This window comes from Amia ocellicauda, chromosome 19, assembly GCF_036373705.1.
Source record: "Amia ocellicauda isolate fAmiCal2 chromosome 19, fAmiCal2.hap1, whole genome shotgun sequence".
Lineage (NCBI taxonomy): Eukaryota > Metazoa > Chordata > Actinopteri > Amiiformes > Amiidae > Amia > Amia ocellicauda.
This window is the reverse complement of record NC_089868.1, coordinates 21173859-21453519: the sequence shown is the minus strand read 5'-3', so window position 1 is coordinate 21453519 and position 279661 is coordinate 21173859. Positions and strand designations below refer to the sequence as shown.

The 279661-nt window shown below is 38.8% G+C and overlaps 14 protein-coding genes and 1 long non-coding RNA gene across 25 annotated transcripts; 8 read left to right on the top strand and 7 right to left on the bottom strand.

The window, feature by feature from the left end:
• Nucleotides 1–1021: 1021 nt before the first annotated feature.
• LOC136714764 (ankyrin repeat and IBR domain-containing protein 1) lies at nt 1022–3873 on the bottom strand. The gene is made up of 9 exons (XM_066692372.1): nt 3790–3873; nt 3376–3542; nt 3132–3220; nt 2685–2815; nt 2271–2396; nt 1977–2063; nt 1796–1875; nt 1463–1605; nt 1022–1264 (listed from the first exon to the last, which is right to left on the bottom strand). Exons 1-8 carry the CDS (start codon nt 3835–3837, stop codon nt 1587–1589), a joined length of 747 nt encoding a protein of 248 aa, XP_066548469.1. The 5' UTR covers nt 3838–3873; the 3' UTR covers nt 1022–1264; nt 1463–1586.
• Nucleotides 3874–22960: 19087 nt separating this feature from the next.
• On the top strand, nt 22961–33577 carry LOC136714825 (ankyrin repeat and IBR domain-containing protein 1-like). Its single transcript, XM_066692449.1, has 19 exons — nt 22961–23643; nt 24309–24566; nt 25283–25550; nt 25881–26045; nt 26847–26964; nt 28115–28410; nt 28852–28940; nt 29476–29620; nt 29868–30034; nt 30192–30280; nt 30597–30727; nt 31016–31141; nt 31349–31435; nt 31544–31610; nt 31745–31890; nt 32081–32223; nt 32364–32415; nt 32646–32705; nt 33195–33577. Exons 2-19 carry the CDS (start codon nt 24379–24381, stop codon nt 33288–33290), a joined length of 2433 nt encoding a protein of 810 aa, XP_066548546.1. The 5' UTR covers nt 22961–23643; nt 24309–24378; the 3' UTR covers nt 33291–33577.
• A 7512-nt stretch (nt 33578–41089) lies between these two features.
• On the bottom strand, nt 41090–41832 carry LOC136714602 (uncharacterized). Its single transcript, XR_010805035.1, has 2 exons — nt 41699–41832; nt 41090–41280 (listed from the first exon to the last, which is right to left on the bottom strand). It is a non-coding gene; the product is annotated as an uncharacterized LOC136714602 (long non-coding RNA).
• Nucleotides 41833–41959: 127 nt separating this feature from the next.
• Nucleotides 41960–48025, top strand: LOC136714601 (chloride channel CLIC-like protein 1). The gene is made up of 10 exons (XM_066692176.1): nt 41960–42097; nt 42299–42409; nt 42690–42800; nt 43279–43500; nt 43762–43902; nt 44779–44878; nt 45026–45123; nt 46035–46181; nt 46574–47092; nt 47739–48025. Exons 1-10 carry the CDS (start codon nt 41960–41962, stop codon nt 47841–47843), a joined length of 1692 nt encoding a protein of 563 aa, XP_066548273.1. The 3' UTR covers nt 47844–48025.
• Nucleotides 48026–48686: 661 nt separating this feature from the next.
• Nucleotides 48687–52741, top strand: LOC136714388 (chloride channel CLIC-like protein 1). The gene is made up of 8 exons (XM_066691873.1): nt 48687–49149; nt 49552–49802; nt 50020–50112; nt 50594–50695; nt 51108–51173; nt 51476–51577; nt 51716–52015; nt 52253–52741. The coding sequence occupies exons 2-8, from the start codon at nt 49665–49667 to the stop codon at nt 52340–52342; spliced, it is 891 nt and encodes a 296-aa protein (XP_066547970.1). The 5' UTR covers nt 48687–49149; nt 49552–49664; the 3' UTR covers nt 52343–52741.
• Nucleotides 52680–69351, bottom strand: gpsm2 (G protein signaling modulator 2). Of its 7 annotated transcripts, none has more exons than XM_066691868.1 (17): nt 69208–69351; nt 68633–68663; nt 67733–67762; nt 62576–62875; nt 58235–58456; nt 57828–57963; nt 57418–57557; nt 56934–57057; nt 56285–56400; nt 55732–55887; nt 55234–55342; nt 54884–55013; nt 54646–54722; nt 54269–54472; nt 53932–54094; nt 53612–53832; nt 52680–53410 (listed from the first exon to the last, which is right to left on the bottom strand). In XM_066691868.1, the coding sequence occupies exons 4-17, from the start codon at nt 62638–62640 to the stop codon at nt 53243–53245; spliced, it is 2031 nt and encodes a 676-aa protein (XP_066547965.1). In that variant the 5' UTR covers nt 62641–62875; nt 67733–67762; nt 68633–68663; nt 69208–69351; the 3' UTR covers nt 52680–53242. The 7 variants fall into 7 exon arrangements, with proteins under 7 accessions (XP_066547965.1, XP_066547967.1, XP_066547968.1 ...); XM_066691870.1 differs by having other exon boundaries at nt 54284–54472; XM_066691871.1 differs by lacking the exon at nt 62576–62875.
• Nucleotides 69352–69914: 563 nt separating this feature from the next.
• On the top strand, nt 69915–80996 carry aknad1 (AKNA domain containing 1). Its single transcript, XM_066692706.1, has 21 exons — nt 69915–70089; nt 70836–71164; nt 71379–71434; nt 71726–73017; nt 73222–73296; nt 73408–73549; nt 74039–74169; nt 74256–74315; nt 74491–74624; nt 74957–75122; nt 75705–75859; nt 76264–76351; nt 76947–77044; nt 77724–77947; nt 78412–78559; nt 78696–78869; nt 78917–79074; nt 79334–79495; nt 79634–79754; nt 80053–80203; nt 80324–80996. Exons 1-21 carry the CDS (start codon nt 70066–70068, stop codon nt 80507–80509), a joined length of 4074 nt encoding a protein of 1357 aa, XP_066548803.1. The 5' UTR covers nt 69915–70065; the 3' UTR covers nt 80510–80996.
• Nucleotides 80997–82290: 1294 nt separating this feature from the next.
• On the bottom strand, nt 82291–90760 carry stxbp3 (syntaxin binding protein 3). The gene is made up of 19 exons (XM_066691939.1): nt 90657–90760; nt 89127–89176; nt 88749–88830; nt 88418–88494; nt 88151–88223; nt 87952–88052; nt 87594–87739; nt 87177–87267; nt 86935–87059; nt 86365–86472; nt 85907–85964; nt 85713–85778; nt 85174–85254; nt 84817–84952; nt 84454–84560; nt 84210–84305; nt 83408–83493; nt 83093–83241; nt 82291–82989 (listed from the first exon to the last, which is right to left on the bottom strand). Exons 1-19 carry the CDS (start codon nt 90700–90702, stop codon nt 82889–82891), a joined length of 1779 nt encoding a protein of 592 aa, XP_066548036.1. The 5' UTR covers nt 90703–90760; the 3' UTR covers nt 82291–82888.
• Nucleotides 90761–91372: 612 nt separating this feature from the next.
• fndc7a (fibronectin type III domain containing 7a) lies at nt 91373–100781 on the top strand. The gene is made up of 14 exons (XM_066692447.1): nt 91373–91619; nt 92136–92154; nt 92496–92753; nt 93041–93295; nt 94214–94471; nt 94688–94963; nt 95152–95406; nt 95953–96210; nt 96306–96560; nt 96745–96999; nt 97104–97364; nt 97780–97809; nt 98051–98092; nt 99262–100781. The coding sequence occupies exons 1-13, from the start codon at nt 91548–91550 to the stop codon at nt 98080–98082; spliced, it is 2484 nt and encodes an 827-aa protein (XP_066548544.1). The 5' UTR covers nt 91373–91547; the 3' UTR covers nt 98083–98092; nt 99262–100781.
• A 38170-nt stretch (nt 100782–138951) lies between these two features.
• prpf38b (pre-mRNA processing factor 38B) lies at nt 138952–144596 on the bottom strand. Its single transcript, XM_066692403.1, has 6 exons — nt 143981–144596; nt 142724–142792; nt 142390–142541; nt 142078–142138; nt 140489–140712; nt 138952–140220 (listed from the first exon to the last, which is right to left on the bottom strand). Exons 1-6 carry the CDS (start codon nt 144209–144211, stop codon nt 139377–139379), a joined length of 1581 nt encoding a protein of 526 aa, XP_066548500.1. The 5' UTR covers nt 144212–144596; the 3' UTR covers nt 138952–139376.
• henmt1 (HEN methyltransferase 1) lies at nt 144570–147799 on the top strand. 3 transcript variants are annotated; one of them, XM_066692405.1, is made up of 7 exons: nt 144570–144949; nt 145081–145193; nt 145388–145500; nt 145621–145755; nt 146221–146403; nt 146626–146803; nt 147178–147799. In XM_066692405.1, exons 2-7 carry the CDS (start codon nt 145107–145109, stop codon nt 147682–147684), a joined length of 1203 nt encoding a protein of 400 aa, XP_066548502.1. In that variant the 5' UTR covers nt 144570–144949; nt 145081–145106; the 3' UTR covers nt 147685–147799. The 3 variants fall into 3 exon arrangements, with proteins under 3 accessions (XP_066548502.1, XP_066548503.1, XP_066548501.1); XM_066692404.1 differs by having other exon boundaries at nt 144571–144937; XM_066692406.1 differs by lacking the exon at nt 146221–146403 and having other exon boundaries at nt 144570–144937.
• Nucleotides 147800–148585: 786 nt separating this feature from the next.
• On the bottom strand, nt 148586–175359 carry LOC136714791 (EEIG family member 2). 2 transcript variants are annotated; one of them, XM_066692407.1, is made up of 11 exons: nt 174892–175356; nt 161845–161965; nt 161417–161446; nt 160735–160851; nt 160248–160294; nt 156299–156402; nt 155619–155714; nt 154028–154220; nt 153629–153765; nt 153066–153135; nt 148586–152477 (listed from the first exon to the last, which is right to left on the bottom strand). In XM_066692407.1, exons 1-11 carry the CDS (start codon nt 175035–175037, stop codon nt 152435–152437), a joined length of 1104 nt encoding a protein of 367 aa, XP_066548504.1. In that variant the 5' UTR covers nt 175038–175356; the 3' UTR covers nt 148586–152434. The 2 variants fall into 2 exon arrangements, with proteins under 2 accessions (XP_066548504.1, XP_066548505.1); XM_066692408.1 differs by lacking the exon at nt 155619–155714 and having other exon boundaries at nt 174892–175359.
• Nucleotides 175360–178861: 3502 nt separating this feature from the next.
• On the top strand, nt 178862–192653 carry slc25a24 (solute carrier family 25 member 24). Its single transcript, XM_066692627.1, has 10 exons — nt 178862–179408; nt 185310–185436; nt 185856–185943; nt 187448–187559; nt 189347–189505; nt 189648–189800; nt 190503–190610; nt 190849–191016; nt 191164–191314; nt 191503–192653. The coding sequence occupies exons 1-10, from the start codon at nt 179226–179228 to the stop codon at nt 191682–191684; spliced, it is 1431 nt and encodes a 476-aa protein (XP_066548724.1). The 5' UTR covers nt 178862–179225; the 3' UTR covers nt 191685–192653.
• An 830-nt stretch (nt 192654–193483) lies between these two features.
• selenoj (selenoprotein J) lies at nt 193484–200847 on the bottom strand. 2 transcript variants are annotated; one of them, XM_066692629.1, is made up of 10 exons: nt 200777–200847; nt 200207–200283; nt 199597–199773; nt 199220–199318; nt 198758–198850; nt 197726–197882; nt 197274–197389; nt 194816–194893; nt 194312–194451; nt 193484–194176 (listed from the first exon to the last, which is right to left on the bottom strand). In XM_066692629.1, the coding sequence occupies exons 2-10, from the start codon at nt 200271–200273 to the stop codon at nt 194075–194077; spliced, it is 1029 nt and encodes a 342-aa protein (XP_066548726.1). In that variant the 5' UTR covers nt 200274–200283; nt 200777–200847; the 3' UTR covers nt 193484–194074. The 2 variants fall into 2 exon arrangements, with proteins under 2 accessions (XP_066548726.1, XP_066548725.1); XM_066692628.1 differs by lacking the exon at nt 200777–200847 and adding an exon at nt 200615–200770.
• A 5526-nt stretch (nt 200848–206373) lies between these two features.
• vav3a (vav 3 guanine nucleotide exchange factor a) lies at nt 206374–274637 on the top strand. Its single transcript, XM_066691896.1, has 27 exons — nt 206374–206782; nt 219850–219966; nt 239208–239266; nt 239404–239469; nt 241173–241281; nt 241608–241700; nt 242104–242172; nt 243506–243609; nt 244246–244345; nt 244720–244815; nt 247017–247085; nt 248394–248480; nt 249275–249360; nt 249483–249615; nt 250382–250491; nt 251348–251449; nt 252127–252224; nt 253886–253908; nt 254486–254531; nt 257098–257243; nt 258584–258649; nt 259791–259825; nt 260758–260874; nt 261896–261983; nt 264031–264160; nt 269697–269848; nt 270927–274637. The coding sequence occupies exons 1-27, from the start codon at nt 206576–206578 to the stop codon at nt 270969–270971; spliced, it is 2553 nt and encodes an 850-aa protein (XP_066547993.1). The 5' UTR covers nt 206374–206575; the 3' UTR covers nt 270972–274637.
• The last annotated feature ends 5024 nt before the right edge of the window (nt 274638–279661 follow it).

Sequence of the window (279661 nt, the reverse complement as noted above, 5' to 3'; positions counted from 1 at the left end):
CTCCTAGCTCACAAACCCACGAAGTGTGCCCTGGACCCTCTCCCCACTCGCTCCTCCACACCTCTCCTCACAAATGTACCCCATCCTCGGCCCCCTCCTGTTCTCTCTCCACACTCTTCCTGGGCCCCCTCATCACATCCCATGGATTTTCTTACCATTTCTACGCAGATGATGCCCAGATCTCCCAGACCGCACCGAGCTACCTTCAGACCCTGAGCTCTCCGTACATCCCCTCCACATCTCTCCGGTCTCCCTGCACCAGAAGCCTAACTTTACCTCCTCTCCACTCCCCTTCCTCCAGAGCCGCTGCTTTTCATCCCTGGCCCCTAAGTTGTTAGACGACCTTCCCACTGAAATCAGGACAGCAGAGTCGCTGACCCCCTTCTGGCGATCACTCGAGACACAGCTTTTCAGACTGTACTTACAATTTTGACATGCTGTTACATTGCGAGTACTCGTGTTGTTTATTTGATTTCCCTCATGCACCCTTCCTCTTGGCTCTTAACTCTGTCTTCACATCTTGCCAGCTCACAATCTAGGATGTAGGACTTGTATTTTGTACACAGGGGCGTAGGGCGGATCCTATTTAAACCGTGCTGTTTCCACCCTGGTCCTACAGTCCGTCTTCTTGCTTTTTGTTCCAGCTGAGTTCGCTCTCAATGGCTTCTGTAAAGCCTTAAAGCACGAGATCATTAGGCCAATCGGAGCTTTTTAATAATTTTCCAAGCAATTGGGGAGAATATAAAATGATTTAAGACTTTTCAACAGCTAAACCAAAAGTCAATTTACAGAAATTATGAGTGTTACATGTGTGTGTCGCTTGCCATAATTTTTTAGCAGCACCTGACCAGTAAAAGAATGACCTGGACAGCATAATGAGGCGGTGTGTGTTTGTTTCTCCATGATCAGGTGCCGATAGCACTTTCAAATGATAATGAAATCACCTCAGGAAGAATCAAACCTAGATAGAAATATTCAACCCCTAAACTTCATCAAAAATAACTAACAAAATATCATCAAGAACGATTGTACAAAAACAAGACTTTTATTAATGAAACAAAACCAAGCAAGAGATAAATAAACAATAACAACAAATAAACAAAACAAAATACACAGGCTGGCCAGTGGACTTCACTGTCAATGAACAAAACTAACAAACAAAACAACAAACTTCAAACTTCAACCCTCAACAAAAAGAGGCAGAGGGGCAGAGCAGGGTGGTCAGCCAGACGTCAGGGTCGTCCTTCTCCGGCGAGCTCAGCACCTGCAGGGCCACGAACACAGGGGTGTTAACGCCCGGGTCACGCTGCGCACTGCTGCTGCCGTCAGCTCACAGCGACATGATTGTGTGTCTCCCACCCCTCTGTGTGCACCTTGGTACACGAGAGAGATGGGAGGGGGGTAAATACAGGGTAAGACACAGAGAGACGGACAGACAGAGCAATGCTGAGGGGAGACGTACAATGAGTCGATGTCCAGGGCCGTGGAGACCAGGAACTCCTGCCGCTTCTGCTGCACCAGACGGGTGGCGCGCACAATCGTCTGCCGTGGCGTGTGATTGGTCAGCAGGTTGACCAGGTCCTCAGTCACCGTCTCCAGGTCAGTCTGGGGACACAGGCACGAGAGGTCGGGGGAGAGGTCAGGGAGGGGTCAGTGTGTCCCACCTGAGAAGGTTCTGACTCTAAGACTGACACCACACGCCTTTCGTAAAGGTCACTATTTAAAACAAAGACCGACTGATTGTTTCCCATGAATCCAAAAACAAACCGAAGCCCCGGGGACACCGCCACCTTACCTGCATTCGTTTGAAGATTTCCTCCTTCCTGCTCTTGACAGCCACAAAGGCCCCGTAGGCGTAGGTGTCCGCTGCTCCAGCTGTGTGGGGGGGGGGGGGAGACCAGAGTCACTGCTGTCCTGTTGCATTGTATGTGTGTGTGTATGTGTGTGGGGGACACCAGGGGCCACGTCACTCTCACCTGGTAGCGGTCCTCGTGGCTCTTGTACTTTTCGAGGTACTGCTGAAAGCGCTCGTGCTCCTGGAGGACCTTGCGCTTCTTCTCAATCTGATGGGGGGGGGGGTGACAACAACACAAAACAGAAGATAAAGCAGGTGTCTGTCAGGTCAGGTGGGTCACACTGATGCAGATAATGCCTTCAAGTTATATAACTATAATGACCACAACAACACAATACAAATTACAAAGATAACAACAATAACAGTAATAATGGTAACAACTATAAAACAACAACAGTAAGAGTGAGGACCAGACCTCCTTCACAATCTTCTGCTCCGCCAGCTGGATGGCATCGAAACGTGTGCAGGTGTATGACCCCCCCGTGTTGAAGCCGTGCATCGTCCAGTCCTCCAGGCAGACCCAGCAGAAGTTGTAACTGCACTGAAAACCCAAAACAGACACACACAACCCTGCAGCGTCAATATTCACATGTTCACTGGTGCCTACATTATTAGAGAGACCGACAGACAGAAACACAGACAGAGAGAGACAAACAGACAGAGGCTCCTCCCAGGCTGCTCACATTGTCCTTCCTGTTTTCAAGGCAATGATTTTGCTTCCGGTGGAAATTATATTTTTAATTTCAGGAAAGAGCCAAATGAGCTGCAACTCAATTCACAAAACAATGATCTGAAATGTTCAGGTGGGGGGCGGTGTGCTGGACATTACCTTGGTGCACTGCATGTGGTTACATCCTGCGTTCCTCTGGATTGGCGTCTGACACTTGGGGCAGGGCTTGGAGTTGGCAAGAACCCACAGGCTGCTGGCTGCGTTCTCGCGGAACTCGCTCAGTCCACCGTCTGGCCAGAGGATAGGAGAGAGAGAAGACATGGAGTCAGCGGCGCGGCAAGGCCAGGGGCACGCTCTGACAGGCAGGAGGGGGACTGCCAAGGAGCCGGGGAATAAACTGAGCAGAGTGGGAATACGACGGTGTATTCATTAAAACAATATATGTACAAATTAGCTAAAAAGGACTGAAAACAATCAGGGGCTTCAGATCTGGGCTGGGCGGCTCCGGTCCTTGAGGGGTTAACAGCCTCCTGTAGGTTTAATAGGCCACCTGTAAGCAAACAGCAGGACACACACTGAGGACAGCAAAGCTCAGGGGTCACTCACGTTCTTGCTGATGAATCTCTGACACTTTGTGCTGCCACACTTCCCACGTCTGGCAGTCGCAGGGTTCGTGGCCCTTGCCGAGACATTGCCTGCAGACAAAAACAGGTGTTCATTCATGCCTCGGGCCCCCTTTCACACTCGGACACCTCAGCTCAATCAGAACCGTGGCCGCTAAGCAGGAGAGGGGATCCTCTAAAAAAAACAATGGTTATTCTGTCTCTCTCTCTCTCTCTCTCTCTCTCACCAGCAGAACAGGTGTCTCTCTCCACAGTCCACAGCCGGTGCCTTGAGCTGGGGAAAGAGCAGTGGATTGGTGCCGGTCCCTGTGGGGCCCTGTCTGGCCAGTGTGACAGCTCTCTCACACCCTGGGCTGGGGCACCACTTGATAGCAGGGTTGGTCTCAACAAACGCCTGAAATACAGAGGAAACAACACTGAACTGTAAACAGGGAGACAGAGGGCTTCTGGGGGGAGAGAAAAACAAACAATAAAATAAATCTAAAATGAGTTTCAGTTCACTTGGATGAGCTAAAATGATCTGTTACAGAGCAGATACTGAGATACGACGCCATTGCAGCTGTGACTGCCGTCGAAATGTGCTTGTCACACACACGCCAACACACACCCTCACACAAACACACACACGTTTGTGTTTTTACCTTGATGTCAAACAGGAGGTAGCGCTTATACATCTCCTTAGAGACCATGCACGACGCACAGAGTCAGATAATGCCTACACAACAATAAATATAAAGATAACAACAATAACAGTTGTGAAATGTGATAAAGTCGTTATTCTTACCGGGTCAGATCAATTACAGATGTGAATACAAACACTAGTCTTTTCTCCGCAGAGGGGCAGGGTTGGCGGGAAGCCCCAGTGACACACAATGCGAGTCACGCTGCTATATTGCCAAGTGCCCCCCCTGGACGATTTGTTCCCGCTTTGTATAATCTCTAAAAGTAAGATAAATACCCATGAAAAGAGTCACCTCATATCATTATGTTACACGAAAAAGCGCCCCTTCCCCGAAATGGCTGCACTTTAACTGAACTTGAGAGAGAAAACACGTCTGCGGCTGCGCATTGTCGGTTCATGTCTCGTAGCCAATCGGTGAGCTCGCTGGAGCGGCTGGACAGTGAGAGCGGCGTGTGATTGGTCAGCGGTCAACACGGAAATATCGCGCTCAGCACTGTGCGCGGCGCCACTGCGCATGACAATCACTGTGGAGTCGGAGCTTCCTATGTAAAAAATAATATAATAACGAGTGTGAAACCAAATAAACATGTATTTGTTAATTGTCTGAATCTGACGAAGGGTTTTATTGTCATTAGAAAAAAATATTTAGCCAATAGTTTGAGAAAATGTATCGATACATTTATTTCTGTAAAAGGCTAGTATCGGCAGATAATATCGGTTCTCCGATAGTCTAGATAGGCTACATTTATTAAGTATACATTTATTTGTTTGAACCTGCTTGGTACGCACATAGTGTATGTAAAAGTTGATAAATTCCCCATCTTGCCACACGCTGTATTATTTGCTCACAGCAACAAAAGTCATAAAGAATCGTTTTCCCTTTTGCAGTTTTCTGTTCGTTTGTTCTTGTTTTTTTAGATCATTGGAGAAGACAAATGTGGACAAGCCTGTCTCTGAGACCCTGGTGACCAGCAGGGACCAGGCCAGCTACATCACTCTCTCCTCTGCAGAGACGAGCAATAAACCAATGGAAAACAATAGTGTAGACACTTGTGTCCCCCACACAAACAGTTCACTGCCTCAGCGGTCCAGGGGCCCTTCCAAATAAATGCACATTTTTCTCTAGATAACCTTCCAGAGCACAGCTAGCAGAGAAGAGAGAAAGACTGAGGAACTAGAAGCTAACACAGGCTTTGGCAGGTTAATAGAAAGAGAACAAGAACAAAAACACACACACACACACACATATATATATATATATATATAGTTTAAAGTTAGAGATATTTTTTAAGCAACCGGGGAATGAGGTGATCCATCCTGGTCGCTGTGAAACAGTTTCTGGTGTGTTATACATTTTTTGTTTTACGAAATAATGTTGAAACGAAATAAGTATGTAATATGTGTTTACTGTTGTAAAAAAACCTACCAGAATTCATTCAATTCATTCTTGCAGCCAGAAATGGTGAGGAAATTGTTATTTGATTCATTGTTTGTTTGAGTTTGCATGTCTTTTGAACAAAGGTAAAAATCCTCCATTTTGTGGTAATGCAGATATTGACAAGCTGAGAATTTACGGATTGTACATTATTTAAACAAAAATAACAAAGCTAAGTTGTAACGCGGTGACTCAGGTGTGAGGGACCTGGGTGCAGACATAAGGGAGTCCGGGGACAGGCGAGGGTCAATACCGGCAAAAGCAACGTCCAGGAGAATGCGAAGGCGAGGACGATAAGGCAAGCAAGGGTCAACGATGAGGTGGACAGGCTGGTAGGGGGAATCCAGGAATCGTAGGTCAAGGAACAGCACAGGGCCCGCAAAATCGCTAGCCCGACGTCCCGGGGCTGTAGTGTTTTCCAGTCGGGCTACCAAGATGCATCACCGGCAGACCGTGTCGGCTCGCTGGCCGCATATTGGGGCCCAGGAACACGCGGTGCAATCTGTCCTGAAGCTCCAAGCTGGGGCTCTTGTTTTAAGAGAAATACATGAATGAAAAACGAAGCATCACTTTGCGTGTCAGAATGTGTGAATCCATGTGCGACACACTAGCATATATTGTGCGCCTGGTTTTATTCTGCTTCTCGCGTCCGTGGTTGTTTTCCTCGTTGCTCCCTTTCCCTCGTCTGTGACCCGACATCTCGACAGCACTTCGCTTCCACCGTGCAGGATGTAGGAAGTCACTTACTGTACTTATGTAAAATTGGAATTTAATACATCTGGTGTCTCACATATCTGTACAATATCACCCCTGTTTCTGTTTACTGTGCATGATTAATAAAGACATTTTAACTTTATTTGAAGGTTCGAAAAGGGTCTTTTGAAGAATTGGAAAATCAGAAGTGTTTCTCACACTTGCATTACAACAGTCACTTAATTGCAAAAATGGTTTGAAACCATAAAAATGAAGACTTAAAATCAGACACCCAGATAAGAACTACATAGAATTTAGACAGAATATCACTGAGAGATGTTACTGAATCACGTTACTCAGACAGGGTAGAAATGCCTGACCGCTGGATTTGTACAGGTTTTCTGGTGATAAATTCTCAGTCATTAGGGGGTCTGTTTTGTGTTGTTGCCGCTCCTGCAAACCCCCCCGCGGTGCTGAGAGCAGGACGTGCTGCTTGCGAAGCCCCTCCACTGCAGTGTGATCCTGTCAGGCATCAGTGGAGTGACTGTGTGAACTGTTTCGGTGAAGCAAGTTCTTAATAAAACGGTTTGGTCTTTCTAACTCACCCTGTTATTATGGTTATTTATTTATTTATGTATGTATTTTTTTTTAATCTTTTTTATCTATTTCTAGCCAATCTATTTTTCTGTGCCTGATTGCTTTGTTAGTTATCTCACTACAGACCTGCTGGATTCACACATGATCCGGTGTGACTCTAGTGTGACTGTGTCTCCCTGCGCTTGTCTCTCGCTGTGGTCTCTAAGGTTGCTGCTCCCTCTGGCCTCTGTCTGTATTCTGTTTATGTGCTGCTGGGTAGGTATCACTCCTTGAGATGCTGAGACTGGACTTTAATATGTCTAAAGTTACTTTAGAATTAAAAAAAAAAAAAAATCTAAACATCATGGGGTGCATTCTTTATTTCTGTAAGAAAGTTACTACTATAAGGCTTCTGTTTGACCGTGGAGAGTTATCTAACTAGCAAAGAGAGCTGTGCTCAGTTAAATGTTGGTTATATACTGTATTTCTTAAGTTAAATAAGTGTGGTTTAGTTTCATTTACTTACTGTCGTTATTAAAATTGTGTTTTCGTTCTTTATGTCTGTTAGAATGTTACTAGTTGGTTGTACTGAAGGCTGTTCAAATGTCTTACTGTCAATACAACCAAGACCATTCAGGTCTTCAGACTGCACCCCCAAGCTATTGTAATGTGTACATTATATAAATATATATACACACATAGGTTTTTGCTTAAATCATATTGTGTATTTACTTAATCTTATTGCATGAATGGATTACATTAGATATTTATTTAAATAATTTGATTTTTTGTTACTAATAGTATTACAAATGCTGCTTTTATTGAGTTTTATTGAAATTTCACAGTTTCTACATATATATTGTATGGTTCTTCTAAGGATTTCTTTAGTTAACTTAGTAACGTTACATTTCGTTTACATCACCTGGTGTTGTAAATACACACACACACACACACATACAAACACATTTAAAACATTATATTTGTGTTTATTCAAGCTTTACATTTACCTTTTCTTTAAATAATATGTTTGATATATTCTACAATACAGGAAAATATAGGTCTTGGGTGGACTGGTATTTACTGATATTATGTTGATTACTGAAAGTGCCAGTTACATTTTCTGTATTACATTTCTTTTACTTTTGTGCATATTCAGGATTTTCTAAAGTTTAGAAATTTAAATTTAGCCTGACTTATCATTCTTTAGCTCTGTACATAAAAGTTGCAATCTAGTACAAATCTGTGCAAAGTGGAGGAAGGGCTGAATCTTATTAGGATCTGAAAACGAAAAAGAAACCTGGGGCAGTGATCTCCAGCTTGCACTCAGTATATATGTAAACACACACACACACACACACACACACACACACACACACACACACACACACACAGACACCCCTCTGTAAAGATGTTACTAGTTAGTTGTACTGAAGGCTGTTCAAACTTCATATTGTCAAGCTATTCTAATGTATAAATTATATAAATATACATACACACATAGGTTTGTGCTTAGATCGTATTGAGTGTATTTACTTCATCTTAATGTATGAATGGATTATATTACATATTTATTTAAAATAATTTGATGTTTTGTTACTAATATTACAAATGCTGATTTTATTGAGTTGTATTGAAATTTCCCAGTTTCTACATATATAGTCTATGCTTCTTATATAACATATATATTCTATAATTCTGTATTTAAGGATTTCTTAACTTAAATTAGTAATACGTTTGCTATATTCTGAAATGCAAGAAAATATTGGTCTTGGGTATGTGTAGTATTTACTGAGATTATGCTGATTACTGAAAGTTTCAATTTACATTTTCTGTATTACATTTCTTTGAATTTGGCACCTATTCAGGATTTTCTAAAGTTCAGTCCTTCTTTTGCCTCTCAAACTACCCACAGCCCCACTGCTTCTACAGAACGCTATCTCTCGCCACATTCCCTTATCCGAGGGTTAGGGGGCCCAGTCACATCGCCTCAAATGTCAACAGACACCCCTGTCTTCAGAGCCGCTTCTCAAAGTGTAAACAGACGCCCCTGTTTTCAGTGCCCTGTCAACTCCGCCCCCAAATATACTCATTCTTCACCGATCCGAGGTTACTAAAGACGTAGACATCACCCCCACTAGCTCAAAAAGCTCCAGACCTTGTCCATTTGAAAGAGGTAACCCCTTTGGCCCTGTTGAAGAGACAGCCTTGCGGCTCTTGCTTAGGTAAAAATAACTATTTTACTAAAGACTCTGGAGGGCATAAATATAACTATTTTGGGGCTTCACTAGCATAGGTAAAAATATCTATGTTACTAAATATTTGGGAGGGCTTTAATAGAACTCTTTTGGAGCTTCACTCGTGTAGGGAAAAATAGCTATTTTACTAATTAATCGGGCGGTCTTAAATAGAGCTCTTTTGGAGCTTCACTAGCATAGGGAAAATGAGCTATTTTACTACAGAATCAGTCTGGCTTAAATACAAATCTTTTAGAGGGTTTGAAAAACAGTTGAAGAACAACCACCCCCTGTACATTCCTTCGGGGCCCTGTCAGCACCACCCACAAATATTACAATTCCAGGGCCCTGTCAACAAATATGCTAATTATTCAGTGATGCGGGACACGCCCCCTAGGAAGGGTCCCTCGAGTTCAACTGAAGTTCAGGGTCAAAAAGTTAAATCCCCCTTAACCCCCCCTTAATGAGTGCCCTATATTACTACTATACACTCACCTAAAGGATTATTAGGAACACCTGTTCAATTTCTCATTAATGCAATTATCTAACCAACCAATCACATGGCAGTTGCTTCAATGCATTTAGGGGTGTGGTCCTGGTCAAGACAATCTCCTGAACTCCAAACTGAATGTCTGAATGGGAAAGAAAGGTGATTTAAGCAATTTTGAGCATGGCATGGTTGTTGGTGCCGGGGGGGCCGGTCTGAGTATTTCACAATCTGCTCAGTTACTGGGATTTTCACGCACAACCATTTCTAGGGTTTACAAAGAATGGTGTGAAAAGGGAAAAACATCCAGTATGCGGCAGTCCTGTGGGTGAAAATGCCTTGTTGATGCTAGAGGTCAGAGGAGAATGGGCCGACTGATTCAAGCTGATAGAAGAGAAACTTTGACTGAAATGATCACTCGTTACAACCGAGGTATGCAGCAAAGCATTTGTGAAGCCACAACACGTACAACCTTGAGGCGGATGGGCTACAACAGCAGAAGACCCCACCGGGTACCACTCATCTCCACTACAAATAGGAAAAAGAGGCTACAATTTGCACAAGCTCACCAAAATTGGACAGTTGAAGACTGGAAAAATTTTGCCTGGTCTGATGAGTCTCGATTTCTGTTGAGACATTCAGATGGTAGAGTCAGAATTTGGCGTAAACAGAATGAGAACATGGATCCATCATGCCTTGTTACCACTGTGCAGGCTGGTGGTGGTGGTGTAATGGTGTGGGGGATGTTTTCTTGGCACACTTTAGGCCCCTTAGTGCCAATTGGGCATCGTTTAAATGCCACGGCCTACCTGAGCATTGTTTCTGACCATGTCCATCCCTTTATGACCACCATGTACCCATCCTCTGATGTCACAAAGGTCGAATCATTTCAAATTGGTTTCTTGAACATGACAGTGAGTTCACTGTACTAAACTGGCCCCCACAGTCACCAGATCTCAACCCAATAGAGCATCTTTGGGATGTGGTGGAACGGGAGCTTCGTGCCCTGGATGTGCATCCCACAAATCTCCATCAACTGCAAGATGCTTTCCTATCAATATGGGCCAACATTTCTAAAGAATGCTTTCAGCACCTTGTTGAATCAATGCCACGTAGAATTAAGGCAGTTCTGATGGCGAAAGGGGGTCAAAAACAGTATTAGTATGGTGTTCCTAATAATCCTTTAGGTGAGTGTAGTCAAAAGACCTCGACCCCCAACAACAAATATTCACCTGGTGTCCTGCACATTATGTTTACATGCAGGTACATATGTAAAGTTTCCTCACAGTATGTATTACTGGAATATTAGATCATGTAAAGATGTTCTAATGTACTTTTAAGAAGTTGCTAAAATAGGGAAGACTCCTGCAAAAGATGAGCCATTATGAATTTAGTTCTCATACAAACATGAAACTGCTTCAAACAAACCAAAAAATATTAGGTTAGATTGAGAACAAGAGGCAGATAGGGATATTGCTTCTCAGTTGAGGACATTGAGCATGCAACTGATCATTGTATGCAGTATTAATGTTAAAAGACAAGGACCGTTGAAACAGTTGAGTAACGTTTTCTTAATATGTGATGTCACCACTACTATAAAGGGAATGGTTCTTTTCCAAAGTGCAATTTCCACAGCTTTGAAGAAAGGGTTGAAAATCAGTAAATGTGTGTCTGGAATTCCTCAAGACCCGCTGCAGAGAAATCTCATACAACTGGTACAAAGACCTCAATAAATACATGTCACCCCGCCTAAAACAATTTGTTTTATTAGAAAATCTAATTTGCCATGATTTTATATGTCCCGGGCGAGTGTGACCCTAGACCTCCAAAACAGGCGCTGCCACCCCTGATTCTCAGGGGGGACCTCACAGAGCCGCTGGCATGGGTGCTGGAGCACTTACAGGACACACATTATTTTACTGTTCCTTGACATAGATGGAGATAAGAGACCTATAAAACCAACTGTAAAAGGAAATGTCATTCTCCGCCGAGAGGTGCCCAAACTCGCAATGGTCTTGTCACAGCTCAGTCTCAGCTCAGGCCCCTCTGGGCAGCAGTCACTCCCAGCACTGTCTCCCCGGGATCTTCATGCAGCATGTTTCTCCCCACAGGTGCGGCGCTGGACCCCAATCAGAACAAGGCTGCCAGCACCGGTCTTCTTAGCTCCTTCTACCCCTTCGGACTGAGCTCAGGTGTGGGGCTGGACTCAGGGCATGGTTTCCACACCTGCAGGTATACTGTGAGGGGGGAGGGGGTTGTAAAATCAACAGTGCAATAAATCAATTAACTCCAATAACCCCCACCACCACAAATCCATTATATTATACCCACAACATAATGATCCATGATCCACCAGAAGAGCTGCAGAAAACAAATAGTCGTAATACATACCTAACTAAACATTTAGCCCTTTGTCACTCCTGGGGACATAAACCTGCCCCTATGTCCTCACTGTGCATCTTGGCCAGTGAAATGCTGGTGATCTGTGTGATGTGTGGGATGCTGGTGGGACCAGTGAAAGGACAGCAGGGTGACAGATGGCTGGATAAACTTAATTATGTTGTTATAGCAAAGAGATTTTAATTCAAATTAATAAAATGCAAGTTTGGATGTGTACCTAATATACTGCTTATAAAACAACATCAACATGTTCTTTTGTCCTGAGCAGTAAGTGCAACATGTGCAAAACATTTATTGATGGTTCTTTTAATAAAACATTTATATATTATTAGAAAAACAATGCTGGAAACAGGTTGAAGATGACAGAGTCTGCAAGACCGCATTTCTCTGTTACAGCGGGAGGTACAGATTGTTGCCGACTAATCAGAACAGTTTTTTATTTTATTTTGTATTATTTTAAATATCCTATTCCAAAAGCATTTGTTTTAAAATGTAATCAGTATTTTATGTAGTAGTCTGTGCATAGGTCCATATGATTTTCCACAAACTTTGTACATTTGGAAAAATGTGTAATAATGGTCATGAAGTCTGGCTTGCATTGTCATGTGGAGTAGAAGGGTTAATTGTGGGTCAGACAGTTTCTGTTTGAATAAGCCTTAGTGTCAAACCACACAATTTGTAAGCTAGCTTGTAAAGAATTAGATATGAAAATATAAGATGCTAAAACCACATCCTTGTTCTATCTTGTTACCTTGCCTTTAAATTAGGTACTAAAACTATACGATGCATATAATGAAATGTTCTAACTGCACACAGTGTTAGTGTTCTCTATAAAAACTGCCTGTCCTTGCCTACGTGCAGGGGAATTCACTTTCTCTCCTGTGATCACAGTATTAAAGCATATATTGACTGCTTCGAACCACCCTCACCAGGATAAGTGATTTTGAAAATGGATGGATCGATGGACGGCTTCGAACCCAAACCTGATGTGAAGCTTGAATATTTATTTTGAAAATGTAATGTCCACACAGATGCATTTTAACATTACCTCGAAGAAGGTCAAATTATCTAAGGGTGTTTACACATATAGTGCTTTTTTAAAGAACCAAATTCAGTCCTCTTTAAGTGGACCAAAACGTAGACCAAGAGAAAAATAACCCAGTTCCCTTTGCATTCGTACTGTCCCTAGCCTTCAAAGAGGATCCACATCTCTTTCTGGTCCACTTCAGCTTTGATGGGGTTACCATTCACACTATTGTTCTTTGGGAACCCAGACCACCTGCATTGCAGAGCGTCCTCACCAGATCAGACCAGGAAAGAGGAGGGCTGCTTCCAAAACCACAGTGTATTGTAATATTGCACTTATACAATGTTTTGTCATTACTATTATTTTATTATTTATTTCTTAGCAGACGCCCTTATCCAGGGCGATTTACAAAATATAAGCGCAATACGAAGTCAATACTTCTTGCTTTGCATTACTAGTACTCATATTGTTTAGTTTGATTTCCCCTATGTCCCCTTTCCCCTATCCCTTAACTATGACTTCACATCTTGTCTGCACTTATTAGCTTTTACAATCTAGGATGTTGGACTTACTGTATGGTTTACTGTATATTTCCTATACACTTGTGTAAATTGGAATTTGTAAATTGCATTATGCTTTGAACTGTACTGTATTATTGCACTTTGTATTGCTTTTATATTTAGTAAGTAGCCTTGGATAACTGTATTACCAAGTATTAATTTATGGGGAAACGATTTGTGATAGAGACATGCGTTTTTTTCTGCTGCGTGGCTGAGATCTGGCTGAAAAGACCCATGTGTGGTTTGTTTACATTGCGTCTTTCCTGGCTGCTGCAATGCCCAGTTGCAAGACATGGGGAGCGTATTGACCAATGGAAAGGATGTTACTATGTAACTGTCATCAGCCTAGAGATCTTATATATTTTTTTAACCAATCACGGGTCGTGACTCTACGAATATCTAGCCAATCCAAAGACCCTCAGAAAGCCCTGGAACTCTCAGCTGATAAGGCAGGTGTTAGATGACAAGCAGGGTTGCCAGATTGGGGTGAATCCCTTATGGGGGACATAAAAACCTTGGGGACAAAATCTCTTCCCATCTCCAGGTTGGGGCACCCCCCTACACTGACTCGACCTCTGTTGATGGGAATTCTAACCGTTCAGCATATCGAGATCTGCGTCGATCACCCCCCTCGACATCAACATCTGCTGACCTCTCGACCAACTCGTCAAGCTTTAGACCAACTCCATCGACTGCGAGGATCCCGTCGACCACCTCTGTCGACCTCTTGACATCGAAGTTGATGCTTCGATCTCCCATGTTTCGAACGAGGAGGACATCAGGACAGACCTCTTACTGTCCAAGATGAAGCCAAAGGGGGCTTTCCACCGGTGCTCAAAGTAAATTGCCCTCTGATGATGGACGTTGACTCAGTGTTGAGCACACAACAGCGAGCCCTGACAGGCCAGTGTGACTGTGCACATTGTATAGCCTCCCCGTCATCCTCCAGGGCCTCAACGAGCCACCGTAGTAGAAGCTCTACACGCTCTTCTGCAGGCTCCACCTCACAGAGCCCCCCTTGAGTGTCTCCACAACAACAAGCCAGGTGGTTGTCGTCCTCACCCAGGTCCAGGGCCTCCCCAGCAAGGATGTAGTTTGCTTCCCTCTCTCCACCTCCTCGCAGGTAATCCCCAGACAGGAGACCATGCTCCCCCAGGAGGAGATCCTCAAGGAGCAGACGCTCATGGTCTTGCTCGTCTCGACACTCCACCCCGCAACGGTCATCATCACGCTGGTCCCCCCCCTAACATCAACCACCAAGGGGACCTGCGCTCCCCCAGACTACATCGTGTGGTATGCAGACTTCTCCTGTGGGCGCAGGACAATCTCCGGTCAATAAGAACGATACACCTGCCCCCCGTGTACAACACAGCGGCGGACATTCTCTCCCGGTGAGGTCTGGACATATCGGAGTGGAGATTGAATTCTCTGGTGGAACAGATCTGGGAAAAGCTGGGATAAGTTTGGGTCAACCTCTTTGCCACACAGGCAACGACCCACTGCCCTCTGTGGTTCTCACTGGAGACATGCGGCGGTCCCCTGGGAGTGGATGCCTTTGCTCACCCATGGCCGCAGGAACTGCTATACGCCTTCCCCCCACTGCCATTTGTTCCACTGACACTGGAAAGGATTTTCAAGGAAGGAGCCCAAGTCCTCCTGATCACCCTCCAGCGGCCAAGACAGTTGTGGACTGTCTGTTTCTCCCTATTATTTTTATATATGTTGTTATCTTTCCTATATTCTTAAGACGGATTTCCAATATCTGTACTGGTCCACCTAAAAAAATAATTGCTGTTTGAAGACTGTAGGAGTTAAAACGTTTTGAACTGTTGTCTAAAATATTAAAAAATATTGACTAACATGCCCTAATCGATTAATTTTCTTTATTTGAACAGCCTGATGATCAGAATCCAGTCCATTTTGATGCTGAGGTTGTCCTATCAGGGGTAGCAGTCAATGAAATCAATACATTTCTTGAAGACGATAATCACTTGATATCTTGGGTTTTGGATGAAGCTCTTGGCCAGATCTTTGTCAGTCTCAAGACCCATGATGAAAAGGCTTGGAAGTGGCGTTTTGAAGACACTTTTTGGGTTGAACTTGAAACTGTGCTAAAGGTGAGGAAGTGTTCTTTCAAAGTATAGACACCAAGCCAGATGAAAAATGCCTTTATCCAGGGTGACTTACATTTGTACCCATTTCTACAGTTGGGTATTTTACTGGAGCAATCTAAGTGAGGTTCACTTGAGGTAGTGTTGCCAGGTCCTCTCTGCAATTTTCCCCCAAACTGGTCCTTAAATTCCCCAAAATCAAATATTTACCCTCAATATTTGACACAAATTAAGGCCCGGGGAGGGGGTGTTGGTGAATTGAGGAACTGAGGTCTTGTTAAAATAAATATCCCCCAACATGCGAAAAATGCAAAAGACATACAATATCTTCTGGGGCGAATTCTAAATACAAAATATTGTAAACAAAAAAAAAGTTGAAATAAAATTTATGTTGAGATCAAAAATAAAACAATCAAAATCAAAATGTATAGAATTGTAAACAAAAAAAATATATATCAAAAGCAAAAATAAAAAAATTGAAAGCAAATAATGTTAAATCGAGAGCAAAACTTGCCTGCAGTCCCTGTCTGTGGTGCGATGCTGTGAGCCTCGCTTTAACCCCAGTTTCTTTGCTTTCAATTTATTTATTTTCATTACGAGTTTTGGCGCTGTTTTGTCGTGAGGGTGGGACTTACAGGGAGCCGTGGATCATGGCTCTCCATTGGTCCAGCAGGTTTGAGTGATGGTTCTTCCTAACCCAATCAGTGAGCAGGTGGCCTTGGTCTGGATGGTATCGACTGTTTGGGTTTCAACAGCAGCGCAGATTCAGTGACTCATTAAACACCCTGTGTGTGCAGAGACCTGCAGTCAAGAGCTGGACAATCCCCACACTGGATCCCACCGCCATCTTCAAAATATCTTCCCCCATACAGCACTGAAGCAGGCTAATAACACAGAGCCAGACTGATGGAGCTCACATCATTTAGCATATGTTTAGGTAAGAAACACACACACACATACATATATATATATATACATATGCAGTCACCTACAAATTATTGGCGCCATTGATAAGGATGAGAATTAAGGCTGTATAAAATAAACACATGTAATATGTAGAAAGCAATTGCCACAAATTTTAAAAACATGCTTTGTTTATAATTAAATTCCGAAGCCATGTAGTTGCCCCCACTCAGTCTGGGTCAGTCAGCGGTGACTGTCAGACCAGCCCACCCTGCTCACTGATTGGGATAGGAAGACCTGTCACTCAAACGTGCTGGACCAATGGAGACCCATGATCCACACATCCCTGTAAATCCTGCTTTCACGCCAAAACGGCGCCAAAACTCATAATAAAAAAAGCAAAGAAACCGGCGGCGATGGTGAGGCTCGCAGCAGGGAAATATCATACCACTATATATTTTTTGTAATTATACGAATTCACATGCATTTAACACTACTACTAATATATTTTTTACAGTTTTAGTGATAAAATATACAGGTGGCCACACACTTTTCAGGAGTGGCCATGGGCACCCTTGGGCCACCCCTGTACCCCTTGATCATAATAGCCTCATTTGTTGAGAATGGAAAAACAAAAGTTAAATATGAAAAGCTATTAAGATGTTGAAACATCTCTTGAGATTCCCTTGTTTTATTCAGCGTAGTTATATATTTGCCAAATTCATGCGAACAAGAACCGTTCATATAGTTTGTTGTGTTTTTACATATCATAGACTGCCTATGCCGAGCATCAGTCCATGATTGTGAAAATGGAGAAATTCGATAACAAATGCACTGGACTGGAGAATTTTCAGTGGACAGACAGCCTTAAAGGTGAGAGGGTCAAATCCCAGTGCTTATGAACCAGCAGTGTGTGGGAGGCACAGATGTTTTGTGATGTTAATTCTTGTCATATTGGCTTCCAATTTTGGCTTGTATTTAACATTTTGATTTCTTTCCTGATAATGATGTTAGATTATTCACAAAGCTCATTACTTAGTGTCCATGATGTGTGAATTCATTCTAACAAAGAATTCTAATTGCCTGTGAATCTATATGCAAAATATGTATGTTAATTTGTCTTTAAAACTCCAGAGTGGTTCAGAAGCACATGGACCTTTCAGGATGACCCCTGCAAAATATATTACGAGCGCCTCATAGTCAGTCCTATCTTACTGGTGCCTCCAACAAAGGTGATGTTTATTTCTACTAAATATAAACTAGTATTGTGTACTATTTACTATAAGTGCAACTGTCCTTCATCTTCTATAACTCATTATCTTGGTTGCTTTTTGAAATGTATATTCTGACCGCTATCAGAAAGCGACTGCCTCATTTTCATAATGGCTGTATGTACTATGAGGAAGGAGCTACCACAGGCTGCTTGTCTGAATCTGTACCACTGGTTGTGTGTCGTAATTCCTGTGTTTGATACCAAATTTTAGGCCCGTTGAATTAATGAACTAACAAACCTGTGAACTGGTTGACCGCACATCCTATTTCCATAAGTACATTAATTGCTTGTCTCTCTTTAGGCCATTTCTGCCACCATCACAACCTTTTTTACTGAGCCTCTGAAACACATTGGCCAAGGCATCAGTGAGTTCTACATAGCTCTTCTCAAGGACATTCCTGTTCAACATCAGCTTCCTGTCTTGCTGTTCACTATGTTCTGTATCCTGGTATGTATGGGTCAATTGCAACGAACTGAAAGCAGCGCACTAACTGGAGATGATCCTGTGCTTAGTATGCAACTCCGTACTAAATTTGTATGCAAGTTTAATACCCACTGCAACGAACTTGGCGGCTGAAGTTAATGCCCAGTTACGGACTGAAAAAGGTCTCCATTGCAACGAACCCCAAAATCACTGCTGCTGCCCTCTAGAGGAGACTAAGTACAGGACTAACTTAGTCCTACCCTAGATCCGGAATAACTATAGATAATATCGTACTAAGGGCAACAAAATGTGCCAAATCACAAGGTACTTTTGTAACTGAACTACTCTTGATTGTATAACCACTTATCATTTTGTTTTACATATCAAGAAGTTACTTTTTTTTGTTTTTGACATTGAGAACATGTAATTTATTAATAATACTCTGGTGTACACTGGTGAAATTGACACCACAGCTAACAAAAATCATAATTAAAATAAGAACTAGTGTAAAAATCATTGGTTGAAAGGTTTTATTAAATACTATGAAATAACTGAGAATATATTGAAAGCTCTACAGGAAGTATTACCCAACTGCAATTGCAATCCAATATGATATGAATAATATGGAGTTATAATACAATTACGCTGTATGTAGCCTATAGCCGACTTTGTATATTAGTATATGCCAATATAGTATATCAGTACACCGTGCCCGGGCAGGACTGTGCTTCTTTGCTGAGAGCTCCAGCTCAGGGCTGCAGATCTGGACAGTGGGGTGGTGTTGGAGGTGCCGTTTCCGAACCTCCACCTGTGCGTCACACCCAATATTTTCTTTAAAATAATTCAGACCAAAGTATTAAATGTTTAGTCTGGGTAATGTTTTTGGGTCTTGTTTGGGGTAATACAGTGCAAATATATATATAACATCACAAAAAATAAATATATATTTTTCTACAGAAATTGTATTATCAATTATGCTACTAAAATTTATGTATTATATCATGTTATATGGCATTCGCCTCTCAAAATTTAAAATTGGTCAGGGATTGGTATGATTTACTAAAATACAGGAGGTTCTGCTGGTCCAAAACACGATCAGGAAGCTGATGCAGAGATTCCATGTTCAGTAGTTTGGCAACATTTGATTAATAGAATTCATAATTAGGGGCATTCAGTTAATGCTTACGTAAGTATATTTCTCAAGAATCTTCTATATAAATCCCTGTTGTTTGTTAGTGTGTAACCCTTAAAATATGGTTTCACAATATTTTGCTTAACAGAGTGTTGTTCACCCCTCAGATGTTTGTGTATGGCATTCTCCAAGTACGTATGCAGCAGCTGGCTAAGCTCGGCAGCGGGAGACAGGACCCCCAGGGGGGGGTTGATGCTGACAGGGCAGAGGTGGACAGAAAGCGGGTGAGCGGCACTGAACTCCACCCGTGTCACCAGAACCAGGAGAGACAACGGGAGAACCAGCCCGCTCCCCAAGTCCAGAGTCTGGGTCCTGGCGGCAGCTCCGGGGATGAGACCGACGCAACTCCGCCTCAGGGTGTGTCGGAGGCGCAGGTGCGGCGCTGTGAAGACATGGCGGCTGCGAAGACAGAACCTGTAAAAGAGGAGCGGACAGACAATGCACAGGACTCACAAGCACAGGAAGTAAGTGAGGAGTCCTCAAAGACAGACAAGTATAAGTTTAAAACCATCTACAGGAAGTGAAATAAACCTCCTCATTCATGATGCTAATATGTGTATATCTACAGTTTCTGTGCAAAAGTTGTAGGCAGGTGTGAAAAAATGCTTTAAAAAAGACATGTTATTGGATTATATTTATCAATTAACAAGTCAGTGAACAATATCAAATCAATATTTAGTGTGACCTCCCTTTACCTTCAAAACAGGATCAATTCTTCTAGGTACACTTGCACACAGTATTTGAAGGAACTGGGCAGGTAGGTTGGCCCAAACATCTTGGAGAACTAACCAAAGTTCTTCTGTGGATTTAGGCAGCCTCAGTTGCTTCTCTCTTCATTTAATCCCAGACAGACTCGATGATGTTGCGATCAGGGCTCTGTGGGGACCATGCTATCACTTCCAGGACTCCTTGTTCTTCTTTATGCTGAAGATCGTTCTTAATGACTGTCGCTGTATGTTTGGGGTCATTGTCATGCTGCAGAATAAATTTGGGGCCAATCAGATGCCTCCCTGATGGTACTGCATGATGGATAAGCATCTGCCTGTACTTCTCAGCATTCAGGAGGCCATTCATTCTGACCAAATCCCCAACTCCATTTGCAGAAATGCAGCCCCAAGTTTCCTGGGCCGACCACTGCGTCTACGGTTCTCAACGTTTCCCATTTCTTTGTGCTTCTTCAAAAGAGCTTGGACAGCACATCTGGAAACCCCCGTCTGCCTTGAAATGTCTGCCTGGGTGAGACCTTGCTGATGCAGTAGAACTACCTTGTGTCTTGCCATGGTGTTTGACTTTTGACAGTAAACTGATGGGGACGGTCAGTTACCCCTGCTGGAGCCCGAGTCCAAGATCTTTTAAAGATTTTACGGATGATTGTTTTTAAAAAGATTTTAAAAACGAATCTTAATTGTTTTTAAAGATTTAGTTGCTTTTAAATCACATTGTTTAGGGTTTTTGGTATAGTTTTGTTATATTCTGTTGTCAAATACATTGACCGTTTTGGAATTAATTTTAAATGCATTGGACCTTTTTTGTTTGTTTTTTATTTTTACTTTTTTAATTGTTTCTTTATTTTGTTCAATGCATTTTCAGTTATTTTCAATGTATTTGACCTTTTTGTTGGTGAGCAGTTTTTGCTTATATCACGTTTGTTTTGTTGTTTTGGGCACGTTTATTTTTAAGTTAATTGTTTTGTTCCTTGTTAAATCACAGATTTTAAAAATTTTAAGTGATTTTAAGGATTGACATTTTAATGATTTTAATCATAAGTATTAAAAAAATTGAATTGTTTTTATTAACGTAAATGTAAAATACTAAACCAAATAAACAGTAAACTGTCTTCAGCAGCCTCACCTTGTTAGCTGAGTCTGGCTGTTCCTCACCCAGTTTTATTCCTCCTACACAGCTGTTTCTGTTTCAGTTAATGATTGTGTTTCAACCTACATATTGAATTGATGATCATTAACACCTGTTTGGTATAATTGTTTAATCAGCCACCTGACTATATGCATACAAAATCCCTGACTTTGTGCAAGTGAACCTAGAATAATTGATGCTGTTTTGAAGGCAAAGGGTGGTCACACCAAATATGGATTTGATGTAGATTTTTCTTCTGTTCACTCACTTTGCATTTAGTTAATTGATAAATATAATCTATTAACATATCTATTTTTGAAAGCATTCTTACTTCACAGCATTTTTTCACACCTTCCTAAAACTTTTGCACACTACTGTATATAATTATTTTTTTCTTAATTGCATGAACTTGTAGTCAGGGATTTTTATCTGCCTTGAGCCATATCATCTTAATGTCAAAACCTATATGTTGACATGTTAATTGTTAATTGTTGTTCAAAAGTGTCCCACAATCCACCACCAATCTCTTGTGATCCAAGTTTATTTGATTTCCATCACAGCTGAAGTTTGTATTTGTTTTTATAGATTTCCTTTCAGCATTTGTAGGGCCCCTCGTTTCATCGAGAGCTTTTTCTGGAAGGGTACTTGGTACTGAAGATGAAGTGGAAACAGGCGTGTCCATATGGGTGGCATGGGGTGTCAGCTGCCACCCTTGAAATGAGCTTTGCCACACCAGCTAAGTTTCAAGAAAAATAAAAACCTTGCAAATGTACTAATTGTTATTGATTTAAATATTAGTAGAAGTATATTTGTTTATTTTTTGTGTGTTACATCTTAATGAGACACAGAACCCAGGCAAAACTTCCCGACTAGCAATCCAATTTGAAATGGCGATTCACTCACACACTTTCTCAGTCAACATCTACAAACATTTCCCATAATGTATCTATTTTAGATACTACTGTGATTTGTTAAAAACTATTTTATTTACTTCTCAGTAAAAATTCGCTTCAATCACAATTATGCTTATTTGAATCAATTATCATACTTGTCGCTGTGTGATCAGCATTTTTTTCCATCATACGAATTCGAAAGAAATTGTCCGTCTAGAAATGGTTAATTGCACTTTAATTGTACTGTATTCACAACACAACATTTCTTAAGCGAGACAGTTAACCTGCAGGATATTCATGAGACCATTTGAACGGCTGTATTCACTCATTTAAGAAAATAAAGCTATGGTTATGATGCAAAACCAACATCATTAACATGCCATAACAGCGGCAATAAGGATGCTATAGCTCTCTGTCTCTGCTTGCCTTATTCATTGCTAATGTAAGTCTACTTATCTTTAAGATCAGTGCAAAATGCTGTAACAATCACAGAACCTTTTCCACTGTTGGTGGTTGTAGTTTTATGGTAGATAATATTTCAGTTCATGTATGATACCTTTATTTGACTTGACACCCTGAATAGATGTGAGAGTAACACAAGAGGAAGGTGTTAGGCCTATATTAAGTTTCTTTATTAAACAATACACGGGCATATGTTTGGTTTCAGGATCCTTGAATAACTTGGTTATTAATGGACACCAAACAAGCACGATGGGGCGAATGGCCTCCTCTCCTGAAGTCGAAAAACTAATCTCAAAATCTCCATGAAATCAATTAAATCAGGCAGATTTGGACTCAGACATATCTTTGCTTCACAATCACACATCAGCATGCATTACTATACGGGCTGCGGTGCTGTCAGTGTCACATGTGTCCGGTGCAGCTCTGTATTGTAACGGTGATGATGCACAGCTTTCTGTCTGTGCGCCGCTAGAAATGCGCGTCTTCACTGCGCAACTGCGCGCCATCACGCCCACACGACGCAGCACGGCTCTATAGCACATCCGCTATCAACACGTCACATCCTGTCGGCGGATAACCAGGAAGAGCTGCTGTAACACCCGTCACAACACATTCACATACAGAAATATATAATACATTAATTAACCTATAGCTATAGGCAATGCAACATGTGCAGATACAAAACGACAAATGAAACGAGTAGTGCAAACTTAGTGTGCAGTTTTATTTCGCTCATTAAAATGACACACTGGGCAGCATGTTAATCAATATCATGATACACGGAGACGTCATACATGTGCTGTTTTTGTAAACGCGCTTCTCCAAAAATAAAGGAAATTAGATTAAACAACAGCTGATCGTGTTTTATTCAAGTATATTTTCTCCAGCGTTAACAGTGTTCACATAAGATTTAATAAAGTAACTTAGGGACCGGGTTTCTCTTTTCTCTGGGCCGGGGTCTTTTAATATAACATATTATAGGTTCTATAGCTTGTTTGTGTGCTTAATATGAACGTTATAAGCATGGGATTCATTGAGAAAAAGACAATGTTTATGGCCGCATGTAGCTCGATTAGGTCCAAAGCGGCCGGCGACCTCTACGGGACTATTGCAGTTCTCATCAATACGTCACCGGAGGTCATGGCGACTCGCCATTGTGATGTCACAGTCTTTCCCCAGAATGTCCAGCATTCAGTCGCTGATCTGATCACTTGGAGAGAATAGACGTCGCTTGACAGTGTTTCACTTTTGAGTGCAGATCTAACTTCCTAACCAGCCAAACTAATCAGGTATTGTATTTGTTTTTACACCTTCTGTTCATACATTCAGCACATTCAGAGTGCAGAGACAGATAGACAGACAAACAGACGGGATATGTGATTTTTTCGGGGGGGGCAGGATGAGAGTAAGATTGGTTTTGTGATGTGCACAAAATATATGAAATTGACGGTTCAATTAAATCATTTCCAGCTCGGTTGGAACAAAAACCAGCAGGGTAGGGGGTCCTACCAATAAAATCAGTAACAGTAAAATCCTTATTGATCACGTGGGCTTTGGGGAATTATCAATGTATAATAATAATAATAATTATTATTATTATTATTATGATGATGATGATAATGATGATGATGACGATGATGATTATTATTATTATTATTGACCTAAAAAATCCTACAATTACTGCCATTAGCATACAGGACACACTGTGCCTGACATAGGGGTTTAACCAGGAGGTCATCCGAGAGCTGGTAACCATTGAAGAGAGGATATGTTACCTTGTGCCATCTTTCAGGTCACTTCCACAGGCCCTGAGCTCCTTTCGTGTTCATCTAAAATTCAAAATGAGCTTTATTGGCGTGGCCTGCTTACACCAGCATTTCCAAAGCGTTCACAGATGCAGCAAAGCTGAATATGAATCGAGAATAAACCCTCTCTCCCTCCCTCTCTCTTCCAGGCACAGAAGCATATTGCAAGTGCTCAGCTCGACCAACTGATCAGGATCACAGCATCGCTGGTCCACAAAGATGGGCCACACATGTTCAAAGTTTCGCAAAGCCCTCATCAAGGGAGATGAGACCCTGGCCAACCAGATCTACCAGAAAAACTCAAAGTTAAAAAAGTTCCTGGACCCCAACGCCTCCTGCGGGAAGAGATATGGATGCAACACCGCCCTGCACTACGCCTCCCGGCACGCCATGACACACCTGCTGAGGTCAGCCACACCCCACCCTCCCCGTCTGCCTCTGAGAGTCTCTTTGTCTCCCTCTTGTGTTTCCCCTGTGTCTCTGTGTGTCTCTGTCTCTGTGTGTTTCTGTGTGTGTATGTGTGTGTGTGTGTCACTGTATGTTTCTCTCTCTGTCTCTGTGTGTCTGTGTGTGTGTGTGTCTGTGTGTGTGTGGCACTGTATGTTTCTCTCTGTCTGTGTGTGTGTGTGTGTGTGTGTGTGTGTGTGTGTGTGTGTGTGTGTGTGTCTGTGTGTGTGTGGCACTGTATGTTTCTCTCTGTCTGTGTGTGTGTGTGTGTGTGTCTGCGTGTCCTTGTGTTTGTGGCGCTGGGGAGCTCTCACCTGGCCGGCCGGCCAGTTCCTTGGTCTTGGTGCCCTGACTTTGACTGCGACGGCACTAGAAATAACTATACATACATACATACCTAAAGACATAGGCATAAATAAATGGGAGCTGAATAATTGGATTAAATGGGATACTGTGTTTTTTGTGTGATTTTTTTTGGCGGGGAGGCTTCACTCATTGCGAGGCCGTTTCTTAGAGTCCAGCTCCCCCTGGCCATTGTCCCTTCCCCCTCCACGCTTTTGTTATAACGAGTGACGGATCCACCCTGGGTCCGGCTCTACCTGTGCTAATTTCCTGCATTTTCAGTGTCCGGATACAAAAAAAGGTTTTTCTTTGTCTTTTTCTCCCGTACAAACAGGTCGTTCCTCTACAGCAAAGGTGGGAACCCCAACATGCGCAACGCGCACAACCAGACCGCCCTGCACCTGCTGTGCTCGGGGCCCCGGACCATGCCGCTTGAGCAGGACGATCAGCGCCGGGCCAACTGCCTGCAGATGATCCTGAAGTGGACGGGCGACAGGCTGGATGGTGGGGAGTACGAGCGGGCCGATGTCAACGCCACCGACGACAAGGGGAACACGGCCCTGCACTACGCCGCCGCTGCAGGCTTGAGCACCTGTGTGCAGGTGAGGCCTGTGGACACAAACAGCCCGGCCCACAGCAGCTGGCCAGTGCTGACTGGGACACTGGGTTTGGGCTGGGAAAGTGAATAGTATACCCTTTTCCTAGGCCAGTTTCTTTCTCGAATTACGTATAAAAATGCATCGTCCCAGACCGGCCTGAATCAATGTGTTGCTCAACAATGCTGTACGCTTGTCTGGGCTCTGTCCGCTCTTACAGTCTCGTTGTGGCCCCGCACATATTGGCACAGAGATTCACAGATGCTCTTTGAACTCCATGAGAACAGGTGACGTTATTATTCTCATCGTAACGACCCCCATGTTGGTCTCCTGCAGTACCTGTTGAAGTGCAACGCCGACCTGTTCTCAGAGAACGAGGACAAGGCGACCCCGTGCGACTGCGCCGAGACGCAGCACCACGTGGAACTGGCCCTCAGCCTGGAGGCGCAGATGGTCTTCTCCGGGGACCCCGACGATCTCGAGACCCTGGACAAGAGAGAGGTTCATTTATACAGCTGGGTTTTTACTGGAGCATTCTGGGTACAGTGCCTTGCTCAAGGGTACAACAGCAGTGTCTCCCACCTGGGACAGACCCCTCAACCCTCTACACTGGAGTCCAGAGCCCTGACAGAGCTGGAGAAGAGGCACTGAGGGGTGTAGACTGGTCAGCCATGACACCGCTGTGGAAAGCGAGGGGAAGGAAAAAAGGAAAACAAAGTACCCTGCTATGATGTAACCAAGAGAAAACGGACAAATGACTGTTACGGATTTATGGGTGGGACAGGGTTGTCGTGTGACTGCTCAGACGCCCTGCTGTGGCCTGTGTACACAAGCAGGGATTTTATTTTGTTCTGTGGAGAAACATAGCACATCGATGCACTGTGTATAAGAGAGCTCTCTGCTGCGGGAGACTTTCCCGTTTGGTTTTAAAACATGGCAGTGTATTCTGAGGGCTGCTCAGTGTATAACCTCTAATTATAGCTGTAAGGAGGGAGAGGGTGTAAAAACTGATCCCAAAGTCAGCTGATGTGTTTTTTTTCTACATCTTTCAACATCTGATGTTGAGATTAGCAATTGCTAAATTAATTGATTTATTTACTGCATTTGTATTGTTTTTGATTTGTTTTCTTGTACATAATCTTCTTACTCTTCCACTTCAAAGCAAAAGTTACGTTTGTCACATAACAGTGTGTTGTCTGAACAGCCTTGTGGATTCTTAGGTTTTCTTATTGCTGTGTGTGTCTGTGTCTCTATATTTGTCTCTGTTTCTTTGTGTCTGTGTATGTGTGTGTGTCTATGCAGCCATATGAGGGCCTGACAATGCAGGACCTGCGCAGACTGAAGAACAATCTGATTGAGGAGACGGCAGACATGCTGCAGACGCCCCGCTTCACCGCAGAGGCCCTGCTCCGCACTCACGGTACCGGTGCCCTCGCAGCACTCCGCACTGACTGGCACTGACCAGAGCCAGAGAGTCGGTCAGGGGCACAGAGAGAAACAGACACAGAGAGAGGGAGTGAGAGGAAGACAGAGAGAGAGAAACACACACACACACACACACACACACACACAGAGGAACTGCTTATAAGTCGTGAAATTGAGCAGTGCCCCCTGTCCCCTCTCACTGCCATTGTGTTCAGCAGGCACTACTGATGCCTGGATAGCAGCCCCTCCATTGACAAACCTTGGAAACACAGTTGCTACAGATCTCTGGCATTCGTTCACGGGAGTTTATATTTTGATGATGGTTTTTTTTGTTAGCACATAGGGAGTGACAGCTGTCTCAAAGTATATAGTCACACAAAACACGATACCTTGGGGGGAAAGTCCATTTCACTCCTAATGGAGGCCCATTCAGGAAGTGGAAGAAACATCACAGTAGCCAATCTATATTGTGCCTTCATATATACAGATGATTGATTAAAAACAAATGTACACCCTGTGAAACTCGCACCACTGGCATTTCCGTGTCCTGAAGCATCGCTGGTGACTGAAGAGGTTTCTAGTCCTGATCATTAGATGCACGGGATGCCAGTCATACACTAGATAAGAGGGAGAGGAATGTTTGGAAGTGCAGCACTGTGATTGTCTGGTTTCTTATGTGTAATTTGTCAATTAAAAACAGACAAAGAAGCCAGAAACACTCCGATTGACTAGTTCAGTGGTTCTCAAGCCTGTCCTGGAATACCACCTACTCTGCTGGTTTTTGTTCCTAGCGAACTCTCAATTACTGCATCGAACCCTCAATTTAACCCTTTTGCTTCATCTGACTTTTTAAATTGTGTATCTCATAAAAAGTTGGAGATTTCAAGTTCAGGATCTACAGTTTCATACTTTACATGAAATCTACAACTGTTTATCATTTATGATCTCAGATTAGGCAAATTATTAGTTCAATTAGGGGTCACCCAATTTAAAATGAAGTAATTAAGAGCACAGCTGGAACAAGAAACAGCAGGGCAGGATTGAGAAGCCCTATGTGTGGATCCGTTTCTATGAGTTTGTCTGTTAGGGTGAGGATGATTAACAGTTTTCACTTGTGCTGCTCTCCTCCTTCCCATGGGTGTCAGACTGGGACAGGGAGAAGCTGCTGATGGCATGGATGTCCAATGCAGAGGACTGCTGCCAGCGCTCAGGGGTGCAGATGCCCACTCCCCCACGCAGAGTGAACAATTCCCGGGATGCCTTGTCCTCCCCCCGCACCCCGGACGAGGATGAGGATGAGGAGGATGACGAGGACGAGGACCTGGAGGAGGACATGAAGGGGGACTGGGAGAAGGAGGATAGTGAGGAAGAAGAGGACAGTGAGGAGGACGGAGACGAGTACGAGGACGCAAGGGAATATGCGGATGAGGACAGGCCTCTGGTAACGACCCCCCCATATCACTCCTGTGTCTGCCTCACTCTTAGTGTGCGTGTGCGTGTGCGTGTGCGTATTAGGGTTCCTAATCAAGAAATCTTCTGATGCAGAGCGATTATGCTAATGCATTCAGGCACTACATTTACATAGACATAGTCTTTGAAGACTTATTCGAAAAGGTTGCGCTGGCTTTCCCTGACAGTGTCTGCTTTCTCTTGTCTCCGCTCTGTCCAGAAACTGTACATTGGTGATAAGTGAATGAATCCAACATCTTTCTATGTTGTTATTATTATTACACAATATTATAATTATTAGCAATTGGACTCCGGCAAGAAGCAGCCCATAGGGAAGAACACACACAGACTAATTAACATTAGTTAATGAATGAATCAATGACTGAATTAATGTAATAGGCTTGTGATTTCTTGTTTCCATGTCTTCCTCCAGTGCGGCATTTGCATGAGCGCTATCCCTGCGTCTGAGGACCCCGTGGACATGTCTTGTGGACACGAGTTCTGCAGAGAATGCTGGGAAGAGTAAGTTGTTTTTCCTTTGTCACCCTTGAAATAACTTGTCCACTTTGCTTCAAATGTAATTTCTGTGTCATTTAAGGTGGCAGAGCAGTGTTAAGCTCACAGGTCGCCCCCCCATCATCATGTTCAGGTTGAAGCCAGTTCCCTGGTTTGCTTATAGCCCTATTTGTACTGTAAGGACCCGTGTGCTTGGTAAGTGAATTGCATTCCTGTGAAGAGAAGCCCCCTTGGCGCTGGGATACTTTACTGTATTTGGTTCTGCGGCAGCCTTTGGCCAAGCCACTGATGTGACTGGCAGGAGAGGCCAGCGCGCTGCTGTGGCCCCTGACTCTGTGTGATGTGTCCTGTGCTGCCGTGGCCCCTGACTCTGTGTGATGTGTCCTGTGCTGCCGTGGCCCCTGACTCTGTGTGATGTGTCCTGTGCTGCCGTGGCCCCTGACTCTGTGTGATGTGTCCTGTGTTGCCGTGGCCCCTGACTCTGTGTGATGTGTTCTGTGCTGCTGTGGCCCCTGACTCTGTGCGTCGTGTCCTCCCTCAGGTTTCTCAACATACAGATCCAGAACGGAAAAGCTCCCAACATCTTCTGCCCGGGCCATGACTGTTCCCGGCTGGTTCCTGTAGAGGTCATAGAGAGCATGGTCTCTAAGGAGATGTATAAGCGCTACCTCCTGTTTGACATCAAGGTAAAAACACAAACGTGTGTGTGTTTGTGTGAGGGTGTGTGTTGGCGTGTGTGTGACAAGCACATTTCGACGGCAGTCACAGCTGCAATGGCGTCGTATCTCAGTATCTGCTCTGTAACAGATCATTTTAGCTCATCCAAGTGAACTGAAACTCATTTTAGATTTATTTTATTGTTTGTTTTTCTCTCCCCCCAGAAGCCCTCTGTCTCCCTGTTTACAGTTCAGTGTTGTTTCCTCTGTATTTCAGGCGTTTGTTGAGACCAACCCTGCTATCAAGTGGTGCCCCAGCCCAGGGTGTGAGAGAGCTGTCACACTGGCCAGACAGGGCCCCACAGGGACCGGCACCAATCCACTGCTCTTTCCCCAGCTCAAGGCACCGGCTGTGGACTGTGGAGAGAGACACCTGTTCTGCTGGTGAGAGAGAGAGAGAGAGAGAGAGAGAGACAGAATAACCATTGTTTTTTTTAGAGGATCCCCTCTCCTGCTTAGCGGCCACGGTTCTGATTGAGCTGAGGTGTCCGAGTGTGAAAGGGGGCCCGAGGCATGAATGAACACCTGTTTTTGTCTGCAGGCAATGTCTCGGCAAGGGCCACGAACCCTGCGACTGCCAGACGTGGGAAGTGTGGCAGCACAAAGTGTCAGAGATTCATCAGCAAGAACGTGAGTGACCCCTGTGCTTTGCTGTCCTCAGTGTGTGTCCTGCTGTTTGCTTACAGGTGGCCTATTAAACCTACAGGAGGCTGTTAACCCCTCAAGGACCGGAGCCGCCCAGCCCAGATCTGAAGCCCCTGATTGTTTTCAGTCCTTTTTAGCTAATTTGTACATATATTGTTTTAATGAATACACCGTCGTATTCCCACTCTGCTCAGTTTATTCCCCGGCTCCTTGGCAGTCCCCCTCCTGCCTGTCAGCGCGTGCCCCTGGCCTTGCCGCGCCGCTGACTCCATGTCTTCTCTCTCTCCTATCCTCTGGCCAGACGGTGGACTGAGCGAGTTCCGCGAGAACGCAGCCAGCAGCCTGTGGGTTCTTGCCAACTCCAAGCCCTGCCCCAAGTGTCAGACGCCAATCCAGAGGAACGCAGGATGTAACCACATGCAGTGCACCAAGGTAATGTCCAGCACACCGCCCCCCACCTGAACATTTCAGATCATTGTTTTGTGAATTGAGTTGCAGCTCATTTGGCTCTTTCCTGAAATTAAAAATATAATTTCCACCGGAAGCAAAATCATTGCCTTGAAAACAGGAAGGACAATGTGAGCAGCCTGGGAGGAGCCTCTGTCTGTTTGTCTCTCTCTGTCTGTGTTTCTGTCTGTCGGTCTCTCTAATAATGTAGGCACCAGTGAACATGTGAATATTGACGCTGCAGGGTTGTGTGTGTCTGTTTTGTTTTTTCAGTGCAGTTACAACTTCTGCTGGGTCTGCCTGGAGGACTGGACGATGCACGGCTTCAACACGGGGGGGTCATACACCTGCACACGTTTCGATGCCATCCAGCTGGCGGAGCAGAAGATTGTGAAGGAGGTCTGGTCCTCACTCTTACTGTTGTTGTTTTATAGTTGTTACCGTTATTACTGTTATTGTTGTTATCTTTGTAATTTGTATTGTGTTGTTGTGGTCATTATAGTTATATATTTTGTAGGCATTATCTGCATCAGTGTGACCCACCTGACCTGACAGACACCTGCTTTATCTTCTGTTTTGTGTTGTTGTCACCCCCCCCCCCATCAGATTGAGAAGAAGCGCAAGGTCCTCCAGGAGCACGAGCGCTTTCAGCAGTACCTCGAAAAGTACAAGAGCCACGAGGACCGCTACCAGGTGAGAGTGACGTGGCTCCAGGGTGGCCCCTGGTGTCCCCCACACACATACACACACACATACAATGCAACAGGACAGCAGTGACTCTGGTCTCTCCCCCCCACACAGCTGGAGAAGCAGCTTCTCACAACTGGCAAAGAGAAGATGCAGCAGCTGAGCGAGATGCTGAGCGGACGTGAGTGAGACTCGTGCACCCCCACTGGCCTGTGCCTAGTGAGAGAGCTTGTGAATTCACAGCGATGCGGACACGCTTGATCTGTACACTCAGCCTCGCCCCCCCGGCCTGTGTTCTTTGTTCTGCCTCTACAGGAGAGGGTGGCGCCCCCGACACCACCTTCTACGAAGACGCCGTGCTCGAGCTCCTGAAGACCCGGAGCATCCTGGCCTGCTCTTACGCCTACGGGGCCTTTGTGGCTGTAAAGAGCAGGAAGGAGGAAATCTTCAAACGAATGCAGGTAAGGTGGCGGTCTCCCCGGGGCTTCGGTTTGTTTTTGGATACATGGGAAACAATCAGTCGGTCTTTGTTTTAAATAGTGGCCTTTATGAAAGGCGTGTGGTGTCAGTCTTAGAGTCAGAACCTTCTCAGGTGGGACACACTGACCCCTCCCTGACCTCTCCCCCGACCTCTCGTGCCTGTGTCCCCAGAATGAGCTGGAGATGGCGACGGAGGATCTGGTCAACCTGCTGACCAATCACACGCCACGGCAGAAGATTGTGCGCGCCGCCCGTCTGGTGCAGAAGAAGCGGCGGGAGTTCCTGGTCTCCACGGCCCTGGACAACGACTCATTGTACGTCTTCCCTGTCCCTGCGTCCCTCAGCATTGCTCTGTCTGTCCCCCTCTGTCCGCCTCTCACAATCCTGAAATATTTAACCTGTCAAATGTTCAGAGAAGAAAGAAACCATGCCTGCTGTACTGTTTGTCTTGCAGTTTCAATGATGGCAAGTGGGACTGGGAGCTCTTGGGGTCGTCGTCTTCTGAGGTAACTATCTGCCGTGTACTTTCCCTCTGTGTTGTGTTGTAGTGAGACTGTGCTCTCCTGTAGACTGTACCGTTGAGTTCGTGTGCAGAGACGTCCACACGTGACTAAGACATTAACAGACTGAGTGTCTGTGCAGGAAGTAACTTGTTCTCTGTAAGCGATTGTTTGTAGATGCCTAACCGTGTTTGCAGAGAAAGGTAACTAAAGTGTCATTTTGCTCTAATCTAAAGCTCATGAAGCGTCTGCCAGCTCTTGCGGGGAATGACCGAAGACCAGGAGGCCAGACACAGGTATTGCAAAAGAGACTTTTTATTTTAATTTGGATGCTTAATTGTTCTTTCTAAAACAAATACACAGTTTGGAATGATTTTTGTTTACTGTTTTATGTGAAAATCTTCTCTTCCACTTCATTAGGTTGTGTGATACTGGGCCTTGTAGTTACAGCACTATAATGCCAGAGAAGAGTTGCCGTCCCTTTCGATATCATTGCCCAGATATGATTGCGCATCACCATTGCCAATAGCTGACAGTGAGGATCAATATTGAATCTGACGGAGAGTTGAGATGAATTGAGATTATTTGTCTTTATTGGTCTTTTCTGATGCTCCAAGCTCCCTGGTGGCCTGCAGTCAGGTTGCATCCCTTTTGTTGATGTGAAATGTAAACCCAGGTGCACACAGAGGGGTGGGAGACGCACAATCATGTCGCTGTGAGCTGACGGCAGCAGCAGTGCGCAGTGTGACCCGCGCGTTAACACCCCTGTGTTCTTGGCCCTGCAGGTGCTGAGCTCGCCAGAGAACGACGACCCCGACGTCTGGCTGACCACCCTGCTCTACCAACAGCAATTGAGCTGGCGGGGGTGGGGGACAGGCTGATGCACCTGGTCAGCATGGGCAGCCCCTCCGGCCTCCAGCAGTTCGAGAGCCTGGGCCGGGGTGAGTGGGCAGGGTAGGGGTTGGCATTACAAGAAATTACAGCATGACAGGAGGCTGAGTCGGTGTCAGTGAGGGGTGTCAGTGGGTCAGCGCAGGGATACCTGTGTCGCCCCAGCCTCCTCGTGCTCTCCCTCTTCCTGTTCATTTAGAGATATCTGCACATCATTTCAAGACGTCTTCAAATGGCTTCCTGTGGGTCCATAACAATTCATCGTCCCCATCCTCATATGTTCTCCACTTGAGCATTTCACTTATTGTAGAGCCCTAGAACACACGTGTATATGTATTATTATTATTATTATTATTATTATTTATTTCTTAGCAGACGCCATTATCCAGGGCGACTTACAAAATATAGTAGGCTATATAAATATGTAAGTTGAAGAAATAGCTGGCGCTACAGTAGTTTTAATAAATCTTAAATGCAGGGTGCCTTATCCCAGGGATTTTATATAGAACAATTATCCGGTCAAGGAAGGATGGACAGCAGCTCCCGTCTAAAAACAGTCCACATTCACCGATGTCTCAAAAATTATTTATTAGAGAAAAAGTGAACATCATGATGCTTACGCGTTTCGACTTATCTTCCTCAGAGCGTCGTGAAAAAGGGCTGGGCTAATCTCTTAAATACATCTGATATAAATGAATCATTAGCACCCTCCTTCTATATTCAATTAACAATCATGCTTCAACACAGTGTGAATATTCCATTATTAAGACAACATTTCCATATAGTTAATTATCAATCCATTATTCAATTAAAATCAATTAAAGTAATACAATTTGTTACTTTCAATCAATTATTAGACAATCAGCAATGCATTCAAACATTATTAAACATACATTTTGAAATTGAAGGACAAAATTAAGATCCTCATTCAGTCCCATTGGTTCTATTGTCTGTAATGCCAATATCCAACATGCCTCTCTTTTCAGCAACAAATTCACCAAGTTGCCTCCTCTCTCAGGTATACTAATCTTCTCCAAAGCCACAAAACGGAGCGAGTGTGGTGAAGATCCATGCCCAGCCTTCATATAATGTTTGGCTACCCCAACATTATAGCCAAACATTATATGAATCTTTACTGTTTTGTGGCTTTGGAGAAGATTAGTATACCTGAGAGAGGAGGTAATTTGGTGAATTTGTTGCTGAAAAGAGAGGCATGTTGGATATTGGCGTTACAGACATTAGAACCAATGGGACTGAATGAGGATCTTAATTTTGTCCTTCAATTTTAAAATGTATGTTTAATAATGTTTGAATGCATTGCCGATTGTCTAATAATTGATTGAAAGTAACAAATTGTATTACTTTAATTGATTTTAATTGAATAATGGATTGATAATCAACTACGAAACGCGTAAGCATCATGATGTTCACTTTTTCTCTAAAAATAATTTTTGAGACATCGGTGAATGTGGACTGTTTTTAGACGGGAGCTGCTGTCCATCCTTCCTTGACCGGATAATTGTTCTATATAAAATCCCTGGGATAAGGCACCCCGCATTTAAGATTTATTAAAACTACTGTAGCGCCAGCTATTTTTTCAACTTACATATTTATATAGCCTACTATATTTTGTAAGTCGCCCTGGATAATGGCGTCTGCTAAGAAATCAATAATAATAATAATAGTAATACATATACACGTGTGTTCTACGGCTCTACAATAAGTGAAATGCTCAAGTGGAGAACATATCAGGATGGGGACGATGAATTGTTATGGACCCACAGGAAGCCATTTGAAGACGTCTTGAAATGATGTGCAGATATCTCTAAATGAACAGGAAGAGGGAGAGCACGAGGAGGCTGGGGCGACACAGGTATCCCTGCGCTGACCCACTGACACCCCTCACTGACACCGACTCAGCCTCCTGTCATGCTGATCTTTAAATGATTTGCAGATTTCTCTAAATGATTTCAAGATATCTCTAAATCTAAATTCTGACATGACAGGCAGTGTTGCTTGCGTAAGGCCTGATGTGTGACTTTGCTGGTGGGTGTCACGTGATGCAGTCTCGTATGGCAAGCCAAATGATCATCTTAGAGATATTGTAATTCATTTAAAGATATCTGCAAATGATTTAGAGATATCTCTGAATGTACTTACACAAGTAACACTGCCTGTCATGTCAGAATTTCCTTCCAAAAAAATAAAAATAAAAATAAAATAAAAAATAAATGTTTCTGCCTGATGTTTTTTTCCTAAACGTGGATGAAAGACACTTCTGTACCCCTCACAGTACCAGGACTCGCCAACTAGCAAATCGTTCTTGATGATATTTTGTTAGTTATTTTTGATGAAGTTTAGGGGTTGAATATTTCTATCTAGGTTTGATTCTTCCGGAGGTGATTTCATTATCATTTGAAAGTGCTATCAGCACCTGATCATGGAGAAACAAACACACACCGCCTCATTATGCTGTCCAGGTCATTCTTATACTGGTCAGGTGCTGCTAAAAAATTATGGCAAGCGACACACACATGTAACACTCATAATTTCTGTAAATTGTCTTTTGGTTTAGCTGTTGAAAAGTCTTAAATCATTTTATATTCTCCCCAATTGCTTGGAAAATTATTAAAAAGCTCCGATTGGCCTAATGATCTCGTGCTTTAAGGCTTTACAGAAGCCATTGAGAGCGAACTCAGCTGGAACAAAAAGCAAGAAGACGGACTGTAGGACCAGGGTGGAAACAGCACGGTTTAAATAGGATCCGCCCTACGCCCCTGTGTACAAAATACAAGTCCTACATCCTAGATTGTGAGCTGGCAAGATGTGAAGACAGAGTTAAGAGCCAAGAGGAAGGGTGCATGAGGGAAATCAAATAAACAACACGAGTACTCGCAATGTAACAGCATGTCAAAATTGTAAGTACAGTCTGAAAAGCTGTGTCTCGAGTAATCGCCGGAAGGGGGTCAGCGACTCTGCTGTCCTGATTTCAGTGGGAAGGTCGTCTAACAACTTAGGGGCCAGGGATGAAAAGCAGCGGCTCTGGAGGAAGGGGAGTGGAGAGGAGGTAAAGTTAGGCTTCTGGTGCAGGGAGACCGGAGAGATGTGGAGGGGATGTACGGAGAGCTCAGGGTCTGAAGGTAGCTCGGTGCAGTCTGGGAGATCTGGGCATCATCTGCGTAGAAATGGTAAGAAAATCCATGGGATGTGATGAGGGGGCCCAGGAAGAGTGTGGAGAGAGAACAGGAGGGGGCCGAGGATGGGGTACATTTGTGAGGAGAGGTGTGGAGGAGCGAGTGGGGAGAGGGTCCAGGGCACACTTCGTGGGTTTGTGAGCTAGGAGGAGAGAGGAAAGATTGAAGAAAAGGAAGCTTGATTAGCATGAGCTTTAGTCGGGATGGGAGAGGACTGGTGCTGTTGAAGAGGGGGCACCCGGCCGAGCTCAGCGACAATCTCCCATCTTCGAGCTGGGGTGAGTGGGCCGATTCCAGCCGTTCCAATGTTTATTATTGTGAATGCTATGTGGACACACCCCGCAGGCATATAGACTTTCAAGCATTTAGTGTCTGAGTAGATTCAAGTCTTTACCACTTTCTCACTGTCCACTGTTCAAAATTAATGTTACAAAAGGAGGCAAAGAGGACTGAGGGATGCCGGGCGGGGGGTCTGGGGGTCCCCCAGGAGAGTGAAAACTGAGAGCTCAAATGCGCCATTCAGAGTCATTTCGAAGGCGAGAAACTCAGCTCAAAATCTCTATGAAATCAGGCAGATTTGGACTCAAACATATCTTTTCTTCACAATCACACGTCACCAGTGAAAAATCACACATCAACATGCATTATTATAGATAATTATATGGGCCGCCAAATGTAAAACAGCACACACTTTTTTTCCAAGTGTCTTTTTTCACACATTTAACTTAAACCAGCAGGCAAAATACATTAGAAACAATGTTGTTTCAGCGTCATATTTCAACGTTGAATATACTTCAACATCAATTGAATCAGCAAATTATATTTATTAAGGGGGATTTTGCGCAGTCTCTTTTGTGGGTTGATGTAAGAGACTCAGCTCCCTATAGGCAGAGGGGGAGCAGGTTAATATATATATAGGTGATATTTGCTGTAATGCATATTAAAAGCACTTCTATAATTACACACAGTCCAGCATACGCATTGAAACCAAACATCTCTAACTGCTCAGACATTCACTGGAGTTCTTCACTTTTCAGAACAAATGAGTAGGGCATGGGCTGGATGGAGAAAGTGAGACATGGACTATACATTGCTATACATATATACACACATATATATATAGAGAGAATATATATGTATGTGTATATATGAGCAAAGGTTTATACAGTTGTGTGACGGGAGTGAAAGGAGTGCCTATTGTAATTCATACTCCCACCCACTGGCAGCACTGTGCAAGAAGTACCAATCCCTGGGAGGAGGTCAAGAGATCTGTTATGAGACCAATGAGACACATACACTCACCTAAAGGATTATTAGGAACACCTGTTCAATTTCTCATTAATGCAATTATCTAACCAACCAATCACATGGCAGTTGCTTCAATGCATTTAGGGGTGTGGTCCTGGTCAAGACAATCTCCTGAACTCCAAACTGAATGTCTGAATGGGAAAGAAAGGTGATTTAAGCAATTTTGAGCGTGGCATGGTTGTTGGTGCCGGGGGGGCCGGTCTGAGTATTTCACAATCTGCTCAGTTACTGGGATTTTCACGCACAACCATTTCTAGGGTTTACAAAGAATGGTGTGAAAAGGGAAAAACATCCAGTATGCGGCAGTCCTGTGGGCGAAAATGCCTTGTTGATGCTAGAGGTCAGAGGAGAATGGGCCGACTGATTCAAGCTGATAGAAGAGCAACTTTGACTGAAATAACCACTCGTTACAACCGAGGTATGCAGCAAAGCATTTGTGAAGCCACAACATGTACAACCTTGAGGCGGATGGGCTACAACAGCAGAAGACCCCACCGGGTACCACTCATCTCCACTACAAATAGGAAAAAGAGGCTACAATTTGCACAAGCTCACCAAAATTGGACAGTTGAAGACTGGAAAAATGTTGCCTGGTCTGATGAGTCTCGATTTCTGTTGAGACATTCAGATGGTAGAGTCAGAATTTGGCGTAAACAGAATGAGAACATGGATCCATCATGCCTTGTTACCACTGTGCAGGCTGGTGGTGGTGGTGTAATGGTGTGGGGGATGTTTTCTTGGCACACTTTAGGCCCCTTAGTGCCAATTGGGCATCGTTTAAATGCCACGGCCTACCTGAGCATTGTTTCTGACCATGTCCATCCCTTTATGACCACCATGTACCCATCCTCTGATGGCTACTTCCAGCAGGATAATGCACCATGTCACAAAGGTCGAATCATTTCAAATTGATTTCTTGAACATGACAATGAGTTCACTGTACTAAACTGGCCCCCACAGTCACCAGATCTCAACCCAATAGAGCATCTTTGGGATGTGGTGGAACGGGAGCTTCATGCCCTGGATGTGCATCCCACAAATCTCCATCAACTGCAAGATGCTATCCTATCAATATGGGCCAACATTTCTAAAGAATGCTTTCAGCACCTTGTTGAATCAATGCCACGTAGAATTAAGGCAGTTCTGAAGGCGAAAGGGGGTCAAACACAGTATTAGTATGGTGTTCCTAATAATCCTTTAGGTGAGTGTATATATATTATTTTGTTTGGGCACCCTGTCCTAGTGTTCGAGTTTGTTGTTTGGCTTTGTTGACATTGAACTGGAATCATAATATACTCCAACTGGATACCCATTGCTGGCATTGGTTGTTCACCGTCCTTATTATTATTGGCTCTTGTGACATCTGTGTCACTCACCCCATTTTTGCATGCTGTCAGGATAAGAACAGTTAATTCCCTGCAAAACAGACACAGCCCATTTAACGCCATGGGGGAGTGGGGCGTGACTGGAGTGTGACTGGAACACACCTACGCTCTCCACCATTGAGTCGCACTAGGAATCAGATCTGTACATTTAGCATGATAGTAAATATTTTACGCACTGTTACACAAGCTTATTTTTTTCCCACATTTTGTAAAGAGATACAGGTAACATGCTTGTATTGTATCATTCATTCTTGCAATTATTAACACATTTGCTTCTCTAAGCAAATGTAATTCAGTACAATTATAAAGGATTATACGTCAATTACTAAAAAGGTCATATATTTTACGAGTGATTTACCATGACATCAAACCTGTTTTGCCCTTTGCAGATGGGTAGTTTGTGTAGAAATGTATACATAATAAAATATTCTGTCCGTGGTAATTTTGATGAGGATGTAACCTGTAGAAACAGCTAAGCATTATTTTAACAATATACTTCAATATACTTGTGTACTTCAACAGAGAAGCATTAATTGACAGAATACAGAATTTGTGTAGTGCCCTGAGACACGTCTGCATATGTGGTGCGCCATTATAAATTTAAATTGATTGATGATTGATTGATGTTATCATGTTTATCCTCAAATTTATCACACTCTTAGAACGAATTGTGTTAAATTGAACACATTCTGTGCTTGTTTTAGGACAACACAATTTCGTGTTGCATTGCATGCCCTAATCATATCAGTGTTGTTTGTGTGTGTGTGTGTGTGTGTGTGTGTGTGTGTGTGTGTGTCTTTTAATTGTGGGACTGCGTAAAACACAGAAAAACACCAGGACAGTGGAAACAATTACAAAGACGTTTAAAACTGAAAAATACTTTTTCTTGGGATTGCTGCAACTTGTGTTTTATTTGAAAATATTGCAATACATGATATATTAACTTTAATAATAATAATGTATACACATGTTCTGCATTTTTTTAAGTGAACAGAATTTGTAAAGGTAATAGTAAGTTACACTAGTGCTACAACAGTTTCATGCTGGGGAACTATTTCTGGAACTGGGAATATGGGAATAAGCACCAAACTGATGTCCTTATTGTTTCCATTTGGTCTATGAATGAGAGATATTAGCTTTCTATGGTTGCTTTTTTAATGTTTTAAACAAAGTCCCCAAAATCATTGTAAGTCCTATTGATAGCAGAAAGGGTCCCCTTTAAACTTACAGCAGTTTAAACACATGGAGTGGTATGGTCCAGTACAACATGGTATGTGTAAATGTTATGCTGAGAAATTATCCAGTTGACAATTAAACTCTGAACCGCAGGGCTGCTGTTTCTTCTCACAGATTATAACTGGATGTGAAACTTAAAGTGAAAGAGTATTTCTAAAGAGCCCTGGTGAAGTACTTCCCTGCTGAGGAATCGGACAGTGATGGGGAAGAGTCTATACCCAGGGTCACATCATAAAAGAACCATAGCCCATTTCCATTTAGCAGAATATCAGTGGATTCCCTCACCTTTTTGTTTATATGAAGCCGCTCAATAACATGCATCATAACTGGGAATTAGCTCAATATTTGTAAGTATTTGGCATCCCATGAGTTCAATTCAATGCATTTGCTTCATAGTACAATTAGTATTTTAATTAAAAAGCAATCCTCCTTTTTAAAATACTGATTAGGAGGTATTATTCCCATATACAGACACAAACAGTTGTGTCAGCACCATACCAGTTCAACTAGTGACTCAAGCATCCCACACATCATCCCAGCCCAAAATGGACCTTGGCCTGGGACTGCATTAGCAAGGTCCCTACAGCCCAGTTCTGCTTACTGCATACTGCATACTGAGGCCTTTAAGGTCTGTACCAAATACAAACTTGCATTCACACACCAAGCAAGAATTATCGTCATTTAATTTTGAAAGCAAAATTACTTTTACAATCAGGCAGAAAGAGGGGGGTGAGTCATTGACGGCTTCGTTCTTGTAGCGCAGATGTCCGCAGTTCTGCGCAGATTTGCAGAATCGCACCGATCCTATTGGTGCAGCAGCGCAGATCTGCGGAACCGAACCGCTGTCCACGCCGCGTCTGCACGGACAGAATAGCAGGCGCAATCAAGACACAAGAAACGTGACGTGAACGATTCCACACGTCTGACCAAAGAGCAACAGGATACCTTGTGGTCATTGTAGTTTTCACAAGACTCGAGTACGTTATGCAGGATGGAAAATGGAAGGTGAATTCACTACAATTCCCATGAGCCATTGCCAGACCGGCGGTTGTCAATAAGAAAATGAAAGGTCCAGCACAATATTCATAATTGTGCAAAAGAAAGGTAGGTGTGCAGTGTTTTCTGTCTTTGCAGATAAACGTAACATATATTGCCTTCATTAGCTTATTCTCTTGCAGACTATGACATACGAAAACCTGTATATTAAAAAAAATGTTTTGAAGCATGTCGGTTAAAATGAAACTGCTCTAGCTTTAGTTTAAGTCCAACACATACCATGCACAGAAGTTCAAGAGATCTCATGCAATAGCAACCAAAATAAAAAGTTGTTCCGCTTTGAAGACCGCTGTGGTTTTGGACATGATCACCGTCTTGTCCAGTAGTTTGTAAAGATCTTTTTTGCAAGACGTTTAATGTCGGTGCTTTTGTATCGCACGATGGTGTTTTTGATTTTAAGAACTGACTGATGACCATATTGAAGCAGTTGCACAATGACACGGGCATCCTCGATTTCAGCTGATTGTTGGCAGCGGCAGCATGGGGCTCACCCATGCCATAGTGACGTGCTGTGTGCTGGTGCTGCTCAAAGCGCAGGCGCCGGATGACGAGTGGCTGGACCCCACGGACATGATCCAGTACGACCACACGACCCAAACCCAGAGACGACCTGTAGAGGTGAATGCATTGCTGTAGTCTGCTTTGGCCAGTGGATGTTCCCGTTTCCTGTGTCCTTGTATGTTGTTCTCAATGCACCAGTGCGTGTGCATTTACTTGTGGTTTCTAAGAATTACATATTTCATTTGGACCATGTATTGTGAGGGCAATACACTTTAGTTTTATACATTTTGTCTTTATGTATCTTGCCTTTTTTTTAAGGTTGAAAATGTTCCAACCAAGAGAAAACAGTACACTTCACATCCAGATCAGACGGCCTCCTGCCCAGACATTACTGAGTGCAACAGCAAACGCATCAGTTTACAGAGACAGGTTGGTGATTTCACACTCCCAGCATTGCACTGTATACACTACACCTGCCCACGGAGAAGTGGATTGAAGTGAACTGTACCACGCAATTTTATTGCAACTGATACAGCTTGTGCAAATATATGGCCATTGCCTTCTGCTAATCTTTAAATAGGATCCATGTGTTCAGAGCTACAATGAAGCTGCAATTGAATGTACAGAGTTTAATGAGTTTAATCAGACGAACAAAGACTAAACTACTCCATAACTTTTCTTAACAAGAAACTGTGTTTTGTTCTTTCAGGTTGAAGAACTTAAAATACAAATTGCATCTGTCTCGAAACAAACTGGCTGCAACCCTGTTTTTAAAAGGTACCTCAAAAGGCTCCTAAAGGACATTAAGAAGCTGGGACTTGTAAGTTGTGATAATCCTTAAGTACAATAAATAAATGGGGATTTAATTTAACATATAAGTGTCAGTAAAATGTTTTTACTCCCACAATTATTTTTAATTGAATCAACTGCTACAACCTTTGTCGAGACACAGAAGTATGATGGCATACAAGCCCAAAGACAACTGAAACTTGCAGAACTATTTTTCAAAAGCAGCACTTAATTGAAAAATACACATGGAAACTAACACGGACAATTTTACATTAATGTTTAATTTTCCACAGGATACTCAAATTATCTTTGAATGAAAGCTATGATTTGAAATTGGCAAGATTGTCCTTTTCATTCTATTATGTTTATTTGTGTTGCTACCTTTCCTATAGTCTTCAGATGGATTTACTGGTCCACCTAAAGTTTGAAGAGTATGTAACAAATCAGCATTTCAAACTGTGGTCTAAGAATAATGTGCCCTAATCCATTAATTGTCTTTATTTGAACAGCCTGACGATCAGAATCCAGTCCACTATGATGCTGAGGTTGTCCTATCAGGGGTAGCAGTGTCTGAAATCAACAAATTTCTTGAAGGCGATGATCGCTTGAGACCTGGGGCTTTGAGTGAAGCTCTTGGCCAGATCTTGGTCAATTTCAAGCCCCATGATTATGAAGCTTGGAAGTGGCGTTTTGAAGACACTTTTGGGGTTGAAATTGAAACTGTGCTTTGGGTGAGGAAGTGTTCTTTCAAAGTGTATTGAAGACACACTTTCCCCACTCAGTTCTGGTGTTTAAAAATGTTGTGCACTATTCCAGTCCCTTTCACAGCTCATCATTACTGTGATAAGGTTGTATTGATGTGTACTGAGAGATGCAAAACACTCTTGAGTATGAGATCTCCTGGTTACACGTGGAGTCTTAAAGTTTTTATTCATTCAGGTATGTGCCATGAAAATCCTATCTAACAGATGCTCCTCTGTACTCCTTTTCAGATCTGCTGTTGTGCATTAATCCTTGTAGTGATCATCTGCACTGAAATGTGGAGCATAGTTTCCTGGTTTACGCAGTTGAGACGCTTCCTTGCTGTCTGTTTCTTCATCAGCTTTTTCTGGAACTGGATTCTCCTGTACAAGGTACGAGTATTTAAAAGTTTTGGTGGGGAACGGCTTTTTAAAATGCATTATTTTTGTATTTTAACACTTTGTTTAGAGAAATAGATTTGAGATCTTGAGGAGTTCCTTGCAAGAAGCAGAAATACCATCCAATATGACAAAATCGAGTATTCCTTAGTTGTGCTTTACCACATGCATATTCCTTCCTACATGCTTTTCCTGAATCTATATGAATCCAGTATTGAGTGCCTGCACTATACTGTAAAGGTATAATATAGACCCTTTACTGTGATTCATAACAAATGAACAGTTCTGAAAATATTAATTGTATTATGATTGTATTATAATTTTGTATTAATGCAAAAATAAAACACAGAATGTCAGGGGTATGCACAGTAAAACATTTAATTGCAAATTATAATTGTATAAATACATATAAAGATTACAGAGATTATAAAATTCATGAAGCCACTCAGGTGAAATGTTCAAATGTCTGCAACAGCTCCCAAGTGCTCTCGTCGAAATTACGTCAGCTTCTGAAATCACTCTCTCATTTTGTTCACTCGCTGCTGAAATATAGTGCACTCACTTCCATTCACTCTATAGGAAATAGTGCATGAGTGAACAAGAGGGTGATTTCAGACACAGCTATTGTTTCCTGCAAATTCACAATACGTATGACTTGCTCGTGTACTAGCTTGATCTGTATAAATAATTAAGAAGTTCCATGAACTGCATTGAGTTTCAGCTGTATCATTTTTAGAACTGATACACAAAAGTTAAATATTAAAAGTTAGTAAGATGTTTAAATATATTTTGAGATACTTAAGATGAAATTCATACTTTGCATGAGAACAAGAACCGTTTTCACAGCATGTTGCGTTTTCAATATCATAGACTGCCTATGCTGATCATCAGTCCAAGATAGTGAAAATGGAGCAGTTCAATGAGAAATGCACCGGACTGCAGAGGATTCAGTGGACGGACAGCATTAAAGGTGAGAGGGTCAAATCCCAGTGCTTATGAACCGGCACTGTGTGGGAGCCACAGATGTTTTATAATGTTGATTCTTGTCATGTTAGAATTGTCATTTAAAGAATTCTAATTGCAAAATATGTATGTTAATTTGTCTTTAAAACTCCAGAGTGGTACAGAAGCACGTGGACCCTACAGGATGACCCCTGCAAAATATATTATGAACTTCTCATAGTAAATCCTATGTTAATGGTGCCTCCAACAAAGGTGACATTTATTTCTACAGAATATCAACTAGTATTGTGTACTATTTACCAAAGTGCAACTGTCCTTCATCTTCTGTAATTCACTGTATTGGTTGCTATTTGAAATGTATATTCTGACCGCTATCAGAAAGCGACTGCCTGAGTTTATAATGGCTGTATGTTCTGAATGTCTGAATCTACCACTGGTTGTGTGTTGTTTGATACCAAATTTTAGGCCTGTTGAATTAATGATCTAACAAACCTGTGAACTGGTTGACCGCCATCCTATTTCTAAACACTACCGAAATCAAAAGTTTTAGAGCACCTACATTTTTCCAGTTTTTATTGAAATGTATGCAGTTTAATGTCTCAGTGTACTCTGAAATTAAAGCATAGAACAAATAAACAATTGGAGATACAAATAAATCATGGAATCGTTTTGTTTAACACACCGGTAGAGACCTCAAAATGACAATATGGAAAACTGCTTACAGTGTACTGATACACAACAATTTTACATACTTGGATCTGAACATCTGTGTTTGATGGAACATCAAATAATATACTGGATTAATCATTAGTAAGTTCTGATTGGGTGTGTTTGAGAATGAAACGCGCTGGTAGCCAAGAGAATAAGCTTTTAAACGTTGTGTGCATTGTAGGAATACAGTGTAACTTCTATGCACAGGAGCTGTGTGTAACACTGACAAATAATGCTTAAGAGGGTGTAGTAACACAGTATATTACTCTGAAATGTACATTATTTTTCATTTTTTTGTAATCTAAACTTTATTTTTTACCTACTTTACTACTTACCTTTTCAGGTTATTCACTGTACTTGAACTGCTTAAATTTGAATAAAAACTGGAAAAATGGGGGTGTTCTACATCTTTTGACCGGTAGAGTATTTACATTCACTTCTTGTGTCTCTAGGCCATTTCTGTCACCATCACCACCTTTATTACTGAGCCTCTGAAACATTTTGGCCAAGGCATCAGTGAGTTCCTCAAAGCGCTTCTCAAGGATCTTCCCGTGACTCTGCAGATTCCTGTCCTTCTGACCATTGTCTTCTGTATCCTGGTATGTATATTACTACTCTTAATCAAGGGTCCAAATTGAGATGTCTGCTACCTGTAGTATGGTTTATAAAAGTAAAGCATAGCAACATTAGAAGTATGTTTAACAAATGTAGTCTCTTGTCTTCTTGCATATCATCATGAACAACTGTTTTGTAAAGAATGTCAGGGATTTATCTGATTGTGGTCTGAAACACAATCGGGAAGCTGATGTCGGGTTTGTGTGTTCAGCAGTTCGGCAACATTTGATTATTAGAATTAATAATAAGGGCATTTAACTGATGCTTACTTAAGTATATTTCACAAGAATCATCCCATACAGTGTACAGTATGTGTAATTGTTTTTATATAGGGCTTCACAATATTTTGCTGAACAGAGTGTTGTTCACCCCTCAGGTGTTCATGTATGGCAGTGCCCAAGCAGCCATGCAGCACTTGGTGTTTAGGAGACGCCACGACCAGCCGCCGCCCCCCCTGGCTCAGCCGCGCGTCCCCGAGCTGGGCAACACCAACCAGGACCCTCGGGGGTGGGGCGATGCTGACAGGGCAGAGGTGGGCAGAAGGCAGGTGAGCTACAGTGACAGCGATGTCCGCCGGCGCCACCGGACCCCGGAGAGACAACGGGAGAACCAGCGCGCTGCCCGAGTCCAGAATCTGGGTCCTGGCGGCAGCTCCGGGGATGAGACCGACGCAGCTCCGCCTCAGGGTGTGTCGGAGGCGCAGGTGCGGTGCTGTGAAGACACGGCAGCCGCGAAGACAGAACCCGTAAAAGCAGAGCAGACAGACAGTAGTGGCGGTGACTCACAAGCACAGGAGCAGGAAAGCAGCTCAATAAGAGTAAAACAGGACACAAGAAAAAACAAAGACCCACAGAAGAGTGAGGAGTGCTCGCCGACACGCCAAACACAGACGAGTGTAAGTTTAAAACTGCTTACAGGAAGTGAAATTGAACTAATTCCTGATGCTAATATGTTTATATCTATTTCAGTGGTAACATCACAACGATATTTTGACTTTTACTAAAACTATGTAATAGCTAAGTCTGATATAATAAGTATCTGAAACTGATGAATCTGTTACATTTAATGTTGTTGACCTTTAAGCTTCTTCCCTCTTTTTTTATTTTACCACTGCGTCTCAGTTGCTTAAGGAAGGGGAAGGATGGTTTTAGATTCTGCTCAAATAGGTACATCTCTCTATTTGTGTCAAAGTAGCACCAGGACTTCATACCATACCATACAATCACACACTTGCATACTTACTACATACATGCATGTGAAGGAAGTAAAGGTCTTCCCTGTATCCTTTCTGCTTTGTAAAAGAATAATGTGATTCAGTTTTATTTACGGTTTTCCTAAACACTCTTCTGACTCTCTTTATGGTGGCTTGGCCAGGAGTCTTACTGGTGGCCATTATTGGGACATTATTTTCTGCATGTATTATCTTGTGCTCGAGCAAAGATAAACTACATTTCTCTGTCGTGGAAGTTAAATCCTGAAGTGTTGCTGTGGTGCAAGTCGGTGCTTTTTCATGATATCCATCTTCTGGTTTTGGTTTCCAGGTGCCCAAGAGTCCAGCAGAAGTTGGCCAAGCATTCAGCAGTGAAGACACCATAGAAAATATAGGAAGCCCTACACCAGAAACAGCACCCGGACTTTTGAATTAGTTTAATAAAATGTATATTTTGTTTTAATTTTGTGTTTTATATGCATTTTCCAATATACAATAGTTAAAAGTACTGTTTTGAGGTGCATTTTTCCCTTGTTAAATGGAAAGGGGGGGTTCATTTGTAGGAATGTATTTTTAGTATGAATCTATGTCAGTGTTAATAAATGTATTACACAGGTATTGCCATGATTGTGGTGATTGCCTCAGTGTGTGCTTTGAATGCATGTTGTCCAGGTGAAGGTGACTGGGCTGAACTGGGGCGTCCCTTCTCTTCTCGTGGCAAAGAGTTTTCTTTCCATTCTATACAGAAGTTGCTAAAGAAAAGACCCCTGAAACAGAGGAGCCGTCATTAATTTAGTTCTTATTCTATTCAAAACATTTCAAACAGAAGTGAAAAGATGAGATTAGATTGAGAACAAGTGGCAGATGCATGCAAATAATAATTTTGTGCAGTCCTGATGATAAGAGTTGAGGACTGTCTACACCGTTGTATTAATAAGTGGTTGCACCACTCCATCTCGAAAGGGAATGGTTCTCCAATGTGCAAAGTACACAGCTTTGAAAAAAGGGCTGAAAATCAGTAAATGTGTCTGCACTTCCTCAAGCCGCGCTGCAGAGAAACGTCACATACAGCTGGTTGCAAAGACCTCAATAAATACATGTCACCCCATCTAAAATAACACAGTAGTCATTCAATACTAGTAGCAGGTCTGTGAACTCAACCCACAGATTGGTGCCAAAGGAAGCAGCAGCTGCCACATGTCTAATCGCCGTGAAATGCCATTTGAGATCAGCAGTAGCTGTGGCTGTCCAGAGTGCACTGCGATCCGACATGAAACCGAAAGTGAAATAAAGTTAAACAGCCGGGATCCCAGACAGATGTGTCTGTGGGTGGATCATAACGTTTCTAGTTACTTTTGGCAGGAAATTGTGGCATTACGTTTGAAAACCAAAACTGAAAATATTCTCAGCGTCAGTGTACAGTAATTTCAATACTTTTTTGACTGTACCAAGAAGGGCTGAATACACAACGCAGTCAAACGAGGTTGATTAGTGGGATTTTCCCCTTGGCACTTACCGGCGTGTCAATATCCCGGCTGGTGTGACTGCAGACCCCCGCAGAGGCTGGCACCGCTGCTTCACATGAGGAGGGGACCTCAGACCCTGACACTGGACACCAGCAGGACACACAGGTGTGGGACACAGTGTCTTCACTCTTCTTTGACACGGAGAGCCTCTACATACACCTTCAGGACACAGTCTACACCAGTACCCCCCAAGACAGGGGCGCATCAAGGGACTGGGTAAGACCCGGAGCGCCTGACAGTGTAAAGATTTAAGACGTCCACAACATCTTTTTATTAAAAATATTGTAGTGTAAATAATATGAAATACTTTAATACTAATAATAACAGCAATAACAATAATAATCCTAATAATAATAATAATAATAAATACACGTTTTACAATGTGTTAAACTGAACAGAATTTGTAAAAGTAATAGTGGCATTAAGGTACAATAGTGCTGCAATAGTTTCATGCTGGGGAACTATTTATTGAACCCTAACCCTAAAAGAAAATGTCTTTCTCCAGCGAGCAAAGCGCAAACTCGCAATGGTCTTGTCACTGGGCAGCTCAGGTGGGCACAGCTGGCACAGCTGGCACCGTCTCCCCGGGCTATTCATGCAGCGCGTTTCTCTCCACAGGTGAACAAGGCTGCCAGCACCGGCCCTCATAGCCCCTAAACCCTGCACTCTGCAAACTATACAGCCAGAATAAATAGCTAGCCTACATTACAACTACACAACCCTGCCATGCTATGCTGCTGCTGGGTGTGATGTGCGCGGTGCTGGCGGCTCCAGTGCATGGAGAGCAGGCTGACGGGTGGCTGGATCACACAGACATGCTCAACTATGACGATGCTTCCAAAACAATGAAGAAATCAGCGAAGGAGCAGGTCAGTTCAACGTATTAAATGTGGGGTTCTTCATTTGTAAACTTATTGATGTTGTTAGCAAATTGACTTTAACTACAAAATAAAATGCAAATGCAAGTTTGGATGTGTACCTAATATACTGCTTATAAAATAGCATCAGGATGTTCTTTAATCCTGAGCAGTAAGTGCAAGGCATGCAAAAGATTGATTGGTTTTTAAAATATTTGTGTATTATAAGAATAACCAGGCTGGAAATGTTCCCCCTCATGGATATGCAGAGGATGAAGATGACAGAGGCTGCAGGACCAGGCTTGCTCTGTTACAGTGGGAGGTACAATTACAATTTAATTTAGTGTTTTTACATATATTTTAAATATCCTATTCCAACAGCAGTATGGAAGTATAGTTTGTTATACAAAGTAATCACTGGTTTATGTAGTCTGATTGTGCATAGGTCCAAATGAGTTTCCACTAACTTTGTAAAAAGTTGGTAATAATGGTCATGAATCTAGTTTGCCTTGTCATCGACCTTATTATAATAATTTTTTTAAGGGATTTTGTACTTGGTCAAACATATATTAAGATGCATGACTGTCCACACAGATGCATTTTAACTACCTTGAAGTTCAAATGAAGATCTAAAAGACAGTAGTTTACTTGACTCATTTGATGGGTTAACCCTTCTTGTATACATTTTATTTTATTTACTTTATTATATATTTTAATCATTTTTTAGTTTGAATTGTAATTTACATGTGCATTGCTTTATATCATTTAATTTCTGGTTAAAGCTCATGTCTTTGTTATTTTAGATTAAAAATCTAAAAGAACAAGCTGAAGAATTAAAGAAACCAAATGCCGATTTCAGAAGAGAGCTAAACAACCTCTTAAGTGACATTCACCAGCTTCCTAATGTAAGTTGTGATTTATTCATATTTGAACCACATATTTAAAAGAAAAACACAATTAGTACTTAAATTATGAGCAGTACTCATGAGGAATGTAGCCTATATACTTTGATAACATTTATTTACCACTTTTTTTACAATGGTAAGCATGCAAGACCATTTTTAAATAAATCCTTCCCTTCACAAATATAATATTCAGTTATTTAGGAGATGCCATTACTGGAGATGAAGTGAGCAAAACAGAAAAGCAACAGGGACACAATGACCGCTTTGAAATAAAATACAATAATAGTTTTGTCTGAGGACTTGGGCAATGGAAGACATTTCAGCCTGCACGATTCAGCATTGTGCACTCTGTTATACCTGTACAAACTTCTCAAGATGTTTTACCAAGTGATTTGTACTGTCTCTGTTGTAGGGCCACGAAGAGGATTCACACAGCGCCGCATTTCCGATTGTCGTGTACTGCCATGAAATGATTTCAGTAAGTTTGAATTATTAGTCAACTCATTTTGCTCCTCAGTCTCAAAAGGCTGTGATCTATAAATATAATGTGATTGAAGTGTGTTCAGAATATCTTATGCCTTCCAACAGATGTATTTATTTTTCTTACACGTGTATAGGGGACAGTTGTAAAAGTAAATGCTATTCTCTGCGTTGAGTGACTGTGCTTCCTGGTCGGGGCCATTCAGGAACAGGTGAAATCGGACATCAGGTGAAGAACATTAAGGTCACTATTAAAGCATTTTCAGATTGTTTATTGTTGTTCATGTTTTGGGTTTGTAGGCAATTTCCACAATCATCGGCCGATGGAAATGGTTTTACGAAGACACTTTTTATATTCTTGAACCATATAAGGGCCTTTTAGCCATTGTGATTTCTGCATTGGTGAGTAAATTACAAAAATTCAAAATGTAAGCTCACTTCCTTTTTAATAATATAGAATGATGACCTGGGTCAGGCCATACTCACGTTTTCATCCACCCAGATTGTAAGATTTATGCACTTTCTTGTCCTCTTCCTCAGTTTGTTTTTTGGAGCGCTCCTATTCTCTTGAGAAAACTTAAAGGGAATCGGAAAGCAGCTCATCAAAACGCTCCTCGTGTGGATGCCGTCCCACAAGACCTTCTGGATGCTGACGGGCGTCAAAACAACCAAGATGGAGATCTCTTTCAGGCTGTGGATCACAGTATGGATCTTAGCAATCATATGGCAGTTGAAAACGTGCGTCCTGAAATACCAGATGAGAGGAACGATGAGGAAGCCGCTACTGAGGAACACAGAAACGAAGAGGGGGATGTCCCACAGACAGATGAAATCACAGAGGTGAGGGTTTGTAAGAAAGCACAAATATACATCACTATTATGCAAGGTCTACACTAGAGAAGATATCCCAGCACACATGCACCCTGCTTGAGGTTATTAGCGTCAGATTTTATACTTTCCTTTTGTAATTGGACACAAGGAACAGTGGCTTCGGACAAGGGGGGGGGGAACTCAAAATGAATAACAGGAAAGGGATGTTACAACTTGTGCTGATGCAGGTTTGTATTTCTTTTGCAGGGCTGTGCAAAGTCAATGGAAAGTGGAACTTATGAAGACATTAAAAAAAAGCCCATACAAGAGACCAAGCCTGCCACAAGTTATTGTTGATTTTGCATTTAGTTTCATTAACAGATTGAATTTAAAAATGAACACACACAAGACAAATGTTCTTCATTACAGTACCCCGGGGTGTAAAACTAATCTAAAAATAGTAACCGGAACTGGACAACAAAAATGACCATTCTTCAAGGATCAGGACAGATAAAGGTGATGTCTGGGGATGAAGACCACTTCCAGACAGGTGATGACAAAAAACCTGCACAGTCAGAAACTATGAATTTGCATTTCCACAGAATGTCTGTCATAAGCAGGTTTTCTGATCTAGTCACACGCAGACACGGATCGAAGAGAAAAGGGTTGAAATGAAAACACCAAGATCAAAGAGTTTGTTAAGAAAAGAAAGGGTTTATTCCTCCATTTCATATGCAATAAAGAGGTATAAAAGAGTACCAGGGAATTATATGCCTTTTTTTTGTGGGGTTTATTCTTCAAGAAAACATTTCCTGCCACAGCTGCCTTTTTTGCCCTCCTAGTTTCTCTTTTTAAGTGTACCTTTCTGATGATCTACGAGTCTACAAGGTCTGGTGCACAATCAGTCAAATCAAACGCCTTCATGCAACGTGAAATTAAACGGCAGTTAGGAAGAGCTTGCTACAGTTTTAAAAACAATTAAAAGTCCAAAGCAGGAGGCTTTCTGAACAAACATTTAAAGAAACTATAATTCTGTACAGTAATAAAATGTGTTTCTTTCAAAAGTCCATCAGGTATTTTACAAAAATGTACATCCTGAAATATTGTTTTAATATATTTTTTGCGGTATTAATGTTATGGTCCGTGCTCTTGTGATCAGAGACAGTGAGTAGATTCCCATAAGGGGCAATTCCTGACTTTACGATCAGCAGCAGTGCATTTTATTCAGTACGGCCACTGCCAGAGGTGCATGTGGCATTAGTTGGAATTGGGTCGCTTCATGTGTGATGGCAAGGTAACCCGCTGTTCATCCATACGTTTAGCCTGAGAGCGCAGGATGAGGCTGAAGAAGTCCTCATCTGGGACAGTGGGGCCCTTGGTCGCTGGCGGAGGCGCAGCACATCGCTGATCATCCAGTCTTGACCCCTGCAGAGAGAGACAACGTCAGGTCGTGCTTGGAAGAGTTTCTTTATATATGTGTGTGTGTGTGAGTAAAATCCAAAGATAACTACAAATAAACAATGTGATTTAAAATATCTTTGAGACTCGCACTTTATTGTGAATGTGGCTTCCAAAGCAACAATCACAGAGAACTGGAATCCATTTCGGGTCACAAAAAACACTCACTTGGCATTTGACCAACATATCAAAGAAATCTTCATCTGGTTCCTTGTTGTCGGCATTAGCCATGAGATGACTGAGGACAGACTGGCTGTTCTGCTGGTTGATGCGGAGGCCCGGGAAGTTCCCAGTACCGGCTCGCTGGTCGTCTAAACGCCGGCTCTGGGAGCTCGCCAGCAGGTCCAGGAACTGATCGGTGTGCGGCGAGACGACGGAAGCGGAATGTGCTGAGGAGAAACAGAGACGGAGAGTTACCAATATACCTGCAACTCTTTGTTTGTCCATAAACACAACCACTCACTCTGCAGTGAAGCAGGGAAACTCACATTTCTGGATTGCCCTGGATGGGGTTGGGGAGATGCTTGATGGAGCGGACAGTTTGCTCTTGCCATCCTCTATGGAGCACCTTTGGTCGTCCATGCGATTGCTCTGGAACCGACTGAGCAGGTCAAAGAAGCCCTCGTCACCGAGCATGTCCACACTGGCTCTCTACAACATTCACCAGAGGGCAGTGTTAAAGACATGTCTGTACCGACATTATCCACAGAGATCTAGAAAATGTACATCATTTGTTATACTATGTGGACTGAGTGCTCTTTTCACACAGTCTGGTCTGATTAAAGGGTCACGAGATGAACGTTTATACTCATATAACACACACACCGATGTATTGCTCACCCTCTGAGGAAGCTGGACTTGCTCGCTGCTGTCCAGAGTGTTGCTGGTGTCCTGCAGGACTTTGGTAGAGGCACTGCTGTTTTTGTGTTTCTTGCCTCTCAGGCGGTTTACAAAGAAGAGCTTCGAGGAGGATTTTGCCAGGATCGGTTTCTGCTGTTTTATAAGAATTTCGCTTTTCCAGTTTTGCCCCTATAAAAGAAAACACAAAATCGAACATTAGTGACCGGTATAATGCGTTTGATCACTTGGACAGACAAAAACAGTTACTTGTCTTAGATGTATGAAACGATCTTAAAGAGGCCGTTTCAAGCGGTTGGCCTCCATGTCCCAGAGAGTGAACGATGTCTCACACATGCACTCACGTTGACCTTGTCCGGCGTGAGTTTCATCAGCTCCATGTTCTCCATGCTGTGGCGCCTGCTCGCTCTCGGTCGTGCTCCTGAAAACACAAAAACCTGTAAGTATTGCTAAAAGAAAAATAATCCCTTAGCCCTTGTTTCATCCTTCATTAAAAGTGAACAGATGTCAACACTAATATTGCAGAACCACTACAGGCAGTAAAAGGTTAAGGATGTGTGGCGCGCACAGCTGGCGGATTACCATGCAAACTGTAATCGATGTCTTGGCTGTCAGACAGAACTGAATTGTTGGCGCTGTAGCTCAAACCCAGGACCATCTGAAGATCTGAGACATTCATCCTAGCTGTGAGCTCGCCACTGCGGTCTCCAGTCTGTGACACAGAAACAAGAGTGAACGTTCACATTTCAGTATATCTATTTTATATATACATTATATACACACACAAAATTGGTCACAGTTTATTTCATCAGAATAACTGGATATCATTTATGAATACAGATCATTTATATAGATGGAAAAATTCAAGTAATACAAGTTTTATATGGCATTGGCCACAAGAGGGTGCCAACAGACCACACAGTGAGACGAACCTCTTTTGAGATTTCCAGATGCTTTTCTGCAAAGTGCATTGCTTGATCATGATTCCCCAGCGCCGTGTAGGCATTCCCTAAACTCCAGCAGGCCCGGCCCTCTCCAATCCTACAGAGCGAACACGCAGACATGAACCATCAGAAATAATACACGTGGGGCAATGATTACTACATAGAAAAACTATCAGTTTTTTTCCATTTCTAGTAGAATAAATCAATAAATCTTATTAAGTTGTAAAGACATTTATCAGAGTACTGATGCTTGTATGAAACAAGAATTTGGACGCACAGAAATGCTACAATGGATGTTATTTTTAAGATTTGAGAAAAAGTATGTAAGAACTGCAAAAAAAGGGCCCAAAAAAATTACATTTGTCAGCCAGCTACCTGAAATGATGTAAACATTGTCTTACAAGTATGTCCATACCACTCTCCTGACGCCCCAACGCACAAAGATCATGACAGATCCCTGCACACGAGCCCCTAGTGTATAGTCACCTGTCGTTCAGGTCCTGGGCGATGATGAGGTGTTTGAGGTGGTAGTCGATGGCCCTCTCGTAGTCCTGCAGCAGGGTGTACGTGTTTCCCAGGCTGTAGCACGCCTGCGCCTCCACAGCCCGGTCTTTGAGCTGCCGAGCGAGCTGGAGGGTTCTCCTGTGGCACAGCGGAGAGGCACAATTACTCACAGAGCGAAACACGGAGACAAGGCCACATGGAAACTCTGAGCAAGACGCCGCACTTCCTCGTGCTTTATCCTTCAAGTGAGCTGGCAGACTGCTCTTACTCTACGTCACTCTGAAGCTGGATAGTCTATGCAAGTCTCTCTGGAAAAAGTATACATTAACTACTGAACATAAATAATGTTGAACTTGGAGCATTTATACACATGTAGACATGTTAATTTGAAATTGTTTATTGCATGGTGAGGACGACGGGGTAAAGTTTTAGAAATATACTGATTTTATTTTCTCTCTCTAACTACAATGTCTTTTAGCTCAATACCTCAGTCACTGCTTCGATCAGCCGAAGCTCAGAGCTGTACTGCACTTACTTGTAGTGTTCAGCTGCTAATTCAAATTCCCCAAGGAAGATATATGCATTGCCCAGGTTGCAGTAAGCCCGTCTTTCAGCTGCTTTGTCTCCAAATTCCTTGGCAATTAGAAGACGCTTAAAACAAGACAGATGGACTTTTACTTCAAAGCCTTTTATGTTAATGGCATATAAATCATGTCCATACAATTACATTTAAATGATTTAAGTTCTTTTTGCATGTATTAACCAAAAATAAAATTCTACTATTGACATGCCTGGAAATAAAATGCATGTACTAAACAGAAATGGGGAAATTACAAATAAAGTAAAATCACTGTGATAATACACTTCAAGAGCATATACTATGCTTCCTTTAAGACTGGACACCAGCAAAAACATACAATTGCAGCAACCTATCAGACCACAAGAGCCCTTTCCTCCCCTTTTTAAAATTTAGATTGAAGGTGCATTAAGCTGCACTTATTTATATAAAAATCATTCTCATAATAAATGTAATGACCACAGTTATATTACTGCTGTTGCTCTGCAATAATGTCAGTCTGGAACAGTATTTCTATAATCATTATCTACTTCATCTTGGCATTACAATTTCACCATACTACTTATACAGTAACTACTTCTATAATAATACTACATGCTTTGTGTACCTGCTCATGGGATATCACAGCATCCCTGAAGTTTCCCAGCAGGTAGTGTGTGTTACCCAGGTTTCCATAAGTGCGGCCCTGTGCAGCCCGGTCTCCCAGCTCCTTCACAATCGATAAATTTGCCCTTGAAAAACAAAAAGATTTGATCTTTGTGAGAGAGAACATTGTAGGGGGCTGCTTCAATAGTTAACGATTGATCAAATTGCCTCTCTTTTGGTTTCTTGGCTGAATGGCATTGGATCTCTCCATAGACTCAATTGTGGTGAAACATTTAATGACTGTATTGTACCGTTTCACATTAATTAACTAATTTAGAGAGAGACATTGCTGAATTGTTACTCATTATGACTAAGTGTGCACAGAACACATACATTTGCTATATAAAGCTGTTAAAACCGATCAGTTGCTCAATGTCAATTAGGTTTTTTTGGTTGTTGTTTATGAATGTGGGCAGTCTGTCCCCACTAAGCCTGCGAACACTCACTCGTAGTAATCAGCTGCTTGGCGCAGAGCAGTCATGGCCTCTTCCGGAAACTCGCCAGGATCTGCCCCAGTCCAGCAGATGCTTTTGCCCTTGGCATGGTGAACATTGCCGTAATTATAAAGTGCTCTGGCCTCCCCAACCTGCCGTACAAATTTCAAAAACTTGTGTTAGACAGTACCAGTGTAACAGTATCAGCATGCAGTGCCAAAGGGCAGGATGTCTTGTTCTCTGCTGCACAGCATTTTACCATCAGTGCATCTGTTCCTATGCCTGTTACTCAGCTGGATGGTGCATAAAATAAATCATATCCTCCTGCAATATTCACAATTCGCATCTAAATGTTAAGTAATAAACCTTCAGACCACTGATGGATGACATTTTCTTTCTAAAATAAAAATGAAAGCGGCCACCTTATCACTGAGGTTCCTGGAAATGTCCAGGTGTCTCTGGCAACAAACGACTGCTTCATCAAAGCGCCCTAAAACTTTTAAGGTGTTGCCAAGGTTTCCACTGGCTTTAGCTTCTCCCAGTTGATCCCCAATTGTCCTGAAAATAAACCATAAAAGATGTTTATTTCACCATAGGAAAATAAAAGTGTCTCTCTCAAGGTCACTACAGGCAATTATTACAAAAAGGTGTCTTTCATTAATAAACTCTGAATCATGCACTTTAAATAAAAATGATCAAATCAACAATAAAATCAAAGCGAAAAGATTTAATGCGTGTTTTTCAAAATTAATCCTGTTAGATGTGATTCAGTCTAGCCTGAGGAATCAATTTTGAGACGGGTGTGCTCAGCTGCTGCCCTGTGCCGTACCGTGTGAGAGTCAAGTCATGATGATGGTATTCCAGGGCTTTGGCGTAGTCATGCAAGTGGAAATACGCATTCCCTAGCTGGCTGTAAATTGCACTGAGTATCTGTAGGTCTTCTGTCCCAACTTGGATCGCAGCCTCAAAGAATGAGACGCCGGCTCTGTAATCGCCCACTTTACACAGCCTCTCCCCCTCCAGAGCCAGCTCAAGGCAGGAGGCCTCCATTCTACAAGAAAAGAAAAAGAAACCAATAAAAATTAGGGCCGTCAGGCAAGCAAGTCTGCGAGACAGATACTATAGCATTCAAGCGAAATAAATTATTACGACTAGTGCTTGAGTTGACCACAGAAACACCATAAAAATCTTAACCTTTTTAATGAGGTTTTTATTGTGTGAATATTGCTTAACATATCCAAACAAGGCAAACTTCTGGATACTTCAGTTTACCTACAACATTCAAATATCTTCTTGGAAGTCATATACTGCAGTTTTATTTTTTAGTTTAAGAATCATGCATTCCTTTTTCTTTCTATGCATTATTCCCATCAGATACATCTCAGATTGAGTGATCTGTGATGGCTGTCATGGTTATAATTTGTGCTTCAAACTTATTTACAGGATTTCAATATAAGTTAATACAGTCTGTATCGCTCTTCTGTATAACACAAAGAAGTCACTACTCTTTACCATAAACATCCTCTTTATAACCCCTTCCTCAAAAATGTATCTGAAATTTAAATGTAGTATCCTTTTTAAAGTTTATACCCCTTTTGAGTTTTCCATCTCTCTGCACTGCAATAAACTAGACTACCTGGAGTTTAATTGTATAAATAAAAAGTATAATTGTGTGATATCTAATCAAAAGGAATGAAACATTGCTCAGATTTATTTGCATCGCCTTTTGCAGATGAAAGCACGCTAACGTAATGACAGCATATGATGTTTCACAGCTCCATTGGGTCCCATGGCATCAGTTTTATGAATAGTCCCTCGCTGTGTTCAAAGGATACACGATTCAAGTACAAACGCAGCATACAGAAGGCCTGAATGAAACAGAATTGCACGCTTCATTCATTTAAAGCCTCGATCTTCTAATATTCATGTGCCATACAGCTGTATATTTGAAATTCATCTCTCACTAAAGTTAACTAGTAATACTCACTTCCTTATGAAACGTCAACAGGCTTTAAATCAAGACATAAATTTGATATTTGGTGTAAATGATTAAATCAGTATTTAGCATTTTTGTCTTCAATGACTTGAACTTTCAATATCTGTAAACACACGAAAGGAACCTGAATATTGATGTGAATTTCAAGTCTTTGCAGTACTGTACTATGAAAATTCAATACTGTTAGTCTACACTCTGTAAACAGCTACACAAAACCTTGCTACAAAACAAAAACAAACCTGGTTCTTTGTTGATTCACACATTTAAAGCACATTGACACAATGGACATCTTTAGCTTTTGAGTAAGTTTCCGGCTTTGAATCCAAGGAAGACGGTGCAGAAATTTCCAGTGTAAATGGCAAGACTTCCAGGGGGGAATATTCCTCAAACACAGGCTTGTATCGTATATGCACATAACGCATGCAGATTGTACAATTCCCCATCCACCAAATACCTATAGCGCTCCTCTCAAAACATTTTTCCATTTTCCCATTACAGTTAGCTGCTTTAACCAATAAAGCAGATGCGAAGACCAGGGTAACTTTAGGTTTCACAGACATAAATGTTTAGCATAATCTTGGCTAATCTGATCTCAGTATTTTTTTCCCCCTGTCCCTTAGGCACCTGATGTTGCCTGTCACTTCTGATTAAGACGAGAGCCACTATAGTGATTATAGTCACACTAAGGAGCTCTAGAGAATATTAATTTGCTTTGTTAGAACTGCCTTTGAACCTATTAAAATACTTTGCACAGGGGTACAATTGCTTTACATCACATTTCAATAACTTAATATTTTGAATGTGTACAAAAAACATCTTAACTTTCCTTGAAGAAATGAAATAGACTAAAATATAAGGTATACAGTATGTCTTTAATGAAATGCCTGACTTAATTCACAGCTACTGCAGCAAGAAAATTGCCACTGTCAAAAAAGTAAACCATGTTTTGACTGGAATTTAATAGTTTGTTTTACATCATGTGATGCTATTCAACTGAGTCTGGGTGTGAGCTTCTATAAATCACAGAATAAAGTTAGATACATTTATACCGGTCTTCATTAGCACCGGTTTGTCAGTCATGCAAAGCTAGGGAGTGGGCGGCTTTTGACCTCATAGACCTTTGACCACCAAAACAGAGACAAAACTAAATCTTACAGATTATGATCCAAATATGAAACCACACTCTCAAAACAAAGTGGCCAACTGCCAAATACAACCCATAAGCATCACAAAAATATATGATCTGTTCATTGTTTATTTTTTATATATAGGTCTACTGGTATTCAAACATTTTATCAAACCTACACAACCAAAACAATTATATATAATAAATGAGACTTTTAAATACCACTCCTCGGGTGATTAAACTAAAGCCAGGGAAATCCACTTGTTGTATTAACAAGGACACCATCAGTACACCATCAGTACACCAAGACAACTCCTTAAAGATGATCCCAACTAAATTATCAGATTAAACTACTGTTTTTCAGAAAATACACATTTAAATCTTTAAAAGGCAATGCTTTTAATTTGGTTTACTTCAATCTCCTTCAATTAATACAGCCTACTCAGAACACTGTGCATTACAGAAGTTCAAACCTGCATTTCAGGTATAAAGTCCCAAAATATAGCAGAAGACTAGGCTAAGATACTTTTCATGAATGCTGGCTTTAGTCACTACAATCACATCTTTCTGATCAATTCCCTCTATTATGCAGCTGCTTTCAATACCAGCATTCATATTTTAAGAGGTTTTAGGCCATGAAAAATAGATGTAGGAAAACTCTATTTTAACCTGTAAATCTCACTCAGACATGACAATGATAAAGTGGAGGCACTATAGTCCACAAAACACTTCCTTATGTGATAAAATATATAGGAATCCTAATCATTAAGAAGGATTTTGTTGAGTAAAACTAAATAATGTTTATTAAATATAATGCTAAAATGTTAAAGATGTAAAATAACTGATCGTTCTGTCAATTTACTGGAAAAAGGCACATTGTCATTTATTTGTAAAAAGACCAGTAATGCTACTTAAAGCATTAAAAGCAAAGTTTAATTATTGCTAAATGAATGACTACATATAAAATTACTACAATCTATTTTAATCTTCAAACTGAAGACTGTTTTGCTTAAAACTGTTTTTTTTTTTGTTTGTTTTGTTTTTAATAATACAGAGAAGTGACACTTAATTTCCAGAACCAAAAAAAGGTGGGAAACAAAACACTACAAATACGGGAGGTTTCTTATCATCAATGTTTCACGGCACCATTAAATATTGACAAAGCCGTAACTTGGTACAGATACCCATGTCTGATTCCCATTCTACTTCATTGGCTTGGACCATGGATAGCATTACCTCCTTAGGTTTCTACTGAAGCAGGTGCAAACTGTGAGCCATACTACTGCACAGGAACAAAACAAGGCACCTGAAGTCATTAGAGAACCATTGAGAATTACACCCCCCCATTTTAGTTAAAGTTAATAAGAACTTCATTGTCTTTGCTGCTTTCAAATGCTTTTACTACTTGTTACTACTGTAAAACCCACATCGGCTAATTTCAAAGGATTCCCATTACTCTGTCAGAGATAATGAAATATAGTTGCAGGCAATTACGGAGACTACAGAATTCAACAGCGTATTGATCCAAAGGGTGACATTTATTTGCTATACCTTGAGAACAAATTCATCAATTATAGGCGAATATGAAGATAAAGCACATTTAAAATTACAGAAAATAATGCACTTGATCTTGCCTTACCTTCCTCCTAGCCGTTTTATAATGAGGTGTTAATTAAGATTCTTAAACCACCTGTAATGTAATGCAGCCAGAAAAGATTGTGCATTACACTGTGCATGTAGAGATAAGGTTTGGATGCCTTTAACGTGATTTACCACCTACATCACAATATTAAATCAAAAAGTGAGAAGCAAAAAACATCCAAGATTTTCCTTAAGCTACAAATACTTTCTGCACATTTAAATATATATGGGCTTAAAGTTTGAGTTTAATAAAAATATAGGTGAGCATTTTAAACAGAAGTAAAATATCACTCTAAAAGTTAAAAAAAGTGGAGCAGAACCATTTCTTTAATAACTGTTATAAAACTGAGAAGCATAGAGACAAAACATTCAAAGAACAAAAGAAAAGCATAAGTATACATTCGTACCTGTAGCGAACATGAAGGGAAGGGTCCTCATCTCGCATGCTAACCAAAATACCAATTGCATCCATTGAAGGGCATTATAATCTCAAAAACATCCAGTAAAAGAAATAAAAAAGTGCAGTCAAGTGAGTTAATTCTGTGAACACAGCCACGAGCAGCTGGCAACAGTCTCTCTCACAGTTCGTTTAGGTGCAGTTGCTGCTTTTAAGATCTAGACAATCAAGGTAGCCGGACATAGCCAGTGCAAAATAAGATGTCCCGAGTCCTGTCACAAGAGGGTATCTCAGTCCGTTCAGCTGCTCTCTGCAAAGGGAACACAAGATGCTGTGTTTGAAGCCTCATTTTCAACATGAAGCACCATAGCAACACCCAGCGAATGTGCAAAAGCAAAGCAGGCTCTGTGGGCAGATCACAGTGTCAATCACTGAGGCTGAGGTGAGCACTCGTACCTCATAGTAGTAACCATGGAAATTTGAGTTTGCTAGCATGCACACCACTTGGCACAGGGGTCTAACATACCAATTCTCTTGTCACCGGCTGTCAACGGCTAACAGACACCATGAGAAAAAAGATTAGCAATGATTCAGATCATAATTCTTATATGCCAAGACAAAGCCACATGGAGACACTGGATGACAGGCAAAGACAAGATGCACAACACTCAAATGAAAGTAAAGATAAAAAACAGAATGCATGAACAATGGGAAGCAAAAGCTGAAGTCCTACTTGTTGCATACTAAAATCAAATATTAGTTAAAAATGAGCTTGGGCTAAATAGCTAAATAGTTCTCTGAATAAAGTCCCCCCCTCCCCCCACTGACAATGGTTTCTAAATTCCTATTTTAAAGCTTATTGTGTAAACGTTGTAAAGGGAACAGACTACAAAGTTTCAGAAACTCCAGGATCATTATCAGTGAGGGGAAAAAAGTATTTGATCCCCTGCTGATTTTGTATGTTTGCCCACTGACAAAGAAATGATCAGTCTATAATTTTAATGGTAGGTGTATTTTAACAGTGAGAGACAGAATAACAAAAAAAACAAAAAAAAACTGAAAAATGCATTTCAAAAAAATTATAAATTGATTTGCATGTTAATGAGGGAAATAAGTATTTGACCCCTTCGACTTAGTACTTGGTGGCAAAACCCTTGTTGGCAATCACAGAGGTCAGACGTTTCATGTAGTTGGCCACCAGGCTTGCACACATCTCAGGAGGGATTTTGTCCCACTGCTCTTTGCAGATCCTCTCCAAGTCATTAAGGTTTCGAGGCTGAATGAAGGCTGGAATGGGCTACAATACCATCGCCAAGCAGCTTGGTGAGAAGGTGACAACAGTTGGTGCGATTATTCGCAAATGGAAGAAATACAAAATAACTGTCAGTCTCCCTCGGTCTGGGGCTCCATGCAAGATCTCACCTCGTGGAGTTTCAATGATCATGAGAACGGTAAGGAATCAGCCCAGAACTACACAGGAGGATCTTGTTCATGATCTCAAGGCAGCTGGGACCATAGTCACCAAGAAAACAATTGGTAACACTACACCGTGAAGGACTGAAATCCTGCAGCGCCCGCAAGGTCCCCCTGCTCAAGAAAGCACAAGTACAGGCCCGTCTGAAGTTTGCCAATGAACATCTGAATGATTCAGAGGAGAACTGGGTGAAAGTGTTGTGGTCAGATGAGACCAAAATCAAGCTCTTTGGCATCAACTCAACTCGCCGTGTTTGGAGGAGGAGGAATGACCCCAAGAACACCATCCCCACCATCAAACATGGAGGTGGAAACATTATGTTTTGGGGGTGTTTTTCTGCTAAGGGGACAGGACAACTGCACCGCATCAAAGGGACGATGGACGGGGCCATGTACCATCAAATCTTGGGTGAGAACCTCCTTCCCTCAGCCAGGGCATTGAAAATGGGTCGTGGATGGGTATTCCAGCATGACAATGACCCAAAACACACAGCCAAGGCAACAAAGGAGTGGCTCAAGAAGAAGCACATTAAGGTCCTGGAGTGGCCTAGCCAGTCTCCAGACCTTAACCCCATAGAAAATCTGTGGAGGGAGCTGAAGGTTCGAGTTGCCAAACGTCAGCCTCGAAACCTTAATGACTTGGAGAGGATCTGCAAAGAGGAGTGGGACAAAATCCCTCCTGAGATGTGTGCAAACCTGGTGGCCAACTACAAGAAACGTCTGACCTCTGTGATTGCCAACAAGGGTTTTGCCACCAAGTACTAAGTCGAAGGGGTCAAATACTTATTTCACTCATTAACATGCAAATCAATGTATAACTTTTTTGAAATGCGTTTTTCTGGATTTTTTCGTTGTTATTCTGTCTCTCACTGTTAAAATACCTCAGAGTACTCATTTATACTGAAATCTAGGGCATGTGATGGTTTTTTATTCAGTGGAAAGTCATGTATCCTATATTTTGATCAGTCAGGCATCAAACACTGACATTTAGTGACAACTGAAACAAACCATAAAGGCCCAGCTGTATAAATGGGTAATTGTATGAAAAAAAAATAAAAGTGATATAGACCTATTGTTAATAAAATTACATCACCCTGGATAAGGCCATCTAAGAAACAGCAGTAAACTAGATCTAAGATTTTTTTTTAAGGAAATTCACATTTAAGGAGAACATTTACAGAACATACGCACATCTTTTAAAATTGAGAGAGGTAGTGCAAAGTAACTACATTAAAAGACATACACAATATTGTGAAAACAAGAATGACAATTTGAGAAATTCTCTCTTATTTATCTTGATTTTTTTATATAAAAATGAGCTTATTTAAAATGTTCTGATTAAAATATATTAAGCAGGTTCTGTAAACTGTTGTGAAAAGGCTGTTTCTGTACATTGCTCAAAAATGGAAAAGAAAAGGCTACACTGTAGGAAACCAAGTTTTTAGTCCCACCCCCCTTTAAAAAAAAATTGGCTGCTCCCTCCATATGTCACTGCTTTTACACACATAGACACTAAAAATTAATAAAAGGATAGTTCTTCACTTCTTTACTTTACTTATTATTTTCATGAATATCTGGTAACAGTTTAAGCTCAGGTTCCAGAACTTTCCAAAAACATTGCTGAAGTCAAAATAAAATGGTTTCAAGGTACACAAACAGGCTACCAATTTAATAACAGCTGCTGTAATGATATTACAAAAGCTTATTCAAGATTTTGTATCCCCCTTGGTCATCACTTTCCTAAGCTACAAGTAATCAGCTTTAACTATAACCCAGGACAGAGTGCACATTTGAAAAGGTTGCACATTCAAAACAATGGAGCTGACAATCTAATTAATGGATCTATTTCATACAAGTAAAAACAGCTCTGATAAAAATAGTAACAGACCCTAAGCACATATTTCATAGCTTCTAAAAAGCATGTTTTAGGTCTGACTTATTCATATAAATCTAAAATAGATAATTTTCATTTTTATAGAAGAAAATCCCACATGGGAAGCAGAACCAGGAATGACTGAGGGCATACATTTGGCTCTTCTCTCCCATAATCAAGGAAGAAGCTTAACATTTAAAACAGTTTGAGCAACTACTAGGCTACTCTATGGATGTACCATTTATAAGCAAAGCATGTTTTTCAAATAACCCTCCAAGCTGAATTTAAAATAAAACTGTATCCTTTGCAGTAGGTCGCCACTTAATAAAGCCATTAGGGTCCAAGTATGGGAGACTAATTACAATAACACCACACATCGTTTGCAGTCCTGAAATTTAAACTAATTTTTCCTTCAAATTTCTATCAGCTAATATCCCTTCCCATTACAAACAAGAGATGACAGAAAGACATGGAAGAAAGCAATCTAGAGCAATGGTTCTCAAATAAACCTGTGGTAGCTTCAAAGTGCTGTTAGTTTGAATTGTCTTTAGTACTTTAGTTTATTGTTGAGGTATAACAAGGGCAGTGATCTAGAGACTGGTGGGGGGTTTCTGGCGTTACATTAACTTTATTCTGCTAATGTTGTCATCTACATTTGAGAAACACTGATCTAGAAGAATGTTAGAAAGATTGCAAGCAGAGATTTGGGAGCAGCAGACATGCATTTCTGTCGATTTCAACCACATTTTAGCTGTCGAACACTTGATAAAACATACCGCAAGATATTTGAGTAGTGTAATTTGAGTAATATTAAATGGACAGATTCTAGCTTCAACAAAATGGTACTCCAGCAAATATATTCATAAAGGCCACCAGAGATATGTTAACTCCTACCAGAGAATGTTTGAATTAGTCATATTAAAAAGCATACTGTAAAACTTTATTATGAAACATGTACATAAAGGAAAAGCTAAATATTTTCACAACTGTACATAGCTGGAAGTATGAATGGCTTTATGTGGTCAATATGACATGACATGGGTTTACAATAACATCATATAGGAGGACAGAAGTTATAATTTGTACCATAGCTGAATTACTGTAGTACAAATCTGGCATAGGCTGTCCATTTCTTCAAACAAGATTTTACTGAATGGTTTACAGTGTGTCAGAAGTGTTTGACATCAGTATGTTTTGGTATGTTTGTGTATGAACTTATTCAAGGTTGTGTTTTTTTTCTTTTTCTATACATCTACCCTGTATAATTATCCATGACAGAAGACAAATGTATTTTGCATTTTGGAGTTTAATTGAAGCCATCTGTACTAAGGAAGAATAATGTGCAATGTTCTGTATTGGTTGACAGGTACGGACAAGACTAGCCAAACAGGAACTTCATTGTGAACTACATGTGTAATTTATAAGGCACATAATTATGAGCACTGACAAGCAGATCTGCAGTTACCTTTCCAGCATTATGTGCCAAGAGGGTGTGTGTTATTCAAAATGCAACACTGCATCATTGACAACCTCGACTGTCTTCCAATTCTTTCATCACATAAATAAATAATAATCTCTGAATTATTTTTAATGCGGTAAATACAATATAATAAACATCACCGTGCCTTTGTTTTGTGAGAAAGTACAGAAATATAGGGAAAAATCAACAGCTATGCAGTCCCATCTCCCATTGGCAAAGTGTAGGCTGTTCATTTCCAACAACCAGCTCGTGCTGCTACAAGCCAGCAGGAAACCACATAAATAATCTACTCCATGCCTATCCTAGCAAGACAAAGGGCACACTTAAGAAGCTTTACCAACCTGGAACAAGACAGTGACTTTCCACAGGTACTGTTAAAGGAAAAGAGTTGAAAGTTAATTAATTTGTTCAGTAAAGAAAAGAAAAAGTACTCAGGAAATGAGTGTGCAGACATTAGTGATAGATACTTGACTTTAGTAATCTACAGTCTAGATATTTATTTGCATACATTATAATAGGGTTTCTCAAATATGCAATTAAGAAAAACATAACCTCCTGCAGCTTTGTGAGGAGTCTCTTTGAAGCAGACAAACCACACGCTCCCACTGTGGTGGACCACATCACGAACCAACATTTTCATGTAGAAAGTGCTCAAATATCTTTAACCCAGACATCAGAGATAGATGAATGCATAAAAGTAGTTACCCCCTTTAGTTGCACTCCAATGGAATCAAAAACACGTTTTATTTTGGCCTGTACATCACATTTAATCTGGACAGCACAGGCACAAACATACCGTTCAAATGTCCAGCTGTCTTTGTGTTACACCATGCAGCCTCTGCTATGTGGCCAAACAATGCCTGCCCTTTATCATGAAATGAAGATAAAGCCTTCAAATGCAAACCAGGCTGTTTGCTGCAGATTGACAGGTCCAGAATCTCTTTCATCCCTCAGACACCATGATACAACTATATGAGCCTTAAATAAATATAGAATTAACTCCTACAATTGTGTTATACATAACCTTTACTTCTGGAAAACACTTGACTGTGGAGAAGAAGCTCATCAACTCCATGAAACCATAACACATACTTTCAAGAAGATGTATATGAATGGCATGAATATTTACTTTATGAAAAGTCTTCACACGGGTGATGTTACCATAATAAGAATAACAAAAACACCAGCACATTGTTATTGACACTGCTTGTCAAGCCACATATTTGAATTGCATAGCCTACCTGTTAGATGCTTTCCCTTTGGTTTATTTTACTGTAAAATAAGCAAATAAGATGTGTTCAACTCTAACGAAGAACAATACATTATCAAAAAGACAGTCTACCTTAAAACAAACAAACAAACAAACATCAGATACTTATATCATGGTACAGTTTACAAAGTTAATTTGAATTAAATATACAGTTCATATATATATGTATACATACATACAAGATATAAAACGTACAATCACCTTTATGATTATCTGAGTTAACCAAAACTGAATATAAATGTAATGTTTCGTTCATACCGGTATGAACAAACAGCTGTAACTTTAACTAACTTTAATTACACTTCACAAAAGGACTGGTGTAACAAAATATACTCGCACTGCACAAACATACAATATGTATATTTAACATACAATTACATATGATACACTATGAACTCATTTCGAAGAACAAGCGATTCAACTTTAGTTTTACAAAACGTGCAAAACACACTGGTGCTATGTGTGCATTTTTCCTGCGCCTGTGACGTAAACATTGTTTAAATCTAACGAGATAACACCACATTTCTTCGTTAAAATCATACTTACTTATATTTCTTGTTTATGTCTATATTTTGTTTAGATAACTCCCTTTTGCCCAAGTTTCCTTTTACCCTTTGTCCCTATTAATATTATAATTAGGTTCCCTGTATGACGGTTAAGTTTGGTCCGCCACACGTTCCGCCATTATCGTTTCTGATTGGACGACAGGACGCGGCGGCGCGTTTGTATTGGCCCGTCCAGCGGCCAGTTAGATTTAGAGAATTTAAGCGAGCTGGTTAACCACGCCCACAACAACAGGCGCTGGCCAATAGGATTTAAATATTCAGCCCTCGGCGTGTCTTCATGAATGGCGACGCCCAAGGTAAATACACTGTAGCGCTTTCATTGGTCATTCATACCGACACGGTGCTATTGTTGTAAAACTTCACAAAAGTACCTTAAAAACGGTTACAATTGAGGGTAAAAAGCGACACATTTACTAAAGGTTATCATTTAGAGGATGTTTGTCTTTTCTCTTTTTAATTGCACAATATACCCTTTTGGAGGTATTGTAATCTAATGCATAATTAAATTAACATTTTCTTATTTTTGGTTAAAACTATAATAAGCTAAAAATCGTTGTCTTAATGCCAATGTGCTTCATATAAGTTTAATTCCTAAAGGTGTCACTTACAGTTAGCTCCGCCTGTCCTGCTCGCATGCTGTCAATCCAGACGGTTGCCTTCAAAGTTTGAATTATTGAATGCACTACTAGGCACCTACACATTAAAGCTTAAACACTTTTGACTATGACGAGTTGTAGCACAAAGGAATACCCCTTCTTTGGCAGCATGCTTATGGGTTGCCCTCTTAGCTTTTTGCTTTTTGAAATGCCAGGTTTGGGACTGGGAAGTGGCACTGCTGATGAGTAGTCTCTTTACACATGAAGTAAGTACGGCATGATAAAAGCGTGCTGGGTTATGTTAGTGTTTGACAGTTTCATGTTGTCTTTTTCAGCTGGCAGCTGACGGTACTCTAACAATAACTGTACAACCAGGGTTAATAAAAAGAGGCTGCACTATCCACTAAAAGATGAAGGGATCCATACCGAGAACAGAAGATGAAAAATAATTTAAAACGTTTACAACTGGATCTGATAGCTGATGTGTAACTGTTTTATAATCATTAATCCCAATTGCAGCCTGGATATCACCTGTCTCTGGATCTCAGACATTTTCTAATATGAGATCACTATCTTAATTATTATTATTATTATTATTATTATTATTATTATTATTAATAATAATAATAATAATAATAATAAAAACACATCCACAACCAGTCATGTTTCTTTAGACCTGTGTTGAGTCCATATCCCTGCAGGACAATGGTATTTTGTATTTTTATTTAAACAAGATAATACCTAGCATATTCGTGATTAGTGATTCTCAGTGGTTGTGTTTATATAAGAATATCTAATAATAAGAATACATATATTTGTAATTGTAAAGACATAGCTTTCATTATCTAAATCCAATAGTATACCTGATGCAACTTTGAATGAACTGCAATGGAAAATGTCCTTGTTTATTGTTGTTTCACTACAACACAATGTTCAGAGTGAAGCAGAAAATGTTTAAATAATTTAACCTTTCTGAACTTCTCCATCATTTGTTTTGTGTTTTTGTTGCTAGGTAATGGAGCGGACTGGCTCCACAGGAGATCCTCATAGAAATGATGAAGTCAAGGAAGGGGGGGCCTACAAGGAAACCTTTGAGGAAGATGTATCAGGAGGAGATGCTGAGGACACAGATGAAGATAGTGACTCCCAAGAACAGCCTGGTTCTGTATTGTGGGAAAAATCATTTGAGCAAAGTATATTTCTGGACATTGAGGATGATGACAGTTTCCATTTAAGTGACCTGCAGGATTCTTTTTGTTTTCGCCTGTCACAGGATTCATCAAGGGAATCTAGTCTTAATTTAAATGGTGAGGATAATTGTATTTATATGTATTTGAATATGTATGATAATTATCAATAGGAGGACCTGTACCAAATGAATACGATAGTTGTACAACAAGATTGCAAACAGCTGCATCGATGGATCTTGTATCTCATACTTGGCATATCTGTTGTTTTTTTATTTAATTTTTGTGTGTAAATACTGTATATGAACAGCAATCAATATTATGACATTGTTACCTATAGCTATATGAAAAGAAAATATGTTTTCAAGGGAATTTAATAACATCATAATTAGTTATGAAAAAATAAACCTTCTGCATGATGAGGGTCATGTGAACAACAATGTGGCAAATTTATTTGTGGCTCATGTACCATCATAAACTTTAAAGATGATGAGAAATTATTTACCAGTATCTCAAGAAAAAGTTGAACTTAGTATTCCAATATTTTCAAATATGGAATCAAATAGTATCTAAATGTAATCCATAATACCTTATGTTATTTTTGTGTTATAAACAGTCATATTATTGTTGTATATAATATAATGTATATAGACTTTTCAGAGGACTTATTTACTCTTGCTGTTCAATCGACTGATAATGATGATTGTATTTGTAGACAATATAGAACAGCTCGGAGCTTACGAAGCCATCCAAGATGAAGAAACATTTTCAAAGAATAGTGTTGATAGTGGAAAAGAAAAGATTGAGGAAGTTCCTACTAAAAGCAGTGTGACAAGGGTATCTGAACAAAGATATAACACAATGGAGGATCTGCCAGTGCAAAGATGCAATATACCTGGAGACACCAGTGATGAAGACCAAGAAGACCTTCCGTATGATGGAGACCTTCACGATAATGATAAATATACGGTTGGCGAGCGTAACTCTGATATCAATGAACAAACTGTAATACCTTCAGTATCTGGTGAAAAACTCTCAGTTCAGCCTGCTGCAAGGAATACGTTTGAAACAACCAATATCCCCAACAGTACACCTTCTCTTCCTGTTTTAGAGCGTGGAACTGAAGAAAATGAGATAGAAAATCATTCCTCGGAGGATATTGTTGGCAGCTACCTCACATCTGTAAATCTCAAAGATGGCAGAACTCATCTACAGCTCAGGAATGATACAAAGGTTGGAGACACTCTTGAAATCGGTGATCAGGAAACACCCCGGTCAAGGATCACAGAGGTACTCCTTCGACACTTCTCTGAAGAAGATTTCAATAGCTTAAGCAAAGACATAGAAGCCGAGACAATGCCTGAGACTTCTTTTACTGAAAGCGTTGATGAAACAGTATTGAACAAATCTGACCTGCAGAAATCTAACCACATGTCACAACAATCTAATGAAGGGTGCAGTGAAAATGGCTTAGAAGAGAATGTAACAACTGAACCTAATAAAGAAACTGAGCATGCCATCTGGAATGAGACAGAAGAGTCTAGTACAACCGAGTTACAGAAATCCACTGACACCCTGGGGGCAGAAAGCAGTCTCGCCGCATCTAATGACGAACATGAATCCGAACGATGGAGCAGACCAGAGAGTCCAGGCTTGCAAGATTACGAAGATACCCAACGGTCTGTTTTAGGAAGAGCTTGGTCATGTAATGAGCTGAAATATGGACAAGGCCAGGTTCATTATCCTCTCCCTGATTTTTCCAAGGTGGCTCCTAAAATTAGAATCCCTAAAGGAAACTCTGCTGGGCGGACTGGGCAGACCTGTGGAATTGTGAGGATTAAGTCCTCCCCAGGACTGCTGAGCAAATCTCCAGCTCCCACTTCAGTGGAAACCATAAGGAAAGTCCTTGACACCATTCAGACACCAGATACCACATTTGTTTTAACTGACCAACAAAGAAGACCAGATGATCCCAGACAGAGTCCAGAACTTGTTCAACATTTGCAGGTAAGTCAAATATATGCTATATTTTGATCAACAATTAATTTGAAATAGATTATTTTCAAGTAAAATCACTTATGCTAAACCTTAATGTCTGCACAGATATGATTTATACACACACATGTTTAAATGTCTTTTTATAGGATATAGGCTTAACTCTTCTATTTGACAGTGGTTGCTCACTCTAATATATGTGTTGTTCTGTTTTAGGATGAATACGATAAATTATTAACAAAATATGCTGAAGCTGAAAATTTAATTGACCAGATGAGACTGGGAGCTACAGTAAGTTTGTGATAGAATATTTAATTTTTGTAAACAATATTTGTGGTTGATATTTAATAATGGTATCACTGTGTGTCTTGACTGACCCCATACGAATTTGTTTCCGTATAGACATCCACAGATTCATCAAAACCAAACGACTTTTTGGAATTAGTGACTCCAGACCCTGGTGACTTCACTGCTTATACAGCTGGTCCTCCCAGTGTAGCTCACTTAACTTCTACTCCAAGACTCAGTAGACCAACTCTTACAGGTATAACACACATTTGTTTTTGTTAAATACTGTCATTACCAGTACTATGATTGGTGTGATAAATACATATGTACTCTCTATAATATGGCAGCCATACAAACAACTAAATACAACAGTACAACTAAATAAATATGAGTATTTTAACAGGGCAGCAGAAGTGGTGTCTTAAATCATTTCTAGTTACACAAATGGATAATACTTTCATAAACAGGTAAAATATAGACCATATCATATTATAATTGATCCACTTTACAGACTTAGAAGTGAACAATAATAAGACAGTTCTGAAGTTTATGTAAGATTCAGTCCTATGCTAAATGCTGTTTTTATGATATATTAAAACAATGAAACTGCACCATTAAAATCTACCAGGCTAATCCTATAATAAACTTAGGTTATTTGGCTTCTTTATGAAAAAAAAAAGTATTTTCTGCATGAATTTACATTTTGCCAATCAAAGTTTGTGGATTATTGATATTGATTTTTTAGGAAATGGTAAAGTCGGGAAAGGTGCAGAACTACTCGACAGCAACACTGAGGAAACTGGTCTCCAGGGACCAAGTGAGGGGGACAAATTAACTGCTGAACTTAAAGAAATGATAATTCAGTTTACAAGAAAGGTACGAAGGAAAGTTTCACTTTTACACAGTTGCATATCAATGTTTTGATATGGAGTATTAGTAACACATAGATTTATTCCCTCTAGGTGGAAGAATTTAGAAACTGTCTGAACTCAATGTCTTTAGGGATCAAAGAACAGCAAGAGGTAATTTAGTGGCACTTTTGTTCACTTTAACACATTAACATTTTTGATCAATTCAATAAGTAATATCTGTAGTATCACTAGAGCTCAGTAGAGTCTTAGTATTATTTCTATGCACTGTTTTGAAGTGTTTTTTAAATGTTAATTTAAAAAAAAGGAAAACTTTGCTTGTATTCAGATTTTTAAGAGTTTAGTTGATGCCCAAGATAAATTAGAAAGGAGTTACATGGCCAAGAAAGAAGAACACCGTGCGCTCGAGCTACGGAAGTATATGGGAATGTCTAAAAACATTGGGGAATTTGATCCTGAAAGGTAAGATAGTTATGTTTAAGATACAAAGCTTAAAGTATAACAGTAACAGTCTTTGTAATATTACATATACTAAAAACGTATAAATAAAATGTACTAATAATCTATACTATAGCATACATATGTTTGTAATTTGCAATTGGCACATGGTTTTAATTCTGCCTAAGAGTTTCCAGAGAGACAATACCAATCAAAAGTACTTCTGTGATGGATGAAGCTGTATTGCATGTTTAAATACAAAATGCCAGGTTACAAAAATGTCCATATTCATAGATTCATTATAGTGAGTGTTAAATTGTTGTTTTCTGATGCTTGTGTGTATGGATTTCAAAAAGGCAGGTGGAGGGAGAAATATTTAGAATAGGAATGGGCCTGGAAGACATTAAAGAGCAGATTGATGAAAATGTGTGCTCTCAGCTTTCGCCACAAATATCATTCACCTCACCGGCTCCATTGCCATTTGCTGACTCCATCTTCTCATCTAATACATCACTGCATGAGGTAGTTCTTATGAATATATATATATATATATATATATATATATATATATATATATATTTTTTTTTTTTTTTCACATTCTGGTTTTAACCTTTCACTTTAGAAAATGAGTATTCTCCCTTTATCAGGTCTGTTTCTCTGTGAAGCAGTGACATGTAAACCGCTTTTAACAGCTTTCAGGAAATGTTTCACAAGTATATTTGCACTTAGACTAAGATAGCAACATTGGATTGTAATCAAAACATAGCATATATTATACTAACTAATTTGCACATGAATATATTTCAATCCTAAGTATACAGTAGGATATGGCAAGGGGTTAGTTCATTGCATCTGCATGTGTTCATGTTATAGCTATTTAAAGGTTATGATTTGCCCATTATCTGTCTACAGTAAGATGCCACACTCATCTTTCATGAATAAACTTGTGTTTGGGGCAGGGTTAGAGGCTGGTATAAACACAAAAGGACAAATATAAATAATGGCATGCATTAATGTGACTTAACATGATTACCATAATAAAACAAAAGTTCCAGACAATGAAAGCGTACCATACAATAATATTACATGCTGTGCATTTTACAGGAAACAGTGCCTTGTGTTTCTCCAACTGTGCAAGAAATGGCAGCAAGGGATTTGGGCTTGGATGACAGTGAGGAGAGTGATTTAATACAAGGCACTGATCTCAATCCAAGAGCAACTCACCCACACAGTAAAAGACTGGACAACTCCAGTCATGGGTACAGTAATTACTGTTTTTGTCAAATTACAATTAAAATTAAAAGTATATATTGTTCTAGGGGTGGAGTGGATGGGGGAATATTTGTAGTAATATAGAAATTATTGTGTAAACTGATTATGTAAACTGATTTATTAATAAAAAGAACAACTAGTATTAAAATGGTACCTTTAAACATAATATAAATGTCTATGCAATATTGATATTAAAAAGGGAAAGGTATCTAGTCTACTTGTATTATATAGTCTGTACAATTAGATATCTATAATTTAACTTGGGAAACTGTATCTTGACACCTGTAATGCATCTCTTCTCTGTTGGGGGTATCTTGTTTCAGACTGGAACATGACCAGTATTGTTTTCAGCCTGTGCTTCTAGCTTGTGCTGTTTTTGGGGTTCCTGCAGATATTGCGGTGAAGGTTCTGCTGTGGTGTCAGAAAGTGTGGCTTTGACCTCACATGAGGATGATAACTATAGTCTGTCTGAGGGAAAAGTGAAAGATGGAATATTGGCAGAATCCCCAAGACTTATCTCTGAGGGCAGGTTGTCAACACATGAGCTGTAAGTGCATTTTTTTTACAGAAATATGCAAAACTTTCTACTGTGTACTTTGTATCTGGAGTTTCTTCATATGTTTAACATATCATAAGTCAGATTGAAAGGATACTAGATCCGTTTTGTGTTTGCACTTTGAACTGGAGCCAATTTTCAACAAGTCTAGTTTGGGTCCATGGGAGATAGATACATTATTCATAATGCATAATTTAATTGCTTTCATTTTTCTTCTTTAGCCAGCAAGCTATATGCAAGTCTGACAACTCAGTTTGCTGTGAACCCGTGGGAGATGTTTCATATTTCTCGCCAAGCTCGACAATAATGATACCGGGAATCTCAAATCAAGTTCAGGATTCATTAGAGGTACTGTAAAATATATGAGATTTTTAAGGTTATGAAAGAGAGAGATGGGGCATCTCAGCATGCAATAGGAATATATTCTGTGTGTTAATTCTGTTTTGTTGTTGTAATACAGTGTTGTATAAGGTGCTTATGAATATCAAATTCTGATGTGTTTTCTATAACATGGTCAGCAGAGAATAGTGACTCCTGAGACAGACAGCGGGGTTGGCAGTTTAGAACCTAGTCGGGCAGCGACATCTTTGCGTCAGTCACAGACAGCTGAATACAGGTATGTTGCCCAATAGACTCTCAAAGAGCGTTGCATGATGTTGACTTTTTTTTTCTGCATACAGCAAGTTAGGAATTTTTAAATGCAGCATTACAATATATAACAATACCAAATATTTCCACCCTAGTGGGAAGACTTCATTTGGAGAACTGTCTTGCCTGAAGTTGTACAACACATTCAGTAGTGTAGTTATAAAATCAGAGCCATTAAAATGAAGCATCAAACGCCTTAAAAACATCAAACAAATGCCTCATCTTCCCAAGTCTATTAAATTATGCTACTTGTGTAGTGAATTATCTATGGATAACATTCATATATATAATCTTATTAATATCCAAGCCATGTGTTTAGTTCACCAGATTTATTTGGGAATTTATGCTGAAGGATGTTTGCAAAAAATTACTAAATTAAAAGCTAAATTGCCTTCACATTTACCTGGTGTGTTAACATACAGATTCTATTGATATTATGCAACATTTTATTACTTTCTCCAGCTCATTTAAATACGGTTTAATGTTTTAGTCCCATTCAATATTGAAAATGATACAGACAAGTACATTTCCTTAAGTTCTTTAATAGGTAATAATATAACCATAATATAAAAGTGTTGAAGCTGATTGTGTCAGAATCACTCACTTTTTGCAGTCGACTAACTTCTGTTCCCAACTGCCGCTTGCAGGCGTCGATTATCTTCGGACCAACAATCAGCCCCCATAACCATGAGTAGATTGTGCAGTTCAGACAGTGAGGCTTCATGCTCAGACGTACAGACAGCTATCAGCCAGGACGCTCTCTCTAAAGGACAGAGAAACGCACGACGACAAGCAAATCTGTCTGGAGGTAGCACGGCAAGCTGCTGGACTCACAGCGTAGTGAGTGAAAATAACTCCACTGGACAGCACGGTGAGTGTGTTAGTGAGTTTAGAAATACGCACAAGACAATCAGGGACTCTTACACCCAGATAAGAGCTGAATGCCATAATAAACCACTCCTGTCTTTCATAGTTATATAAAAATAGGTCAGTACTGTTTCCTCAATTTAACTTGCTAATTAATGCTTTATTCAACTTTCTATTATTACTATTGGGATACAAAACAAGTTGTAAATGTGTTATGGACAGAAGGTGGCAGTAGGCACTTACTTTTCTGAGCTTCCTTGCTACACCACAGCCATGTAGTATGTAAAAGTTCACTCACTACCAGCTATCAAGCATTAACGAAAGCAGTCCAAGGGTCAGTTTTAATTCAAATGTCAATTAACCCTAACCCTACACCTTGTCTTAACTTAATGTACACAAACCCTCACTGCTATTCATGCATTTTATTGTAAACTCAACTCTGACCATGACCTAACTTTTATTTTTCAGAAAATGACTTGCATAATTCCAGTCTTATTAATCAAAGTTCAGATGACCATCTCTTATTACCCCGTCCACGGGATTTAACCTCTCCGGGCACCACACTGAGAAATACATCTACAGCTGAAAAGCATTCTCATCTGTGTGCCTATACCAAGTAAGTGACTTGTTTCAGATTTATTTTAAAGCTGTTATGTACTGGTCATTTTTAATACAGAAACTTAAGAGTCATAACTTAATTCCACATAGTAATTGAAAAACTTTGTTCTGGGTTCTCTCTGGGTGTTCAACAGTGACGCAATTGTGGCTCTACAGCTGGAAGTGTCGAGATTAAAGAAAGAGCTGGAGGAAAGCTTGTTGCGACTGCCTCAGATAACTGAGAGAATGGACGTTAATAACACCAAAAACAAACCGGACAAGAGATATAAATCCAGATCTCAGCCTCGCAGTAAAGTTGCTCCTCGCAGGTCTGGTATATTCATACGTTTAGGTCTATTTCTTACCACTGCATCAGGCAGGTTTTATATTGTTGTATTTGTTATTCATTGTGTTGTTCGTTTGATTCCAGAGGATGGAAACACGTGGGAAGCAGAAATAGGAGACTCCTTCCCAGGAATAAAGATTCAAACCACTTCAAGACAGAGGACTGGATTTCATCTGATCTAGAAGCAAGTAAGACAGTGTAGAGATTCACTATCAGAAAGAATGTTTCAATAACATAAAAAATAGTTTTCTTCACAGTTTAGGTATAAATTAAAACATGCATGACAGTACTCTGCTGCGATGGCCTAAACCTAAAGAAAATGATATACAGGACAATGGTGCAAAAGTGAATATTTTGATGTTTCATACAGATGTCTTCGTTTAGTAGTGTGTTTTTTCATATTACCTATCCATTTGAGAAAGGCTTGCTTCTGGTCTTGCTCCACAGGGACAGATAGTGAGGACTTTCTACAGTCTTTCCCTGGATCCGAGTCACACCCTGTCCCCCACAGAGCTGACAGCATGAAGTACAGCCAGCACAGCTCCTCTGAGGACCGGGAAGCATCATATGTGGTCAATCGATTATCTAAAGGATCAGAACCTCAATCAAGTATTGTCACTTCGCATTCTTGATTTTTAGTATTTTGGCTAAACAATAATACGATCAAATAGCAGATTTTAATAATCCTGGCAGCGAAGTGCTATACATTTTTATTTATCGGCTATATTTGTGAATGTTTTACTGCAGAAACTGCAGAGGACATGGACTGTGTGAACGGGACAGAGAAGAGTTTTCCACATTGTAAAAGGAACCTAAATAAGACATTTTCACAGTTCAATAATGGATCCTCCTGCAGTTTGCCTGTTAGGTAATGTATAGCTACACAAGACCTGCCTTAGAAATGCATATTTCCATGTGTACAGCAGTCCTCCTTTCTTTTTTCTCTAAGAAACACGATTTTTGTTTATACAAATATTTGGTGAAGAGAAAGTAATTTAAGAGTATGCTTAATTGGAAGTGTGTGATTCTCAAATTATATATGAGTTTAATTCATGATAAAGTAATTGATCTGTTGTAAAACATGTTTTATTTCTTTAGATTGCTCTAAAGAAAGCGCAGTGTTTTTATTATTTGGACTTACGGCATTGTTTCATGTTTTTGAACAGCTTTGAAGCCATGAGGCCCCTTTCTGCAGAACATCACAGGAGGCAATCAACTCAGTCTGACTCGGCTCTCCTGCCCGGTCAAATCTGCCAACGGAGACCTGAAGCCAGGGCACATATTAACACTAAAACTGGAAGCAGCAGGAAGTATAAGGTTAGCAAGAAGTAAAAATAAGTACTAAGCAAATTATCTTCAAAAAGTTGCCATAAGCCCAATCCTCATGTTATAGTTTTTCCTTTCAGAAAAGGTTTAACAGTTTTTTGGCTTGTGCAGGGTGAAAATATAAACACAACTCTAGACAGAGCTATTGAAGCTGCACAAGATATGAAGAGAACGACGGACAGAATGGCCAAAACTCTCTCAGCTGACTTGGCCAAAGCAGAACTGTACAGAAAAATGTATGGTTTGTATCCAATGAGCAGCAGGATGAATACAGACTCCAAATGCATGAAATATTGAAATGTTCTACTTTCAACTTGAAAAAGAGAATCAAACTATTCCTTCCCTGCATTTCAAATCTGGAAGCCATTAGAGATTCATTCGGGTTTCTCCAGAAGTAGTGTGATTTCTGCTTGAATTGTATTAAAGCAGTTTGAAGTCATGTTTTTCATATTTAAATATTTAATTATAATATATGTATTTATACATTAGTCAAGCCTTTATTGTATTATATGTACAGTATATTAATAATATAACTTTAGCTTTATCTCCTTATTACAAACCAATGAGGAGTTTTGTTACGGAATGGTTATCTTGGTAAATGCCAATGAATAACTTCTGTCTTAAGTCTGCTTATAAACAGCTGACCACTAGGCGGAGCACCAGCACTGCTTCGTGTTATTCATATAGTGTTGTAACTTTGAACATTTTTTAGTTGCAAGTTTAACGTCTTCCCCCATTTTCCTGTATTTATTTGGATCTGTTGCTTGAATTGAATTTAAATGCCTCATTAAATGTTCTGTCAGTAATTGACATTTCTGCTCAATTTGGTTTGGGTTTTTTACAATCCTCAGATACGTATACAGTCCTTATACTGCCAAATCATGGGCATGTAATAGAGCTGGAAGGAAATTGTGTTGGCATTTTAAGGTGGGTAAGGAGAGACCACTACACATTTGTAAAGAACTGGTTATATAGAGACAAATTGATGTATGTCAATATACAGATCTAGATTTACACACACACATTTGTACAGAGAATTGCTCATCCTAGACAAGTTAACAGAAAGTATGAATTGTTATTTGGTATAACGCCCTTCGCAACGTTGCCTCAGAGCCCTTCAGATTGAAACAATACAAGATTGAGATGAATGCAAAATGTAAAAGTAAACCATTTGGCTCAGAGAGACTAACAAAAACTCCTACAGGATGACAGACCGCTATAGGATAAATAAATCTCTAGGGGTCTACAACTTAAGGCCCAGGTCAAACGGTTGCCTCCGCTCCAGACAAAGTAGCAAACGGGCAACACGAAGATCAGAGAGGTCTTGTATAGTGCTGTGGGGGTGTCTCATCTAACATATCATCGGACAGATTTATGAACACAAGACTAATATTGCATTCGTTAGGGATCATCAGTTCCTCCGAGAATGCATCCAACCCATCGGGGGTGGGTGGTTTGACTATCTGATACCTGTGCTCCATTAACTTTGGATGTCCCACACAAAGCCATTTGTTATTGAGTTACTATTCAGTCGTTTTCCATTTCCTCCTGTAGTCACAGTTCTATTGCATTCTCTTGTGTACTTGTTTTGATACCAGGCATTGGGTTACGACGATGTACTGGTATCTGATTAAAGCTGTTCCAGTTAATGAATATTAGGTGTGATTCGGATAAATAGTCAAAATAGGAACAGTGAGCTGCCGTGTCAGAGGCTTTGGATTATTTACCGATTGTATTCCCAGTGAGGGAACAGAAATGTAAAATGCGTTTTCATTTTCCCATGGTGTGTGAGGCAAGTGAAGAAAGGGAAGTTTTACATTACAGAAAATTCTAATATTGGATCTGAATGCAGCTTTGTGTTTTTCACTTCAGTTGAATGATACAAAAGGTTTCAATTAACTTAATTTTGTTACACCTATAAACATTTAAGGAAAGAATGAACTGCTAATAAGAATTCCTGCACGTCATTTGCATGACGCAAAGTAACAAAATCAAAGTACGTACATGTCGAGAAACCTTCACGATTTCTATTCTAGGCTACTATAAGGTGTGAACCAGAAAATGAAAAATCACAAAGATAATTGACTAACCGTTTTTATTTGAGATACAAATCTTTAAATACATGCAATTGTTATAGTTTTATTTTCTCCACTTACAGTTGAGTGCTATGGTACACCATTCATATGTGATACACCAGTTTTAAATTAGTACGTTATTTTAAGTTATAAAGTCGCTTTGTTTATTTATTTATTTATTTTTATAAATATGGCTATAGGATGAATTAATGATGGTCTGCATCTTGCATGTACAGTGTTAAATTTCTTCCCCAAAGTTGTATACCTTATTTATTTTCATGCCATAATACATTTTTAAAGCTGGTGACACTTTTAGTATGTAATAAGTAGCTGCAGGTGTATTAGATGATATAAGGATGGTATTAGACGTACAGCCCATGCTTAAAGGTGTACATTAAGTATACGCAAAGCCTCAAAACGTTTTCAAAATTATTCCTCATTTCATTCCAACATGGAATATCTTGAGGGTCCTAAAATTATAATCGATGTGCTGCAATGACTTGGCAGGGTTAAAATATGAAAACCCATTTAAAAGCATAAAAAAAACAAAATCCCTTCAGGTCCAACTCTTTTCAGTTTCACCCATTTACACTGCGCCCAATTAGGCCTTTTCCTCAATGATTTCGAAGGTCGCCACGGGAGGCTTGCTGAGGGCCTGGATATCATCTAGTAGGCTTTTCGGAGTCAGAATGTGAGTGGATCCTGTTGAACAAAAGAAAAGGATGATACGCATATATTTTTCCGAGTACGATATTTACTAAAACAATCTCATATTTTGCATCTAAATCAGAAAAAGATTACCTACCAATGATGACTTGACAGGATTTAACGGCTTGGGTCACTTCATAGGCACAGCGCATCTCAGAGTGGCTTATTCCCCCGATGACGAAGATGATCAGCCGGGACCCAGTCCTCCGATCATCTTGATTAGCGTGTCTTGGATTCTGACGAGCACTGTGGACAGGGACAGTGTGTGAGATCACTGCAATGCCATAAACAAGAGCCGGGTCTCAACGCAGTACACAAATGCACGCTACCAAAGAGTGTAAACACAAGTTTGTCTGGTTAGTAATACACCACTAAGTGCAACTAAAGCACTCAGAATGTACTAGATTCATACCTTACGGCTCCAGATCCATTCCAAGATGAAGGACATTCGGACTTGAGTATCCATTCTTTGGAGTCTAACTTGTTTTCCATTGCATCCTAACAACATACAACATTAAAATACCGATGTTAGCTTATGCTACAACAAGATCTGTTCATTTAACATACATTGTAACAGTGCAGCAATATGCAAGAGTCACGCACTGCTTTTGACACTTTTAGGCAGACTTCACTTTTAAAAAACATGACTTTTTACTAATAGAAGACTTCCAATTCAACACAATCCACTTAGAAAACATACAGGGAAGAACTGAAATCCCAGCCTACCACACAGTGACAATGCTATTCTTGTTTTTATACAATACCAACAAATATGAAAATAAAATGAACTAGTTAGAGCAGGTCAGCCTAGATAGCATGATCCATTCCTAAAACAGCAGCTCGGGTTTCTTAAATTAGATATTTTTTGTGTCTCACAAAGTTTCATTTTACTGGTGTGGAGATTTACAAGAATGAATACCACAGGGACTTCGATTACAGATCCTTTAAAAATGAAAACTTAATTCAACAAAACTGGGTGATGAAATTACTGCCAGTAATTACTTACATCACTTCTATAACCCCCCCCAAACAAAACAAAAAAAAACATTTTGGGTGTCAAAGAGAAAGAGGAAGTTGCCAAAAACCACACTACATAACTGAATAAAAAATAAAAAATGAGTGAAATTAGCACTGAACTTAAGTGGAGATGCAATTGCATTCAGTGTACAGATGTATAAAGCAGTGAAGAGGAAGTTAAAATAGTCTCTCTCTACCTCCATTACATCCTTAATCAAAGGTGTCCATCGAGACAGATTGTACGTTTCTTCATTGGAACGATCTCTCCTTGTAGACTTGCGTTGTAAGGAAGACTGTAAATATACAGAAATGAAATGAGAAAAGGTAAGAAAGGGAGAGATTCAGCAAGATTTGTATTGAACATTCACTGTTGTATTAGAATATCCAATTAAAAAAAATAATAAAATGTCAGTTTAATTTAGAAGTGACAACATTACTTACTTGCGAGATGATGGGGACTCCAAGGTCTTTCCAATTTAGAATAACCTCACTTTCGTTTTCAATTTTGACATGTTGAATCAGTTTAGTAAGGTTTTCCTCAGTTGTGCCTGTCGTAAAAAATGCAATCGAAAACGGGGAAAAAAAAACAAACACTAAATGTCATTCCATTCTTTACCTATAATTGCCTTGAAATTAATCAAAGCACACATAGTATTCAACAATCTTTCTTCTGTACACGTCTTACTCTTCAATGTTCACAAAGTGTGTGGTAGACATTTATAAGTACACTACAAACAGCCCGTTCAACAATATTTTACAATGAACTTTGTTAATCATTGCCATTTACAATAACCATAAATGTACCATTGAGGCTGAAGATATAGAGCAGCACGGCCCGGATCTTGTCAGACGTGGAATGCGGATGGAGCAGAACCGGAAGGAGGGTCCTCATCGGGTCCTTCACTTTCTGTCCCTCGGCATCAGCCCCATTTGCAAGGTCCTGAGGACGAAATACGGTTGAATAAGTACATAACCAATGTCATAAAATGTTTATATCCCCCACATGTTGACTACAATTAGTTGTCGATAAAAACAATTCTTGGCAAAACTAAAGAGGCCCCTCCTTTACTGTTAAATATTAGCCTATGTGTTAACTATTTCAATAATCTGCTGTTTTACACTCATGAGATCTGAAATGTTTGGGTTTGAATCAGTAAGTACCTGTTCTGCCTTGCACAGCTTCTCCACGCTCTTATTAAAGTGGTTCATGCAGTCTTCAGTCAAATTCAGATGGATGGTTTTCTGCAGCACAAGAAGTACAATGGCATTGAATATGGGCATTTCAGGGATAATACCATGACAATATTGTTTATGAACCATTGAGCTCCGGGTTCAAACACCAGAACAAAACATCAATAAAAACATCTGAATGTCTGCAATACGGTCAAAATATGAATCAAATGTAATACCTTTAATTTATGGGATTAGTTTTACCAGGTCCATTAAGACACCCCTGCTGTGATTTTCTTTATTAGCAAGATACGTGCAGCCAGCTACACTGTTTGAAGCAACAGATATTTAAAAACTACTATAATAGACAAAATTCAATGAGCAAAGTAGGTCACAATAAGAGAGCAAGGTAGATTAATTCGATCTCAAACAAAATCTCTTTGTTAAGGACACAATGCATTTCCTTTAGTGCAGAACAACGCTGTAAAGCTAGAACCCAGGGAGAAACACAATCGAAGGGAGTTGTGTACCTGAGAGAGTTGCTTACGGAAAGCGGGCATCTTCTTCATGAGTTGAGACAAACCACTCATTGTAATCTGGAGGAAAGGGGGCAAACATTAGGGATACTTTTTTAACACTGCACGGTGCATGTATCTAGAACAAAAAGCAATATTTATTAAATCGAGCAAACTGAGCTACTCGATTTCAAGTTGTGAAAACCGACCTTGTCGTCACGTTGTTTCTTGTTTGCTTTAATTTCCTTCACCAGCTTGGGGATTTGTCTGTGATGAAATCAAAACCGCTTTTGTAAGATAAACAACTGTGCATCTGTGAACTCAAAATTGTATGACATAACCAGCATTTCATATTCATACCATTTTAGAAACCACAATGTCACAATAGATGGGAAAGGCTTATATGAAGCTGGTTGAGCTAGAGGACTCAGCTGAAGAGGATGCATTTCTGTATCCCCACATAAATCAGGTGATAATGTAGTAAATCATGCGGCTTCTGGATTAATGTGGCATGACATTTAAGACTCATACCTCACATGCATGGAACAGACTTTCTAAAAACACACAAAAGCCAGCATTAATTCATAAAATACAGTATTATCAGTATTATTCTTAGCCAGATTTCTTTTTACTACTTTTTAAATGCCACTACATTAAACATACTTACTCGGAAACCTCTGCAACGTGCATGTGACGAAGCCTGACCCACAGATCGTCATCCTCATTCAACAGTGCCTCCCTATCCTTGGCACTGCTTCCATCTTTTAACTGGTACCTGAACACATAAAATGTCATTGCAAAACTCCTCATTGGAATCCATTGGCAATGTACTCTTCTGTTCCGGAATACGTTTTGTAGGAATTCTATTCTAATAATTAAAACTTTTCCATAAACTAACAGCAGTCCTCTCATATAGGGCAGAAGGACTGACACAAACCCTTACTGATAAGGAACATAAGGACAAGTGAATTATAGGCCACTGATGTATGTATAGTGAACCAAGACTCCCACAAGAAAGCCTTCAATTGGGTTGGACAAATTGTGTACTACTTTGAACTTCACAGTCATAGTCAGACAGTGGCATTGCCAAATATGTTATATATTATATAGCCTTGTATCTGGGTTATGCTGAAGTGAACAGCACAGATATTGCCATGAGAAAAAAGGGGAATACGTTTGAGAATTGTGCATTTACACAATCACTTGTCATCGAAGGCACACATGAGGAGAGTCTTACTTGTATGTATCATTTTCAATAGGAATGAGGTCATAAGCCATGGCTTGGTATGTCAGCTCATGCAGGATTGGAGATACTGGGTCAAATCCCCGGTCCACGATCAAAAGCTGAGCATGTGTTTTTCCCTGCAAAACAAATGAGTACAAATATTTTTAATTAACAGTAATAATTATGAATTGACTACATTATAAAATCAAGTTACTTCCATTGCAGACCTTTTCTGGCGTTCAATACGGTCTTACCTTTCTCTTGAGGTTTTCATCCATCTCATAATGTTTGGTAAGTTTGTATTCTACCAGGTTAGCAAGCTCCTTTGCATTATCTAAAGGTTCCCTTCCGAAAGAAAACACATACTTTAATTCAGAAAAAGGTATGATAGTTCATATTAATACATAGTGAAACCCAAAATAGCCTGGAATAATCGTTCTTTCAAGGCTTCATCACTAAAGTTATCTACAATTAGAAATGTACGGGTATATTGTTAATAAGCATGACTTTGAATCTGTTCTTAGTAAAGATGTTCCATGAATTAATGACTCTATAGAAAGAACAGTTAAAGTGGCTGCATTGCAGACTAAAGACATACAAACAATCGTGTAGCAAGAGTCATTAGAATTACAGAGTGTACTCAACAAAATAAATTAAAACATAATTTATACCGTTTATATCTGATTCCAGGGTTTTCATCCAAAGTTGCGCACAATGTTACAATTTGATCTGCTATTGCCTCCAATGTTTGCTTTTTGTCAGTGCTGTGGCTGCTGTAAATACTCTTGAAAGCTGCAGGATTGTCAAGAGTGAACACCTACAAACAGTTAGAAAGTGTTGAATAGTCTGTCGCAGATACACTGACAACTGATGTCATATATACGGATATTCCTGAGTGTTTTAATGACTGTATAACGAGATCTAGTTAATGCACACAAAATAAAAGACTTACATTTCAGAATAACAGCCATTTCATTTAACATAAAAAAGAAAGTATAAAACCATTGGTGAAAATTACACTATACTTACTTGGGATTCCTGAGGCAAAAAAGAAATGTTTATTTCCTTACAAACTCGTATTGACTTTCCACAACCGGTCTTCAGGCTGTTAAACAACGCATCAGGGCAATCTATAACGGAGGAGTTGATAAACTCAATAAATACATTAAAATGTACAGAAACAAAGAAAAATAATTTGTTTATGGATAAAAAGGAAGATAATACTCACAATCTGTAAAATATACATAGGCAGCTTTGTACTTTGGTTTAGTCTTGAAGTCCTTGATAAGCACTTCAACAGACTGCAAAAGGAAAAGGTGACAATCAAACTACACATCTGTTCATCAATCCAGATAGAAAGTGACATCACAATGTTCAAGGTAAACACAAGCCTTCTTCATCCAACACAACATATAAAACAACTGTGTTACACTGCACTGAACTGAAATGTTCCTTAACATTCATTTTGGATTTAAGATTGAAAAACCACACAAACCTTTTCTACTGGCGTGATAAAGTAGATGGCCTTCATTTCTGGAACAGGTTCTCTGTCTTTAAACAGGTCTTCCACAACTGTCAATAAAACCATTTTTTTAATGATAGAAAATGTACTACACATAACCATACATTTAACATTAAGAGCAGTCTACATTTAGCTGAACTGTGACACTTCCATTACCAGGAACACTACATTTGAATTGTATCTCCTGAATGGATGATTTCACTTTTTCAAAATTGAATTTAAAAACAATCTGTTAAAAAGATAATTTGTCATCAAATGCAAATAAGAACAGTGTGTGGATTTCAATAGCAATATTGTTACATACTTGTAATCTCTTCACACGTAAGATCTGCCATTTTGCAGCAAGACGACAAGAGCTTGGTGGTGAAGTGATCGAGTATAAGCAGCTGAAAATGGAGTAAACACAACTTAGAAATAATATGCATGCCTATACATATACATTAACACATTACTATAACAATGTTAATTTCTGGAATAATCAAAATGCAAAAAATATATTTTAACTTTATAGTTATAGAGATGAATTAAATGGAGTAATCATAAAAACAGCATTGACTATGGGTAGTTTAGGGAATATTGGAAAATGCAACAAACACCCATAATGCAATAATCAAAATACAAACACCTTCTTATAGGAAACTCAAATTGCTACGGTGAATTTCCAGCCATGACTGAGACTTACTTTCCATCCTTTAGCCTTTCTGCAGTCTGCAATGATAGAGTCCTTTATTTCTGTAGATGAGACAAGATTAATTAATTGTAGTATTAAATGCAAAAAAAATGGCACATGATAATTAGTGTTTAATTAACTGACTCTTGAATGCATGTCCATAACTACTCAATTGTTTTGCAGATATTGGCCTTATAGCCATGGCCCTAAAAACATGAAATATCTCTGTGGCCTTTTCTCCTGCTTTGATTGCAATTATAAATGATTTCCGAACATCCAAAATGTTTCTACTTCCAAATGTTACTTGCAACAAGACTCAACAACATGCACTGATCTTGAGTTACTTCACATAATGTCCAACAACTGATATTCTCTAGAGTGAGTAACCTTCTGTAATACCGGCTCTGTGTACATACATACACATGCCCAGTAATGCTTGCCCTGAAACTCACTGGCAAATATGCACCTCATTTATCATGAAGAAACACATATGCAAGTTATTATGTAAATATATAAGATGACCCTTAGGATCTTTCAGATATTGCTATTTGAACACTCAAATGGGCGTATTCACTACATACAAATCGGGATGTGCACAATATTTAAGGGAAATTGACTCATCTAGTACATAAGAAAGAAAGTGTCCAATCCAGAGGAGGCCATTCGCCCCATCGTGCCTGTTTGGTGTCCATTAATAACTAAGTGATTCAAGGATCCTATCCAGTCTATTTAAAATGTTGCCAAATTTTCAGCTTCAATCACATCGCTGAAAGTCCATTTCATACTCTTAAAAAGTAGGCAATAGCCAGGTATTTAACGTTCATATATATATTATTGATCTAAATGAAATAAGCAAACGGACACTGTACAAGTTATATAATGACATGTACATTGTTGCAATTTAAACACGGTTGGATGGGAAGTGATGATGGTCTGGGATGGGTTATTAGAAATAACTTTAACAAAAAGCCTTTCTATATTTGAGCTAGACGCGTTTAATTTGCGATTAATGTGTCAGCTGTGCATCTACAAAACTTTAAATACTTTCTTTGCAAAATTCCCCCTTGTTGCTTCCTATTGCCGGCCGACTCAGTGCATGAATTATACATATAAATGCAACAGTATCTGATGACAAAATAAGGTACTGGAACAAGCCGTGTTGGTGGGTAATACAATGCTTGTTTCTTCAGTGTGCTCCAGCCCCGTTCAGAGCTGGGCTGGTCGTTTACACAACTCTAAACCGAAACTGAATAGGGGTCGCGTTGCTGTACCGCAGGTGTCCGCAGTTCTGCGCTGCTCCACCAATGGGAGCAGCGGATTCTGCAGACCTGCGCAGAACTGCGCTACAGGAACGGGACCAGTCTCCTACATTCACACTTCCGTACTCGAAAACATTCGTGACTTTGTTAATCGTCAACAGCCTTTTAAGTTCAGGATAAAAACACAAAACTGCAGCGGCAGCACTCGCAGTCCATGTACACACGCGTGGGTCTTTCTTTCTTTATTGTATTAATTTAGGCCGTGCATGTCAGAAGAACTTACTTTGCCAGACTATGTGCTTCAGGCCGTGCTCCGCTCCGGCTGCCATCTTGACTCCGCGCAGTGACGCTCACGGCGGTGACGTCACGCCTCTAGTCAATGTCAACAAGTGCTCAGGCTGTCCAGAATTAGAGAACGGCTTTTATCAGTCAAAATCAAAATCAAACGCGCTTTACTGGCATGGGGTTCTGGTGTTGCCAAAGTATACACCACATAGTCCAGCTACAAAAATGCTGCAAACAACGAGAAAAAGCGAGAAAGAAAGAAAACATTTATAAAGAAAACATCCATAGTTTTTTTGAAATCTATTGTATTTTTAATTAGTAGCATAGGGTTCTACTAATGTATGTACTAATAGTATTTTTTTTTAGAACTGAATGGAAATAGCAAATCAAATTAGCACACACAAATTCTCTCTCTCTCTCTCTCTCTCTCTCTCTATATATATATATATATATATATATATATATATATATTCTATGCATTTAAAAGATAATCCATACTTAAATACATACAGACATATATGCACAGCCTTCCTATATATTATCCATATTAAAAAAAAATGTTGCACATAAAATATTTAATTGGTTTGTAATGATTTAATTGTTATTTTTAAAGATGCAACACTGACACACACACATAGAGAAGACTGCGTGTGGATTTACCTGCCCAGGTACTTTTCCTTTAAGCCTCTGATTGGTCCATCCGTTATCAGTGGGCGGGGCTGCACTTGGGTATTTCAGCTAACTGAACAAAAGAACTGTAGTGTGTTATAAACAGAAAAAAAGAAAAACTAAAAGCTGTGATTGTCAAATTGAAAACTTAGATTTAAACCAGAAACAGCAGCGTTACCCCAAGGCAGCTCTGAGGTTTTTGGGGGGTCATAAAAAGAAGATGACGAAAATGGGAACTAACAGCTTATCACCTTTTAAACTAATTGTTTTCTTAAGCATGTGCATGTCTCAGGTAAGAATCATTAAACATTTATACAAACATGCTATTATAACATTTTTACAAAAGTGTTAATAATATCGATTCGCATATGACCGTTTACGCTTGTGAATGTCAGATAGATTGATCATTTTGCCTGCATTGGGTCTTTTGTTAACGCATCATGCCCTCCAAAGAAAGAGGGAAGAATTTATGAATGGAAACACAGGCTCTTTCAGTGCCTGTCAGCGACTTCATGCCTAGCCTTGTGCATCAATAGACAAATTCAGTGAGGAAAAAAAAAATGAAACGTTATCTACACAGACTTCTAAAAAGTCTGTGGTATATGAGATTTAATTATTTATCTGTGGAATGTGTGTTATTCCTTGCATTCCATAATATAATAGTAAGATCATTATTTAATTAATACATAAGTACATTCTTCATACATTTTAAATTGTTGGTTGATGTTGAAGATTATGATGAGTATAACAGTGGTATTATATAAAAGCTGCATATACACTAAGTTATTTCTCCCTTTTTAATTTACAGATTTCTGAAGCTCAGAGAGGTAAAACAAGAGTATAATAAGTTGGGGATAATTATTGAAATGAATTCTGTGTTGATTACACTGTTGAATGCATGTTTGTTGAACATGAATATAGGCAAACTGCAATCACAGATGATTAAGTCATATTTAATTGTGTCTGTTATCATTGCTGAACCTCTTTGTTCATATTTAAATGCATTCACATTGTTTGCAGTGGTGGTTTTGGATTCTTCACCTTTAATATGTATGCCTTTATACATTCAAGTTAATCCAGTGTTTCATTATATATTCATGTGTTTTAATTTATTTATTTACTTATTTACCATTGTCCAGCCTTATTTGTTAAAACTTGTTTTTTTCAGGGATGTCTGTGTCTGTGTTTACGGTAACATCCAAAAGTATTGTGGTGCGCTGGACTCAGGTTCCTGGTGTCCACTCATACAAGGTCACGGCTACTCCTAAGAACGCCCAAGTAACGCCAGTCTTCTCCCAGTTCAACGGAGCTATAACGATTGGGTCTGTTATTTACCTAATCCCGGATACAATCTACAATATGAAGGTAGAGGCTATAGATAGTAATGGCCTTGTCCTGGCACAAGCTGAAGTACTCGAAACCACAGGTGAGTTACATAAAAGACAACTAAATGAATTGTCCAATGCAACATAGATGTTTGTAATGTATCATTATTGTTAAGCATATTCATTAACATTGTATGACATTTAAGAGTGATAAAGCATCAAATCTTTATATGGTCATCAAAGGTCTGATTTAATGAAGTTGTGCAAAATGCAAATGGATATGACACATTTGTTTACATTAAGCTTTCTATTCTTTTGACATTTATACATCCATCCCTAAACCAATAAAAACACATCCAATTAAACTGCTGTGTGTGGATTTGTGTAGCCCCTGATGTACCCAGCATTGACCAGGCGTACTCAAAACTGAGCAACAGCATCACCGTGGAGTGGAATCCGGTTCCCGGGGCCAGTGCTTACACTCTGAGAGCCGAGGACGGGATATCAGTCATTGAAACGTCAGTCACAGGCTCCCCAGGAACAGTGAGCAACCTAAAGCCTGCAACCCAGTACATCATCAGTGTCATGTCTGTCAACGCAGGAGGGAGAAGCCAGCCGTCTGTGCCCAAGAAAGCAAAGACAGGTATCATTGTCTGTGAACCCACCAGCCAACATTCACTCTTTGACTTTTTACACACAGCCTAAAGAAAGCTACATTTCGTTATAACATATATGGCCAGTCATGTAAGACGGGTGTTTGATTTTAAGATAATTATTTTAGGATAGATCTTATGTGTTTGGAGTAATGGATGGAATATGCAACATCATATAAACATTAAACTCTGTGATAATAAGATGGATCTTCTGAGAAAAACAAACATTCATATTTCAGACTTCATTCATATGAAAGAGTTTACATACACCAATGTAGCTTTTTGGTTCTTAGTTGGTAACCCACTCTAGAGTATACCTGACACCCAAATTACTCTAATGTATTGTTTTACATTTCTAATATAACATGTTGATGCCTTAGACATCATTTGTATTGCCTGTAACTGTATCCCCCTTAGGCTTTATGTATTACACAATATGAAAATAATTAAACCCTGAGAACTAGGTTGTATCTGTCCCCGAACTTGACTAAAAGTAACCTAAGCACTAAAGAGTAATTGATTCCTTCTCATTGCTCTGCATCTTCTCTATTTTGGTTTGATAGATGTTTATTTAATTGTTTCACACGAACAATAAAGTGACTAAACCTAGGTTTAAAAAGGAGAGAAGGCAGACAATAATTTCTGATAGAAATGAAGATTAAACTTGGGTCAATGATTAAGTGTGGCTGTTTCCACTGCAGGGAAATATCTGGCTCAGAAAAAGTTATCTTTATGATGGATTAAATACTTTTACTGAGTCATTCTTCATCAGGCAATTTTCCCATGAATAAGATAAGTTTAAATGTTACAATTTATGACAAAACCAAGGTATTATTGCTTTACTGAAAAATAAATGAAAAGAAAGAACAAGTGGGAAATGATCAATCTTTGTATTTTCTTGTCTACAGTCCTTTCGGCACCGATACTTCATTCCAGCTCCCCCAGCAATTCCAGCATCGTTGTGACCTGGGAGCCAGTCTACATGGCTGTAGGTTACACATTCTCCATCATACAGACAAAAACAGGTCAACGGGTCAATGTGAACACCAGCCAGACCAACATCACTTTCACAAATCTCGAACCCGGGACAATCTATTCTATCAAAGGCAATGCCTGGGATTCCAGTAACACGCTGGGGGACGACTACACAATCAGCCAGATCACACGTAAGGACCAATCCTTCCTCAGAATTGCCACGAGACAGAGATTTCTTTAACAGACATGCCTTTCCGTACTTTTAGTTATTTATTTTAACAAAATTACCCAGATCATAGGTATTATTGGCATATTAGCTCTTATAAGATTGGGCGGAAGAAGGTTAAGTTTAGATATCGTGTCCCATGTGGTCTGTTTTTCTATATGAAAGCTCTTTGTTATCACAGGACCAGAAATCCCACAGAATGTACAAGTCTCCCTGAACGGCCGCTCCGTGGGGGCCATGGTCACCTGGACGTCTGTGGAAGGAGCGGATAACTTCACTGCTGCCAACTGGAATGGGCAGAACTGCTCCTACTCCTTCCCCTCCCCCCCCTCCTCCACAGTCAACATCTCCTGTGACATCACCCCACTGCTGTGCGGCCAGCAATATTCGATCACGGTGGTCGCCAGAAACAGAGCAGGCCCAAGCCAGCCCTCTGCTCCCGAGAAGTTTTTGACTTGTAGGTATTTCGCAGATTCATGGTAACACCATTAAACTGTGTTGTCTTCCTTTTCTTCTGTAATCCTGAGTTATCTAAAAGCATCCTACAATCTACCCTAGTTTAGAATGACACATTTGGTGATATATGTATTTTGTGATGGATTGCATTCATGAAACTGATTTTATGCATGGCTTATTTGTTCCTAGTTCCTTGTGCTCCAGAAAACATTACCATAGAGGAGCCTAACCCTGGGAATCTCACAGTGTCCTGGATTCGGGTAACCTATGCAGAATACTACGTGGCATTTGTGAAGAGTGACGATGGGATTGAAGAACAGTGCAACACCACGCAGACCAGGTGTGAATTCCACTGTCTGTGTGGCTTCACATACTTCGTCAGCGTCTTTGCTTATAACAGCGCCGGACAGAGTCCCATTGGAAACGTTTTGAACTACACTACTGGTAAAGAGCGCTCACGAATGCATGGAATGGATATATTGCTTGACTGGATAATTTAGGTGTATGTGTGCGTGTCATATGATGTAGTATGCCTCTACAGCAACATTTCTAGGCTGTTCCATCAGGTTTGATGGGTTTGATCCTCAGAGCACACTGCTAGCCGCCATTAATATTTATATCTATTTTAATATTCAATATATTTTATTTATAGTCTACTAGAGTTCTATAGAAGTATAGTAGCATTCTATTGGAATAATATGTATTTTTTGATTAATTATGTACTTTGGACTTGGCCTAGTTTAGCTTTTCTTAATTGGCCTTTCTGTAGATAGCCGAGAGCAAAATATTCTTCCTTCAGGGGAGAGATGTTTTGAGTGTGTCTGTTCGGCCTCCCAGGAATACAAAACATCCCTCACACATAAATACAGAAAATCAAATGTAATTTTGGCTTCACTGAAAACAACAGAATGAACGATGCCCACCTGTGCATGGGCAGCATAATGGTCGTGTCAGGAAGCCTTTCAAAACTGTGATGTCTTCCATTCTCAGCGCCGTGTTGTCCAGGGGATGTGATGCCAGCGTTTGTGTCTGGCGACACCCTGGAGATCACGTGGTCACCCGTCCGTGGTGCCGAGGTGTACCAGACGAAAGCTGCAGACGGGACCAGTCAGATCCACTGCAACGACACGGCCACCGTCTGTGCCCTGTCGGCCCTGCAGTGCAACACCAGATTCAGTCTGGTTGTCACATCTTGCAATGAGGTCCGGGGCTGCAATACCTCGTGTAAAACACATTACGCAGAGACAGGTAAGGCTGCTCACACCCAGATTTGGATAAGTAAACGTTAAATCATGTAATGACACCCTGTGCCATGAATGGTCCTCTTTTTCTTGCTCCCACAGCTCCCTGTTCCCCTGAGATACTGAGCATTGCTCAGGCCAGTGCGTCCAGTTTTAACATTTCATGGAGTACAAACAATAAAGAGGCAAATTACACCGTGAGAGCACTTGGCATGGCAGAGTCCCACACCTGTAGAACATCTGGAAGATCCTGTCAGATCACGGGACTGCCCTGTGGTTCCACCTATGATGTCAGCGCCATTGCCATCACATCTGTGGGACAGAGCCTGCCGAGCTACACCCGACCACTGGAGACAGGTTTGACCAGAAAAAAGAACCTGAATGGAATTGTAACTAGGATGTAACTGAATAAATTGAATCAACTTTATCTACATTTGACTTTTATGTAAAAAAGTTTTTAGGATTGTATGAAGAGAAAAAAAATCCTGTTATTATTTTATTATTCTGGCAAACAGCGTGCTAAAAATGTCTGTCTTCTCAGGTCCCTGCTGCCCTAACAATCTGACGGTAACGCAGGCCACACAGGCTATGACCAATGTCACCTGGTCCACGGCAAAGGGAGCTCAGTCTTATATCACAATGCTGAAGTCGCCTCGAGGAGAGGCCAAGTGTCACACGCTGCAGACGCACTGCCTGCTGGGATGTATTACCTGTGGTACTAACTATACAGTGTCCCTGCAGGCCATCAGTGGCACCGGTCACATGTCAGAATGCACTTTCCACGGATTCTCCTCCAGTACGTAAAAACAGCTTTCGTATTCTAAAAATCCTTCACACAAAAATAAAATGACAGTCATCCCCACTTCCTAGTACCCAATCATCTCTGCTCCTTTACGCCAGGTGCCTGCTGCCCCTCGAATGTCAGGCTCTACAGAATGTCCAACAACACGATTAGAGTATACTGGCGCTCCTCGGGCAATCTCCACAACTACACTGCTGACCTCTACGGGACGAGTGCCAACTACACCTGCACCCCCCCCCAGGGCCTCAGCTCCTGTGACATCTCTGAGATCTCGTGTGGGGATGTCTACTCTGTGGTGGTGGCCCCAGTTTCAATGGATGGATCAAAAGTCAAATTCTGTCCAAGGAAAATGTATTCTGGTAAATAGTCGTTTTTCTGTTGAGCTAACTGCTTCTCTCTGATCTTTTTGTGCAGTTTATTCTATGTTCATATAATATCCTGTCCCTAAAAAGAGAAGATTTGCTCATACGTTTTATTGTCTGGTTATCAACATGGCATAGATTCTGTTTTAAAACAGCACTATCTGCACAGCGTTTTGCATTTGCTTTTGTACATTGGCTTTTCCTTGGTCATTTTCACTCAGAATATGAATAAAACATAATTATGGGACAGACAAAAATAAGGAAAATGTAATCGGCTCGGCAGCATCTCTTGACAAAAGCACCAGTGTTATAGTATCTATATTATTAGTATTTGGTGTCGTATTTTGTTTGTGTACAATATAACTTGAAAACATATACCATGCTTTTAATTACTCTTTTCAATATATTACAGTTTCCTGTTCAGGGAACAATGTTGGAATGGGTAAGTCTTACTCCTCACACCTATGAACTTTTAAAGATATATATATATTATGTAAAAACATAAACATAAATTTTATTTTAGTATCTTACTCCATCTTTACTCTTTCATTTTATATACTTGCTAAAACAATTGCACTTATTAAATGATGAATGTAAGATTAATGGCATGGCAGTTGCAATGTTAAGAGTTCTACAGTTATGCATGCAGGTGTGATATCTCTTAATTACTTTGTATTTTTCAGTTATTTATCGAGGAAAGCGAAGTGTTGATTAACACAAGGAACGTAAGTTCATTTTATTTTCCACATGAAGGAATATTTATAGTTCAGAAACTTGCATAATTTTCCTATTGTATAAGCACATGTAAACTGCTTCATCATCCAGTGAAAAACCTTTACATTTAAAATAGGGAGCTGCACTAAAAGCTCCTCAATGTTTAGTGGGATATATTGTTTCTATCACAACAATGAAGTGATGCATCTTTTTTTAAGCGGTTTTATTTTTAATCTTTTGTCAAAGGCTAGCAGTTACCTGTGAATTGTCTGAGCCAAGGACCAACACATTTCTTTCCCGGAGTCCTTTAGAGTTAGAGTTAAGGCAAAAGGCAGGACATATCACATTTTGCTAACAGCCATCTTCTTATATATTATTTTTCCTTTTTTGAAAACCACATTCTACTTTTTATAGTAAACTTATAGTAAGTAAATTGCCTCTGATTTTCCCCAGACAACAGATTAAATATTTATCCAGAAAGCAAGTGAGAAAGATTTGTCAAAAAGCTGATTCACTTATATTAGATCCATAATCATCAGTGATTCACTTCTGCTAACTTGTTGTGTTTGTGTGTTTTGATGAGTCATATGATCAGGTGACTTTTAGTTTTTATTCCACTTGTGGTGAAATAACTGTGCTTGGCTTGAAAGAACCTGGGTTCTGGTTTATTTCTGTGCCAGACCTTGGCTGAGCCAGTGTCCTGTAAGCATCAGCAAACACGGGCAAACAGTTCTGTGACTCTTCCAGTGATTTAGTTTCATGAGGAGGATAAGCCAATCTGGTAACATGGTCATATCAGAGATCGCCTCAGTCCTCTTCTCTCACACTTCAATTGCATGGAGAATAAAAAGTGTGGAGAACAATCTGTGACGAGCATCTTTGATTACTTAATGTGTTAATATTTGATTTGCATAAAAAGGTTTCCAAACATATTTAATGCATTCAATGTGAAAATGTACTTTACTTCTATGGTGTGTTTAAATAATATTATTATACATACATACAACAAATTAATGTTTTGGATTACAGCTTTATCATTATGTATTTATTTATTTATTTATGTGCATTTGAATGATAAAAACGTGTATATTTATAAATATATGTACAGAAAATCACAGCACAAGATGGTTGCTACTCAAGATATACATTTGCTAATATAAAATCTTCTATTCATTTATAGACCCTCAAGAGACATCTGGCCAACAGCTCCGAAACAGTCTCCTGAAATATCTCCTAAATGTCCTAAATGTCTCCTAAAAGTCTTCAACTACACAGATGTATAATTTGATTTTGTTTATTATTGGTGTTCTGACATATAATGATAATAATAATAATAAAACAAGTGGGTATTTGTATTGAAAACCACATTTAAAGAACATGTTTAGGACTTTTGCTTTTAATACATGACTCCTAAAGTTTAACATTTAGATTTTGTGTTCAGTGGAAGTGCATGAGCCATTCACATGTTATCCCTTGGGGATTCATAAATTTATTTATGAATAATTGGTGCGCATAATTGTAAAGTGTTAATGTAATTCCATAATTAACTCAGTGTCTATCCTAAATATTTGTAATTGGTATTATTTTTGCAATCACAGAGGTTTGGAGTGGGTTCATGGCCAAGATAAATGTTTGGAACAAAAAAACAAATTAAAATTACATTGATGTTCACAAAGAAATATTATATTTTTTAAGGAATCACTGTCAGCTGTCCATTTGTATAATTAACAAGAAAATATGTTCTAGCATCTATCAGTGTTACTGTCAAATACTTACATTATGAAGGTGTGTGGAGTCTGTAAGTTTTATTAATAACCTCTTCAAACCTAATTGTAAATGGAACCTCTTTAAAACATATGGCTATTCAGAGTACCTCCCATTTCAGAGTAACTGATCTTCTGTGATTATAGTAATAAAGTAACCCTTCGCAAGTTAATAACATATCGAAATGTTGAGTAATTAACTAAATATTTGCTGTCTATATAAAGAAAATGGAATATTCATTATTTTCAGATTAATATTATGTGTTGTTTTCCACAATTGATAAGAAACCACCAAAAAAACTTCTGCTGAACTTTTGGAACATGAACACAATAAAGACACTTAAATCAACAGTGATTAAATAACCTGAAGTACAAAGCAATTCCACCTGATATCTTTATAACAACTGCTTAGTCTTTACTCAAAGTATTTCATATTAGTGTATGTTAATATCATCAATAATAAACACATAAAGATCCTTACATTGGTTAATCGCTGTATTATTAAATGCCTGTTCTACTTGTACAAAAATAAAGGATTTAACCACTTCAGATTTTAAAACAAAAAATAAAAAAGAGATAGACTTGACCCATGTAGCGCACCTCCAATGTAAATGTGAGCAGTTTTGAAATAATATTGTTTGGCCCAAGATATCTGTCAATGAAAAATTCAATGTTTTGCTTCCAATCATATTTAAAAATGACAACAATAATAATGGTAAAACAAAAATAAGTAAAATGGCTTGGTATGGAAGAAAAAAACCTGATGAATGGAAAAGATATGGGAGTTACAGCTTTGAGGTCAACTGAATGTTTTCCCAGCTTGACTGGTAGAGTTACAAGAACAAGGTCTTCAAAACTCAGCTCACATTAGCTTTGGATGATGTTTCAGCAATCATGACTTGGAATTTGTAAGGAAATGTGGCCAAACCCCAAAACAAATTCCTAATAAAATACACTCTTTTGCATTAAAAATGTGTGTGGATTTTTTTATTTTTTTATTGCCTGACCAGAAGGCTTTACACTGTGTTCCTAATTCTGACCCACACTAACTTCTTAGAAATATGATAATTAATTAAAAGGTAGCATATTCTCCTGTTAGCTTGTAATCACTCTTCAGTGGTAATGAACACATTACATAAGGATGTGCAAATGGATAGTTCCTGAATAATATTTGGTTAACTGTGCAGTGAGTGCTCAGAGAACCTTTTAAAGGCTATAAGGGCATCTGCTAATAAATAAGATATAATAACAATCTGCAATGCAAAATATCAATTTATAAAGCGACTCAGTGTCTCATGTATAAGTTTATAGGTTGTGTGAAGAAGTGTCTCTCAGTGCTGTATAACATATTTTATACAATTAGAGACAGACTTTACATGACCTATTAAGTTATTATCAATCACACATATAAGGGGTAGACACACAAATATCTACACAGTGGGAAAAACATTTATTTTCATTAACAATCAACCCCCTTAATCTCCATCTAAAAATGTTTCAGGCCAGGATCTGCTGTAACTGGCCTACAGCAGCTGATTTGAGTTGTGTTTTCATGCTAGTTAAATATAATGAAACTATTATAAAGAAATGTACATCCTGTGAAACTTGCACCACTAGCAGTTAAGCGTTGTTGATAACTGAATCATTTTTAAATACTGATCATTCTGTGCAGGGGATGACATTTATACACAAGATAAGAGGTATAGTAATTTTTGTAAATTCTGGTTTGTGATTAACTGGTTTCTCATATGTGAAATATAAACATTAAACTAAACTATTACTGATAATACAATATTGTTAATAATATTACAAATATATTCCCTTGTATCTAAGGCTTTCAAAAGTAGTTATTATAGAATTCTGATTAGCATGGTTATATATATTCCTTAATTATAAAAGAGAGTGATTTCAGTATTTTATATAATTGTATAAATGTTTCCAAAACATAAAATATCTTGAAGGGTTTGGATGCTTCTTTAGGTTTTGGTCATTTGCAGCACTGATGACTAGCCAGTGTTTTTCAATCTTGCCACGACGGTGTGCCTTTAGGCTTAAACACGTGCATCATGGAGGTTTCAGACACAAGAGAAGAGTTACATCTAAGAAAAGTAAACCAATATATAAGCAGTTCTCATTTATAAATAATAAAAATGTGTCTAACAGAATCAAATGAGTTGTTGTACCCAACAGGAGCTCCAAATTACTTAATTAATGTAATCATGTAGGCTTATCTAAAACTTTCATATTTTATTTTTATAGCCGATCCCTTACCATTTGTTGATGACTCAAAACATTGATCCCACAGAAGATTTCAGAGTCTGAAGAGAAGTGTTCAATGAATCCATGAATTGTTTAATTAGACCAATTAAGAATCCAATAGCTAGGCTGGGACTAAACCCAGCAGACACTGCAGCCCTCCGGACTGGAGTCTGACAGCCCTTCTTTAAAGGGTTGGGAAGCACTAGACTTCACTACTTTAACCTAATGGTCTGGCTATAATTATGTTTGTTGTAACTCTTTCTTGAAACAAACTGCTGTAAAAATACAATTCTCTACAGCTATATCTGGATGAAGGATCTGGCATAAAACAATAATTTAGAGAACAAGGGGGGACAGAAAAAGGTTATGTATTGATGGATATATTAGTTAAAGTATTGTGATACACAAGATTAAATTCCTCATGAATGAATATATGAATACCATACGATAAACACATGAATATGTCATGCACTTAATCTGAGTTCTTATGCTAATCACATGTATAACAGGGTTAGGGTTAGGTTTTGGGGTTAGGGTTCATGTACTCAACATCAGAACTCAGATGTTCATTGATGTTTCAATCATATATATTCATATATTAATTAATGAGGAATTAAAGCACCTTATTATAAAGTAGGGGTGGCTAACCCTGGTCCTTGAGAGCAGCAATCCTGCTGGTTTTCCAGGTCTTTCTAAATCACCAATCATTGGATTGAACACAGGGACATTTTACCTAATTAAGACCCACAATTAGTTCAATTAAGTAGTTAACAATCTGGATAGATAAAAAACTTGTAGGCCCTGCGACTCTCCAGGACCAGGGTTAGCCACCCCTGTCATTAAGTGTTACCCAAACGTAAAAATGCAATTTCACAGTTACGTAATTCACAATTGCAATTGGCACTGAGTCGCTTAAACTCATTAAAACTCATATTCATGTAATGTCTTCAATTTCTTTAAATATTTCCTTGTGTATCTATTACATGATGTGTTTTGCATACATCATACAGTTGTTTTTACTCGAAATGACATCCCACAAAATAAAACAATGAACATGTTTGAAATACAAAAGAATATTATTTTCCTCACACCATTATAGGAAAAGCATGACGGATCCTGTAATTTGATTTATTTGTGTATTAAAATAGCACGGAAAATAGCCAGAGCAATTGGGCAGTTTGTAATTTTAGTACGGATGTCCACCTTTTCGGGGAATCGCCCACATTCAAATTGACAACCTGTCACCTTAAACCACCAGATACTGACAAATTACATAAAAGAACTAAACACAAGTGTAAGTATTTGTTCTGAACAACAATAGCATAAAACGCCCTTTACATGGGCTGAATTAGATCTTGGGATGATTTGGCTCTTTGACACCTGTAGTGCACCTGCCCTCATTTCTTCAGCACTGATTGGTTCCCACAGACCAGGAGTATCTGAGTAATAGCTTCTTAAAAGAATCCAGATCATCTTTTGTGTTTGGTTCCCTTGTATACAAGTTATTGAAAACCCATAGTCATTGTCAAAGATGGGATTGTTGGGTGCATTAGGTTTTCCTTTAGTTTTTGTGTCTGTGATTCAGGTAAATATAATTTAATATTTATCAAAAGAAAACAAGCAAAAACTTGTTTATAATATAATATAATTAATATATTCATAATTAGACATTATTGGAGGACTATTATGTTTGACTTATGCTTTTTTTCCTTTTTCAGATTTCATACTGTCAGCTTTGTGGTAAGTTCTCATTTTAACATTCCTCTTTTTAAAATGTTTCTATTATTCTAATCGAATGCTCCAAGGTTTTAATTTGCGATTAATGGAATTCTGTTCACAATCATGTGGCAAATAAGGACTGGATTTTATTTTAAATGTTAATGACAAACTGCAAGCATGTTTAATTTAAATGTAGGCCAGTACATGCATATATTATTATCATAACCTAAAGCAATACATAGTGTATTAAATTGTGTATACATACAACCATATATACATTTATATTCACAACATTACATAAAGATACAACGCTTACTAAAACCTATTTTGCAATGTTTCCATTAAACATGTATTTGTTTATTAAATTTGATACCAAAAAAAAAGGCAAATAACATTAGTTAATTCTGTTCTAACTTACTTCAGATGAGAAAGACCCAAACGGACCAAAAATGTGGTTGAAAACTATATGAAAGCAAAATATATCAATGCATATAATAATCTTGATATATATTGAGCATTTTAGAAGGACACCATGGTTTAAAATACTATTTCTGTCTATATCCATCAATATGTAACTTATTAATGACTTACAGGTTGACCTTCAGAACCAAATAAATATATACACAGCTTATATATCTGGGAATGTATCGCTATTATTTCCTGAAATAAGTTTTTATTTAAATATACTAGATTATTACCAAACCTATTACTGAAATAGTCCTTACAGCATTACCGATATGTTAGTGTAGAGAGCTGTGTCAATGCTTAGTATTTTAATTTTGCTTACAACAATTAAAACATTGAATTGCATATTACTACGAATTACTGTGCACTTTTAATTACCGCAAATTTACTTGGATTTACTTATTCTGTCGGGATTGCTTCAACCATAACTGACTTGACTTTCTCATCAGCTATTAATTAAAATTACTTGTTGGAGTGCATTGTTGTTGATTTTTTGGACTTATTATAAATTGACTTATTATATCAAACAATATCAAGTATTGGTTTCGTTTACTGAACATAAGTGATTGGTTTACTTACATTTTACATTACTAAGAATTACTTGCAGAATGGACATGTTTTTTCTATTAGTTCAGAGTATTTTTTAATTGTATTCTTGAATTATTATTATTATTATTATTATTATTATTGGTTTGATGCTTCGTTTCTCTTGCAGATTTAAACATCACGAAGACATCATCTCCCTCAAGTGGCCAGATAAATGTGGACTGGAACCCATGCAGTGATGTTACCAGCTTTTTTTTGGATTTGAGGATAGTAAACGTGTCTAGTATTGCACCGGTTGTCGTGATGTTACCGCCTTCAACCACAACCAAGGCGGTCCAAGGTCTCAGACCGGGAACTTTATATAACGTGACACTGAAAGCGTTCAAGTTTTACTACGTCAAAAACGCGACCTGGACGTTGGCAGAAACAGGTAACGCACAATTAAGTACACGAAATAATTCAAAACAAATGCAATGACTGTATATGTCTGGAGAAAATATAAAAAGTCTTGCTTTACAACATGAAAGAAATAAAATAAAACTGCTTTTCTGCTCATTCCCAGTTGAAGCTTTTACAACTTTGATTATATTCTCTTACTTAATTGAACCCTTAATTGAAGTAGCCTACTATTTTGCTTACATTAGACTTTTTAAATTGTGCAACTGATACAAAAGTTGGATCCTTAATATGATAAGTTCCTTATACAATTTTATACTTCACTTAAAACCACGACTGTTGAAAAGAATGTATTTATTCCTCTGAATCAAGGGCTCAATTAAGTAATTGAGAGCTCAGTTGGAACACAGTGCAGCAGGGTAGGGGCTCCTCCAGGACAGGGTTGAGAACCACTGGCTTCTTCAGCGTTTCCTTGTCATAGACATGCTCCCTCATTTCTCAGGATGATGCAACATAAACCAACAAAATGAGAAATGTTAGTATTGTGCACATCCTGTAATTTCAAACTGACATTTTTGTAGTAAGCGCAGAAACCTACATGTACGGCTCTTTGGGATGTATATGTCTTTGCAGAGAAATAACCTGTCTTTCTTTATTGGTTTTATGTTTTTAAGTCCCTGCCACATCTCAAATCGTCGCAGCGGAGTCCACATCAAGTACCAACATCATGGTGCAATGGTCCAATGCAACCGGAGCCAATAGATATTACTTGATTGTTCAATCTAGTGTTGCAGGAACAAAATCAAACCTGACATTTACTACCCTATCCGGGGAGGTGAACGACTTGCAGCCATCCACAATTTACAACTTAACTATTTTTGCTGCGAATGGAGCTGGGTTGGGTGCTGCCAGCAGGGTGCGGGCCATCACCACATGTAAGTGAACGTTTTTGAACGCCTGGCCTGTGAAGGTTGCAACATCATGTGCAGGGCCGATTGCACCAACGTGGATTCAAATATATTAGTTCAGTGCTAATCTAGAATTTGTTAACCCCAAATTATTTTGAATGGAAGTTGCATGTACCACAAAAAAGTAAACCAGGATTAATACATCTTGGATTAAGATTCTAATCCCACTTCTGTGATTAACAGACAATTTTGCAACTTGTGATTTAAACAATATAATAGAGATTAATGTTGTTATTTGTATTGTATTATAACAGTTTTTACTAAAGTAAGGTCGATATTGCTTATGGATTATATAAATTATTTTCTGATATAAATTTCATACTTATGTACATCCTCACAAGAAAGCTCTGCTCTATGGGTGAGAGTAAATAAAATAAGAAACCACAACACTGGTACAATCCAATTAAATAGACATGGATAACTCAAACTAAATAGATCCACAAATGTGTCCACCTTTGAGAAGCACTTGTTACTGGATAAACTGTAATATATATATATATATATATATATATATATATATATATATATATATATATATATATATATGCTGCCCTGATGTACAAGTTTAAACCACCTACAAGCCAGGTTTAAAATCAATCCATATTCTACATTTAAACCTGGGTTAATCCATGTTGGTGCACTGTCTCTGTGTCTTTAATAAACAACATATCAGATGTTGTTTAACCAATTGTGTTGGTTGTTTATTCATTATTAATATTATTATTATTATTATTATTATTATTATTATTATTATTATTATTATTATTTTTATTCCATTTTTTTATTTCTTGGCAGACGCCCTTATCCAGAGTGACTTACAACATTCAGTTATCTTCAATGCTTAATAATATATTAGTGATTTCTAGAATGGTCTATTTATGTCTTTTTAAAAACACATATTTTAGGAAATGATTTGTGAATGCTTAAGATCTTCAGAAGCATTTTCTCACAAATAAATATGATATATTGAATTTATACTATAAATGTCAATGTACTGAACAGGAACATATTTATTTATGCTCTCATTTAGCAAAAAAACATTATTTTCTTTCCAAATAACATGTTCAATTGAAGCCTTGAGTTCATCCTAAATGTGGATTTTGTTTTGTTTCGTTCTTTGCCCGCAGTGGTCCAGCCTCCTCTTAATATTATCGTTGAAAAGACTGGAACAAGTTCTGCACGTATTTCCTGGTCCAAATTGGAAAAAGTGCTTTTGTATGGAGTCTTCATATATAAAAATGGGGACCTGAGCTCCCAACCCATTGTTACCAACACGTCCACTACTTTCTTTAATGTGAACAACCTTCTGCCCTGCACAAATTACAAATTTGGAATAGCATCGGCAAACAACTTTCTAGTGTTTGGAGAACAAGCTTACGTTGATTATACAACTAGCCGTAAGTCAATCATACTCTACAAAATGTGTAATCATTCCAAAAGAAACTTAATAATGAAACGATAGTCCAAATGCAAAACAGATTTGTGTTTCAGTACTCATATGATACTATAGTATAGGATAGGCCCAGCATGAAGATAGAAAGTTTTGCTGAAATTGAAATAAATAATGTTAGTATCATAAGATCAATCAAAACTCCATTCTTAAAAACAGATCTCAGCTTTACTATAGCTTAAAAAGAGTCGTTAAATGATGTTGAAGGGTTGTTTAATTATTATTTCCAATATTCTTAAATTATATATAATTAAATATTTGTGTACTTTTACTTCACATTCTTTAAGGCTTAATAGTTGTTTGCTAAGAACCATATCAGTGTTTACTGTTTATGAATGCCATTTGAAACGAAGAAATCTTAAAACTAATCATAAAATAACTTGTATATGTGAAATGCATGACCATATCCGTGTAACTGTTATTGTTTGCAGATATAAACCCAGTGACAGGTATCACGACAGACTACAGCTGTTCTATGGGCTTGGTGACCGTGAAATGGATTGACAGTTTTGGAGCGTCGTCGTACAAAGTCGTGCTGACTGATCGCAACGGCAGGTCCCTCTCCTGCACCGCGGGGTCCACCAGTTGTCAGATCACCAAGCTGTTGTGTGGGCAGAGATACACAGTGCAGGTCATTGCTATTTCAGGCAGCTGTGAGAGCTCTGCTAATGCAACGTCTGCCTTAGACACAGGTACTTTCTCGCCACCTAGACTGAATTCACTGTAACTACAGCTGCATCTGAACACAGTCTTCACACCATAGCTGTTTGAGAACTCTGGATGCAGCATCAATATAATTCTCTTGTAAATGTGCAGATATAACCACGATCAGATTGGCACCCTCAGCCGAGTGTTATAAAAGCTTCATAAGCAGTTGATATTTCCTTGTGCTTTTTGCAGTTCCGTGTGTACCGTCCAACCCAACTGTTTTCCGGGAATGCTTCAGCAACGTGATCATCTTCTCCTGGGATGCAACTGTTAACACTGAACACTATGTAGCCACATCCCTGAACTCCAATGGACAGGTCAAGAAGTGTCAGACCCAAGACACTTCCTGCTTCTTCAGCGACTTTAACTGTGGCCAGTCGCTACAGTTCACTGTCTACTCGTCGAGCGGAGTGTGCGACAGTGGGCTCAGCAGCCCGATCCGAGTTCGAACAGGTACACAGTCACGACAGGAGAGAAGGAAGCAGGGGACTGCTGGGGCAAGGTTTCCTTATTCATAACAGCAAACCTTGTGTGTCACTGTAATAATGCCGACTTCTCTTTAAAAGGAGAAAGGTATTCCACATTTCCATCCCATAGCCAAAACAAACCAGTCAGTGATAATAAAATGTACATAAAGCTTTGATTAAAGAGCCTTGTAGTCTGGCCTTGTGACACAAATGTAGTTGATGTTATATAAAGGACAGAGGGAGAAGTCTCTTCAGGTTGATGAACCAGCGGGTGCCTGTGTATTAGTTTCAGGTCTGAGGTGGCCTCTTTAATGTGAGTGTGTATCTTTCAGCACCTTGTGAGCCTATGAATGTGAGGACCATAGCCGAGTGCCAGTCCGACGTGCTGATCACAACCTGGGATGCCGCTGCCGGGGCCCTGTCTTATGTAGTCGAGGCCAGGGGCAACACAGGAGAGCGCTACAACTGCAGCTCCTACACAAACAGCTGCGCCATGCCGGGGGTGCGCTGTGGCGAGAGCCTGAGCGTCTGGATCGTAGCGCAAGATGACAACTGCAGCAGTGACCAAGCTCTCGGAGAAGTGGCAGAAACAGGTAAATACACTTCTGCAGGCCAGATGACGTTTTTTGTTCTTATATATTTTGAATTATAATATACTATATATTATAATTTACACACTAACGTATTATCCATTAACACACAACTAGCACACTGTAACAAAATATGATCATAATCGCCTAATCATCATCATCATCATAATAATAATAATAATAATAATAATAATAATAATAATAAGGGAGGAATAATGTGTTTACTCATTGTTTATCATCAAAAAGTGCAATCACCCAAACACAGCACATAAAAAGACACATTTAAGAAGTGCAGCTAAGAGCTGAAACCAATTTTATTGCTTTCATGGTTTGATCACATGGTTAGGTGGCCATATGATGTTTTCATTTGGAATTTCTATAAAAATCTTCTCCAAAACCACTTATTGTAACCATATGGAATTATGTGCATATTGTTGCCACATGACCTACTCCCTTCTCTGAAACCGTTTGTCTGACTGAAGTGAAACAAGGTATAAATCAAATCAAAACAAGGTTAGAAATCAAGGCTTCCCCTGGCCAATGAAATTGAAGCATTGTGTCAATTACATAAGTCACTCTATAATGCCATGAAATTATACATGGCATTATAGAGTGACTTATGTAATTGACACAATGCTTCAATACACTCATGAAACATCACATATCCACTGATATCTACTGAAACAACACAAACTAAAACTACTTTTTTAAACCACACGGCTTGGTCACATGATTACAATTCTATATGTATATGTATGGACATTTTTTAAGAATCTTCTCCTAATCCACTTGGTAATATGGATGTGAAATTCAGTTCATACTACAGTCTTAGGACTTACTTTTACATTTGTTCAACGCAAGTCATTTGCTCGAATATTGCGTCTTTCGAAGAACAGAACAGCACCACCTTCTCTGATTTTCTTTTATCTGATTGAAATTAAACTTGACATGCTTGAACTACTTCATGTTATGACTAAGTTTTCACAAAATGCACTTTTTAAAAGACGTACATAATACAGTAAATCCAAAACACAATTTACAGCAATGTGCAGTAACCTATAGATTATACCAACTAAAAATAAGTACAAAATACAGTGCAGAGTTACATCCATTGTGTGTGCAGTGGTAGATCACATATAATTATCAATATTACATGTAGCATTTATAATTATAATGTATGAATAGTTAACGGGAGATAAACATTGTCTTTATTGTCATATAACAGCGAACAAATAAAGAGGACAAATATGAATGCGTTATGAGCCATTATTTGATTGGGATACAATTTGGCAACGGCACCGTGCTGATTTTGCAGTTACCAGATGTTAAATAATAACACTATTTTCCACTCTTGATGGGATCCATTGATCTGTTTCTCTTGCAGTGCCCTGCACACCTATGAATGTGACTGCAAACCCTGACTGCAGTCCCGACTCCGTATCTCTGAAATGGTCCCTCAGTTTCGGAGCGCTGTTCTACATAGCCATTGCAGAAGATACCGACGGGGACACGAGCTTCTGCAGATCTGCTATCACAGAGTGCCAGATCGAGAACCTAAAGTGTGGCCAGACCTACTCGATCTACGTCTTGGCAACCAATCTTGAGTGCAACAGCTCAGAGAGTTCACGTATAACTTTTAAAACAGGTAAATTCATTGACAGGAATGTATTTGTATCAGGGGAATTGTCTTTTAATCTGAATACATCACATTGGTTTACAGAACATCAGCAGAATACTTCTACTATTGATATTATACATTCACTTTCATGTTATTTACCTTTGATGTTCTTGTTCTGAGCTGTTTTATTTTTGTCTTCCAGCTGCATGCTCTCCTGAACATGTTGAAGCTTATGTTGACTGTTCTGCTAATCTTGCCTTGATAATGTGGCAGAAAAACCAGGCCTCCGTTCTATATAGTGCTGAAATAGAAGACAAAAATGGGAATAGCATGACCTGCAGCACGACCAGCAACCATTGTCAGATATCAGACTTGCCATGTGGGGAGACTTACAACGTCACTGTCACCAGTAACGATGGGAGATGTCTAAGTGCGCCATCAGAAGCCTTTCAGCTGGACTCTGGTATGTCTTTGTTTTGATATTGCTTGGCCTTTTTGGCTACATGGTGCCTAGATTCACATCAGTTACGTACAAGTGTAAAGTTTAATCTTTCGTGCCTTTTCTCTCAGTTCCTTGTGCTCCGGAGGATGCCGTGGCATCTGTGGACTGTACGACAGGACTCCTGACGGTGGACTGGCAAGTGGGCATTGGAGCAAAGAGCTACGAGACCATAGTGGCAGAAGGGAATGGGAAAAAGAGATACTGCAACTCTACTGAGGCCTTCTGTAACATGGACGATCTGGAGTGTGGGCAGTCATACACGGTCTTGGTATTGTCAGTGAACGACATGTGCCGCAGTTTGCCGAGTAAAGACATGATTATTCAGGAAGGTATGGAAAATAATCAATCGTGTTGATTCCCTGTTGACTTGTTCATCCAAACCATGGCAGAATTAATGTATTTCATTGTAAACATCACTTTTTACTTCTCCATATCAATTTCAGTTTTGTGTCTAGATTTAAGCAGTGATGTGACGGGGGGCCGGGGTGATTTCACATCCCTCCACAGTTTATTGCAGCTATACCCCTCAACCACATCTTGAAAAATGACGTTCTTGTGTTCTGCTTGCTCCCAGTTCCGTGTGTCCCTCAAAATGTATTAGTGGACATGCCCTGCGGTGAGAACTCAGCCATGGTGAGCTGGCAGCAAAGCACAGGCGCCAGATATTACACAGCCACAGCGTTGGGGGATACTGGCCACACAGCAGAATGCATCTCTAATGACACTACCTGCAGCATCCCGGACCTGCTCTGCAGCCAGAGATATACTGTGGCAGTGACCGCCTCTAACAATTGCACCAGCCTGGAAAGTTCAATAGTCAACCTTGAGACAGGTACATGGCTTTCACGATGGTATTAATCCGTGCCTCTGCTGCAGTGTTTATAGATATAGATGATTTTAATGACAGGACAATTTCATTTTTGTAAAAGCATTTAGGAATGTACATTATGACCTAATCTTGGAGGCTTTTAACAGCCATTAAATCACTCCTCTGAAGTCTCTCTTTGAATATGTATTTTGTAAAAATCCAGAAAATCTGCATTGTTTCATTAATATGCAATGAAAATCAGTGAGGATACTACCTTTATTCTTTGTTCTGTCTTTTAAGCCCCATGTCCGCCACAGAATATAACCGCCATTCTGAAGTGTGCTGACAATACTATGGCGGTGTCTTGGCATGCTTCTTCTGGAGCGGTGTCCTACAATGTCACTGCACTGGAGCCAACCGGACAAATCAAATCCTGCAGCACCAACGGCACCAGCTGCACTATCCCTCAGCTGCACTGCGGGGAGACGTATGAAATCACAGTCACACCCATAGGGATGAAATGTGCTGGATTCCACAACAGTGTCACGATTGCTTCAGGTATACCTTAACATTCTTCGAACAAAACAATATATAAAATATATACACCCTTCATAAGATTTTTAACAAACAACATAACCATATAGAATTTATATGGATAGTATAACTTGAGATCTGCAAAAATCAACATATTTGCAGCGTATTTGCTGCTTTTAATTATTTGGGATGACATCAGAAATTGGAAGTAATAATATGATACAAATGTTCAGTCCTTTTTCTTTGTTTTTTTGTTTTTCTTTGTTTTTGCAGGCCCTTGTCCTCCACGAAATGTTTATGCCCATGTGAGCTGTGACAATAACAAAGGATTTGTGACTTGGGACCCAGAACCTGGAGCAGAAATGTATATTGCAACTGCTACAGCTGATGATGGACACACACACACATGCCAGAATAAAGAAATACATTGTAATTTCACAGACCTCCACTGTGGGGAAATCTACACTGTTACTGTGGTGTCAGTGAAGGACAACTGTAGCAGTGCACCAAGCCTGGGCTATGAAATAAAAACAGGTAATCAGAGTTACACTTTTACTATGAAGAATGCCTAAATCAGGATTCACCAGTTTCCTTCCATTGGGTTTAATGGGTTATTGGTTCTAACCAGGGCGTCGATGCGGTTCGGACTCACGGACTCACTACCAAGAACAAATAGTTAGGTGGGGAACGCAACAGATACGTCAATATGGAGTGTGTTTTCACGCTATGACCGGTTCATCAGGTTGTATGGTTGTGTGTTTTTGCGGTGTGGTCACTGGACCCACAAATCATTTGAATCAGTGAACCCAGTATGAGACTCTCAGTTCATGGTCGCGTTGACCATATACTGCAACAAAGTTAAATCAACTAAAATAAATGAGAAAAAAAGCATGACATTACATTGTGTGTATATATAGATATACCAAAAGCCTGGGTGTGCAGATCTGCAATTGATTGATTGCTCAAAACAACTTATTTTATGTTTTAAAGTTTGACATTACTGCCTTAAAATCAAATAACATAACTCGAAACAAACTACTATCAGTGTACACTCTAATGCAGTCTAACACATTTGCATATGTATAGAGATATTATATTTTGCATGATTTATTGGTAGGCCTATATAACTTCTGACATATGTGTGACAATAGTTACAGTGAGGGAAAAAAGTATTTGATCCCCTGCTGATTTTGTACGTTTGCCCACTGACAAAGAAATGATCAGTCTATAATTTTAATGGTAGGTGTATTTTAACAGTGAGAGACAGAATAACAGCAAAAAAATCCAGAAAAATGCATTTCAAAAAAGTTATAAATTGATTTGCATGTTAATGAGGGAAATAAGTATTTGACCCCTTCGACTTAGTACTTGGTGGCAAAACCCTTGTTGGCAATCACAGAGGTCAGACGTTTCTTGTAGTTGGCCACCAGGTTTGCACACATCTCAGGAGGGATTTTGTCCCACTCCTCTTTGCAGATCCTCTCCAAGTCATTAAGGTTTCGAGGCTGACGTTTGGCAACTCGAACCTTCAGCTCCCTCCACAGATTTTCTATGGGATTAAGGTCTGGAGACTGGCTAGGCCACTCCAGGACCTTAATGTGCTTCTTCTTGAGCCACTCCTTTGTTGCCTTGGCTGTGTTTTGGGTCATTGTCATGCTGGAATACCCATCCACGACCCATTTTCAATGCCCTGGCTGAGGGAAGGAGGTTCTCACCCAAGATTTGACGGTACATGGCCCCATCCATCGTCCCTTTGATGCGGTGCAGTTGTCCTGTCCCCTTAGCAGAAAAACACCCCCAAAGCATAATGTTTCCATCTCCATGTTTGACGGTGGGGATGGTGTTCTTGGGGTCATTCCTCCTCCTCCAAACACGGCGAGTTGAGTTGATGCCAAAGAGCTCAATTGTGGTCTCACCTGACCACAACACTTTCACCCAGTTCTCCTCTGAATCATTCAGATGTTCATTGGCAAACTTCAGACGGGCCTGTACATGTGCTTTCTTGAGCAGGGGGACCTTGCGGGCGCTGCAGGATTTCAGTCCTTCACAGCGTAGTGTGTAACCAATTGTTTTCTTGGTGACTATGGTCCCAGCTGCCTTGAGATCATGAACAAGATCCTCCCGTGTAGTTCTGGGCTGATTCCTCACCGTTCTCATGATCATTGAAACTCCACGAGGTGAGATCTTGCATGGAGCCCCAGACCGAGGGAGACTGACAGTTATTTTGTGTTTCTTCCATTTGCGAATAATCGCACCAACTGTTGTCACCTTCTCACCAAGCTGCTTGGCGATGGTCTTGTAGCCCATTCCAGCCTTGTGTAGGTCTACAATCTTGTCCCTGACATCCTTGGACAGCTCTTTGGTCTCGGCCATGGTGGAGAGTTTGGAATCTGATTGATTGATTGCTTCTGTGGAGAGGTGTCTTTTAAACAGGTAATGAGCTGAGCTTAGGAGCAGTCCCTTTAAGAGAGTGTTCCTAATCTCAGCTCGTTACCTGTATAAAAGACACCTGGGAGCCAGAAATCTTGCTGATTGATAGGGGATCAAATACTTATTTCCCTCATTAACATGCAAATCAATTTATAACTTTTTTGAAATGCGTTTTTCTGGATTTTGTTGTTGTTATTCTGTCTCTCACTGTTAAAATACACCTACCATTAAAATTATAGACTGATCATTTCTTTGTCAGTGGGCAAACATACAAAATCAGCAGGGGATCAAATACTTTTTTCCCTCACTGTACCATTATATACATCACCAGCTTGTTGGTTCATCAATAACACTCAGAATTGCTGCAACTACATTATTTTAAACCTCCGCCATTTTAAACGACCCGGAAAGTTTTTGTGTTAAGGTCACAAGTTCATGGTCAAAGGTGGCATAATGTGGTTGTGTTAGCGTAAAAACGTTAAAACACGCCCCCATTTCTGATTGGTTACACCAGTTAGCTATCGGACTGCATTGACAACGCAAGGACGTGACATGTCAGATGCCGGCATTCGTTTTCCTGCTCCATTCCCATAGACGCATTGCAGCCAATTTGCTAGCATTTAGAATAGATCCAGAGGAGGAAAATTGCTGTTGTCAATATGCCGGCTTAGACCCTTTCACACAGACCTTGCCGGCAACAAAAAGCCATGAAATAGGCTGTATCAGTTTCTGTGTGATTGGGTCTTGGAAACACCCATCACATGACCTGTTAACCTATTATAAATCACATACGTAAGGGTTAGACACACAAATACCTTTACGATCTTAGTTTTTCTCATTATATTTAACAATCAACCACCTTTCTCTCTATCGAAGAATGATTCAGTCTAGGACCTGCTGCAACTGAACCACAGCTGCCGATCTGTTTTTTGTTTCCATGCTAGTTAAACATAGCAAAACTGTTAGAAACAAGACTATATCCTGTGAAAACTTGCACCACTAGCAGTTAAGTGTCCTGAACCATCGCTGATAACTGAAGAATTTTTAAACCCCGAGAATTTTCTGCATAAAAGGTCATAAAAGGTGTCTTATTGTATACGATTTTGCAGAAAAGTTGTAGCCAGAACTGTCCTCTCACACAAACTGCACGATATACTCTTATTAAATAAGAGATACACTTCACATGAAGTTTTAACTTACATTATATAACCATATATAATTAATATGTATAGTGTAACCTACATAATTCTACATGTTGTTTGCAATAGATCAACATGAAGAATTGAAGCATATTTGCTGCTTTTAATTAATTGGGACAAAATCAGATATTGGAAAAAATAATTGTAATAATATTATTATAATGTTCAATCCTTTTTCTGTTGTTTTTTTAGGCCCTTGTCCTCCACAAAATGTTGAAGCCAGTGTGAGCTGTGATAACATTGGATTTGTGACTTGGCACCCAGAACCTGGAGCAATAATGTATATTGCAACTGCTACAGCTGAGGATGGACACACACACATGCTGTTCATAAATGAAACACATTGTACTTTCACAGACCTCCACTGTGGGGAAACATACACAATTACTGTGGTGTCAGTGGAGGACAACTGTAGCAGTGCACCAAGCCTGGGCTATGAAATAAAAACAGGTAATCAGAGTTACACTTTTACTATGAAGAATGCCTAAATCAGGATTCATAGGATGTGCTGGAAATTGATATTTCTAGTTTGGGTTCAGCACTTCTAAAGGCTAAACTAAATAATGAAGAAGTACCATCACCTCTGGCTTTATTGTTTATTACACAAGTCCTTTAAGAAACTAAGTAAACTTCACAGTTAAAAAATGCTTTTTGAGGATAAAAAACATGAAAATTACTATATAACCATATAGACGTGGCATGGATAGTATAACCTACCTAATTCTACATACTGTTTGAGATCTGCAATAGATCAACATGGATAATTGAAGCATATTTGCTGTTTTTAATTATTTTTTGATGAAATCAGATTTTGGAAGAACAAATCATATTAATAAGATTATACAAATGTTCAATCCTTTTTTATTCTTTTTTTCAGGCCCTTGTCCTCCAGAAAATGTTGAAGCCAGTGTGATCTGTGACAATAACATTGGATTTGTGACTTGGGACCCAGAACCTGCAGCAGAAACATTCATTGCAACTGCTACAGCTGATGATGGACACACACACACATGCCAGAGCAATGAAACACATTGTACTTTCACAGACCTCCACTGTGGGGAAACGTACAATATTACTGTGGTGTCAGTGGAGGGCAACTGTAGCAGTGCACCAAGCCCGGGCTATGAAATAAAAACAGGTAATCAGAGTTACACTTTTAATATTTCTGGACGCTTTAGCATTTCAGATTTAAGAGATGTACCATCACCTTTGGCCTTATTTTATATTACACTAAATCCCACCAAATACACTAAGTAAACTTCACAGTTAAAATTAGTGTTTTTGGTGGAACAATGTATACAATTATCATAAATCACACATGAGAAACAAGCCAATCACAGAGGAGTGTTTCCAATACCTCTTATATAATTGAATAGGTCATGTGAAAGGTGCCTCTTATTATATGAGGGATGTTATAAACTGAGCATCTCGAATACAATAAGAAACAACCATCACACGACTAATTAACTAATTATAAATAACACATGTAAGGATTAGACACACATACATTTACAGTGGGGGGTTTTCCATAAAATTTAACAATCAACCCCCTGAGAATGATTCAGTCTAGGAGCCGCTGCAACTGACTTACAGTAGCCGATCTGTGTTGTGGTTTCATACTAGTTAAATGTAACAAAAGAATGTACATTCTGTGAAACTGGCACCACTAGCAGTTAAGATAAGAGACGGAATTAATTTGTCGGACGATCCTAAAGGGTCCAATGACCTGGGCACAGAGCTTTTTAGACGGCAGATGAAGACGGATGTCCCTGGTGGATTGGTACTGGGTAGCTTGTCGTCAGTAACTTTTTGGCGACAGATGGCTCTGTGGAGGTGTACATGAGCCGCCTCCCAGACTTCCTCACTCTGCGGTACCACTCATCTACATCCGGGATGTCAGATCACTCTTCCGTCCAAGAAACAGGGGAGGTTTATACGCACGCAAGCATTGGAATGATATGAGGCCGGTGGATGAGTGTATGAGGGCGTTTTGTGCATATTCCACCCATGGCAAATACCGACTCCAGTAGGAATAGGAACATAAGAGCCTGGTGAACTCATGGTTTAAACGTTCGGTTTGAACATTGGATTGAGAGTGATATCCTGACGTAAGGCTGTTGAGGGATTTCAGAAAGGCAGACCAAACACGTGAGGTAAATTTGGGACCTCTGTATGACACTATATCCTCCAGTAGCCGTATATAAGGAAAACATGTGTAAAGAAAAACTCTGCCATGTCCAGAGCGGTGGGAATTCCCTTTAAGGGGACCAGTCTACACACTTTGGAGAAGTGATCTACAGCAACAAAAATCGTGGTACCCAATTGGACTTGCGGAGATCAGTGAGAAAGTCAATGGCAATGTGGGACCAGGGTCAGTGTGGAATTGGTAGCTGTCCAGGAGACCAGCAGGAGGCTGAGGAAAGGTCTTGCACTGGGCACAGGGTCTGGACCCAGGGTGGGCCACCAGAACTGTCTTAGGATCAAGGAGATGGTATGTTGAATCCTGGGTTGTCCAGCAGCTGACGAGGAATGGAGTTATCATATCAACTGGGGTCGAACCGAGGACAGAACAAAGGTGAGTTGTGCTGGACAGTCGGTTGGAGTTGGATCGGTGGTCTGGGACTGCTGGATCTGGTTCATGGTGTCCCATCTGATGGGGGCTAGGATACAGGAAGGAGGCAGAATAGGCTCCGGGGGAAGTGAGATGGGGCAGCTGTCGAACTGACGGGACAGGGCATTTGTATTGGTATTTTTGGACCCTGGACGGTTATGGAGAACTGTAAACAGATGAAGAATAGAGCCCATTGAGCCTGACGTGGATTTAACCTCTTCGCAACGCAGATGTACTCCAGATTTCGGTGATCCTTGAGAACGAGAAAGGGATGCTTTGAACCCTCCAGCCAATGTCACCATTCGTCGAATGCCGACTTGATGGCAAGGAGCTCACGATTTCCGATGTCACAGTTGTGCTTAGCATATGAATGCTTTTTAGTAAAGAAGGCGCATGGATGGAGCTTGGAAGGTTGACCGTGTATTTCAGAGAGGACGGCGCCCACTCCGGTTTCTGATGTATCGACTTCTACGATGAATGGAAGTGAAGGATCGGGGTGTATTTAGATAGGAGCGGTGGTGAATAAAGATTTGAGGCAGAGGAAAGCATCCGTAGCTGCAGTAGACCAGGCAAGAGTGCGGGCAGATCCTTTGAGAAATGAGGTGAGTTGAACTGAAATTGCGGATGAAACGCCTATAAATGTTAGTGAAATCAAGAAAGCATTGCAATTCCTTTACACTTCTTGGCTGAGGCCAATCAGTGACAGCTCTTACCTTGTCATAATCCACATGTACTCCATCTGCATCGACGATGTACCCGAGGAAGTCAGTGTGTTGTCTGTGAAATTCGCATTTATCTGCCTTCACATAAAACCCATTCTGTAACAAACACTGAAGAACCTGCCTGACATGGGAAATGTGATAATAGAAAGTAAAAGAGTAGATTAGAATATAATATCATTGATGTAGACCTTGACAAACTGGTGTAAAAAGTCCCTCAGCGCTCCATTAACAAAAGCTTGGAAGACTGAAGGGGCGTTTACTAATCCGAATGGCATGACAAGGTATTCATAGTGGTCATCGCTTGTAATAAAAGCCATTTTCCATTCGTCCTCTTTTCTGGTCCGGATCAGATTATATGAGCTGTGCAAATTGAGCTTTGTGAAAAAGCCAGCTCTTCGGAGTTGTTCCAGCGCAGCTGGTACCAAATGTAATGGGTAGCGATACTTAACAGTAATTTAATTGAGGCCCCAGTAGTCAATACATGGTCTTAGTCCCCCATCCTTCTTTGACATAAAAAAGAGGCTAGCAGCAGCTGGAGAAGTGGAGGGTTGAATGATTCCAAGATTCAGGGTTTCATTGACATAATTCTCCATGGCCTGTGATTCTGGAACGGACAGGGGATAGTTATGTCCTCTTGGGGGAGAGGTTCTTGGCAGCAAGTCAATTGCACAGTCCCAGGGATGATGAGGAGCTTAGTCGTGATGCCTGTGACTTACTGAAGATTGCTGCCAGGTTCGTTATTCGGAAGGGAACTCTGGGGTTTTGGAAAGGAGAGGGTTTTCAATATGAGTTGCTTTACAGGGGAAGGAAAGGCAGCATGAGTAGCTCTGTCCTTCCAGGAGATAGTTGGGTTGTGGTGAATGAGGCAGGGGAGCCCCAGAATGATATCAGCACTGGGTGAGTTGATGACAAAGAGGGAAAGGTCTTCCTTGTGGAGAGCACTGATCTGCAAGTGGATGGGGACAGTACTCTGATATATGTGACCTGAGCCTATGGGCTGATTGTTTACTGCCTTGATTTGAAGAAGAGGAATGCAAGAGACAAGAGGAATTCTGAATTGTTCTACTATTGCTCGATTGACAAAGTTCCCTGCTGACCCTGAGTCCAATAATACAGACACAAAGACAAAGATTTTCCATGTGACCGTGGCGCTGATCAGACTTTGGGATTAGGTTAGCAGTGGACACTGTCTTGAATTTACATTGTCTTGAATGTCTTGGGGAGAGCCAGGGCGGACAGAACAGACATCACGGAAGTGACCCGCTTGGCCACAGTATAGGCAGAGGTGTTGTTGTAGCCTCCTCTGTCCTTCCTCAGGAGTCAATCATGAGCGCCTAAGCTGTGCAGATCTGGGTATTTGTATGGGTCTGGCAGGCTGATGTGGGAAGTCTGAGGTAGGATGCTTCCTTCACATCTTCAGGAGGTGATTTAGACAGATGGCTAGTTGAATCAGCCCCTCCAAACCGAGGGCATCATGGCAAGCCAATTCAGACTGCAGGTCAGAGTGAAGCCCACCGACTTTTAGCTGCTGGCACATGGAATTTGTGCACATAGTCAGCTGCTGATGATGAACCCTGTGTAAGGGTGAGAAGCTGCTCTCCAGCATCCTTTCCCTCTGCCAGGTAATCAAACACTTCTTTGAAGTGGGCGAGGAAGGATCCCAGGGAACGGGTGATTTCGCCCTGCTGGTTCCAGACAGCCGAAGCCCATTGGAGTGCCCTCCAAGTCAGCAAGGTGAGTATAAAGGCAATCCTCGCCGCATTGTCAGGGAAGGCAGAAGGCTGATGTGAAAAATACAAAGAACACTGCAACAAAAAAAATACTAATTTCTCTGGGGAGCCGTCTTATTTGTCAGGGATAGCAAGATGGACTGTTCTATTCTCAGCCACGCTTGGGGTGCGCTTGGGGGAAGCCTCTGCCATATCTGGTAGAGCGTGTCCGACATCTCCTTCAGCCTGGAGTCATGCAGCCCAAGGATGGAAGCCTGGGTGGAAACTGTGGTGGAAAACTCTGCTGGGTTCTTGTAGAAGGACGAAGTCTTCTGTAATAACTGGGGGTACCTGAGGTACTGGACCAGGTGCAGAGAGCAGGAGAAGTATTAGGTCAGGTGAGAGGTCAGTAGCCAGTAAACAGGAATAGGGGCAAGGAAATCTCATAGTCAAATGTACCTGCTAATGGTCAGGCGATCAAACAAACAGGATGATTGGGAGAAGACAAGGGTCAAGTGTGAGGTGAATATATAACTATAATAATGTTCAATTCTTTTTTTTTTTCAGGTCCTTGTCCGCCAGAAAATGTTGAAGCCAGTGTGATCTGTGACGATAACATTGGATTTGTGACTTGGGACCCAGAACCTGCAGCAGAAACATTCATTGCAACTGCTACAGCTGATGATGGACACACACACACATGCCAGAGCAATGAAACACATTGTACTTTCACAGACCTCCACTGTGGGGAAACGTACAATATTACTGTGGTGTCAGTGGAGGGCAACTGTAGCAGTGCACCAAGCCCGGGCTATGAAATAAAAACAGGTAATCAGAGTTACACTTTAACTATGAGGAACGTCTAAACCAGGATTCATAGGATGTGCTGGAAATTGATATTTCTGGGTGCTTCAGTACTTCAGATTGCGAAGCTAAATAATGGAGAAGTACCATCACCTCTGGTTTTATTATATATTACACAAGTCCTTTAAGAAACTAAGTAAACTTCACATTTAAAAAAGTGCTTTTGAAAGGAAAACACATCAAAATAAATATGTAACCATATAGAAGTGGTGTGGATAGTATTACTTACCTAATTCTACATGTTGTTTGAGATCTGCAATAGATCAACATGAACAATTAAAGCAAATTTGCCGCTTTTAAGTATTTGTGACAAAATTAGATATTGTATAGAATAATATTACACACATTTTCAATCATTTTTTAATTGTTGTTTTTTTCAGGCCCTTGTGCTCCACGAAGTGTTGGAGCCAGTGTGAGCTGTGATAACATTGGAGTTGTGACTTGGCACCAAGAACCTGGAGCAGAAACATTCATTGCAACTGCTACAGCTGAGGATGGACACACACACATGCTGTTCATAAATGAAACACATTGTACTTTCACAGACCTCCACTGTGGGGAAACGTACAATATTACTGTAGTGTCAGTGGAGGGCAACTGTAGCAGTGCACCAAGCCTGGGCTATGAAATAAAAACAGGTAATCAGAGTTACACTTTAACTATGAAGAACGCCTAAATCAGGATTCATAGGATGTGCAGGAAATTGATATTTCTGGATGTTTCAACACTTCTGAAGGCTAAACTAAATAATGGAGAAGTACTATCACCTCTGGCTTTATTGTTTATTACACTAAGGCCTATAAGAAACTAAGGTAACTTCACAGTTAAAAAAATGCTTTTTGAGGGAATAAAACAGGAAAGTAACTATATAACCATATAGAAGTGGTATGGATAGTATAACTTACCTAATTCTATATGTTGTTTGAGATCTGCAATAGATCAACATGAAGAATTGAAGCGTATTTGCTGCTTTTAATTATTTGGGACAAAATAAGATATTGGAAGAAATAATATTATAAAAAGATTAAATCCCTTTTTTATTGTTTTTTTCTAGGCCCTTGTCCTCCACAAAATGTTAAAGCTAGAGTGGTCTTTGCCAATAACACTGGAATTGTGTCCTGGGAACAAAAACCAGGAGCAGAAAGGTTTATTGGAACTGCTACAGCTAAGGATGGGCACACACACAAATGCTACAACAATGAAACACATTGTAATTTCACAGACCTCCACTGTGGGGAAACATACACAATTACTGTGGTGTCAGTGGAGGACAACTGTAGCAGTGCACCAAGCCTGGGCTATGAAATAAAAACAGGTAATCAGAGTTACACTTTTACTATGAAGAACGCCTAAATCAGGATTCATAGGATGTGCAGGAAATTGATAGTTCTGGATGATTCAGCACTTCAGATGACGAAGCTAAATATTGGAGAAGTACCATCACCTCTGGCTTTATTCTTTATTACACAAGTCCTTTAAGAAACTAAGTAAACTTCACAGTGCTTTTGGAGGAATACAATTATGATAAGTCACACCTGAGAAACAAGCCAATCACAGAGCAGTGTTTCCCAGCAGTTCTATACCTGTTATATAAGTTAATAGGGTGTGTAAATGGTGTCTCATATTGTATAAGGGACATTATCTTTTGCAGTTTGGGTGAGGTTCTGACTAACAAACTACATGAAATGTCATCTCTTATACAGTAAGAAACACCCATAACAAGACCTATTAACTTATTATAAATCACACCATTAAATGTAGCCATCAAAACCTCTCTGCATCTTAGAATGTGTCAGTCTAGGTCCCTCTATAACTGACCTACAGTAGTCGATCTGTGCTTGTCTCTTATTCTAGTTAAACAACACAACACAACAGTAACACAACAGTAAGAAACAAAAGTATATCCTGTAAAACTTGCACCACTAGCATTTAATTGTCCTGAAACATCGCTGGTAACTGAAGACTTTTTAAATCCTGGTAATCTTCTGCATGGGATGACATTTATACACAAGATAAGAGGTATAGGATTTTTTGGAAATGCTGCTCTGTGACTGGCTAGCCTCTCAAATGTGTTATAAAATATTGTGTTTAAATGTCATTCTGTGCATAGAATTGTAAATATTTAAAAGAATCTTACATTACCAATGATTTTCCAGGACACTTGAATGCTTGTGGTGCCAGTTTATACAGCCAAAACTGTCCTCACACCCAGACTGCATATGACATCCATACGAGACACCTTTCACACAATGTTTAACTTAATTACTTGGGATTAAATAAGATATTGGAAGAAGAATAAATAATATTAATAATATTATACAAATGTTTAATCCTTTTTAATTGTTTTTTTTAGGCCCTTGTTTTCCACAAAATGTTCTCGTCATTTTGGACTGTGAGAGTAACATTGGATTTGTGACTTGGGACTCAGAATCAGCAGACATGTTTAATGTAACTGCTACAGCTGGGGATGGACACATACACACATGCAACAACACAGAAGCATATTGTGCTCTCACAGACCTCCACTGTGGGGAAACGTACATTGTTACTGTGGTGTCAGTGAAGGGCAGCATTATTAGTCCACCAAGCCCGGGCTATGCAGTAGATACAGGTAATCACAGTTACACTTTTATTATGAAGAACGCCTAAATCAGGATTTGTAGGATGTGCAGGATATTGATATTTCTAGATGCTTCAGCACTTATTTAAATTATGGAAGAAGTACCATCACCTCTATAAAGTACCATACGAAACTAAGTCAAATTCACAGTGAAAATAAGTATCTTTATTAAAAATCACACAACAGCAACAACCAACGAGTAGTGTTTGAAAGAACTCTATACCTCTTATATGAGGTCATTAATAGGTCATTTGAAAGGAAATAGCTTATTTTCAATGAAGATGCATATTTCTAGCAAGCACACAAATCGAAAATTGTACGTCTTCACCCGTTTCAATTACAGAGCTCCACTAAAATAGATCTCTTTGATTGACAATCAGCAGAAACCACGTAAAGTTTGCCTGCTGTGGATGTGTCCCATAGTGATCTATGGTTGGGAAGCAAAGATTTTTTTGAGTCAAAATCTGCCTGATTGAATGGATTTCATGGAGATTTTAAGCTAAGTTAAATCACTTTGAGTGCAAGGCGTGTACAATGCTTCACCCTCATTTTGCTGCCTGACTTTGAGCATGGATGGAGATTTGCCCTCATCCAGCAGCTCTTGCAGGGAATACAGTATGACCCCAATGGGACAGGAGTCATGGCACTCGTCTAAACTCCACGTCTGGAAAGACTGCCAGTCTGGATTGTGGTTTTGACAGCATCTGACAGTGCTAAAGCAGTGAGGCCAGACCCATAGTTGGAGCAGGCCTGGGTTCGGGTGCCACAGGGCCTGTGACAAAAAATCTGGTCAGTGTGCTGGATCACCAGTGGGTGGATGCACCATTCTTTATATAGTATAGTATATATAGTAATATTATGTTAAACTTAGTGCGCTAGCAATTCAACTCTAGTTTTTACTGTATTCATATAAAACATGAAGACAAAGAAAAAAATGGTGCTCACGAATCTGAAGAGGATCACCAGGGATGAACAGCAGGAGAGGCTGGTCCACTGCATGTGAGGGGTTTTATACAAGCAGACGAGGGCTGCTTAAGTGACACGTACAGTGGCCAATAGGCAGCATTGTTATACAAGATGCATTCATCGAGGTCCCATGGTAATGACATAGGCCCCTCCCCTCCTTAAGGTAGTATTCTTGACTTGAAAGATAACCATGCATTTTCTTGTGGTTTACAGTACCATGTCCGCCACAAAATGTACAGCAAATTCTGGATTGTGACACCAACGCTGTAACTATTTCCTGGATTCCCAGTGATGGAAGACAATCATATACAGCCACAATGGAAGAGAGAAATGGAAAAGCTACAGTTTGTCACACACAAAGCACAAATTGTGAATTCTTTGACCTGCTTTGCGGACAGCTGTACCTTGTGACCGTTGTAGCAGAGGGGGCTACATGTAACAGCTCTCAAAGCACAGGAGTCAGCATCAATGCAGGTATGTCCCACCAACAGAAATACAATTCAACCTGCAAAGTGTAGAACATTAGTAGTGGCAAGGAAAAACAAAAACTGTATCAGAAAACCAAAACTCTTTCCTGAACTGGATTCTCTTTCCCTGCTTATTACGCAAAGAGCTTTTAATGAATGGTGAAATACTCGTGTTGCATCCCTTGCATTGTAATGTCTTAATTATTTATATTTTGTTACTGCATGTTTGCTTTACCCAAAATGTTGTAGTTACAGTTCATTCAATGTTCCTTCAGTGCCTTGCATTCCCCAAAACCTCAACGCCAATCTGAGTTGTGGAACTAACAGTGCAACTGTGAGCTGGACCGTCAGTAAGGGGGCTCTGGGATATCTTGTGGAGGGGTCTGCACAGAATGGAGACTCCGCATTCTGCACTTCATCTGACAACAGCTGCACTCTCCAGGATCTGGACTGTGGTCAGACCTACACCATCGCGGTCAAAGCCCGGGACTTGACTTGTAACAGTGACAAAAGCAAGTCAGTTGACATCACAACAGGTAAAAGTCTGACAGACAAAAGAGGAGAATTTGGTCGAAAAAGTCAATTCGAATGACATATGCCCTGTTGTAGCGCTGGTTCTTTGCTCCATTAGTACGGGTGGAAAGGTGTTTGATAACTGCTTTTAAATTCCTGTTTCAGTGCCATGCGTTCCACAGAACATAACCACTGAACTGGACTGTGACACGAACAATATTGGAGTCTCTTGGAGGGAAAGCAGGGGAGCAGAGTACTACATAGCGACTGCTGAGGACGGTGACGGGCGCTCAACAACTTGTAGTGCTATAGACACACAGTGCAACTTAATAGGCCTCAACTGTGGCAAGATCTACTATATAACGTTGTCCGCATCTGATGAACAGTGTACCAGCCCAAACAGCACTGTTGCTGAAGCCAAAACAGGTAGAGAAATATAATAATTAAAACAATATAGAATGGGAAATATTCCATCTTTAAAATAGTGTTTAGTTTTGTGAGTGTTGCTTGCATAGTTAAAGAGATTTCCCTATGATATAAAATGTTCTTTATTTTAAAAATAATGTAGCCAGTAAATTCACATTTCTACTTAATTGTTTACTAGGTTTTGCATTAAAATGATCTTTGTAGTAATGAAATTATCATTGGAGACCTCTTGCATGTTTTAATTCTCCCATCAAACATGGCTGCCAATTTCAAACATAGACGTACCATGTGTTTTTTGTTGGTTTGTTATGGAACTTAAGGGATTAATAACTAACATGATGTTTTATTTCCCTGTATTTCATAGTGCCATGTGAGCCAAGTAACATTATGGCTTATGTAGACTGCTTCAATAGGACTACCACTGTATCCTGGTATTACAGTGCTGGGGCTGAGACTTACACTGCCACGGCCCTGTCAACGACTGGGTACAACGGCTCCTGTCACACAAACGACACCAACTGCGTCATCCCTGACCTGCAGTGTGGAGAGAAGTACTCTATATCTGTGCTTGCTGAGGATGAGGCCTGTAACCGCTCGGCACAGATGAACAACTACTTAAAAACTGGTGAGCAAAATTCCCTAGTATGAGATATTGCACTGTTGTGAGTGTTTACTCGCTTTGTTACAGTACTAAACAATTTCTCCGGCTGATGATTTATTTTTGTATATTTGATACAGAACCCTGCATCCCGCTGAAGGTCACTGTGACGTACAGATTGTCCATAGCCCTCCTGACCTGGGACTTCAGTCGTGGGGCGGTCACCTACACTGGACAGGCTGTGAACAGTGAGGGCCACCAGCCGACCTGCAACACCAATGACACCAGCTGTGCCCTCACTGGGCTGATGTGCGGCCGGCTCTACAACATCTCTGTCACCGCACACAATGAAGTGTGCAACAACACCGTTGTGTCTGACACAATAGCTCTGATGACTGGTTAGTTTCGTTTTGTTTCTTTTAAAGATATTTTTTTTAAAAGGTTGTAGTAGTTATAGCTAAAAGTTAAAACGCAATGGTAAAGAGGTCGTTAATAAAATCACACAAAGTATCAAAACCAAAGAGAGAAACATTGGACTTGGTTTATGACACTGTGCCAATGGTATATTCACAGACGATACTTAAAGGATATCTATAGACTTTCACCTACTGATACTTTTGGTATTCGGTAAACAGCACAACAATAACTCAGTGTCCATTCCCGCTCTCTGCTCCTTCCTTCTTTACCTTTCACGTTGTCCACCGTGTGTTTCAGAGCCCTGTCCTCCACAGTCTGTGTTGGCCAGCTTAGATTGTGAGACGGGTATAGCCTCTGTGTCCTGGGAGGAGAGCATTGGGGTGGACGGCTACATTGCAACGTTAGATGGCAGGAAAGGGAACACCAGCACCTGTCAGTCCACGGAAACGTCCTGCAGTGTCGGCAACCTGCAGTGTGGGACTGTTTACTATGTGAGAGTCATGGCACTTGGTAATCCCAGGAACAGTTCAGATAGCATCAGCACCACCTTGACCTCAGGTACGTTTGTTAATGTTGCCTTATTTACAAAGTGCCTACAATGCCTTATTCTGACCATGAGACAAGAAGACTGTGTGCCCAAATCAGGCCCAAATCATTCTGATGAAGTGCGTCTTTATTGATTCCCACCACAGAGCCGTGTGTCCCAGACTTTGTTGAAGCACAAATGGATTGTGAAAGCAACGTTGCCTGGGTCTCGTGGGTGTTGAGCAATGGCGCCAAATCTTACATCATGACGGCTGAAGGAATGGGAGGGCATGTGGCCTCGTGTAACACTACGTTTAATACTTGCAACATTACCAGCTTGAACTGCGGAGAAACGTATAACCTCAGCATGACTGTCATCAACGAGGAGTGCCAAAACAAGTATCCAACAGGACTTACATATAAAACAAGTGAGTGGCACAGGAAAGAGCAATTATCTGACGCTGACATCTATATGTACTATATTATTTTTAAATGATGAGCAGATTGTGGCAGTAAGAGTTTATGTATGTTAAGGTCTTATTGTGCTGTACACTGAAATGAAGAGGTTATGGAGAAAGATAAACCATCTTGGATGTGAACTAGTTAGCCAGTGTTTACCCTGTTACTTTTTTAATGCTCGCAGGACCATGTGCTCCTCTGCACGTCAATGTGGAGTTAGCATGCAACAACAACTCGGCTTTAGTGTCCTGGGAGGAGAGAGAAGGAGTTTCCCTCTACACTGCCACGGCTACGTCACACACGGGACAGACTCACCGCTGCAACTCGACCAGGGCGTCCTGCCGTATCGTTGACCTGGAGTGTGGAGAGACCTACTCCTTCACTGTCCTGGCACAGAATGACAGGTGTCAAAGTGAACTGAGTGGCACCATGGAAATTGACACAGGTAGTTGTTACCTTAAACTTAAAACATGGTTAATTAGAAATAAGCAACAGGCAACCCACCAGAGTCCCCTTTCTGATAGTCATAATTTATGCTTCCATTATGTTTATCATGAACAGTCACTCGGCACATTACCAGCATCTAAATATTTCCATATTTCCAACGGCCCATTCATTCCTATTGAATACAGAATTCCTCTTCCAGATCACTGAATATATATATTTTGTTTTTTATTCACAGCACCATGTAGACCAAGGAATGTAACTGCTCACGGGTCTTGTGTCAGCGATGCTGTACTTGTGGTCTGGGAAAAGACCAATGGGGCATTTTCCTATATTGTCACAGCAGTTGGAAACTTAGGTCTCGTAATCACCTTTAACACAACCGAGACCCATGTTGATATTGCACTAGACTGTGGACAGACTTACAGAATCACAGTAGCTGGTGAAAACGACAGGTGTACCGGTCTCCCCAGCTCCTTTGTTGAATTGAAAGCAGGTAAGAAACAGAGGACAGATCTGAAACACAGATCATTCTAGTTTTGAAAGTCCTGTATTGTGCATTTTGCCTCTTAACATAAAGTACTGAGGATACAAACAAATATGAGTGGTTGTATGGTTTCTCAAAGCTATGTAAATGACTTTGCGTACATCAATACTTTTATAGGAAATGTATTCTTGGCAATGTCAAAATGTGAATCCACTAAATCTATTATTAGTATGGCTAGGGTTTTTTGTGAGAAGATCATTATGTAACTCTAGGGTGTACCTACCTCCCCTAGAAGCTGAAAAAGTAATTTAGGTAAAAGGAAAACATTTAGTGATAGAACTCAGAGTGAAACAGTAGGAATGAGTTAGAAGATGTGGCATGTTTTTTTTTAATAACATTTAAGCATATCTCTCAGAATATGATCTGATTGTAAAGGCTTCTAATATGAATGCAAGCTGTACACTTTGTCTTCTTTCTTTTCAGCTGTATGCACTCCCACACATGTGGAAAGTTACACAAACTGTGAGGCCAGTTTGGGCTCTGTGAGCTGGGCAGAAAGTGATGGAGCGCTACTCTACACCGCAGTTGCCCAGGCCCAGGACGGTCACACCCACGTCTGCAACACCAATGATACGGCCTGCATCTGGAATGACCTTCACTGTGGGGAGGTGTACACTGTCTCTGTCACGGCAACTGACTACACATGTAACAGTTCTGCAAGCAAGACAGCTACAATATACACAGGTTTAAAAGCAACCTCTTTTACCGGTCATGCATGGTGTGCAATTATACGCATTTCTTGTTTTCAAAAAATCTCTTTCAATCACTTCCCGTTTTCTTTGCAGCACCCTGCGTTCCACAAAACATACTGCCAACGACACACTGTGGAATGAACGTATCATCGGTCACCTGGGATGAAAGCGAAGGTGCAGAAATATATGTGGCAATAGCAGACAACCAAGAGGGGCACAGAATAGAGCTCAGCACCAAAGACACGTACACGAACCTCTCCGAGCTGCACTGTGGCCAGGTGTACCTCATCACTATCCAAGCCATCAGCACGGAATGCAGAAGTGCAGAAAGCCCAAAAGTAAATTTAACCACAGGTATGTCTATTATTAACCCACAAATGCTGATCTTTATCTAATTGAGATCTTTAAACAGAAGGTAAATCCAGGGAAGTGAAATAAATATAAACTCCTCATTGTTATCAGTAATTATCAGTAGTTCCCTGCATTCTTCCTTTGCTCCTCAGATCCTTGCATTCCAACTGCAATCGAGACCCACTTGGACTGTCTTACAAACACTGCTGTGGTTTCCTGGGCCGAGACCTTGGGGGCTCAGTTTTACACCGCTGTAGCTGAGTCGAGAGATGGCCACGTGCAGTTCTGCATGTCTTCTGGACTCCCCTGTAGAATTAATAATCTGCAGTGTGGGCAGCTGTACTCTACCTATGTGATTGCGTCCAGTGATGTGTGCAACTCCATGGAGAGTGTTCACGCTGCTCTTCAAACAGGTAATGGGCATCTGCATTGTACGTGGTCAGTCGAAGTCGTTCATAGAAGAGATAAAGGAAATAACTTCACGTTTGTCTCCTGCAGCACCCTGTACTCCACAGAACGTGTCGGCTAAGATGAACTGTGCGACCCACAGGGCCCTGGTCTCGTGGGAGCCCAGTGCCGGGTCGGTGTGGTACACCGTGTCGGCCAGCAACCCCCGTGGCCGCGCTTCGTCTTGTGAGAGCCGAAGTACATCTTGTGAGCTCCCCGACCTGGCCTGCGGGGTGCTTTACAGTGTGCAGGTGATGGCTTCAGACTACAACTGTTCAAGTCTCCCCAGTCAAACTATTAACGTCCAAACAGGTACGTCTGAATAGCAAATCTAATAAACGATACAATATCAATGATACAATAGTAGGTCATCCCTTGCTTTTTATTGTATGCTGGGCCTGGGCTGCTAAGCAGGACAGTCATACTTTGCTTTTATGAGCTCTTGCTACTTTCTTTATCAGACTTACTTAGTGCTTTAGACTTTCAAAAGCAGATGCATCATCTTTACATACTGGAACAAATATATCAAGTCACGATTAACCTGATTGTTCTTATTTCTTTGCGACAGTCCCCTGTACCCCTCTGATCATAGAAGCCCATCAGGACTGTTACACCAACACGGCTTTTAAATGGTCCTACTCTGTGACCTGGGAGCCCAGTGATGGGGCCACATCGTACACCGGCATTGCTCAGAGCAACGGGGGGTTCTCCTCCCAATGCAAAACCAACCTCACAACATGCCACTTCACCGACTTACTCTGCGGCTTGTCCTACAGTATAACCGTTACTGCCAAAGATAACACGTGTACAAGTTTTGAAAGCAATATCATGCAACTGAATACAGGTACTGAAATGAAACCCAACTAATGATCTACTTATTCTGGTATGAATTATTCTCATGATACAAACTCCATTTGGAGGCAGTTTAACTCTTTTTGTTGCCGATGATTGATTGCATGTATAAAAAGCACCTGGGTTTGTTTTTTAATTCAGAAATATGATAAATAAACAGTGAAAATTCATTTAACCACCCTCTCCCCTCTACAAACTAAAAGTTAAACAAACACCCTCAACGTTAAGCTTAAATATATATTGTTTTTCAGTTCCCTGCGCGCCTCAGAATCTCACGACACAGTTAGAGTGCATCAACAACTCGGCCCTGGTGTTGTGGGAGCACGGAGAGGGCGTGGCTTCCTATGATGTTGTGGCTGTGGCCCCGGGTGGGCACAGGAAACACTGTAACACAAACTACAGCAGCTGTGAGCTGACAGGTTTAAACTGTGGGGAGATGTACAACCTGACAGTGACCTCGCTGGATGGACTGTGCAACAACGTGCTCGACGCCTCGTTTCTCCATTCAGGTGACAATTCTCTCCATTTCTCTCTATTATTCAAAAGGGAACAGATCTGAACATTTGAAGGCCCCTACAAGTCTAGACTCAATTCAGTTAACTGAGCAAAGTCATTATTTTAACAAAAGTCTAAGTTTACCGACTGTTATTCTCTACATTACTCAACTGTAAAACCATTTCCACCTTCATCTGCATCCCTAACTGAAATTGACGCCGATTTTTCTTTAACTGTATTTTTTTTTCTAAGACATCAAAATCTAATACAGAGATAACTATTAATCAGCCTGATACCTAAATAATAGACTATTTATTCTGAACTATAATACCTCATTTTGCATTTACCTCTGAGTGACACTATACACTGTTGAACGCCATCAGTAGATTACCGACACCATTTTAAGCCTGAACCCTAACCCTTTGAAGCTAGGCCCCTGCAAAGCTACACCTGATTCAATTATCAGAATAGAAACTGACTGACCCTACAGACCCTATATCCAATGCAGACACATACACATCAAGTTTGACGCTAGAGCTCGAAGAGATTCTGCAACAATAACACTCACACCTCCTTCATTCATACGCCTTTCCTTTCCAGCCCCGTGCCCTCCCCAGAATGTGGACGTTAACATGCTGTGTGATTCGGGGACATTGGAAGTCGGCTGGGAATCCACCCTGGGGGCTGATTTCTACATAGCGCAGGCTGTGGCCAAGAATGGCACGCAGTTTTCCTGCCGCACAGCCGGTTCCAGCTGCAATATAAGAAACCTAACGTGCGGACTTGTTTTGAGCGTTCAAGTCACAACCTTCTGGCATGCCTGTGGTAGTGCTCCCAGTGAAGCTGTTCTGATTTCAACAGGTATCCTCTCCCTATTTTTTCCCCCAGTTTGGAGCCAAAGCATTCAAGGTTTATCTAGACGATGCTTATGTAAATTGTGGATATTATTTTATTTCAGCTACTGGAAATCTTGTGTTGGGAATCTTCAGTTTTAGTGTATGTTGATGTACAAATAATGAATGCTCTCTCATGTCTAGAAATAAGTTCATATCAGCCTGAGTTGTGACATTATGGCCTGTGTAAAAATATTACACTTTGTTTTCCAGCACCCTGTATTCCCCAACACTTGTTTGGTATTCTGGACTGTGTGACCAACTCAGCTTGGGTATCCTGGGACCACAGCACCGGGGCTCAGTCTTACACTGTGACGGCACAGGGCAAGGGAGGTCTCAGCTCCAACTGCAGTACCTCTAACACTACCTGCAATGTGCCGGATTTGAGCTGCGGGGTCCTCTACACGTTCTTTGTCACGGCCTTGGACCAGAACTGCAACAGTTCAAAGAGCAAACCTTTCGAAATCACAACAGGTACCTTTGCGAAAGTCAGATTTGGTAAAGATGATGGTTATGCAATACGTAAGATAACTGCATGGCATTAGCCCTTCAGACAATCTCAGGTTTGCTATAGGTGTCCAAAGGATACTGGAATGGATTGGTCAGCAGTGTCATCCCAGCCAGCAACTAGGGAATCTTTGTTTGTTTCCTTTTTGTTGCCAGACTATAGTCGTCTAATACAAACCTAAATATTTATCTGTTTTTAACGTTTCTTATTTTTGGAGTTTTAAAATAACCGAACCATTAACCTTAAATCTAACCAATATCCTGTCATTCATGCCCACTAGCACCCTGTGCCCTCACCACCATCACGGCTTTAAAACACTGCGACCGCAACACACTGCAAGTCCTGTGGGACTGGACGGATGCCTCTCAGATGTACATTGCAACGGCAGAAGGGAGTGACAGAAGCATGCTTTCTTGCAACAGCACCAGAGGAACCTGTGAACTGACCAACATACAGTGCGGCCTGCAGTACATCATTATTGTTGCGGCCTCTTCCGACAAGTGTAGCAGTCTGAGGAGCCCTCCATATAAAATCAATTCAGGTATGCCATACGCCAACATTTTTGAAAAAGCCAGACATTAGGAGGTGGAAACATATTAGACCTGAGTAGGGTTGTGAATTTCTGTATCAATAACACCTAGCAAATTATTTTGAATACATCAGGTGAAGTGGTGATCAATATGAAGTGAGTGTGTACGGTCTGTGATTCTCTTTGATTGACTTTAGATCTGATACATTTTTAACTACATTCTGTTTTTTCTTATGTAGCCCCCTGTGCACCTCAAAATGTTAGTACTCACGCACAGTGCGAGTCCCGTGAAGTCATCGTGTCCTGGAATCCCTCATTCGGAGCCGAGTCGTATGTCATGAATGCCACTGGAAACGATGGCGATACACAATCCTGTAACACAACACAGACTTCCTGTACTCTCAGACAGATGCAGTGTGGCCGGTCCTACTCAGTCTCAGTGACGGCTGCAGATACTGAGTGCGTCAGCCCACCAAGCCCCGCCATGATGTTTAATACAGGTACGTACTAAAATCTTGTTAACTTCAAACGTTTTTTTTGGCATTCGTTTACTGTTATACAGGATGTACATGAACACATATATATATATATATATATATAAATATACATCTCAACTTGCATTACAGTGCCCTGCAAGCCAACTAACTTATCTGTAGAGACCCAGTGCGCTAATCGATCTGCCGTACTGTCTTGGGACAAAAGCAACGATTCTGTGGAATACTTTGCTTCCGCCTCTGCAAGCGGTAAAGATCCCCTGTCCTGTGAGACCCAGGAGACTCGCTGCACTATAAGAGGACTGGATTGTGGCAGCATGTACAACTTTACAGTGCAAGCTTCTGATGGCATCTGTAACAGCTCAAACAGTGAGCTGGTACACAAAGGAGCAGGTAAGGTTTCTACCTACACCTGTATGTAAGGGAAATCATAACTGGTTAGCTTACAAAGATTGCAGGTCTTAGGACGATAAGACTAGCAGGATTACAAGAACTTTCTCTTACAGAGAATGGAAATAAAAAAAAAAATTAGGACTTGAAAATTGAAAGTTTAGTATTGGAAAGCGTATTTTAAGTGGCAGGGGGAGAACAAGAAGCAAACGAAGACTGGTCGTCCCTGTTGCGTTGTGGTGGTTGTTAAGGTTGTTTTTGCTTACTCTCAGCTCCCTGCCCACCGGAGATGGTGAAGACCAGCTTGATGCCCATGTACAGCATGGTCCAGGAGGTGAAGGTGACGTGGTCTGAGGTGAACTGTAGCGAGGTGCAGTATGAAGTTCTAATGAACGGGCAGGTTGAGAATGACGAACTGGGATACTTCCAGATGACTTCCTACTGGACATACGTCACGTTCTTCTTCATCCCTGTACCCTGCAGCTCCACTTTCAACCTGACCCTGAGGTCAAGCAACAAAGCAGGGGTCAGCAGTCCCACTAAAGTGGTCCAGGGACTTACAGGTACCTTGGATATCACTCTCTGCATTATGAAATGAACCACATTCTCATCACAGCACTTTGAGTACTATTATTAAGTTCACAAGGGGATTTGTTAATTGTATGTTTTTTACATCATGTATACTGTGCAAAGTATGTACATACAAACAATTTTTTTCATAAATACGGGTTATTTATTGAATCTATACGACTGCATAATTATTAGATTTAGTTCCATATTTATACTTAAATGTTTTGAGAGCAGTATAAAGTAACAATCCCATATAGCATTTTAAATACAGTGTTACATATTTGTTGTGTTTTTCTTAATAGTTCTCTTGATGCTCTTTTTCAGCTCCCTGTGCCCCAGTGGGAGCGCTATACAATGGGAACAATGTTTCAGCAGTCATTTCATGGAATGCAACAGTTCATGCTACAGAATATGTAGTGTATAGTGTTTTCAATGCAAGCAGAACAGAGAAATGCAGAACACCACAACTTTCATGTACAGTAGAAAACACAGAGAGAAGAACCCTTCGAATCACTGCTCTGAACTCTGCTGGAGAGAGTGAACTTGCCACAGTCATTTAAGGTTTGCAAGTAAGTTTGTTTTTTAAAATATCGTATTACAGGGGGAAGCTTTTGTTCCCACATGTTCTCTCTTGGGCAGGGAACATAACCACAAGTAAATAACATTGCTTTTTATCTTAGTAAACCAGCTAAATATAATTATAGATATTTGCATATAGGGAAAGCTAAGACATCCAGTAAGTAGCATATTTTGTTTTATTAATGTGATTATCTACTTGCTTTCCTGCAGTTTTGAACCAGAGTATCAATCTAACAATCTACACGCATTTCATTTTCACAAGATTCTTCATTACATCACACTCGAGGAGAGCTGCATCAGACTGAAACATACTACACATACTTTGTTTGCCTTGTGCAGTGAAACATGTTTCAGGAAAGCATACTAAACACATTTCAAACTTTCACCTGTGCATAACTTAAAGTTGAGTAAAAATGCAACAGAACACAGGGGTACATAATTATCAGACTTGATATGTACTGAAAATAGTTTGGAAGTTTATAGACCTTTATGATTGCAGGTTAACATTAGATTTTAAAATGCACTTACCCAGTATATACCAATGTATAACATGCTTTACCCTCTTAAACTCTCTCTTTTCTATTACAGGTTAACCTTTAATGCCTTGACTGCATGTATACATGTCGCTTTGGACTCTTTGAATTCAGATTGGACTGCAGTAGACGATGCAACATACTATGTACTGATCAAGGAAGGGAGGGAGAAAAACTACTTTCAGGCCACTTATGATGCATGTGTATGGCACATCCTTGAAGGTTTCCAACCTTTTACAGCATGTAGTGAATTAGTTTCAGCTCAAAAACAGTCAACAATATTCTAAACAGTCTTCATAACAGACATTAAAACCTAAAGATTTACAAAAAGCATTTTACTAACAATATAAAAAAGCAGTGCAATGAAACAAGGAATTGTAATACTTTTGTTAAAATGAATTCTCTATTCTGGTATTTTCAAATATTTGTTTTTTAAATTTCAAAACTGAATAATGTTTTACTCACCTTTGGCAAAACTAATCTGGTTGACTGAATTAGTTTTAAGACTGTATTCATTTCAGCATCAATTCCATATCAACAATGACACCGAAGTGCATGATAATCTAATCAGCCATGCCACAAATACAGAATTATTTGTAAAACAAAATAAGATAGTATAGCTTGGGCTGGCATAACAGTAATGTATAGTTAATATATGACGTGTTTAGTTTAGGCTGAGCATTACCATCACATTTATTTTAAGGTTATTAAACTATAAAAAGGTACAATTTTACTTCTGTTGTTGAATACCCCTTTACAATATATTTTTTTGTAATGAGATAAAAATAGAGACTGGATTAAATTACAAAAATATCAATTTATAGTTTTAATTATTGCAATACTTTATACAGGATATATTTTAAACAATTTCTTCCATTCAAAACTGGAAAATTCTGTATCTACTTGACACTTCACTCTTTAACCATGCAGGTTTAATCACAACTATGTAAACCTAGTCTTTTAATAATTTTAATGCAATAAAAATTGTAATTTATTCAAATATTACTTTAACAGCACTTTGTGTACTACATAATTGTCTAACTGAACTATAGTAGTTTTTATACTGTCTAAGTATGCTACCTATGTCTAATAAAGTAATGTCAACAAAAAAAATGGTGGGGATATTTGTTTAACAAAAAGTACACAAACATACATGTGGATGTCATAACTAATCAATTAACTTCACTGTAATGAGTTCCTTTGCATTCACACACTATCAGACACTGGTCACATATTTAATAAAAGTATTTTATTAGAAAAAAAATTGCAACAAAGCAATTAACCAAACACAGCACAATTCCCGGCAATTCAATGCCGTATACAAATTCACCGTTGTGGTTGCTCCATAGGAATTAAAACATTCTCAGAAGTTATTTACAGAATAATTTTGGAAATTCTCCGGGGGGGGAATAAAAAAAAAAAAAAAAAAAAATCACAACCTTTGCATCACTCATATACTGGACTACAATGGTCAGAGAACATGATACAAAGGCACTTCCCTACCATAACAAAATCAACATAAGCAACCTAAGAGCAGGGAGGGGGATCTTAGATGCACTCTTGTACTATTTTAGCACAAGTAATACATAAACGAGCAAAATTTAAAAAATTAAAATTAAAAACTTAAAAAAAAAAAAAAAAAAAAAATTAAATTAACTTGACTCGGCTCTGCTGCCTTGCAGCTTCTCCCCCCGCTCGGGGCTTTGGCTTCTCCTGCGTTCGTGTCTGTTAGAATGGTCCTTCCCGTCGCCGTGGTCTCTCCGGTGCGGACGCTCTTTGCTCCGGCTGCGTTTGTGTGGCCTCTCTTTGCTGTGACTGCGCTCCTTCTTCTTTGATTTCTCGTCGCTGTCTGCCCTGCCTTTGCTGCCGCTGCGGTTCTGTTTGCTCGCCCTGTCCGTCCGGTGTTTGCTAGACTTCTCCTTGCTCTTACTCCGGCTGCGCTTGCCACTGCGGTTCTTGCTGCGGCTCCTGCTCCTGTGCTTCCGGTCCTTACTCCTGCTCCGGCTATGCTTTCTAAGTTTGCGCTCCTCCCGATGCCGTTTATCCTCCCGGTCCTCCTTGTGCTTCCTTTCCTCCACATCTCCCTTGCTCCTTTTGTCTTTCGACTTTTCAGCATCTCTAGATTTCTCCTTCTCCCTCTCTCTCTCGCTTGCCCGGTCTTTATCGTGGTCGCCATCCTTCTTCCTACTCCTCTCGTTCTCCTTCTCCTTCTCCCTCTCTTTCCGGTCGTTCTTTCGGTCCCGGCTCCAGCTGCGACTCTGCAGTTTCTCCTTGCTCTTGCTCCGCTTGCGCTCTGGCGCTCGCTCTGGGCTGCGGGAGCGGCGCCGTTCCCTGTCCCCCCGATCGCGGTCCTTGCCCTCTCGCTCTTTTTTCTGACGCTCCCGCTCTCTCTCCAGTTCTCGATCGAAGCTGGTGGATCCGTGGCCGTCGCGGTGGTGACTTCGGCTTCTCGATCTTTTCGGAGATCGGCGTGGACTGGGAGTTCTTCTTGGAGTCCTGCAGAAGAATACGAAACATACACACTTAATGTATAAACGCTAGAGGACCTGCCATAACTCAGTTTTCTAAAAAGGAGCAAAAATCTAAACAATTATGACGGGCCAAAGTAAAAATTGTTCTGTAAAATTGTAATTACAGAATAGAAGCTTCTGTTTTTGATCGTTCAAAATATAAACCTTGAAAAACATAGAATTCCAACAGAAAGGCACAAATATGATGAGAACCAGTCAACAGACAAAAAGTCCTGTAATAACAGACAACGAACCTTGAACGCCTGCGTTCTGCGTGACGCTCCGGCTCCTCAGTTTCCTCTTTGCCATCTTTTTTCAAAATTCTTGGTCTGCTTTTCAGCTGCTGGTCTATCATCTTCTGAACTGGGACTGGGATTCTTGGAAACAGTGTTGAAAACCATTCAAGTTTTGTGAGGAAAGAGCGCAGCATTTCCCCCACTGTCATAACACATCCTCCGCCAGCTTTTACGTCGAGCTCCTGAAAAATAGAATGCCACCATTTCGTCAATGACACGTTCAGACAACGGGGAGAAAACAACTTCTTGTTCTGAAGCAAAACACAGAACGTGCCGAGACAATCCATAAATAAGAGCACGCTCAAATCAGCAGTCTAAATTGAGCTTTGATGCCAAAGACCAAGCACTGCATATTAAACCTCTCGTGTGCCGTAAAATTTATGATCCTTTTAAAAATCTGTTAAATGCTCTGCCTTTCTAAAATGAAGTCATCAAGTTCTAAAAATTTGTGATGACCAAAAATAAAAAATACCAATGTTCACCTCTGTTTTCATCAAGCTTAATATCAATAAAGAAAATCATACTACTGTAGTAGAATGTTAAAATCTACATGTGACAATGATTGTTACAGAAATCACATCTAATGTAGGAAGGTTTCCCCCACCAAGACTGTGTTTACACCATAGGCTTCTATATTCATGAAATTTAGTTTGTAAGAATGGACACAATAGCAAACCAACTGCCGTGAAGCAGTGAGGTACGGCTTGGAAAAAACACTTTACCCAATGACCAGTGTTTAAAAAGGGTCATTACCGCAATATCTGCTCCTTCCTATGACATCTCACAGTTCAGGACATGTTAGTCAGCTATTGTCAGGACCAAACCTACAGTGCAAGCACACAGGAAGAGGAATATTTAAACCAGCTACAGAGAACACAAAGCTAAATGTAAAACAGCCGCTTGCACTCACACACACAAACCAACAGTGCTGAGATACAATTTCCAATTCACCTGCTGCACAAGGGAGATCTAAAGAAGAAAACATGGAAGTTAGCCAACTGGCAGGAAATATAGATTACTATTTTTAAAGTATAAAAATTATAGTTCTACAAAAAAACAAAAGTTACCCAAAGATGGCCAGCCAATTAATCAATGTCCCCGCTGTTAAGGATTCAACCATAACGGAGGGAGAATGGTCTTCAACTACTTCAGACTTCTGATCAACTTACTTTAATGGAGATTGCTACAAGAAAGAGCTGAGAGCAGTGTTCAGAACTTTTTAATTTTAATTGCAAAGGACGTGGAACAAATAGCATGCCTTACTTATGAGCTTAACTACATTTATATTCTCATAATGCATAACTTTATTTATACTTATCCTGACAAAACAGTGACCGAAAGACCGTTATAGTGCAAAAAAAAAAAAAAAAAAAAAAAAAATTAAGCCAAATGAAGGCAAAGGTGAAAATCAGCTATACTCATCACAATGAAGTACGACTTAAGCAACACTAACAACTGAAACGGATTAGCATTCGAAAAATCGAAGTTATGAAAAATACTGATACCAAAAACTGTTAAGGAAAAAAATATTACCCTTATCGACATACCTCCTCATCATCAAGGAATGCATCAAACCAATCCATTAGGTCTGGAGGAGGTTGGGTGTACCTTTGAGAAAGATAAAGATTTAAACAATTAAATGTACAATGTCTTGTTGGATCTACACAACAGATAGCTCTTACTGACTTTTTAAATCTGGGGAAACCTTAACATTAACAAACCACTTAAAAAAAAAAAAAAAAAAAGATCAAGGTATTGTTTCTAAATACATCAAAGTCCTACTCGTAGAAACCGTTTGTACATCTGCAGGATACGGTTTAATATTTACAACAGAGCTCAACAGAACAGGCATACCATACCTTATATACATGAAGCCCAGGGCTCTGATGTATGGAGAATCGGTGTGTGTGATGAGACCCATGACTTGTTTGCGTGTCAATTTCAATGTAAACAGCTTATACAGCAGGCAAAAAGCCGTGGAAACGATGCCTCCAGTTCCAACACCCCTGACCTGAAAAAATTATTCAGTTTATTCAAAAACACAGCATGCATTGGAGTAAACATTTAGAGATGACAAAGTGTAGCAAATACATTTTAAATACTAGTAATCTGTACAATGTATAGCATGGGGACTTACTGACCTATTCTGCAAAAAATATCAGAGAAGTTCAAGAGGCACGTACTTCTACTTACCCCTCCGCACATGCCAGTCTGGCCTGCAGTCTTTCTGCTGCCTTTCTCCCACGGCTCCACATGTGTCACCTATCACAAAGAAGGAAACCCATTACAATCCTATTTCAAGCACAACAAAAATACTGACACACCCCGTCCTGTTTTACCACATTTTAATGCTTTGCCACAGCTTAACATAGATGAGTTTGTGAATCTGTGCAATTGTGTTATAAAGTCTGACTCATTTAAATAAAATAAACAAGGTTGAAGTATTTTAACAGAATTTACATCAAGACAATGAATGCATAGGGGTGATTAGCTTCAAGGGCCAAAATAAATTGCTACAATATGTATATTCCTACAATGTGCTACAAATTGTACATTACTGTAGATTTTTATTTATTACAATCTACAATAGTGTATTGTCAGGATTCAAGGCACAACGAACTAAGATCCTGTCATGTGGGGGGAAATAAAGAAATCCAGGATTGAATTGGACACACTGGGTTGCAACCTGCCAACTCTTTGCTGATCACCAGTGACGGGCATGGAAGCTACTACCCGCCACATCTGTATCAGAAGAGCAGTTGGCACTTGAATCACCCCTTGTGGGGGAAAACAAAATTGCCTCCAGAAAATATGATTTTTAGAGCATTTCTAAATGAATACTTCGTTATTAGCACTATTATGAAATAGTCTCAAACGATTCAGTGTAAGGGGAGTTATCGCATCCCTTGCATGTGGACGATCTCATTAGCTGCGGTTTAGACGCTGCGTTACAGCGGTTATATAAACCCAGTTATATGCAAAGCAACGGCCTCGCATGCGTCCCAGTCTGTGCTGAAGTTAGTAAAGATGCATGCATCACCACCCCGCCTAAGTACCCCAACACCTCCCCCAATTACATACGACAACTTCAAATATTGGGGGGAAATGAAATAACACGCATCCATGAGAATCCTAGTGTTAAGAAGCAAAACACGAATATAGGCCACTGCGTAGAAGAAACAGTCCGTTACAGACAGCACCGCATTTACAATCTGATCTGGCAACATCTGGAGCTGCCACACACAACGCCGCCGAGAGGAAACTTGCGCCGCTGCTGCCGGGGCACCATGCGCTCCACAACAACAGCCTCACGCTTCGTCTCCGGCAGCCTTTAACCACAGTTAAGCCAATGCATAGCCAGGCCGCTGTGCAAATCACACCCGGGGGCGAGTTCCCGTACGACCCCAGCCCAGAGACCCTCGGGGGGGCATTACAAATGAAAACACTCGCCTTGAAGTAGATCTCGTCCACGACCTCGTGGTAGGTCTTGAGCTCGTACAGCTGCACTTTGAAATAGGGCGACGACAGCACGTTGGTCAGGATCATGGGGTTCAGGTTCATGGTCTTCTCGTTGCCCCACAGAGGCAGGACGTTGCCCTGTTTGCCCGACGAAGCCGGCTTGGTCACGGCCTGCTGAGGCGGCTGCGGGGCCCCCGCCACCAGCGCCGTGTTGTTGGCCATATTGTGGGTCTCGATACACCGACGTTTTTTAATTCAAGACAGCGAGCGAGGTCTCTCAATAAGACGCCATTAAAGCCACTATTATAAGTCCCCAACCGCTACAGGTACCATCCGCGGAATACAACACGATTTCTGACAGTTATGGTTATTACGATCGCTATTAAGGGACTCCAAACTGCCGTCTTCTTTAAACACGACCAGAGCCTTTCTCAAGCAACGGCGAACCGGGCAAACAAGATGGCCGCGACTACCGGGAAAGAAGCGGAAACTGCGGTGACGTCGTTGGGCCGCGTCCAATCAGAGTCGAGAACACGGATTTAAAAGCAGGGCTGGCCTTTAAACAGCGACAGCGCTTCTGCGATGGCGTGTGAAGACATTATATTAAATAATAACGCGTGTATGTTAAGGAGGGGGGTGTCTCTAATACAATCCAGCTACATTGGGTTAAAAAAACAGAGAGGACTTTGAATATGAAGAGAAACAAGTAGGAGGGGAATCGCCACTTGCACTCCCACAATGCATCGCTTCGGCTAAGACGGAAGTGCCCATGTTGAAACTGCAAACAAGATGGCCGCTGTAGGATAGAATAACACCGCGACTCCCGAAAGAAGCGGAAAAGCTCCGACGTAGTTAAGCCACATCCAATTAGATCCGAGGACACGGGTTTAAAATCGTGACTGGAGGATTGCTGTGGCAAGATGGTGTGAGGATCTACAGTGTGGGAAGGTTTGTCAGATGGTGCGAGGTCATTTGGTTAATGCATAACAAAGTTTTCCATTGCAGTTGTAACTGTAAAAACCAACCCCCCCCCCCACACACACACACACATACACATACACACTTTTAAATAAACGTCTTTCTCTCCATAGTGTACCTGAATTGAAAAGCATCAATCATGGAGTCGGGGAAGTTCTGTCCTCCACTGTACCTGCAACGCTATCAGTTTGTCATAGATTTCGTTAACAAATACAATCCTAAAAAGGTAAGCTATTTAGGTTTATAGTAACCCCTACTGCATGTATTATTCAGTTCACTTATTTCTAGTTCTCTGGATACGTGCATTCATATATAAATCCACTACATGCATTTGCAATACTCTTCTTGACATATGTATACATTTGAAACTAAATTGGTGAAGTTGGTGATGTCATCATTATTGTTGGACGTGTCTTGTAGCTGGCAGACCTGGGATGTGCCGACTGTAGTCTTTTACGGAAGCTCAAGTTTCACCGATGCATAGAGCTGCTGGCTGGCGTGGATATTGATAGTGTTGCGCTCAGAGAGAAGATGTAAGCAGGATTGGAGCAAGTGTGGTCTTTAATCTCGGCCCTTCATCTTGATTAAGCAGATGATGTGCCTGTTGCACTTGATGTGGCATATATTCATTGGCTTTATTTCACTTGTCACAGGTATACTTTAGCACCGTTATCCTGTGACTACCTGCAGCCCAGTGACCGACCCTTAACCATCAAGCTTTATGAAGGATCTGTATTAGAAAAGGAATCCCACATAAAAGGGTTTGATTTGGTGACCTGTATTGAGCTGTAAGAGTTTGCTCTGTGTATTTCTTTTTTCAAACGTATTTGTTATATAAATACAATAAACACTTTACATAGTGTAGTTAATATTTTTAGTGGCATTTGTGGGTTTCAAAAACACTTATTTTATACTCTATTACAAATTTTAAGGTTAGAATTTAATATTTACCTTTATTGTGGTAAGATTTAATGCAAGGAATAGTTTCAACTCTTATTTAATATCCTTATTTTTCCTTTTCATCAGTTGCACCTATGCTGTTGAGTTTAGTGACAGATCTGTACACCTTTCTGATCTTATATACCTTAGTTATTCACTATAATGTGTAGATTAATCTCTTTTAGTGATGGTGTAGCTTTATAGCACATTAATCGCATAAAAAAGAATAATAAGTGAGCATGTTTAAATTAAAATTATATTAGTATATTCAATTATTCGAACCACCTGAATATTATATTCTGGTTGCCACATAGGATTGAGCACCTGCAGCTCCCAGAGATTGGGAAGTTTTCGGAGGTGCTGTTTGGCTACATGTCCCCAGCCGCGGTGATTGTCAGCACTCCTAATGCAGAGTTCAATGCCTTACTGCCAGGACTCACTGGGTTTAGACACCAGGATCATAAATTTGAATGGACACAGGCAGAGTTTCAAAAGTGGTAAGAGTTACCAGTGAATACAGAAATTGACAATAATTTAAATAAATGGAGAGGAATCCATGATAAAAGTTAATCCAGTTTTTTACACATTTGTTTTGCATAGATTGTATATTAAAGTCTACCAGATTTGTTCTTTCAAAAATATGAATAGTCCATCCCATGCTGTATACCAGCATCTCTCAGGTATTCATTTGAGTTTTTGAATTGCTTGTCCGTGTTCAGGGCTTTAGATGTCTGCCGTTCTCATGGCTATGCGGTGGAGTTCACTGGAGTTGGAGAGGCGCCGTTCAGCACTGAGAACAGAGGCTTCTGTACACAGATCGCAGTGTTTCATAAGACATTCGGAAGTGACAAACAGCTGGGGACAGACCCTGAGGAGGAGTTGCATGCATACAAACTAGTAAGGAAATATTTACTTTCTGTAGATTGAAGAGTGCTTTCCAGAATTGTGTATCCTCCCTGAATATCAAGTAGGTAGTGAAGTGCAGTCAATATTTCCCAAGTATTAATTTGCAGGTCTTTAAAATATGCTCATGCAGATTAATTAAACCATGCTAAATTCCAACCTAGATGAACTGGACAGATGAACACAGATGGATTAAATGCATAGATGAACACATGAAGACTGGTTATAATTAGGTAACAGTTTAAAACAATTAACTTTTGCAAGAAATCAAGAAAGGAAAATATGTTTGGGGGTTTTGTCATGGGGGAAGAAGTGTGTGTGTGTGTGACTTCTTAGGGATAAGTTTTAGTAGTTATATTTTTTTCCAGGTGTATGATGTGGAGTACCCTAGTCTCTGTGACCACAAAATCTTTCGGAATATCCTGGTTAACGAAGTGATTTACTGCGCTGGAACAATTAAGACCAGGTTACTGGAGTCCTCCGAGGACAAGGAAACCCTTCCTCATGTGTGCCTTGCTTCAATAAACACCAGTGGCAGTAAGGAACCACTTCTTATGGATATGGGGACAGACAATGAGCCCTATCTGGAGGGAAATGCCATCTACATTCCTCTGGCTAAGCTCTTGTCTTTCCCGAAGGTGCACAGACTGTGCAAGTCTCTTCTGCGTCTGAAAGAAGTTCTGTTGGAGACTTCCCAAGTTACACTGAGCAGCGATGCTGAATCTTTGCAGTTGCTGGCTGATAGTGTGGATGGCTGCGATTTGGAGGACTGGGAGGGCTGTGGGGATGCAGAGAACAATGAAACATCTGGATCCTCGGCAGCTTATGAGGAAGACTGGGATGAGGAACTTTTAAGACAATCTTTTCAATCTTAAGTAATACAAATGCTGTTTAGTCTCCTGTTTGTGTGTGTAAATTTACATTACAGAGGTTAATGATAAATTCCTTGGACTGTTGAAAGACTATTAAAGCTTTTTTCTTTGTAAATAATTTAAATTCCTTATATTAAGCATATATATGTTCAAACAGAATATTAATATCTGTTATCAGTCAATTGCTTTGTGAGACAGTTATTGAACAAAACCTTACAAAGTATTTGTTTACAATACCTTCTCTTTATGTATACAATGGGATATTAAAAATTCAGCTGATGAAAAGCATGACTAAATGTAAATCCTGGCTGTTGTTTTTGTGAGTCTTACAGCTGTGCCACTGCATAATTTAGACTGCAAATTGTTTTTCCATATATTTATTAGTGGTCGATATAGCTGGGGAAAAAGCTTCAATTCTGTTTGTGTCATTTTTTCCAAAAAGAAAAGTGCTTATGAACTATTTTGAAAGCCAGTGCTTGGGAATATATTTCCCTAATGTGTCAGGGCTGTTTGATATGTGAATCTGTGCTGATGTTTTGCATTTCAATATCTGAGAAGGAAGCAGCAACATACTTCCTTCCAAGATGTGGACCCATCTTAACACTTTCACAGAAGTATAGGGGATAAAATACAGAACACTACGGTGCTTCCAGGACAAACCAGGAGTCGAGGCATGAAAATAAACCAGTCTTTTTGTGGTGGAGGTTAAAGCATGAAGAACAGTCCCAGTGTTAATGAGAAGGGGATCCATATTTTTATAGAAACATGTATTGCTTTTAATCGTTTAAACTCAAAGAATCTGCTTTAGATTTTATTTTTTGAGCATTATTGTTCTTTGGTTATTGTACAAAACCATTTTTGTATAAAGTCAAGCTTTTTGGCAAAAATAAAGAAGAAAAAGGAATTCAAGTTAATCTGTACATTTTTTTATTTATTTTTTAATATTCAGTACACGGTACATGTGTAAATGTGCTGGGAACAAAGGCAAAATCTCATTGAAACACAGAAAGACACCTCTGACTTTCAGGTTATTAAACACTGGACAAACATACCCGACTTCACTTTACAGTAATAAACCGTAACAGCCCTATAAAATTAAAGCTCCAAGAAAAATAAAAAATAAAAAAACACAGTCATGTTGAATTATTACAATAAATTCAGTACCTAGAATTAGATCATGAAATAAATATGAATAGTCTTACAAATATGAAGGTCATTCCCCAGTTACAAAAAGCATTTTAGGTGTCACTTCACATTTTCTTGTAAGTTTCTAATAAACAATTAGGCTGTACGATAGTAAAATATTTTGGTGTGTTATGAATGTTATATGCAGTAAGAGTACAGAAGACTGGATTTAAAGCTATATTCGTAGGAGTATCGTGGCTGTGCCCCCACCACCTAACTGCTGTCCCTGTCCCCAGTCTTGACAAAATCGGCCGTGGTGGAAATAAATAAAATACCCTCCGATACAGTTCTCTTCTGATCACATCTACTTTAGTTATCTTTTGACATATGGAGGTACTGTACTTACAAGGAAAGCCACTGACCAATTCAACAAAAACTTCAAAACACAGATTTGTTAGATTGTTTATGTGTGCATTTGTGAGTATATAATGGATCCATACACACAAAGAAGCTGGTTCCTGGATTACCCTTGTGGAAAAACATAGTGAGAACTATTCATTGAAGAGACCCCAAAATAGTTGAACGGTTCCCTCTTAAAACACCAGCTAGTGAGTGTTTAACACGACAGAAAGCACACTGCTCATGAATATGGTTCATACACAACTGAACGCTACGTGTTCAAAGTTGTCGAGCTCTCAGAATGCGACACACACACACAACTGTCACTGGTGATTACAAAAGCTGTTAACATAGAGTAATTAAGTTATGTTCAAAAGACTGGGTGTGTTAAAACCTCCATTTTAATTCTTCATTCAGTTGTTTACAATGGATTTCATTTCGATAATTGCATCCTCTTCAGTGGCTGGGTGCCTGGTATTAAGGTCATTTCAGACAAACAACTACATAGTCCTCCAACTGATTACATGTTACACCACTAGGTGGCACAAAGTAAAACATTGTATATCCACATTTCAAAAGATTCAAACTTCAACGCCAAAATAATTGTCTCGCATAAAAAAATGTGTCAATTTAATTTGTGCTAAGTTGTGCTAAACGATGATAAGATGCGTGGGAGAAAACTGCCGATGTTTTATAATGCAAGCCTTTCCCTCCTACTATTCAATACTAACTCTTCATGTTCCATTCCGTCTCTGTGTAGATACTTTAATCAAGTACGTTTCAGTTACAGTTTCATTGTTACCCTTCATATACGGTTCTATTGGATGTCTCGAGTAATGATATATACTCATTATGTAGACATGCTTATTGGCTGATGTAGATTAAGCTACTCATTCATTCTCCATCTCCAATCATGGAGCCACCATGTTTCCCCAAGAGGAACCTGAACTTTGAATACAAGTCAGACTTTGCTGGAATGGAGAAGTATAGTCCAGATTATTCTTAGGAAGGTCTAGTGGACAGACGGGCTGGTAACAGTCCACATGCGACTCACAGTGCGTAGGATAGCCTGGCTTTGGCAGCTATGGGCAGGTGCTACTGTAAATCTGGACGTACTGTTGTATGGATGGAAATACTTGCACACGCATGTATATACAAATATGGAAGGGGCTGTCTATAATTGTATGAAATACACACACATCCACATGTATGGTGATCTGATCCAGCTGTGCTTTAGCAGAACACTTATTTCTACCTTGCTGAAAATGAATGCTTGGATAGCCATGTCCTGGAGTGATTAAAGTCAGAAATTATGTCCTAGATTAGCTTTTTATTCCACAAACACTATTTGAAAATGTTCTACAAGCTGATTTAAATCATAAATGCAGCTTTATCTTTAAACACATGTATTCGCTTTAGTTTATAACCGTTATCCATGAATCTCCAGAAGGGTTATTTAGTTTGTAATATAGTACACTATTTGCATCAATTCTTTCTGTGCTTTCTGCATTTGTTCATCGTTTTGCCATTAACTCGTTTTTAGATCACACTGACCAGCAGGTGAGTTTTGTTATATTTGTTACAGGTTCTTAAACCTTGTACATGTTTGCAAAGACCTTTTTTTCTTTTCTTTGTGTTGTACAGCATCAAATCCATATAATGCTTTAATTAAACGTATGCATTATTTTTAATGTTAACAATTCAGAATTATCAATTGATCAAAATACTCAATTTAGGGTGACAGGAGCTTTGCGTCTGACCATGTATGGACTTGAGTCCAAATTATTCTGGATCCTAATCTATAAAGTCTTTTCTCTTTTGTTTTGGAAAGTCTAAGGTCATCCAATACAAAAATTGTAATTCAATATGCTTGCAGATTCCCCCTTTTATGAAACACAGTGCAAATAACTCATGAATAAGCCGGGCCTTGGCGTTTACTTAATCTTAAATAATTCCGCCACAGATCTCTGTTGACACTTAGAGGTCAAATCTGGAACTTAAATCATTAACAAAACTAAAACAAACTCGGGAGTAAAAAAAATGTCTGATGTGTCTATCAGAGTACACCTATTAAGATGTATGGCATTTCATAGCATAACTGTTTAATTAAAAACACATTACTGAATATCATGGCCTTGCTGCACAACAGATAGAACCCAATAAGCCTCTTTCCAAACAATATTGTAAACTACACTTAAAGCATATAGTTCTACTGGCAGTATAAAGCTTAAAGAAATCAACCGCGATTCTCTGAAGTTTGTGGTCAATCTGTTCTTCCCAATACTGGGATGCAGTTTTTCACTTAAACAATCCCACAAACCCAACTATGCACTACGCAAAATAATTATTTAACTTTTCTTTCAAATTAAACAATATGTCTTGATGAAAAGAAAAAGCCAAACAAACACACAAACAAACAGGAAAATTAAAAGAGACAAAAAAAAAAAAACAAAGGCAGCTTTTCATTGTGTTTACTTAAAAGTGGAATTACCTGAGTTTACAGTCTTTTAGTCAGTTTAAATGTCATAATGAAAAAGGTTTGTACTATAAATTTTAAATAAATCACAAATAAAAAACAAAAAACACTGTGCCAGACAGTCAGACTTCAATGCCAGCAGTAAACACCTATTTCTGAAATACCTTGACATTTTAAGAAACCGAGTAAACACTATTTAGCAGCTCATGAATAAACATTGATAAAACGGAATTGTAGGAAGCCCAGAATTAATCCAACAAAGAAACAGAAATAATAAAACAAAAGCAAAAACAACAAACGGGTCTTATAAAATGATCAGAAGCGGAGGATTTACAGGACACAAATACAGTCTTTAAAATCCCTTCTGATGGAGTATGGGGCTTCAGCTTGCTCACACCACTTGGCCAAACATTGAAATTGTGCTGGACCTGTAGCGATCCTGGGAAATAATCAGACTTCCCGAGCAGTGGTATATTACAGCTTTTACAGAAAAATGATACATTCTTCCTCTCTCTGACATCCCTCCGTCGCCTCTGCTAAATAAACAGTATTGATTTCAGCTAAGTTACATCCTCACTTAGTCGACACCAGAGGGTGCCATTTACGCAGGCCTTCTGCAGTTTTTAATACCAACCTGGGTTTCAAGTTTTAGAAAGGTGTAGTTGGAATGAAGTGAGACTCAACGTGGTCGCTGCCACCCCCCTTTTGGATCCATCTTGGCTCTGACAGCTGTCTGCCAGAGCACCTGCGTTTTTAGCGCTTTATCACCACTTGTTCGTAAGCTCCAGCTCCAACCCTGAAAAAATGGATAAGAATGAGTCACAAACACAGCCTTCTCTCTCTCACAGCTACTTACGGTTATCAAAATCTCATGGTCTGCAGCACACACACTGTACCCTTCACTCATTGTTCTACTACAATCTCTGGATATTAATCTGGAATTGTTTTTGAACATGTTCATGTTTGCAAGTCACACAACAGTGCGTCACACTTGTACAAGGTGCTCCAAGAGGTGACATTATACGTGTGAAACCACAGAGAATCTAATCATAATAGATCTAAATTTAAATAAACATATCTATTACTCTTCTGACTTATTGTTTACCTAGGTTGTCTCCAAGAGTCCTAAATTCCACTTAATGGAGATACCAGGACAATCTTGAAGGCTTGGCAAGCCTACTGGTAATAAAACAATATCTTATGGAGGTTTCAGGAACCTTGAAAATAATATTGTTGCCTGTGTTGTGCATGTAACCTTTTTAATGTGTGATTAGATATCAGTACCGTATTTTACGGTGCTTAAGTACACTCTCTTCCTTACTTAGTGTCTAGAGTTAAGATACATAAAAAGTCAATTTTTCTTAAGCACTTGTCAGATACAGACCTTGTGGGGAGGTGATGGCTTCCAAAAGCAGTACTACCACCAGGACCAACAAATAACCGCAAACCCTCTTCTGAAATGCAAAAATAAATAAATATATGAGAGGGAATGGCAAAGCGAGCGAGGTTGTCTCAGGAAAGAGCTGGTTGCTTAGCAATCTAAAAATAAGCAGATATTGACTGAGGAGTTCGTTTTCAATGTTGCGCTGAGGGGGATAATTTAACTGGAACAACAGAAGGTTACATCTTAGACAGCGCCTAATAATTTAGAGATTCAAAAAAGATTCACCACTTGGATAATGTAGACTGAAACAACTTAACCTGACAAAACATTATGAAGTGTTAACCTTTACTGTGGAACTGCCCTGAACAATCCAATGTATCATTCCCTGTCAACCCCTGTTTGATAGTAAGCCAGAAGGAAAAACAGGTTTACTAACAATTTCTGTCAGTTCAGTGTAGTTTCAACACAACCACACCCATGCGGCCTCCCAACGTGAACCGGATCCGTCTGTGCATTACCATACCCGTGAATTAAAAACTCGCTCTCAGACACTCGCGCCGTACCTTCTGCGCTGGAGTCCAGCAAGCTGTGCGTGAAATCCTGACTCTGCAGGATCTTTTCCACAATGTCATCGGCATCTACTCTCGTGGCATCGACCCGCTTCAGCTGAGACTCCATCGAGTCCTGCTTCATGGGGTGTCTGAGAGACGTTGAAAATGAGCTGATCATTAATAATTTACACCGCACAATAATTCACCCCCCTCCCCGTCTATTTCAGCACTACCCAAGACACGACACCTTGCTGTCTTTGTTATGCTTTTATTACCTTACATGAACTCCACTGTACTGCAGTCCTTAAAGTCTGTAACCTCCTTACTGTGTAACCATTACTATGGTACAAATCGATCATATGACAATATAAGCACTCATGATAGATAGAGAGGGTTGGCCCTGCTACTGACCTGCTGAGGCGTTCGGAGGAGCACGCGCTTTTGATGGGGGTGAGGTGCTCTGGCATGGGCCTGGCCCGGGCCTCCCTCTCGTCGCTGGGCTCGGGGATGCTCGCGATCCCGGTTGACGCGCTGCCGACCGAGGTGTTCCTCCGGTGCGAGAGCTCGGACAGACTGGAGGAGCGCGAGTGCCCTGTGCTATATCCTGCAACACAGCAACGACAATAGACAGGCACGGCCGTCAGCCCACAGCATAGATCGACACTTCAAACGGCAAGTGAAGGCATCCTCAACCTCTCAGTCCACTACTCTGAGCTGCAAACATCAGATTATAAATACAGAATATTATCATTATTGCAATAACTTATTTTATCCCTCAGTACACCTTCCCTGTTTTTGTGTATCTTTCAAAAAGGCTACATTTTATTATTATGCTTAAATAATAAAGCTACTTAAGCCTGATGCAAGTCTAATGTTATCGGAGAGCCTGGGGCTTTAATCAAGACCCTCAGTCTGTGATTAATGACCCAACTGCTTGGAAATTAACGCCCACATGCCACAAACATCTTTGGCTGGTCGAAATATAACTTTAAGGCAAATAAATAATGCTTATTCTTTAAGACAGCAACAATGCCATACTCAAATCACCCACCTGTAACTCATTCCCTACTTAACAGCAACAGTTTCAGTTGTATTCATAATTTATCTCCATGAAAGGCATAGGGTTTGACTTGAGAGAGCATGAATCTCTTTAAACTCTTAAACCCCTCTTATTTATGACCTTGTTATTTCAGTTGATGGCTTTACTTTCTTTCTCGCCTGTTCCACTTTCTTGTTTTGAGGAAAAATATTTAACGTTTGATGCATATTAAGCACCTTGAACTTCAATAACCAAGTATATCTATGAAGCACATCGCATGTGTAACAAATAATAAATAAGAGCCCTTTATGGAACATAGAATAAGATAATCGAATGGCAAACTAGTAACTGTATGGACAAAAGCGGACACTGACAAATGTCTAAATGAAATCCCTTCAAAAGTATTGTCCTGTATACATTTCGATGTGTATAATGCTAGAAATGGAGTTGTATTTGAGCAAAATTGCAACAGTATTATGTCTGAGATGGCTGTGCACATAGTCAAACAGCAGTACATGTGAAATGGAAATAGCAACAACACACAATGTAAAGATAAGTTCACAAGAAGCAGAACCACAGCACTTGCACTCAAATTTTAGACAAGCAGACAAGTTTAAAAGCAGAAGTACGTTCATAGCCACACGCTGCGTTCAGGAAAGAGAGACAAAGGGATAGGAAGGAATAATCAGATAAAATCATGTATTAGTTCATAATGTACATATACTAAATAAAGTCCACATAATATGTCCATAACGCAGGCACTAATGCTCACCCTAACAGCTATTTGCAGTAGTTCACATTTTTTATTGTAATATTAATTTAATTGAGCAATCTGAATTGTGAGGACTGAGAATTTGAAGGGAGACACCACTAATGGGGGCATGATCCCTTTCTTTGGAGTTTGACTTTACTGGAAAACAAACACAAACTGCGAAACTGCTTATGAGCTGTGAAGGTCCATACCTGATACTTTAGACTGCTGACTAGCATAGCTCGAGGTTCTGGAGTGCCCGCACACCCCCAGTTCATCAGGAACAGAGGCACATTTTCCTTGGGTCTCTGTCAGGTTTGTAAAATAAAAAAAAGCTCATTATTAGCTATTATTCTGTGTCCATGATGAAAAAGAGTCCCCACCCTTATAAACTAGCTTTTCTCATGTCGAGTGATTAAGCTGGAGATTGTCCTGGGATTAAAGCAAAGCAGAGCAGAAGTCAATTATAATTTTAGAGACACACTTTCGCAAGCCGTCCAAAGAAGCACAAGGCAAAACACAGGCAAGAAGGAAATACAGTACTCAAAAAATAAAAATGGATTGTATGCTCAGGTTATCACACAGGCTGCAACAACATCAATAGCACAGTGGTTTATTTGAAAAAGTAGTTATTTGAGGTTATTTTGAGCTACCAATTGGTCACATAAGTGGACAGGTATTCAAGTCACTCTCAATGTGCCTATGAAAAACACTGTACAACTCTGCTTGAGCAAAACTGGTTTGTGACATAATAAAAAGGATACGTTCCAACAGGTATTTGTGCCAGAAAGCTTCTACTGCTCCAGAAAAAACACCCTCCATAATTCACTAGTTTAAAAGGGACGTGTTCTTTTATAATAACATAGAATGAATAAAATAACAAGGGCTGTACCTGAAATTCCAAGGAATGGTTTCTGTGTGTCTCCTCCCTTTCTATCTTCATGCAAGTATTCTGCATCTCCTTGTATCCCTATGTACATTGCAGTGGAGGGAGGCCTGGAGGGAAACAGTATTTTAGTAGAGGTAACATGAAGGAAATAAAAGACAAATTAAATATATATAAATATTTAACTATACATCACTGAAGAGAAGTATACCATGTTCAGCCACCACCTTGAATAAAAAGTTTCCCCAATATTGTAAAGAAATGCTGTGGATTTTAAATATACATCCATATGATGGAGTTTATTGTTCATTGTGTCAGTGACCAGCTAACCAGTACTTTCAAATTACCAATGAGGTTACAAAGAAAATTCTTCTGTATACCTCCAGTATTAACACACAGAGAAAACTGGCATATTCAGTAATCTGCTTTATGATAATCCTCGTTACAGGATCTATCATATTTAGCAGCCGATTTCAAACGAACTGAGAATTAAACAACAGTTAGTGCCAGAGAACTCATTTCCTGTCACATGCATGTCAGATCAGCAGACGGAAAAGCACATTTTATCAAATGCCATATCAGCAAATCTTAAACCAAAAACCTTGTGTCTTACTGGCAACACTGTAGCTGTAAATTAACATTAAAATAAACTAGAGTAGTATTTTTGTAATCACTTTTGCTTATTCTTTCAGAAGCTGCACCTTGACATGCATTCTATAGACATCTATTGAAACACAAGGTAAAAATAAATATGTGAGGTTTGTCTTTTAACTCAGCACTGTTGATTATGTGGTGTTTCTACTAGGTATACTATTCTAATAAAGCAGAACGTGACAGGAAAAAACACATTCATGACCGCATTAAAAACACAGTTTAAAATTTACAGAAAATAGAAATAAGCATGGTTAGAAGAAAAACAATTTAACTCTCAATTTAATCCTGCAAATAACACCTTACATTTTTTCCCCATCATGGATTGAAGCTGGGAGTGGTACATTTCAAAACATGTTCTCATACAGTCCCTAGGCAATCTATCTGGGAAAAAAACAAAACTGGTTGGTCTTGTTTATAACTCATAAGTCTATTTAACCTGGACTAGCATGTTTTAATTGGTTTTACGTTTGCAAATTCACTTTTCCCAAACATCTTACATAAATCATGTATCCAAAGTAAAATAAATAAATAAATAAAAATGCATTCTCTAGCACTAAGCGCTTTGTGCTCTAACAAGTTAACACATAAATGGTTGAATGGAAATCATGAAAATTACAGTGCGAAAGGTCTGTGACTTTATTCCTTGGTTTTAAATGCTGTGTTTATCAAGACTAGTTATAGTAAAACATATTTATTTAACCAGTAAGATATACATCTTATTTTCAAAGGGGTCCTGACTATTAAGACATCGCAACAAACCCCAACAGTATACAAACTGCCTGAACCTAGTGAAAAAGCTTTCAAAGGCAACATTTCTTTGGACAGTATATGCCTTGAAGCCCATCTCTAGAAGCAAAACTGTTTCTCATAAGCTTTCTTACTCAGGAATTTTAAACTGAGACATGCAGGGTGATGAGTATTTATTTTAAACTTAAATCTACAATGTAACGCGGTGTGTTTGCCGAATGTAGAGTCACAAGCACAGTCATCCTACGTACACAGGGCTTATAACGACTCTTCTCTTTGAAATACGGTAAATCCCTCTCTGATGCTAAAGTAAATACAGGACATTTTGTGTACTTAAGGTCATCTTGTGCAACTTTATGATGCATCAAAGGTAGAGCGGTAGAAGTGCTAACTGATGAATAGGAACCACACAAAGCCCCCACTTCCTCTTCTCCGCAGATAGCAGGTTGTTTTCATCAGTCCGCACACACGCACACACATGCACTGCCAAGCCTCCAAGGATTCGCAATGAAAGAGACAGCTCTGAAGTCTCCAGCTCTGAGCACCAAAGGAAGCAGTCTGTCCGGCCTGATCAAAAGTCGAGGTACAATAATGACTTCTCCAAGGGATCGCTTAATGATTCGGTGAAAAACAGCACCGAGAGGTTGGGTATCCACACTACCCAGAATCATTAAACATTTTACAACGTTGATGTTCTGTTCCGCACTCTTTCTTTTTTTGTTTTTGATCATTTTGCTTTTCAAAGGCCACACCCACTGTTTTTCTCTTCTCCACTCTGAATTATGATGAGGTCTCAGATATCAGTTCAGTTTTTAAACTTTAGTACTGGGATGTTTTGATATTTTGGGTAATAATACAATAGATTATGGGTAAACAAACACACTACAAATGGGACCACAGACTTTTATAATTCCAGCTTTCCATTTTTCTACTACCTGCTTACCACAAATTAATTGACTTCACACCTAAAGAATAATTTAAAAAAAATCAGATATCATTTACAGAAATGTTTCATTTAAAAACATTCAGTCAACACTAACATCTCTTAAACTACCTTGTTATTTTAATTGTTGCAAAAAAACACTGACAATGTTCTGGTTTTTGGGAGTCTGAGTAATATTATAACCAAGGACATCTCTGATGAGAGCGCGTTTTCATACAGTCGACTGAAAAGGCTTCCTTACTGCGACCTGCTTTGTAATGTCCCTAAATGAAAGGGTTAATTACATCTGACTCCTGCGGCAGTGGTCCAATTACCCACACTTTCCTCTACCTGCGTGTTTGCCAGGCCGCACCTGCCGTGACAAATGTTTTCCTTCAATCAGTGATATTAGATCTGATCCGAGAGCGAAGCCTCTTGGACTCGCGCAAATTAAATTCCTGAAGTATATTCAGAGCAAGCTGTCAAGAAGGATTGCAAAGTGAGCCACAAATCAGTGCTATTTTATGGCTTTGTTTTTCTCTCGCAATCTTCTGCTTTTCATTTTCTGAAGGCATTTGTATCTTATCGAGCAAAGCAGAGTGGACCAGGGAGCGGCAGAAAGCCTTGCGGAAAGACTGCCAAGAATCTGTGCTTTAGGAATGCACAGCTCCAGATATGAAATAATAGAAATGAGCAGTAATTTCTAGTAAATATACTTCACTTTCTAATCCATATATCTTGCGTACTTACTGATGTATAAATTACTTTCAGCTGTCTTTAGATATTACCATGCCTTTAATCTTGATAGCAAATATTTATGGAATTATGTTTCGTGTCCCAGAATAAGATGGCCAATTCATTTATATTAAATAAATTCATTATTATTTAAAAGCATCAAAGTATCAGAAATTACATGGAATAATCTTAGTGAATAGAAAGCCCACACCTGCCTAGAACAACTCCACGTTGATATGTAATTAACTTCACCTTTTTGAGGTATGCAGCCCATATTGATAAACAGCATGGCGAATAATACTCAATGTGCAAATCCTGTTTCATATGGAGGCTACTACATGGCTGCTGTTAAAACATGATACTATTTAGAAATACAACTCCCACACAGGCCATAAATCACATACTACTCATGAAACTACAGGGTGAAAAAAAGTCCATTTTATCTCCTGCCCCCACAAAACAGCACGTTTTTATATTCAATGCACAGTCCTATTTTTCCTGTTGCTTAGGTGGGTAGTCTCTTATGATTTTCTCACACTATCCTGTCTGATTGTAAGATAAATTATGTTTTATTTTGAACAGGTTTGCTTTTGAACGGGAAAGCGAGAGTTCTCTTGTGAGTACGGCTCAGTTCAAACACATTTACATATTAGAGAGAAAACTTTCCCACTATACCCGTTTCAAGAAGGAAAAGCACTGAAGGAATGTTGTGAAAATAAATATAATAAAATGAGTCTGTTCTCAAGGTTAGCCTCATTTCTTATTATACCTTCCTCAAAGAAGGGTTAGTATATCAACCCTTGTTTCTGAGAATAGATACAGAGATGAGGGAACCAGAACAGACCACAGTAATCTGCATGTCCGTTTAAGGTAACATCAAAATACAGAACTTCTTACGTTTTAAAGCATGGGTCTCCTGACATCAGCTGTGTGCTGATTACCACCTAAAACAGTGAAGAAGAAAAACAGGACAGAGAATGAGCATCATGTACAATATACCCATTTGAGATGGGTCTCATTTTACAGGTATTGGCCACTGATGCACATTTTAACAAATACTAGCATCGGCCATCAAATCTATGTGCAGCGACTCCAGATGAGGAAGGAATACATCTGTAGGTGATTTACTTCCCTTTAAAGATTCAGGAAGGATCATTTTCAATTTAAGTGGTGGGTCAGTAAAGGCTTTGCGGAGAAAATAAAATAAAATAAATCTTTCAGTCAATATTATCTTAGTCCGTCTATGAAGAAACTTTTATTAACCATGCTACATTTACAGGCTAGTGGCCACATGTTTATAAAAAGCACGGTGTTGAAATAAAGATGCGCTTGGTCCAATCCAGGAATCTTCAGTATGCTTTGTGGATTTCGCTCCGTCTCTCACCTTCAGTATGGAGTTATCCTGACGTGTGTTCTTGGTGTCATAACCCTCCAGTAAGCATCTCCGTGTGGTATTCCCAGAGCCCGCAAACTCAGCTAGATTTAGGTCAGCAAAGCCAAGCTGCAAAATAAAATACACAAACCTCAGTATTTTCTTGTTTTTGTTCAGTTTTTCTGTTTAATCACCAGATATATTTACAAGCCATAAGCCACAGGTATTTCTCACTAATTCAACATGGCTGACTGCCAAAAGCATCAATATTTACCATTTATACAAATATAGAGTATGCATATAAAGGTTAATCTTCCTCAGAATGTTTTTTTTCCTGTTTACATTTAATTTGTTGGCTCACAGAGACGTATCACATACTACCCATTATCTCGGTGGCACAGATTTAGCACAGGACAAATCTCTCATGCTTTCTCTGTGCGGGGAACCTCCCTTCACCAACCCAAAACTCTGCTGCTCATCTAATATGTTGTCCGTCTCGCTTCTGTCATTGAATCCCAATACTCCCTACCGATCTCTCTTTACAGCCAATTTAAAATTTGTGCACAGGCCTACAGTACTGCTCGATACCCCATATTAACTTTCCAATAATGTGTCCGTGCCCCTCATTTCTCTGCCCTTGTCCTAAAGTAGTAGATCCAGCTACCCATGCACACATTAACTCTGAAGCTCTTACCTTTGCAAAAGTCTTTCCACCTTTTAGTTCCTAAAAGAGAGACAATGATTGGACATATTAGGAAAAACAATAGGAAAATCCTAAATGCTTCAAAAGCCTCTCTTTCTCGATGACACTTCAGCTAAATCATTGTTTGGGTGCGTTCTTAGCATTATGTCATTATGGCCTTAGATACAATCACTTTCACATGGTGCTTCAAAAAAGAAGGACAATGTTTTGAAATGGAGGAGGAATTGTGAATCAGGCAAAACTCAACTGGCATATGATATAACTGTACTCTACCCCGGATGTGAAGTCAAGTTATCTTTGTCCTACTTCATTAGCACTATCAAACTTCAGAAATGGCACAAAAGCAACATAATTCAGAACAGTAGTTCACAGAAAGGGTGAGGAACAAATTGTAAAAAAGGCAAAGATACGGAGCATACCTTGCGGACTGATACCCGGCACACACAGGGGTCTAACACTCCTGTACTGGCACTGGCACTCATTTTACACAGAAATGAGAACTTCATCCTCCAACGAACACAATTAGCTTGCACTGCCTCCCTAAGAAGACAAGAGAAAACACGGGATTAGTTTTTGCCGATTTTATTTTTGGATCTACAACTCCACACTGGAAACACTCCACTTGATGTTTAACTTTCCAATATTTGAAACAATTATGAATAGCAAGTGTCTACAGGTACATTAAGATCCTTGGGTAGGTGGGATCTACTGTCTACAGTGGGTTTTGTTTCATAATAACAGAAATAACGCCATCTTCGTTAATGGAAACCAGGAGAACAGTGATTCAACAAGACTGCTGTAGTTAATCAGTACAGAAATGTTTTCATTCTGTGGGGAGAATTTTTCTTCTCTGCAACACAGCGCTGTAAATTTCGACTTGAATATTGGAGCTGGCACGGCGAGAGGAAAATGTCACAAAAGGAAGTTCAGCCATTCGGAAATTATAAGTACTGCCCGTTAATGATGTTTATCTTACTCTACTTCTGATAATGTTAGGAAGAGAACACTTAGTATTTAATTGTATGCCTAATACTATCAAAAATGATTAGGAAGAGTACCGGAACAAAGCACAATAACCAAATTGGGTTAAAATAAACCATATACATCTTCTAGGATAACAGTTTCCAACACAAAGAAAATTCTTTGTTGGTAGATTTGTAAATAAAAAGTCACACTATACAAAATGACCCCATGAATGCAGAACATCCATGAGACTTTACAGTAAAGACCTCATTAGCTCTATGGCAAATTAAACTTAAAATCCCATTAATGTCTTAGACCAATCCTGATTTTACCAGTCTTGATACTGAAAGTGTAAATTAGTCTGTAACGGTTCTTCTACACAGCAACAAATATTTATCATGGAAAAGATTACAAGATTACTGTGGGCCAAAAGGCCACGCCTTCCTCTACTGTTGAGGGTTTTTATTCAAAATCTGCCAACAAAAAAGTAACTATAGAAACAAAACAAAACCAAACACACATGGTGAAATTATTTTGGCAAAGAGTGCAGAAATCATGACAAATATATTTGCAGCAAAATCAACTTTACCCATTAGTAATATTGCATCATTTTCTAAGTAGAATTGAAAGAAACAGTTTACTTTTAAATAAACGAAGATCATCTACTTAATTAAGGAGGTCCAAATTACTCTCCTGCAAAGTGTAAAATACAAATATTGTAATCAATATATTTGTTAGCATAAACAAACAACGTATGCCATCTCTACTAAGTGATACACACTAGAGTTATAATTCAAATTAATGATGAAGAATATCATTTTTTTTATTTACAAAGCTGAGCTGACCAAATCCCTTTACACTACATTAGATTATTTCCTGAAGACAAAGATGTCCAAGGGTAATGAAAACTGGATACAGTTGGTTGTCTGTGTTCAGAATGGCAGTCTGACCAGTTCAGAGAAGCTTGATTCAAAAGTGTTAGATTTTAACCTGTGAAAGCTGGATTTAAAACACTTAAAAGATCGGAAGTCATTTTAAGTCAAGTAGGCTAATCCCAAAATGATGCCAATAGGGTTATGTGCCTGATGCCACAAATGTGTTAAAGTGTACCTATTCAAACCAAATGTATTTCCATAATCTATACACAACAAATACTATTCTATAGCTATAAATAAAAGCACATTTATTTTCACTGCACAGTTGGATAGAAGGCAGAAAAAAAATTGATTTTGCTGCAGACCTTATGTAATAAGGTCACAATAATCGGCTACAAACTTGTACTATTTAATTTAAATAAAAATACATCCATAAAAGAGATTAATTATTTCTTTGCACAAAAAAGTGCATCTGTGAAACATCATACTCAGTGTGAAGTCACAGAGGTATTTCGGAGTGCCGGTGTTTAATATAGAGGTTTTCCGTTGGTGAAACGCTGCCTTTGGGGAGGGGCTGTTCATGTGAAGTTGACGTGAACTTTGAAGTAGAGTTAATGGTCAAAACATCTTTATCTTCAACCCTTTTAATCAGATGTTTCTCTTTAATATGACAAGATTGTCAAATCCTTGTGGAATGCATCCTCCATTCATTTCTCAAAAGCAAATCTTAGATCTTCCAGACAGTGCACGCTTTTGCAGGGCAGCACAAACTACTTCACTAGTGGACATCCAGCTGATCAAAGCATTAAATCAACAGCTGATTCAGGCTCTTTTCCTTTAACATTTTTGTCTTAATATCAACCCTGTTACTTGTACTGTTTACATGTTTTGTTAATCCGTTATTAAATTGTTTTAGGCTTTTTTATTTTACAGACTCTTCAGGGCCAGATGTTTTATACATCCTGTACATTTGATCCAGAACACAATTAAACTTTTAAGCAATGTAGCCAAAACAGAGTATGACATCAAAGAATGGCAAGTACACAAAACATTGACGACTCCCCACGTCAGCTCCTAAAGGATCAAGATCAAACACCCAAGCCTACATAAACATGCGAGAGAAAACTAATCATTTTTTTAATTGGCAGCCTAAATTGCCAAAATGAACAAGCTATCCATTGTGCAGAGAACTGAAAGCATTACAGAGGAAGTAATTTTTTCACACTATTAAAAGCTACTATGAGACAATTAATGGAGAGAAGGCACTGTATCTGTGCTATGACAAGGGAAACCTAGTTACGGTTCTTGATTAAATTGTATTCTAGGCACCCCTGAGAACAATAAGCCATGTAAAAATATGTCAAACTGAACAGATGTGCATGGAACAAAAACAGTTAAGATAATGAGTTGTCCTATGTGATTCCCTGGCTCTGAAATATTTAAGGGCAAATGCATACTTATTTACGGTTGCGTTTGTAAACCATGTTTGTATTTTTTCAGTCCCACACAGCTGAGACATGTCACTTTGCTGGGTGGTTCATTAATGTTTCAAAGAGCTCACTGATTATTCATTTCTTTGGGACATTTCATTCCCTCCTCCGTATGTCTCTGCCTTCCCTTCCCTTCAATCGCTCCCTTCAGTGGGAAAGAAACAATCGTCGCTACATAAAAACAATCACAACAAAAAAACAGGGATGTATTCTAGACAGAAATCGTATCTAAATACTAAGACATACACTCACCTAAAGGATTATTAGGAACATCATCCTAATACTGTGTTTGACCCCCTTTCGCCTTCAGAACTGCCTTAATTCTACGTGGCATTGATTCAACAAGGTGCTGAAAGCATTCTTTAGAAATGTTGGGCCATATTGATAGGATAGCATCTTGCAGTTGATGGAGATTTGTGGGATGCACATCCAGGGCACGAAGCTCCCGTTCCACCACATCCCAAAGATGCTCTATTGGGTTGAGATCTGGTGACTGTGGGGGCCAGTTTAGTACAGTGAACTCATTGTCATGTTCAAGAAACCAATTTGAAATGATTCGACCTTTGTGACATGGTGCATTATCCTGCTGGAAGTAGCCATCAGAGGATGGGTACATGGTGGTCATAAAGGGATGGACATGGTCAGAAACAATGCTCAGGTAGGCCGTGGCATTTAAACGATGCCCAATTGGCACTAAGGGGCCTAAAGTGTGCCAAGAAAACATCCCCCACACCATTACACCACCACCACCAGCCTGCACAGTGGTAACAAGGCATGATGGATCCATGTTCTCATTCTGTTTACGCCAAATTCTGACTCTACCATCTGAATGTCTCAACAGAAATCGAGACTCATCAGACCAGGCAACATTTTTCCAGTCTTCAACTGTCCAATTTTGGTGAGCTTGTGCAAATTGTAGCCTCTTTTTCCTATTTGTAGTGGAGATGAGTGGTACCCAGTGGGGTCTTCTGCTGTTGTAGCCCATCCGCCTCAAGGTTGTACGTGTTGTGGCTTCACAAATGCTTTGCTGCATACCTCGGTTGTAACGAGTGGTTATTTCAGTCAAAGTTGCTCTCCTATCAGCTTGAATCAGTCGGCCCATTCTCCTCTGACCTCTAGCATCAACAAGGCATTTTCGCCCACAGGACTGCCGCATACTGGATGTTTTTCCCTTTTCACACCATTCTTTGTAAACCCTAGAAATGGTTGTGCGTGAAAATCCCAGTAACTGAGCAGATTGTGAAATACTCAGACCGGCCCCCCCGGCACCAACAACCATGCCACGCTCAAAATTGCTTAAATCACCTTTCTTTCCCATTCAGACATTCAGTTTGGAGTTCAGGAGATTGTCTTGACCAGGACCACACCCCTAAATGCATTGAAGCAACTGCCATGTGATTGGTTGGTTAGATAATTGCATTAATGAGAAATTGAACAGGTGTTCCTAATAATCCTTTAGGTGAGTGTATATCACCCACTGCATATTCCAGCTATTCCAATTCTCTTGTGAACATCAAGCAGCTCAAGTGACAGAGCGAACGCTTCAAAGCACTCCGACCCGGAGAAAACTTCTCGACTGAAAAGTTAGGGAGGAGGATAATGGCATTGCATTTCCATTCTCTTCCTTGAATCAGGTTAGCCCTGAGTGGAACAGGAAGAAGAATTAAAGGAATATTTGATTTATAATGAAATCCATTTACAATGCACTCTATTTATGAAAGGTGCCTCCGGGCCTTGATAGTGCTTTGCAGATCTCCAACCTGGCTTCCACTGTTCTCATGCTGTGTGAACATGACAATTTATCTTTAAAATGTTTTTTTTTTTTTTTTTGTTAGATATAAGTAAGATTGTAACATGATTCCCCCCCTTCTGTATCATCTAACAAAAACAAGGAGATTCAACTAAAAATCAGCATGAGAAATTATTTTCTGAAGTCTACCGAATACATTAGTTAGTGGGGGCATTTCAAGCTTTGTAGGTATATAAATGAACATGTTATTCAAAGTTAATATAATGATCTGATGTTGGTATACTGTTATCAAAAGAGGAAAATAGCTGTTGGCATCAATTATGCATTTAAGCCAAGAGCCAATTAAAATAATATATAGAGTTCGGTGGATTTTGAATAATGCTTCAGAGTTTGATGAAAGAATGAAAATATGTTTATATACACACATGATACATCAGGGGTGAATCCAGCCTTTTAGCTTGACTGGTTGACTGAATTCTTCAGTTACAGAAAGGGTCCCCTGTGATCAACTTTCACAGCATATGAAATAAAGCATGTAATGATGTTTCGGGGACGTGTTGCATTCAGATTCTTACAAATAAATAAACACTAAACTTTTGGTTTGTCACGTTATTTGTAAAATATTTTTGTAGCATAATGTGAACTTCTGACACCACAAGCCTACAGATTGAAGTATACTAATATAATACAGCATGAGAGAAATCCCTGGATGTTTCAATATTCCTTCAGTAATAACCTTACTGCTGATTTAGTTTGATCTCAAATGAAACAACTCCAACAGTGATCCATAATGGTTATTTTAAGACTTATTTATTTTCATTTTTTTAATTGGCAGCCTAAATTGCCAAAATGAACAAGCTATCCATTGTGCAGAGAACTGAAAGCATTACAGAGGAAGTAATTTTTTCACACTATTAAAAGCTACTATGAGACAATTAATGGAGAGAAGGCACTGTATCTGTGCTATGACAAGGGAAACCTAGTTACGGTTCTTGATTAAATTGTATTCTAGGCACCCCTGAGAACAATAAGCCATGTAAAAATATGTCAAACTGAACAGATGTGCATGGAACAAAAACAGTTAAGATAATGAGTTGTCCTATGTGATTCCCTGGCTCTGAAATATTTAAGGGCAAATGCATACTTATTTACGGTTGCGTTTGTAAACCGTGTTTGTATTTTTTCAGTCCCACACAGCTGAGACATGTCACTTTGCTGGGTGGTTCATTAATGTTTCAAAGAGCTCACTGATTATTCATTTCTTTGGGACATTTCATTCCCTCCTCCGTATGTCTCTGCCTTCCCTTCCCTTCAATCGCTCCCTTCAGTGGGAAAGAAACAATCGTCGCTACATAAAAACAATCACAACAAAAAAACAGGGATGTATTCTAGACAGAAATCGTATCTAAATACTAAGACATACACTCACCTAAAGGATTATTAGGAACATCATCCTAATACTGTGTTTGACCCCCTTTCGCCTTCAGAACTGCCATAATTCTATGTGGCATTGATTCAACAAGGTGCTGAAAGCATTCTTTAGAAATGTTGGCCCATATTGATAGGATAGCATCTTGCAGTTGATGGAGATTTGTGGGATGCACATCCAGGGCACGAAGCTCCCGTTCCACCACATCCCAAAGATGCTCTATTGGGTTGAGATCTGGTGACTGTGGGGGCCAGTTTAGTACAGTGAACTCATTGTCATGTTCAAGAAACCAATTTGAAATGATTCGACCTTTGTGACATGGTGCATTATCCTGCTGGAAGTAGCCATCAGAGGATGGGTACATGGTGGTCATAAAGGGATGGACATGGTCAGAAACAATGCTCAGGTAGGCCGTGGCATTTAAACGATGCCCAATTGGCACCACGGGGCCTAAAGTGTGCCAAGAAAACATCCCCCACACCATTACACCACCACCACCAGCCTGCACAGTGGTAACAAGGCATGATGGATCCATGTTCTCATTCTGTTTACGCCAAATTCTGACTCTACCATCTGAATGTCTCAACAGAAATCGAGACTCATCAGACCAGGCAACATTTTTCCAGTCTTCAACTGTCCAATTTTGGTGAGCTTGTGCAAATTGTAGCCTCTTTTTCCTATTTGTAGTGGAGATGAGTGGTACCCGGTGGGGTCTTCTGCTGTTGTAGCCCATCCGCCTCAAGGTTGTACGTGTTGTGGCTTCACAAATGCTTTGCTGCATACCTCGGTTGTAACGAGTGCTTATTTCAGTCAAAGTTGCTCTTCTATCAGCTTGAATCAGTCGGCCCATTCTCCTCTGACCTCTAGCATCAACAAGGCATTTTCGCCCACAGGACTGCCGCATACTGGATGTTTTTCCCTTTTCACACCATTCTTTGTAAACCCTAGAAATGGTTGTGCGTGAAAATCCCAGTAACTGAGCAGATTGTGAAATACTCAGACCGGCCCGTCTGGCACCAACAACCATGCCACGCTCAAAATTGCTTAAATCACCTTTCTTTCCCATTCAGACATTCAGTTTGGAGTTCAGGAGATTGTCTTGACCAGGACCACACCCCTAAATGCATTGAAGCAACTGCCATGTGATTGGTTGATTAGATAATTGCATTAATGAGAAATTGAACAGGTGTTCCTAATAATCCTTTAGGTGAGTGTATATTCTCTCTTCATTTCTATGGTAATTTAATTCAGAAAACTAGTAGCTGGAAATCAGATCTTTATGTTATTTGTTTTAAATGCGACTGAAATGCACAATGGGATTATCTTGATCAATCTCCAGAAATCAAAAGCTTTAATATTGGCATAATATTCCCCAATTCCGTCTGTTTATTTATATATTTTACAAGGACTGTAGATCTAGCCCAAGGTACCACATGGCAGATTAAATTAAAATCACATCCCATTCACATACCGTGGAACTGTAAGAGGGAATCCTGTTTCGTACGCCACTATATTTAGACGTTCATAATGGCACACTCCCTGTGTCTCCTGAGTGCAGCTGCCTGAAAATAGTTTCTCTCATTGACGTATAGGATTCCTCTCCACAGCACCGAGGTCATCACTACCCCACAACCAATCACTTTTTATTCCCTAAGTAAACTGATAGGAATCTGCAGGTGCATATCTGTGCTGCAGCCTTCCTTGACACCTACTCATTCAGTGCAGGTTTAATATAATACTCAGTGCTGCTGTCCATCAAATTTCAGAGGGCCACTCAAAGAAATCAATCTCAGAACGCACCGAGAGTCTGGTTACAGGTCTACACCTGCGCAAGGCAGAGAGGCTGCTCTTTAACAATCACATCTGTAATTCAGTAGCACTAACTGCTTTAAAAGGAAGGATCAAGATTGGAAAGAGTCAATGACCCATAACGTTCATGGCTCGTCAGTGCCAGGCTGAGATTTGAAAAGAGATACCCCGGCTAACGTTGATGTAGCAAGGGAGGATGCCAGTGACTCACTCGCTCAGCCCACAGAGTGAGAACTGGGTAGACTATAATGAGTCGGACGGGAACCCACAGAGAGTGATTCACCAGCCACTGTACTATATTGATACAGATCCACTGGTGACCATATTGCCGCATTGTCGATGAGTTACCCCATGTATCCAAGTAACGAAACAGCCAGACGTTCACAGTATCCCTCGACTTCTTGGTTTCACACGAGGGGATCACTATAGCAACATCTCCTACTTACGATTTAACAGAATTAAAAGAGGAGCAGTCACTATCCCTCTGGCTAAGAGCTGTGTGCAGCATGCTTGTCTCCCTGTTGACAACATATTCGGTTTTAATTCATAAGAAATAAAATAAGCAGTAAAAGGTCGATTGGAAGACAATTAGGTCACAGCGTGTCTTTCTCTCAATCTGAATGCAATGTCTGTTTCAATCCCAATGTAACATTAAGCATACATTTTACTCATAATTGAACTCAATCTGAAACTATAAAAAGTGCAACTCGGGTAACTGTAAAAGCTGCTTAACTAGAACATCTAAAATGAAAGGCGACTGTTCCTAGTGCAAGTCTCCAAGTGAAGGATTGGTACACTGGCATCCACTTAAACCTCCACAGGTCCACACACCACGGACACTTTTCACAAAAACAAGACACTTACTGATCTTTTAAAACCCCTTGGTCAGCTTTGTATATTTTGGTCAACAAACCATCTACACAAGCCAGTTAAAGGTCAGCAGCAAAGGCCAAACACTGAGCAGGCTAGACTGGTTTCAGAAGATCAATGTCCTTTAGTACGGCATGTATCTAAAGTATTGACTCCAGTATCAGAGGTTTCTCACAGGCTGGCTTTGGCTTGACCTGTAACGTTCTTAAGTATTTCAGCTGTCATTGGATACTCCATTATGATGTGGTTGCTTTATCAATTGACTTAAACATAAAAATAAATGTATATGGAGCACCTACATAGAGTGCAAGGCATGCAATGGAAATCAGATTTTTGAAAGACAATGTCCAGCTATACCAAAATGCATTCTTAATTTTTTCGTGCCAAGACACAAATTCGATCTGTCCATTTTATTAATATCCGCTGTGGCTTTACCATTGCTTTTATATGTCCAGTGAAGTGTGGCTTAATTGCTTTTTTGCGGTCATCAAACCAAAGCGACTGCTAAATGATCCGAGTTTAATGAGAGTTCACTTCCAAGATTGAGATTCGCACTACATGGATGGAATATTCAAAGCTGTATCTGTTTTCTATCTGGAACCAACATTAAGATACAGTACCAGGGATAGGTAGATTTTTTTTTTATTTCTCAGAGCATATAAAATAGCAGGACAAAATAAAATAATTCAATCACTAAATCAAAGTGAACCAGAAATATATGCATGTCATTTGCATACACAACATTCTCTCTCAGATTATGATGTGAAACTACCTATTTCCATCCTTGACTGCACATCATTGTACATCAGTAGTTTACTTTCCCCATTTTAGGCCCCAGCACCAACCTCAGTCTCAACCTCAACCTTATAAATGCTCTGTAAAGAACCAGAATGCAACCATTCCTACCTTTATCTCAGATGTAAATCTTCAGTCCATATAGGGACAGAAATTAATTAGCCTAGGAACTTGCCTGCATACTTTCAGATCCTTTATTCCAAATTGTGTTATAAACCACAATGATGCAGTAGGCCTGTGTGCACTATAATGGTTGAATGCTGTAGTAATTTTAAAGGTATAAGCGATGTGGTCTGCTTTTAAACAGTTTAATTGGGATTTACTACAGCGACCCACTATACCTACACGCTATATGTATAAACCGTCATCAATGCTGCTGTTCCCCCCTTCCTTCTTTTGATCCTGCTTGCTGGAAAGAAGAAACTAGATCAGGGTAAACCCTTCTCAGCTGCTTACATGACAACAAGAAAAACATCCAGCAAGCGCAAAAAACATTACTGTTGCAAAATGAGTCACACTACGTCCTCTGTTGCATCAGTTTGGATCTTCAGTTGGGGAAGGTGGAGGTTTCCCTGACTCATGCAGAACGTGAAGTGAACGTGTGGTTTTACTCCCATAAATATACCGTATTGTATGCAGTGGTGTTGCTGTTTGAAGTAATAATAAAACAAAACATGCATGTGAATTAGCAACAGAATTACCCTGTGAATGATTCAATGCCTAGTCTGCCGGTTGGTTTTTCATTTCATGGGAAGCAAGACATAAAAAGCTACACAAACTTCAGTCAGATGGGCAGGCTCTACAATTAAATGACCTCTCTCTCTGCTCTGTAATGCATGCATTAGCGATGTTTTCCATCTTGATAATTGTGTTCATTGCGCACCTTTGTGTGTCTCTTGAACCGGAAATTCAATAGCACACCCACAGTGACTAAAGATTTATTTAGTGTTGACTTCCACTATCAGTCCTGCAATGTGGGTCTAATCTTTAATCCGTCTCTCGATACTGACCTGGTTTTGCCACACAAGAAGCTTTCTTATACCACATGCTTCAGGCTGATGGCATTGATCTCAATCACTACAGGCATGTCAAGATTCCCCACATAAATCATGCTGCATTATCAACCGTACAGATCAACCACCCACGAAAGGCACTTCTTTATCTCACATAAGTAGCTTAATAATTAATCCCCTGACTGTCAGCTATTAGATCCACTATTGTATTCAACTGTTGTGTACAACATTCAACCGTGCCCGGCAGGATAATTATTTAAAACTACATGCCAATTTAACTGTTGTAAACTTTAAAAGAAAAGTGCACCACCTCCTGCACATTAAATCATGAACTAGAAACTTCATAGACTATACAATATATTTTCAACTTTAATGTAGAAATGTTGTATTTTTCCTGCTTTTCTAAAATGACAAACTTGTCAACAAGGGCAAAGGTTTATTTTTGTATTTGGATTAATAAATCCATAAACAGTTAGTTGAAGGATATCGCTTGACACTTAGTCCTTGCAAAATAGTGGCAGGGCTGATAAGGTGGCTCAAGGCCTTTACTTTTGGTACCTTGGTAAAACTGAAAGTATAGCCTAGATGATAAAGCATTCTTATATAAATTCCTATAATCACTGATTATTTCCATCCTCTTATAGGTGATACAGAGAATACTATTCACTACTGAGCGTTATTATTTTTCTACTATGAATGCTACAATTATTTAATATGTTGAGAAAGCACATTGAAATAAAATGTTTAAAATGCATTTGCTGCAGTCAGTTACAAGATCTACAGGTGGAGAGTTTGGAAGCATCAAATGGTGGAAAGAGAGATTTGAGTCAGTTTTCTTATGTCTTCACTGTGAATTCTGGGTCACTAAAACGTTGCATACTTGAACATATAACCATCTGCTTGTTAAAAGATACATAAAGTTATTCTCATAAACATTATTGCATTAAACTGCTGAGGGTATGTTTGAAAGCTGACAACTTAATTCAGGGCACATTATGAATATTGACCTCACATAGCTAACAGTTTCACAATTGAATTTGAATCGAAATATCAATGTAATGTTTTGTCCAAAGCAGCATTTGCTAAGGAAATTGTTTCTGACAGTAAAAGAAAATGCCATAAGAAACACATAGTGCCTCATATTCTACATTGTTACATTCTAAAGAGAGACATGTAATTAAAAGTGTTAAGATCATTTCAAAAGGAAATATTTAGCAATATCAGATTTGCACTCTCAGTGGTTGCCTCATCACAACTAAGCTACATATGTAAAGCCTACGATTAATAATATATATATATATATATATATACACATCTTTTTTTTCAACCTGTAACCTGTAATTACATTCCTCACTATGAAATATCAAACCACAAATATATTCTCTCTAGCCTATATCCTGCTATTCCAGTTTATTGTAATGCTGCACATCATTTGTACTAGTGTCTGTTTGCATTAGTGGTCTTTACTCTGTAGGCTACTCATTTCTGCACTACATAACTTTACCGTTTCTTGCCAGATTACAAGTCTATGGCTTTTTAATGAGATGTGCACTCCAAACCAGCAACAGCTGATAATGACTACATTAATAAAACAATAATAAAGACTGAACACCAAGTAGCTTAAGATGATGCATGGCAACACACACACCCTTACCATTTTGCATTTTAGGCGTAAAATAATGGGCTGCAACTCCTACGAGAACATTTCCACATCAATGGCCGATTATCTGTTACTGAATACACGTTTATATGCTTATTCTTGCAAAGCACCCGGCTATTGATAGTCAATTATATTACTGCAAATCTGAACACAACATCCAGCCCTTTCTAGTTTCATATTAATCTTGCATTTCCTCTTTATTAACACCTAGACCTGGTCACAGTAATAGATAGGATGACTAGGCGTCTGCTTTTGTTCCCTGATTATCAAAAGAAAATAATGCAATGACAGTACTGACAGTATTACAGTGTAAAATAAGCAAAAAGAAACAACGCAATACTGAGCAACCGACACAAGTTAGTTAGTTTGTTTGATGGTTTGGGTTATGGTCACAGTAAACTCTGTGGATGTGCATTTAATCCAGTGTTTATTACAGATGCAGGTAAACAAAAGCCCGGGCTGTTAAATATCACGCAGGAGCTTCTGTTTCTGACAGATCTGTTGCACATCGACTTCAATGTCAAATCGTGAAGCAAGTATTTTATATCTCCTGCACATTACCGTGGCAGCTGCCTTTTATCACAGTTACAAAAGTGGGGGAAACAATCTTCCATTTTTGTTGAAGCCACATTACAGAGTAGTTTATCCTGCAGACGTTTACATGCGATCAGGTGGACTATATTGCTTTGGTTTATGAACTTTTATCACTTATAGGATATGCTAAAAAAAAGAGCCTTGGTTAGCAGTAGATTAGTATAATAAGGCAGTACAGGAGCATCTCTGAATGAAATAATAATAAACGAGGTTTTTACCGAGACGATTCCTCCGAGAAACCGCCGTCCAGCAGCCGGACTTTGCAGAAGAGGACCCCGTTGACAAAGGGGACGGAGGACAGCTCCTCCAGCTCGAAATCCACCTGAAATTTGAATTTCTTCTTCTTCATCATGATGAAAGCCATATATTGGGTCTTGGAGCTTGAACAGTCTCCTTTAAATGTCAGAGTCCTCTGCGCACGCAACGTTTCACAGCCCCATGATCGCAGCGCAGACCGCGGAAGAAGTGCTTTCTGTTTCGGGGTCTTGTCTCTCAGAAGTGGGCGAGTGGGCGATGCAGGGACGCAGCCGCTGCTCCGGGGCGCATACTTGCTCTCCGGTTTAACAACAGCACCTCAGCCTGAATTGCGTTACGATTACAGATCTGGGGGAAACAAACCAAGGCAAACACACAAAAAAAAAAACCTTCCCTCGCTGCAGACGTAGGTGGTTTTCGTGCAGCACGCAGGAACGCAGGTCTGCGCTCATCTGCGCTGCTGCACCAATGGGAGCGGGCGGTTGCGCAGACCAGTGTTTCAATAGAAGCGCATTCGCAGCGCGTCATGAATCGTACAGGTCGCGTTCTTTTTGCGCAGATTTCCGCAGTACTGCGCAGATCTACAGGATTCCTCCCATCCCATTGGTGGAGCAGCGCAGATTGGCGCAAAACTGCGGGTACTGCGCCACACAAACGCAACCACAGCACTAGTGGAGGGAGAAAGAATCACAGGCTGCGTAAGAATATATTTAAAGAGGCAGAACAGCCTCTGGCAATGGCTTACATTAGAAGACCATGCAATTATTAGGGCACAAGTAAACTAAACATATATCGACACTTTCCCATGACCCAGTATGCATAGCCCAGGATTAAAACACACAATTAACATAGTGTAACAAAAATATATATATTAGTCTGGATTCAAGCATAAGTGAAACTGAACAATGGCCTTTGTCTTCTAATGATGATATATTCCAACGTGTTTTTAATCTATACTAGAGTTTATAGAAAATGTATGCATTACAAACAACACTAAATATGTTGCTGTGTTAATCAGATGTTCTATTGTATATTTTAAAACATCATGGTCATAACATATTTGTGTCAAAAACGATTTCACCCGATTTGAAAACGATTTGAAGTGGATTTCGTTTTCTGTGAATTGACAACTGCAACAGTTTTGCATATGTTGTGAATGTCTTTCTCTTATAGCATATGCTGTCCCCTCCCCCTTCTGGTGCACAGCTGCTGCTCTTGAGTAACCACAGGCACTTCAGAGACCATCTTCTCAGGCTAAAATCTTCTCATGCACAAAGTTAAAATCAAACTAATGAAACTAAGGAAAATATACCATTCGTGACCTCCACGAAATTGAGATGCATGTATTTAAACTATGGAATGTAGAATCCTATCTGCTATGTTCACCTGTTGACTGATTTGTTTTTTCTGATTAACAAAAAACAAGATGAGAGAAGTATTTTGTAAAACACACACCATCTAATAAAATCTGAACATTTTATAAAAATGAGATATTAACAACATTCTTAACAAATTACTCATAAAATATGTTGTAAATCAAATATGTTGTAAGTCGCCCTGGATAAGGGCGTCTGCCAAGAAATAAAAATAATAACAACAATAATAAAATAGCGTAAATGTTTACAAACTGGAATGCAAATAAATAGCAGAATAATAAATAAAACAATAACAATAACAATAATGGCAAGTACATCAAAGGATGTGTATAGTATGCAAATGTATATACTAATTGCCTTCATTGACATAAAGTACATACAGTAAAAATGATAAAATAATTCAGTGTATTAGGTGACACACTATTAATATTTTTGAACCTTTTAAAAATGTATTTGAGATTTACTTGCAATGATTACATTTAAATGTTCAACAATTAAAACATACTGCATTTATGCACACTGTACAAAACATAACTAGCAGAGTTCCCAAACAGTATTGCAGAATAACAGGGTTTTGCTGCCCTCTGCTGTGATAATCTCCACTATACTTACCATTGTTATAAATGAATTGCTGAGGAAGTGGGTTGAAAATGTAAGGATATTATTTAAACAAGATGTTTGAGCAGAAAACAGCCCCCTTGTAATCACGTTTGTGATTCAATCTGTTTTCTGTACTAAAAGTTCACAAATCACTAAATCAGTAAAATTCACATAGAAATTGAATTTAAACTACACTACAGTACACTATTTGTATTTATGTGTATATTTTGTGAATTAGTTAGGTATTATACTCAAATACAATAGCCCCTTGTCCTGAGATATATTGGAACCACATTAATGCAGATCTTACTTGTTAAAACTAAATACAAATATACAAAATATAATTTTACTTCTAAATAAGGTGTAAAGAGAATTTGGTCATATGTTCCACTAGATGTGATCTTCCCTACATCCTGCATTTGGTGAAAAAGTTAATACCATGTAAGGATTGAATTATGAGAGCAATTCCCCAGCTATGAATGTAAATTCTTCTGACACAGAAATCATATTTACTGGCTTGACTTTTAAAGCCACTTAATCACACTTCCACATAGCTTGAGGACTATTTACCAAAACACACAATCCCCAGAGGTCAGGGTTATTTTTTTTTAAAGAGCAGGCGGGGGCAAGTGAAAATGATCCTGAGAAAGAGACTCCGGAAAACAAGTCACATGAAACACACTTTACCAGCAACACATTATCACATCATTGTAAATTATACAATTGTCTTAATGAATCAACTCAACCCTTTAGAAAACTTATGTATACAGTTGAAAAATCTGCACATTCACTTCAACTGCAACCCCAAACCCCACAACCACTGTTCACCACCCAAAAAGGCAGATTTTGTGTTTTGTATTTAAGGCAGGTTATAAATATACATTAATCACAATGATATAAATAAAGTTTCTCCTTGGGTTTCAGTCAGTAGCGGCAGCATGTTTCATATGGTTCAGCTGTCGTGCCAGGCTGTCATTGACTCATAGCCGTGGGTGGGCTGGGAGTTAGAGAATGTAAAGGTGGCAGAATGAGCAGGGTGTTTCTCTGTGGGTATTTTATGTGGAGATGAAGTATTATCATCCCATTCTGTAACAAATGATTCTGCTGATTTAAAAATGTATATTCTATTCTAAAATGATGATTATAGAAGTAGAATTATAACTGTGATTATACTTTTCATTACAGTCTTTGTTTGCACAATAGATTATTAATATAATGTATTGTATGGCAGTATGAAAGTTACTAGTTACAGTTTAGGGTAATGTAATTAGCAGTAGAAATTAGGTCAGGAGTAGTATGCATAAGGGATAGTATGTGACTGTGAGTAGGTAATAAGCAGTAGCATAAATCAGATATGTTAGAAATTACAATAAAGCATATGTATCTAATAGTACTACACCACACTACAGACATACTACACTACACTTTATTGGACTATAACACTACAGCACTACAAAAACAAACTGCAAAGAGTATTTGTTCTACAGCTGCTCACTACTTATTACTCTACATACATTGTCTGGCTTTTACCAACACCATTGCCGTTGCAGTATTTGTGCAAGGATGCATCCTAAAAAGATACACAAAACAAAAACGCAAACATAAACCACTCTTATTAAATAGTTTATTGGATTCCCGCGCATGCGTATTAGCCCAGACGCCCTTTATTTACCGACGTAGGCTGAAAAGTGCAGCTTCACGTTACAACAAAGGGGTCTCGTTGTAAACGTGACCTAAATTAACATATCAGGAGAAGCCAAAGCCCAAATCTAGAGAGTGCTCGTATCACAAATGCATCTTGTACATTAGGATAGAGCCCATATAAACTCTTGAGTCTGAGATATCTATATATGTGTGTGCATGTATTTGTAAGCATGCATGTGTGTATGCATGCATGAAACACAAAGCAAGTTGTGTATTACTCATAGTTAGGGTGTGGTACAACTCCACTGCAGTTTGAAAAAAATAAAAATCTCCATAGCAGAAGTGCTGCAAAGAAGTCCCACCCATTTTTTCACGGTCCAGGGGCCGAAGTTTCTTTAAGATAAAGGCATGCAAATTTGGGGGATAATACTGCTCTGTATTGAACTGACAGGTGACGTTTATAGCAGCTATTAATGATCTCAGTTACCAAGGCTCGGATATAGGAAGTCAGACGCTTCCTGGAGAAATCCATCGATGCACCGAAAGCTACAGACGCATCCCATCTGCAGTAGCTCCTTCCCCGCCGTCTGCCTTCACATCTTCCGCCAGAGAGCACCGCGCCAGGGCTGCACAACCATCTTTCTCCCCCCTGTGACTCGTCTTGACTCCCGGTGAAGATGTACCAGCTGGCCAGGAGGTTCGTGTTCACCGACTCGCAGTGCTTCGACGCCGCGGAGAGGAAGAAATACGAGGACCTGTTTGAGAAGCTGGACACCAACAAAGATGGGAAGGTGGACGTCACGGAGCTCAGAGAGGGCCTGGCCAGCATGGGCCTCACGTTTGGCCAGGGGGCCGCACAGGTAGCACCACAGCCCGTCAAAACAGCCCCGTCGTGACGTCTACGCGATTGCTTACGGTTTACATTTCGAAATTGACGTCATTTATTAATTGAGGTGTATGATTTAATTACAGTTGAGCGTACACTGCTTTTGTAACTTGACACAACTCGTGTGTGACTGTAAGGAAAACATGGGAGGGTACCTCTAAAACTTTAATATTGCTATTTACGTATAGCACACAACGCTGTAGAAACGTCATATTGTTAGCTGGCACGGTTTTAATGCCCCCACATAGGACACAATAATATGTGCCTACATCTGTTTATGTTTAGTTTCTTTAACTTAAGATGGTGGTGGTGAAAGTCATAAACGTGGGTATTTTTAGATAGATCATGATTGGAAAATGTGACCCAGATTTCAGAAAGTTAACACTCTTAGTGTGTCAGCCCCCATCTGCACCGCCCTGTGCTAAAACAAGGTGCTACATTTGGTAGAGGAGTAGCAAGGAACTACAGTATCCAATTACACTTTTTTTTTAATGCTGTGCCACACCTAGATAATTAGGTTAGTGTGCATGTATGTCTTAAGTGAAAGTATATTGCATACTGAACAGAGTTATAGAGCCTATAGTTTGTATCTGACCTGGTCATCCAGAACTTTTTCTCCCCCTTAAACAGCTGTCTGCCCCTTTCTTTGTCAACTTCACCCTCTCTACGTCTCCAACTCTCTGGCCAATCCCAGCAGCGCCTCAGCTGGACGCCCCTCCTTTGGGTCTTACCCCTCTGGTGGATGGCATCACAAATACAATGACGTTCAAAGTTCAGTGAAGCATGGGAGAGGGGGACTGGTGTGCTTCAATCTGAGGGACTGTTTTGATGGCAACGCAGATTTAGGACTGACAAACTGTTCTGAACTGAGGGTTCCCGGTATCAAATTTGGGACTGGTCACCATTCGCCTGTTGTCAAATTGAAATATCAAGAGAGGAGGGGAGACAGGGATAGATACATAAAGTATTTTACTGTATTTCTTTCAATATCAACATCTGGGTAATATTTGACACTTTATTTTTCTTCTGTTGAATCAAACCTACTACTGAGGAAGAATATTACACGATGGTTAGACTAAATTGGCTTTTTTGCACGACATTAAATATTGTGCATTCAGTTGTGAATCCAGCTTATGTAACAATAGATTTCCGTGGTATGTAACTTTATTTGTCTGTGCTTGTGCGGGGAAATAGTTTCTGTTTAGGTATATATTGCACAATTCTCTTCCACGGGTACACTTATCATTTTTGAATATAACTTGACTACAGAGCACATGCTTTTATATCTTAATAAATAGTTTTTGTTTTCATAAAATCGCAATGGAAAGGCACAGTGGGTGGTATCCCTGCACAGATGAGCCCACATTTAAGCAGAAATAAAGGTAGGGAAACAGAGATGGAATTCAAGTTTTCATAACTGAGATAGACATCAGCACCAAGAGAGACGATCTTGCTAGAGTGCATGAAATAAGTGCTCCTTGATTGAAATTGTGCAAAAGTAATGCAATGAATGAGCCTATTTAAAGTTGAATATAAACACAATGTGTGTGTGACACATTCCAAACCCATTTACTTATAAAGTGCACTTCAAGGGTTTCTTTACAATAATTTCACAAAGTGTTCAGACTTCCTGATTGCTCAGGAGAATAGGAATTCATAGACACTCCTATTATTTAAACAGAGAGAAACCCATAAACATTCCTACACCCTTAATCAGATGTGTTGCTATGGATATAACTTCTTCAAGTCTGTTGCAGGAGGGGGATCTCGTTTAGCCAGATTGAGTGATTTCAGTCTTTTCTTAGAGCTTAGTTGTGCCTTAACTCTAATGCAAACACAACAGCTTACTCATGTACCTAGCGTAACTAATTAAAACGAAATAGAATCAAATCTGTAAAGTCTTGTACAATCTACAAACTGTTGAAAAACGTATTCAGCCAGAATTGTGCATTCCTGTTTTGACTAGAACCTAAAACGTGTGGGAATTTGTGTGCTGAAAAGTAATTTTGTTTCAGGGAATGGCCTCAACAAAAGTGAAGCTGACACTTGGACTTTTTTTAATTCCAAATGTGTGTATATATATATATATATATATATATATATATATATATATATATACACATATACACTCACCTAAAGGATTATTAGGAACACCATACTAATACTGTGTTTGACCCCCTTTCGCCTTCAGAACTGCCTTAATTCTACGTGGCATTGATTCAACAAGGTGCTGAAAGCATTCTTTAGAAATGTTGGCCCATATTGATAGGATAGCATCTTGCAGTTGATGGAGATTCATGGGATGCACATCCAGGGCACGAAGCTCCCGTTCCACCACATCCCAAAGATGCTCTATTGGGTTGAGATCTGGTGACTGTGGGGGCCAGTTTAGTACAGTGAACTCATTGTCATGTTCAAGAAACCAATTTGAAATGATTCGACCTTTGTGACATGGTGCATTATCCTGCTGGAAGTAGCCATCAGAGGATGGGTACATGGTGGTCATAAAGGGATGGACATGGTCAGAAACAATGCTCAGGTAGGCCGTGGCATTTAAACGATGCCCGATTGGCACTAAGGGGCCTAAAGTGTGCCAAGAAAACATCCCCCACACCATTACACCACCACCACCAGCCTGCACAGTGGTAACAAGGCATGATGGATCCATGTTCTCATTCTGTTTACACCAAATTCTGACACTACCATCTGAATGTCTCAACAGAAATCGAGACTCATCAGACCAGGCAACATTTTTCCAGTCTTCAACTGTCCGATTTTGGTGAGCTTGTGCAAATTGTAGCCTCTTTTTCCTATTTGTAGTGGAGATGAGTGGTACCCGGTGGGGTCTTCTGCTGTTGTAGCCCATCCGCCTCAAGGTTGTACGTGTTGTGGCTTCACAAATGCTTTGCTGCATACCTCGGTTGTAACGAGTGGTTATTTCAGTCAAAGTTGCTCTTCTATCAGCTTGAATCAGTCGGCCCATTCTCCTCTGACCTCTAGCATCAACAAGGCATTTTCGCCCACAGGACTGCCGCATACTGGATGTTTTTCCCTTTTCACACCATTCTTTGTAAACCCTAGAAATGGTTGTGCGTGAAAATCCCAGTAACTGAGCAGATTGTGAAATACTCAGACCGGCCCGTCTGGCACCAACAACCATGCCACGCTCAAAATTGCTTAAATCACCTTTCTTTCCCATTCAGACATTCAGTTTGGAGTTCAGGAGATTGTCTTGACCAGGACCACACCCCTAAATGCATTGAAGCAACTGCCATGTGATTGGTTGGTTAGATAATTGCATTAATGAGAAATTGAACAGGTGTTCCTAATAATCCTTTAGGTGAGTGTATATACATACAGTGGGGGAAAAAAGTATTTGATCCCCTGCTGATTTTGTACGTTTGCCCACTGAATGAGAAATGATCAGTCTATAATTTTAATGGTAGGTGTATTTTAACAGTGAGAGACAGAATAACAACAAAAAAAATCCAGAAAAATGCATTTCAAAAAAGTTAAAATTATAGACTGATCATTTCTTTGTCAGTGGGCAAACGTACAAAATCAGCAGGGGATCAAATACTTTTTTCCCTCACTGTATATATATATATATATATATATATATATATATATATATATATATATACATACACTCACCTAAAGGATTATTAGGAACACCTGTTCAATTTCTCATTAATGCAATTATCTAACCAACCAATCACATGGCAGTTGCTTCAATGCATTTAGGGGTGTGGTCCTGGTCAAGACAATCTCCTGAACTTCAAACTGAATGTCTGAATGGGAAAGAAAGGTGATTTAAGCAATTTTGAGCGTGGCATGGTTGTTGGTGCCAGACGGGCCGGTCTGAGTATTTCACAATCTGCTCAGTTACTGGGATTTTCACGCACAACCATTTCTAGGGTTTACAAAGAATGGTGTGAAAAGGGAAAAACATCCAGTATGCGGCAGTCCTGTGGGCGGAAATGCCTTGTTGATGCTAGAGGTCAGAGGAGAATGGGCCGACTGATTCAAGCTGATAGGAGAGCAACTTTGACTGAAATAACCACTCGTTACAACCGAGGTATGCAGCAAAGCATTTGTGAAGCCACAACATGTACAACCTTGAGGCGGATGGGCTACAACAGCAGAAGACCCCACCGGGTACCACTCATCTCCACTACAAATAGGAAAAAGAGGCTACAATTTGCACAAGCTCACCAAAATCGGACAGTTGAAGACTGGAAAAATGTTGCCTGGTCTGATGAGTCTCGATTTCTGTTGAGACATTCAGATGGTAGAGTCAGAATTTGGCGTAAACAGAATGAGAACATGGATCCATCATGCCTTGTTACCACTGTGCAGGCTGGTGGTGGTGGTGTAATGGTGTGGGGGATGTTTTCTTGGCACACTTTAGGCCCCTTAGTGCCAATCGGGCATCGTTTAAATGCCACGGCCTACCTGAGCATTGTTTCTGACCATGTCCATCCCTTTATGACCACCATGTACCCATCCTCTGATGGCTACTTCCAGCAGGATAATGCACCATGTCACAAAGGTCGAATCATTTCAAATTGATTTCTTGAACATGACAATGAGTTCACTGTACTAAACTGGCCCCCACAGTCACCAGATCTCAACCCAATAGAGCATCTTTGGGATGTGGTGGAACGGGAGCTGCGTGCCCTGGATGTGCATCCCACAAATCTCCATCAACTGCAAGATGCTATCCTATCAATATGGGCCAACATTTCTAAAGAATGCTTTCAGCACCTTGTTGAATCAATGCCACGTAGAATTAAGGCAGTTCTGAAGGCGAAAGGGGGTCAAACACAGTATTAGTATGGTGTTCCTAATAATCCTTTAGGTGAGTGTGTATATATATTAGCTTCTGCCCCAGTAGCAACAAGAACTATATCATGGATTATTTTGCAATGAGAAATAATGCTATAATAAAGCGTATTTAGGGATATATTTATACTGTAATCACTGAAAAACTCACCTCTGTGATTTTTTTTATTTTTATAAAAAAACTCACAATTACCATTTCACTATATAATTCTGCTTAGGATGTTTTATACATTTCCAGTAGTGTTAATTTAGTGTTTATAGGGCTCTAGAGGTCTGAGTGTAGGGTCATGGGTTCAATCCCACATTAGGAACTTTACCTAGATTGCTCCAGTAGGGTCCCAGCTGTATAAATGGGTAATTGTGTAAAAAATAACGTGATACATTGTAACAATTGACAGTTGCCCTGGAGAAGGAAGAAATAAATATAATACATGTAATTTAATCAATTTCAATCTTAGCTTCCAAATATGCCAAATATTCATATTTAATATGATTCTGAACACTAGGTGGTGTTGTAGGCCCAATATTTGGTATACCTACTCAGAACTATAGAACCTAACAGCAAATTGAATCACCTAAACCTATATCATAAATTACTGTGTCAATACTTATGAAACAATGTTCTTTTCTGAAATATGCAAAACAAATGATCATACATGGAATGGTAATTAATTTCACTATGGTGATAGTAATGCCATGAGCTTCATAAAAAAGTATCTTTACATGGTGTATACTACGTAACCAATAAACGAACCAAAAAGTAACAAAATAGAGAATAATATATCTTGTCTTGATTGGAACTGCCTGCTGGGAAGTGTAAACATGCAATTTCAGAGCTGTGCAACGTGTCAGAGTTTTGCATATTACCACTGAATTTGTATTTTTTTGCATAGAGAAAATCTTCTGATAGTTTAAATTAAATTCCATATTTAAAGTATGCAGTTTTAATTTTGTATGTGATGTTTTTCTTCTTTTACTGGGACTGAATTGACCAATACATATTTTTCTTTGTTTCTCTTTCTGTTCTTAGAAAATAGTTTCATCTGGGGACAGAGATAAAGATGGGGGACTAGACTTCCTCGAGTTTACCAAATATCTCAGAGAACATGAAAAGAAGCTGCTACTGACTTTCAAGAGCTTGGACAAAAATAATGATGGTATGTCTACTGGAATTATACATTTGATTGAAGCCAATTTGAATTTCCTTGAGTTGTTTTTGATATTATTCACTTAATTATGAGTAAAAAGTATCTAGTAGTTTAGTTCTTTGAGTAAAACTGTTTTTATTTTTATTTAAATGTAAGACTAAAATATTGAATGTGCTAAGACCCATACAGTGTAGCTTGATGAGAACAAAACATGTTTTAAAATGGCTATTTGACAGAACACCCCTGATGATAGAAGAGAGTATGTTCAAGATGATTGGGAACATTTAGTTTGCTGTATTTGTGTGTGAAATATATATAAAAACAATTTAAACTGTGAAATGAAAGTAGAAGATGGCAAATGATTTTTTTCAAGTTGCTGAAGGAAAAATGTGTATGTATTTACAGTTATGAAAACTGATTTGTTGTAGGATGTATCGATGCCTCTGAGATTAAGAGCTCTCTTGAAAACCTTGGGATGGCAATAAGTGAAGAGGAGGTGCAGAAGGTTCTTAAAAGGTATACAAACATGACACCTGATTGAGTACTTATCGTGTGTTGTTTCAAAATTGTATTATGTAGTTACTGCAACATCATTTTCCTGGAGATCTGATGCAATATATAGTTGGCATGTTAAAAACAAACCATTGATATACACAACATTAAGATGTAACTTATCAGTGTATTTGCTGTTTCTTTGAAAGGTTGATCTTAAAAGTAAATGAATACTTGGCTCATTTAGCTTACTGTGTATATTACTAATGTTAAAATAAAGCAATGTGTTTTTAAAAAGTAATGTGCTTTAAAATAAATATATGATAAGGAGGTAGATGCCTGATGCATGGTTTGTTGTAACAGTGTGCACAATGCTTCTGTTTCTCATTTTAAATGTTGAGTAGTAATTTGGCTTTTCATGTTTTACGATGTTTATGTCAAATTTATTGGGTGGAGCCCGTTTTTTGAATGACATGCTGTTTCAGCAAACTTCTCCTGCACGACAGCAGATGAAACGGATAAGGAAGTCCCTGAGGACTTTCTGGAGGGGAAGTTGCTTTACAAAATGTTCTAAGCATATTTGCTTATTTTAATATCTACATGAAGGATACTTAAAATATAGGAGTGGAATATTCCCATTATGAAGTAGAGTTTGATAGAGAACTGCACATTTCATATTTAACTTTTTAAATTATAAAGTGTGTCTCAAGGATTAATTTTAAAATACCACCCAAAATAAGTATTATTTCACTTTTTCCCATAAGTATTTCACACACATTATGGTGTCACATTTCCTAGGTATGAGTTATATTGGGCAATATTAATCTATTTTCTGATTCTAAAATAATTGTAAGGTACTTTAAATGTATTGCCACATTATGTTCAGTTTCTGCGATTGCAAGAGCTACTATGACGTCAACCACATCAAATTAAAATGGATTGACTTGTCTGAAGCTGGTTTCCCCAATGAGACCTATGTATGTTCCTTTTCAACCTAAGCTGTGTAGGAGAATGAAACAATTACACTCTGATTAAGAGAAAAACAGCAGTCGAGTAAAGGCCAAGGGGAGCGATTAGCTCATTTACCCAGCCCGCTTCTTATAGCGCTGTGGGAGACTGGCCAAATAAATGGAAAGTGAATTATCTAGGATGCTACAGCAGTCTGAGCTGGGATTTGAAATGGGAGCTAAGGAAATAGGCCTCCTTAATATTTGATTAACCTTTTCAGAGAAGGGCTCATATTGCAGTAATACAATACCGTAATCAGCCGGTTTTCCTTGAAACAACCCAAAAAACATCCAATTCCAATCTTACTAGAATATCTTTATTTTTTAAGTAATTGCATGTGGTAATGGACTGGTTGTATACATTTTTTGTTACAATGAGAATACTTTAATGGTACAAGGAAGATACTGCAGGGTCGCTATCCTGTAGAGAGATACCACACTACTGCACCGTCCTGATTCAGTACACACTCATTTCCTCACACTTTTTTTTTTTTTGCGTGTCTTGTTCATTTCGTCTCTAGCATAGACGCAGATGGGACCATGACAGTGGACTGGAACGAGTGGCGAGAGCACTTTCTCCTCAACCCTGCCACTAACATCCAGGAGATCATCCGGTACTGGAAACACTCCTCGGTGAGTGTGTAGCGATGAGCATCAGACCAGTCCTCTGGGGCCAACCTCCTTCCTCTAGCAGCCTGGACGCTGGCACACAAATGGGTATTGGTCCTGTCACTCAAAGGACAAGCTGCCATTGGATTTCCACAGGGCTGTTGATCCTGCTGTGGATTACGTCAGTCTTTTGTCTGTCCTGACTAGGTATTGCCTTATAGAAATAATTTGCTCAACTGGATTAAAAAGTAGACTAATTTTAGTAATCCTCATTATTTAATTTGAACAGGCTGTAACCCACGAAACAATATGACATGTTTCTGTTTTTCGTATCCTAGTATCGCAGTGGAAGGTGTCATAATACGTTGCTTGGCTGAGTTGAGCTCTCTGCAAGTGTTATGTAAAAATGAAGTGCCAGGACAAGGTCAGATACTCAGATGCGGTCCGCTAAGCTGCTTGGCTTTCCAATTATAACTTGCAGGGAAGAATAGGGGCGGTCTGCCCTGTAATGAAGCAGTGCGTTACTTTTGAGATGATGAACATAATTGGTCATAGCCGGTCTCGTACAACTGTCTTCAAAATGTGAATGCAATGGTTTAAAATTATTGTACAGTTGGCCTAGTGTTTAACAATTGTGCAACCACACGGACAGTTTTATGCAAATGTTTTAGGCTGCCCTCACTGGGCTTTTAGATTGAATGTCCTATTTTCTTCTTCAAGGTAACCATTGAGTGGTTATCCGTTCACACGCTCGATTGGAAGTCACGGTAAAAGCACACGCCTTATCCGTCAAACTGTACTCAGGCTATGTTTATGTTCTGAAAGCAAAGGACAGCTAACCTCCACTTACACCGCAGATTACAATTGCCCTAATAGGGAGCTACAAACATTTCAGGTATTTTTTAGTATGGAAATACTCGGTCACAACATATAATTCAGATGGTTCTCTATGACAGTGGGGCTGAGAAGATAAATCTGGCTAATCTGATCTGCGATCTCCGGGAGGGATTAGTGTTTAAGATGCTATGCCGTGCTCAGGGCTCGGGGGGTGAAGGTGGGACTCAGCCATGAGAGAGGACAGCCGTGACACAGCGGAGCGTTAGGGTAGCCCAGTGCGTTTGATTCTGCGTTTGGGGCTGAACAGACATGGCTGTCCTGCAGCTGCAGAAAGGGCAGTGGTTCTTCATTGACTTTGAGGACGATGGGGCCATCTATGAAGTGGTAGGTTTTCAGAGGCAGACAGTGAGAACAAGCCTCAGTTATTTTTCAACCGGCCACTGATGTTGTGATACAGGTGTATTTGTATTATGTTGATAACTGATTACATCAAAAGAGTTTATTGCATGTGTCCAGAAAGTGTATGTCAAATTTAAACATGCCTTTTGGCCATTATAACCTGGAAGTTGTTCTGCAGAACTGCATAAGAACAATAACTAATACTTCTTACATCTTTACACATAAGCCTAGTCTTTACTTTTTCATTCTCATTCTCTAAGTGCTTATATCTAGATTGAAAGTAAAGAAAGGGATTGTCTTTTGATATATATGTGTGTTTTTATCAAGTTTTGTCCATATTTAAATCATCTGAAATTGAAACTGATTAATTTGTTTAAATCTTTTTCAGAAGCGACAGCATAACCTTTGAAGAGTGTAAGACAGCCTACTTCATATATTAAAAAACACAAATTTGTGGATGTAGACCAAACTATAAATGTATAGGACTGTAGACACTCATTTTAAAAGTAGTTCCTACGAATTGTTAAAAATAATCAAGCATAAAACAGTGCAGTTTTTTTTCTTAACCCACGCAGGTTCTGGATATTGGAGACAGTATAGCCATCCCTGATGAGTTCACAGAGGAGGAGAAGACCACGGGGATATGGTGGAGACAGCTGATGGCGGGAGCGATGGCCGGAGCTGTCTCTCGAACGGGTACAGCTCCTCTGGACAGAATGAAAGTCTTCATGCAGGTACAGAACCCCCCCTATTCTCTTAATGTATATAATATTTGAAAGTCGAGTGCATGAGTTAAATTATTAATCAAATGTTTCATGCATATAATAATTGCAGTGCACCCTTATTACACTAAGACAAATGTCATTTGTATTGCAGGTTCACTCATCCAAGACTAATAAAATAGGCCTCGTCAGCGGCTTCAAGCAGATGATAAAAGAAGGGGGGGTGACGTCTCTGTGGAGAGGGAATGGCGTGAACGTCATTAAGATTGCACCAGAGACGGCCATAAAGTTCATGGCCTATGAGCAGGTATGACCACTTCCTTCCTGAAAAGAACACTGACCTTACTTGGGTATTAGTGATCTTTTTAATTGTGTGTATTACATCGACTGTAGAAAACAGAGCTTTAATATGATTAAGGTGATTTAATTCATACAAGAGACAACCTAATTTGAAATAGGATTAACTTTATTCTTGTTTTTCTGGAAACAATTGAAGGTTATTTGAAGAAATGCCATTTTTCTAAATTGAAGGTGTTGTTTTTTTTTATCCCTAAAGCGAATTGTGTAGGAGTTATTCTTTTACCTGTGGTGGCTAGATGACAATGCAGCTGCTAAATCCTCATTACACATGAACACACACATAGACTAGAGCAGTCGCGGGCTTATCTGCCACAAGCCCTGAATAGAAGCATTATGTTGTCTGCGACATTCATTAATTCTTAATTTCAAAGTTAATTGGTATTTTGATTGAAATATGAATTTAAATAAACCTTGGCCAGTCTTAAAAGTATTACAAAAAAAAAAAAAAAATCCCTGCAGTGAAAAGTGTTTTGTTGATTAGGGTATAAAATAAGTGGAAATCCTAGGATCAAATATGAAGAAAGAGATATATTGAAGTACTGTATCTAATTATATTTTGCTTTGATTTGTGTGCACGTTTCTCAGCTGATTTGAATTGAATGGTGTTTTATTGATTTTGTCCTCACTTTGCACATTCCTTTTTTGATAGTACAAAAAACTAATTTCGTCAGAGGGAGGGAAGGTAAAGACCCATGAAAGGTTTATCGCTGGGTCTCTTGCCGGGGCTACAGCACAGACAATCATCTATCCCATGGAGGTAAGGCAACGCAGACCATTTCAGGGGACGTGTTCGGCTTTGTGTAGAATTATGGTTTGTAAAGAATGAAGTATTTTTGCTCAAATCAAAATCTTTTCATTCAGCTTTAAACATGAAGAACAAATCTTGTATTTAAAGACCATTTGACATATTACCTGAGCCTTGATCAGGTAAAGCTATTGGATGCTCTATCAATAAAAACGCGACACAACATTCTCCATCTCTGATATGACTGTAGGTGATGAAAACCAGGCTCACGCTGCGGAAGACGGGCCAGTACTCTGGGATGTTTGACTGTGCCAAGAAGATTATGAAGAAGGAAGGTGTGAAAGCCTTCTACAAAGGCTACGTCCCCAACATTATTGGCATCATCCCTTACGCAGGCATCGATCTGGCTATTTATGAGGTGTGTATGGTGGCAGGAAATGCCTTATATTTGCATACATAGTGGCCTCCTCACAAAGCTACACCGTGTTCTTGAGTGGAGGTGTAGTGCCTGTTGTGTCGATTATGCTTCCACTATGTTCATATTTCTATCTTTCTCCCTTTTCAGAGTTTGAAGAATGCCTGGTTGTCCCATTATGCCATCGATTCTGCAAACCCTGGTTTATTTGTTCTGTTGGGCTGTGGGACCATTTCTAGCACTTGCGGACAACTTGCTAGTTACCCTCTTGCTCTGATTAGGACCCGGATGCAAGCACAAGGTAATTTTAGATTGAATTCAAGATATCTAGATTTCTAGCAAATTTTTAGTGACGGATTTATTACACCTGATGTTTAGTTTAATATGAGTTCACAAAAAACTGTATAGACTTTTAAGTTAATTCAAATTACTAAAGGGAAACTGAGCGTTGTGGAAAGAAATTTGATTGTATTATTATTTGTTTTTTAGCATCCATGGAAGGATCAGAGCAGCTCTCCATGGTTGGCTTAACCAAGAAAATTATTAAAAATGATGGCTTCTTTGGACTCTACAGAGGAATTCTCCCTAACTTTATGAAGGTCATTCCTGCTGTAAGCATTAGCTATGTGGTCTATGAATACATGAAGAGCGGTTTAGGAATTTCCAAATAAGAAAATGGTGCCAAAGTTTGTGCATTCCAAACATCCTGTACGTCCCTGTGAGTTCCTGAAGTAAAGGAACGATTCAGTTTCAATTGGTTTAATACTCTGCACTGGACAGAAAATCAAGTATAGCCTTCTCAAAGGACCCCCTGGTTGATGTATATTTTGTTTGGCCAAAGGTGAGAAACATAACAAATAAGAATAATTTGAATGTTACATGTTCTTGAGATGCTTGTTTGTTAAGAAAGAAAACTTCCCTAAAGTTCAGGTGTTCAAATGAAATGTCTGTCTTTGGAAAACTGCATTCTGTTGAAAATGCTTCAATCCTACACAAACTGGTTGACTTCTACCTCCAGGAAGGATTCTGCAAACCAGCATCTCAAACAGCACTGCTATATGGAAAAGAGCCTTAAATAGGGGATGTTTAAACATAAATATTGTATAAGACTAGAATGTGCCTTTGTTTTATTGCCTTGACCCAAGTTCTGCTAAAGTGTTTTCGTTCTTTTTCCATGGACATTTATTTTTTAATGTACTTTTGTTTGCATGTTCAGTATTCTGCGGTTTATATCCTTGAATTTTTTATTTTATTTTTCTTTGAGGTGCTTCCAAGTTTATCACTTACATTAATACAAGTGACAAACATCCACTATTCTTAAATAGCCAAATATTGATTAGGAAAAATAATATATTCAGTTACAGCTTAAGTTTGTGGTCTCAGATTCTTTAACAATCAAAAGAAAATCTCCCAACTAAAGTAACAACACGTTTATATCGGAATCAGTGTGTTGGATTTGTCATGTCCTTGTTTGAAACGTGATCATCTTTTAAGAGTTACCATAAGCAATAATGTGTTGGTCTTGGTTAGCTAAGACAAGATGCCTTAATGTCTTGATGCAATTACTGTCATGTGTTTAGAGGATTTCACAGGTACACATCTGGACTGACATCTGAAATAAATGAATTATTTTAAAATCAGTGAAGATGCATTTGCATCGGATAAATGCTTGGATGTTTTATTAATAAATTATTAATTTCTTCTCTAATTACATTGACATGAAGTATATACATACGCTTTAGGAAGTTGTATATATTAGTTATATTCATCATGTTTTTAGTTTTTAATAAAAAAATAAATGCAAAAATAAAGTTCTAGCACCAAATCCAGATCACCTTAAATAGGCCCCTTTAAACACAGTTCATTCACATAGAATTGTACCTAGATTGATATTAAATACTTAATGCTTTCTTTATATGATTTTCCAGAAATATTTAATCTTTACAGAACTCTAAAAGCTAAGCATTGAGAGAGAATAGGGCAAAACCTATTAAATAAAAACATAAGTAAACCTTAGTTTAGGGTACTTTTGCCATAATTTAACTTCGCTCCTTTGTATGTAATCTCAAGAGGGTTTCTAATCTTGTTAACTTGAAAAAGCAGAGCAAAGGAACATGCAGCATATTTCATTTCAGCACTCTAATGGGGAAAATGCAATCCCAAAATGAGTTTCATCCCAGACATCCTGTTGTAAGGGTTCAATACCTACACAAGTTGTCACGATTCCAATGGTACATGTAGTCTCCTGTGGCTAAACCATTTTATTCAGCCAAGCCCCATACTGAATTGATTTCTTTAGTGCAGTGGCTACTTTTCCAGATTCTCCTGGCTCTAAAACTTAATGTATCAATTATGTAATATGAACAGGTTTGTGTTTATACTTCAAAAATTGCATTTTCCTTTATAGCTTAAGCAGATATCAATTAAATGGCACTTTTTCTAGAGTAAGACATTCCAGTTTCAGTTGGTGTTAAGATGTATAGACAATTTTATTAGCAGATGGCATTAACAATACTCACAAAATGTACATTTTACAAGAAAGCAAAGAGTACATATAATATATCTTAGATGGAAGTACATGAAATGGCACAATACAAAATACTTTGCAGAATCTGAGGTTGTGTTGTGGTTACATTAATGCTACAAGCCATGGGGAAAGCCAGGTAATATTTACCAAAGGTATGGACGCACTTAAAAGTGCAAATGGTTGAACACTAATAAATGAAGAGCAACAAGGTAGAGTATGTAAGCTCAATTAAACAAAGTGCATTCAGATTCAAGTAATACTGCCCTGGAGGGGAGTACAATATGGGTTTATTTCAGTAGTTTACCATTAAGAATGTTATTGCTATCAGGTTCATTGTGCAACATGGTTACTTTCACAGATCAGGCAGCGTACATCAAGTTCCCACCGTAGACTCTTTGAGCAGGAACTTTCATTAGCTGTTCCATCAAAGCAAAAATGTTGCACAGAATCCTCTGACAAAACAACTCATTCCTTCTGTAGACAAGTAACATCTGATCTAATTTTTTATTATATATAAGGGATCAAAAGCTGAAATTAAGCCACTCTTAGTTTTGCGATTTTGTTGGCCAGCTCTAACAAGACCGGGTATCTGAAGGTTCTGCTCTTCCAAGAATCTGGAATTCCTGACAGTCCAACCTAAAAAGAAAAAGGTTCTAGGATGTTATCCACTTTCAGCAATCCACAAATATGACCAACATGTATTTTGCATGGGGTCAGCTGAAAGAACCCCCTGCAATTAAAAGGAGAGAGACCATGAATGGGTTATCATACCCGAGCTCCCAAGCAGGCCCCGATGAAAGAGCTTCTGCTACTGGTACATCCCCCGCAACGCATGGTGTTACGCACAGCCTGATCAAACACCGTTTCAGTCAGGACCGCGTGCAGCGCCGCCTGGAACGCACCAGGCAAAGCTGTAATGAAGCACAGACTTCAGTCAAAGAAAGGAAGAATTTTACATTTAAAAACAAGATATGGCAAACATATGAACACCCTGAAGTTATTTTACTTTCCCCCCCTCTCTCAACAAGAATGCATTGTAAGGCAATTTGAAAACTGACTGTCTTTTCTGCACTTAACATGGTTTTCCTTCCTGAACATGTGTTTCTACTTCAAAGAAGGCAGGAGCTTTAGGAAAAGTAAGCATTAATTGCAGGATCAAAAGACGAGGGCGCCCTCCCAGAACAGAACAGAACAAATCAGCTGACATCTACAGTATTGGCTCATGGGGGGGAATAAATCAGTCTTGTGGTCGTTTTGATTGGCGATTAAACTGACCTCATGTGTTTGTGAACATGGCAGGCATCAGCTCTTTAGGAGACTTGGATAGATTCTCCTCTACCTGCTGAATGTGTCCTGAAACATGATTGAAAGTTACACAATTTAAACTTTAAGCTTTATAATCTAGTCAATTTACAATCTGAAGGGAAATTGTTCACATAGTTATACCTCTTTGGTATTTATAGTTAAACATGGTTACTTAGTTCTGTATACAACATTTTAATTTCCAACAGAAATGGGATCATAAAAATGCAATTCACAAAAAATCTCAAATGCTGCATTTCAATTCAACATTTTACAAAATTAAAAAAAATGACAGCACGTCATTTTACTGCATCACTAGCTGCTGCATACTCAAAAAAAAAAAAAAATGTAGTTTTTTCAAAAAGCTTCAGTAATGATTAAGTCTTTCCTCCACAATCACTAACAGATGGCAGCTTATGAAAATCAGGATCTTCAGACTGAATGACTATCCTCCTAGAAAATGGAATCAAAACACTTTCTGCCAATTTTATCTTTTTAAAAACACAATGCATGCAATATCCTGTACAGGATACATTTTGCATTTTACAATGATCCCCAGTCACAAATTGCCAAAGAATAAACATTAACTTCTATTTTAGGTGCTTGCAAGAGTCCACAGGGTGATGTAATGCTTCTCTCAATCAATAAACCTTTCGTAGAGTTACAGTGAGGGGAAAAAAAAGTATTTGATCCCCTGCTGATTTTGTACGTTTGCCCACTGACAAAGAAATGATCAGTCTATAATTTTAATAGTAGGTGTATTTTAACAGTGAGAGACAACAACAAAAATCCAGAAAAACACATTTCAAAAAAGTTATAAATTGATTTGCATGTTAATGAGGGAAATAAGTATTTGATCCCCTATCAATCAGCAAGATTTCTGGCTCCCAGGTGTCTTTTATACAGGGAACGAGCTGAGATTAGGAACACTCTCTTAAAGGGAGTGCTCCTAATCTCAGCTCGTTCCCTGTATAAAAGACACCTGTCCACAGAAGCAATCAATCAGATTCCAAACTCTCCACCATGGCCAAGACAAAAGAGCTGTCCAAGGATGTCAGGGACAAGATTGTAGACCTACACAAGGCTGGAATGGGCTACAAGACCGTCGCCAAGCAGCTTGGTGAGAAGGTGACAACAGTTGGTGAGATTATTCGCAAATGGAAGAAACACAAAATAACTGTCAGTCTCCCTCGGTCTGGGGCTCCATGCAAGATCTCACCTCGTGGAGTTTCAATGATCATGAGAACGGTGAGGAATCAGCCCAGAACTACACGGGAGGATCTTGTTCATGATCTCAAGGCAGCTGGGACCATAGTCACCAAGAAAACAATTGGTAACACTACACCGTGAAGGACTGAAATCCTGCAGCGCCCGCAAGGTCCCCCTGCTCAAGAAAGCACATGTACAGGCCCGTCTGAAGTTTGCCAATGAACATCTGAATGATTCAGAGGAGAACTGGGTGAAAGTGTTGTGGTAAGATGAGACCACAATCGAGCGCTTTGGCATCAACTCAACTCGCCGTGTTTGGAGGAGGAGGAATGACCCCAAGAACACCATCCCCACCGTCAAACATGGAGGTGGAAACATTATGCTTTGGGGGTGTTTTTCTGCTAAGGGGACAGGACAACTGCACCGCATCAAAGGGATGATGGACAGGGCCATGTACCGTCAAATCTTGGGTGAGAACCTACTTCCCTCAGCCAGGGCATTGAAAATGGGTCGTGGATGGGTATTCCAGCATGACAATGAGCGAAAACACACAGCCAAGGCAACAAAGGAGTGGCTCAAGAAGAAGCACATTAAGTTCCTGGAGTGACCTAGCCAGTCTCCAGACCTTAATCCCATAGAAAATCTGTGGAGGGAGCTGAAGGTTCGAGTTGCCAAACGTCAGCCTCGAAACCTTAATGACTTGGAGAGGATCTGCAAAGAGGAGTGGGACAAAATCCCTCCTGAGATGTGTGCAAACCTGGTGGCCAACTACAAGAAACGTCTGACCTCTGTGATTGCCAACAAGGGTTTTGCCACCAAGTACTAAGTCGAAGGGGTCAAATACTTATTTCCCTCATTAACATGCAAATCAATTTATAACTTTTTTGAAATCCGTTTTTCTGGATTTTTTTGTTGTTATTCTGTCTCTCACTGTTAAAATACACCTACCATTAAAATTATAGACTGATCATTTCTTTGTCAGTGGGCAAACGTACAAAATCAGCAGGGGATCAAATACTTTTTTCCCCTCACTGTAGATGGCTAAGAATTTCACTATTCCTGTACATTTTAAAAATCAAAATGGTGTTAACGGACTCTTATAAATGTGCATGTTCTACATCTAATTGCCAATAAGAAGCCTCATCACAAGGTTTCTCACCTCAGTGTTCAATACCCTTTAAGAAAAAGCATCTTCTACAAATGCAAGTGTATATTAACATACCAATGATGGTTCTGTCCAGATCCTTTGGGTTCACTCGGTTGTCGTCCTCGAGCTGCTCCAACACAGCCTTCAGGGCCTTCGGATCAGGACCGTGTAGAATATAATACTCCAGGAATCTGCAGAGGTTCAAAGTGGCTCTGTTACACTATTTAACTGCATGGTTAAACACACCATAGACAAACATCACATCACAATTGCACTCATTAAAGTCAGGGCTTTCCCTTCATTTTAACTTAATCACATATTTTGTGTATTTTATATTTTTATTAATGAAATAGCGTTTCTCCCTACATTTAAAAAGGGAGAACTAGAACTAATTTGATTCTGGGGGAACTCTTAAAGGTTCTCAATTAATGTATTTGGCTACAGACAAACTGAATTAATACCTACTCCACTTCGGAGTACAGCACTACACCCTAAAGGATTTCAGTGCCACTCGTTAAAAGACTGACCTCGCTGCTGCCAATGTTTCGGACACACAGCCCTCGTAGTTTTGCGTGACACTGATCGCCTGCTCAACTTTCTCCAACATTTCTGGCTTCCCAGCATAGAGAGCAACAATTGGAGCGAGTTTTGTAATCCCATCCATCTGATTATCCAAATCACAGCCTTCAAAAAGAGATTTAAAAATTAATAATGATAATTATATTTAAAGAACAAAGTAGGTTAGGTTAACATGAACAGTAACAGCATTTCTACTGCTGATCAAACAGCATTGCATCTGCACCTGGTACTGAATTAAATTTTTTGACTTCATATTTCTAAAAAAAAATATATATATACACATCACATTTTATTCCCCCCGCAAAAAAAAAAAAAAAAAAAAAAAGGAAAATACAGCACAAATATCTATGCCCTGGTATTGCAGTCACACATTTTTAATTTAGTTTTGCAATCTAGAGAGAATGCACATTTCCAACTATAAAATAAAAAGGGAAATTTTTTTTTAAATAGGTATAGATATAAATGTATATACTTAACCTGGATGGCAGGTGTATTCTCTTACTTAAGAGTGGCCATAAAATATGCATTGAGTAACCTTAGATTCACTTAACTGCATGTACTGCAGCGCAATGCTTAATTAAACAAATTGAATTGCAAGAACAGTAACCTTACATGCACTTGTGTACAATATGCAATTCTGGAAACCTCTACATAAAATTCTACTAGTTATCTGCAATATTGTGCTTGGGTAATAGGGGTTACTACATGTTTTTCCTCTGGAACTCATTTGAATTGAAGTGAATGCTGATAAAACTAGTTTTAAATCCAAACCCTTTACCCTAGATTACCCCCCGAGTGGCAGGAAGCTACCGTTTATTTTAACCCTAAACAAAACCCAAAACCAAGCCTAGTTCATCTTACGCCACTCTGGAGCCAAACCAGGGGGGCTCAGTTTGCCATCCCTGACATACAGAAGTATTCTGTAGATGCATTCATGCATGCAGTTCCAAAGCAGAAAATGTCCTTTACTCGTCTGTCACCTGTTTCAGTCATCCCTGCCTCAAAGTTTTGCAGGAACCTTTTGAGGCTAGCGTGTCTCCATGGTCCTTCAATAGGAAGTGGAGTTCTGGGAGCTGGGGACAGGTTAAGAAAGGGTCACCATCAAAGTAAATGTCAAAGAATAAGCACCAAGGGAAGAGTAAAGAACTCAGAATAGGGCTTTTCTAAAAGGAAGGTATCCGTTCCACTTAACGGCAAAAGCGGACAGAAAAATAAATTACTTAAGACAGTGGCCTATATCCTATAGGTCTTACTTTCGAAGAAGGGGAGTTCAGTACACAAATGAGGAAGTAGTAAACAAGTGAACACCACATCATAAAATTAGCAAAGTATTTCCATTTACGGTTAAAGAATTTCCTGCAAAAGAAACTCAGTCAGCAGATTTCAAGTCACAGTAGTTATACTTACGAAAAAGGAGATTAAAGTGAATGAGAATGTCTAACCTCCTTTGGGACGATTGGGATTATTAACAGGAGTATCGTACTCTGAGCCTGGTCCAAAGAACTTGTACGTACGCTGCGTCAGATCATCCACATTTAAACCTGTTGAATTACACAACACGAAAAGATAGTTTAAAACAGCCACAAGCATATTTCAAATAAACTCGCTCACATTTGAAGATGTTGTTGCTACTCTTCTGAAATAATACATTTGATCTACCTTTATCAAGCGGTCAACTCACAGTATAGCACTATTTCACGTCAGTTTATTTATGACCATGCTCTCTCCAGGACTGACAGTATTATTGTCCTGATGTCTTGAAATGCACTTTAACCAGGGCCGGCTGCCAGCAGGCACTCGCAGCATTAATGCACATTACCTCCACACTCTGCTAGAGACTCCAGCAACACAAAAGCCTGATCCCCATAACCACTCTGCTGCCCAGTGTCCCTCCTGTAAAAGGGATTGGCGGACTGGGGTCTGAATTCGGGGCAAGGCTCTTGGGACACAAGGGCATCAAGCTTCTGGAGATCATAGATCCAGTGCAGAGGCTGGGCTGCAGGGAATGACAAGACCGGTGTTAGATCAGACCATGCAGGTTTCATCTGAGGATCTTAGCTGATCAACCTGGATCATACACACACATGTAACTTCTTGCATTGCAGCTATGTGCACTAATTGAATGTTTGATTTACTTTAAATGATGGATTATGGTAGTCCAAGATCTGAATTCAACATTGACACATGTGGGGTGGGTTCGTTATTTAATAACCAACGCTAGAGCTCTAGAAGCATCAAACAATCGCCACGCCCCCTTTTCTGAAAACGAAGACAGGCTTCCAGCAGATACATTTCCACCAACCATGTGGACCACATCGATAAAGACCCTACGTCACTAAAACCAATAATGGCATGATCAATGTGGTGTTTGTGTGTAAGGCAGTGTTGAATAATATGTACGGTAGATACAATTGTAATAAACAGTGTACCTGCGGCGTCCGCCACCGCGGCTCCAATAATTGCGCCAACTGCCCTTTCTTCACAAGCCAGAGCCATCTGTGTAGGACTGGAAACGGCAGCATTGAGCTCATCTCACAAAACACCGTGCAGACCAGCGACACAGCATTTCAGCCATTTTACTTCCACTTTCAGCTGCACGCATGACCTTGTGTGTAACCTCCCTGTGTTAGTTAGCCTGTATCATACATGCATGCATGTCAATAATGGATTTCTTTATCCTAATTGGCCGGATAATACTGGTATAGGTCAGTGCTTCCCTAATGGTAATACTATATACAACACACACCTTTGCATAAGCCCTTGGACGAATATGTTACAGCACTGACAAATAAGTTATTATGAATATGAATAAGCAGCTGCCCTGTACGAATATTTACCTTATTAACAAACTGTCTACATGTGCTCCCTGCATAAAGCAACCAGTCAGTTTTTAAGTTTTCGATTAATAACAGATCAAGTTGGACGTCAATAATGCCAGTAATGTGCAGAAAAGCAGATCTACTCAGTTGTGGTAGAGTTTACACCGATGTTACTCCCACCTTGCGCTCCCGGGGTTCACCGCACTTCCCGTTGCGAGCCCCACCCTCCGCCGGCCTTTATATCCGCAAGGAACCCCAATCGCGTCGGGTCTGCCGGCTGCGCTGATCAGCCAATCGCGTTATAGATCCGGATACATTGGTCGTGTTCGTGGAGCGCAGGTGTCCGCAGGTCTGCGCAGATCTGCAGAGTTACAGCGATTCTATTGGTGGATCCCCGCAGGACTGCGGAAATCTTCGATATACGAACACTCGACCAATCATTACACGACGTTATGTACTCTTCCACTTCCTGATCACGTTTTACTGTGACTTACATGAGAAAACAAGAAAGTGGTTCAGTATTTAGTTCTTAATGTACCTGTTGTGTGTTTTTATTTATACACTTATTTAGTTTTATAGCATTTTGTGCACTATTAAAACAAATAAACAAAAAACACACAATGCCTACCATTTATAGAGGTAAACATATAAGCCCTGTTCTTGTCGAAGGAATGGTTACTACTATTACAATGATTGCAAGTCAAATCTTGATATTATTAATTAATGATTAATGGTTTCTTTATAGTTGTTGACATTGTTTGATTTGTTTGATTTTAATATATATTGGGGGGGAAAATCCCCTGCAATTGAGACTAAAGTTGACATTTATTATTATTATTATTATTATTATTATTATTACGTTAACTATTAAGTTTGCAATACACTAAGACAATTGCACTACATATTTGCATATAGGGTGAGCAATAACATGCTCTGTGTACAAGCTCTTATAATCAACAACAGAAAAAATAACTAAAATTACTTCCAGTACTAATATTAAGTACATGTCCAGTTGAATGAGTGAAAATAAAGCAGGGACATGAACATTTTAAAACTTAAAATTTTAAAACATATTAAATTAATCATTTAATTTTTTCCAAATAAGTAAAACACTTTTTTAGCCTGTAGAGGGGGGTATTCCTGTGTATTGCTATGCATTATGTTATTCTTTGGTAAAACTGTTACACACTACCTCATTTGAGTTCTATTAATATGTATTTGGTTGAACAAACAATAGAACCTCAATAAACCAAACCCCTTTAGCATTTACAGTTTTACATGATCTGTACTTTTAAATGCACATATGTAATTGCCTTCCATTTTAAAAGCTTGTGTGCTCTAGAAAAATAATTGTAAAATATATGTGGATGTTTAAAAAGGAATACAAATACATACACAAGTACTAAACATTTAAGTTGAAGTTGCTTTCACTCATCAGTGCTAAACTTCTCTGTATTGTTAGATGATATTAAATATTAAAAAACAAAGTAAAGTCCTTTTTATTGTTCTATTGTTTTCAAATAGACACAATATTATAGTTTTTGTTCTTGTTACGGTAATTTTTGACCGTATAGAACGTTATGATGAATGTGCTTTTTTATTTGTTTTAGTTTTAAATCATCCTCCATATACTTTTCTTTAGTGAGCTTCCCTTTTCCCTTTTCTTTTTTCACTTCACACACCTCCAGCAAGGATTTTGAGCACAGCTGAAACAACTAATCCCCAGAGGTTTTTCCATTTCCATGAAACCCTATCATCGAGAAGCCTGGCTATTTTTCCTCTCTTGTGGTCTATTGATTTTTAAAACAGACCCTGAACTGAACGAAATAAAAGGGCAATGCAACTTGATTCAACAGACTATTTGTTGCAGCTTTGTGCAAATCAACACATTGTCTGGTCTCAAACAACTTATTTGTTCTGGTTAATGTCAATGTTGTCTTATTTGAGCATGATAATTGCCTGTATCCTTACTGTATTAAGGAAACATATTTTGAAAATGTGCCCAAAGGAAGAACCATTGCTGTTTTTCTTTCAGAGGGGCAATTTTAAAATGCAGGAAATGATTTCAAATGCACACTACAGACTAATAAGGATGTTCCGCAAACAGCAGTCGCTGAGGCGCATCGGCTATTGTTACAGGATAAAGTGGCATCATCTGCACTGGAATCACCATAAATGATTTGCAAAATATACTGTACAAAAGTCTACAAGCTCCGTGGAATGCCCACAACGCGACTTGCATAAACGCTTGGTAAAGAGCTCAAGTTTAAAGCTTTGATCATCTGTCATCCCAGTAGGATTGTACCATCTTGTGCCAGGACTCTAAAATAGCGTTTGGGGGGAAGTGGAGATAGACATTGACCTCGAACACATTGAGCTCTCCACTTCCTTCCTGAGCTGGCCTGCCTTATCATGTTTCCTTCATCTTCCCTCTGACAAACCTAACAAACTACAAATCCATTTAGAGTTGCCAAGAGACCAGGGAAAATTCTGGTTCTGTACAAACTCCCTATTATAACCTGTTTTTTCCATTATAAAACTGGCCGAGTCCTACTGGCCTGTATACATGCCTACTAACCACTGACATTGTATATTCTATATCATACTGAAGAACTGTAGTAGTTCTTCCAATACATTTACAGTATGAAAGACATAAAGCCAGTTTATACCCATATAATCTATGTCATTAACAGATGAGTATTTCTCAATCTATATATGATGCAATTAAAAAAGAGCCTTGTGTGTTAACAACTCACTAACTCTTCCTCATTCAGCTCGTAAGGAGAGATTAAATAGAAGCAGAGTAATGTGAGGAAAAGGTGACCATCTTTTGTTAATTATTTAAGTCTGATAACAATTACTCATACATATAACTTCACTTAACATTTGTTGAATTCAGGATACAGATATCAAATGCAGAATAACAATTTCATTAGACAGCATAGGAGCCACCAGTACAGTACACAAATAACTTGTTTACCTGAACCTACTGGGAGAAAACATGAGCAAACCTTCTCTACAAAGGAACATCAATATGAACATGTTTCTCACACATATTTATTCAGTGAAGTCTGCTTTATTATCTGAATGATAATATGCTTTCATTCTGATATTATGTCTACGGTGAGGCTGATTTACATTTAATAGCTTCAGTTTCCTTACTGTGAGGAGTTGCTGAGTTTGGATATATGCCAGATCTCCTTGATCTATTGTTGCCTTGACTTTAGTGCCCTGAACGCACAGATGCCATTTGTTTGCATCTCTGCTCTAATGTGAAATCACCATAGAAGATGGTTTAGATTTTAAAGTAAGCTCTCCTCGACGGTGAACTAGAAGCACAGGTATTCTTAATTAATTTAATTGCTTTGTTCTTTGACCCTTTGTTCCATTACCTAATGAGTCTGTTGGGGAAGACATACAAAAATGTAGCTAGGTAAAGGCATAGGCATCAGTAGATATCTGAACTTATATCTTGTCTTATATATCTGAAAATGTATATTAGTTTACATAATAGTCAAATTAAATAGGGATAATAGCTGTTAATGAAGGCATTTTCCAAATATTCAGTTGTATAGGACAATTTGGATCCAGAACTTAGTAAAAGAAGCTTTACGGGATGTGACAAATGTAAGAATAAGAGGAGATTTTGATTTGGATGTAAAAAAAGTGTTCACAGACTGAGATGTCTCTGATAAACATTAATTAGAGTTAAGGGAACTTAAAATGTGGAATTGACTACAGTACTTATCTGGTATTATATTTCAGTATAATTAAGTGATTCATTATTGCAGACTCAAAATAGTTATACTTATTCTGGGTTCAACAGCAGCACACTGAAGTAACTAATTTTAGAAGGGATTTCTGAGTTATATTACCCTGAACCAAGACACTTCCTCGATAATGACAGCTCAGATATGAACACGTGTGCGGCACTAGACTTCAGTGCACTTTTAATCATTTAGTAAGGTTAATATATGCTTTTTTCATTTTGCAAGTCAGTGCATGGCAGAATCTAATGCAATACCCCAGCTTTTACACACATTTGCAACTAGAGAGGGCTTATTAGACTAACACAAGAACTCTCCACCCCCACAGTTTACCCAGCACCACAGTCCACTAGTTCCTAAACAATTTACTGCTCTGTGAGGCATTTTGATCCCTTAACATGTCTATGAACCAATTGCATTTTCTGCCTGCAATGGAAGCAGCAGCTTCACATAGTGGAGAGAGCGTTCAGCGTCCAGGATTAGCATTACGATACCATAGAGGCATAGTTTAAAGAAAATCATTTTTGGAATAGACGTTTATAATTAGTTACATGAAAGCCCACACGTTAGTGTTTAAAGATGCGGGAGATGATTCGTCTGGAAGAGTTAAGGGTTTGATTGTGTGCATTCATGCTTTCTCTGGAGTGAGAAGCTCGTGGCAGTTTTCCACCCTTTCTTTTGCCCCAGCCCCCATGCAAAGAACTAGCTTTAATAAATCCAAGGTTAATCCCACTGGAATTCCTAGTTTTTCTGGAGCTGATACCTTGCAGGAAGGGCTTAACTTTCCCCACACAATCATTCTCCCATAAATCAGTTGGCGTTACTGTCTTCCCATGTGGGAGAGAATTTACTGTAGTTTTATTTATCTAAAATTGATATTCTGCTCAGGGTTGGATGTGCTGATTTATTTGTCTGCGTGCTTCTAATCAATATTTAATGTCGATTAACAGTATACGGAGGCCTTTGTTTAATACTAAGGGTACAGCAACCAGAGCAAATACTGAAAAAAGGAAGTCATGTGCCAAGGAGTAATATGCACATGTCAAAATCAAAGGTATTATTCTCCATTGGGAGAAAGTGTTCAATTAAAAAGACTCAAAACTGTAATTCACTGGGTTGGTACTATGTTTAGTGTCCTACAAACTGCATCAGAAGGCAATGCATATACAGCATATATTTATATACATGACGCATTACATCTTTTTGTTTTGTAATATAAAATTAAAAGGCTGACAAAACGCAAATTAAATTCTTAAAATAAAAAAAACTCAAATATTCCATTATAGAACTCCATAGAATGTGTCGTTCTCGTTCCAGACATATGGCACGTTGCTATTTCTGCAGGGTGAAATGTAATAAGCACTAATTTATCAAAAAGGATTTCATTAGGTGTAAACTAAAGAGGCAGTGTCCCAGTGTGTGCGTTTACCACACACTGTTTTATGCTGATCAAGTGAGCATCCATTATTACCCTCAAAACTAGAGATTCATATTAACACTAAAGCTCGGGTACCCCCATCCCCCTTTCTGATCAATTATTCATGGGTTGAATCTGCTGACATATGTCCAGTCTATAACATCCTTTCCTTGGCCACCATAAGCCAGAATGATTCTTTTGAGTGCTTCTGCAAGAAAAAACATGACAAATAGTCATGCACTCTATATATTATATATTTGACTTCTGCATGGCAATACATAAACAAAGAACGAGCACAAATACAACGATCATGGTAACAGACTGTAAAACATCCTATATTGCTGCAAGCACAGCCTCCTGTATGGTGCAGTCCATGCAATGCTACTACTACTACTACTAACTCACTCTTGCTGTCACCCCCGGGGGCTTTTTCATTCCCCCAGTTCACTTGTGAGCATGCACTGGCTCACTGTCTCTGTGTGGAGCAAGTGAGTGGCAGACGGAAGAGAGACAACGACCGCAGAGGCAGCAAACGAGCTCGCAGGGGTGGGAGCGCACAGAGGAGGCAGTACCGGCTGCACAGCTCGGAAGCTCTCAGTCTGTGCAAAGCCTCCAGCGAGGTGCCTGAAATGCGCTGCAGAAGTGGGAAGTGAAATTGCATGCGTATCGTTGCTGTATTTCACTTCCACCTCGGCAGATCGGATTTGTAAGGACGGCAGCCTCCTTGCTAACCTCGGGCTTTGTGTTGGATGCTCGTTTAGATACGCATAGATTGCACCTTTGATTGATCAAAGCATGATGGAGCCTTGGAGGCAATGCGCGCTGTGGCTGATCAATTGCAAGGTGCTGCCGCCCAACCACCGGGTAACATGGGAGTCTGCCCAGGTGTTTGATTTAGCCCAGACCCTGAGGGACGGGGTCCTTCTGTGCCAGCTTCTCAACAACCTCAGACCTCAGTCCATCAACCTGAAAGAGATCAACCTGAGACCGCAGATGTCACAGGTAAGCAAGGATACTGTTTGTTACTGTGATCATGAGCCAGTAGTTTTTGAGTAGACTTTATCCTGTGTGACGTCATGAGAGCGATGGGGTTCGTCTGTATCTGCTGTTATTAGGTGATGTCTTATTTGATTTATTGTGACGTGCCTTCACAAGGTACAACAAAGCACACTTTTTTAATGCCAGTGCATTGGCTGACGTTTCGACAACTAGAAATGAATGCAAAGCTAAGATCAAAGCGCTGATCAAAAGTGAATCTTTAAGTTTGGTCCCAGATTAATTGAATAATAAATGCCTCGATGGTCCTTTTTACCGGTAATAGAGAAAAGAAAGTATTGAGGAAGTTGCATGATTGTCCTGTGTACCGTTATGTGAACACACACTATTCCGCCCTCTATAGGTTTTGACAGACACACGTAAGATATTTACATTTACAAATTCTGAAATTACACTTTCTATGTATCTGTAGATCTGTGACACTTAATGGACCACATGTATGATGTATATATAAATATAGCTATGAAAAAAAAAAAACATACATATTTATTTTAAGAAATTGTCCTAAACATCAAAGAGCTAAAATCTAAAACACAATATGTTTTATTCAACTTAATGAAAGTTGTTTTATATCTGTAGTGTAGTTTGCTCATTGGGGAAATTGGGATATATATATATATATATATATATATATATATATATATATATATATATATATATATATATATATATAGACTTAAGATTGGGGCTACACCACAGTAAGTTCTCATATACTAGTTTGTGAAATAATGCAGCTAGGAATAGGGAACTATGCCAAAAACGTCTTAAATGTGTTGCATGTTAAAGCAAATAGACAAATTTAACTGTAGATTCAAAACATGCTTCTAGCATTATATTAGCAACTATTTAACACTGAGAAGGGATATGAATTTGAGCAGTTGCTCTTGCAATATTTCCAATTTCATTTAAATGTGATGGGTAATTGTCATGTTTTTATATATATTTGATGTCCTTGATGGACTTAACTAAAGTAGGAATAAAGTAGGAACCATTTAAATTTTTTTTCCACAGATAGGATAAATGTTGGTCTCTAATCAGTCCCGGCTCCAGCTTAGTATAACGGGGGGCAATGAGTCTTATAGTGGGGCATACAAATCTAAAATAAATACATATACATATATACATACATACATACATACATACATACAATAACTAGTAAAATACATATCTTTTGATTACATTTGTAGACCTTTTAATGTTTTCATAGATTCAATTAACTGTTTTTAGTCATATTGTGTTAATGAGTGTTAACCCACGAAGCTACAACTCAGAGAAAAGGCCGTTTGATTTGGTGTAACCGTAGTGTGCAATGTCTTACATAGGATGCTGGGATCCAATCCTGGCTTTGGCTTAGTGGCATCAGTACAGTGTGCAAATGTGGCCTGGTTTCACATAACGTTTTTGGAAAATGGAAGATGAAGATGTTACACACTTGTTTTGACAATGCATGTAAAAAGTGTGTACTGGATATCCACAAATAAATAAAATAAAATAAAAAAATATAAAACACTCATATCGTTTTCAAGTTTAACTTTCAGTTGCAATATGACCATTAAAAGAAAGATAAAAATACTTGGAAAAGCTGTCTGACTAGGCATAGCACTATAAACATTTATTGATTAAATACAAAAAATAGAGTAATGGAGCACATTAGCTTGGGGTGCCACGACATTTTCGGGGAAATCATGGCCCTGCCTCCCACTCCACACTAGATCCGGGCCTGTCTCTGAATCATGTCGCCAATTGGGAGATGCAAGATACAGAGTTACTTATCTCTGAGAGATGGTGTGCAGTTATAATAATGAGATCAAATTACCGGATAAATTACTGGGGTAGAGTAGAAAAGGACTTATTTGTGTGCAGATTGAATGTGTAAATGACCAAAGAGCGTGTCTCCATGTCCTTCAGCTCTTACGTACATTTTGTTACATACATTCATAGTTATTTAACATATATTTCCATGGTTTATATACAATCTATGGTTCTGTATGTACAGCACTTCTATAGTACACGATGGCTGCTTAGAATGGTCAACAAACGAGACTGCTGTCCTACACGGTTGCAGACTTTCCTGTACAATATAGTGCCAAAACATGCTTTAACCATAATTATTAAGATGCTGTTTATATTATGCAGTTTGTATTATTATTGGTGTACTTTCTTAAAACAATAAATGCTTCTTAATTCAGATTCAGATATTTTAAAATATGCATTTCAAGCACTAACATGTTTTTGTTTGTTTTTAATAAGAAAAGTCAGTTTTCATTTTCAGAAACTGTACTGGGACATATTTATTTAGCATGTCGTAAAAAACATTGCATAGTTGTTAACTCAGATGTACAGAGTTTGTTTGGGAGGGGATACTCAGAGCTGTTTAGTGTGACAAGCCTTTATACAAAACCACTCTTATTTTTAGTTTTTGGTTGAAGTAAAAGATAAGTTCTTAAATTATGATTTGCAAGATAGTTTGCAGATTTAAATATATCTGCATTAACATCTCATTGATGTATTTATGGTTAATATGCAAATCGTCATCGAGAGTTTTCTTTTTGAATGGAGGTGCTAACTCTATTCAAAACCCCTCAGCTGCTCTTTCATGACAAGGATTCAATAAGTGTTTTACCAGAACTGTAATTGTACTTTGTGGTTATTTAGCCTGTTTCCGAAAACACACTGTTAGTTCCTGTTCCTACATTTGTTTGACAGTGATCGTTAGTTTAAAAGAAATGTTAAGATTTTTGGACAAATACATATTTTAATTATCTTTGTTTGCAACAGTTGATTGATTTATTTCAGTTTTACGTAACAACAAAAATATATATACTGGTAAAAGTATTATTACATTGTACGTATAATTATATATAAATAGGTTACATAGAATACTTATATGTTATTTTGCCAAAGTTTTTAACCCGTATTTTTAACTCAAGGCGTCCTGTTAAAACCCCTAAAACAAACAAAACAACTTGATCTTTGCTTTCACTACTGGGTTGAAATTTACATAACGGAGGGGCAAAATGTGAATTCCAAAATGAATAATGCATGAAGTGCGAGACAGCTATTTTATCATCTGCACACTACAACACATGGGAGATTTGCTGGGCTTAGTCAAAGGAAAGAAAAGAGACAAAAGGCCGAAAAAGCTTGACACAATGATACAGTGTGGAACCAAACTCTTTTGATTCGGTTCTAAGCTTGCACTTGTGGTCTTTAAAGTAATGAGGCTCTGTTACCATGTCATTTACCTTATTAATAATAAAACAATTATCCCTGTAACTAATACACACAATTACTTAACAGTAAAACCCTGAGGTCATGTGTGTTCGTCTGACTGAATGATCATCCATGTTTGCAGGTGTGCACTTCGGATTGTAGGTGTTCTGAAAACGTTTTCTTCAAAACCATAACATTTGTTCCATGCTTATTTTAAGTGATAGGAAACTGTAACAGGTGCAGCAGATGTGAGTGAATAGTGGATAACTATTTTAAGATAATATTCAAATGAAAGAATTGTGGCATAGCAAAAAAAAAAAAAACTGAATTATGATACAGCTGAGCACTTTGCTTCATATACTGTATGTTTTGCTGAGTAGGGGATTACAGTAATGATAGCAAGATAAGAGCCTAGCTTCATTCGAATGGAGGCCAAGAAAGACAGATTAATAACCTACGGTGAGACCTCTTTTTAAAGGTCAGAATATTCCCCAGGGTGCAACAGCCACACTCCATAGCTTATGCCTTGTGTTTTTCATGTATCGAGTGTTTTATATCATTTCTGCAGTGTGTATATTTGTGTTTTCCAGAATTATTATTGAATACTGAAGGTCCAGAAACATGTTGATTCCTTATGAGCATTATTTAAAGCATAGATGGAATTAGAGCATAGATTTATTGAAGCCAGGAGATAATATAAGCATTTAGATAACCTACTGTATGCTTCTAACATTTAATGTATGTGTATTTAAGTTAGGAAGTGTACAATGCAGAGTGTCAGTATGATTATTAAAATTGCTGTAATTTAGGATAATTTAGAAACATGAAACCACACACAATGTTTATACTTCTTGGTGTAATTGATTTTTTCGTATCTTTATTTACTGCACAATGTGGGATTTTCTGCATGCTTGTGTACTGGGACAATTATGGAGGTGTAAATCAACATCAGACAGGACGACTGGCTCTGCACTTTCAAAGGAAACAGCAGGCTACAACATTTATTAGCAAAACTAACAGACGCTGCAGTTTTCAGATTAATAATGACCGTAATTAAATGGAGACATAACGAGGAAACAGAGAGCGCAAGGTTTTGAAGTTAAAACTATCTTTCAGTAACGGACCCTTCGTGTCTACAAGTCCTAGCAGACCCACCATTAATATAATTCAGATAATGGTTTGTTTAGAACTGTATGTAAAACAGGCCTGGAATACAGCTGTAATAATTTGTACATTATTTAATTACAGTGCTGCAGAAAGTGAAAATATTCCAGAGGGTGAGAAAACTGTGAGAAGGCACTTCATTATGCTGTTTTCTTGGGGGTATAACTTTGGTAAATAGAAATAAAAAAACAAATTAATCCAATTACAAATGTAGGATTTGTGAAAGTATGATCTGTTGTAATATAAGCCTACAGTAAAACCTACCATACATGTATTATGTTTAAAGGCAGAAATAAATTGAAAATGTCCCCCTTTTCCCTGCCCTTTTCTCTTTTTTCTTTTTTTCTTGAAGCTATTAAAAATGGTTGACCTAACGAAGGGAAAGTAATGGGTCTGATTTATCTCCTTTTCAGAGAGAATAACATTCAATGTGCATTCTCTGTTTAGGCTGTTTTACCATAGTTTCTCCATGACTAGAAAACCAAAAATACGTCACATCTGAGAAGGGGATTTATACTTTGAGACCTTTTCAAAGATTAGGGGCCAGATTAAATCAAAAATATAACCCACCCACTAATAGCAAACTATAAACCCGGACATCATAGCGGTTACATTTTATAATGTTACGTTACTATTAGATGAAAGTTGGATCTTACTAAAATTGAAGTCGCAACTGAGTAGAGTTGTGTAGTTTTCTATTTGGTGGGTAAAATTTTTGATTTAATCCCAACCGAAGAGCAACCATTATACATTTGAATGTGGTTGTATTCAATAATAATAATAATGAATATAGTTAATTAAAATCACAGTTGTAAATGTAAACCCCTACTCCGAACTCCGAAATAATAACAGATCCAAAACATCTCTACTGAAACAGGGAAGCAAGCCAACATCAGCCACACTGTTAGGCTAATGCTTAATAATATCCGGATCAAACGCTCCAGTTAATATACGAATGAAGGTGCTATCTGACAGGTTTCCTTTCATTAAACCTCAACAGATGCAGCTGCAGTGTTAAAGTGTCTAAACTCAAGAAGAAGGTGTAATTTTAACTGCATTTCGATGTAGCCTGTGTGCTTCTGCAGACTCTCGTTGACTATCAAGAACTTTATCTACATAATCGTCTGCAAATTTCACACCATGCATTATCAGGTTTCATCTGCCCAATTACACATCACATCTCAAAGGCTGGAAATTGATTATTTTATACATATTGGCTGATAAAACTAGGATCACAGTATACCTGAATCATTTAGTTTTAGCATTTTACTCTTTGTTCAGTCCCATACTTGGACTTGCAGTTTTTCAGAAAAGCCAGTCAATCCAATCTCCAAACTCCCTTTTCCACCACAAAATCATAACATTCATACTCATAGACATCCGCATCCTGAAACAAAAGGTGAAAAGGCAGGTTGATTACTTATTTTTTCATTCGTTTGGAGAAATATTCATAACAGTTTTGTTTTTTTAAGGCCTGTTTTTTCCTTGCAACATCCAGCTTGAAAAGTAAAATCCAAGATGGAAATGGACAAAAAAAAAAAATTAGAACAATATTTTTATTAGAATTTTAATTGCAGGTTTTTTTTTTGTAATTCATAGTGAGGTTCTTTGAATAATTATGCAAATCCACATCCACACGGAATTGAGAGAAGAAAAGGTTCTGGGTAAATTGGCTGGGTGTTGTGCATTTCCAAACACTGTTTAAAGGGTGGCTGAGCACATGAACAGTCTCCAAAGACTAACATGGCTTAACAATATCTAAGCTACATCAGTAATTATTACTACCAGTAGTATCATGTGTATAACGCATTTAATAGAGCTCTATACCTATTTGATGAGGAAAACACAAATTGATCTCTGAATGGGTTTAATATTCTGACTGCATGTTAAATAGGACAACTGCTGACCTTTTGTATCTGTTGTAGCACTAAATTATGTATTGCTTTTTAATGAGAGGAGCTAAATACATTTGCTTCACATTGTAAAACCAGTAGAAACTTAAAGGATGATCACGATGTATGTGCTTTTGTCTTGCTATGGCTGTAATCATCAGTGACACAGATTCAATTGGTTTCTTGTTTAAAGCTAAAATTATTCATAAATAATTTCTGTTTATTTTTATTTTTTTGTTGTTGCTATAGATTACAATGGTGTCAGTGAAAAAAACTCCCCATGATACAATTAAATTATTCTGCAGCCAATTTACTATGCTTATCTCTTCTTGACCCATAATGTCTCATGAATGACGAATAAATCCGAGTTGACGTTTTATTAACTGTTTTAATTTCCTCAGCATTTCCTGATTAGTTTAATTTCACTATAACTCTTCTGAATATCTCAGATCTGTGCTCATCTGTCATGTTATAAAACCTAAATCCATTTAGATGTTGTAACATAACGTGAATGACAAAGTGGTGGGCCAGCATCTAATATTGCATGTGGGACTTGTGATTGGCACGTTTGGATTTAGTCTGGGCCTTAGTGTGCAAATATGGATTTTATACACACTACTGTCATGTAAAATCAATACATTCATCACCTGAAGAAAAGCATAGTCCCAGTAGTTGGGTTAGTACACAAATTCTGGCTCTTACCAACTGCCAGATGTAACTTACAAACACAGTACTTTATGACAATGTAACAAAATAGGAAATTATACAAGTGTAACGTTTCCAACAATCCTCAACACAGCTTGATTTATATTTTTAAAAACAATAATTTGTTGAGATCTTCAGAATTGATTATAGAACATTTTAAGAATTAACACATTCAAACATAACTATTGCCAAAATGAGTCCTTTTTCTTAAAACAATCCCCACAGACCTGTACAGGGACGAGGAACGCTCTTCCCATCGGATTCACGTGCGGCGACTTTTGTCACAGTTACCAAGGAAAATGACCTTCAGTCCCCGAGGGATCAAGATGCAGCTCGGCAAGATGGTCCAGGGTGTTATTTTGATAATTTGCTGGGCCACAAATTAAATATTTACAGTTGCACTTACCATTCAAGCCAAAACACACCATTTATCTCGTACTGTATTTCTTAATAGCCAAATTTGCGATGACTTTTTTTTTTCTTGCACGAACTGTCAATTCAAACAGTGTTTCCCAGACATTTGACTTGCGTTGTATGTCAAGAGCTTTTTAAAAAGTATTTTAAAATATAATTTTCCAAAATAACACTAACGTGCCTTTTTATGCTGAGAGGTTTATCTAGAAACCTCTCTTAGTTTAATGTCAACCATCTGGTAGAATATATCATTTTGACAAAATCCCACTTAAGCCACGTGGTCGCTGTGCAGACTTAACACCAAGAGCATATCGCTGTCATGTTGTTATCATTCCTTAGTCCTTTTTCAGATTATATCAATGTTTTACAAAATGATAGTTTTGTCACGCGGGAAAATAAATAAAAACTGAATGGAAATCAAAAGCTAGATGCACATGCTCTACAAACACGCACCAGAGTTGGATTTGAATTCTGGTTACTTACTTGGACAGGTTATTATTGTCACCCACTGCCTAGATCATACTGCTTTTGTTTCTGATATTGGTTTTAAGATAATATGATAATATGATAACCATGATAATATAAAGAATAATGCGGTGCATACCATGCCCAACATTGGTATTTGATATTTGACTACAACGAGAATATGATTTAACTTTTTTAGACCATCTGTATTTATGTACATATAAATCAGCCGTAGAAACTATTCTAACATGTGTTGACAGTTGACAGAAACAAATACATTATTATATATTATTGGCTATACCTTTATAAGCCTCTTATAATGAAAACACAAAGAAATTCATTATACTATCACTGAGAAGTTGAGAAATGATCCCCCTCCAAAAGATGGGATGAAATATTTTGTTTTCATGCAGAAAAGCAAAGCACTTGTCTTTGCCTTTTAAGACTTGCTCCAGTTCATTTGAATTCGCTCTACATGAAAGCTGAGGGAGTGATATTGGCGTAGCATTATCAAGTGGTCCCAGAGAAAAGAAAAGATATATTGCTTGAAGCAGTTGAGTAAGCTTTACTTAAAATAGCTTGCAATTGTCCATTGAAAAAGCAATCTTGGAGCCCTTCGGAGTATTAAACAAGCCTTATATTATACAGTTCTGTGTAGAAATAGTGTCCTACTCTGGGCGGGGGTAATGGATCAAAGACAGTAATTGAAGTCTACAGTATACGGATTAGCATAGTGTCTTTCATCCCTAGTATTTTTCATATTGTTGACGTATGGTGAATCTAAAGTAATTACTAAAATGTATTGAGATGTTATAACATGCTAATAATATAAGACAATTGTGTTTGTTGATGGTTCAATTATCTTTCTTGCGGTTGGCCTCCCTGTCTCTTCCATTTCCCAGCCTACATGTCTGATGGTCTTCTGTCACTATTCAAACATTTGTGAAAATGAAGTTTGGTGTTTTTCTAGGCAGGCACCAGCTGACCTGTTTCTGAATGCCTGCTCGAGCTGTGGCGAGAGTGTGAGTTATTATAATTAATTTAAAGCAGCCTTTCAGAAACCAGGATGGGGTTGGAGAGGCAAAATATACTATTCTCTTTTTCACTGAGAGGACCCAGTGGGTTTACTTAAGAGGACGATAGCGCCGAAGTTAAAAGTTGAATACATTATTGATAAATGATAAAGGTTTACACATGTAACTACTATCTTTGTCTTTGTTCTCTGCCATCACAGCAGCTCTTTAAGGAGGAAATGGTTATGGCAGCCAGTGTCAAGGACTGCTCAAGCAGACAGATTGTAATTGCTCTGAGAAACCCTAGTTTATATGTTTGAAGTGTCTCTTCTCAAGAGGGCTTCTTTCTTCTGACTTGCGCTATGATGTGCTTATCTACCATATTTTTTAAGTGTATGCTTTCTATTCCTGTCTGAAATCGCTTTTAGGCAGGCGAAGTGACAAGAAAAAGGTCTGGCTTAATTTCTCTTCACAAGTATACAATTATACAATCCACTTGACACTAGTGTAGAAATCTTGCTATTTTATCAAAGTTTTAACCTTATTTTATTTTGGCTGACATACCGGTTGGTGTTTTTTTTTTATATAGTCTTTTTATTTTACATATGTCCTCCCTTCCCAGGAATGTTATTCTACTCAGGCTGGGATTTGTTTGAGAATACCAATTTGTGTCATTGTTTCATATCTAATATAAAGTACAGAATCATTCTGAATAAGCACCACGTTCTCTCAAAATGCCATAAACGGGGTAAACGTCGATGTAGGCCCCCCAAGTCTGCATTGACCTGAACTCCCTCTTTTATCTGCAAGATTCCCTTTGCACAACAATTTCATGACAATGACAGTAGGATCGACAGTGAAGTGTGTTTTTGTGGCGAGGGTGAGATTCCCCAGCCAAGGTGACCACACCCAATCCTCGGGGTTGTGTTCGGTCAGGGTTGTGTCGCCATTATGAAACCCTTACCAGAGTCAGCCTGAATTGGAATCTGTGTTCTGTGGGATTCAACCCCCAGCCTGGGTGGTGACTCTTGCTCAGTAAATCAATATCTCCAAATGATCTTGTAACTGTGTAATGCCTGGCTGAAACATAATGAGAAAGAATGCACTATCCACTAGTGTATAATAATCAACTTTGTGTGGCGTAAAACAGAACAGGACGTTATAGTATATGCTCTTCTATAAGCATGATAATATTTCTTTTTTAATTTTACACAATTTGTGCCTAAAAATGTACTTAATCTGTCAGGTGCCAGATATCATGGTAACCTTATGCTGTGCCAAAGTGGGAGAGAGAAAATACTAATTTTAAAATCTTTCTTGAAACTTTGATGAAAATGAAAGTTTAACCTATGTGACAGCTGTATTTATTTAATCATTATTTTCTTACTGTGATAAGCACAACGTATGAAGTGTGATTTATGGATCTGACTTAGCCGCTGAACCGGATTGGGATTTGCACTTTGGGGGCAATTATGCTATTAAATATCGGTGAAGTGGAGTTTTTGGAATGCCCTCAGTACAGTTGAATCAATTTGTCTCTAAACACACAACCGTTCATTTCCTTTTGTGATGTACCATACTTTAGAAGTATTTTTACTCATCATTCATCCTGTGCTAATGAAAAAAAAATGTATTTCCTTCCTTAGTTAATTAACCTTTACTGATGCATGATTTGTTAGTGTCAAACCACATCTATATATATAACAGTAGTTTTATATCAGTTCAAGCCATAAGTGGATTTTAAGGGAGTTGCTGTTGATAAATATTGATCTGTGATCCTTTAAATCAAAACTACTCTAATTTATGGTAGTTTACTTAGACTTGGACATCAAAACCATGGGCAGACATGGAGGTTCACAGAAGCTATACATTCATATAAAATATGTTCTTTACATCAAATTGAGTGTTTATATATTAATTCATTAAAAAAAATCATGAATAATTTTAGAAAGATCGTAAATGGACTTCACGTATTAGTTTCCATAGGGGGTTACATGGTATACATTCAATGACAGCATCTTTGTGTCTATAATTGTGTACTTCACACACATAATATAAAAAGTTGTGTATGTTGAGTCATCAGTGATTTCACAGAGCCATGTTTAAATGTAAAAATAGGCGGCTGCATCATCTTCTCAGGTGGAAAAGCAATCAGCTGTAGGTGTTTCTTGTAAATCACCATCTGTGTAACATACACACAACAAATGGAAAAAAAGCCTCAGCCGTTCATGAAATTCTCATCAAATGTTTCACAATGTTTTAAACCGTTTTGTGAAATGATCTGACCTTGTGGGATATAGGCAGTAGCTGACTGTACCCATGTGTGATGCTGCAACACACTTACACAGCAAGTTCGCAGACTGCTCTCCTCTGATAATGATCCTATTGGGAATGATAAATACTCTGGGGCGTCTACAAGATATGCCTCTTGATAAAGTGGAATGCATAGCAATTGCAAACTAAATAACTAAATAAACTAAATAGGCTTGATAGCTCTCTTGTCTTATCATTAATTCATCTCTCCTCCAGCCTCATTCTGTCCGGCTACCGTGCAGCCAAGGATGTAAGTCATTTCAGTTAATAAAGTCAGATACTGTAAAGGGCCAAATCATATTTAATTTACAATCCAAATAGCTCATACAGAGTCTTCGAAACATAATATGAACATGTTTGTATTTCTATATATTCTACAAGGTTGTTTGAATAACATAACTAGGTATTTCTGGAATTTGTTTAAAGCCTGTCGTGCAAGCAAACGTGGAAATCTCAGACAGATTAGCGGTTTACTGGGATTCACTGTGATTTGGGCCTAATAATAGATTTTGATAAGCAAATGCTAAGTAAACAGAGCTCTTAACAAGGCAGTTAATTGCAGTTGTCATAATCAATACAGCTATAGTAAATGATTATATTACATTTTTAATTGGCTGGTTTTAGTTTGCTAACCTATTGATCTCCTTTTTTCTCTTCAAATCTTCATTGGCAGTGCTGCTTCACTTCCAAGGAAAGGTCCAAATGATCTCCAAACGTGTTTTACAATCTCTTCACAGTGGGAGAATTACAGCAGTCGCATAATGTTGTCAATTAAGCTCAGTTTCCTTCTGTTAAAGACCTTTGCTTTTGCTTTATGTTTGACATCTTCTCAGTGTAGGACAATATAGTTTGTTGTGTCAGGGAGTTCGGAGATACAGTCCTAGTCTCGGCATGCTTGTACGGGCTCATGAATAATATTTAAGTAGATTTCAACCCTAGAAACCCTATTAAAACAAAGGAGTATCTTACTTTTTAGATTGGTAGTTCTTATGGCTCCCTTAATGACACTGTTAACCACATTTACTAATGATACTGATGAACTTTTATGTAGGCGTTTTATGTGGGTAACCCAGCTTGTAAGAGAAAGTGTTTTCTGTCGCTAGTCTGAATTTATTGTGCTGTTGAACATTACCAGTACCCAGTCTGTTTGTTTCCCTAGGTGCCATGTGAACAAAATAAAGCAAACTAAAAGCCGCACTAAAAAGGATAGCTTACCAGTGTGGTAATAGTAATGCTGTAATTGCTGATCAAAGCAATATCATACTGAACAAATAATGGGCCGGATTAAATCAAAAGTTTGATCCACCTGCTAATAGAAAACTACAGAACTGTACTCAGTTGTGGCTTCATTTTTTGTAAGATGCCAATTTCTTCTAATCAGAAATGTAACTGCTATCATGTGCAGGTTTGTAGTTGTCTATTAGCATGTGGGTCCAAGTTTTGATTTAATCCGTCCCAATGTTTTACTGCAAGGCATGCAAGTCATATTATTAAAGTGTGATAAGATAGCAACGTGGTACCATCAGACAGTCAACAGTAATTTTAGTTTGTTTGGAGTCTTTTGTTTTGATGTGATCACAATAGAGGTGACATTTCTCTCAGGGTACTGAAGTTAATTCTCCTGAAAGACATTGATGTGACTTGAGCACTACATTGAAGCACCATAATGTCATCTGGAGTTCGGAGGTTGTGTCCAGAAAGTTGTTTACTGTTGTTTCGTGTTTTTAAAAGACTGCTTAGTGGGTGATGTTTCGTTAGATATCTCCCGATCTAATTACAAATAGACTATCTAGTGAATACAGTGTCACTCACAATCTCTCTCTCTCTCCCTCAGTTTCTCTGCTTGAAGAATATCAGGACATTCCTAACAGCGTGCTGTGAAATATTTTCCATGAAGAAAAGTGAACTGTTCGAGGCTTTCGACTTGTTTGATGTTCGGGATTTTGCAAAGGTAAGAACGTGAATAAGTTAATTTATTATTATGATTTTATTTTTGGACTGCATTATACACTTTGTGTGGTCTTTATTAGCTAACACATTGGCAGTAATAATAATCAAGCCTAATATCCACTATGTAGAGAGTAAGTGCATGATATATACTGATATAAGCATTAGCCTATATGTTCCTACCTATTGACAACCTGTATAGTGTTTTGGAAAATTACAAATATTAGCATATGAACACAAAGGTGCCCTACATTGTGTACCAACTTTGGAAAATCAGTCCCTTTGTCTTTATCTATGTCTGCGCTGATTACACGGGCCTCTGATCTACTCTCCGCTGTGCAAAAACATTCACAGTTCTCGTACCCCACTGACAATTTAATAAAGTCCCAAGTGAGCTTTAATTAAAGATGACCTCCATATTCCTCATCGCTCAGCCCTGCACTGTGTGGGACGAGTTGGTCTGATTAGCGTGGCTCATTGCGATGGTGGCTCCTGAAAGATGTGGGTCATGTGGGTGGGGGCAGATATGAGAAGGGCACACATGGGGGCTGGGCGAGGAGGGCCCTGTTGACTCGTGAATTACAGCAGCTGTCTGTCTACAGACAACAGCAACACTGGGCGGCATGCTCCAATCAATGCTGTCCCGCCGCTCTCGGTTTGGGACGGTCAACGCGACACATAAACGACTCTCCCGCAGCTCACCTGTTTCCTTTTCCTGTCTTTTCCTGAATCATCTTCAGCTGTGAATGTGAACTCTGTAAATGCCAGAATAAACAACACAGTCTGCATGAGATCTCTGGGTTTGTCTCTGTACCGACTTCCTATTGGGAAATTAATCAATATTCAGTTGTTTGTGACATACTTTCAAAGAGAAGATGTGTTTTTGGTTGGTTTAGCTGTTTTTAGTTGATTTCATAAATTAGTTTCACTTCACAGTGTAGATATTTGTTCTGTTTTCTGCTTAGAACTGAAAATAATCATTCTGGTTTATATTATGGATGGTTATCAGCAGGCCTTCTATAATATTTATCTTGTTCCATAATTCTTGTCATGAGTCTCAATAAAACTATTCCATAAAGTCATATGCATTATGGGACTGATTCAACTAGGATTTGTTTCTTATATAAATAAAAACAGAGTGCAGTAATGCAGAGACTGATTTTCGGCAAAAGCTGCTGTATATTCTAGTCATTATTTACTAGTGTCTATATTCCAGCAACACTTGTGTTTTATGTCCCTCCCCCTGCAGTGTGTTCTCCCAAGGTCATCTGTAATCAATATCATACTAATTTGCATGGCTTGCACCAACCCCATTATAGCACATTTAAAGATTTTGCTAAATGCTGGGAACCTTCCCTTGCATCATGTAATAAGATAGGTTAAAATGTTGCAAAGGCAGTGTTCTTTGAAAAATTCAATTTACCTCATTGCTTATGTGATTCCAATGCAGAGTATGACTTGATTATAGTCTGCTGCACAGGCTTGAATGCATTTGGTATGATGCCGATCATATTAAGAAACAGCAGCTCTGAGAATGCCTTAAGAAGATTATAACGGTATCATGCACAGAATCATGCTTGGTTAAAATGACCTTGAAATGCTCAAATGCTTGTGGTATTGATATATAAATATAAGCTTTTGTATAAAGATAAAACAAAAAACAAATGTATTTTGGTTTTTAAAAAACGTTTTTTTGTTTTTTTCTTATTGTCGAAATCTCCTCAAAGCTGCTGTTTTTCAGAAGCATAAAACTTATTGATTAGATGCTGTTCTATATACAGTATATTGCTTTTTATTTCTGGAAGGATATATACATAAAGCAATGAAACATGTTTATTAACATATCTCCCTTGTGGAGAGATTTTAATTTTCATTCAGACCTGCATCTCTTTATTTTTGTAGCTTGTCATGGGATTTGCCCCTGTCTCATTTAATCATAACAATCAAGAACGAGATCACATGCTATATTGAGTAAGTGTATCGATTCAATTGGGCCTCCTGTTAAATTCCCTGTTGGATGATATACATTTAGCTGAATCTATTAGATCCGAATTGTGAAGTTTTATCAATAGTAATAGCAATACTAATCATAGTATTAAAGAGATTCTTACATTTACTTGCTATTTAATGTGCACTTTGTGAGGTTATGGAATGGGCCTTGTTCTGCATGTCCAGTAAATTGTTAGACTCATCAAGTTTATACTTTAGGTTTCTCTTTTCCCTTCTGAAGGCTGGTCACAGCTGTTCTTCCATCCTCATAAAGGTTTATTTCAGCGATTACATTGTGCCTGAGCTCATTCATTTACCAGGCTATTAAAACAGCAAATATTTAGTTCTAAATACCTTTTCCCGTAATTAAAAACATCTGGATCATGCATTTCCTAATCAAAGGCAATTCGCAAAACAAATGCAACAACACACCCATTGTTTTTTGTCCCTGTACAAGCTGAGAAAAACTATTTATATAGAACCATTTCTACTCAGTAATTCCAACCATTTACATAGGTGTTTAATTGAGGTGAATCAATTTCCTGGCCAGTGTCTGACACGTAAATGTGTCAAGAGTCTATGCATCTCTTTTGCAGAGATCTCATTAACCTCTTCAATACATATGCTTGGAAAATACCTTCATTGCATTATTGCTCTTGTTGTGGATCAGGACATCCATCTTCACAGTAGAATAAGGTAATCTACCAACCTGAATTCTACTTTAATTAAGGCAAACCCAGCTATGTCCTGACAGGTGGAAAAGGAGGTCAATGTCTAATGGCAGCTTATAATTCTTGTTAATGACACCAAGGTTGCCCCTTTTGGAAAAGGCCTCCACAATGCAGAGTAATCATTTTTAATTCTTACTGTAAATTAAATGCTGAGCTTAACTGGGTGAATAGACGAAGGTCTTTAAAAGAAGCAGCTGTGTAGTTCAGTGGCATTTCCTGCCCTAAAATTGAATTTCCCCACTGTGCGTGCTTTAAATATGTAATCCCTGGAAACGGCTATCAATAATATGACAGGAGAATAACAAATATAAACTCTGAATTTCACTCTTTTCAGCGCAGTTTAACGCAAAACCAATAAATACATCTGATGAGGTGCTGTCTTGTCTTTTGAAGATCTATTGAAAACACAGCCACATTACGATTTGAATTCGTTACTCAATGTCTACGTGTTTCCACGAATCCTTCCACTTCCTCACTTGTATTGATGATCTTTAATATTGTTCGCATAATGGCGGTTAGGCTATTGTGTTATGAACTGGACATTTAGGTTGATTGCGTGTGACAGCTTTGTAGAATGAAGGTGGTTCTTTGTCTGAGAGGGTTCTAAGTAATGTCCAAGCATTTCCACTATTGCTACTTTACATGACATCACTTTAAGATATTTCGCTGGAGAATCATCAATGTGTTGTGAGAATGGCTGTAGCTCATCACAGCCTTAAGGCGACAGTTAGATATAGGACACGGAGAGCATAAGAGCAGTCTGCTGTGAAAGTGGCTATTACATGCCGAAGTACACCAAGGGTTAACTTAAGAAACATCTGTCCAAGCGTTTGATTTCAACAGTTAAATATAATACAATTAGTGAAGGGGAAGAAAATCAATAGATCCTCTCTGCTGCTGGCTTCTGAGTGCTTTTCGGTGCTGTGTTAATGCAGACATGTTTGATTCACCTTTTACCGTCAAGATATCTTATAACAAATTACATGTAATAGATACCTTAAAGATAACTGGTACCTTGATGTGCGTCAGAGTAATGGATGTGCTCCAGAGGTGTACTTAGACATTGACTAGGCTTCTTCAGGGTGCGTATTTGCAGAGACACAGACAATCACACACAGAAGATATTATTAAAGATCAACAAGGACGCACATGTGTTCTTTACCGGAAAGAGTCTGACACTAGCTGACCACTATGAGTATACTGTCTATTTTGGTGTATTATTTTCATTTTAAGAGTACATTGCTAACTGTCCACGATATTCTTTTTGTTTGAGCTTGATTTTTTGCTATTTATCATAATAATATATAATATATAAATTGTACTAAAATAACCTATTCTTCTGCATTTCTAAAATAGTTGGGAAGAACTTTATTTTTCACGTCTCCTTTATATAGTTTATGGGGGAGAAGGCCTACTTGTAATTTTTTAGGAATTTGAAGTATAGGATTTTCATTCTTTATAATCCAACTACTTCTTACTTAGACACCTAAATTTGACAAGCGTCCAGATTACTGCTATTCTTTTACAGATCTATGTGTCAAAGGTTTCGGTTTCTTTAAATTTTGCATCATGTTACACACTTTCAATGTTTGCAGCAGCACTTCCTCAGGAGTCAGTTTTGCCCGTAGTGTCTCATTATCAGAGCCATTATTTTGTAATTGCAGTTTGTGGAGGGGCATTTAGCAGATAGATTCAACCAAAGCTGTGGTGAATGTTTTGTTTGAAAAGATGGAATATAAAACACAACGGTTTGTTCAAAGCCCTATTTGACTTGCTGTGTGACTCCCTGGCGGGTTGTAGTGGAGGAGAGCAGGGTCTGTGTTTATTTGCAGCGCAGAAGAAAGGGAAGTAGCTCATTTTGCAAGTATGGCAAATCAGTTAACAGTGCTTCTCTTATCCTAGGAAAAATTATGTAATACAGAAGAGATTGTGCACTTTATTTTGTAGCCCAAAATAAAAAGATTTAGTTTCTGAGTCTGTTTGCCATATTGATCTCATCATGACAAAAGTACCTGTTTGTATAGACAGAGGTATACTGACTAGTGTTTAAAACTGCTGCTACAGTTGACACTGATGTAAGCAGATACATTTATAAAATAATGTTACTTATAAGCAGTATCTTTTGTTCTGAATGCCTTAGTGGTAAAACGATTACTGTTTTTGTCTTTGGCAATGCTGAAGCATTTGTCGGATACGTGCATGTTTTAGTACATGATGTCTAGCATTCAAATCTACATATAGGTAGTTAACAACTCATTCTACTATCTGTAATCATAAAATAAGCCCTTTAAGGCAGTTATAGGTCAACGCTAGCTGAACTTCTACACAGTGTGTGCTCTGCCTGTTTCAGCCGATCAGGATTTTGACACAGTAGGCTTGGAAAAGCAATGTTCCTTCCCTTTCCTGTTCCTCTTGACTGCTTGCGATTCATTTCTGAGACCTGCATCGTGTTCTTACTCATACGTCCTGTGACAGACCCTTGGGCTGAGAGATCGCACTTGGTTCCTTGTAACACTTTTTTTTCTTTTCTTTTTTTTTTTTAAGTGCTTGCTGCTTGCTGGTTACAAACAGCTTTATTGACCAACATAAACAATGCGAAAAAGGGAGATGCAACCAAGATGTGGGGAAAAAGAGAGTTATTTTTTTCCCCTTCACTTTAGTACATTTTAGGTGGAGCTAAAGTGAGAAAGTGTCTGATTTGTGTTTGATCTGTCTCTGTTAAATTTTAGTGACACTAGGACTGATGGGCAATTTTTGTTTTGTGTTGGCTGACTTTACTTTTCGATCACTGGAACATAGCATTGTGCAGTGCCTTGTAGTGCATGTACACATATATAGGCCTTATATGTGCTTAATGAGCCTAAATAAAACCAACACATATAGTTACAGTACAGGGGAAGTAATCCAAAAGTAATCACAAATCATGTCATGCGATCTGTGTTTCGTTTAACAAGAAAGAGGAATGGGAAAAAGTGTGGAGGCAGGACATGAAAACAAACTTAAAAGTGTATAAAGATGACTGCATCCGGAGATAAAAAATATATCAAATTAAGCTCACATTCTAAGAAGTTGTTAATATACTGTTGTGTTGCAATGCTCTATACAGGACCTCATGAAACTTGTTGGCGTTAATTAATGGCAGCAGTACAGGTTCCCTACAACCCCCCATATCAGATCCTCTCAGTGCTGCTTGCTTTTCTTTGGTGACCCCTCCCTTGGGGCAGCTTTTCAACCATATCTAATTGTAGTATTTTCATATTCAATTTATGTTTCTGCTGTGTATGTTTCAGAAAGCCATGTCCACATCTCCTGTTGCACGTGTCCATTACGGTCCAAAGGTTTATCTCTGAAATTGAGCTGTAAATGCCATTTTTTGGTTTTGTTATGAAACCGAAAGTCTTTTCTAAACTTTTGATGTTTATTTTTAACTGAGTTTGTGACGGCAACACATTTAAAGAAACAAGGCATAAAAAATGCATCATTGGAAATCTCTTGAGTCCAGTTTCATTTTGTCCAAAGTAGTGGATCTTGACAAAGCATCACAAAGTTTTTAAATCCTTGACCTCATTCCGGCGCTTACTCAAGACGCATCTTTTCCGACAGTACTTGTAATATTAGTCCTCTATCCCTGCTAGATAGCATTAGATAGCTTATTATGCTCCTCGCGTTCTTCGTGTTTTCCTCCTTGCTCCCTTTCCCATGGCCCTTGACTGTGACCCTACATCTTGACAGCACTTAGCTTTCACTGTCCAGGATGTAGGAAGTCTCTTACTGTACTTGTGTAAATTGTAAATTGAAATTTGTAAAATGTATTATTTTGAATTGCTATGTTTTAGCTAAATTGAATTTGTAATGATGATGCCTTGTACTTGACTGTATTTTTGCACTTATGTTGTAAGTTGCCCTGGATAAGGGCGTCTGCCAAGAAATACAAATAATAATAATAATAATAATAATAATAATAATAATAATAATAATAATAATAATAAAAAACTTAAGAATATGCCCCTTGTACATTGACTGTGCTGTAGAATTTGTACAATTTCTAATATCTTTGAGCTTGTGTGGTCATTCTGTGCCACATTATTTCTCTAAATCCTCCCACTATCCCTGTAATCCCCACTACACTGTAAGACAGGACAGGGTTTTAAAATTACCACTACCGATTTCAAAGCTTGAACACTCGATTAATACTTTCATTTCATTCAGTGTGAGGGCCGTTTTAAAACCCTGTCCTGCCTTAAAGTGTCCTGGGGATTATGGGGCCATTTGGTAGGTTAAATTGTAAATGTATGAAGATGAATTACACTTCAGCAATATAAAGAAAGCACATTGTCCATTTTGTCAATTCACACAGGCAAGTTAAGAGTCAAGGTCATGGACTATTATTTCTAGAAAGGAGGCAGTTACTCAGGGACGGTGTGAGGGTAACTGGTCCCCTAGGCCAACTGCCACCAAGGCCCCCTCATTCCAGTTGCACTTAAATTAAACATCTTAAATGTTTTATGCTTTTCATTAACCCTATGAAAATGCAATACACATTTACACTGAACAATGACTCATAACTTACTATGTTACATATACAAAATAAATAAGGACATTCTAGTTCGTTTTGAAACTATTTTTTCCAAAGTTTGAACTTTTCCTTTCTTGCTTTTTGGTTTGCAAATTCGACCACAAGTTCCTTAAGACAAACCGATCCATCAGTTTTGTTTTCTATTGCCAGCCCAGCTAGTCTCTCTGGTGACACTGAAGATCGTACAAATCACGTAACAGTTGAAGATCAATCAAGTAGAAAAAATACCAAACTTCACACGTGTCTGCTATCGCCGGTACAGAGGCACTTAACAAATTAATCTGTCCGCAACTGGTTGAATCATAATGAGTGAACGAATCAAAAAGAAAACAGGAAATATAAAAATATAGACAGTACCAACATGCGTATAACTTTAAATGTGTGGCACATGCACCCCAGTGCCAAGCGAAGTCATAATGGAATGATATTTTGCCCATTTGTGGCATCCTTTACATTATTCATGCATATAAATGTATGCCAATGTTTTTTTTAAGCAGCTTATTATTTAATTAGTTTGCTTTTTTGGGAATGAAACAGAAAACAAACAAAAATCATCAACACAGTATTCTGGTATGTTGGTTATGGATTGACTGTGTGTATGTGTGTGTGTGTGTACAGGACAGTAAAACGTAAGATATTTTCGGTTCTTTCTTCCTTAGGCTGTATAAGCCATTCAGTGGTACTGAAAGCCAATAACAATGGCAAACAGGTACAATTATCCACTAATGGATGCTTTTAACGATGCCTTTAAAAGTCACTTCATAAAGCGCCTGTTTTCAATGGCTAAGCTTTGGATACCATTGAATCGAGTTTTCTTTCCAAAAAGATTAATGTAACAATCAAACTGATTGCTTTGAAGGTGGACATGTTCAGTTAGCTCTTATGACATAGCAAATGCAATAACCTGTAAGCTAGTTACTTAAGCGAAATAACAGTAAATAGAAATAATTTTAAAATGCATAAAATCAGCTTTTAAAAACTTGCATTATTTTAGACGTATTTTTTTCTTCACCTTTTTACTGAATCCAAAATCTAGCATTCAATGTAGTGAAATAATGCAGAGTAATGTTTGCACAGCTGATGTGAATCAAGTTTATAGGGGGCTGCCCCAATATGTTAAAGCAAGGACGGTCTGCAGCTGTAATTGTAATCTGGATGCTGCAATGTGTGAAGGTAGTTTCACTCAGTCCTCAGTCCTTTTCAGTGTTGTGAACAGATATTTCCCCAAACTGTTAATAATTTATTTCCCAACATCTTAAAATGTCGAATAAAATCCTCATTTATCACACTCGCTGCGTGTTGTCAGGGCCTACCACTCCTGAGAGGGACTATATGGAAGTAATAATAGAAAAATGCTTGTTAACATTTTTCAGCATATGAGCAGAACAGAGTTTATTACAGGAAGGTGCGTAGTGTTCATTTGATGGATAATTATGGAATGAGCCACATGTAATGAGAGGAGTCAGTGCAACCATGCACACACACACACAAATGAAATGAACTTTGCAGGGGTGACGTGGGAAGGAGAACCTGTAGGTTGAAGAAAGTAGAAACATCTTTGGGAGGCCTTCACCCAGCAGTGGATCGATATAGGCTGATGATGATGGTATATCTATCTTTCTTTGAACAATACTGTGGAAAGCAGTACTGTCTGAACACTGGATTATAGTCTGTGAGGGGTGAAGGCTGCATCTGCTATAACCGTTCTGTTTCTAGGCATGGTGGGTGGGCTGTGGCATTCTGCGGCAATGGTCCATATCACACGTCCTCCCCCTTTCGACCTTCACAGTAGGATAGTGTTTTAGCATGAAACCAGTGGCCTGGCACACAGCACTCTTCCTGTTAAAAGCAAGAACGTATTACAATAAGATCAGGGAGAATAGTTGAGGTTCAGTGAATTAAAAAAAAATCACAAATATTAATAGGACACTGATTTGAAGTCAGATCAAAAGGAACGTGCTTTGAGACAACCTCATGAATCGGAATTGAGCACGGTTCTGGATTTAGTTCTATGCTTGTTTCCGCAGAGTACCCATTTTTTTATCTTGTTCATACTATTAACCTGGTTTTGAAACACAGTACTGGAAGATTGTGGATATTAGCATGATCCATACTGCACTGTGCTAGTTTCTGCCCTAAATGTCTCCAGACCAAGACGGGCAACAAATCAAATCTTTGTCCCACCTGGCAGTGGAAAAACACAAATGAAAAACACTGTATTGAGAATTGCATTTGCATTGGGAGGGAAGTAGGAATCCTCTGTCAGACGGTCATGAGTCAAGGTCCTAGGCAGAAGCCATTCAAAGCAAAAGGGTCTAGAAACCAAACACGGGGCGAAATATAAACCAGATAGCAAAGGAATGGAATAACAGAGGTACAAAGAGGACAAGGCAATAATCAAAGTCAGTCGGTAGGTAAGTAACATCTGGGGTGAGCTTAGGGAAGTTCATGCAAGAAACATGCTTTTCTTCTATAATGAAATAAATAAATAAATATAAACTTGTTTTGTCATCATGTTAGAAGTGGTTATGGTCAGCAAATTAATCTCGTGTAATATGACTAATGGAAATATATTTCAAAGGGTTATTTTTGGTTATGCTTTCATGTAATACTTAATCCACAACCTTGGAGCTGTGCATTCAAGAATTGACCAATTGCAACAGGACACAATTATTAATTTATTATAGGTCAAGTTCTTATTGAGTAAACAATTAGTTTAGTTTCAGTTGTTTGGGCGGATGTTCGGGAGCTCAGAAAATCAAGTCTCTGATTCTAATGTGCTCATCTTTGTTAATGTGCTTGGTCTCATATTGCAATAAGGCTTACAGTTATATTATATATATACAGCTCTGGAAAAAATGAAGAGACTTGGAGTAAGTTTAGAAATCAATGTTAAGTGGTCTCTATTTTTTTCCAGAGCTGTATATAGGTTATATGTGCCATATTTATGCTGGAAACATGCCTAATTGTACCTATCCAAAACTGAGATTTAAACTGAAATTAAGTATTTCACTCAGACTGAAATGTATGCCTTTTCATGTCTTTTCAGTCACAGATTGTGATACCTAATGATACAACTCTCTACTTTCAGTAAAATCCCTAACCTACTTACAAATCTCAAATATATAGTTTTGTAACTTAATGTATACATTATTCTAGACTGCCCTATAGCTATACCATTTAAGGAAAACTATTTTCAGTGTTTGAAAAGAGGAAGGATGTGATCCTGTTTTTTCTCATCCCGTGGAAAAAAGGCAAGTTTTAGCTGAACATTGACCTCATCTCCTTCCAAAGACACATTTCTACAGACAGTCTACATCATATAAGCAGAAAATATCAGATTCCAGTAGATTATTTGACTATTTCAAAAAGAAGAATACAAAACACGTGTGTGTGAACACACACAATGACTGTGTGTGTTTGGTATCGTTGTGCTGCATTACAAATAAAGACATGCAGAGTTTAGGGTCTGTTTGTATTGTAATCATGTTTGTGTTCATATTAACATGATGAAATCTTAAAACAGCTTCTCATGATCAAGTATTCGAAGTGCAACATTTATCCCATGAGAAAAGCATGTTTAAAAAGTATTCAGTTTGAGTAGTGGCAATTTGCAGTGTGATAACTGAAGAAAAGTTGTCTGTGGCTAAGCCTTGTGGTGTAATTTATGAGAGCTATACCCAACATGAGAACAATTTTTCAGGTTAAGAGCTTCGTCTCACATTGGTTACTACTTGAACCAAATATTGTTCGTACTCAGTAGCGCTTCACTCATTTATGCTGATCTCAAGTGAACATTTCCCTCTGTGCATAACTTACACACTAGATACAAAATTACAGGTAAGGTAGTTGTAGCATGTCCATAATATACACTTTGCCAAAGTAGAAAACATTTTGTGACTTAAACTTCCCTCACTGTCTTAAATGATCATTTAAGGGGGTGAGGTATAGATTCCAAGAATGACTATATATATATATATATATATATATATATATATATATATGTCAGGATCATTTTCTTGAATTTGCAGAGTGATTTTTCCTTTTTGTGCTTTGTGCTCTTTGCCTTTACAAGTCTAAATAAGAGCCACCTTTATAGAAACACGTTTTGACCTATTTTCTGATTAAAGAAGATACATTATTTGAGATTGTCTTGATGCATAATTCTGTGGTGTAACACATCATCCGCTAAAGCTGCGAATGAGAAGAGCACTGTAGGCCTTGGACATGAGAAGGTATTTAAAGATAAGTGGTCACATACATACAGGAAACTAAGATCTTCAGTATAGGCTTCAAACATTCATATATGTTGAATTCTTATTTATTGATATACCATTTTTATATATTTTCCTTCATAGCCTTTTAGCAAGAAAGTAATTCATAACTAGGGCTAAGCTGCTGATGTCAAAATACTGCCAAGAATCTAGTGTTTGTTTTTTAAAAATGCTTTCAGGTTAGAGATCTTTATACCGCAGGAGTGCTCAGCAGTTTATTACCATCTGTTGCTGGCTTGAGATGATCCATTATGTAATTAAACGCACTGGAGAACTGAAATACATCCAGGCTATTTAAGGCAGGAACTGAGTTTCCTCTCTTGCAGTGTCAATGTCATTACTTACGGGCCAGGCAGAGGCTCGTCCGAAGTGTAATTGAGTAATAGGTTGGTGAAATTAAATAAACCCCCCATCGAAAGAGTGAAAAACGCTGGTCATTGAGTTATGTCGCGGAAGCTCATTTAAAATCATGCCGTGCGGATGAGGAGATGATGAGTTGTCTCTTTAATAAGCACGTCTGTAATAATATTTGTCCAACGATATTGCTCAGTACATTTGTCGTGAAAACCGATGCTTTGTGTTTACAGTGACACTAGCTCGAGGTTCGAAGCAGCACATTTATAACACAAACCTCCATCAGATATACTGTCTTATTGGATATGTACCTTTAACAAGCAACACTGTGTCAATTATACATTTCATTTGAATATCGAAGAGGGTGGAAATAAATGACTACAATGAATTAGCAGCACACATTTCGGTCCCGTACCCCTCGTTAGTGAGTGAGACCTCTCGAAAGTTGGAATGGTGTGATTGTAAAGAGGGCTCGTGAATTCTCCTCGATTTATTTAGTATAGAAAACAGGTATATTTGCATATATTTGTATATTTCTGAACCAAAACCAGGCAGACCAGGTGGTTAACTCTTAGTGAGGAACTATTTTATTCTAGATTCAATTTCATTACCAGCATCCAGACACACAAATGCCCTCAAGTGTACCAAAAAGCCTAAAGCTCATTCCTGAATTGAGATCTGTAAAATAAACAGATTGTTGTCTTTAACAATTAGATCGACCCAGATAAAATGTGCGATGGGATACTTGGCAATGAATGCACTGTATGAAGGCACGTGTTTGTTTGAAAAATACTGCTTTACTGAAATCAAACGTGAACGCGCAGAAGAGAGGATGTGTTTGACAGATTAAAAATGGGTCTCAGAGATAAAAGCAGAATTGGAAGAAGACGCTTGACACGAATCTTTGGAGCAGTGCTCAGTTTTGTCCTAGGAACAGAACATTTATTTTCAGATGGAGAAAACGGCAAGGACACTGTGGTTCCAGGTCAGGGTAACCTAGAAACAAACCCCTCTGAGATCCTTTCTAATAATAAGGAACAACACCAAAAAACCTGAACTGAAGTGAAAAAGCCCAGATTCACATTGTTTTATCTTTCTTGTGTGAGGTAAATATTAACACTAATGATTATGAAAACCAGAACACCAAACAAAATGATAATATTAATGAAAACGACTTTAAAAGGAAGTGGTTCTGTGACACAGTACAGTATACTGTACTACTTGCTTCAGTAGTACCACAGAAAAAACAAAACTAGGTCAGCCTGAATACTTTTGATTACTACCTTATAGAGAAGTCACACTCATGATTTTACACTAACTGTGAGAGTGGTTCCCAAACCAGCATTTAATTTCAATTTCTCACTCTATAGGCTTCATGATTTAAGAACAACGAAAAAAGGCAGTTGTAAAATGAAGTCATGGTAGTGTGTATTTGTATATAATGTCATTGCTTACATTAGAATCACAGCAGGAACAAGGTATTGCATAGGACAGGGGGAAATCAATGGTGCGTATGTTATTGTACCATTAGTCTGCATATGGTATTATGGTACATTGCCTAAGATAGAAAGGTTATTGAATACATCTGTCAGTGTGCAAATTAACTGTATTCAGGCTTAACCACTTCAGATTTAATCTTGTATACATATGTGCCAAGGTTGCACTGCCCAGTCATTGCTAGGGACTGAATGTAGCTGAAGGAAGCTGAGAGAGATTGAAAAGTAACACCTGTTTAAAGCCACAGGAGGCAGGCTACAGATCAGTTGCATTTGCGGTCGGATGATACCTTTTATTTCCTGCAGACAAAACTTTTAAATAATTCAAATAATTTCCCCATGCCCTTGACCTAGTTGACACATATCAATCTTTTTTTTTTTCTCATTAGTGGAAGGAATAAACTGTCGCCACAACAGTTGTCGTTTTACTTGGGCAGCGATTTATGCTTCTGACTGTGCAATTCCTCAAGGAGAGTCCATTATGAAAAAATGTTTCTCTTGTGTCTCCAAATTTGTATTCTTTGCTGACAGGAGAGAGAGAGCAGTGTAGATGTTTTGGCCAGATGGGTGAAGCAGAAAGCCTGTCAGTTGTACTTCAAAAACGAAAAGACTCGTAAAAACGAGTATCCTACAAAATATCCTCTCTGTTAGCTTGGTTATTGAATTTCAGAGCCCTCAATAAAATCAATTGTTCTTTACATATTTCTGAGAGACATGGGAGAGGGCTCCTGGTCATAATATTGATTTGTAAATAATCAGCAAGCCCAATTTCAGAAAGATAATTTGCTTAGTGGCAGGAGAGAGGCAATACTAATGTATTAATAATCTCAGTTTGAGTCCTTATCTTCTCTGGTAGTTATTTTAAAACCTTCGGTAAGCAACAGTCGTGATCTCATGCTACAACAGTTGCACTGTATCATTTAAAGGTGTGAATTGAACTTGTGTGGCTTTTCATATGGGGGAAAAAAGGTATATATTACAAATTCTTGTAACATTCTTGGTTAAGATTATATCCTATTCATGAACAAAACAGATAATGGTTTGATTGAATTCAGTCTCACTATACTGGCTTCATCGCATATGTTTTGGTGCACCTTTTTAGTGCCCTTGTAGCTTGACCTGAAGGTGTTTGGCAGGCTTGAGTTATGGCTTATCACAGCAGTACTCTTTGCTAAAAAAGGAAAAGAGACTTGACATCGGCTGCTTATTGAATGAAAAGCATAAGAGCAATTTTGAAATGACACTATTGATATCTACCCTAGATGAGTGATCTTACATTTTATTTAAGTATGTACAAAAAGTTTTCAGTCGGGACTTAAATGTTAACGTTTCTTTGTTAATTCTGAAATCTATGTGGATTTCATTAGAAAATCTGTTCACTGAGATATTTTAAATATTTCTTTCCCCTTGGAAGTTTAACATTGTCAGTATGAAAGGGAAAATAAAAGGCTGACTTAATTTTTAAGTAACAATTAAAATCTAATACCGCATATAACTTAATTGCTGTCCTCCTGACGTTCACAATATGCTGGGTGTTTTATATTTTACGGTTGAGAGTTCTGTGAGAATAGCATCACGAGATCCAGGTGCTACTTTTCAGACGCAGCAAACAGAAATAGGCTCTCATTTATCACGGCCATCAAACCTGAGCAAAATACGGCGGTTTTATCAAGGGATGAGTTTCCTGACTGATACCAGATGAGCCCAGTGGTTTTGAATACCTTGACTGGAGCTAAACCTCAGTCTGCAGTTCTAGAACTCCTTTTGGAATTAATAGCTCCCATGCTAATGATAAAATGTAGTCCAAAGTATTCCCCCCTTTTCTTTTGTCCCAGTGCATTCACATTACCAAACCTTACATTTTGTAGAACAATCTGTTTATCTTTGTCTCTATGGTCATCTGCTTATCATGGAGATCGTAATGACTATCTGTCCCACTGTACCACTGTGGGTGGTGTTGTCTATATATAAAATTAATATATTGCGGGTGGTGTTGTATATATATAAAATTAATATATTGCTTGACCCCTTCTTGATTTTTGAAGGTAGTTATTTGATTAATGTCTTGATTACTTTTTGAATAGGGTGCCACTGATTTTGATTGTTAATATCTCTGGTAATTAAGTAAATATGTTGAATCTCTTGTACATACAAGTATGGCATTTACTTGCTGTTGGACTTCTGCACCAACTGGAGAGTCAAAGGTAGAGTTGAGAGATTTAGTCAGCAGTGTGGACTTAATTTGCTTATCAATATGTCTGAAAGTAGACACATATGACACACGTCGGACAATAAATTTGTTTTTAGCACACTGTTTTTTTTAATGCATTAAGAAACTGTCTGTGTCGTACACTTTTAGTCTTATTTTTACAACATGTTTCTGAAAGTATGAGCTCAAACATTTGCAGTGTAAACCATAGTGCACAACCTTTTGCGGATATAAACACTCTGTAAGATAAAGAAATCTTCAAAAGCCATTTCCTGTTGTAGCTATTTGAAGCTTTTCTGTTTTTTTTTTTGGTTTTTTTCCTTTTCATAAGGCAGTCAAAGGCGTTTCACAGTATAAGGATTGGCCATTAATTGTTTCAGGAACTGCATTTCACTATAGCTTTAAAAATAAATAAATAATAATAATAAAAAATATATATATATATGTTATGAAAACCTGTGTATTTCGTTGTGTGCTTTGTGTGGCAAAGGTTTGAGTTAGTTTTAATTTAATATTTAATTTGTACACATTCTTCAGATTTAAATTTTTTAGTCATTCTCAATTAAGTATTGAATTGTCTGTGCACTCCAATAAGGTTTAACTTGTTCATGGATTCTATATTATTCTTGATATGCATTACTCTGCAGGTGTTGTAATGCTTTATACATTTAGGGCAGTTTTGTAACCTATAATCTTTTAAAGTATTAAGCCAAACAAAATATGTAGCAGTAGAGTAAACAGCCAGCATACTACATTGTATATTATATGTAGTAAAGTGTATTAATCAAATTTGTTGCTTCAAACATTGAAATGCCTATGATAGGGCGATCTATAAGTACTATATGTAGTTGTAGTCCTCTGTTTTCATTGATTATGTGGGGAAGGGGGAGGGGTAGACATTTGCAATGATTCACTATTGACCATCTAAAACATTGTCCTATCTCAGGTCAGGAATCAGCAAACTGCGGGAGAATGTGCGGAGTAGAAAATTAATATGAATTTATGAATTTGTGAGCTTACAGAAAAATAAAATACCTCTCTGGTTGCATGGGAAAAAAAACAAATGAAATGTGGTGAATGTTTTATACCACATCCCCAACTTTAAATTCAGTAAAACAGTTTGAAACATTTGTACTGTAATGTCATAACTTAGCCGGTCATTTCTGTTGTAACAAAGTTACTATTTTCACATTGTTAATGATTATACGCTTATGAAAGGTCTGCCGAGGACATTATTAGCAGTAACAAAATATTTTAATAGTGCAAAAGATTCTTTGCTGAATCATGAATCTGAATACAAGAAATTGTTAGATAAATCATCATTATCATCATTTAAACATATTTAAAAACTAAAATATCTGTATTTGTTATGATTATGATTATTTGAAAATGGAAACAACCAAACATAAGATGTGTGGATTTAAGTTAAAAATGTGTATTCAATAGATCACTACAACAATAATTAAATCATTTTAAAATATTATATCAGTAGCTTTGAAATACTTGCTCTCGTCAAGTACATTCTTATTTCTGGAATCACAACTAGTATGTCCTCTAGTAAAGCTTATAGGAATAAATACATGTGTGAGCTAAAGGAATAGACTTTTTCAGACAAACCACATTGATTGTATTTAATAACATATTCCCTACAGTTTGGCTGAAGCACGCTGTCATTTCGGTTCGTGTTTTCTTCTTTTAACAGGGTTTGCTGCCGTGGTCTTTAACTTGGCATTCCTTAACACATTTGGAAGCGTTTTACAGGTTATCAGTTGTACATCTGTCAGCGCTATATCTGCCAGCTGTTCACCACCAGACCTTAACTGAGCGGTAATCTCTGTGAGAATAGAAAAAAAAAACTGCTTCAGTGCTAATCATGATATCTTGCGTTATCATGAGATTTCTCATCATGGGTTCCTCTCAGAAATGATTAATTCCTGTATGATCCTGGATTCCTGGACAGCTCTCATTATAGTTGTGGGTGAGTCAAACGCCAGGGGCCAAGCGATTTGGACCCCAGCGCTTCTGCTCGATGACTCTGACCTTTCTGTCCACAGACACAAAGTGGTCTCTCTCAGCAGTGCAGGGTGGTACTGAAAGACTAGATTCTAGTAGAAAAATGTAACATTGTATTCACAGAAGCATTATTTTTCCTAATTTATCCAGCTGTAATTTTTAATTTCAGATTTTTTAAACTCTTAGTCACATAATGTAACAACCTAAAATATATAAATACATAACATACATATTAATATAATCAATTTCATGCACTAAGCATTCAATACCCCAGTGGTGATTTAATTAAATGGCATTTGTCCAGATAAGGTTTCAAAAACTAATTATGCATATGTTTAAACAAGCACGGTAATGCTTGATAAATTCATTATTTTAGTATAATTCAATTGATTATTTTATGTAAATGTCTTGGAAAAGGAAAGCTTTTAGTTTTCACAGCAATTTCTTATTTTTTTCTACGGTCTCCCAAATTGGAATTGCCAGTTTCTCAGCGACACAGTGACACGGAAGAGATGAAAACAACACATATCCTCTGAAATGTTCACTTCCTTTTTAAAATGAGAGTCCACAGCTGAGATAAGACTTGGTACGATTCAGCCAACGTTTACACCTCCAAACTCTGGAGGAAAACGTAGTGATCAATAGGTATTCGGACCTATTTTGACAGGCTTATGATTAGGGGTGGTCATCATTCACACTGTTTGTACCCTGGAAGTCATTCCCCCTGTTTCAAATAATGCATTAGAATAAAACCACTTTTACCATTCTCAATGTGCGGCCTGCTGAAAAAACAGGAAGTAGTTTGAAAGCAGCCAAGTTTCCTGTACATTTATAAGGGATTCAGAAATAAAACATTGCATTCCATTTCTGTGTGTAATATTTTACTTAATTGTGTTTCTAATGCTCACATGACATTGAACATACCAATAACCCATATAGCTCCATTTATGTTTGTTTATTTCAGTTAACTGAGATCTTATGATAAGGGGTACTAGTAAAGGTGTCACATATCCACTGCAAATTAGCCTGGACTGAGTTATGTACCATCACACTGTCATTGCAAAATTAACTTATGTGCTATTTCCTGTAAAACCAGGATTGTAAGACCACTTCCTCTCACTGTAAAATGAATAGCTGCAATGCGCTTTACATGTCTGTCCGCCATATTGTGCTACTTTTAAGTTTGTTTATCAATCACTTTTCAACATTGCCATTTATTTAAATCCAGTGTACGTCAAAATATTATTATCCAAATAACTGGTGTTGTATTAAAAGGATATATAGTCCAACAGTCCAATTACATGCAGGTATTTTTCATACAATTTGCTCAGTACTGTTCAGAGTCTGTAGTGATCATGAGCATCTTATTATTATCATCATCATCATATTGTTATAATTTGTCAATCACATTTATCAGTTATGTCTTATAATTCTGCAATGGCTAATAATAATCCTAAAACAAATGTGTTTTGGTGGAGTTCTCTATTCCCGGGAGAATATATTGTATTGGAAAGTATGTGCCTGTATTGTACTGGTATTAAAACTGTGTCTGTATGTGTACTCATATTAATTAATTTACATATTTTTAAATGTTATTTTTCAGGTTATAGAGACACTGTCCAGACTTTCTCATTCGATCATCGCACAACAAACAGGAATAAGGTAGGTGAAAGAGTATAGTTAGAAATATTCAAACAAAAAAATGAAACTTTATCTCTTTACCCAGACCCAATTAGAATTGTTTTGTGGACGTTTTCAAACGTGTCGTGTTATGATTTTAAATGTTTATTTTTCAATAGGCCTTTCCCCACAGAAGAAAGTGTGGAAGATGAAGAAATCTACAAAGGCTTGGATGAGCTAATAGAGTACGTATGAAATGAAATTAATCAAAACAAAAACCACTAGCATTACTTAAGAATTCAGTGGAACTGAAACTTTTGAATTAGTCAGTACATTTTGTGAATGAAAGGTTAAAACCCCCCCCCCAAACAAACGCATTTGTAATTTTTTGTTTCATTCCATAACCGAAATAAATAGACAGGATTTTTTTCCCCCCTTTTTCTGTTTTCGGTTTTCCGTAAAAAGAGAAGATACTCAGAGACTTTACTATCTGCCATCACAGGATCTGGGCACCCACGTGTTTCAGTAATACTAAAAGGAAGTCTAAGTTTCAGATTTACTTTGTTTTGGAACAAATTTAGAACTTTTGATTGAATTCACACTTTATAAATATGCCCACGTCAGTGCGTACAGAGGAAGTTGCACTTGAGTAACCCGTAAATCATCCGAAAGGGACTTTCAGCATCTGATTGACTTTGCAAGCTGAATCCTTACAGTGAAAATTCATGTAATGCTGGGGGTTTTGGGATCTCATTTTATATTATGTAGGGGACAGCTGGCGTTGTTTAACGTAACAACACTTTTATGCTGCTGCTTTGTGTAAACATACATGGGCATCCTGTGTGAAGTGCATTTGACACTTTATTCATCTCTGGTAAAGTCTTTATTTGGACAGGTTAACAATCTATCCTACAACACAGAAAAACACACACACGCACACACACACAGACACACACACGCACACACACGCACACACACATATATAAACATTTGATTGTTTTCACACAAGGTAAGATTTTAAAAAGCAGGCCAGCGATTATTCATTTTCACACACCTGTCTGTTACGTTTCCCATTTGTGAGAACTGGCTTCAGTCCGTATCCCCCCTAATGATATGGCTTGTATGCTAATTGGTGTAGACTCTGGCTGTCAACAATGGCCTATGGCTTTGTTCAGTCTGTCCTGGCAGCACAAGCGACTTCTCCAAATATCAGGATTCTCTCCAAAGAGACAGCAGACTAAGGGCAGAAACATGCACAACAATAAGCATCAAGACTCCTTCCATCATCGAGTTTAACAGTACCCTGCAGACCCTTGTGATCCACAGGGGTCGATGAAGGCATCAAACTCTATTAAAATCAGTTTTCTTTGTCCAACAATCTGTGCCTATTGTACATTGCATTTGATGATCAAGTCGGTTCAAGTGATGCTTAACGTAACTCAAAGGTACTGCAATTGTAATATAGTGTTCTTTCTACTACTATATTGAGTTTTAAACTATTTAGGTGGAACATTAAAGAATATGTAACGGAAATGTGTTTGTAACTGTTTATTTATATGTGCAGAGAAGATAACACCTAAAAAGAAAGCTTTTCGGTCTAAACTCTCATTTGCATAATTTGATTCGATACGTTCACTTCCCTTATTTGTTTGTTCGCCTACTTCAGAAAAAACTGTTGGTGACCACCACCTACCACACTGACACATAATGAAACAAGAAAAGCAAGCATCACTAGGTGTTTATTATAATCCCCTTTGGAAGATGTCGATACACGTTTGTATTATTTCCATTATTTTGAAATGTAAAGATCTAAATCAAAGATAAGCAATCGGATTCAGTTAGAAACTGCTTTTGGAACAAACAATCCCACTGCTTCACCCTGTTTCTGACTCCACGTTCACTGAAAACATGTTGTGGGTCTGATGTGAGGCTTTCTACTCCACTACAGCGAGAATGGTGTTGAGGATGAGGAAGATCTCTATGACTGTGTCTATGGGGAGGATGAAGGCGGAGAAGTTTATGAAGATTTGATGAAGGCTGAAGCTCTTCCTCCACCTGTACGATGAGTTATTTTAATCTTCCTTTCTTCTGTACTTTCCAGAATCAACCCACCCACTTTTCATAGCGGATGATTTTTGTATGTGACTTTTTTGAGGGTATTTTTCTTTTTATTTTATAAATTTATAGTCATCTGCTGTTTTTCTGTTGTTGTGATTTTACCCAGCTCAGATGTCAATATCAATCAAGGAAAGCATGTCCAGAAATGTACAAGTACCTTTTGGTACTTTGAAAAGCTTTCTTTTTCCTGAAGATTTTTTTAATTATTAGTATGTATTTTAACATGTGTGCCTCCATAAATCCCCCCCTTTATTTGTAATTGCAGAAACAGGCTGAAACTGACATTCGTAGCTGCTGCCTTACTGAAATAAAACAGACTGAAGAGAAATACACAGAAACATTGGAGTCCATAGAGAGAGTGAGTATTGTGTATAGGAATTACACTAATAATGCATCTTATTTTACATTTCACTGAAGCAGTTCCTACATATGCTGATACTTTATCATATGAAATGGCTAGTTAAAATAAAATAAAATAAATAATAATAATAATATATATATATATATATATATATATTAAAAACATACAATCTTACATTTTTGCTTTCTAAACAAAACAAGGTTATAGATACATGGTTTGAAGTACCATTATTTTTGAAAAAGGATTTGTAAAGTTCATTATAATTATAAAGAATTAAATGTGATCTGAATTTTGGAAAAGTAATTGTTTAATATCAATTTTAACGTATAGTTTGTATTAAGTAAGGTAGAAAAATAGCTTAGAATGTATTTGACACATATTCTCCGTTTTGTCTCCACAGTATTTTATGACACCCCTCAGGAAATTTTTGTCGCCAATGGAAATTGAAAAAGTGTTTGTTAACATTCCAGTAAGCATTTCGCCATGACTCACACCATCGCAATACATATAAAAGAAGAAAAGCAGAAGAATAAACCAAGTCTGATACCTTCCACAAAGCTGTCTTTCTGAACACACAGCACACTATTACACACAGGGTTCTGTTTAGAATACTACGGTTGAAAACATTCTGCTTCAATCAAAATCGGAAAATCTCTCCGTAGAAACATTTCACGGATGACATACGCTTTTGACACAGTTAATAACAGTTATGCCATCCGGAGAGGGTATTGTCAGTCAAAACGGGTAAAGTGAATAACTGTAGTGCAACATTCTTTTGTTGCCTTTCTGAGGGTATCTGTTCTGATACGGATAGAATTTGCGTAGTGTTTTTTTATCCTATGAGAGATAAGAGGCTAACACTTTTGTTTTCCTTACATCAGTGTGTTTTCAGGTGCAGTTCAGTAATTATCTCTGCAGCCTACAATGAAATATAAATGGGGAGTATTGGAGATCGTGTGGGAGTGTCAGGCGGTGGTTTGTGTAGGCTGTAAAAGTAGCAGGGAACATTTTTCTCTTAGATGTCTGTCACAGTGATTCCAAAATAAGCTCTGTTACTATCATAGCCTGCTGACATCCTAGTTCATATTCATGAAAGGAAGGAGCCTCACTGCTCAGCCAGTTTGTCATTGGATTAGTGTCTCTGAGGCTTGTCAGATAAGATGAGCACAGCGCTCGGATTATACACCGTAGGAGGAGAAATGGGATGGGATGTCCTTGTCAATGCAAGGGACGTCCAGGGGGTCTGCTAGTTAGAAGCTGCCATATTGTTTGTGTCTTTGTAATATTTTTGTAGCACACTTGATCATTTTGTTCAGTGCCTTACAAGGCCAGTCAATATGATCTGCTTTATAATTTTGTGAGTTTTTTTTTCGGGACTACTATACGCTCTGCTGTGTTCAGATTTTGACTTCATATCTCGATGATAAGAAGTGTTATTGTTATTTGTTCTGAAGCAAAAGTCTCTTGCTCGAGCAACTAGCTGATCTTACAAAACACACCTGATTTAAATGTCTTAACATATAATTGTTCTTTTTTTTTTATTGAAAATAAATATGAAATGTTACCTGTAGTCCTCCAGACCTGTAGGGGGTCTTACTGATCTTATTTGGAGAGAGATTAGATCGCTCTGTTGTCATAAGGAAATTATTACATATCTGATTCAACAGCTGTCTGGGAACACAATGAAATAGTGCTGCTTAAGATGCATCATTTTCTGGAATTAGGTTGTATAGGTTTTGTAACACACAATTGCAAATCTGTATGGACAAATGTATTTCTAACTACTGCTTTCTCTGATGTAGGAGCTTGTGAAGGTCCACAAAAGCCTAATGCTTGAAATACAAGACTCCATCTGCAATAAAAGTGCTCAAAACCTGTACCAGATTTTCATTAACTACAAAGAAAGGTAAGACTACAATATCGATGATCTGTTTTGTCATATTGACCATGTATTTATAGCAGGAATTGTTGTCCTGTTCCTTTATTTCATAATATAATACACTAATAAGACTAGATATAACTAATTTGTAAATATCACCTTCAGCCAAAGCATGTGAACATTCAAGAAAATATAGTTCCAGAACACAGCATGTAAAAAAGTGTTACATGTATTTAAATAAACAGCAATTTATTTATATTGCAAATATTGCTAATAAGCTTTCATGGTTTGATTTCAATATTTTACACAAACCATCAGTGACCATTAGAGAAAAGGAGTTTGGCCAGATCCTAAAATACATTGAAGAAACACTCACTTACTTATCAACTAATTGTTGATTACTCTTAACAGCAAACAAATCCACATTAAACACAGTCGACTTATTAACTATTAAATAAACATTAAATGTGACCAGCACATTAGAAATTGAAATTAGAATGGTTTCCTCAGCTCAATTACAAAATTAAATATTAGTGTTCTTGTCACTTTTTGTACAACACCGCCATCTATAGACCACTTCAAATATTGCATCAGTGACTTCTGACACTGTGTGTTTTTCATTCAGTAATACATTCTGAATTGTACTGCAATTTTTCTATTTAGATTGCTGATTTATGGAAAGTATTGCAGTCATGTTGAAACAGCCATTGCCGGCTTGGATGAGATCTGCAAAGAGAAAGAAGACGTTCGTTTGAAGCTAGAGGTAAGATTTTTCTAAGCGACTGTGATGCAAAATAAACATCCCACCTTTTGCCAAGAAATCAGCAAAAACAACGCATGACCTCAGCAACAGACCTATTCATTCATGCACCAGTATGTTATTTTCATGATCGTGTTTTCATTGTTTTTACTATTATTCATTTCTTAGCCAAACACCCTTTCCCTTTGTAGCTGTTAGTGCCCTCTTGTGGTGAAAAGCAGAAGTTACAGAAACAGTAACATTCATAACAAATGCTAGTAAGATTTTAAAGCTGTATACTGTATACTGATCCATTTTACTTGTTCAAGTATGGTGAAAAGTTTGATGTATAGTGTATTCTATAGTTTAGTACGTAAGCAGTATGTTGTTTTTGTCAGGAATGTTCAAAGAGAGCGAACAACGGCAAGTTTACATTAAGAGACCTTCTGGTTGTCCCAATGCAGAGAGTACTGAAATATCATCTGCTATTGCAGGTAAGCAGTTTACTTTCTTCTTCTTCTTCTTCTTCTTCTTCTTCTTCTTCTTCTTCTTCTTTTATTTTTCTTAAGAGGAGATCACTTTTAACTCCTGGAATCCGCATTTTCCTTCTATTTTCAGAGATACCATCTGTTGTCCGTTTCATCACACAATTTCACATTAAAATGCCAGTTTACTGAATTCATACGCTAGTTTCAGAGCAGGTTTCTGTGTATGTGATATATTTTAAATTGAAATACATATAAACAAAAACAATGGCAATTCTATGGTATTGCTGTGCCGTATTATAATGAATGTTGATGTGTTGATTGGGTTATTGCCTTTAATGGGAACTGATATACTGATTTATTGCAATGTTGTATGATGTCACATCTGAGGTGCAGTTTGATTCATGGCTTTATTCATTATGCTGCACTGTGATATTTATATGCTCTTGGTTTTTTGCCACACCTTTGGACATTTGTATTGTCCTATATCTAGGAAGTTACCCTAAGGTGATATTAATAAACATTGAACCGGGTCAAATTACTTTTGAAGATGCATATATTGCATGCAACTGTTGGATCTTACACCTTAAATTTAATTTCGTTTTTCCTTAATCTGATCAAGGTTAGCTTTTAGGCATTTGTAGAAGTTACCACTAGGGGCACACATGCAGCTTCATTCAGTTTCTCCAGAAAGGGTCTGGTTTTGCAGAACTAAAGACCTATCACTCTTTCTTTTCTGTTGTACATTTTCCTTGCGGGTCTGTGCCATTGCAAAGAAATTCCTACTCTTCTCATTTAAACAAAACCACTGTTGAATCATTTCCTGTTCCTGAAGCCCATCTGTTGAATAGTTTGAATCAATCTGTATTATCTGTAAGACAATACCAATATACATTCATACCTTAGTAAAGCTTTACAATTCCAGGTGTTTCCTCCCTCAGTATAAGACACAATTCAAACAAAGAAAAACACAAACAACAATATATATATATATATATATATATATATATATATATATATATATATATATATATGTATGTAGTTTCTTTTTAAATACAAAGTAGAACATCCTCACAATAAACACGATGTAAAGTAACCTTTTTATTCAAGTACGTCGGTACCACAAGGTAATGTTCTGCACATGCTTGATTGGTCTCGTTGTTCTTCTGAATAAACGTTGACCGCTTGGATGTTTTTCCCGGCTGAAATGTAAGAGAGGTCATATTGTCTAAACTGCAGTCAGACCTGAGCTCACCTCAGAGACAGGCCTCTCATGTGACAGCGGTTCACTTGGCGCTGCTGAACCCGAGCACCTGGCGGTCCGCTGAGGGCAGTGCTGATGGATTGTAGCTGTAGGGAAGCTTTCAGCGACATCAAGGCCCTTCTACCCAGACGCACGCGAGTGTGTAAAATGCAGTGGGGAATCTCGCAGGTGTTACTGTCCTTTTCTGTCACAATGTCAGTGTCAGAGTTAAGTATTTCACACCCTTTCATTCCTTCTTTTTGTGTTATGCTAAGTTAATACCCTGCACCACTTTGACTTGAATTAATCATAACGCTGATCTCTCTTGAAGGCTTGAAGTCTGACTCCTGGTGTGTGCATGACTGGGAATAAAAGATACAGTTCCCAGCCCGTAGTGGCAGTAATGCAAAAGTTCTGCTTGAGTGATGCAAGGGATTCAAGGATCACCGGGCGCGTTTTGTGTGGCACAAAATCAGGAAAAAGTGGAAATATTTTTCTAAGCTATGCGAAGGACATGCCTGATGACCTTCCTTATCTTAACTGGTCTTAGATGTCTTGTTTACTCTGTGCAAGATGAAGAAAGCGTTTGGAAAAAATACCTTGTGTGGTTTTTGCATTATCACTCAAGCAGAACATATTTTTTTTTGTTCAGGGTTTTGTAAAAATGACATTGCCGAACTTCCCTGTTCATTTTTTGTCGAATACATTGCAGGCATATGTCTCTGATAAGAAAAACATGCACTTGACAACTGAAACATCCATCTCGAAGGTCCAGGTTGTGTGAAAGCTCATGATAAGAGTCTAACATGCAGACGGATGCCCTAATTACAATAAAGGATCTTTGGCAGCTTCTGTTTCCCTTGTCTGACTAGACGCTGTTATATTCAACACGTTGTCGCTAATTAGCTGTTAAAAAACAAGCTGCAGTGCAGTCTATTAATGCTATGTGTTTGTTTTGATTACACAGGAATTAGTCAAACACACTCACGATCAAACTGACAAGAGCAATTTAAGATTGGCACTCGACGCCATGAAGGTAAGCGCCTTTGTGTAGAGTTGCAAATGCAGATTTGCTTTTGTTTGTGCAGTCTGACCTTTTCACACAACGTGCCAGTTCTGCTTTGCGTGGAGAAATAACACGTTTCCCACAGATAACAGAAAGACTGCTAATACAATCTAAGAAATGCTTAGTGTTTATTGGAAAGCCAAGTCATATTTCAGGCAAATGTGTTTAATTCTCAGATGAATGTGTGTGTTTTAAGAAAAAAAAATAAAGCCAGACACCTTGGGGGATTTTATTAAACCAATTTACCTGTTTTTATTCTCGTGTAGTCTTTGTTCCCCCCAATATCAATAATTACTTCAGACAGAAAGTGATCGGTGTATTGCTTAAGTATACCGTCAATATTAGTTGACTGGGGAAATTCCCTTAACTGCAGTAAATCACTGTAACAAGAAAGTAAAGAGTTTGCAAAAGATTACGTGATTTAATTTGGTAGAATTATCCACTTACTGGTAGTTTAATGGGGCACAAAACAAATGTAGTTAACGTGCACCGAGCATTTCCAGTAACTATATTCATATTTGTATATACATACGTTTGTGTATCTAAGGTGATCTTTATAGGCTGCCCTAGCTTTGACAGTTTAATTGAAGATATGTTTAATTATATTTACCACACAGAGATTTATGATGTTCATCTTAAACAGTCAGGTGCACTTCAGACAACTGCTCAACCAAAACAGTCCAGCGTCACACGGGAACACAGTCAATTATGTCTTCTTAACAAAACAAAGTTACAAAGCATAAGTTGGCCTCGATGAATGACATGGTATAGTAAATATACGGGCCTTTATCCATAAAACGTTCTCCCAGTTATTAAGCAAATAATCGGGCTTTCCTATAGCAATATATAGATTAGCAAAGCATACTGATAAGATATTTTAGTAACAATTTCCTTGAAGGACTTTGTTGGATTAAATTAACAACAAATATTATGCAAGAAATCTACCTGTATTGGATTTGTGTAAGCAGATAAAAATAAATAACAGTAGTCCTACCTACAGGTTCAACTTATAGTTAACTCTCAACACTGCAGTTTTTTTTACTTAGGCAATCAAAAGGGAAAACACACACCATAGCTAAGATTTTAATTAGCAAATCACTGGAAGACCTCAAGTTTCACACTTAAGTCGTCACCGTTACCATTTTCGTTTTTCTTTTTGCAAGTCATTATTGTAAGTAAAAATTGTAGTGTGCCATTTACCGTCTGAGTATTGTCTATTGTCTATTGTCTGTGGCAACCTCATTTTTATCGGTGTGTATTTCTTGTTCTAATATGTAGGACCTGGCTCAGTATGTCAATGAAGTGAAGAGAGACAACGAAACGTTGCGAGAGATTGACCAGTTTCAGAGATCCATTGAAAACCTGGTAAGGCACTGAAATGAAATGGTGCTTCTTTGAATGCGGTTTTTAATGTTCGAAGTGAAACTGTAAATGTAGATGCAGGCTGCTCGTGTAGAAACTGGGTGTTAATGGTGCTAATGCATTCTGAATATGTTCCTATTTGTAAAACATATTTTAGGAAACATGTTACATTTGTAACATGTAACATGTAAACATTTGTATTTGTTATAATATACAATTTTGTAAATATACATAGCACTGCAAGGAGTTATACCATCACTACAGAAAAATACATCTAGCAACAAATTCCAAAAATGCAAATGTATATGTAGCAGCTTTCTATTACAGACATATAGTTGATGCATGAATAATAGTCTAATAACTAATAACAAAGTAGTAGTTGGCATGCCGTTTGCTAAGGAAACACAGCACGTTATTTGATCCTGAGAACCCGAATTACTGTGTCTTCCTGATCCTTTCTGGTAATACTTAAACAAGTAGCAGAAGGGGAACATTTTAATACAGGCTCACATCATTTTGGAAAAGAAATAATTGTTTGAGTTAAGGCAGACAGATGTTGTATTCTGTATACTGAACTTTGAAGTGCTTTTTAATTTAAATGGAAGAAAGATGCTACTAAACATGCATCTCTTTATATTTATGATTATTTTCAACTTAAATAAAATACCCATACACTAATACTCTCCAAAGATGTTCCTTTGTGTCTGAGAAGTCAAAATAACTACTTTAGTTGTTACATATTAAACCCATTTTTATTTTCCTTTGAAGAACAATCATGCATTCACTTACTGTTTCAGAACCAGTCTCTGAAAAACTACGGAAGACCAAAAGTGGATGGCGAAGTGCGGGTAGCTTCACTAGATAAACGGGCCAAACAAGACAGGTGAGATTCGTCTGTGGAACTTCCCTTTGACTCAAAATCAGATCTTCTTTCGGAATGAAAGGTCAGAGGAAGTCACCACTTTGGCAAGCATGGTTTTTTATTCTTGTTTTAATTGGACGCAGGCATATCTTCTTGTTCGACAAAGCAGTGATTGTTTGCAAGCGACGGGGCGACAACTATGAAATGAAAGAGGTGATCGACCTCAACAACTTCAAAATCACCAACAACCCCACCACAGACAAAGAAAACAGAAAGGTTTGTAATTACTGTCCCAAGTAACTGTCCCCCTCTTTTTTGCTCTGAATATTTTATGGCGGGCATTTCTTTCTCCTGTGAAGATAATTTAAAGTGTGTTTAAAGCTTTGGCTTTACTAGCTTCGAAAAGAACATTCGGTCACTATTCACCCGTTTTACGGCTTGGACGTGACTTGGCCCAGAGTTAAAAGGAGTACGAATCACTCAATTTGGGCCTACATTTGATGGCTCTTTAACTTTGCAAGCATTTCGATATTTTCTTCTGTTAATATTCCTCAGGTTGGCAGACCCATTTGTTCACCACCGCCAAAGATGTCACCTTCAATCTGCCATCTTGTTAGGCTGTAATGACAGTTGTCTTTGAAAAACTTGTGCAAAACATGCTTTTGAATAAGGAGGCTCCCGTTGAAAGGAGACCCACTGACCTTCCCCTTTGAAGTCACACAAATTCTCTGCAGGCCTGGAGACGACCTGAGACACTGCACATGCAAATATACCGAGCGGTTGCAGATGTTTTGTCGAGTCTTTAATGTCAATGATTAACATGCATCTTAATGACTGCTAAAGGCTCTCCGTGAGTTGGCTTCTATCCCTTAATAAATGGAATTACGTAAAATAAAGGCAACTTGATTATGAGCTTCGTACATATAGCATTTCAGTCTCATTACTAAGATATAAACACATTGAAAAAGAAGTGTAGTAGCTAATACATACGAATATACGTCTTGTGGCCTGTGCATTCATTACGCTTTTTTTTTCTTCACAGTGGTCTTATGGATTCTACCTCATTCATAACCAGGGACAAAACGGATTTGAATTCTTTTTCAAAACAAAAGAGCTGAAGAAAAAGTGGCTTGAACAGTTTGGAATGGCGATGTGAGTGTTTGAATGCCAGTAACCACTGGCAGTTGGTGTTCTGGTTTAGTCACAATAAATGGGTCTGTGAACATACATAGCCATTGTCACCGTTTTCCAAACACGGCCGCATATCTCACACTGCAGGTGAAAGAGTGTGTTGACACAAACTTATTTTCTGTTTATTCGTGCTTTATCTCTGAACAAACATGCACATTTGATTAGAGTGACATAACAGAACAAAATGAGCCCGGCTGAGATTTGTTAAGGGCTGCAGAAACATTTGGAAAGCAGGGGGGAAAGGATTTGTCATTTGAAAAGGGTTTGTTGTCAAAAAGAAACCCAGATTAGTTGACAGCAGGGGGTGTAACGATTGCAGTGGAATTAACTTACGGATTCATTTAGCTAAATTCAAGCGGTTAGACGAGGAGTAAATAATTTGGGCACATTTTGCTGTTTGAAATCGACAGAAAATTCAAGAAATACAAGAAATGGTTGTAACGCTTTTTGATTAATTGGAAGATGAATCACTTTGGATCCATCTCCAAGAAGAATATTGATTTTGGAATATATTTACTGGATCATAGAACTCCTCGACAGACATCATTCAAAGTTTTTATCAGTATAAATGTTTTCTTTGTTGTTCAATCACACAAGTAGCTTGTACACACAGGCCATGATGAATGCTAAAAGAAATGTATTCTGGCAACAAATAATAAACATTTCCTGGTTTGCACAAAAATACATATGTTCTATGCACTTTCATATATGGAAATACGCATTTATTGGATTTTAAAATGCATTGTAAACCCCAAAGGAAGACCGCCGATAATCGCACAGCTGTTCAAGTAAGATGTTGGTTCTCATCTTCCAACAGATCCAACATCAGACCTGAAAATGCAAATGAAAACTTCCATGAATTTAAGATGCACACTTTTGATAGGATCACATCTTGCACTTCCTGCCGTATGCTGTTGAGGTAAGTCCAGACGAAAGCACCTGCACACTGATGCTGCACAAGCTTGTACTCTGCTGGTTTTCTTTCAGTTTCTTGTGCGTCCTTCGCTAGTCTTTCAGTTGTTCTGCGTTTCTATACCAAAACATTGCGTAAATGTCAGTTGTTTATTCCTGAGAGGACTGATGGTTGGCTTTAATAAACATAAACGTTATTATATGCATCTGTGCAGGAAAGTAATATATAGGTAATAAAAAATGGTATCTGTTAGGACACTCGGTTGCCATGGGGAACATATATGTAAAGACAACAAATAGTAATTCAAGTACGTCAGAATTATAATTATGGAACCAAACAGGAAATTTAATCGTTAATTTTAAACACTGTGGTTTTTATAGGCTGGAAATCATGTATCATTTGTAAACATGTCAAATATTACACTGTAAATATGGTGGGCATTTTAATGTATTGTCTCCATCAGTGAAATGAATTGTTCTACATTAGCTAAACGAGAATCCAGTTTTGTCGCAGGGTTAAAACACTCCTCAGGCTGCTTTTGTGTTGTGCGAGCAGGAGAGTGACATCCGTGACCTCAAACCTCTTGCTGTGTTAGACACAAAGCGCTGTCTCTCATCATTTCAGCCTTCATGAGTTGTGCCTGTTAACTGAAAGAAACAGCAGTTGCTCTTTTTTACTTTCAGGGGGATTTTTAACCAAGGCTACCTGTGCTCCAAATGTGGAGCTGGGGCCCACAAAGAGTGCCTTGGAAGGTTTGAAAACTGTGGAAAAACGAACTCAGGTAAATAAGATCTTTATATCTCTCCATATATCAGACTCCCCATAGTACAACAATACCTGACTTTATCTAGATATCTTTGAATGCCTATGAAGTACTCATGCAGGGGGGGTCCAATTGCTATTTTTCAAAAATTGGGGGACATTTTCCCCCATCCCCCACATAAATCAAATGGAAAGCTAGGCCAGTCCAAGTCTACTCCCGATTCTGAGTAGAAATGCAGGCCTAACTGTAAAGGAAGTGTAAGTTTGATGGGGATTAGCCCAGACAAAAATGTATCACTAATTTTATCACTAAACCTAATTTGACATCAAAATGTAGCTAAATTACTTTAAATCTGTAATCATTACAAGCATTTATTTAAATGTATCTTTAATTAAAATCTTAAGGGATAACAAGCAATTACCCTGGCACCTAAATAGTATTCCGATTCTGAGATTGTTAGAACAATGGGCATGTCATGTGACGTGTTGCTCTTTTTGTACGACTTGACTGACTGCAAAGATTTGTTTGCCTTGGATGAAAAAGAAGAGTTACAAATACCACGGATGCCCATAGAGAGATCAATATAGTGCTTTAGAGAAAACCATTGAGCTGTTGTTTGCACAATAAGCAAAAGTATTGAAAATGCACAGATGTTGTCTCTCTTTCATAATAATATTAACACTTTAATTCAGTTAATTGCACAGGCAAAAATGTTTATTTACTATCAAAATTATGCTGGAAGAACGTAGCACTTTGTTGCAACATGGTATTAAATGTCTCTTCTAGTTCATTTTGGTATTACTCATTTGGAACCATTTTATGAATTTAATATCCACACTGTCAGGTGTACCTGGGCAGGCTCACACACTGTAGCAGCCCTAGAGGATCTATGAGAAAACACCCGAGTGTTAAATGTAATTTGAGCTGAGTGATCACTGACAAGTCAGTGCAGAATTGGATTTCCACACTGTCCTGTATAATAGAAGTAACTTAGTCCTTGAACAGATAAAATGGATGGTGGACTGATAAACAAAGCCACTTACTTGCCTTGACTTATTGCAATATTTACACTAATACAGTGATCTGTGAGCTGTGACCATAACTGTCTGTCTGAATTTATAACAATGCTCGTCTACATATCTGAAAGGACACGGCGCAACATTCCGTTTTTTGTGCTTTTTTCTAAAGGAAACTTTGTGGAAATGAACATTTCTCTAACATAACCGAAATATAAAAAGCACATGTTGTATTCTCAAATTCCTAACATGATGTGTACTAATATACTGCAATAATGCAAGTTGTTTGTGTTTGTGTGTATCTGGCTCCTGAGATTAAGTTCTTGGCACAACAAATAGTTTTATTTGTCATGCCACTATAATATGCTACTTACCTGTGCAGCCCTTTTTACATGATTTCAGAATTCAAATTTGTTTCGGAACTTAGGACAAAGTTCAGAATGATAGGCAACCAATTAAAGGCAGTCTCACCGGAGCCAATGAAACTGACTCTTTGAACAAAACAGTCTTAAGTCCTGCCCAAGGGCAGCTGAGCTTCTGACAGGTATACTCTGCTGAGCAAAACAAAGCAGAGAGAGCTAGCCGTGCACACACAAACACTAAAGCAAGTTTGCCTGATAAATGAGCGCATTCTCACAATGCCTGTTTTCAAACTAATTTCAGATTCTTGCACACTGAGATCAGAGGTAAGAAATGCATTCATTTCAGTGTTTTTACTGTGTGGCTGCGTGTTTTGGTGTACAGTTACAAAACATACAAAACAAGATTTTTCGTAAAGATTATATTTTAACTTTTTGCATTGCCTAGGCAGTACTTATAACTTTAAAACATATATATTTCCAAAGAAGAGCCTAAAATATTTGTGAAATGGTGGTCATAAAGAGTATCTAAGTTGTAGAGTTTTGTTGTCCTGCACACAATTATCAGAAGGAACTTTTTTTTTACTCTTTGGTTTATTTTGCAATAACACTGTACCTGTCATTCATGCAGTTGTGTTTTTAATGTGTTATGTGATGAATCAGTGAAGATTAAACCATACATTTATAACTACATGTTTTGGGTGATTCGCACTTTCCTCTGCATTTTTGTTTTCAGTTCTTCACCATAACTCATGTTTAACCATCATATAGATTGTTTTACAGGATTTGTATCCTCAAAAGTTTATAAATGGTACTATGTAAAAATGTAATTATTAATACAGTGGTCAATCCACTTCAGAAGCATGCAGAATTCACAACTGACCAGACTTTCTCCTTTCCACAGAAAAGGATAACTGGATCAAAAGAACACTCTAGACGCAGAGATACAAGTAAGTATATTAACAATCTGCTCCAACAAGGATATATTTTTTCTGATTACTTTTACTATTTAGTATTTTAATATTTACTATGGAAGGAGTAACAAGTATGTCTCGTTAATTTAGTACAAACAAATATATTTTATGATTGTGTGCTTTAAAGATTTCGAACAAGCAGTAAATAAATAACAATAGGTTGAACTTGCTGTAAGCATGTAATTAAAAGAACATAGCAACCTAATAGCACCCAATTTGCAAAGTTAAGGTGCACAATGCATTGGCCCCTCATTAGTTTACAATTTTGTGCACACACTCAGATTGTGAAAATAGCTGTTTAAACTTGGGTGTCCTTGTCTTGTGTAATATATTTTATGCTTCAGGGCCCTCGCTGGCCTATAATAATGTATTGTACCTCATGCTAAAGAAGGCAGGCTCTTGCAAGTTACCAACACTTAACAGTCTGTAATTAGTTACCTAGAGAAAAACGTCACGTATTTATCTACAGAATACTTAATCCGGCATTTGACATCTCCTATTTAAATCCAAACACAATAGGCTATTCTGAGCAACAAAATCCATGCTAATTAAGTACTGCATGATAGCCTGTGATGGTTTTGGCAGCTCATTGTGTGTGACAGCTCATGTGCCTATGCAAGCCTAATACTTTCAGTTGCCAAATTTAGGAGGGCATAGCAGTTTTTATAAAAGTCAGTGAACTGAACTGAAAGTAGATATTTTTCAGAAACGTGGGATTTGAAAATATATTTCCTCAAATACCCAGACTATGTGTTGTATAGTTTTGTGCTTTATCTAGATTCTCTGTCAGCTATATAGTCACCACATTTGAGTTTCCTTTGTCACAGGCAGTACACTTAGATTTGGAAAGAGACTAAAACGAGTTTGAAAACAAGAGGAATGCAGATACGCATCTGTGAGAGGACTTTTGAAGTGCCGCTTCCAATCCAAACTGCAGTCCGCAGAACGGGAACAAAAAGTTGCTCGCGAGAAAGTCTTTTTCAGTTTGCAGAAAGGTGTTTGACAGGTTTCATTTGGGAGGGGGTTGCAGCACAATCTTTTAAGCGTTTTCTAAGAGATCAACACAACTCCAAGAGATGTGTACCGAACCAGATGCACTGCTTCCATTCACACAGGCATCAACAGAGTACAAACCAGCGAGGAGATTCTCAGTCTGAGACGTGTGGTTTATTTCTGTACCGCATAATTTTAGTGACATTGATGTAGGTTTTCCTTGCAGGGCCGTTTGTTAAAATCTGTATTTGTTTAAAGGAATGTGTGAGCAGCTTTGTGTTGTGTCAGGTCAGAGATAAATATGTTAGCTAGGGAATGATGCAAACTCTGAAGGGTTGCAGATGTTGATTTGCTTGCTTGTAATTTTCAGCAGCACTTATTTCCCTGTGTTACATTTGCAGCACAAAGCAAGAGTTAAAGTGACGGTAGCTTGTAGTCCTAAGAGTTAATGAAAACACGCATACGTAGGAATGCAGGAGAACAAGTTGTCTACCAATGACGAGAGCACACTTACAAATACGATCATTTAAAAATAAAGATCTTATCAGTCAAGGGAGGAGCAGAGTAGTATTTCATCTTGATGAGGGAGGGGTTCAGTAAATGAGTAGTAACTGGTCCCCTGGTAATTCATTACTCAAACGTCTAAGAAAGAGTTTCCTTCAATCGTGATTCTAACACAGATCCAAATGGCAGAAAAGAGACACATATACATAGCTTAGGTTAACGAAGTGATACTATATACTTTTTTTAGTTGGTAAAAAGGTTTTGGAACATTTGATTTACAACCTCAAAAAGGCAGTTGTCTTTATGTCTTTATCCACAAAGCGGTAGGGACGTGTGTGCTGTCTTCGCTCCAGAGAGAGCACTATTCCTCTGCCTTTCTCCGTTTAAACTCCCTTCAAAGCATCCTTTCAGTTTGGGCCTTCCGTAGTGTATACAGTATGACTTTGAGGAAGAACCTATTTTATTTCAAACCTGTCCCTTATTCCAGGTCACAAAAAGGTGAAAGATGAGTTTAACTATGACACAGTGTGCGCCTCCTCTGAAACAAAGCAGTCTGAATCTGTGATAGAATCATAATTCAAGATAATGCAAGTTGCAGTAAACATTTGACTCCTCAGAATAGATGCTCATTTTGCATGGTTTATCCAGCAGTGGGAGACCTTTGAGCTCAATTATGTTAATTACAAAATCGTTTCTCCAATCTGTAATTAGGATAATTGCTGCAGCATGCTGCTCACCTCGCAGCCGGTCCATGGATGTTGCAATTGTGCCGGCATATGAAAACAAATACGACCTGCTTTATTTGTTATACAGAAGGTGGATACCCAAAAAAGTGAACCCTGATGTACTGAGTTGTGCTAATTAACAACCACTTGCGTTCTCTTTTAGGACCATGTTATTTTTTAAAGGCAGGCTCTGTGTCTCTTGCTTTTGCTCAGGCTTATTCTCGTGTGGGTCGAAAAAGGGTGGCTCTATTAAGGATTTAAAGGAATACAATACATGTTTCTTGTTTTGACAATGCCTAACATATTTCGTTTGGTGTCAGGTCATTCGGTGTCAAGTTCACCAAAGATGCTGGTTATCCGTGACTACCGTGGGGTTCCCCCGCCGTTGACTGGACCCCCTCTGAATATCGCACCTGGCAATATTATTGAGTTGATCGGTGCAGACATTCACAGCACCTGGTGGCAGGTAATTAACCGACGCATGAACAAATATACCTGAGAAAATATTTTAAAGAGACCGATCACATTTTCCCCTACTGTCTGTGTGTGTCCCTTGTGATTTTGCTGTTCCTCCTTAGGTTGCTATTGGTCTGAGTAAATAAGTGTTCCAGTTGAAAATAACTCCCGATTAGAGACAGTAGGGCAGAATTAGCCACAATAACGCAGGAAAATAGTTCAGAGTTTGGAGTGCTTTCCTGTGGACATCCTAGTTATGATTGTTTTATGTGATATAAGTTTGTGATGGAACGGTGCAAAATAAACTCAAGACACCTGCGAATGTCTAAATCTTTAGAAACCACCCCGAGTTCTCAGTCAGCTGGAATGTAAATTTCATCTGCATTGGAAGATTTGCCATTACTGATATTTAGAATCTGTGGGAGGTTTGTGGAGGTTGAATCCAGGTGTGAATTGTACATTTACAGTGTTTTTTTATTATTTTATGCAAAATTACGCTTCACACTCTATGAGGATACTTAATCTTTATAGCCCTGTGGCGCCAAAGGACAGAATTACAGAACACTAAGCATTAATCTCCCACGTAACCTGGAGACAATTATTTTTGTCCTGGTGCCAGAAAAATACAATCAATCACTGTAATTTTATTTTACCCTTTGGCTACCATCTGTTTACTCTAACAGGGTTATAAGTTTAATCTGTATCATGTGCTTATCTGTGGCATAACAAATAGAAGAGGTTCTCAAGATCACAGATAAAATGTTATTACGTTAAATATATCATTGACATTTTAGGATTGGGTTTCAAATCTAATTTGTGCAGAAGGGAGTGTGGGGATAGCTGAATTGCACTTGCTACAGTGAATGCAACTGAAGACAAAGGAAGTGGATGAGGATTATGTTAGATGAAAAGCCTCATACCTTTATCTCTATGAATATTATTCAGGTAACAATTAGCACACCATAATACAATAAGCGTGGTTGATGAAATCAGTTTTTCTGTTGAATGACCTGTGGGAGCTGTGGGATCAATCTATTTAGTCTATATTTACCAATTCATTAGAAATGTGTCACTCATCACCATATATTTAAAATGCTTATATTTCCTGATTTTTCATCTTGTGTTTTACTGCTCCTGTAACAGCATAGAGTAAAGTGAAGAAAATAGATCATCGTGAACCATGATATTTCTACAACTTCTTTTCAATGATGTGCAAATCATGTATGTAAACTAAATTTGAGCAATAATGCACAATGCCAATAATTCAAATGCTTATGTTTAGCTAATTGTGTAGCACTTGTGGGGGTGTCTTCTAGCCACACTTAATATAATTACTTCTCATGATTTCAGGGCAGAATTCTGACAACCAGAGAAGTTGGCTTCTTTCCCAGGGATTCAGTGAAGCCCTGCCCATGTGTGAGTATAAAGTCTTAATTGTTTTACATGTAATCTAATAGCCTTTGTTTAAGTAAATGAATATGTTCACAGGTGACTGAATATTTTGCTTGCCAGTTGTTTCACATGAGGGACTTTAAGAAATAGCCCCATTCGTAGTAATACATAATGCTGGCTGCCTAGGAGTATTTTCCTTGGCTGAGTTGTGTATTGTTCCTTGTTAATGTAACCACATTTGAAGAATATAGTCTTCAAAGAAACACATAAGTGACAATCCCCTGTGAAAGATTGCAACATTACATTTGCATATGTATTTATGCAGTTTTACTTTTTACCTTAACCCTTTTCTTGCCAATATGCCAATACCACACATCGACCTGGCTTTGTCATACTTGTTCGTGGTGTTTATCACGCTTTACAAATACCAATCTGTAGTTAATAATTACCTGTGCCGATAAGATAAACAAGGAGCTCGGGAGAGTTATCAGGTTAGCTATACGCCACCTGTTACTCTACAAAACTAGAATCAATTGCTTTCATTTGTTGGCACATATTTAAAACATGGGCTTTTCTTTTAGGTAACACCCATAGTATGTTTTTGTTTCTTAAACTGTGTGTTAGATATTACATTATAGAGGTCTAAGAATCATTATCTGGCAATATTATTCTAATGTCAAGTAGTAGTTGTCAGATAATATCCACTATGTATATTGATAAATACTATATACAGTTTGTATTATTGATTCCTATGGAGTGGAAGTCAAATGTTTATACCCTCCCCCAACTCTGTTCGGTTAAATATGTATTAAACTAAATTAATGACAAATGAATAACCAAATAAGTTAGGTAGGTACACTATAAATAATACAGAAGAAGTAATACTTTCAACAAATGCATTCTATTAAGTTTATTTATAGTTAGTTAACAAATAAATGGCAAACTGAATGAAAATAATATCTGTTTATACATTTGTTGGGGCGACCTGGGGAATATGGGACAGGTTGTTCAAAAGAGCAGCAGTAACCTAATCAAGACATATACATAATCCTGAATGGCAATGTGTTTTGTGGCTCCCCAAATAGTCATTACAGTCAATGAAAATCAGGTTGTGGAGAATTTCACTTCAATGCCTAATCTGTAGATTTGTGTTTCTTTAACTCAGGTTCCAAGGCCAGTTGATTACTCGGCACAAACATGGTAGGTCGTGAGATATTTATATACACATTGATGTTATTCTCACTTGCCATGATAAAAGCTGTGTTCATCAAATCATCTTGTAATCTGCAAATAAGCTTTTTGAAGAATTATGAAAAAAAATCACAAGTTCTGTGTCTTGAATTGCATTTATGTTGTCATCTGCACTCTCTCTTTATGACCAGTATGCTATATGGATTAGGCATGCAAGTTCTCATTCAGATATTATTAGCCATCCTAAATGCTTAATGTGAAAGTCATTGGAGATGTCACATTCATTCTCCTCCCAACCAGAAATATCCACAAAACAGAATATTTTATTTTGTAACTGTATCACCAGGAAATGGAAAGGCTTTTTACACAAGTTTACAAACTACGCTAACATGTTTATTAGGCGTTTAGGTATTTCTAAAACAAACAAACACTGACTGGTTCCTCATGTCCTGGTTTATATCACCCATGGGCTGCATTCTCTTAGATAACAGTAGGTCATAGAAACAAAGGGAGACATGGTCTGTAAAAGCAGCTGTAAAAATATTGCTTTTTAACTGCATCGTTCTATCTCAGATTGTGGACATTTACGAATAATACAATAAAATAAATCAATAGGCCGTGAAAAGGGAAGCTTTCTTTGTCTTGCGCTCTTGAACTGGAGTTTTACAGACGTACTATTCATATACTCATGTAATTTGAACAGTATTTACCTAACATTTCAAGATTTCAGTCTTTAATTGCAGTAACCTGTTGCCACTGTACATCCTGCTGACACGATTGTATGAATCATGATTTGTTTTAAAACCACCCACTGTTCAGATTTGTTAAAAAATTGTATCATGGGTTGCTGTTTCATTGGAATAATATGTCGGCTATAATTTCTGTTCTTTCTAGAACTCGGTACTTTAAAACTGATGCTTCGATGCTGTGTTTTTGTGCAGGTTTGCTGGGCCAATGGAGAGGTTACAGGCAGAAACAGAACTGATAAACAGAGGAAACAGCACGTACCTAGTCAGGCACAGGAGCAAGGAATGCACCGAATACGCCATCAGTATAAAGTAAGTTGGTGAAAAATATATCATTATGATTTTAGCACACTGATTAATGAGGACATATTCTACATTTTGTTGCTGGACTTTCTTATATTGGATTCAATAATGTTTATTAATGTATTGTTATTATTATTCGTGCAGTTTCTAATTTCTAGATGCATTTTTATTATATGATTTTTCTATAGTTGTAAATTAAAGACACCCTCAGTGTGTCAAAGAAAACTCCCCAGATTAAACACTCCTTAATGAATGCATTCATCTTATAACCATTATGTCGCCCTATATATCATGTGACTGTTCAGGGAGGGCAATACAGGCCAGATTCCTCTGTCTTAGATACATCACCCATTTCCAGTTCTACTTGTACTGCTGAAACAGAAATAGTTTTCAGTGTTTTTAGTAGTGCAGAAAACTTGAATTAACCTTGTGCTGGCATATTTACAGTAACAGTAGAAAGAATAAATGCACCCTAAAGGTTATTCTGCCTAACACAGATTTAACTGAGTTAACATATTATTTTTTTAAACAGACAACTGCAGTCCTTTCATTTCTGCACCGAGTTCAGTGGCTGAAATGCGAATCTCAAAAGTACTAAATTAAGCTTTGGCATTTCAATTTATAATAAGCACGTCATTGGATTTCTGCATACAATGTGGATTAGGCATATTATTAGGAAGCTTACTCTTCAGACTGCAGATAAGAACCTCATTCTCAGACGTAATGAAGCTCAAAAGACTGGCAATTGAGACACAAAGAGTAATTTGATTGGAGTCTTGTTTATTTGAACAGAGCATATGCCGAGCAATTAGCCATTCGAGGAACGATCCAATGCAGGGGTGATAGATTTACATCAGCATCCCTGTCCCGTAAATACAGTTTGTTAATGAGATCTTAGACGTCTATTGACATTGGTCTACATTTTGTGTCAAAAATTCACCCATGCATTATTATCAAGGCTTGCCCCGGGTCAGTATTGATCTAAATGATCACCAGAAAATTACACTCATAACTTATTCATCACCCACAGGTATAACAATGATGTGAAGCATATCAAGATCCTAACCAGGGATGGCTTTTTCTACATTGCAGAGAATAAGAAGTTTAAAAGCATATTAGTAAGTACTGAACTCCTTTTGTTTTATTAACACACTCTTTCCTGCTTTCATTAGATGCTCAGAAATTAATCTCAGTCTTCTTCTAGAGCTATTGAAAGTATGGTGGGATTTGTTTTGTGCGTGATTATTTATTGCAAGTGACAATTAAACTCACAGTTTTTACATTCTGTGTTTGAAATGTGTTACAACAAAGTCTGGGAATTTAAATATAGTCACTATCTTAATCTACTCCACTGACTCCAGCAGTTGATTAGAATATTTCTGACATGAAAAGCACTCCTCCAATAATATAATCCCATTGTACAAATGTTAATAATGTTATGTAAACCCACAGCAAAATAGAACACACAAAACAATCAAAACAGTTAATTCTCTCTTTAGTACTGTTATTGGAAGTCCATTATACACTCACCTAAAGGATTATTAGGAACACCTGTTCAATTTCTCATTAATGCAATTATCTAACCAACCAATCACATGGCAGTTGCTTCAATGCATTTAGGGGTGTGGTCCGGGTCAAGACAATCTCCTGAACTCCAACCTGAATGTCTGAATGGGAAAGAAAGGTGATTTAAGCAATTTTGAGCGTGGCATGTTTGTTGGTGCCAGACGGGCCGGTCTGAGTATTTCACAATCTGCTCAGTTACTGGGATTTTCACGCACAACCATTTCTAGGGTTTACAAAGAATGGTGTGAAAAGGGAAAAACATCCAGTATGCGGCAGTCCTGTGGGCCAAAATGCCTTGTTGATGCTAGAGGTCAGAGGAGAATGGGCCGACTGATTGAAGCTGATAGAAGAGCAACTTTGACTGAAATAACCACTCGTTACAACCGAGGTATGCAGCAAAGCATTTGTGAAGCCACAACACGTACAACCTTGAGGCGGATGGGCTACAACAGCAGAAGACCCCACCGGGTACCACTCATCTCCACTACAAATAGGAAAAAGAGGCTACAATTTGCACAAGCTCACCAAAATTGGACAGTTGAAGACTGGAAAAATGTTGCCTGGTCTGATGAGTCTCGATTTCTGTTGAGACATTCAGATGGTAGAGTCAGAATTTGGCGTAAACAGAATGAGAACATGGATCCATCATGCCTTGTTACCACTGTGCAGGCTGGTGGTGGTGGTGTAATGGTGTGGGGGATGTTTTCTTGGCACACTTTAGGCCCCTTAGTGCCAATTGGGCATCGTTTAAATGCCACGGCCTACCTGAGCATTGTTTCTGACCATGTCCATCCCTTTATGACCATCATGTACCCATCCTCTGATGGCTACTTCCAGCAGGATAATGCACAAAGGTTGAATCATTTCAAATTGGTTTCTTGAACATGACAATGAGTTCACTGTACTAAACTGGCCCCCACAGTCACCAGATCTCAACCCAATAGAGCATCTTTGGGATGTGGTGGAACGGGAGCTTCGTGCCCTGGATGTGCATCCCACAAATCTCCATCAACTGCAAGATGCTATCCTATCAATATGGGCCAACATTTCTAAAGAATGCTTTCAGCACCTTGTTGAATCAATGCCATGTAGAATTAAGGCAGTTCTGAAGGCGAAAGGGGGTCAAACACAGTATTAGTATGGTGTTCCTAATAATCCTTTAGGTGAGTGTATAATAAATTCACACCACCTGCTAAAGTGAGACATTCACCGAGATCAGTGCGTGCTATAATACATTTGTGCTGCAAGTTACTTTGGAGCACTCCGGTTGAGATACAGACATTTTTTAGAAAATAAGGAGCAACAGGATTTTTATAAGTACCTTGCATTGCCTTCCTTTGAGTTATTTTATTTGCCCAAAATAGCCAACAACTCTGTCATTGAGGCACATAGGGAATCCTGAGTTGGCGTTGCAGGATTATCTGCTTAGTTTACATTTCTAAAGAATTTATAATCTTCTTCTCTCAATAAAATCGGAATTATTCGGCAAGGCTTTGAAGACTATATTGGTTTTACCTATTATATCTGTTCATAATACCAATTGGCATTTTAAAAGAGAATTTATTTTGATTTCTGCTTTCTTTTGGTCTCAACGAACAGGAACTGATAGAGTACTACAAGCATCACTCTTTAAAGGAGGGGTTCCGAAGCCTTGACACGACCCTGCAGTTTCCGTACAAGGAACCAGAAAACACCGAATTGCAAAGAGGCAACAGATCGGGAAGCAATAGTGAGTACTTTTTCACACTGACAGGTATTTTAACAAAATGGTTCCCAAGTGCCCGTGTTCAAAACCAACACATCGTGAGTTATTTCTTGTATAAGGCTTAATTGATACATTAAGGCATATTTGAGATTGAAGGAATGGAACGCATAATGCTGTTGTTTATCACATGAACACAGGCTGTAATTGACTAATATATGGCTTTGTGAAAGGAAATTGGGTTTATTACTCAGTTACAAATAAGTGTGAAAATTGGATGTGAACGATATGCTTTGAAGTAATGTGTTGTTCTTATCACATTGTTTGACTAAGGACAACACATTTTGTGTCCTTTTTTTCTAATCCGTGTTGTTTATTACATAGATATTTTTCTCATCATATTTAAGCACAGTGCCAGTGTGAATTAACTCACAAAATGTGTCGTCCTTTATTGAAATAACCAATTTCTTCTAAGAGTGCATTTTAACAATACCTTAATCTCTGTCCAAAGCAAAACCTGTTCTTCATTTGAACGATATAATTTATAGGTCAGCATCTCTTTTCAGCGTGTTTTGTAATATTTAAATAAACCCTTCCATTATTTTATTATTAATGAGGTTGTTTGCATTTGTTAGACTATATTCTTCTCTACAAATCCTCATACGTAAACGAGGAAGGAGTATCACAAATGCGTGAGAAATGTGTTATCACGCTTTTACTCATTTTATATGTCAGATATGTAGTGAATTGTCAAGTTGATTGTAATTCCTTCAGGCGTCCTAAATACATATATATATATATATACTTTCAAACACTTTGCACATGTTTTTCAAATATTGTGGTATACTATTTAATCTGCATCTTGTTACTTTTTCACCCATTTTGCATGTGTAATTTGTGAGTTAACACTTATGCACTCAGGCCCAGATGCTGACCTTGCATATTTCAGGGTTTTAAGGAGGTCCCACAGCATTTTAATTTATTTATGCCGTGTCTTTGGTACCTACTTCAGAAAATAGGCTGTGTGGGCCAAATCATAACTCTCACATGGGCTGTGCATGAGGCAGGGGCGCTTTCAATGAAGGAGCCTTTTTTGTCGCAGTTGCTTTTGGGAGGAAGGGGTTAATCGCTACACTTGTGCCATCAGCACACCTCCGGCTAAGCTTGCACTGAGGGTTTGATCGAGAGTTTATGATGCACTGCAATCAGCACTGAGATGAGATTTCATTCTGCCTCCATATGTCATCGCACAGAAAACACCTAAGTTTGCTGAAGGTCGTGTGCCTTATACAAAACGTACCCAAATTACAAAGCAGCATTTAATATCAGCAAAAAGCTTGTCATTCTGTTTTTTCCCCCCATCGCAGTGAGAAGTGAAAGGAAGAGAGATTCTCTTCTGTCAGACGAGATGACTGCAGCAGCTCCAAACTAGATTAAATGAAACCTGGAGAGAAATCATTCTCTCTTATTTCAAAGAGGTTCCGAGGGCCTTATTTTATTTTTTTAATTGAATTAAATTTAGTTTGGCGTCCATGGCGTATTTCCTGGAATGTTTTCCTTGGGAATTTGATTGTGCAATGTTAATAATCAAATAAATAAAGACCAGTTCAAGAAATAGTGGCAAAACAATATGACCCTAAACTGTTCCTTTTCTCATTGAAAATATGCCTTACCAGGATACACCTTATTTGCTAGAAAATAAAATATAGGTGTAACGTTGTGTAAGGAATTTTTGGTGTACAGTACCAAGGATCCATGGAAAAGCCTGCAGGATTTTTAGTACTTCAGCAGCCATTAATAATTCCATTTTATCCAGTACGCTGTAAATATTTTAACAGCCAAATTCTCCATATTTTTGTAAAATAGAAGAGAAACATAAACGCATTCAGTCTTAATTATGATATAGGCTTTATCTAGAGAAGTGGAGTCCTGGGAGAAATGTCCATTTTCTGTAATTTTTTTAAGCAACACTTGTAGCAGGAACACCAGCGTCTCTTTGATGCCTCTCAGCTAGTTTGACATCACAGACAGGCAGAATGGACACTATGCCAAGAGCAGACCTAAGAAAAGCAGTGTGCGGTCATGAATAAATGCATGACTTTAAACAGGCTCGAGCAGCACCAGGAATTACTTTTAAGAAATATGAACAGCTGGTTTTAAAAAGTGTAAGAGGCGTAACATCATCAAGCACCATTTAGAATATTGCCCTGCCACTTGCAAGTAGTACATTACACAGAATCAAATACTTGAAAAAATATATATTTTGTGTTGTATGTCTAAATTGTAACACTGAAATTTCACGGTGTTTTAAACATGCATTGAAACAGTTTAGATTCAGTATCTAAAAATGTTTTCAATATTCTACTTACATTGGTTCAATGGTTTAATTTCAGTATAGCATTTCCATAGGTTTAAACATGTACAATATTTTTTTAACAATATGACATACAACAGTATATTTTTAAATAGTGTGAAAAAACACGGTCAGCTTTATTCTTCAAATCCTGACTTCACATCTTCATATGAGGATTAATTTGAGCAGATAAAGATTGTGTTTGATGAGTCCCAAACTCATTGTTAAATTACATTATTCCCATGGAGCCAGTCAAGTAATAAAGAATATGGAGTCATATATTGTAAATGTGAAAAGCTTTATATGTGATTGTCAAGCAGTCGTTTTGTTACTTTAAGATGATATTTGCCTTTGAACTTGAAGTTATACTGATTCAAGAAAGTTAGAATCAACCTACTGGGAACTAAGGGCAGTTTTGTTTTTCTCCCATGCAAAAAAAAAATCACCAACTTTATTTTAAAGTAATAAGAAGCAGCTAGAAAGTGAGAATAAAATCTTTACTGTTTTTAATCATGGATGTGGTATTGTGCTTAGTTTTCATTTCCTAATGCTATGTGAAGTCCCTTCAGTATTTGACATGAAAGGCACTATAAGAAATGTTTGTTTATGCCTGCCATTCAATATTGCGCCTTCATCTCAGACTTTATAGAAAAGAAAGTTTCCTGTTCAGTTTGCGGCAGGTTTTCTCCCTTGCTCTCAGAAGACGCGCTTCAGCGCTGTGTGGGCGTACCGGCTTTATAGTCTCCCTCACCAGGAGAGATCTTAAGGCCTGGTCCAACAAAAATCTTTTGTTGATGTCAGCCAGAAGAGGATGTCTCTTGCCTGTTTGTCGCCTTTTAAACACAAAGGAGATAGCTGGGTTGAGTGAAGAAAAATAGAAATAGTGGAATATGTTTATGTATGATAAAAATAATATTTTCAATAAAGGGTACACAATGGATCATTGCATCGACTGTTGTCATGTTAGTATCTATAACATATATTTAAGTGACATTTGTTGTGTTAAAAATGTTCCTATATTTAGTATTTTGATAAGTAATTTGCATGAACGGACAGGATTCATATTGAATATACCTCGAGAAAGAGGGAAATGGTACACATATTGCTGAGTTCACTAGTTTTCTTACCACCTGTTGTCCTTTGTGGTCAGATGGAGTATCAGATGGCAAAAACGTCTGAATTATTACTGGCAATAGTAGTTTGTCTGACAAGCCAGGTATAAACAGGTGTGGCTAGAGAGGTTTCAAGAGGCTACAAAAGACATTGTACTCTCCTTTCAGATACACCTTCCAGATATAATAATGAAACCGGGTGACAGGAGTCTGCCCTCCCAGTAAAGATTGTATTTGTTGTGCCTATTTCATAATTCCCTCAGACGTTAAAGACAGAAACAGATGCCAACACATAACTCACAAAACCCGACATGTTTGGGTCAAAATGACATGCAGTAATACTGCGTTAGGAATAGATGAGAAAAACTCCATCCTGAATGCAGATGTATCTCACCTTTTGTGAATGTGTCATATTTGGGAGTAAACCCACCTGTTCGATCCTGGAGACAGTGTTTGTTGTATGTGGACCACATTATCTTGTTGACTAATTTGGAGCTCGGATGTCTACATATATGTTTCTTTTTTAACTGTTCTGTTATTAGCTTTTGCCAAACGTTTAGTTAATATTGAAACTATTCTTTGCTTCTCTCTTTTTTTCACCTAAGCCCCATTGCTCTGTGGGTTTTCTTTTGTAACTCCTCCGGGCTACAGCTTTGTTCCTCCTTCCTCTGCTCCTTTCTGGTCAGGTACTGCTTTATATTCCTTTCATTTTGCTTCTCTGCAGCCTGCCTGCATAGCTCATAGTTTAATAACTCCCTCCCAGCTCTCTAACCCTTGTATTGGTCTATTTGTGTGTTGCAAAGTATGTGCTATCTTAATGTACAGAGCGCTGACATGTTAAAGACAGAGCATCCCCCCCACACACACACACGCCAAGTCATTATACAGCATATTGTATATTATACAAGATATTGTGTAGGATCAATATCTGCTATCTGCATTCAATCTCTGTATGTATATGTAAATGTATATGTTTTCAAGGGCCACACATGCTAAATCCATTACTCAAAACTTGAGGATTCCCAATACTAGGTGCTAGTCTCTGCCCGTAAAATAATTCTCCATTCGCCTGAGTGGCCTGTAGGAGCAACATGGCTTCTCGTTAATCAATTAGTCTTCCGTGTTTGCAGGACAGAATGAGTCAGATTCAATTAGACCTGATATGAACATGAGTTCCCCCTGTTTATAAAAGCAGACATTTTGTTGTTGTTATAATAGGGTTTGCATGGTAACAGTTTATAAACCTCCCATACTGTGTCTGTACAAGCCTTTGTAATTGGAAATAGAGGATGAGATAGTTACTCATTTTTTATCTGCATACAGCGAAGGCAAGTTAACACATGTCTCACAGCAGGGTTGTTTCATATTCATATTTTCTGTTGTAGTGTAGTGCCATTTTTGTATTAGTTTATATTGAAAAGGCAGAAAATATGGTATATTACGGCATACTTTAGATGTAAATATCAAATAAGTACAATTATCCAAAGGGAAGATGCTATTGTGTATAATTAAATAAAGGTTCAAATACACTTTCTAAAGCAGTATTACTGGAGTATTTTAATACAGCTGAAATCTTGCCACATGTGGAGACTTTACAGTTTTTGGAGAATTAAGCTGATGATAGATTTCATGGCATAATAAACAATTATATTTTAAAGCAGCACAATCCATTTAAATTTGTAAAACAAAAAATGCAAAAGTGGTTTTAATATTATGATTTATGTTTTAGAAGCAAAGAACTAAAGATTAAAGTTAAGTAAAAGTATATAAAATAAAAGCAAAGGATTTAAAGACTAATCATCATAATAAAAATAACACCAACCACAATAATTAAACATCGAAATGTTTTGTGCTTATTTTAGTAAGCTTTTTACTTTTTATATAGTCATAACTTTTAAAGCTATTATAGTTTGATTTCTTATAAAGATTCTCTTTTGTGATTATTGTGATTTGTTAAGTAAAGGTGAAAAAGATCGACATATTGCTTACATTTGGGACAAGGATTGTGCTGTAAAGCTGTACTGTATGGGAATAAAATGCATTGACTTGTCTCTTTTCTTATTTGAAATTATTAATTTACACTTTGTGTCTTTTTTAGTGTTCACTCCCAAAGTAATTGGTATTGCGATTGCCCGATATGACTTCTGCTCCCGAGACACAAGAGAGCTGTCCTTACAGGAAGGAGATGTGGTGAAAATCTACACAAAATCAGGCGCCAATGGCTGGTGGAGAGGGGAGGCTAATGGCAGGGTGAGTATTGCTTTTACCTCAAGGGACATGTTTCTAATGACCTTTAACCTGTGCAATAACCATTCATAAGTGAACTCAAGAGTTCATATTGCTTTTCAGAGCAATTTATATCCAGTGGCCCTCACCTAGACATTATGAGAATCTGTCATAATAATGAAATAGTTGATGTCTCATGAAACTTTTGTGATAAAAAACTAATATTTTGAGAAAAAAGAAGTTGGTATGTGTCCATACGTGTATTTGTTGGGAGAATTGTTGTGTATAGGTGTTCGATACTGCCCAGTTGTCCACCATGGGGCGCTGTGTGTTTTAAAACAATATTGGAAGTCATTTGTTTGGAAAACAAGTATTTTTTCTAGTGAAGGAGTATTTTATTTGAGCAGCAGGCCCATCTGTGTGTCACACTTCAAGTGGTCAGTAACATTTCAGCGGAGTTAACCGCAACGTGAACTCATTTAAACCGAGTACTATACTCACTCTGTCTGGGAGTGAAACCATGTTTTTCTCCACCTGAGGGTTTTTCCAAGTGTCATTTTCCGTTTTTTGGATCACTGGGTTTCACAGGCCTCGTCGTGGGCTGAATTGGAGCCGGTTGAGTGTTTTACATTCTGCCGTTGCCTCTGATCGAGTTCCCACGGAGGCGGTGACCTCTGGATTATTGAGACGTCCATTGCAGGGTTCTGGTGTCTTTGCAGCAGCACAAGTGCCATGTTAAGTGGAAAAGAAATAGGGAGGGGGTGTCTTTCAGTGGTAAATGACATTGTACCTGTGGCGATTATCTGGAAAGAAGATGAGCTGTCAGTGAGTCAGATAATAGAGGGTGCGCTCCAAGTAGGGCTTTGATGGACTGCTGTTGGATCTCATTATCCCAGCACAGCTGCAGCAATCAGATTTGGTAACCCAACACGGTAACCACTTTGCCTAATGTACTGTGAAGTATGTCTCGTTTGCCCTTCCATCCTCCGAAGAGCCAACCAGTTTGTTTCCGTCTCCCAAAGTTATTGATAAATAGAGGCAAAAGCACAGTGTAAGAGTCGAGGTTATCACTCACAGTGTTTCCCTTTTATTTCCATTTCAGATGGGCTGGTTTCCCTCCACCTATGTAGAAGAGGAGGAGGAATGACGGAGGGAGTAAAGCCTGTTGGAAGCGAAGCATCGCTGTGGACCACGGTGAATTGCACACTGCTGTGTCTCTGTTGTCGGCTTGGAAATGAAAAAACGTGCACAACACTGCTGTCTATCCAAGAAACCATGCCTATAAAATGTTGGGAATTCTCCACAAGCTTGTGTTGACAGATTAATGGCTTGCCTGCAGCTTTACAAGTAAGAGCCTGCCAGTCTGCTGTCAATAGGGACCAGCTCAGAGCCAGAACCTCTCACTCCCTGAAGAACTTCACAAATATAGACAGCTTTATTCTTCTTGTCATTCTTCCTACCAGCACGCAGTGTCAGCCTGGCTGATGGTAAATATTTAAATACATTTCCACCCCCAGCTAAGACTCTCCTTGATGAGTTGGAAAAGTCCTGAGCTGTTTCATTTTACCTCACAGATACTTTTTTCGTCCTGACCTTCCCCGCGTCCTACTTACCTATGTTATTATTGATGACTTCATCTGCAGTCTTTGCTCTCGAAGCGAAGGCTGTAAGACTGTAAGCGCTCCATCACGTAACCCCTTTCAGCACAGATTACAATCACTACCTTGGACTCGGCACTAGAAATCGCGACACATTCGCTCTAAAAAAAGAAAGTCACTGCTACATGAGAATAATTGATTTATATATTTTTTAGGCTGAAAGAAAAATGCAAATGTGTCGCAGCAAGCTTATCTCAAAAGACATATTGTTAGTTGTCACACTTTATCTGCCGTTCAGATTACTAAAATGTTAGGAAATGTGATCTGACTGAAGTACAGTACAAGCTGTCAAGAAACAACAACAAAAAATAGGAATCGTTCTTTACTGGTAAACATTTTAACACAGTGCCTCTAGCTTTCCATTTGAAATGGATATAATTAAATTATATGGGTGTTGGGATGGCACTCCAGTCTTAATCCAATTATGGATGTCTGGATTCATAATATGTATATTTATTAAAGTAATTGTTTTATACAGTATCATTTGAAATTTGGTAAATTTAAATCATACTGAAAAAATTAATACCTGCATGACTTAAAAATATTAGCACAATTACAGTATTCGCTCACACTGTAATACAATTCAAATTATTTCTTGTTTGATTGGCAGTATGGTTTTACAGAACCCAACGTGTTTACATCGGTTTTATACAATGTGTATAGTGGCTCCAAGCGTGTTTGCCCCCATTGAATGTTTACTTACTGGAGCTGCTGTAAATAGGAGTAGTGTCTTTGTTTTACGAACTGGATAGGAAATACAATTATTTTAAGTAATTATGAGGTGTACGCATTATTCACGGAGTTGCAGCACTATGTTTGTGGAGGCACATTCGCAAGTTTGATGTTAGGCGTGAAACAGTTCAACTAATTAACCAATTTCAGCTCTGATTTCTTCCAAACCTTGCTGTGTCTGGTTACAACATGAAAGCGATGGCCATTGTGGAAATGGTTCTCCGCTTTTCTTTGATGAACTGATTCCATTCATTGTTACTTGTCTTGGGTAGTTATATCATCGTTACCTGTTGAATTTCTTTCGCTGAAATGAATCATGGTTTCCTTATCAAGAAGTATCATAAAAAGGTTTAATTTAGTTACAAACCAAACCCAGAAATGAGAAATAATCACATGAAGAAATATGTCTGTCTGATATCTATAGAAATGTCTTCTGCCTTTTTTATTTGACTTAATCTCACTGGCAAAATGTGTTCCAGAAAAAATGTTGTAGTAAACAAAGACAATATATGCTGATCAGCTTTTAAGATACACCTCTCTTAAGTATTTTTCTCCCACAATATTAATTAACAATAAGTGATAATAAACTAAACAATACTGCTCTCAGTAATTATGTGGAGAACCTCACGACCTGACCTGGTCTTCTGTTTTTTTTCAATTGAACTTAAGTTAATGTTACATCACTGTGTGCATTCTACATTAGTGCATCTTTATTACACAAAGAAGCATTTGGTGCTTTAATTTAGCTGATCAGTATATATATATATATATATGTACAGACACTTGTAAAATGGTTAAAAAATGCTATAAATACTGTTTGTTCGCAGCATGTATTCAGGGAAATTTCTTCATAGAAAACTATAGTACTGGATGTAACCTATTGTGAACTATGTAGATTTGTAAATTACAAGAGTTTTTATTATTATTATTATTATTGTTATTATTGTTGTTGATTTTAATTTTCTTTATTTTTTTGTACAGTGTTAAATGTATTTTGAGTTGGTTCTCTAAAAGCCAGCTCTTGTACTCTCTCTGCACTAAGTATTATCAGACATTTTTCTGGCACTTCACTGCAAAACAGAAATGTTTATTTTGTGTGTGTATGTTTTTTTTTTTTCTTTTCAATTGGGAGATGTCTGAATTATCTAGACGTGTTACCTTTCTCAAAGCTCCGAGAAGCATTCCAGCTTAGCGGCCACTAGATGTCAGCATTCAAAAAAGAGTTAAACCGCTTTTTAGCAGTTCGTTTCTGAAAGCGCTGAAATGCCTGGAATCCTCCACTTCCGTCAATATGGTGGGAAATTATTTACATGGCCTAATTTGAAAGTTATCTGTGTTGATGATGTTTGAATACCTTAATTATATACCCATCTGTTACTATGCAGCACAAAATGCTATGAGATGCCTTTTATCTTTAACTTCCACTGTGCTGTGCTTTGAATAAGAACCAGCTGTAAAGTAGCGCTTTTCAAAACCAGAGGCAATATACAGCTGTTAGATATATTGCTTTTTCCTCCAGGCCCCTCAACAAGTATCAAATTAGATGTGTCCTTGACAAACATTGTATTCCTATAATAATCATGGGTGGATAATCAAGTTTTTCCAGGTCACCAATCAAATGATTTTGTGTTAGTCTATGCATAGGATAAGCAGCTTTAGCCTTTTACATAAATCAGGAGGTTGTCCACATGGGCGTGAGATTAACGGTGCTGGTTAGCACGTTGGTGTTTGGACTAAGAAGAGAGGCACAAGAATTGGTTTTCTAAGCTTTCACTGCAGTAATCTGTTCGCACTTCTTTACCCAGAGGATGAACTCTGACAACAGGGACTTAGCAGCTGCTGTATAAAAATATCATCCTTACTTCTTACTGTTGCAACTCCAATCATCCGATAATCTCTTAACCCTAAAATGGCTCATTACACATTAAACCTAATTTTTATAAAAGAGGGAATTCTCTGTAGCTTCCTAACAGCTTTGTAATGGGATGGAAACTGCCGTAGATGAAAACCCAATTGCAGTAAGTCTTGACAATAATACTCCCATCATACGCTGCATAATCATGGAATTAAAATATTCATCTAGACAAAATACAGCAATAACAAGTCATTAACACCTGGAAATGAAAGCTATACTAAAAACTGTTCAACAGACAACATTTTTGTGCAAATCACGTTAATCCAGGAATATTCATTAAACAGGACATGTATTGTGATATATTTTAGAGACGGTGATCAATAAGAAGATTCCACACTGAAGCCAAAGATGTTTATATACTTCACATGAACAATTCACACCTTGGGATGCTTCCAATTGTTGCCTAATATTTAGCCGTGCAATCTGAGATTGTTATATCACGTACTCGTGTACTATACTGTACAAATGTATATGACATGCAATAAACTGTATATAGATCTTTTCCTTATTGAGTTTGTGTTATTCTATGTACTTTATGTTCACCTTTCAAAGCTACAAATGTATTCTCTTACTAGTATGGAACTTTTTAAATTGGTAATATTGGTTAAGTTGCTATTGACAAGTGTCTGCAAAAGGATTATTTAATAGTTTCAATCTTAAAAAAAAAGATTGGTTTACACATCTATATTATATCTATGCAGGTTGGAGTTAAAATTGTCTCCCCGTGACTCCCAACTGATTATCCACTACATAAAATGATTGTTTGATAATGCCTGCAAGATCTGGAAGCTGATTGGCTGTTGGCACACAATCATTTTCTGATGCTAAATTGCTGTACTTGCTAACAGCTAGATGGTAACACACAGCTAAATATGTGATAGGAAATGTGACTTATAACCTTCATTCTCACACCTTTTTTACTTTAAAAGAATTAAGTACAAAACAGGTTAAGAAAATCACACCCTGCCTTGTCACGTTAATTATGTTTCAGGAATGGTTTGAATGGAAACAGAAAAAAAAAATCACTGTAAATGAACAGCAGTGGTTGTGGCAGGAAGTCACATCCAGCCATTGGTAAATTCAAAACCTGTCTGTTAGAATCATCCACCAGAGAATGACCTTGAAATTGTCTCTAAGCATGTGAAAATCTGTTTTCAAACCCTGGCGTTTGTGTGGCGGGGAAAAGCTGCGGGGCTACTCAATTTTCAGCAATCAGCCATAATAGCAGTTATTGGTTCTGAGCGTTTCGAAATGGAGGTAGAGAACGGAGGAAGCTACTGCAGAACGGTCCGCCGAAATGTGGAGTGTTCGGTAACAAACTGTTGATCGTGCTGTAAAACGTCCAATCATTTCTCTGTTCTGTTTGACTCTGTATAGTAAATAAGGTTTTACTTTGTTCCACTTTGTATCATTGTCAATGTTTTATTGGCAAGATAATCTGCGCCAGTTCTGCCAGGATCGAGTAATCCCTGCAGTGGGTTTGTTTACTACTGTTGTTGGCCTTCGGGGAAGCATCATTTCATGGTCTGTTGCTATTGTGCAAATATCAGCCTTCTTTTCCCTCATTTGAAAGATTCTGCATTACAAAAAAAAAGGAAAAACAGTGACAACTATTTACAGTATGGGGGTTTATTTAATACGCACAAAATAAAAATCTGTTTATCTGTTTATAATAATGATATTACTATTAAATATTATTATTACTATTATTTTTATTATAGCATAGCATATGGCACATGACACATAGCATAATATGACATTCATAATATTCCTGTCATAATAAGCAGAATTAGTTTAAGCCCCTTGAAGTGGTTGACACCCCTGTAGCAGATAATCTTCTTGCTATTAAGAGTATCTCAATAACACTTTTCAGGGTACTTGAACTAGATAAGATAAGTGGTTGTAGGAAGCAGTGATTGCTGTGTCTCTATTAGATGCACTGGAAGTTGGAAACCTACATACGTACTGATTTTGCATGAAGAAACAAGGGGAGGATTATTTAGAAGAGAATCTGATATTATATAAAATAAAGAACTAGCACATAGCAGTGGGTTTTTTAATTAGCAGTACATTCAAAATGGAAAACAAAAGTAGAAGCTCGTGCCTCCCTGGGTAGGATGGAAAGGTTATTTTGATATAGAATCAACAGAAAGTAAATCAACTCAACAAACATTTCAGGGTTGCTGTTTTGTGCATCACATCTGTGTTTGTTTGTATGAGTTGGAGCGCACTCTATTCCAAATAGCGTTTTTTCCCAGCGTGTTTAAATAGTAGATAAACGAGTGGTGTTCCAGGCACTGAAAGTTAGCTGGGTATCTTTTATTTATGTGCTCTGTTTGTGTGATGCATAAACAAGAAGGGCTCCAGTGAACGGGTGGCCGATTATTACTGCAATGCACCTGAACACTTTAATTTTCCCTAGCTTTCAGAGGTGGACTGTTTGGTTTTGTGTTTAGCCCCTCCTCGGTAAAACTGACACTGTCTGGCATTGTTTAAAACTGCGATTACTTTACTTTTTTTGGCAATAGTTTCAGATTAATATGACGAGGCACGAGTTACAAATTGACTTTCAAATTCAAATGAATAGGTGAGGAGAGCTGTACACAGTATTCACCTGAATGCAAATGGTACTGTAAGCTTTATTTCTGTTCCATATGAGAACAGTCTTACCCAAACTGCCTCTCTGCTATTCACAACGTTCAAACTCCCCTGTGTCTCCCACTGCCTCCAGATATTTTCCAGTTTTCATTTGTCATTCTGAAATTTGATGTTGTCAGCTGTTCTGTACAGTACCTCCTTGGTGTTTCTTAGCCCAAGTGCTTTCTTGAAGACAGTTTGCTTCTTTAATGTATTATCACTGCATTGTTTATCTAGTAAAGCAGATAATAATTTTTCCCAAGGTATTCATTGTTCAGAAATATTTACATGACTTAGCAGGGATAGCAGCTCGATAAAGAGGTGAGGTAAAACAAATGACAACATTTTTACCCCCCTTTTTCTTAGCTCGGTAAGGATTGAACCAAATCAAAACGTCGACCCACCCAGCAATTCCAGATTACATTACCGCACTTTCGGTTTGACAGCATTTGCCTCATGCAAATCCACCGTCAAGTTCTGTGCTTTTAATCAGGTGTTGGTAGGCAGGTGAAATGTAGATTTAGGACAGAATTAGATGAGCATAGCATATTCAAATAAATGAAATGTACATTTTTTTTGTTGCTTTTCATATGTAACGGCTTAGTATGGAATTAATTCACATGTCACATATTTCTTGCAGTTTCCACAAAGCCACCAGAAGACATAGTTTGTGACAGCTGTTTGAAGCTAGACCTGAGATGTGAGGTGAATGTGACTGCATGGAAACTAAACTACGCTTTTACCCTGTGCTGAGGACAGGATTCATGTACGTTGTCAGGATAGTGTCAGAGGTCACGCTGCAGCTGGCTTTTAACTTCGCAGAGGACCCCGCTAGATGCCTTTGTAGACTTTGCTGAGCTTTCTGTTCGATATCTGTCACAGGTACAGAAGCACTGTATTAAAATAGCAGATGGGTAACAGTTACCCAATTTCATGTTAATATTTGTCTTCATTCCTTTCCAAGTTTGGCTTCCTAAAGCCTTACAGATCCTGAGTAGGGAAAATGATACAGATGTGATTCAGTTTAAACAAAATGCATATCAGTTACACCACTTCCATCAGTTCAGACCCTTTAAACACTACCCTCTCGCTGACATTGCACTTGACTTGGACTGACCCTGTCTCCCAGAGATGAAAATCACGGTCAGAATATTTGTGTTCAATTGTCACTTAAGCTGCCTATTAAACATCCTCCCGACGGCCATTAACGTCTTTGTTTATGGGTTTCCAATAAAAGTGCAAATACAATACAAAAAGCCATTCTGTACAGATAAACCTGAAATGGGCGCACAGGAATTACGCAGTGAAAGATACATTTTCCACGCGGAGAAGATAAATCTGTGGCCTCCTGTACCGTGCAAGGGAGCACAGCTTAAAAAGAGATAACAGTGGGGAAAGAAGCACACTAACCTAATAAGAGACATCTGGCAGCTATTCATTAACTTGACCATTTTCGGTACTCTCAGTGTAATTTTTCACATTCACCGAGATTTGTTTTACGACATAATGAACTTAAGCCAAATTAGAAAAAAGAGAAAAGTTAATTACTTAGCTAGGATAATGCAGTGGGATCGTACAGTGCCTTAATGCAAATGCACATAAAACCTGGAACCTGTGGTGGAATCCAGCGGAGAGCAATGTGCCCCCAATTCCTCTGTCTGATAGGATGGTTGTCAGTTACTCCCGGGGAATACATGGGGCTGGTCTCGGCACAGCTGCCAGTGCTTGAGTACACACCACTGCGCTGACCTGCACTGACACCCATTTACCAGGTGAAGCGTTCTGAAATCCATTAATGTGAGCATCCACCTTTAGGAGTTCTAGCCTTTTTGAATCAATTTATTTCTTAATATGTATGCACAGACAGCACATTATTCCCCCTACCAAAATGCATATAAAGGTCATATGCAAATATTCCCATTACATCTAATTAAAGAACATTTATTGCAGATAAAATTCTCTACACAGTGCTCTTCGTGTGTAAATAGACCTCTTAAATTTTTTGCTTCTCAGGCCGGATGATTAGGACGTCCCTTTGATCTTTCGGAGGGCTGTTGTCTAGAGCTGTGCCAACTGGAATCTCTTTATGTGGCCAACTGCAATGTGCTCAAAGATCATTGTCACCCTCATATTTCTTGATACAGCTCCTTAAGGAATAAAATTATCAAATGGCACAGTATATTGTTCAAGTGTAAATTACAATGTACCCACAGGAATGGAATATCCCCCAATGTGGCCACAACATAGGGAATAACAATTAAACACAAGTTCTGGTGTTTTTCATCTAATACTAGCACTGGAAAGATAACTGGTATCACATAAATGCCTGGTTATGTCATTATAGATATTTTTTTACACCTACACCTGTAACAATTTACTAGCATTCTAAAAATAACTTTTGTCATTATAGCTTAATGGTCCATTCTAGACTGTTCATCGAGAAGTACACGTGTTTTGGCATACAGCATTCATTTACAAAGGCCTCCAGCCTGGGTTTCCTGCAGTCCTGCTGCGCTGTGACAGAGAAGCTAATGAACATGCATGGGCACCGCAATACGGTGCCTTACAAGCACGTTTCCGATAGGGGGTACAACCTGGATGCTGATACAATGTAACAACGCTAAATGACAAATGTTATCTTGTAACTGTGTGTGTAACGTTGCTATACGCCCCAATGGCAGGAGGTAGACAGACAATATTAAAGTTAGAACACAGGCAACTCTATTATCCAGTCAAGTGACAGATTATTGGTACATTGTATCTCATTAATGCCGGGGATGTTTACATTCTTCTGACAGGATTGAACTGTTCTCTTTAAGAACTCTGGAACCAGATGGAAGTCGTATGCTAAGACTTGTAAAAAAAAAACCCTCCTTTTTTGTATTTATACCTCAG

What these genes read in the sequence shown, in the direction of transcription:
- LOC136714764 (XM_066692372.1), bottom strand. Translation starts at nt 3,837, where the DNA reads ATGGTCTCTAAGGAGATGTATAAGCGCTACCTCCTGTTTGACATCAAG. An exon ending in ACCTCCTGTTTGACATCAAG is followed by an intron (nt 3,543 to 3,789) that starts GTAAAAACACAA and finishes TCTGTATTTCAG; the next exon opens with GCGTTTGTTGAGACCAACCC. An exon ending in GCCACGAGGACCGCTACCAG is followed by an intron (nt 1,876 to 1,976) that starts GTGAGAGTGACG and finishes CCCCCCACACAG; the next exon opens with CTGGAGCAGCGGACACCTAC.
- LOC136714825 (XM_066692449.1), top strand. Translation starts at nt 24,379, where the DNA reads ATGGGCCACACATGTTCAAAGTTTCGCAAAGCCCTCATCAAGGGAGAT. An exon ending in GCCACGAGGACCGCTACCAG is followed by an intron (nt 31,436 to 31,543) that starts GTGAGAGTGACG and finishes CCCCCCACACAG; the next exon opens with CTGGAGAAGCAGCTTCTCAC. An exon ending in GACCAGGAGGCCAGACACAG is followed by an intron (nt 32,706 to 33,194) that starts GTATTGCAAAAG and finishes TTGGCCCTGCAG; the next exon opens with GTGCTGAGCTCGCCAGAGAA.
- LOC136714601 (XM_066692176.1), top strand. Translation starts at nt 41,960, where the DNA reads ATGGGGCTCACCCATGCCATAGTGACGTGCTGTGTGCTGGTGCTGCTC. An exon ending in ACATTAAGAAGCTGGGACTT is followed by an intron (nt 42,801 to 43,278) that starts GTAAGTTGTGAT and finishes TTATTTGAACAG; the next exon opens with CCTGACGATCAGAATCCAGT. An exon ending in CACGCCAAACACAGACGAGT is followed by an intron (nt 47,093 to 47,738) that starts GTAAGTTTAAAA and finishes TTTGGTTTCCAG; the next exon opens with GTGCCCAAGAGTCCAGCAGA.
- LOC136714388 (XM_066691873.1), top strand. Translation starts at nt 49,665, where the DNA reads ATGCTGCTGCTGGGTGTGATGTGCGCGGTGCTGGCGGCTCCAGTGCAT. An exon ending in AGAAATCAGCGAAGGAGCAG is followed by an intron (nt 49,803 to 50,019) that starts GTCAGTTCAACG and finishes GTGTATTATAAG; the next exon opens with AATAACCAGGCTGGAAATGT. An exon ending in ACATTCACCAGCTTCCTAAT is followed by an intron (nt 50,696 to 51,107) that starts GTAAGTTGTGAT and finishes TCTCTGTTGTAG; the next exon opens with GGCCACGAAGAGGATTCACA.
- gpsm2 (XM_066691866.1), bottom strand. Translation starts at nt 59,816, where the DNA reads ATGTGCATATACGATACAAGCCTGTGTTTGAGGAATATTCCCCCCTGG. An exon ending in GTGAATCAACAAAGAACCAG is followed by an intron (nt 58,457 to 59,640) that starts GTTTGTTTTTGT and finishes CTTTTCTTGTAG; the next exon opens with AATGGAGGCCTCCTGCCTTG. An exon ending in AGAGGGTGAGCAATACATCG is followed by an intron (nt 54,095 to 54,268) that starts GTGTGTGTGTTA and finishes TGAATGTTGTAG; the next exon opens with AGAGCCAGTGTGGACATGCT.
- aknad1 (XM_066692706.1), top strand. Translation starts at nt 70,066, where the DNA reads ATGAGTAGTCTCTTTACACATGAA. An exon ending in CAGTAGACCAACTCTTACAG is followed by an intron (nt 73,550 to 74,038) that starts GTATAACACACA and finishes TTGATTTTTTAG; the next exon opens with GAAATGGTAAAGTCGGGAAA. An exon ending in GAAGCAGCAGGAAGTATAAG is followed by an intron (nt 80,204 to 80,323) that starts GTTAGCAAGAAG and finishes TGGCTTGTGCAG; the next exon opens with GGTGAAAATATAAACACAAC.
- stxbp3 (XM_066691939.1), bottom strand. Translation starts at nt 90,702, where the DNA reads ATGGCAGCCGGAGCGGAGCACGGCCTGAAGCACATAGTCTGGCAAA. An exon ending in TTTTGCCTCAGGAATCCCAA is followed by an intron (nt 87,740 to 87,951) that starts GTAAGTATAGTG and finishes AACTGTTTGTAG; the next exon opens with GTGTTCACTCTTGACAATCC. An exon ending in CACGTTGCAGAGGTTTCCGA is followed by an intron (nt 85,965 to 86,364) that starts GTAAGTATGTTT and finishes ATTTCATCACAG; the next exon opens with ACAAATCCCCAAGCTGGTGA.
- fndc7a (XM_066692447.1), top strand. Translation starts at nt 91,548, where the DNA reads ATGACGAAAATGGGAACTAACAGCTTATCACCTTTTAAACTAATTGTT. An exon ending in CGTTTTGAACTACACTACTG is followed by an intron (nt 95,407 to 95,952) that starts GTAAAGAGCGCT and finishes TTCCATTCTCAG; the next exon opens with CGCCGTGTTGTCCAGGGGAT. An exon ending in AGGGAACAATGTTGGAATGG is followed by an intron (nt 97,810 to 98,050) that starts GTAAGTCTTACT and finishes TGTATTTTTCAG; the next exon opens with TTATTTATCGAGGAAAGCGA.
- prpf38b (XM_066692403.1), bottom strand. Translation starts at nt 144,211, where the DNA reads ATGGCCAACAACACGGCGCTGGTGGCGGGGGCCCCGCAGCCGCCTCAG. An exon ending in CTGGGCTTCATGTATATAAG is followed by an intron (nt 142,139 to 142,389) that starts GTATGGTATGCC and finishes TCTTTCTCAAAG; the next exon opens with GTACACCCAACCTCCTCCAG. An exon ending in GCAGAACGCAGGCGTTCAAG is followed by an intron (nt 140,221 to 140,488) that starts GTTCGTTGTCTG and finishes ATTCTTCTGCAG; the next exon opens with GACTCCAAGAAGAACTCCCA.
- henmt1 (XM_066692405.1), top strand. Translation starts at nt 145,107, where the DNA reads ATGGAGTCGGGGAAGTTCTGTCCTCCACTGTACCTGCAACGCTATCAG. An exon ending in TTGGTGACCTGTATTGAGCT is followed by an intron (nt 145,756 to 146,220) that starts GTAAGAGTTTGC and finishes GTTGCCACATAG; the next exon opens with GATTGAGCACCTGCAGCTCC. An exon ending in CAGGCAGAGTTTCAAAAGTG is followed by an intron (nt 146,404 to 146,625) that starts GTAAGAGTTACC and finishes GTCCGTGTTCAG; the next exon opens with GGCTTTAGATGTCTGCCGTT.
- LOC136714791 (XM_066692407.1), bottom strand. Translation starts at nt 175,037, where the DNA reads ATGGCTTTCATCATGATGAAGAAGAAGAAATTCAAATTTCAGGTGGAT. An exon ending in AGGATAACTCCATACTGAAG is followed by an intron (nt 160,295 to 160,734) that starts GTGAGAGACGGA and finishes TCACTGTTTTAG; the next exon opens with GTGGTAATCAGCACACAGCT. An exon ending in TCAGCAGTCTAAAGTATCAG is followed by an intron (nt 154,221 to 155,618) that starts GTATGGACCTTC and finishes GCTGTGTTGCAG; the next exon opens with GATATAGCACAGGGCACTCG.
- slc25a24 (XM_066692627.1), top strand. Translation starts at nt 179,226, where the DNA reads ATGTACCAGCTGGCCAGGAGGTTCGTGTTCACCGACTCGCAGTGCTTC. An exon ending in CTTGGACAAAAATAATGATG is followed by an intron (nt 185,437 to 185,855) that starts GTATGTCTACTG and finishes GATTTGTTGTAG; the next exon opens with GATGTATCGATGCCTCTGAG. An exon ending in CAATCATCTATCCCATGGAG is followed by an intron (nt 190,611 to 190,848) that starts GTAAGGCAACGC and finishes ATATGACTGTAG; the next exon opens with GTGATGAAAACCAGGCTCAC.
- vav3a (XM_066691896.1), top strand. Translation starts at nt 206,576, where the DNA reads ATGATGGAGCCTTGGAGGCAATGCGCGCTGTGGCTGATCAATTGCAAG. An exon ending in CATTGGAGTCCATAGAGAGA is followed by an intron (nt 241,701 to 242,103) that starts GTGAGTATTGTG and finishes TTGTCTCCACAG; the next exon opens with TATTTTATGACACCCCTCAG. An exon ending in GAGGGGAGGCTAATGGCAGG is followed by an intron (nt 269,849 to 270,926) that starts GTGAGTATTGCT and finishes TTTCCATTTCAG; the next exon opens with ATGGGCTGGTTTCCCTCCAC.